General features: G+C 32.2%; 32 protein-coding genes, 3 long non-coding RNA genes and 2 pseudogenes across 43 annotated transcripts; 16 read left to right on the forward strand and 21 right to left on the reverse strand.

Annotated features, from left to right (window-relative positions):
- Nucleotides 1-2221: 2221 nt before the first annotated feature.
- On the forward strand, nucleotides 2222-12436 carry LOC108808495 (WAT1-related protein At1g01070-like). The gene is made up of 5 exons (XM_056988923.1): nucleotides 2222-2490; nucleotides 2576-2638; nucleotides 5383-5499; nucleotides 8531-8936; nucleotides 12281-12436. The coding sequence occupies exons 1-5, from the start codon at nucleotides 2285-2287 to the stop codon at nucleotides 12434-12436; spliced, it is 948 nt and encodes a 315-aa protein (XP_056844903.1). The 5' UTR covers nucleotides 2222-2284.
- Nucleotides 12437-15319: 2883 nt separating this feature from the next.
- LOC108810559 (uncharacterized) lies at nucleotides 15320-16656 on the reverse strand. Of its 2 annotated transcripts, none has more exons than XR_008935820.1 (2): nucleotides 16386-16656; nucleotides 15320-15852 (listed from the first exon to the last, which is right to left on the reverse strand). It is a non-coding gene; the product is annotated as an uncharacterized LOC108810559 (long non-coding RNA). The 2 variants fall into 2 exon arrangements; XR_008935821.1 differs by lacking the exon at nucleotides 16386-16656 and adding an exon at nucleotides 16059-16357.
- Nucleotides 16657-21391: 4735 nt separating this feature from the next.
- Nucleotides 21392-23949, reverse strand: LOC108808496 (uncharacterized). The gene is made up of 5 exons (XM_018580629.2): nucleotides 23516-23949; nucleotides 23358-23433; nucleotides 22855-23242; nucleotides 21626-22702; nucleotides 21392-21396 (listed from the first exon to the last, which is right to left on the reverse strand). Exons 1-5 carry the CDS (start codon nucleotides 23947-23949, stop codon nucleotides 21392-21394), a joined length of 1980 nt encoding a protein of 659 aa, XP_018436131.2.
- Nucleotides 23950-24567: 618 nt separating this feature from the next.
- On the reverse strand, nucleotides 24568-25763 carry LOC108808497 (uncharacterized). Its single transcript, XM_018580630.2, has 6 exons — nucleotides 25620-25763; nucleotides 25273-25528; nucleotides 25093-25189; nucleotides 24894-25012; nucleotides 24725-24809; nucleotides 24568-24650 (listed from the first exon to the last, which is right to left on the reverse strand). Exons 1-6 carry the CDS (start codon nucleotides 25761-25763, stop codon nucleotides 24602-24604), a joined length of 750 nt encoding a protein of 249 aa, XP_018436132.2. The 3' UTR covers nucleotides 24568-24601.
- An 831-nt stretch (nucleotides 25764-26594) lies between these two features.
- On the reverse strand, nucleotides 26595-28259 carry LOC108810160 (uncharacterized). Of its 2 annotated transcripts, none has more exons than XR_008935018.1 (3): nucleotides 28080-28259; nucleotides 27728-27901; nucleotides 26595-27593 (listed from the first exon to the last, which is right to left on the reverse strand). It is a non-coding gene; the product is annotated as an uncharacterized LOC108810160 (long non-coding RNA). The 2 variants fall into 2 exon arrangements; XR_008935017.1 differs by having other exon boundaries at nucleotides 26595-27629.
- A 1380-nt stretch (nucleotides 28260-29639) lies between these two features.
- Nucleotides 29640-31597, forward strand: LOC130495959 (uncharacterized). The gene is made up of 2 exons (XR_008935004.1): nucleotides 29640-30414; nucleotides 30507-31597. It is a non-coding gene; the product is annotated as an uncharacterized LOC130495959 (long non-coding RNA).
- A 3990-nt stretch (nucleotides 31598-35587) lies between these two features.
- On the forward strand, nucleotides 35588-42451 carry LOC108808498 (uncharacterized). The gene is made up of 5 exons (XM_056989489.1): nucleotides 35588-35944; nucleotides 36175-36572; nucleotides 36774-36962; nucleotides 37231-37441; nucleotides 37557-42451. The coding sequence occupies exons 2-5, from the start codon at nucleotides 36186-36188 to the stop codon at nucleotides 42299-42301; spliced, it is 5532 nt and encodes a 1843-aa protein (XP_056845469.1). The 5' UTR covers nucleotides 35588-35944; nucleotides 36175-36185; the 3' UTR covers nucleotides 42302-42451.
- On the reverse strand, nucleotides 42325-44397 carry LOC108805818 (probable protein S-acyltransferase 5). Its single transcript, XM_018577773.1, has 5 exons — nucleotides 44200-44397; nucleotides 43789-43971; nucleotides 43412-43711; nucleotides 43094-43327; nucleotides 42325-43021 (listed from the first exon to the last, which is right to left on the reverse strand). The coding sequence occupies exons 1-5, from the start codon at nucleotides 44296-44298 to the stop codon at nucleotides 42473-42475; spliced, it is 1365 nt and encodes a 454-aa protein (XP_018433275.1). The 5' UTR covers nucleotides 44299-44397; the 3' UTR covers nucleotides 42325-42472.
- A 6044-nt stretch (nucleotides 44398-50441) lies between these two features.
- On the forward strand, nucleotides 50442-53392 carry LOC108806178 (cyclin-dependent kinase A-1). Its single transcript, XM_018578222.2, has 9 exons — nucleotides 50442-50582; nucleotides 50856-50905; nucleotides 50977-51161; nucleotides 51254-51374; nucleotides 51559-51732; nucleotides 52027-52190; nucleotides 52395-52482; nucleotides 52591-52644; nucleotides 53034-53392. Exons 2-9 carry the CDS (start codon nucleotides 50897-50899, stop codon nucleotides 53121-53123), a joined length of 885 nt encoding a protein of 294 aa, XP_018433724.1. The 5' UTR covers nucleotides 50442-50582; nucleotides 50856-50896; the 3' UTR covers nucleotides 53124-53392.
- A 267-nt stretch (nucleotides 53393-53659) lies between these two features.
- Nucleotides 53660-57518, reverse strand: LOC108806177 (protein SUPPRESSOR OF npr1-1, CONSTITUTIVE 1-like). Of its 2 annotated transcripts, none has more exons than XM_056989902.1 (2): nucleotides 56891-57518; nucleotides 53660-56116 (listed from the first exon to the last, which is right to left on the reverse strand). In XM_056989902.1, the coding sequence occupies exons 1-2, from the start codon at nucleotides 57376-57378 to the stop codon at nucleotides 53890-53892; spliced, it is 2715 nt and encodes a 904-aa protein (XP_056845882.1). In that variant the 5' UTR covers nucleotides 57379-57518; the 3' UTR covers nucleotides 53660-53889. The 2 variants fall into 2 exon arrangements, with proteins under 2 accessions (XP_056845882.1, XP_018433723.1); XM_018578221.2 differs by having other exon boundaries at nucleotides 53660-56119; nucleotides 56891-57517.
- Nucleotides 57519-92154: 34636 nt separating this feature from the next.
- On the forward strand, nucleotides 92155-94605 carry LOC108806491 (bidirectional sugar transporter SWEET11). Its single transcript, XM_018578632.2, has 6 exons — nucleotides 92155-92325; nucleotides 92451-92487; nucleotides 92637-92847; nucleotides 92928-93089; nucleotides 93180-93299; nucleotides 94045-94605. Exons 1-6 carry the CDS (start codon nucleotides 92274-92276, stop codon nucleotides 94309-94311), a joined length of 849 nt encoding a protein of 282 aa, XP_018434134.1. The 5' UTR covers nucleotides 92155-92273; the 3' UTR covers nucleotides 94312-94605.
- A 4810-nt stretch (nucleotides 94606-99415) lies between these two features.
- On the reverse strand, nucleotides 99416-101739 carry LOC108807221 (fatty alcohol:caffeoyl-CoA acyltransferase). Its single transcript, XM_018579478.2, has 2 exons — nucleotides 101149-101739; nucleotides 99416-100493 (listed from the first exon to the last, which is right to left on the reverse strand). Exons 1-2 carry the CDS (start codon nucleotides 101578-101580, stop codon nucleotides 99627-99629), a joined length of 1299 nt encoding a protein of 432 aa, XP_018434980.1. The 5' UTR covers nucleotides 101581-101739; the 3' UTR covers nucleotides 99416-99626.
- Nucleotides 101740-116228: 14489 nt separating this feature from the next.
- Nucleotides 116229-117947, reverse strand: LOC108805993 (gamma carbonic anhydrase-like 2, mitochondrial). The gene is made up of 2 exons (XM_018578003.2): nucleotides 117472-117947; nucleotides 116229-116804 (listed from the first exon to the last, which is right to left on the reverse strand). Exons 1-2 carry the CDS (start codon nucleotides 117866-117868, stop codon nucleotides 116428-116430), a joined length of 774 nt encoding a protein of 257 aa, XP_018433505.1. The 5' UTR covers nucleotides 117869-117947; the 3' UTR covers nucleotides 116229-116427.
- Nucleotides 117948-119610: 1663 nt separating this feature from the next.
- On the reverse strand, nucleotides 119611-123043 carry LOC108812581 (protein INVOLVED IN DE NOVO 2). 2 transcript variants are annotated; one of them, XM_018584872.2, is made up of 7 exons: nucleotides 122888-123043; nucleotides 122111-122517; nucleotides 120914-121728; nucleotides 120539-120826; nucleotides 120258-120467; nucleotides 119952-120191; nucleotides 119611-119857 (listed from the first exon to the last, which is right to left on the reverse strand). In XM_018584872.2, the coding sequence occupies exons 2-6, from the start codon at nucleotides 122502-122504 to the stop codon at nucleotides 119955-119957; spliced, it is 1944 nt and encodes a 647-aa protein (XP_018440374.1). In that variant the 5' UTR covers nucleotides 122505-122517; nucleotides 122888-123043; the 3' UTR covers nucleotides 119611-119857; nucleotides 119952-119954. The 2 variants fall into 2 exon arrangements, with proteins under 2 accessions (XP_018440374.1, XP_018440375.1); XM_018584873.2 differs by having other exon boundaries at nucleotides 122875-123015.
- A 4426-nt stretch (nucleotides 123044-127469) lies between these two features.
- Nucleotides 127470-127801, reverse strand: LOC108811015 (uncharacterized). Its single transcript, XM_018583077.2, has one exon. It carries the CDS (start codon nucleotides 127754-127756, stop codon nucleotides 127547-127549), a length of 210 nt encoding a protein of 69 aa, XP_018438579.1. The 5' UTR covers nucleotides 127757-127801; the 3' UTR covers nucleotides 127470-127546.
- A 4293-nt stretch (nucleotides 127802-132094) lies between these two features.
- Nucleotides 132095-133778, forward strand: LOC108805872 (non-specific phospholipase C6). Its single transcript, XM_018577851.2, has 2 exons — nucleotides 132095-132878; nucleotides 133171-133778. Exons 1-2 carry the CDS (start codon nucleotides 132298-132300, stop codon nucleotides 133661-133663), a joined length of 1074 nt encoding a protein of 357 aa, XP_018433353.1. The 5' UTR covers nucleotides 132095-132297; the 3' UTR covers nucleotides 133664-133778.
- A 3158-nt stretch (nucleotides 133779-136936) lies between these two features.
- LOC130497057 (non-specific phospholipase C6-like) lies at nucleotides 136937-139718 on the forward strand. Its single transcript, XM_056989920.1, has 2 exons — nucleotides 136937-138856; nucleotides 139084-139718. Exons 1-2 carry the CDS (start codon nucleotides 138826-138828, stop codon nucleotides 139554-139556), a joined length of 504 nt encoding a protein of 167 aa, XP_056845900.1. The 5' UTR covers nucleotides 136937-138825; the 3' UTR covers nucleotides 139557-139718.
- Nucleotides 139719-142315: 2597 nt separating this feature from the next.
- Nucleotides 142316-143519, forward strand: LOC108811484 (nuclear transcription factor Y subunit C-1). The gene is made up of 2 exons (XM_018583531.2): nucleotides 142316-143071; nucleotides 143183-143519. Exons 1-2 carry the CDS (start codon nucleotides 142404-142406, stop codon nucleotides 143184-143186), a joined length of 672 nt encoding a protein of 223 aa, XP_018439033.1. The 5' UTR covers nucleotides 142316-142403; the 3' UTR covers nucleotides 143187-143519.
- Nucleotides 143520-146146: 2627 nt separating this feature from the next.
- LOC108806917 (protein transport protein Sec61 subunit gamma-3) lies at nucleotides 146147-147349 on the forward strand. Of its 2 annotated transcripts, XM_018579131.2 has the most exons (3): nucleotides 146187-146434; nucleotides 146557-146690; nucleotides 147108-147349. In XM_018579131.2, exons 1-2 carry the CDS (start codon nucleotides 146341-146343, stop codon nucleotides 146670-146672), a joined length of 210 nt encoding a protein of 69 aa, XP_018434633.1. In that variant the 5' UTR covers nucleotides 146187-146340; the 3' UTR covers nucleotides 146673-146690; nucleotides 147108-147349. The 2 variants fall into 2 exon arrangements, with proteins under 2 accessions (XP_056843887.1, XP_018434633.1); XM_056987907.1 differs by having other exon boundaries at nucleotides 146147-146434; nucleotides 146557-147349.
- A 147-nt stretch (nucleotides 147350-147496) lies between these two features.
- LOC130496114 (acetolactate synthase 1, chloroplastic-like) lies at nucleotides 147497-148916 on the forward strand (annotated as a pseudogene).
- A 23575-nt stretch (nucleotides 148917-172491) lies between these two features.
- Nucleotides 172492-173254, reverse strand: LOC108809763 (zinc finger protein SHOOT GRAVITROPISM 5-like). Its single transcript, XM_018581910.2, has 2 exons — nucleotides 172798-173254; nucleotides 172492-172718 (listed from the first exon to the last, which is right to left on the reverse strand). Exons 1-2 carry the CDS (start codon nucleotides 173154-173156, stop codon nucleotides 172589-172591), a joined length of 489 nt encoding a protein of 162 aa, XP_018437412.1. The 5' UTR covers nucleotides 173157-173254; the 3' UTR covers nucleotides 172492-172588.
- Nucleotides 173255-178578: 5324 nt separating this feature from the next.
- Nucleotides 178579-179870, reverse strand: LOC108808537 (SNF1-related protein kinase regulatory subunit gamma-1-like; annotated as a pseudogene).
- A 10232-nt stretch (nucleotides 179871-190102) lies between these two features.
- LOC108809281 (cytochrome P450 94B3) lies at nucleotides 190103-192142 on the forward strand. Its single transcript, XM_018581424.2, has one exon. It carries the CDS (start codon nucleotides 190172-190174, stop codon nucleotides 191732-191734), a length of 1563 nt encoding a protein of 520 aa, XP_018436926.1. The 5' UTR covers nucleotides 190103-190171; the 3' UTR covers nucleotides 191735-192142.
- Nucleotides 191948-193815, forward strand: LOC108808535 (uncharacterized). Its single transcript, XM_056987360.1, is given in 4 exon segments — nucleotides 191948-192037; nucleotides 192738-192794; nucleotides 193178-193439; nucleotides 193442-193815. Coding segments are annotated over 4 exon segments (783 nt in total).
- Nucleotides 193816-194025: 210 nt separating this feature from the next.
- On the reverse strand, nucleotides 194026-194871 carry LOC108809666 (uncharacterized). The gene is made up of 2 exons (XM_018581826.2): nucleotides 194603-194871; nucleotides 194026-194484 (listed from the first exon to the last, which is right to left on the reverse strand). The coding sequence occupies exons 1-2, from the start codon at nucleotides 194694-194696 to the stop codon at nucleotides 194195-194197; spliced, it is 384 nt and encodes a 127-aa protein (XP_018437328.1). The 5' UTR covers nucleotides 194697-194871; the 3' UTR covers nucleotides 194026-194194.
- A 2858-nt stretch (nucleotides 194872-197729) lies between these two features.
- Nucleotides 197730-198762, forward strand: LOC108813498 (protein NOI4). The gene is made up of 3 exons (XM_018586071.2): nucleotides 197730-197883; nucleotides 197997-198221; nucleotides 198567-198762. The coding sequence occupies exons 1-3, from the start codon at nucleotides 197875-197877 to the stop codon at nucleotides 198588-198590; spliced, it is 258 nt and encodes an 85-aa protein (XP_018441573.1). The 5' UTR covers nucleotides 197730-197874; the 3' UTR covers nucleotides 198591-198762.
- Nucleotides 198763-199011: 249 nt separating this feature from the next.
- On the reverse strand, nucleotides 199012-201367 carry LOC108813497 (zinc finger CCCH domain-containing protein 43). The gene is made up of 6 exons (XM_018586070.2): nucleotides 200890-201367; nucleotides 200443-200514; nucleotides 200238-200357; nucleotides 199876-200166; nucleotides 199509-199796; nucleotides 199012-199419 (listed from the first exon to the last, which is right to left on the reverse strand). The coding sequence occupies exons 1-6, from the start codon at nucleotides 201253-201255 to the stop codon at nucleotides 199252-199254; spliced, it is 1305 nt and encodes a 434-aa protein (XP_018441572.1). The 5' UTR covers nucleotides 201256-201367; the 3' UTR covers nucleotides 199012-199251.
- Nucleotides 201368-207037: 5670 nt separating this feature from the next.
- On the reverse strand, nucleotides 207038-212508 carry LOC108812275 (lysine-specific demethylase REF6). Its single transcript, XM_018584496.2, has 7 exons — nucleotides 211314-212508; nucleotides 210970-211048; nucleotides 210775-210842; nucleotides 210531-210681; nucleotides 209867-210450; nucleotides 209302-209787; nucleotides 207038-209230 (listed from the first exon to the last, which is right to left on the reverse strand). The coding sequence occupies exons 1-7, from the start codon at nucleotides 212197-212199 to the stop codon at nucleotides 207273-207275; spliced, it is 4212 nt and encodes a 1403-aa protein (XP_018439998.1). The 5' UTR covers nucleotides 212200-212508; the 3' UTR covers nucleotides 207038-207272.
- Nucleotides 212509-213149: 641 nt separating this feature from the next.
- Nucleotides 213150-215378, reverse strand: LOC108807265 (DNA-(apurinic or apyrimidinic site) endonuclease). Of its 2 annotated transcripts, none has more exons than XM_018579531.2 (9): nucleotides 215070-215378; nucleotides 214794-214886; nucleotides 214548-214692; nucleotides 214256-214457; nucleotides 214091-214169; nucleotides 213903-213964; nucleotides 213727-213813; nucleotides 213543-213640; nucleotides 213150-213460 (listed from the first exon to the last, which is right to left on the reverse strand). In XM_018579531.2, the coding sequence occupies exons 1-9, from the start codon at nucleotides 215301-215303 to the stop codon at nucleotides 213375-213377; spliced, it is 1086 nt and encodes a 361-aa protein (XP_018435033.1). In that variant the 5' UTR covers nucleotides 215304-215378; the 3' UTR covers nucleotides 213150-213374. The 2 variants fall into 2 exon arrangements, with proteins under 2 accessions (XP_018435033.1, XP_018435032.1); XM_018579530.2 differs by having other exon boundaries at nucleotides 213543-213646; nucleotides 215070-215375.
- A 1502-nt stretch (nucleotides 215379-216880) lies between these two features.
- On the forward strand, nucleotides 216881-218932 carry LOC108806669 (protein LAZ1 homolog 2). The gene is made up of 6 exons (XM_018578837.2): nucleotides 216881-217098; nucleotides 217290-217346; nucleotides 217428-217536; nucleotides 217625-217827; nucleotides 217904-217992; nucleotides 218094-218932. The coding sequence occupies exons 1-6, from the start codon at nucleotides 216961-216963 to the stop codon at nucleotides 218713-218715; spliced, it is 1218 nt and encodes a 405-aa protein (XP_018434339.1). The 5' UTR covers nucleotides 216881-216960; the 3' UTR covers nucleotides 218716-218932.
- LOC108806670 (CBBY-like protein) lies at nucleotides 218823-221627 on the reverse strand. The gene is made up of 8 exons (XM_018578838.2): nucleotides 221265-221627; nucleotides 221107-221177; nucleotides 220829-220987; nucleotides 220479-220545; nucleotides 220205-220300; nucleotides 219362-219408; nucleotides 219182-219262; nucleotides 218823-219065 (listed from the first exon to the last, which is right to left on the reverse strand). The coding sequence occupies exons 1-8, from the start codon at nucleotides 221580-221582 to the stop codon at nucleotides 218942-218944; spliced, it is 963 nt and encodes a 320-aa protein (XP_018434340.1). The 5' UTR covers nucleotides 221583-221627; the 3' UTR covers nucleotides 218823-218941.
- A 7403-nt stretch (nucleotides 221628-229030) lies between these two features.
- Nucleotides 229031-233003, forward strand: LOC108812878 (uncharacterized). The gene is made up of 5 exons (XM_018585263.2): nucleotides 229031-229250; nucleotides 231388-231650; nucleotides 231828-232039; nucleotides 232139-232403; nucleotides 232497-233003. Exons 1-5 carry the CDS (start codon nucleotides 229148-229150, stop codon nucleotides 232788-232790), a joined length of 1137 nt encoding a protein of 378 aa, XP_018440765.1. The 5' UTR covers nucleotides 229031-229147; the 3' UTR covers nucleotides 232791-233003.
- A 27-nt stretch (nucleotides 233004-233030) lies between these two features.
- Nucleotides 233031-236480, reverse strand: LOC108812877 (probable Ufm1-specific protease). The gene is made up of 13 exons (XM_018585262.2): nucleotides 236231-236480; nucleotides 235692-236051; nucleotides 235341-235612; nucleotides 235178-235265; nucleotides 234932-235107; nucleotides 234699-234789; nucleotides 234511-234633; nucleotides 234368-234415; nucleotides 234218-234294; nucleotides 234040-234128; nucleotides 233828-233939; nucleotides 233601-233703; nucleotides 233031-233389 (listed from the first exon to the last, which is right to left on the reverse strand). Exons 1-13 carry the CDS (start codon nucleotides 236412-236414, stop codon nucleotides 233160-233162), a joined length of 1953 nt encoding a protein of 650 aa, XP_018440764.1. The 5' UTR covers nucleotides 236415-236480; the 3' UTR covers nucleotides 233031-233159.
- A 14309-nt stretch (nucleotides 236481-250789) lies between these two features.
- LOC108809023 (BTB/POZ and TAZ domain-containing protein 2) lies at nucleotides 250790-253069 on the forward strand. Its single transcript, XM_018581142.2, has 5 exons — nucleotides 250790-250998; nucleotides 251084-251226; nucleotides 251426-251729; nucleotides 251950-252296; nucleotides 252636-253069. The coding sequence occupies exons 1-5, from the start codon at nucleotides 250843-250845 to the stop codon at nucleotides 252820-252822; spliced, it is 1137 nt and encodes a 378-aa protein (XP_018436644.1). The 5' UTR covers nucleotides 250790-250842; the 3' UTR covers nucleotides 252823-253069.
- Nucleotides 253070-255032: 1963 nt separating this feature from the next.
- Nucleotides 255033-257107, reverse strand: LOC108806422 (KDEL-tailed cysteine endopeptidase CEP3). Its single transcript, XM_018578531.2, has 3 exons — nucleotides 256620-257107; nucleotides 256002-256381; nucleotides 255033-255423 (listed from the first exon to the last, which is right to left on the reverse strand). Exons 1-3 carry the CDS (start codon nucleotides 257056-257058, stop codon nucleotides 255136-255138), a joined length of 1107 nt encoding a protein of 368 aa, XP_018434033.1. The 5' UTR covers nucleotides 257059-257107; the 3' UTR covers nucleotides 255033-255135.
- Nucleotides 257108-259653: 2546 nt separating this feature from the next.
- On the reverse strand, nucleotides 259654-261044 carry LOC108810026 (uncharacterized). 3 transcript variants are annotated; one of them, XR_008935962.1, is made up of 3 exons: nucleotides 260630-261032; nucleotides 260328-260380; nucleotides 259654-259883 (listed from the first exon to the last, which is right to left on the reverse strand). XR_008935962.1 is itself a non-coding variant. In XM_056989297.1 (2 exons), exons 1-2 carry the CDS (start codon nucleotides 261021-261023, stop codon nucleotides 259795-259797), a joined length of 483 nt encoding a protein of 160 aa, XP_056845277.1. In that variant the 5' UTR covers nucleotides 261024-261044; the 3' UTR covers nucleotides 259700-259794. The 3 variants fall into 3 exon arrangements, 2 of the variants coding, with proteins under 2 accessions (XP_056845277.1, XP_056845278.1); XM_056989297.1 differs by lacking the exon at nucleotides 260328-260380 and having other exon boundaries at nucleotides 259700-259883; nucleotides 260630-261044; XM_056989298.1 differs by lacking the exon at nucleotides 259654-259883 and having other exon boundaries at nucleotides 259889-260380; nucleotides 260630-261044.
- Nucleotides 261045-262714: 1670 nt separating this feature from the next.
- On the reverse strand, nucleotides 262715-264575 carry LOC108811155 (KDEL-tailed cysteine endopeptidase CEP2). Its single transcript, XM_018583199.2, has 3 exons — nucleotides 264093-264575; nucleotides 263271-263647; nucleotides 262715-263113 (listed from the first exon to the last, which is right to left on the reverse strand). Exons 1-3 carry the CDS (start codon nucleotides 264532-264534, stop codon nucleotides 262853-262855), a joined length of 1080 nt encoding a protein of 359 aa, XP_018438701.1. The 5' UTR covers nucleotides 264535-264575; the 3' UTR covers nucleotides 262715-262852.
- Nucleotides 264576-272466: the final 7891 nt, after the last annotated feature.

Raw genomic sequence — 272466 nt, forward strand, 5'->3', positions numbered from 1 at the left:
TTGATTTTATTATGAATTTGTTTATAATTTGTAATATGAAACAATTGGTTTACGTTAAAATTGTTAGCATGAAACCAAACAAATACAAATAGTCTTTAGTTTATCATCAAAAAACCAAAAAATCTCAACTATTTTAACCGAACAAATAAAAATAAATATGAATATAAAATATATTTATATCATAGGATCTTAAAATCCTAAAAACAATTCAAAACCAAACTGATATCAAAAATAAAATTTACCTAACGTCTTAATATCTTTAAAATAACCTCATTCCGCGCGGTATCCGAGCTCTTATTACTACAAAACAATTGTATATTCTCAAAACTCTTAAAAGGAAGTTACTCGTAACTAGCATAAGATAAGTTACAAAATAGATATAGTATGATTTTAGTGTACTTATTATTATGTTACTCGCAACTAGCATAAGATAAGTTACAAAATAGATATATAGCTATTGTGATAACAAGTGTGGATTCTCGGGGAGTGATACCTACGAAAACCTAACCGACAAAACAAAAATAAATTATTCTTGTAAGTGGGGTAATAATATTCTTTTTGAAATATAATTATTGCTTAACTATGGGTAGCATCTTAGACATTCGCTTCAAAGAATCTAGGACGGGACAAAAAAATTGAACCGAAAAACTTAACTGATCCAAAAAGTAATAGTAAATTTAAATTAAATTTGGTTAGATATTCGAATGGATTTAAATGTTTGGTATCTAAAAAATCGGAGCCGAATCCGATCTTAACCGGAAATATTTTGAGTATCTATATATATATACAAATCAGATTATATATTTAAATATGTTAGCTACTTTTTAATTAACATCTAAAAAATCAAAATGTATAAGATATTTTGAAGTTATCTAAAATATTTGAAAATGTATACAAATAGTTAAAAGTAAAATTTAATATAGCTAAATATTACTCAAAACACCGAAAATACTTAAAATACCAATTGATTTTCCATCCAAATATTCAAACTAAACCAAATTCATGTTAAATCTCACTGACACCTTTTAATACCTGAAAAATCTATAGTATAAATTCCCTTACAATCTTGCAGGCCACTACGAGTTGATGATACGTTAAAATACTAGTCAAACTAAGGTTCTGAATGGAAAAAAGTGGATCAAGCTTGTTTATTTGGCGGATTGAGCGAAAAAGAATGGATCAAATGATTTTAGTATGGACCAAACATATCTAACATTTCAAAATCTATGTTTGAATATTAAAAATAGATAAAAATGGTCTAAAATACTGTACAAATTTAAAATAATTTTGATTAGAAAATATATTATCATTTATATTTCATAACTAATGTAGTTCTTTTTAAAAAAACTTATAACTGAAACAACTATGATTTTACTCAAAATATAATAATAAAATAAGATATCATATAATTATAATTTTGGTAAAATAGTATACAAGTTTTGAACTTGAATATTAATTAATACATCAATTCTAAAACATTTATAAAAAAACTTAAAGAAAATAGCACATTATTAAAAAAATAAAGTATGATACCAAATAATAATACATTGTAGCTATTATCAAAACATTTAAATATCATAAAATATATATTTAGTATTGTACCTTAAATAAATTTAAGGGGAAATATGAAATATTGTTAAAATTAAAATAAACTACTATACTAAATTAAACTAAATATGTACATGATAAATATGGTGTAAATACAAAACTAAATGTTGTTTTAAATCAGATAAGATTACAAGATAAAGAATTATAATATTATGTTTATATATGTTACAAAAGGTTATATCATAAAAATATGAAAAGAAATAAATTACTTCAAAACTAAAAGGGTTTTAAAGATTAAAGTGAAATTGGAACATAAACTATTTGAATTAGTTAGTGAAGCTTTACAAAATGACCATACATACATGAACATTTCAATTATCTATTATATATGTTGAAATAGCTTTTAAGAATATCAACAAAAATATATAATGCACTAATACATAAATAGAAAAATGAAACACATAACGTATAATAGCCGATGCTCTATACGAGTGGGGGAACCATCTTATTCCCACTCCCACTATATGAATAACGTATACAAAAGTGAACGATTTAAAGTTGGTCGTCCAAAGTGAAAGCTTTAATATTTTTATTTGTATAGTATAGGGGAATACAAAAAACTTTGCTTATAAATATGGGAAACCTTGTGGTGAACTCAAAGCACATCGGGTCTTATCACTCTCTGACATACATACTTACATATATATAGAGAGAGAAAAAACGATTAGAAACAGAAATGAATGTTGTTGAAGGAGAGAGATCATCAATAGTAGACAAATGGACACCGGCTATGGCAGTTGTGGTAGCAAACATAGCGACGGGTTCAGTGAATGCAGTTGTGAAGAAGGCTCTTGATGGTGGTGTTAACCATATGGTCATTGGTGCTTATCGTCTGGCTATTTCTGCCTTCATTTTGGCTCCTCTCGCTTATTTCTTGGAAAGGTTCTATATTTGATGAGCCAACAACTTACTTATATGTGATTTGATTAAATATTTTTCTTCTAAATCTTATGTTTTATTTTAAAAGGAAAATAAGACCGAAGATAACGTTCAGGCTATTGATCGATCATTTCATCAGCGGTTTGATTGGGTTTGTCCTCTGAAATCTTATTTTGTTTTTTTATTTGTTTATGCATTAGTGATTAATAAAACGTTAGAATATCAATAAATGTAGTTTCTCGATAGGTCTCTCAGAACACCCGTAATGGTGTTATCCATCGGAGTCCTTAGAATTTTTTTTTTAATTATATTTTTCCAGATTAAAAAAAAAATAAAAAAAATTTCAACCAATCGCGGACCGCCACATTTCGTAGGAACCCGCAAATAGTACAAGAATTCTTTAAGAACGAATCCTTATTTAGGAATTTTAAAAATTGAATCTTTAACTTTTGGTAGGATCCACTGATTATTTAATTTTTTTTTAAGAACTTTAAAGTTCCTTTAAAGACTCCTATTGCAGATGTTCTCAGAACTAAAATAACGAAAAGACAAATAAGAAAAAAAAGTTTATCATTTCGTATAAATGATTATCACTTAAAGGGTATAAACATGTCATTTTGTAAATAATTCATATTTTTTATATCTAATCTATTAAAACTGAAATGCATATTGAATTTAACCCTCATTTCACTTTTAATATTACAAGTCTATGCCACTTTATAAACCATGATTAATAACTATAGCAAACCACTTCGAATCTATTTAATTATTTAACCAAACATTAAGGGGCTGGCTGGTTTTTCTGCTACCACCCACAAATGCAGCTTTTGCGGTTCGTAACGGTTGTTGGCGTTTCGAAACAATCACAGAAAACGCTACAAATCACTTCAAACCGCTCCAAACCTCTTAAAATCAAAGCTGGTTCTAACTAGCATTTGTGGTTGCGGGCGGTTACGGGAGGATAATTTTTTTTTCTTTAAAAACAGAATAAATAAAAAAATACTAAAAATATCCAATAAAAAATTTAAATTGAAATAATAGAAATTGTAAAATGTATACATATTATATTTCAATTTATATTATAAAATTTAAAACCAAAATATTTTCTATGAATTATTAAAATTTAATAATATGATTTTATAAATATAATTTTATATTTATTATATTGTTATAATTTTTAATATTTTTATAATTATATAAAATTTAAATATTGTTAAATTATTATTTAACAGATGTTTCGTTTGGTAGTTTACCAGTCATAAAAGTTCCGCAAACGCAACAATTTATAACTGTTATACCAATCGTATATATCTCTAGAAAACGCTTAAAACCGCAACCACCCGTACCCGCAAACTCCCGCAACCGCAATCGCAACCGCTGCGGTTATACCAGTGAGGGCGTAAGTCTAAACCGTCCTTAGCAACTTCAACAAACCACCTCAATTTACGTGTTTGGTCAATAGAATTATTTTACCAAACAAATTAATAACGCATGTACCCAAGCCTGTAAAAAAATATCATTAGTCAAGACAACTCAAATTCATCACTAAATCATGGTTATAACAAAAAAATAACATGGAACTCTTGATCATGTATGTATATGTATACCACTAAATCAAATGTCATGTAAGTTTGTATAGATTACAAATGTAGAATATGAATCATGTTTTCTGTAGAACATATAAAAATCATGTTTTTATATTTCAGATAATATACACAAAACCATAACTATTATCAATATTATTAAAACAGAATTACGACATATGAGCTCAACTTGATCCTAGATAAAATATTTTGAAAAAACTATACCTTTTATTTAATTTTGCCTAGCATATAATATTACAAAATATATACTGTTGAATATAGATTAAATAAGGTAAAATTTAAAGAGGTATATGTAAACAAATATCTCGGTCAATTATGTATTAATTAAGCTCTTCTATATCTGATTCCATTTAATGCAATCTATAATAAATTATACTCCCTCCGTTTTATATTATAAGTAGTTTTAGCAAAAAACAATTGTTTCACAATGTAAGTAGTTTTAACATTTCAAGGCAACTTTATATTTATTGAATAGTGTGTGACCAATCAAATAATGTTAGCTATTTTATTATTGGTTGAAATAATACATTAAATGATACTTTTTAACAAATGATTACTTTTCTTAATATTAATGCTTTTAGCTAAAACTACTTACAATTTGGAACAGAGGGAGTATTTTGAAATATTTCCGACATCTTTAAAATTATTTCTAAAAAAATATAAATAAAAAAGTAAACTAATATTGTCATATAAATAAATTTTGCTTTTCTAATATCTTTTTCGAATAGTAAAAAAATTCATCAAACTACAAAAAGTTACAAATCTAATAGTTTTTTTTCAATTTTATGTATAATTTAAAAGTATATAAAATTTAAATTTAATTTTAAATAAATATTATCAGTTTTCTCTGGATTTTAATGGGTCAATCATGGTTATGTCACATATTAATAATAATATTTTAGATTTTATAGTGTTCTATAGATTTTTAATTAACAATTTCTTCATTAAATTTGAACTGTATTATATATCGGTCACCAGGTTTACCAGTTCAACCACGGATCCAAGTAGATATGAAAACACTGAATATCTATTTTTAACATAAATATATTGATCAAACTTTTAAAATAGTACTCAATACCAATTAATAATTTTACCCAAAATAAAAAAAGGAACTGATCAAAATCTAGTTAAAATTTATTTTTTGAGACTAGTTTGAGTTGGTGTTGTGGATGCTCTTAGATTTTTTAGTTTTTTTTTTTTGCTATAACAACAAATTATATTGTCAGTTTAAAATTTATATAGTTAAGCTCTAATTTTTGTTTTGTTTTTATATATTTTTGATGATCCACAGAGGGAGTTTGGCACAATTTTTCTTTATGCTTGGTTTGGCGTACACGTCAGCAAATGTTGCGGGTGCTTTTACGAGCATGATGCCTGCGATTACCTTTGCTTTGTCCCTTATTTTAAGGTACTGATGAACCGTCATTCATTCTAAGTCAGGTTAAATAATCATAAAGTATCTATACTATTAAAGCAGAATACTTAATAGGATTATACCCTTGATTTTTGTAGATAATTACATAGGAATGCCATTATTTTTTATTGCTTTTTAAAAATGAATTTCTACCATTAATTGCACCAATCATAATCAAATATTTTAAACGCAATCCCAATTTAATGTAATTTAGATCCAAACTGATTTAAGCATATTTCGGCAGTTAAAAATGAGTGATTTTCAAGCCCATTTCGATTTTAAACAGCCACTAAGATTTGCCACAAACGATTAGAGAGAAACAACTGAAAGTCTAATACGTGGGCAACTCTATATTATTTCATTAATTGGAGAAAGTATACATTTTTATACTAGAATTAAATAAATATCCACTGGTTTAAAAATTCATAAAACTTACATTTAACGGTACTAATTATAAAATTAATTATAAAAACAGTTATTAATTATAAAAAAATGGGAGAATATCATTGGTAGATTGTTGTATAAAATAAGTTTTATTATAAAACCAAAAAATAAGAAAACATTAATTTTGATAGCATTGTATTAGTTTCAACACCAACACATATAAAACACACTATAATTTTCTTCTTAAGTATATACATATATATATGTAATAAAATAAATATGTTGTAAAATATAATATTTCAAAAGAGACAATTCCGCGCTTTGAAAGCACGGGTCAAAATCTAGTTATTAATTAAATCCATGAATCGTTTAAACTAGATTAATGATCATTTCGTCATATAGAACTATTAAAATCTATTTATGCAGCATTTTAAAGATCGACATGATTTGACACAAACCATTTATATTCGATTTCTATATCAAGAAAAAATATTCTTACTATTATTTTATTTCATAAAAATTACATTACTGAGAATACTAGATCTAATAAAACGAGAAATAGACTTTAGACTCAACATATACATAAAGTTGATCTTTTTAATCATCTTACAAAATTAAGAATCTAATCTATTAATTTAGAGTGCTATTTTTATCTACTTAAAAATTGTCATTTAAGTTTTGGACCCATTCCATCTCATTAGAACTAAATATTTATACAATTGAAACATGAATATTTTTTACATCCCTTCAATTTCTTTAGGATTTACGTGACTACCATTCCTATATTAAAGGAACCACATTTAAAAAAAATCATTTAAGTCTATTTAGGAATCATAATATGCCCAGATACTAAATCCATCTTGCTTACATATCGGGCTATACTATATAGTAATATAAACTTAAACTATAATACCAAGTGTATATTTGCAGCAGTTCGTAATGTTAATTGGATAATTACAAGCCATATGCAGTTGAATATAATAAGGTACATAGAATCGATATGTAATGTAATTTCATGTTTACAAGTCTTTATAAATCAAATACGTAAATGGCATCTGAAAAAAAAATTAGCGTCATTGTTACAATCATTTCAACTATGATGTTTCAGAAATTAGTTTTTTTTCTTCTTCTGGAAGTTAATACCTTTACAAAAATGTAAAACCAACAATTATATACCTTTACAAAAATGTAATATTACTTCAGAATTTTTAATATAACTGAAAAAACCTCGATTTTTCTAAACACGTAATCAACAATTATATAAAATGTATATAGTCATAGCATATTATAAAAATCAACCAAATTAAAAAAATGTATCTAATCTATTATTTTAGGGATTGTTTTTTATTTACTACTTGAAGTTGTCATATAAATTTGGACTCTTTCATAGTTGTTACTAGAATATATCATGACTCATATACAATGCAACCTACTAACTTAAATTTAACCAAATCTTAACCAAAGTAGATCAATTGAACTTAATCAATAACATCTTTAAAATATTTTTGGTTATCTCTTAATATAACAGATCATACAAAAATGAACCACTCTTAACTCAACGAGTTTTATATCATTCGAAACATAAGAGAAAAATGTGTTGGACATTTTTACAAAAACAAAAATTAATCTTCCAAAAACCAAACAATAGTGGCATAGAACAACATATGCTTATGTTCATATCGCTAACTTACCTTCATATATTTAATCTTCATCTGCATCATATCACATCATACACAGTTATGCAAGAACATGAATTTTTTTGTTCAAACCACTAAATATTGGTGGCATATAGTGAATATATTTTTAAATTCGTTTTTTAAAAACTATGAGTATTGCAAACAAGAAATCCACTAAGAACAACATATTTTTTAACTTTACTTAAATCTATCTTTTTTAAAAAAAAAAATAGATGAATATTCTCCAACAACTTTCCTTAATATTTTTAACAAAATAATTCTGATTAGATTGTAAGGACATCGTATAAATTTGTTTAAAATAAATAAAAAATTATATTAACAAAATAAAATATTTTAAATTTAAAATATGAGTTAAAAAGTGTAACAAAGTAAACTATTATATTAAAATGAAACAAGATTAAATAAAAACTAACAACATGTACAACACAAATTGTAACACCATTCAGTTATATATATTTAATAAAATATTATCTATATGTTTCATATATAACATATATTAAAACTAAATTTTGACAAATTAATTTCCGCCCTTTAGGGCGGGTCCGAATCTAGTTGATTTTTATTAAATAGTTTTCCATTCTCTGTTGACATATTTTTTCATCGACCATATAATTAGACGATACACATGATTTTCAGAAACAGAGAGTATATACAATTAAATTTTAATAATAAAATTTATTATACATAATTTTTTTTAATGCGAATTATGTGTAAGCTGTTATATAGTTACTTTTCTCAACAAACCAAGAGAATGTTGTAATATCTTATATTCTAATATATTATTATATAAGAACGCATAAAAGAGAAAACAGTGCATGGATTTTAAAGATATTAAACACCTAACGTATCAGTGTTTCAAAACAAAGAAAAACACCTAACGTATCAAAATGCAGGGGACACATCAAGTACAGTAAAATAGTGTTCTAAATTTATGTAAATTTCAGGATGGAAAGCGTAAGAGTTCTAAAGAGCAAATCAGGAATGCTAAAAGTGATAGGAACATTGATATGCGTCAGTGGAGCGATGTTGTTAACATTTTACAAAGGTCCTCAAATAACACACTTTCACTCTCACCCAGAGGCTCTTCACAACAACAATAACAACCATCAAAGCAAGACGAATAATTGGCTTCTTGGATGTCTCTTTTCTGCTATAGGAGTCACATTTTTTTGTATATGGATGCTTTTCCAAGAGACTTTAAACATGAAGTACCCTTGCAAATACACGAGCATTTGTCTCATGTCCGTTTTCGGCTCAGTCCAATGTGCTCTCTTAAGTCTCTACAAAAGGAGAACTGTCAATGATTGGGTCATTGATGATAGATTCGTACTTTTCGTCATTGCATACGCTGTAAGTCAGTTCATACGTACCACAACTTGAATAGGGATTTAAAACTATTTTAATAAACCATGGTGTTAGAGTTGACAAAAAAAAAAACCATGGTGTTAGTTCTGCAAAAGCTTTAAAATTATGGAATCTCTTAAACAAAATTTCCCTTTGTCTTACACTATCATCTTCTGCTATATAATCCTCGAATTTTTGTAATGACATGTATATTATTTTAATCCCAACTAAGCTGGTGCATGTAATCCATTCCCTGGAAATTATGTATGTTTGATTTGCTCAGCTGCTCATAAGACTAATTTTTTTCTTAATTGAAAGAGACTCCATTAATTTGGCGAAATCTTATGTTTTACAACTAAGTGTCATTGTCTTGGATAAGATTCTCAGGTAATAACCAAATAAATATATTGGACCTTGTTATGTATATTATTTTATATTCTAGAGGATGAAAAAGTTCTGTTAAAATATAAGCGCTCTGTGTTTTTTTTTTTTGAATTTTTGGTATATATGCCAAAAGCTAAGCCAAGTCACTTAGCATTCAAATTTTACAATTATGTTTTCAACCACTATATTTTTAATAAAAGCTTATGTTCTTTGGTATCACTTTGATTGGTTGATTATTTACTTCTTATATTTTTAATTGACTTTTTCTTAGGTTCACCCCCTAGGGTGAACTTTTAGGTTCACCAACCAATAGCATTGTCTTATTTTAGATTTAGTATCTTTTATAAAAGGAAATAAAATAATTACTAAGTTATATTATGTTTTTAAAATAAAAAGATAAAAATAAATAAAAATAAATAGTAGTTGTAAAAAAATTAAAATATTTTTTAACACTGTCAACAAAATACAAAACTCTAACCCCTAAATTTTAAACATTAAACTCTAAACCTTCAGATGAACTACAAGTTATAAGTCCAAGAATTTATGATTTATCCAAGGATTTAGAATTTACACAAGGGTTTAGGGATTTAAGGTTTAGGGTTTAGGGTTTAGTATTAATGGTTTAGTGTTTTAACATTTAGTGTCTAGTGTTTATAATTTAGAAATTAAAATTTATTCAAGGGTTTAGGGTTTATCCAAGGGTTCAGGTTTAGGGTTTAGGATTTAGGGTTTATGGTTTAGAGTTTAGTGTTTTAAGATTTAGTGTCTAGTGTTTATAATTTAGAGATTAAGATTTATCCAAGGGTTTAGGATTTACCCAAGGGTTTAGGGTTTAGGATTTAGGATTTAGGGTTTAGGGTTTAGTATTTTTTTTTACGGTTTAAAAGTTATTAAATTTATTTTTAAAAATTCGTTTTTTATCAATTACAATTTTTTCTATATTTAAAAAACATAATATAACTTGCATTTACTTTATTTCCTTTTAAAAAAGATATTAAATCTAAAATAACACAATGCTATTGGTTGGTGAACCTAAAGGTTCACCCTAGGGGGTGAACCCAAGAATAACTCTTTTTAATTATGATGAGAATGAAGTGTTAACATACATAATAGAAGTGGTGCCGCTTTATTTGAAACTAGGGCGAGCCCGCGCTACGCGCGGGATTTGGTGTTCCGATAATATAAACATAAAATCATTGTAAACTTATCTCTATTTCAGTTGGCTGTGAGTGCAAGTATGTGAAATGATTAGTTTTGTCAATACCACATCCCAAATAAATAAGCTTAAATAATATGAGGACATTCTCGGTATTGTGTATGATTGTATATTGTTATAACACTCATAAATCGATCTAATTTATATGAGATTTTGTTTTCGCTCTTTTGATTGGGGGTATTTAATATAGGGAGAGTGAGGTGCTTAAAATTTCAGTATTATTTGTTTTTAACAATTGTTATTGTTTTTGATATTTATGTCATTCTTGAAAATGATCGGTTAAAACCAGAAGTTAGAAACACTATTTATATCATATTTGAAGATGACCGGCTAAAATCAGAAGATAGAAACACTTAGGGAATCTCTAACAATGATATCAAATTTGGTGTAGTGTTTTGGTATCAAATTTGTTTTTGTCATTTCCAACAATAACACTAAATTCTACACCAGAAATAATATTATATTATTTGATATTTTCAATTTTAGTATTAATGTATATATTTTTATTATATGTGATTAACAAATAATTATTTTGTGAAATTTAGATATTAAATTTTTGTACTTTGATGTTTTATAAAATTTATTTACATTTATATTTTTGTTTTAACAATATTATATTTTATGTATATATTAATAAAATATTAGTTATATTCAAAATTACAGACTATTAAATATCAAAAGCACATAACAAAATAATATATTTATTTAATAAAATTTTGTATTAGTTTGTGATATAATTTTAACTATATTATAAAATAAAATATAAAAAAAAAAATATTTTATGTTTGATACATTTAGTAGTATTACATTTTTAATATGCATTTTTGTTAATTATTATTCACTATTGAAAATAAAATTTAATATGCTTTTATAATCTTATCCAGATTATAGTATTAATTTATCCTTTTTATAAAATACTAATTAAAAATTTATACTATTGAAGATAAAATATAAAAAGTTTATGATATTTTATTTTTTACAATATGACTTAAATGATACTCCCTTCGTTTTCTTTTATAATTCGTTTTAGAGGAAATTTTTTGTTCCAAATTATGTGACGTTTTCGGTTTTTTATGTAAAATTTATTAACAGTTAACCTTGTATGACCAATGATAATATGTCTTCTATTTTCCCATTGGTTGATTTGTGGTTATTGAAATAATTAATGATGTTTTTGTTTAGAAAATATAAGAAATTTATGGTTTTCTTAATCTATATGTAAGATTTTAAAACGACTTATAAAAGAAAACGGAGGGAGTAATGTTTAGTAAGTGAATTATAGCTATTGTAGCTGTTGTATGCATTCATTATATTATAACATAGTTTTTGGGGTCGTTTTGTTTTTATATATTATGTAGTCGTTTTGTTTTTATATATAATGTAATGTCACATGACCTGGTGGGATGAAGGCATCGTACTGTGAGAATCTATATAACACGCGAATATGAGACTGAGCCCAATTATAACACGCGAAGCCCACTAACGAACGGAATAAATGAAACGATGCGCTTCATGTAAATGGACAGGTGTCGCGATGTCAGAGCTCGAATTTCTTAGGTGGAATCCTAGGTGTCAGCAGGTGGGATACATCTTTCTTTTATAGATATAGATTTGTCTAGCATTTAGAAGAAAGAAAAACAGATATGCATATTTATGAAAAAGAAGGAATACTGATCTTTTTGAAAATTGACTAGGACTTGGATTAAAATATATTAGATACGGTCCTGATTATTTAAATGTATAAATATAGGGAATAGTGGGGCAAGCGATGACGACAGTAGCAACAGCATGGTCGATAAAGAAACTGGGAGCCGTTTTCGCATCAACATTTAGTCCCATTATGCTCATCTCAGCTACTCTATTCGATTTCATCATCTCACACACTCCTTTGTACCTCGGCAGGTAATTTCTCTTTTTTTTTTTGAACTTAGCTTTCAATATGTGAATGTAGGTCCATGCTCATATAACTTCGGTTGCAGTATACTAATTTTACTGGATCACATAATTCCATAATTCCATAATTCTTTTGTAGGTCACCTCTTTTATTAATAAGATAGCAATTGCAGCAGTCCTTGTAATAAAGCATTGACAATATTAAAATTGCATTAGAAAGCAGCTTCTTTTTTTATAACCGTGGGGATCCGGCGATCGAGGTCAAACGACTAATTTCACAAGACCCACAACAGCTATATATTATTACCATTTAAGACAGTTCATGTGGCAAGCGGGAATCGAACTGCAGGTTCACCATATTGGTGTTTTCCCCCAAGCGCAACTCCTTTCTTATTTTTCTGTTTTGTATTTTGTTATTTGTGTGTTAAAGATTACGAATGTAATTGATATGCATGATGTGTGTTTTAAAATATGCTTGAGGTGGATGGTTTGATTGGATGTGTTGATGGTTAAGTATATGGTATAGTGTTGGTTGGGAATGTTTTTTGTTGTTGTTTTTTGTATAATTCCATTTCATCATTCATCATTGTCACCTCTCATTTTAATTACTTTTTCAATTTAAAAGTTACTTATTCAAATATTTTATTTACCTCTAAGAAATATACATTTCTTGTTATATTACATGTTTTGAATTCTCAAAAACAAAACATATATTTATAAAATTTAATATGTAAGGTTACAATAAAATATAATTATATTATATTCTATTTAGAAATATATAATAGAATTGATACAATTTGTATCTCTTTCTTTGACATGTAATATTACAATAGTATAGTGTTGTGTTCTATTATGTTTACTAAATATAAAATAGAAATTTGTAATTACACAACCTCTCTTTATATTTTATTGTAGAAAAACAATATTGTTCAAGTTATTGACAAATTATCACACTATTTCTCTACCAATATATTAAATTGTTACTTTTAAAATTTTCTAATTCGTATGTATATTCGAGAAATTCTCCAATATATTGTTATTGGTGTTGAAGTTATATTTTAATTTTTTTTTCCTCTATCTATACTATATCTATACTATTAAAACAGAAAAAGTTCTAAAAAATCTATCTATGAAAAGTCATTGGACCTATTAGTTAGACTAACACCACATAAATCAACCTATATTTAAGCTAAAGTAATATTCCACACATTAACTCAGAATTTATTTAATGTTGTTAAAGAGATATCTTAACAAAATTAACAATATTCTACATACATATTTTATTATTATTCACTTAATACAGAAAAATACTTAAGAAAATAATCATAACGAACAGATTAATATCAATCATATTTTTTGGACGCTACATAGATAATCGAACATAATACAAACCATTTTGATGTATACCTTTTTAATACAAAGTTAACAATATTCATTGTACTTATTAAGTGATATGTTATTCATGTATTTCTTGAATCTAGTTATGAAATATTATCACAACTTTAATATCTGAAATTGAAAACTATATCAATAATAAAAATAATTGGTTATATAATAATGTAAATAGATATTTATAACTATGATATAAATATATGTAAGGAAAAATTATTTTTTAATTTAAAATTGACAGCTCGTGTGTTAATATCAATATCTTGGAAACCGGACGGTATATTAACTCAGCATTGTAGCTGGGTCAATGGTCGGACCAGATCAATAGTTGAACCGGTTTAATCTGTTTAACCGTTTAATTTTGATTTAATTTTAAATTAAGTAACTATATATAAGTATAAATATAAAAATAGTTTTGATATAAGTTTATATCAATGTTATATTCTAAAACTGATATGAAAATAAAATGAAAAATTCAAAAAATATTATAAAAGTTTATTTATTTAGATATGTATTAGAAAATAATATGAACTTTTGATAAAATCTTAAAAATTTGTAGTTTATTTTATTTTTTAAACTTGAATTTGAGAAAACCGGGTTTTAACATCGAACTAGGTCACATGTGTTAATGAGTTTGACTGGTTTTCGACCGGATTTGCCGGTTTCACTCAAATCCAGTTTTAGCACAACCCAGAACTGGTTAAAAGAGCGAGTCACAGTCCGATCGGTTCGATTGTATGGTCTGATCCGGTTTTTAAAACATTGGTTAATACATTTCAAAAGTTAAAATATATATAATATTGAATGTCTCTACTATTTGAAACATACATATCATCTTTAAATTTATTCTGAATAAATCTCACATTTTGAAAATAATGAATAATAAAGACATTAAAATGAATAACTATAATGTGAAACAAAAAAATAGTAGTGGTTTAAAATCAATTAAAGATTTTTTGAAAAAAAAAATTGAACCCACGCTATTAAGATCGGATCAAAATCTAGTTGTTTTTTTATAAACTAATATTGGTTTCAGTCATCTTAGTATTAAAATTTTCATTTTTTCCTTTTCTATATATTGTGTTTATAATTTCAGACAGTAGTTGTTTGATTGTTTTTTTTTAAGTCACAATACTTGTTGTGGAAAACATTTTAGATTTTTACTATGATGTTTATAACATGTTTAGGGTTCATTAGTTGAAACAGTTTTTGGTCCATCATAATCAATGGCCCAACATACTCGTTAAATCATATTATAAATCTATACAGCTGGTGTAGCTTCCACTCCATCGTCGGGTCTCTAGACCATTACCTCTACTACTCTCTACTAATGGTTTTACTGACTCAACACCATGTATGGTGGATGAATCTCTTCCTAGCTTTTGCATGGTAGTTGGTGTTTTTCCCCCCTGAGTTGGTGGTTCTCTCAACAGTTTCCTTTGTAACATTATTTAATTCATTCAATAAAATCCTTTGTTAAACAAAACATATAGAAATCATTTTATCATTGTTCAAAGTTCCAAACCGATAGTTAATTTCAAATATATTACAACACACTCAAAAAGTTTCAAATTGTGATCAAAGATGATCACATCACAAGTTTACAACCATAATAGAGAGGAGAAAACAACTTGCATCTAAAAGCTTTGAACAAACACAATATTGTAACTTAAGCTGAATCAAATAGAAAAAGGAACCAAAGTACACTAAGTTCAACTTAAACTGAATCAAATAGAAAAAGGAACCAAAGTACACTAAGTTCTTTCACGTGGAGAAAAACTTAACAGTACATGTTTTAAGTGCTACTTTCATCAGCTTCTGAAAATTCACAGAAACAACAATTTCTTTGTGTAGGTTCATCTTCTTTTTGGGTAAAGAATTCTCAAACATTAACTGTATGACCAACTAATTTCCTTGGTTCTGATGGAAGTGCAGAGCTTAATCTTTCAGTTTATTTTCTTCTCTTTCCAGCAAGGCAAGATTCTGAAGCTTCTTCTCCTTGAATTTATCTTTCCGATCATAAGAAGAATATGAGTCCTTCTGCACAAACAAAAATAGTCACCACTCATGGTCAGTTATCTATAAATTTAAACACTGCAATTGAGTCTTTTATCTATAAATTATTTGTGCATACATGACAAACCTAAGAGAACAATATAAACATAAGATTTTTTCAACGCCACATTTTACATGAAACAAATGTAAGTATGATCCAGATCATGAAATATCACTAATTTAGCGATTACCAGCTAATGTCGAATACTCAATTTAGCGAAACATTCCAAGATTGGATCCATAATTAATGAGCTCATCTGATAAGAAGAAACAACACATACACATAAAATGTTTATCATCACCAAAATTTTCAATTTCAAGCATAGCTTCGTACTTTCTAAAAGGAAACCAAATTTCTGTAACATGTGAACAAAGCTAAAGCTAAGACATGAGTAGACCTAAGAATCAGAAGGATCATGTCTTCATTTCAGCGAGGTAGATAGCAGAGTATTCATTTTTGTATCTGGAAGTTTAGAAATGCAACAATTAAAGTGATGATTTAAGGGTATGAGACTTACATATTTATAGAGAAAGATGAATTGAATATCAGATCATGGTTGATGGAGTTAAGAAAAAGATAAAGGCAATGAATCTGTAGCTCGGAACATCTTGGTTAATTAGAACAGAAGATTAAACGACGCGACTTAATACTGGGAAACAGATTTTCACGCCGATATTAAACACACGATCTGTCAAAACTTTTTTGTTGGTTTCAAGAGAACGCTTAAGAACATCATCGTCGTCTGAGATAGAAGAGGGGTATAAACCCTAAAATTTGGGAAATTTAGTGTCTAAGGGCATCTCCAACCCAACTCCATTTTTAACTTCAAAATGGAGTAAAAGTGATTATGGAGTAACATATGCTCCAACCCAACTCCATATCTCACTCCATTTTGAAGTTTACTCCATAAATGGAGTAATCTATTTTTTGTTTGTTCATAACTCCATTATGGAGTGAAAAATGGAGTGTGGTTGGAGCAATTTTACTCCATATTCACTTTTACTCAATTTTGGAGGAAAAAATAGAGTTTTACATTGGAGATGCTCTAACTGATGTAGACGACAATAGTTTCCCGGTTTGGGTTGGAATGCCTAAGTTACACAGAAATCACACATAAATGGTTTATTATCACGAGTTCATTTTTTTTTAGTTTACTCGGAGGATTTACATCAACTCTGACTATTTGATGAATCCTTTCTTTCGAATATTTAATTATTCAAAGATTTCATGATCTTTTTATACAAATGTTTGATTTTTTATATGATCTAATTATACAAATGGATTTGATGTTTGATTTATTTGTATGATGTCCAATAAATATCGGTCATATAATTACTGCAGAACGCAAAAAAATTATTCGATGTAATTAAACATGTTATTGTTTTAAATATGTACTAGATCTTAATCCGCGCGCCCGCGCGGGTGTTCGTTTTCGGTTTGAAATGTTATGAATTATTCTTTTAGGTTATGTAATTGTGATATCTAAACTATTAAGACTCAAGTACACCTACCTATATCCCCTTAAAGTTGCTCAAATATTACAAATGAATGCCACTGGTCTTAAAACACTGTAGTTTTGTCTAGATTTTTTGATTAAAACTGTTATAAATTCGTGGCCTTTAATGGGAATAGTTCAGCTTTTGTGGGCTTTCACTCTATAACACGGCCCATAATACTATATGCAATACAAACCAATCAATTCGTGCATTTACTATATGCAATACAAACCAATCAATTCGAAAAATCAAAACTACTAAACCATTCAATTCACATATCTATCTTATTAAAACAGGAACATTACAACTTCTTCTAGGTGGATTTTTAAAGGTGGACCTCATATATTTAAATTAAATGTCTCATTCTCTATATATATTATGTACCATAGTCTAACTTTGCATTGATGTATTTCCTTAAATACAATTCTTCTTTTTGTCCATATTCCATATATGATTTTTACATTTATTACATGTCAATTTAAATAAGATATATACTAAGAATACTAAAAAATATTAATCGTTCTATAATTACCCTATACAATTCATTTTAAATTGATCAGTATATTTTCATTGGCCATATTAATTTTATTAGTATGAATAACATTAGGTAGATAAGTCATATACACATACATAAAGATATGACTATTCTTATAACTACGTTGGGCCTAATCTACTTTCTAAAACAAATAACACATAGCTTCATATATTGTATAGAATATACTAATATTGTATAATATTATATTTATACAATAATACTAAAAACAAACCAAATGAAATATAATATATATCGAAAATGCTTTGAACCATTACACACAAAATATATTAGACCTCAGAGATAAAATTCGCTTTGAAATTACGTAATAATTATTTTAAAAAATTAAATTTCGTAATGTACAAAAAAACATAAGTTTTATATAAAATTTTGTGTTACAATAAAAAGACACAACTCGTGCTTGCAAAATGTTATTTTTACATACGAAAGACAGTTTTGATATTGTTCTCTAAACACAAAATTGAATTATACAAACTCGATACCACATAAAACTAAACAATATAGAATACATTTTAAAAATAAAACCCGTGCGGGTGTGCATATGTTTATATAATATATAAATATATTATGTTACACATATTTTCATATAAATAATACCCCAATGTAAGTTTTGTATGATAAATGTTGAAAATACAAAATATATAGCACTATATATTTTAAATAATACAGAAAAAATCTACTTTACGTTATTATAAAATTTAAAAATCAAATTTAGTAATTAAACACATTGCTTACTTAAACACATTAGTACACATTGTTATTTATCAAAAAAATTATATTAATACACATTGGCGATCATGTATAACATTTAGTAAAAATAAATATAAAAAAAAATGACTCCCGCTCGGTCGAGCGGGTCATGATCTAGTCTAAATTAAACAGCCAACATTAATGATAACGAAAATTATTAATCATATTAAATGATACCTATAGAACTATATGAACATATTGTATTGCTTTGGTGGAAATTATTTTAACTTTTGTTTATAATGAACTTTGGTTTTGTTTGTAATGGTTTATATTCCGATTTGTTGGTGAAAAAAACATAAATTGGTTTGCAATATAAACCAAAAACGAAAAAAATTGGTTTGCAATATAAACCGATTTAAATGTCATTAATGTACATATCGAAAACCATTCCTAAATTTACGAAAAATTTAAAAACAAATCGAGATTCTACCTGTTTTCCTAATATTACGCAACCTTAATCTAGGAATTAATTTTCAATAATATAAATTAATGACATTTAAAGCGATTTTTAATTTTAATTGCAAAGCACTCAAAGATTTTCCTAATTCTACACTATCAGAATTGATATCTACTCAAAGATATTCCTAATTCTATACTATCAGAATCGGAAAATCTATCATATTAATTTAACAAAATCTCTTATCTTTTCCGTATTCTTGGCCACCAAGTTGTTAATATTTCTCCTAATATCGGATATTCCTTTTCCCTTTTAGATACTAAATAATAAATGTACATTTAATTTATTTGAATATATTTTGCCTTTGATTCTGATTTTAAATTGTAACTACCTAAAATAAGCGATGGAACTTAATGATTTTTAACCTAACCTACTCCATTTTCTCGACCAGTATATATAACTCCTCATCTATTCTCCAAAATCATATAAAAAAAAAAGAAAAACCAAAATCATGTCAAAGATAACGACTTTTGTTCCTCTCACAAAACTGAGACCATTCAAAGACAACTGGCATGTGCAAGTTAAATGTCTACATTCATGGAAGCAAAATACCCCTTTTGCAGGTGATACCTTTGAAATGGTCTTGGCGGATGAATGGGTAAGTTCTATAAAACACGTTTCTTCCTCTTATTTTGTTACTAATGTTTCTAAAGTATCTGATATGACTGTGTTTTTTTTTAGGGTAACAAGATCCATGCTACTTGCAAACGCTCTCTCATGCACCGAATTCAGCGTTTCTTACCGTTAGATTCATGGGGTGTCATTGAACATGTTAATGTCAATGCAGTTGGTGGTCAATATCGAACCACAAACTATTGGTACAAGATGGTTATAGCAGAAGATGCTGTAATATCGCGTTCGGATTTAGTTGATGATAGAAGTTTCCTATCTCTTGCTACTTATAGCGAAATTGAATCATGTGAAGCCAAAAACCAAATTTTCCTCATAGGTAATCTCCATTACACTTTAATTCCTATTGTTTTAGTTTTTTTTTTTAAGTGGAGAAAAGTTCTAACCTATGTTTCATATTTTTTTGAATCTCAGATGTGATAGGAAAGGTTCATGACCTTCAAGACGTACAGACTGTACGAGTTTTTGGAGAGGACAGAAAGAGAGTTCAATTCCGTTTAGTTGATACAGAGTAAGTTTTCATATACATGTATTTTTTTAACCTTATAATCATTATTTTATACAAGCTTGGATCAGTTTATAACATGCTTTTTATCATTAGAGGAAACTCTCTTCCATGCTGTCTGTGGGGAACCTATGCAGAGCTACTTGAACCATTTTGTGAGACTGCCAAAGATCAAACCATTATTTGTTTGATCCGGTTTGCAAAAATAAAAGAATTTAGAGGTATTTATTTTCACCCTTTTAACATAAAGTGACAGATTGTATTTTATGTCTTATTCAAATCCTATGTTAAATGTTTATTAGGAGAGATGCAAATCACTAATGCTTTTGATGCTTCTCGGGTGTTCCTAAATCCAGTGATCCCTGAAGTTATGGATTTAACTGAAAGGTTGTTCTTCTTCTGTTACGATTTGTATATAAGTATCTTCTTATCTTATTTAACTATTTTTAATATATCTCGATATGTCTCTGTAACTTTATGTATTCTAGGCTGTCAATTTGTGATCTCTCTCTGGCTATGGTCGAGAAATCATCTGGAAAAAAGGATGGCAAAAGAATTTTATATGACTGGAATAATGCTGAGATCAAATCCATTTCAGAAATCATGGACTCCACTCAGGTAGATTTTGCCTTATTTTTTCTTTTTTACTAATCGTAAGAACATAAAACTAAAATCGATTTTAATTTGTATAATAATTAGGTGGACTATTGCAAAATCGTGTGTACTATTGAAGCAATAGATACTAATTGGGCTTGGTTCTATTTTGGTTGTAACCGTCACCAAAAACGTGTCAATAAGCTTCCCAATGTTGATTATGCAAGCATGACAAAAAAGGATAAGCCTTTGTTCCGCTGTGAAATTTGTCGTTCTAACATCACTAATGTTGGACCCAAGTAAGCTACTGAAATTTACTTAAACTATTGGTTTGTCTCATAATTTTTAAATTTATATTCTTATATAAATGCTGTGTTTTTTTTTAGATATAAGCTACACTTGGTTGTAAAAGATGACTCTGGAACATGCACTGCAATGTTGCTAGGCTCTGTTGGTAAGTCCATTGTTGGAGTGGATGCTGAAGATTTATGGAATGGTTCTTATGAAGAGATATATATTTCAATATAATTAACTCTTTTCACTCTTTTTCAAACCAAGAACAGTGTAGATAAAACCACACGTAATCCTATCTTTCTAGATTGAAGATGACAACAGAGCATCTTATAAACTGGCGAATATTTAAAACTACCATCAAGCCTATCCACACGTAATCCTACTTTCTTTCTACATTTACTTTTTTAGATTGAAGATGACCACACGTAATCCTACTTCGAAATAAGAAAAAAAGTAAATGTAGAATATTTAAAACTACCATCAAGCCTATCCAGCATGTAGTCATTAATCATATTGACATCTTCATTAGTCGGACATAGGATAGCTTTCTCTTGAAAAAACTTGGCCTCTTTCTTTTCATGTAGAGAAGAAGTATCCCCATAAATGGCTGTACTGATTGCTTCTATAGGATTTTCGGAGTCTGTTATAAGAAATTCTGATGGAATATCGATCACCGCTTCACCATCATTAGGCTCTGCAAGTTTACCATCCCCAACTTTTAATATCCAAGCAGAAAAATCCCTAAGATCCACAGCCTCTTCTGGTGACAAACCATCCGATAATAAACGCATGTTCTTGGTGAGCTTCAGAACTTTGCAGTGGTCCCAAAGATAGGACTTATTGAGAGAAGCCAAAACGATCTCAGTCCTACCAGCTCCATTTATAACCGGAAGAACATGCCTGAAGTCACCCCCAAAGACAATAACCTTTCCACCAAAGGGCTGGTTCGCATGCTTCCCAATTATAGTAGATAAACTCCTATCCAAAGCTTCAAAACAATGTCTGCCCATCATTGGAGCTTCGTCCCATATAATGAGTGATGATTCTTTGACTAAATTACCTTGATCAGTTCCAGGCTGCATAGTACATGATGAAAACTCGTCTGGATTTAATGGGATACCAAATCTTGAATGAGCAGTCCGACCTCCTGGTAGTAACAACGAAGCAATGCCACTTGATGCGACGTTTAGAACAATATCCCCTCGAAATCTAATCGCTGCAGAAAGTAACTTCCAGATAAAAGTTTTTCCAGTACCACCAAATCCATAAACAAAAAACATTCCACAATTTCCTTGATCAACAGCAGCAAGGATCTGATCATAAATTTCCTTTTGCTCATCTGTCATTTTCGGAATATCTCTATCAAGAGTCTCTTTTAGTGTACCTTGATCATAGCTGCGCTCATCTACTACCAAGACATTAAAATCTTGAGTGCTTGTCTTTGGCAGCTTTGGCTTTGAAGTTAATCTTGGTAGAGATGTGCCGTTACGTCTCAACAGCTTCTCAATCTCTAGTAATGCATACTTCTTTTTGTCATCGTCGCTCAACACCAATCCTGCATAAAAAAATATATTTATATTCCACTTCCAGTAAAAACGCTACACACTTAAATTAACAGTAAAAATTCAAACCTGATCTATTCAAATATTTCCTTCTGTTATGCTCAATATCTTCCGACAAATACTGCCAAGTGTTTTCCCATACAACCTCTGGCAGAGAAAGTGTTACTCATAAGCATGATAACAAAAATCTGTCGTAGATCACTTGCAGAGCAGTCGTAGCTTCTCCTTACAATATCATCAATGTACTCCTGATCATCATCTAATAACCCACGAGCAAAGCATGCATCTTTGTATTCAGGATAGAGAACTCCCTCAAAGGTCTTAATGTCATTATAACTTGTAGGCCCTCTGACAATGTTCAACAGTATGCGCAAGAAATATGCTGCTTCCTGTTTCCGAGGAGCATAATTTATTCTTCCTAAACAGAAACCTCTTTTCCGCCTCTTCCACTTCTTTGTCTTCTTGTCAAAGATATAGTAGATAGGAATCTCGGCATAGGTTAGTGTTCTTGCAAACTCATCGATTTTGTTCAACTCAAACCATGCCAAGAACATTGTGTTTTCAATGAGCTTACGACTGATCACTTTTTTCAGCTTTATCCTTTCCACGAAATGTAACCAGTTGTTTTCCTGGTAGATGAAAACTAACCTTCTCCACAGCAGTTGATCGATAGTGAATAGGAAATTTGAAGATTCGCCAAGGTGATTCACAAGAAGACACATATCTGCATAACATGAACAAACAATTAGAAACTAAAAATATTGACAACATCTAAAAAATAAGTTACTTTTTTATCCATTACATACCTGCAATCAAAAAAGTCCTTCAGCTCGTTTCTTTTCTTTTCAATGTTCTCCACCGTTATGTCTTCATTGCCCAACTCATTAGCAACAATGTGATCTGGTGGTTCCACAGCTATAGTGACACGATCTTGTCCCTTATTTATGTACTTGAATAAGTACTTGATAGATCCAGCTTGGTTGCACCACTCCACGTTAATATGAGCTCGGAAACGTAGAGACAGTCTCTTGTTATATGGAATAACCCACCGATTGTCACATTTGTAACCATTCTTTAGGACAAAGTTCTCCGACTGTTCGCGCCTTCTATAAACCGGAAATCCTTCTTTATTAATCGTGGTCTTCTCAGAAAACGGTTTAGGATACGACTTAGAGCACAAACAATTCTCCATACATGGAAAATTCATATTAGCCTTACCACAAGGACCATGAAACATCATATCCTTAATAACTTCATAAAGTTCAGGTTCTTGGAGTTTATCAAGAATCTCTGCGACAATCGGTGTTCTATTTAGTTTACATGTTAAGTGCACGGAGTTTATTAGAACACCCGTGCGGACTCCAATGGTTGTAGCAACAGTGTTAAGCAATATCAACTTACATGTTTCTGTGTCATCCCTCACAATCAAATGAAGCTTGAATCTATTAGAGTAAAAAGATTTTATTTATAGTGAAATAATTAAAAAAAATAAAAAAACAGAAATTGAAATAAGAAGATATGGTTCTTACACAGGCACCACTTCAGTGATGTTAACTTGGCATTTTCCACAACGCCAAAGTTGTTTTTCACCATTACCAATTTTAATAGCCTTATGTTTGCAACCTTTATGCCCAAAGTAAAACCATGACCAATCAGTGTCAACAGCTTCAATTGAACAAATAATTTTGCAGTTCTGAATCTGCAATTATATCAAAAAAAAAATAGTTATAATTAAAACACATTAATTTTGGGCACGAAAATAAGAAGTACAAAATTCCTTAAATAAAAAAGTAAAACTAATACTCTTTTTACCTGATGTGCAACAAAGAGTTCAGAAATCATCTTGATCTCAAGGTCGTTCCAATCATCTTCTTGTAAAACGACCTCTCTTTTTACATTTTTTTCTCAATAACAGCAAGAGGGAGGTTGTCTTCCATCAGCCTAAATGTAACGATGTACTAATAATCAATTTAAGTAAAACAAAAACGCTTATTTATATGCCACATGAAACTTACTTTTCTTTGAACTGCACTGCCTCTTCCATAGTTGGATCAAGATAAACAATGGATGCATCAAATGCATTTGTTACTTGCACCTCACCTATAAACATTGAGAAAGAATTGAGAACCTTAAAAATATCAATATAAGGTCCGATATATTGTAAATAATCGTTTATAATAATACCTTGGTAGAAACAAATCTTAGCGAACCTGATCAAACAGATCAGTGGTTGTTCACGTTCATCATAAACCTCCAATTGCTCAGCATATTTCCCCCACAAACAGCATGCAAGTTCATTACCACTAAAGTAGACAAAGATATTAGTGCAAGTACATCAAAATATTATGTATTCAAGCGTAAAACAATTAAAACCAAAACGTACCTTGAGTCAGCCAAACGAAAATGTACAACCTTCCGATCCTGTCCTTTCACTTGCACGGTTTTAACTGGTTTAAGGCTCACGATTTTCTCCATCACATCTATAAGAAAAAATAGAGTTAGTTTACACACTTGTTTCAAAACTGGAACATAGCATTCAGAAACATGGGCATAAATGTTTTACCAATAAGGAAGTGGGGCTTTAAGGTCCCATCCAAGATATCTTCGAATCTGGCAAGATCCAAGAAGATGCTATCTTCCATTAGGCCAGAAGGTGTTATAACAGTTTCATCACCGATTGTCATCTTGTAAGGATGACTCGTTGGCCTATATTTGCATGTTGCTTGGGAGACAGAAAACGTAGTTAGAAAACACCATTTTCCTAGAGGAAGTTTACGTTGAAAACTTTTGATGTGCTCCCTTTTGCATGTAGCATGAATCTTTACACCCCACACAAAAGAACAATATAATGCAATTTAGATATAGACAGAAACATAGAAGAAATGATGAGGTATATGACTGAAAACTTACATGTTCATCTGTTAGAACCATCTGAAGAGTCTCTCCAGCGAAAGAAGTTCTTTGTTGCCAAGAATGTAGCAATTTCACTTGAGATCTCCATTTCGACTTGTATGGCTTCAAGTCTTTCACAGGGTTGAGAATCAAACTGGTCATCATTTTTTGCTCTGGTTTTTATCGCTGGAGAGAATGTTATTGTTTACTAGTGGTATTTCGGCGCTACGCGCCGGGTTCGTATGTTTTATTTTTACTTGAATTCAAATTCATTTTCTGATCTTAATAAATAGGATTTGTTCAAAATATGAAAATGAAAATATGTTGAAAGAGAATGATTTTCTTTTCCAATCCATCTGATTGTGGTTAACGACTATATGGTATTAATTTGTTTTGAAGTTGTTTAGTTTAAGATGAAATAGCATAAGTTATTGTGAGCAATCGATTCAATAAGGTAGAATAAAAATTTCATAATCGTAACAAATTAATTTAGTTGAAGTTAAAATATAAAGTAAAGTTGATCTTTTATCTAGAGAAGATACTTATACTATTAAGTACCATGTCAACAGTATATATAAGGAACATATGTGATTTTTTTATTTAAGTACCAAATAGTGCCTAAGGGCGGTGAACAAATAATATAAATATTATTCAAAGTTTAACAAAATTTGAAATTTTATTTTTATTTTAATTTAAAATATCGTAAATTTTACCATTTGCTATTTTTTTCAAAACTTTACTATCTATTTTATTTTTCCAGATTATATACTTGACCATTAATGTTTCATGAAAATGAATTTGTTTTAATTTTTAAATGGTTTTCAAATTTGACTATGATAATAAGAATGATATTCTTTTCAAAACAATTGTTAGCTTATTTTATTATTTTTATATGTTTGTTTTACCTTTTATTTTATACACTATATGTTTGTTTTACCTTTTATTTTATACATTTTTATTTGAACTGTTGATTTATATGATGTAGCCGATTCATTATAATAAAAATATTTCTTGACATTGATAACCGAGTAGTAATAGAGTAGCTGGACAAAATTAACTTATAAAAGCAGTGACATGGTTTTAAGGAAAATGTCTTAGTTCATAGAAAGTGGTTTTCTTAAATAAAGCCTTCAATGCAATGTTCATGTAAGCTTCATGTTAACCCTAAACATTTAACAATCTTCTTCTGCGGTAGCTTCTCATGCTAGTCACCACACTTGATCAAAGTATTGCAGGATGGGATAGGGAGGTTAGCAAAGAACTCAAGCCTATCTTCTTGAAACTCCACAGGGCTGTAAATGTTTTCCTACCATTAAAAAAAGGGACAGCACCAGAGAAGCTACCCTGCATAGTCTCCACGAGTTTTTGTTTGATCATCCGAGCAATTTCCTTTGAAGGGTTTGGAGAGATCTGGTTTGGAGAGATCTCAACGTTGTAATGTTATATCTTCAGTGAAGGATCAAACTTGGCAAAAAATGGTTGGCGAGAAGATGTATAACAGAGCCTTGTTAACCACCAGAGTCAGGTCTTTTAGCAACCAATGCTGCTTCCGATTCTGTTGCTGTGGACCCGCGAGAAGATGTATAACAGAGCCTTGTTAACCACCAGAGTCAGGTCTTTTAGCAACCAATGCTGCTTCCGATTCTGTTGCTGTGGACCCATTTCCCTTTGTTGTTCTTATTGTTGGCTTTATGTTCTGAAAGTTATGTCTGCGTCTATTGTTGCTGATACTTTCTCTCCCCAACTGTTTTTTATTGAAACACAAGAGATGCAACTGAATCAGAGAGTAGTTAAGGAGACAGAGAGTTTCATTCTAGGAAAAAAGTTTGAGACATTAACACATTGAAGAAGATTAAAAAAAAGGTGAAACTGTTGTAGTACAAAGGAGGAGGACCATATAGACATTTATGCAGCAAGTGGGAAATCACACCAAGAACAACAAAGGGGGCAAGTGATAGACTTGAAAACCTCATCCTCATCCACACAATGAAGCTACAATCACATACGTAAGGTATATGGTCATGCACCCTAATGAGTAAAGGTATATAAGTAAATAGTCTTAATCTTTATAGTTTTGATTTTGAGACAGCAAATGCGTGTGATTAATGTAATCTCTGGTACTATACCTTGCTATGCGAGTGAAGGAGAGTTTGTCGGTGCTGGCACGTATCTTGAATAACTGATACACCAAGATATTTTGTCTCCACCGTTTTGTTTTTCTACTCTCTCTGATTCTGTCGTTAGACTGATCAAGCCTCTCCACGGATATTGCCAATCACTCTCTTTTCATCAGCAGAAACCTGAAAAAAAAAGACTAACTTAAGTTTAACCTGAAAAGATTAATCTTTCTGTGGGAGAGATTAAACTCAGTCAAGAAGTTAAAGGGACTTTACTAATATACAAAATGGTGTAACATCTACAGAAATAAGATAATTTACATTACAACAAAACCCACAAGAGAAGAGATACAAACCAGACCTCAAGTTGATGAATTGGGCTCATATTTATAGTAGAAGAGTGCGGCGGTTTCAATGGAAATGAAGAGGCTGAGAGTAATTTTAAAGAGAGGGGTTGATTACACAAGGGAAAAGGTCAGAATTAATGCCGGGTTGAAGGAGATGTGAGCCGTTTCGTTTGTGAAGAGGGTACGGAGATGGCGTCGGCGTCGACAGCGAAGAAGAAAGAATGTAATGGGCCACAAATGAGTAATTACGTGTGGGCCTGAAATCTCACATATTTACGCGCGTGTAGTTAACGCAAGGTCACAGACGCCGAGAGTAGATTTAACGCGTGAGACACACAATCCAATGTGGTTTCGATAGGTGTTACTGTTTGCTCCTTTCACAAAGATGTCGTGGATAGCTTGAGAAGACAGATTTCCCAACTTTATTGTATTAGATAACGTAGAATGAAGTGTATATATAGATAAGTAAGTTAGATATTTTTGAAAAGTAAATATTAATTAGTAATTAGAAAACTTGGTTAGCAAGCTGTTTGTAAATAAGGAATATACTTAATGTATGGAATATTTTCAACTCGATTATGAGAAAATCTTAGGTAAGTGAGAGATTTACTCGGTAAGATATTTATAATTATCGATTTTGACTTGGAGTGGAAGACTAAAAATCCGTGATTACCAAGGATTTAGGTAAAACAATATTTGGAAGATTTGAATTGGAGAATACTATGATTTTGTTAGTTAATGAATTCCTTTTATGGAGGAATAATTTAATATATTAGGAGGCAGTTAAATAGGTTTTGGGAATAAGAATTTATTAGGATGAATGAACCAATTATATTGCTTGATTGATATGGTAATATTTTTAATTCTAGCGATGAAGTAGGAAACGTTTTTCTAGTATTATATATCGATCAATATATTTTTTTCTGAGCAGATAAAATCAAATTCTTGTGAATATAATATATCTTGTTATTATATCAAAGGGTATTACGTTTTTAATAGGATTGATAGGATTTTAAAATAGACCATATTACAAAACATACATTTGATCATACAAAATTACATAGCAAAAATAATAATACGTACATGAAGTAAATATAATATATGAGCTAAAAATACATGAATAAATATTAAGCATATTGACACCAATTTAAATTAATCATAATATATTTTTAATTGATTTTCGTGGTTATTTGTATTTATATACGCAATTTTCAATTTCCAGGGATGGTGGTATGTTGAAAGCACGGGTGGAGAAGATATTTAATTATGGTTCATTGAATGTTGTGGAGAAAGGATTTAATTATGGTTCACTCGGCTAAGGCAGAATAATTTCGGTTTGGGTACAATGAAAACTCGATAGATAGAAGAGAAATGAATAAATGAAACGACATGGTATAGAGGCAGTGGCAATCAATCGTAAATAAACAGAAAAGGTCAAAGTAAGTACTTATTTGTACTTCACTTTTAATAGGATAGATATTAGTACACACATTGCAACACATATATAATATCAATATACAATACTAAAAGGCAAATATGAGCATCAACTAGGCTATCCACCTCAGCAAATTTAATCAACCAATCAGAGCATGTTTCTCTTCCACGTCACACGATTTGGGCTCTATTATGTCGTTTAGCTTTTACTTATTTGAATTGGTCTTGGCCCATAAACCCAAATGAAGTTAAAGTGGACATATCTGTGTGTCGCATCCAGACTCTTCTCCTCCTTCATCGTCTCTTCCTTCTTCGATACTCTCACAGCTTCGACGTTTCATCTTTCTGAAATGATCGTCGATTAACCCTTTAACTTCATCTTCTACAATCAATCGTCCATCAAATCCCCATTTATGGCTTCATTTCAGCTTTCTCCATTAACGTGTATATATACCTCTTCTGACTACTCCTTCTTCTAAATCGATTTTTTCTTCCAAACAAAAAACTCTCAAAGGATGAGTTCCAACAGCAATCCCGGCGATCTGATGTCCAAGCAAGCATATGGCATTGACGGTGCTATCTCCACCGTACCAAACAAACAGACCGGCGTTAAGGGTGACTCTTCCGCTAAAGCTAGGGCCGGCTTTCTCGGAAACGACGGTGTTTCCTCCGCCGTACCAGTCAAGCAGACCGGCGGAGGCGGTGACTCCTCCGCCAAAGCTGTCTCCGGCTTTCCTTCGTTGACCAAAGCCAACGGCAAGGCCATATGTCCTTCGACGTGCCCATCAGGCGTTTAGATCTTTTCTCTCAGGTTCTTCATACCGGTTAATATCCTTCTCACATTCGTCATTGTTTCCTTATCAAACCTCCTTCGCCTACATCTCCGTGGTCTCATTGTTGGTTGATGTGCGGCTGGTAATTAAGCCTTAAAAATCATGTCTGAACATTTGGTATTTTGTTCACTTTTCTTTTACTTAATGATATGATACTAACGAAACCCAAAACAGGGAATCTGGGAATATACTATCCATCATAATTCCAACTGTTTATAAAGACAAAGGAGGTCTATTTGAAGATCCAGAGAATTGCCACAAATATGGAATGGGTTATGCTGCACTCTCCATGGCTGTAAGTAGTCATCTCACTTCTTCAAGGTTTTATCGGTGTATATTTTATTTTTGGCATCAGACATAAGATATACATATATCATACAGCTATATATACAATCAAGATATAATAATTTTCAATTGATATATTTTGTTTTCAAAAAGAATTATAACAATCTTAGTTGTAAAACAGATGTAGCTGAGATTTTGTAACATACACACAATTCCCCAAAATCACCAAGAACCCTTATTGTTGCGCACCGGAAAGTAGTTGATCACGAGTATATTTCAATGAAAATCATAAACCTTTCTTTCTATACAAGCAAATAAAAACCCTTTGAAGACTCTGTTTGCGAAGTTGTAGTCCAGTGCTTTGGCTTGGAGATTTGGATTACAGAGTTTCTTTAGCCTATTAAGAGATGAGTATTACTAGAAGACAATGATTGTGACACACTTCTTGAGAAAGACCAGGTTTTATAGTATAAATTATCTTTATTGAAGACCAGGATGAGTGTTTCTCTTGAAACTCGGATTCTCACGCCGGAGAAGCCACAGTCTAAGAAAAAACTATGTACTCATGCTTGGGGCTATCCAAAACTATAGAATTATGTTTTTGTGGTGTGTTTGGAATGTTTTCAGGCGTGATCAGATTCTATGGAGAGGAGAAGGAATAGAACTTTCTTAAACTCTAGGAGAATCACGGTTTTCAGATCACAGGCCGGTTGTGCAATATTTGCAGCATAAGTTGATGTGAAGAGTCTGAGAAACATAGATTAGGAAAGGTTATTCATGTGCGGCTGCAAGATTGGTTGAAGATTGCACTCCAAACGCATAGTTTTAACTAAGTATATTACACTTTTTTTGAGAATAAAATATATGATTTTCTAATAGTAATTTCCTCATTTGATAAAAAAAAGTAACTTTCCTCGTTGTGTATTATTATTTTTTGGCATCACCATCGTGATGCATATATATACATCAATGTTATCAGATGAGATCTGTTTACATACGAAGTTATTGACACTCAACTTTCCAGAATTCACTATTACACCTGCAAAGTCCCATTGATTTTTCGTGAGAAGAAGAAGGATATGACGATGAGGTTTCCTCACTTGATCATTAACGATTCACCCTTGCAATAATGAGTAATGACTGTATTATGAGCGTGCAACATGTTAGGAGGTGGACAAAGTCAATAGAAGAGTGGTTTTACTATCAGAAAAAGTCAACTTAAGGGCAATGGCTCTCTTGACGCAAAAAAAAAGACAATGGCTCTAACTGATATAAGATTGTAGTAAAGGAGTGGAAAAGAGATAATAGAAAAGAGAAAATAAAAAATGAAACTGGAAGTAAAGATTTCTTTTTAATAGAGAAAATATTAATCTACAACTATTCTTTTGGAAGTAAATAAGCTGAAAATCATTTTCAGTTGATTGGTTGAAAATGGAGTAATTTAGCAAAAATGTTTATACTAATTTATTTACTTTAGGCATGCTAGAAAAACATTCTATATTTTATTTCTCAATGCAAATTCTTTAATTATAACTAAATAAATAAATAAATTCATAATATTTAATATGCGGGTAAACAAAGTTACTGATTGTAGATTGGAATGAGCATAAACAAAGTTCAAAATTTTGACTTTTTGGTAGTATAGATTTACGTATTCACAGTTTAAGCCGATGAAAAAAAATGTAGACGCATACGCAAACCTAGAAAATGGTTGTCGAACTGTATACTAATCAGTGTTTATGTTTGACCCCAAACATTGACATGAAAGGAAGGTCTTCGAACACCACAGAACAAAAATTGAAAGTGGCGACTACAATGTACGGGTTGTGTCCCTGACGATTGAGTTTGGTTTGTTTTTTTATTACCAAAATTGTATAATCATGGTGCACTTACTAAAATCCAAATATGAAGACAATGATATAAGTTCAAATAGTTACTCAAAGCTGAATTCCCAGTTACCTTATGTATATAACAATATATTTTCCTTGGGATCTTGAAAGATAATTGTTTACAATACAATTTAAAATAAATATATTATGGAAGATGATTTTTTAAAAACTCCATAAATCTAATAAACCATAAATAACCGTTTTAATTGTATGGATTTCCTTGAGTCTCATATAATATTTGAGTTGAAATTCTTCATAGATGAAGTTTTTAATTTTCAATATAAATTTATATCTTTTCATGCTATGTGAATTATTATTCCATAGTTTATTTTCTATTGGTTGAGTTGTGATTTGGTAAATAGTTACTGCTTCATTTTCTAAATCTTCAAACATAATTCTTTTTAAATTTGTGTGCATATAAAACATCAAATAATAAAACAAAAGGATTATAATACAGTTATGCATATATAATTGACTTTTATATTCATACTTTACTCTTATCATTTGTTGATGTCATTGTCAAGAACTAAATAATAATTTACTTCTGCATTTTGGTTTAAAAATATTATCCATCACAACATATATCTATGTAAAATAAAAGTTTGAATATTCTTCAAATATAAAGTATGTTAAAAAATATTCCCTCTGTTTCTTAATGTTTTTTAGAAAGTATCACCTATAATTGTTTACACAGATTTAGAAAATAATTGAATTCATTTATGATTTTATTAATTACACTTATTTGATCAATAAAATATGAGATAAATAAAATTATTTTTAAAATTAATGCATTTTGAAATTAATATTAAATTGAAAGTAAGTATAACTTTTGCATTGGAATTCTAAAGTAGCATTCATTGTTTAACAAGAAAAATGTTAAAATGACATTTTTTCAAGAAATTGACAAAGTATCAACTCATATAGATTCTAAAAATCATAAATATTTTATAATCCTGTATATTTGAACTAAATTTTAAGTAAAAACTGCAAGCTTAGTGATTTAAAGTAAAAAATATATAAATCAACTGAGATTAACAATATATATTTTCATAATAACCTAAATATGTAAGAAAAAAATATTTTGGATAATAACTAAGGTGTAACAGTCTTTATTAGTTTCAGATTTGACCATCGTCCCATACATATTTTAGATACTAAAAATAATAGATTGTGAGCTTTATTCATATCTAATTCAATTTACTATTTATATTCTTATAACATAAATGTAATATATATATATATATCAAATACAATGATATTGTATAATCCCGGGCGTAGCCCGGGTAAAATCTCTAGTTTAGAATAAACAAAGAAAAAAATGAAAATTGACATCCGCTCGGTTAAACGGGTCAAAATCTAGTGTTTATGTTAATGTTCGGTCAACCAAGATCTTAATCGCTATTATTTCTCTATAAACAAACTAAACATACCTTATTTGAATATATATTATATGGAAGATACATAAAAATTAATAGTATCACTAGATTTTGACCCGCGCTTCGAAAGCGCGGATATTATTTTACACTTTTATAAAATATATTATTTGTTTGTAATTATTGAATTTATTTATTTTAATATTTTTTTTAATAAATTCGACACATAGAGTGTCTCTGATAAACTATGTATTTCTCTAGTTTTGTTTTATTCGCTCTTCAATCAACATATTTATTTGGCTTATTGTTAAAATAAATGATTATAGACTTTGATCTATGCACCTCCGCGGATGTATATTTTTAAAAATATGATGATATTTGTTTTTCATGTAATTATTAGGATTTGGAAAATAAATCTGAGGAACAGAACTGATACCAATCCGTAAATATAGTACCAAACATGAACATAAATTGATTAAATATTCGAATTATTCAAAATTTTGTTAGTTAGAGAACCGAATCGGATCTGAACCGAAATATTCGTGTACCTGAATTTATCTAAAAATAGATTTATATACTTATATATTAATTATTTTTATATTTAACGTATATAAAACATCAAGAATGGTAATTTTAAATTGGTTTAAAATACTTGAAAATATATATAGATAGTCAAAAACAAATATCTGAAATAGTTAAAGTATACTCAAATCACCAAAAATACTTAAAATAATTATTGATTCCGTATCCAAAATTTTAAATCAACCCAATTGATATGTTAAGCTTAGGTATTCTGACATATGTTATTTAAATTTATATGTAATATATTACTTTATTTATAGATTTTGAGAAATTTAAAATATATAGTGATTTAAAACTTTAAAAATAATTTAAATAGGTTATCCAAACCCAAACTAAACCCGCAAAGATCCAAATCAAACTCAAACAAAAAATTTAGAAACATCCTAATAGGACTGAAATCTTTGACCTCGAAAACCCGAAACGCAAACCAATCAGAACCAAACCCGTATGGATGTCTGAAAACCCATCCTTAGTCATTATTATATATCATATAATTTCATCATATAATTAATCGGATTTTGTATGTACCATCATATAAGTAATCATATAATTAATAGTATTTAATACGTATCATCATATAAATAATTACATATATTATATTTTAAAAACTTAATATGAAATATAAAAACCATAATTTGAGTTGGTATTTCAAATTGAGCTTTGTATTGTATTTTTCTTATATATATTGACAACATTCTTTTATAATGGACTTAATGACTTAAGTCCATTAAGTTTTCTGTTTAATACTACTATCTTTGTTTCCAAACAAAATTATTATTTTTAAAGACTACAATCCATGTTTCTAAATACACCAATTTTTTAAAAAACTCTTATCCAAGTATCCAAACACACCGAAATTGTACTTCAGCTTTAATAAGATAGATTACTTTACCTAATTATTGTGGACAAAAGATAATATGAAACATTCCACACAACAAAATATATGGATTCTATAAATATGTATGGGAGGATTTTTTTTTTCTTTTTGAACAAATGTATGGGAGGATAGATTGTTACAATCCACGAAAATCTTTTGAAAAATTAAAACCATATTATTTTTTAAATTACCTTCCCACTAACCCCCTTCTTAGGGTTTCTAGATTTTTTAACTTTTGTTTCTACAGAATACGATAGTCTGTTGGACGACTAGACTTCTCACGAAGTCAAAAACCAAGACAGAGTCAAGCTTTTACCCAAAGCCTTTCTAAAAACTGTTCGATTTTCAAACAAACCCTAGAATACACTCTTCCAATTGATATCTTCTCGTCTTTTCACTCCAGTCCGACAGATAACATATTTTTTCTTCTTGAAGAAAGTTAACATGTCTAAATCAGAAGACATGTGGTGAGAATCGGGAGAGTTGAGTGAGAGGGAAAAGAGCACCACTACCACCACCACAGACCCAACACTAATATTTTGCAGAACTTGTTTAGTCTATTCATTGCCCCACTCGACAGGAGGAGCTAGCCAAATCATTTTAAAGGTCTAAACATGTTCATATCATTCCTCTTGGAATCATATGTTGACTGTGTAAAGTGTAAACCATTGATAATGCTATGCTAGCTTGGTTCTTTTTTTTTTATCTAGGCATCCGAACAATAAGAGAGTAAATACAATTTTTTACTGGTTAAATATTCAGATGTTTTTTTTTGAAAGTATATAAATAAATATTCAGATGTTTAATCGTGCAAACATGTTTACCTCTTTTTGTAGTTTACCTACCGATGGAGACGAATGTTGCAAGCAGTAAAAAGCAAGAGAAATCTTCGCAAGGCTCCGTTCCCCGTAGCAGTCGGAAACAAGATTTGACGTGGAACTATGTTAGTGAAGCTGTTGATTCAAAAGGGAAGAAAGTAACAGCATGTAACTTCTGTGGTAAGCAATACGTTGGCATCGGTAGCATGAAACAACATTTGGCTGGACTGAATCAAAGCAAAACTGCATGCAAGGAAGTTTCTTCAGAGGTTAGAGATTCTATCATAAAATCCATGAAAGAGAACAAAGAGAAAACGATGGATAAAATCGTGGTGGATCTTGAGATGAACGACTATGAAGTAAAGGATGGTCAGAGTTCTCAACAAACTTGTACTTCCCAAAGTAGAAAAAGAAAGGTTAGTATCCACTTAATAAGATATGTACCTTCAAAAAGAATTAATACGATACAAAGTTGCACTACTTTTGTCTAGTTAACAACACAGTACTACAAAGTGTTACTCCTATATAGTAAAAAAAAAAGTGTTATATAGTAAGTTTCGGTACAAGAGTGTCCCTAGCATCGTTTACTTGATCTCTCTTTGGTTTCTCACACGCAGAGAGAAACAAGACCAGGAAAAGAAAAGATGGCTGAATCAGCAAGTCAACACATTGATCGCATTAGGAGGACTAAGTTTTCTATAGGCGGAGAGGAGAATCCGTTGATTGAAGATCTTCATCAAGCTGTGAAGAATCTCTCAGCTGAGCTCTATGCCAAGGATGTTCACTTCCTCATGGAGCTTATCCAAGTAAGTCTCTACTCTCTCAGCTCAAATGCATTATTTTCACTTGATGTGGTCTTGTCTTCATGTATACAAACACTAGTGTTTCCTCTAAAGAAACATGAACATAAAATGGTATTTTATTTTTTGAAGTGTACATATCAGAGTGCAACTAAGTTTATGTGGAATTTGAAGTACCATGATCGATTTATATTTTATTCTGCTGGATGTAGAAAACTGTTTCTTATATTATTATTTTGTTAAAAGGGCATTAAACTTTCCATTTGCTTTCCAGAACGCTGAGGATAATGAGTACCCGGAAGGTGTGGATCCATCTCTTGAGTTTGTGATTACATCTGATGACATCACAGCCACTGGAGCTCCAGCGACTCTCCTCATCTTCAACAATGAGAAGGGCTTTTCTGACAAGAACATAGAGTCCCTTTGCAGTGTTGGAAGGTCCACCAAGAAAGGCAAGCGAAAACGCGGTTACATTGGAGAGAAAGGTATCTACTCTCTATCTATCTAACCATATCACCTCAAATACAAAAACTCAATTTAAAACAAAAAAACCATTGTTTCTTCTTACATTTGTGTTCTGTTTCAATCTTTTGTTGGCAGGAATAGGATTCAAGAGTGTGTTTCTGATCACTTCTCAGCCTTACATTTTCAGCAACGGGTATCAGATTAGATTCAACGAGTCCCCTTGCAGCCACTGCAGCCTTGGCTACATTGTTCCCGAGTGGGTTGACCAACATCCTTCTCTTGTCGACATACAAAGGATCTACGGTTCAGGCTCTCCTCTTCCGACCACAACCATTATATTACCACTAAAAACTGACAAAGTACACCCGGTGAAAGAACAGCTCTCTAACGTCCACCCCGAGGTCCTCTTGTTCCTCTCCAAGATCAAGAGCCTATCCATCAGAGAACACTGCCAAGATCCCAACCTCACCACAGTGAACTCCATCGGTATCATAACCGAGACGGATTTCAAGACGAGGAAGAGCATCGACGCTGAGTCCTACACCATCCATCTCTCCGCTAATGAAACCGACTCAGAGAAACAATGCAGCTACTACATGTGGAGACAAAAGTTCCCGGTGAAACACGAGAACCGTGTCGAAAGAAGAACCGAAGTCCAAGACTGGGTGATCACTCTAGCGTTTCCGCTAGGAGAGCGTCTTGGCCGTGGCCGCAGCAGCTCACCCGGCATCTACGCATTTCTTCCCACCGAGATGGTAACAACCTTCCCTTTCATCATCCAAGCAGATTTCATCCTAGCCTCCTCTAGAGAAACCATACTACTTGATGATATATGGAACCAAGGGATCCTCAGCTGCGTTCCCTTAGCTTTCGTGAACGCGTTCACCACCTTGGTGAAAAAGACTGACGCTCCCATCTCCACCTTGCTGTCTACGTTTAGGTTCTTGCCTGTGACTCAATCCAGCTACGCGAAGCTGAACGCTGTTAGAGACTCCATCAGGGAGAGAATCTGCGGAGAGGAGATCGTGCCGAGCGTGTCGCATTTAGGACAGAAGTTCTTCCACAAGCCGTGCCAAGTCGGTCGGCTCATCCCTGCTTTCTGGGACATCTTGGAGAAAGCGAGGAGAGAAGGCGTGGGGCTACACAACATATCGTCCCACGGAGTCTACGTTTTGGATCCGTGTTTCAACGGAATGGAGAATGATAACGTTCTAGACTTCTTGTCTTTGCGACAAGTCAGCAACGAGTGGTACTCGAAGTGTATCCAAGGGTGTGATCTCGTGACAAGCGTATCGGAAAGCACCTACGTGGAGATCCTTGCGTTCGTAGCCAAGAACTGGGAGACAAGATTCAAGAACACGAACATGGTTAAGGTTCCTCTTATCAAGTACCACGTTCAAAAGAAGGGAGCGAGTCATCATCTCAGCAGCTTGGAAGATTTGAAACCTCGGACGTTATGCCTCGTCGCGGAGAAGAACCATGCATGGTTACTCGACTGGAACGGTGAGTTTAGATGCATGTCTGATTACGTCTTTCTCCCGCAAGCAACCAGGAAAGCGTTGAACGCATCATGCTCTACCGACGTGGAAGCGATACGTAAATGGCTAGGAGAGAAGGTTACTTTGATGGATATAAGTGTCTCTCTCTACGCAAGATGTCTCTTGCGTAATCTTAAGACAGACAAGAGGCTTGTGGTTGCGTACGCACACTTTCTGCACCACTCGATCTCCACGGAGTTTCTATCGGTTGACGAGGCTAAGAAATGTTGCGAAGACATGCCGCTTGTGGACAACTACGGGGATGTTAAGACTAGTAGTAGTTCTGGTGTTCTTGTTCCCGCCAGCGCGGGAAAATGGGTTAGCTTAACCGGGTCGAATCCTTGGAGGCAGGAGGGTTGTGTAGAGCTTTGGGAAGAGTATATGACGTCAGGGGTGTTCGCTGGTGGAAGTGTTCGGTCTAAACAGAGAGAGCTTCTTGGTTTCTTGAAAGATTATGCTAAAGCCGGAGATGTACCTGAACTAGCACCACCAGACGCTGCTGTGCCTTCGTTGTCCGGAGCTCTTCAGAAACAGAATGCTTTTCTTCTTTTGGAGTGGATGAAAAGTCATAGAAACTCTCTTCCTACAAAGTTTCTTGATTCTGTCAGAGGAGGAAGCTGGCTGAGAACTAAGATGAATGGAAGCTATGATTATAGGCCGCCTTCTCAGTCTTTTTACAATACTTCATCATGGGGAAGCGTTCTGAAGAACGCATCGATTCTTGTGGATGTACCTCTTGTTGATAAGAGCTTCTATGGTAAGAAGATTGAGAAGTACACAGAAGAGCTGAAAGCTGCTGGTGTTATGTTTGAGTTTAGTGAAGCATGTAGGTTTGTTGGTACACATCTCATGAGGTTAGCTGGGACCTCTTCGCTGTCAAGAGAGAATGTGTTTTCTATTCTTAAGTTCATCAGGCACTTGAGAGAGAAGCTGCTTTCACCTGATGATTTCATCACGTCCATCAAAGGTCGTCCTTGGCTGAAGACAACTTGTGGTGACAGATCTCCGGAGGGAGCTGTTCTGTTTAGCCAAGAGTGGAAAGCTGCTTCTTTGGTAAGCGAGATTCCGTTTGTTGATGGAGATGTCTACGGTGAATCTGAGATCAGTGGGTTCAAGGAAGAGCTGAAGCTGCTAGGCGTTGTGGTTGAGTTTCCTAATAGTCACAGCCTCATAGTCTCTCATTTGAAGACTGAAAAGCTGAGCCATCTTACAGCTGATGCGATGATCTTAGTACTTGAGTGCATGCGTAACCTGAGTTCTCAGCATCTGGTTGATTCCTTGAGAAGCTCTCAGTGCCTGAAGACAAAAGGCGGCTACAAAACACCTGGTGAATGTTTCATATCTGATCCAGACCAGACTTTCTTTCTGACGGTCTTTGATGATGTCTTCCCTTTGATCGACGAGGGTTTCTACGGAAGCAGAATCAGTTCCTACAAAAAGGAGCTAGAGCAGATTGGTGTTGTGGTTCAAGATGAAGAAGCTGTGAAAGCCTTTGTGAGAATATTCAAGCAGAAAGCTACCTCCTCTTCTCTAACACGAGACAACGCTTTGTCTCTTCTGTCTAGCTACAGGAAACTGATGGGAAGCAACCACAAGTTTCCAGAGGAACTCATGGAAAGCTACAAAGAGTTACAATGGCTACACACAAAACTAGGTGACTTCCGTGCACCAAAGGAGTGCATTCTCTTTTACTCAGAGTGGGAGCCTCTCCGTCTTATAGCCAATCTACCATTCATCGATGACAGCGCAAAGTGGTACGGCAAGAGCATACACAGCTACAAGAAAGAGCTAAAGAGCTTAGGTGTCACTGTTGAGTTGAAACAAGGCATGGACCATTTGGTTAGCTCCTTAACTCTCACTGATGGGTCTAGTAGCATGATCACTCCTTCAAGTGCTCTGTCTCTTCTTAAGTGCGTCACGTTCTTGATTGAGGATGGTAAGAAACTCACTCAAGAGTTTCTGGACAAGGTTTCTGTAAGATGGTTGAAGACACACGATGGTTACTGCAGTCCCAAAGAGTGTCTTTGGTTTGATAAAAGCTGGGAGCTAGAGCTCTGTGATGGTCCGTTCATCGATGAAAAGTATTATGGATCTAAGCTTAAGTCTTTCAAGAAGGAGCTTATTGAGATTGGAGTTGTTGATGATCAAGGCAAAGCTAGTCAGTTGCTTGCTACACACGTTTATACTCATTCCGATACCGATGCAATTTCCAGGATATATAGGTTTCTCATTCAATCTGAATGGAAACAAGAGAAAGACTCGTTGTCTTCAGGCAGGATTTGGATCCCTAGCGATGAGAAATGGGTAGATGTTTCTAGCTGTGTGGTCCGTGATAAAGACAAGCTCTTTGGATCACACCTGAACGTTCTTGAAAACCATTACATGAGTGATGACCTTCTTGACTTCTTCTCATCTGAATACAACGTTAGAAGAACACCATCGGTTAAAGATTACTGTGCTTTGTGGAAAGACTGGGAAACAACAAAAGACAGATTATCATCCCATGAGTGTTGTGCGTTCTGGAGCTTCCTTGTGGGACACGGTATATCCGGGGACCTACTCTCTGAGTCCTTCTCTCGTTTGCCCGTAAAGACACCAGATAGCAGCAGTGATCACTTAGGGATCTTGTTGTCTAGCAAAAGTGACGTGTTCGTAGCTGATGACTTGCTCTTGAAGGATCTTTTCATCGACTGCCCTGTCTTCGTATGGTACCCTACACCAAGCATCTGCGCATTGTCACAAACGAAGCTCATGGAGCTTTACAGGAAATTAGGAGTCAAAGACATCTCCAAATGTGTCGAGACAGCAGAAGCTAAGTTAACAGACCGAGTCAAAGTCAAGAAGCGAGACACTAGTTTGATCGGACCGGGGCTAGTTAGGCTGGTTTTAGGGTTTATCTCTGACCCATCTCTTAAGATTGAAGCTGAGGAACGTTCTGCGATCATAGGGAGTCTTGTTAGCCTCAACGTTCTCCACACTACTCCAGAGACCATCTCAACGGATTACACTCTGACACTACCGTCAAAGGGAGAGAAGCTGAGCGCTAAAGCTAAGAATGCGATGAGGTGGGAGAGAGAGGAAGGAGTTGTTTATGCGGAGAAGATGAAGAAAACTTGCGGGAAAAGAAAGGTTTTGGAGTACGCCACGTGTTTCGCTGAGGTGATTGCTAAAGGAGTGATGAGCGGTAGAGAAGATCTGATTGAAAGGTTAGCAGAGCTAGTGAAGATGGCTTACTTAGTTGAGTTTGATGAAGACGCTTTAGAGTTTCTTATGAAGTCCAAGAACCTTCAGGTCTATGAAGAAGACGAGAAGCTCATCTCAGATGCCTTCTCCCGGAAGTAAAACTAGTCTCAGATGCTTTCTTGTTTGGTCTTTTTAAGAGCTTTTTTTTTTATCAAATTAAAACATTTACTTTACACAAACTTGTTACAATGAGGTAAACAAACAAACCTGAATGAATCACAATCTTGTTTGATCTTCTTCAACCTTTTTTTAAATAGTGTAAACCGGAGACTATAACCGTCCTACACCAGTTCCGGTTCTGCTTCTAACTGTTGCTGCATCAGATATCTCAACCAGTAAATCTCTGGAAGCATCATTCCCTGAAGAAGACTCATCATCTCTGGTTCTCAAATCTTCGTTGTTAACACGGCCTGACAACTCCCAGCTACCTCCTCTCCTTCCCCTGCTAGACTCTCTCGAATGCATAATCCCTCGTCCTTCGGTCTCTTCAGGTGGAAGCATCCTGCTCAAATCCCTCGATGTAACCGATGCTCCCATCTCCTTGTCCATGATGTCACCGAGCTCTTCATCTACCGTCTCGTGCCACACCGGTTTCCTCCCCATCTCTATGTCCTGTGAAACTTTCTGCATGCTCGGGCTTGACATGGCTCCGTTTACTATCCTCGGTGGGATCACCGGCTCCTTTGGCACCTTTGCTCTGAAACTGTTCTTAGATGAAGCAACGCTCGTGCAGAACACTTGCATGAAGTTACCAATTATCCCTTTGTTGAAAGGGTTCTCGTGTCTATCATACCGATACCTAAAGTTCTCGTAAGTTGACTGCAATATAATAAAAACAACAGTTAACAACGGTCTCAGTGTGTGTGTGTATAGTGAAAGCAAGAGCTTTACTTGATTGGTGCTGATGAGGTACAAGTGGAAACCGGTAAGACCACCGACGAACCAGACACAGATGAAAGTGTAGATTATCAGCGCGATGGAGGCAGGTGTCTTGATAAGCGACTTCCAGATGCTTATCTTCTCACCATCCATTATGCGTTTGACGTGTATCCAGCAAAACACATGGACATAAATGCAGAGAAGAGCCGAGCATAATATAAACATGAAGTAGAACCTGTAGTTTCTCTGCATTTTTTTATTTATTTTTTGTAACAAACTGTTAGTTTATCTCTTTAAATAATGATTAACAGAAGATGTGGAATTAATTACCAATCCAATGCATTGACCAAGCCAAGGACAGTGGTGATCAAATTTATCAACGCAGTTGTTGCATATGGAGCAATGGGAAGCGCGTGGAGGTCTGTAAAGCATGCACGTGTCGCAGTATTTGATCTTCACAGTGATGCCATTCACAGTCATGTCTTTTGTCCGAGGCAACCGGGACTGCGTAGGAGTATGAGTAAGACGCGGTTCTCCACTACTTTCGAAGCCCTCTGGCTCGGGTGGATAGAGATTACGCGGTATGATTCCAGGGTCTCTCCCCGAGGTTACAAGAAGAAATATTAGAGCCTGTGAAAAATAAACTTTTATCATCGAGAAGATGCCATGTGGTAAGCAGAAGAGTGGAAGAAAAGATTTCAACTCACTAATAAGTTGAGACCAACGGCGACGGCTAATACTGAGACTCCTCTGTGGTGAGGGAAGTCGTCGATGAATTTACGGCCGACGAAAACACAGAAGATAGTGACGGGAGCTGTGATCAAGAAGATGGTGATGAGTATAGATCGAGCATCTGGTCCAAACACGAGCCTTCCTCCAAAGAAGAACACCTGGAGATAAACAAAATAAATTAATTAATTCAGAAATCTTGGTGAACCATAGGATTTGAAAGCTTTCAAAGTCAAATTCTAAATTTAAAAAAAAAACGGCTGGAAAAAGTCAAAACACAAGTACGATATTCTTCCATAGATTCTGGATAAAACTATAGAGGAATTTGGTTCAGATCTTTACTTAAATCTGACCCCAGAGGAAGTAAAGAGAGAGAGAGAGAAGCTCACGTTATTGCCTTTCCAACCCTTATACGTTCTGATCAGCTCATCTCCACCGCTAGAACTCGGCGCTCCGGGACGACGATCGGACGGCTGCAAGTCTAACATCGGAAACCAGAAAACGTCTCCTTTTTTTTTGTTACAGAAATGGCGTTTGTTTGTTTGTTTGAAAAAAAGAATAATTATTGAGAGAGAATTATTTCTTTAGTAATAATATGTCTGGACTCTGGAGGGAGGGAGGGGGCTAGTTGGTCGTCCCTTTGGTCACCCTTTCCCCTTTTACCAGTCAACTAATTTCAATCAATACCATTTTAATTCATTATTATGACTTTATGCTAATATTACTTTTATTGCGATATTTTTTTATTTATTTGTCGGCTAACGGATTTGTTTTCTTGTCTCTGTTACAAATTAACGGCTGTGTAATAAAATGAATATAACTCTTATATGTTAACTTTTATTAAATCGTCGATTAAATACTTATGGATTATTATATTCGGGGCAGCTAACATAAAAAATATTCATTTTCATCTCTAAATTTTAAATGATTAATATATTAGATATTTACTCCTAAATCATAACAATTAGTGGACTTTATAGTTTATAATAAATTTCTTGAAATACCATAAATTAAATATTATTTTTCAAAAATATATTCAATCAGAAATATTTTAATATTTTAATTTAAGATTTAGTGATTGTTATTTAAAGTATTTATGTAAATAATTATGAAGGTAAACTTTAAAAATTGTATCAAGTTTGTAGTAAAATTAGAATTCTCCCATGATTTATATTGCGTGTTTTTTGTTTCCTTTGTTGGCTAGTGTATTTGTTTTTGTTTATGTCACAAATTAACGGCTGCATGGTAAATTTTCTAACTATATGTGAATTATTATTACTAGATCATTGATAAAATACTTGTGAAGTTCAAGTCAGCTGACATAAAGAACAATATTCACTTTGATCTCTAAATTTAAATTATTAATAATATTAATTATTTATTCCTATATCATATATATTTTTTGATCAAAATTTCTATATCATATATATAGCTTTAAACTATAATTGTTTCAAACTTTGTAAATTTTAGATCGTTTTAATTACAGTGAAAATAAATTGGATAGTTGAATAAATCGTTCTTAAATTTTTATAAGCTACAATGTATAGGTGGATTAGATTTTTTTTCTGAGAAATTAGGTGATTAGATATTGAATGGTAAAACATATTCATAGAACAACTTGCACATGTCTCAAAGGTATCTATATCGTAGTTGCTGATTGATTAATCATCACCACTTATTATGTCAACATTTGGATGCTTATCATACTTTGTATGATCTGTCTTCTTTCATTTTAATTTCTCTTGAATTCACATTTGAATACAGGCCAGCCATTCAATGTGTAATCCAATACAAGTTGAAGAGTTCTCGTCAATTTTGGTCTCTTTTTGTTAGACCCTTTTCTTGTTGAGTTTAAAAACAGAACAAAAAAAAAGCTCTTCTTTTGTCCCACTTCAAAAGAACAAAAATACAATTGTAAAAAAGTAATATTGTATTTGTTTGAAATATCTCTTTCGCATAATGTGGGGTCAAAATCTATTTAAAACTAAAAAGAAGCAGACAACCCATTTCCTCTTGTATTTTCTCTGGTCTTCACGTTGGCCATAAGACATGAGCTTTCATTAGAGGCCGGCCTACCCAAAAAGCAAAAGTCTTAAAATATTTTTGAATTTCTATAAGTTTATTTTGCTTGAATATATTAACAGTGGAGTTTTGCAATTAGAATGAGAGTTTGTGATATAAAAGTGAACTAGATTTTGACCCACCTTTTAAAGGGCGGGCATATTTATTTTTTATATTTATTCTAAAATTTTAATTTTTATATTTAACTTTTAATTATATTTATGTTTTTATTTTTATAATATTTTTTAATGATTAATAAAAGGCTTTAATAATTATATTAAAATAATTAGACCACACCTATATCAATAGGTTATGTTCCTGTTTTAATACTATTGATATATATATATATATATATATATATATATATATATATATATATATATAAACTTATACACCCACATTTTTAGATAAGAAGTTAATGAGAAATCAGTTTTGAAAATATATTAAAATATATAGAATTTAATGAATAATTTGAAAATAATTAAAATAACTAACCTTAAAAATAGGAATGATATTCTTGTTAATTCTTTGAAACATCAAGGGGATGTCAAAATAAAGGCTGCTGTTTTAATTGTATTGATAAACTACACGGATACTTTCTATTTGTCAAGTATTTTCATTGAGTAAACTGACCAAAAACTTTCATCCTCCTTCCCATTAGGGGAGAGATCACTTTTGTCTTTATTCCTTCTCAGGAAAAGACAGTTTTCACATTCCTCACTTCAAAGGGAGAGATCTGTATCATTTCATTCCCTTTCCTGGAAAGGAGTTCTCTCGGAATTATTTCTGATGAAAAATTCCAACTTTCTCACCAGTTTGTTTCTCTTGCGTACCGGTTTGTACGGAACCTAAAGAGACAATCGAATTTGCTTTGTTGAATTTCGTAGGTGGGAGTTGCTGTCTAACGTCACTTTTCAAAATGACTAAGTTTCAACCTTCCGGCTATGCCGTGAACCTTCAATCGATGCATTCGAGACTCGTTTCAGATTTGCAGGCATTTGAAGATCTATCTATTTTAATTTCTGTTGTCTTTATGTTTTATTGTAATGATCAAAGAGGATGGTTTAATTCCCTCTTGTAACCCAAAAGTTTAGTTAATGAAGTTAATGTTTGACAAAAAAAAAAAAATTGACCAAAAACATCTTCTAACTTAAACCATCCTCAACTGGAGAGGGATTGAATTTCTTTTTAACCTAAAATTAACCATCAAATTAACCATCATCTTATGTTGTTTCTTTCTTAAATTGTCATTTCATTTGTTTCTTTTTTTCTAAGACTGTTGTAACAACTTGATCTCTTTTGATTAAGTAATCCAAGCGTTAAAAACCCATCAAATTGCACATTCACAATTTTTTAATCCAAAATTGAAGGTCCTTGTTCCATCACATATGGTTACGACTTACGGGCGACAGAGATGGAAGCGGTGGTGAATCGACTTATGATTACAATGGTGGAAGTCATGCTACTGATTACGAGAGCTAATGAAAATGAGAAAATTTCAATTTATCGTATTATTGGTACTATTACTCATGTTTAATTTCATTAAAGATATACTTTAACAAATATATATATTTTATTTAACAGAAAAAAAAGTTTTACACACTTACTTTATAGATATAAAAATATAAATAATCACTTAAATAAATAATAAAAATAAATAAAATATTTTTTTAAAGCTTAGAATTATAAGTATTTAAATTCGAACTTTCTATAATTTTCTCAATTTTTTACGATTTTTTTTTCTTTTTTCAATTTATCTTTTTAAATTTTGAAAATTCTTTTTGAAATTCTTTTTATTTTATTTTTAAATTTAAAATATTTATTTATACATTTATTTTTTCAACTCTAAACAAAAATTCTAGATTAATGACCATAAGATTATAGGTGTTTATTTACCTCTTTAAAAATGAAGGTAAATGTAATTAAATTAAATATGAAAATAATATTAAAAATGTGGTAGTTTAGTCAAATTTCCAATGAAAATGGTAGTACAAATGGAAGCGAGTATTGAGATGCTGCTGGTTGTGGCGTCGGTAATGGAAGTGGTGGAGGATGAGAAGATGGAGGATGGTGGTTGTGTTTACGGAGGAACCAGAGGTGGATCAGCAACTGGAGGGTATGGAGGAGGTGAAGGGGTATGGAGGAGGTGATGACGGAGGAGGTGGTGGCAAAATAACTTATGTCGGAATTAGTTATGTAAAAAGGTGAAGTTACAACTAGGCGCTTGTCGCCTGATGGTATAGGGCTCACATCTATGAATTCTTCCATCTAAGTTCGAGTTTCGGCTACCATCGATTAAATTAAGATGAAAAGTGTTATACAATCTTTCAATAAGTATATAAATCTGATTCTAATATACTTGGATACCTGAAATATTTTGGTCCGGATAGGATTCGGTTCCGGTTTTTTAGATACCAAAAATTTAAACATGTTCAGATATCTAGTTATGTACTATTTTCTGGATTGGATTTGGTTCGTTTATTTGGATTCAGATTTTTTTTCCCGACCGTATATTTTTTATTGTAACCAAATTTCAAACGAAAGTGACGATGGTTCATACTGATTTTGGGTATGCAACAATTTTTAAACCAAAACATTTTCTATTATGTACGTGATTTATTTAGTTAATCATTAAAAAATGTTCAAGACCCATTAAAAACGATGGGCTGAACTGAAAAAAAGTTACAATTAATCACAAAATTTTCAATGTGAGGCTTGTATCATTTTTAGTAATTTATAGTCGTTTTAAAAAATTCGAAATGAAACATATAAGAAAAAATTTAAATTTTTTATTATATGCTTAATGTGATTGTTTAATTTCTTTTAACAAATAAAATTAAACGAAAAGTATAGAGGATAAAAAATTATTATGAAATCTTTATTATTAATAATCATTAATGGTGATATATATGTCAATTATTAGGAAGTTCCGTAGCTTTTATTTAAGGAAAGAATATATAATATTTTTTTGTATATTAATAATTAATTTAATAGTTATTTAATAAAAACTATAATATATGTGTAGATGGACTAACCTATTTTTCTAATAATTCTAAGAATAATTCTTATGATGACACGTGGCTACCAAACAATGTTGTAATGCTCCAGGATTAATATATAGGGGATGTCAAGATTATGCTCACAATCTTATTCCGCTTCACTAGTTCAACTCTTTCATCATCAATTGATAGTCTACGAACTTAACTAAATTTTTTCTTTCATTTTTTAACACAAAATAACTTTTGTTTTTTTTTAAAAAAGCGACAATCAATAGTCTCCAACATAACTTCTTATATCGTTTCTTAAAATGTAGCATTGCAGACTAATATTTAAAATGTAGCATTGCAGACTAATATTTCCGCAAATGACTTATTCACTCTCTATTATTATGTGTTTTATGAATTTTAAGAAAATATATCAGAATTTAATTATAAATATTAGTTATATTATTTTTAATAAATTAAATCAGTAAATTAAAAAAAATCGTTTGTAATCTATTACTATTAAATAATAAAAATATTTTTAACTTAAAAAGTATTTATCTTTTGAAACAAAATAAAGTAGTTCTGAGCATATAAATTCATTTTTTCGTAATTATAAGAGCTTAATATTTAATTCTTTAGAGAAGTAATTTTAAGTGGCTAGTGATGGAAAACATGTCAAATCTGTTTCGTTTGATTTATTTTACCACTTGAATCATTTTTAGATTCAAAAATTTGATTCACATAATCCTTAGAGAAAAAAAGTGACCCACAAGTCCGCTGAAATCCAAAACCCAAAGTTAAATTTCATTTTTTAAAATAATTATTTTAATTATTTATTTTTGAAAATGATAAGAATTATAAATTAATCTATTTCAAATAAATAAATAGTGTATTTTATATTTTTTTACTGTAAATATTTTTTTTAAATAATTTTTTTATTTTTTAGAAGAAAAAAAATACTTAAACACATTCGCAGTCTTTAAATCACTGGATACAGAAATCAGAAATCTAAAATGTTTTGTGTGTGCAGAAACAACAACTTGTTTTGGAAAATTTCGATTCTAGCATAAGTATGATACCATTTTTCATTTTTATCATTGATGAATGATTCATAATTATTCTAAATTTATGATAAAATAATACTTAAATTATGGTATTTTAAACAATTTCTCAACTTGTTTTTGACAGGTATAAATAGGAGAATCCTAATTTAAAATATAAATTTTCAAATTTACCTTTAAAATTTTATCATTTTCATAAATACTTTAAATTTTTGATGAAAACACTAAATTAAACTCTTCAAATAATTCATAAATATTTTAAAATTATTCATAAATGCAATCTTACCCATTAAATACTATATTTAAAAAACTATCACTAAACTATAATCTCAAATATCAAAATATTTTGATTAAAATATTTTTCCAAAAATATTATCCAATTTAATGATATTAAAAGTAATTTCTTTTCCAAATAACAATTCATACGGGTACGGAGTCAATGCGGTTAGGTAATTCAATTGAGAAAAGAAAAAAAAACCACATTGTAATTTTCCACACACACTTAAAAAAAAAAAAAAGGAGCGAGAGTCAATCGCCTTCCCTAGTCCTCTCTTGAAGCTGCACACAGTAACCACCCTCTCTCTCTCTATATATATTCTGCCTTTTATCCAGAGAGCCAGGATCCGTCGGTGTCTCACTCGCTAGCACTACATCCGATCATCGCCGGTAAGTTGATTTCTCTATTCTCTGATGAATTTCTCAAGCGGAGTAACTTCTATTCCGTTCGAATTCTCGCTACAACTCGTTTACAATTTATCTTCTCTCTTCCCTCGCATCATCTCTATGCTTCGATGCTGATCTCTAGTTTGTTTTCAGTGGCTGTTTCTTAGTGCTTCACACAGTTTTTTTTTTTTGCTTGTTGATTGTTTTGAGATTTGTGTTTCTTAGATTATCTGTGGAAATAGCTTTGGATCTAATATAGGCTCTGCGATTCTGCAGGTGATTCGTGTTGCTTTCAGCCTAGTTCAATCTCGGAAGCGATGGATCAGGTTGGTGTGATCATTAATTGTTTAAGTTGTTAGTAGTCATTGGTTGACGAATCTATGCTTATAATGTGCAGTACGAGAAAGTTGAGAAGATCGGTGAAGGAACTTACGGTGTTGTGTACAAGGCACGAGACAAAGTCACCAACGAGACTATCGCTTTGAAGAAGATCCGCCTCGAGCAGGAGGATGAAGGTGTCCCCAGCACCGCCATTAGAGAAATCTCTCTTTTGAAAGAAATGCAGCACAGCAACATTGTCAAGTATAATCCAAGTTATTAACTATATATACCGTTTTCGATTATTGTTAGGTGAACACTTTTTTGTTGATGATGATGATTCTTTTGGTACACAGGTTGCAGGATGTAGTGCACAGCGAGAAGCGTTTGTATCTGGTTTTCGAGTATCTTGACTTGGATCTCAAAAAGCACATGGACTCTTCTCCTGATTTCTCCAAGGATCTTCATATGATCAAAGTGAGTCTTAGGCATTGTTGAGGTTTTTTGGCTGGTCATGATGCTCTATCTTGACATGTCTATCTGTTGAGTTTCGCTGAATAATTGTTGAGTTCAATGTTATGTAATGGCGGCCTCTTTGTTGTGTCTTTTAGTAATCAATACATGCTGAATCAGAGCTCTTCCATCTACTGTTTGCTTGCAGAGGTATGTTTACCAGATTCTCCGTGGAATAGCGTATTGCCACTCTCACAGGGTTCTCCACCGTGACCTGAAGCCACAGAATCTGTTGATTGATCGCCGCACCAACTCACTTAAGCTTGCAGATTTTGGACTGGCCAGAGCATTCGGTATCCCTGTCAGGACATTTACTCATGAGGTGCCAAAAAGAGCTTTATTCTTATATGCTTCGTTATGTAATGGCATGGCTTCACATTCTCTTCATTCCTTATTCGTATTAGAGGAAAAGAGTATATCACCACCAAGTATTATCCCACTTTCTGCATCTGTTAAATGTGAATAAAAGACTTAAACATTTCAGTTATATTTTTTTGCTTAAAGGACATTTCTCTTGACTGTTGAACTATGTTAGATTTAATTTAGTGCTACATTCATATTTCATATCTCGCCATTGTATTCACACTTTCTTTTTTTTTGAAATTGTTTCTCTTAGGTGGTTACTCTCTGGTACCGAGCACCAGAGATACTCCTAGGGTCTCATCACTACTCTACACCGGTTGATATTTGGTCTGTGGGATGCATATTTGCGGAGATGATAACCCAAAAGCCCTTGTTTCCTGGAGACTCCGAGATTGATCAACTCTTCAAGATATTCAGGTTACTAACTTCTTAATCCAGTTTACGTCTTTTATGTATTTAAAGTGGAAACAAACTTGTCTGCAATGATATTGCAAATGATTCTGAACACATTCTCAACTTGCAATCTAATTCGCAGAGAGAGACAGTAAAGAACATCGTGTCTTGAAGTTATAAATGATTATAAGTCTCTCACTTCCATGTTTTTTCTGCATCTTCTTCCAGAATCATGGGAACTCCAACTGAGGATACATGGCCAGGGGTAACTTCGCTTCCTGATTATAAATCTGCTTTCCCAAAATGGAAACCAACGGTACTTTCAAATTTGTCCAATTAACTTTCACATCTCGTTCTCTGATAGAGAAGAGGTCACACAGCACAAGATGATTCTTACCCATGATTTTCTCTTCTTATACCTCAGGACTTGGAATCTTTTGTCCCAAACCTTGATCCTAATGGCATAGATCTCCTTTCTGTAAGTTCATTGACTACACACATATATATATACAAACACATCTATACATTCTACTTCTGCTATATTAAATACCTGAACTTATAGCCATCCCTTCTAAGCATCTTAGGACTAGAAACCCTTGATAAAGTTAAACCCGTGAGCCGTTTGACTAAACTAAAAATCAGAGACATTGATGTTGGTGCCTTCTGTAGTGGTCAACTTTACCTCCTGGAGCCAGAAAACCAAACTGGTCTGAAACCTAAACAAACTTTCATAACCCGGAATTCGTTAAAGTTCTAAACCTAAAACGGGAAAGAGCATACGAAACTTTTGGATGAACATATCTAGGGTTTATGAGTTTATCATGCGCAAGTGAAGATGATAATACGTCTCTGTATTATTTGTATCAGAAAATGCTGTTGATGGATCCAAGCAAAAGAATCAACGCAAGAGCTGCCCTGGAGCATGATTACTTCAAGGATCTTGGCGTCATCCCGTAGAGAATGCGTCAAAACCAGTAATCTCCTACATTCTCTCTATATATAAGTATCTCGATATCTTTCATCCTTAAGAAAACGAGGTAAAATACATCAATGGCTTTTGTTTATTCTTTTTTTTTCTTTTCTTCTGAGTTTGTTATTCTCTGATACGAAAACAGGAATGATTTTAGAGTGTGGTTTGTTTATTTCTTCTAAGCTTTTGAGATCATTTTTCTTGTGTATCTTTCTACCAAGTTCAGTATTATATGGTTTTATTTTGCAGAATATCATATTTATGCCACACTTGTTCCTGTAAATAATCCTATGGCCTTCTATAATCGATCTTATTTATTGTCACTAATACAAATGCACCATATAAGGAGAGATTTCTTCTTTTAATCCAAGTCCCTCATTTAAGAATTACAACTACTGTATTTCGAACTTAGTATCTTCAAATTTTCTGCTCGTCAGCAAACGAGCTGAATGATGGGTACATGGGTGGTGGAGACGCTTAAGGTTTCTGACACGACCGTGTGGTCATCGTAAGAAGCATAAAAGGACATAAAGGGTTCCTTTGCCAATCCTACAGGCTACAAGCAAACTATGAAACAAGGAGAAACGGGAATGTGGGAATCCCATCTCATACAACTTAGGAAATGATGAAACGTGATTCTTCTTTTCTCTTGAACACCATTTGGTTCGCATCAAGGATCAAACGGGATTCTATCTCATGTCTGTCACAACAACCAACTCAGTCTTGTTGAAACCTGAAGAGAAGTGAAATCAACTATCTAGAGTCGCGTTTTCTCTTGTAACTCCGGACATAGCGAGTGAGCAACCGTTTCAAGAAGTCCATATCACGATTGTCCAACACAAGTGCTTCCTCTTCAGAGAGAACTCCATATTTCTCTATCGACGTCCCATATAAATCCAATCTTCTCATTTCCCCTGCAACCTGTGGGATCTCAGTGATATTAACGCATCCACGGAGATAAAGCAGCTTCAGGTTCTTCAGGTTTCTCAGCGAGTGAGGCAGATTATGGAGCTTCTTGCACTCTGACATGTCAAGACACGTTAGATTCACCTTACACCCTATCCACGAGGGAACTTCCTCGATCAGTGTTCCGTTCAAGGACACAGTTTCCACTCCATCGCCAAGCATTGGAAACACTGTGATGTTGGGACAGCAAGTCAGCGTGAGATGCTTGAGCGAATTCAAATCCCCAAAGGTCTCAGGGAGGTTCTTCAGTCTCTTGCAATGTGATAACCGAAGCTCCGTGAGCTTTTCGAGACGGCTGATCGAATCTGGAACTAGTTCAATCGATGTGCAGCGCAGTCCCAGCTCTTCGATAACGTCGGACACAAATGGAAACTCTTCTATGTTGATGCATCCGTCTAGAGAAAGAGTCTTGAGAGACTTCAATTTGATGTTACTGGGAAGACTCTTGAGTTTCTTGCAGTTTAGCATGGACAGCTTAACTAACTTATCAAGAAGACCAAGACTAGAAGGGAGCTCAACCAAGCTTTCGCAGTCACAAAGGCATAAGCACTCGAGGCTCCTTGCCTTTGAAAGGTCTGGAACTTCAATCAGGTTCCTGCATCTGTTAAGGTTCATGTGTCTTAGACTTCCGAGGTCCTGACTTCCGGTCCATAGTGTTTCAACTGAGCTATCAGGGAGGTTGAGCTCAACTAGAAAGTTAGTCTCAAACTTTGCAGGCAATGACTTTAAAGTGTAAGCCTCCCAGTGCAGATATCTTAGTGGAGGGAGGTAGTCAAACTCATCAACGATACAAACTTTGCTCCCCGCAGCAGTTAAATTACTATGAATTTTAAGAAACTTGAGTTTGCGCATCCTCTTAAACGTTTCGGGGTTAACGCAAAGCCCTGTTTCTTCAGCCATGTTGAGAAATATACTCTCAACCTCAATCTCTTTATTCCCCACATTTTCAGTGAACAAGCCTTTGATATCCAAAAAGTTCCACATCATCTTATTCATTTTCCCTTCACAAGTGATATCATTTGCCATGTCTCGGAGTAAATCATGAACCCATAGCCTCGTATTGTTGGACATACTAATCATAGACTTTTCCATAAGAGTCACCAGCCTTGGTTTGGATCTGATCACAAAGGGATCAAGTACCATACTCGCTCGATCCATATATTCCCCGTTGAAGCAACCAGCAACATAAAGAAACACAGTCTTCTCATGCTCATCCAGTGCATCGTAACTTACTTTTAACACCGTCGATATAGATTTATCAAGACTGTTTCTCAGTATACACAGCTTATCTTCCCAAAACGCTATACTCCGATTGTACAGAGACGCACCGATTGCCCGAAGCGCCAAAGGAAGACCGCAGAGCTGCTCCACGATATCTAAACAGAGTTGTCTGAACTCGTCTTGTGGAGGACGATTCGTTTTGAAGGCGTGCCTGCTGAAAAGCTGAAGCGCTTGTGTGGTCCTAAGAGGCTTCACTTCGTAAATGTGTTTGACAGAGTGCTCGTCCAACACACGCTTGTCACGTGTCGTTATAATGACCCTGCTTCCTGGTCCGAACCACTTGCAGTCTCCAGCCAATTCTTGCAGCTGCTGAACGTCGTCGACATCGTCGAGGATGAGGAGAACCTTCTTGCCGCGTAGTCTTCGCTTCATCGCCTCGGGGCTGACGCACCGTGCATTCAGGGGGCTTTTGGGGAAGATTTCGGACATGATTTGCTTCCGCAGATGTGATGATGATTCGCCTTTCACGTTTCCGAGAAAGCAACGACTAGGGAAATGAGTGGAGAGGGATTCGTAGACACATTTGGCGATGGTTGTTTTCCCTCTGCCCCCCATACCCCACACTCCTACCATTTTGACATCATCAGAAGAAGAGTCCTCCGTTGATAAAAGAGATTCTATTCGTTTCTTGTGGAGAGTCATCCCTACGAATTCACTTGTGTCGTCTGATGGCTCCGCGTATAACCTCTCGCAAAGATCTCGAACAACTTCCTGTATAAGCTTTGCGTCATCGCTTCTACATCAAAGACCATCATGTATGTTATGAACGAACGCGAATCGAATCGGAAGAAAGCAAAGAAACTTAATAACAAATATGTATTGAAGTATCCGTTTAAAGTTTGTATAGCGATTATGTGAATGAATGAATTTACAAATTCTTAGCCCATATTTAATAGAGAAATTCTTAGGTTCACTGACCCAAGTATTTTTCTTTAATAATTTATAGTAGCCTGAACGCCCGATTTTTTTTTTTCAAACATACTTATTACCAAAAACAATAATTTTTCTAAAAACATTTCCAATTTAAAACTCTACTTATTTCACTAAAATAGAGTAAAATGAAATATAAAGTAAACATTTTCAAATTCTACTCTATTTTTCTCCCATAAATAAATAAAAAATAGATTACTCCATTTATGGATAAAACTCCGTTATAAAATGAGATACGGAGTTTCATTCAAGCATTTTTTACTCTACACTTCATTTTATTCTATATTTTAAAGTAAAAAGTGGAGTAGAATAGGTGATACACTAGTGCAGATATATTTATGATACTTTCAAAATTAACCAATCACAACATATAAGTGGTACTAGACCAATCAAGTGACTTAGGGTGGTACTAGACCAACTCAATGTATAAGTGGTAAAAGTCTCTTGTGATCAAGTTTCTTGTATCATGACTTGGTAAATGAAAGTATGAAGTTGAGTTAAAAAAAAAAAACAATCACAACATATAAGAGAGCAGACTAACAAGGGAAAAAATATGGATTCAAAAGGAAAAACAAACCTGGTTTTGGAAACCCAGCTAGATACGTTCGCAACTATACCCACAGCCCTTCTCCACTCACTCACCGTCTCACCATCAAATCTCTGCTCATGATCCTCAAAAGCTTTGTTAAAACAACCGGTTCGGCTCTTCAAGGCCGAAGGATCGATATCATAGAATATAGGGATCAGCTTGAAGCGTTTCGTCTTCCCAGCTAATTCCACCATAAAAGAAAGCTCTCTCAAGCACCACTGAGATGTAGCGTAGTCCTCCGAGACCACGACGATCGCGTATCTCGACTGATTCATCGCTTCCTCTAGTCCTCTCAAGATTGAGTCGCCTCTCTCGAGGTCTCTGTTGTCGTGGAAGGTTACGATTCCTTCATCAGTGAGAGCCTCGTTGAGATGGCTGATGAATTTTCTGCGAACATCTGTGCCTCTGAAGCTCAGGAAGACATCGTACTTCCACACAGATCGAGACTTCGAATCCTCCGGTAAAGAATTTGCCATGGGAAGAAGGCAAAGTTATGGCGATTTGATATCTAACACTTTGAAGCTTGAACGCATATGGTCAACGCTGTTCCATCGCAATCGTACGTTTTTTTGGTCAACTCTTTTTATTAAAGCTCAAAGGGCAAATGCATGCAGAGATACAAAAATACATTACGGGCCCATACTTATATAGGCCGGATATCTTTTTAAATCAATTTTAAGTATTCGTTCCCTAACAAAAAAAGGAAACTGAAGCCCGCTGGATTCAAAGCAAAGTGATATATACCAAAAGCACATTAAAGGATTTTTTTTTTGCAACGAACGGTTATATATTGGAAAAATGTTAAACAAATCCTCAACTTTTTTCATTTGGACCATTATAAACCCAAGGTTCCCAAAAAACAATACAAACCTCAAACTTTTTGTCACATGGATCATTTTGAACCAGACGTTAATCAGACTAACTGAGCATTTAAACGCAGTTAAATCTCGTCGTTAACCAAAACGACGTCGTCTCTTTCTCAATTAAAAAAACTCGTCTTCTTCTTTATCTCCCAAATCGATTTGGGGATTTTTTCAATTACAAACCCTAAATCACGAATCGATTTGGGGATTTTCTCAGTTTCTCAGTTACGAAGCTTACTCGAATCAAACACGAATCGTAGAGAGAAGAGATGGGTGATGAAAAGAAGAAGAAGTCTCGACAAGGGAAACTCGGTGGTGCCAGCTCTGTAACGAAAAGAAAACTCAAACTTTTTTTTTGACTAATATTATCACTATTACTTAAACTTGAGATAGTTTAAGTAATCAGATCAGAGTAGAACAATCAACGCAACAAAATTTTCTATGAAAAGATCTCGTAATGTTAGATGAAGAATCCAAAAATTCACTGTTATTCAAAAACTAATTTTAAAAAATCATTTAAATCTAGTATTATTAAACTTGACATTTTGCAAAATACTCTGAAATCTATTGTTATTAAAATATTTTAAATCATGGAGTCTCAAAGTTTTCAAGTGAGTTTAGAGTCTTTGCATGGAGTTAGCTTAACCAAAAAATTAAAACTCGAATCTCATGGTTTTGTGATATTCTAGAATAATTTAACAAAAATCATTTTAATTTCTGCAATTCATTGAAATCATCTAAAACCTCATTAAAAATCAAATCACCTCAAATTTTAGATTGAATACACCCGCTAAGTATTAAGTATATGATAGAAACTATATAAATTAATATTCAATAAATTAATAAACATTTTAAATTAATAAATTTCTTCGATTCTGAGTTGCACTGATTCAAAATATGATACAAATCAATAAAATAAGAAGATAATAATTTTTAGAAAATCATAGTAATATATGGTTCCATTAAAAATAATAAATTAATAATATATATATATATATATATATATAGTTTATATAAGTACAAACAAAAATTGTGTTGTTTATTTTATATTTGCAATAAAATTAATCTCTGTTTTTAACATTTTAATAAAATTTAGTAAAATTATATCTAAAATAACATTTAAATTTTATTAAACATACTTCCTATACACCAAATAAAATAATAATAAAGATTAAATTTTCTGAAATTCAGTTAATGTATATTTGGTAAATGTAAAAAAAATTTTTTTTGTCAATTAATAACTATATAAATTAATAAAATGCCAAATTCCAATATTATTAGTTTATAAAAATTTTACTATATGGAAATATGCATAACACACATGGCTTATTTTTTTCCATGTTCCAACATTATTTTTACTAAATTTAACGGTTGTGCGATATATCATATAAACAATTTTAGCAAAAGAATATATAGAGAGTGTATTGAATCTGAAATTTGAAGTATAATTTTTATTCAATCACTCTAAAATCTCATCTAGAACTATGAGATTTGAATTTTATTTTATAACTAATAAACTTCTCTTAAACATTCTACAAACAGTTGTAAAAAAAATCTATATACACTTAAATCACTTTAAAATCTCCAACTTAAATTGTATTCAATAACATAAATTTTAAAATGTTTTACGAAATGATAATTTCAATAAAACTGAATTTTAAAATATTTATTAACATCCACATTTGAATAATAGTGGATTTATCATTTTAATATAAATGACCTCAATTGAATTGACTATTTATCTTATATATGACTTAGAATACATTCCTACTTCCAACTACCAATATGGAGAGTGTATTGAATATGAAATTTGAAGTGTATTTTTTATTAAATCACTCTAGAATCTCATCTAGAACTATGAAATTTAAATTTTATTTGTATAACTAATAAACTTCTCTTAAACATTCTACAAACAATTGTAAAAATACAAACTATAAACACTTAAACTACTTTAAAATCTCCAACTTAAATTTTATTCAATAACATAAATTTTAATTTTACAAAATTACAATTTCAATAACACTGAATTTTAAAATATTTATTAAGGCTATTTGCAAATTTGACTCAGAACTCAAAGTCAATCCTAAAACTAACCCATGATTTTTTGAACTTTTTTTTGTGCTATTCACCCCACAAGCTCACATTATTTACGAAAATTCCATTAGCTTCTTTATTTTTTTCGAAAATGACATTTTTACTCTCTCAACCTCATCATCTTCAAGTATTTACAAGATTATCATTGCCATCAATACACCAACCACCGTGAACAACCAATTTGAAGCTCTTAATGCACCTCAAATCGATTTACACTTCTTTTTCTCAATTCTTATAAACTAAAAATAACATCTCTTTCACTTTCTCTCCATATTCATCCAAAAAATCCAAAAATTTCGATTCTAAAAATTTTATGGTTCATATAGCTATTGAAGCTTACGATTATTGGTGGGTCACTTTTGTTTGAGATTCTAGGTGCTTGGAGAAGACTTCTGTGTGTTAAACAAGTTATCTCACTGGTTGAAACTATGAAATCGAGATTTTTTCCAGATATTTTTGTCCAGACGACTTCCATGTAAGTCGTCTGGCTGTAGATGACTTACCTGGAAGTCGTCTGGTCAATACCGAGGTTAGTTTTGCAATTGACTTTTAATTTTTTTTTCTAGACACTTACATGTAAGTCGTCCAACTTTGTTTGATAAAAAAAAACTCGAGACGACTTACATGTAAGTCGTCTAGGGAAAACAGGTTAGTTTTGCATTTGACTGGAATGTGTCAGAAATTTGACTTTTCCTGGACGACTAACTTGTAAGTCGTCAAGTAGAAAATTAAAAAGATAATATCTTGTTTTTACTAGACTCCTAAAAGAAATTAACTAACTAAACACTTTATAAAATCAAATTAAATTTAAAAAGTGTTTACTATACACAGAAACAAACATATATAGGTAAAAGTTTAATTTTTCAAAAACACATTTTAGATTTTCAATTTTAGTTTAGTAAACAATTATTATTATGTAAATTTTTATTTTTCTTTTTTTGAACAAAATAATATTTAAGCGGGAAAATCAATTTTTAAAAAATATAGGCAAAAATATTTAGTTTAAATTATTCACTAGACGACTTACTTGTAAGTCGTCTAGACCCTAAATATAACCCCTAAACTTAATTAACTAACTAAATACTTCATAAAATCAAATTAAATTTAAAAGTGTTTACTATACACATAAATAAACACATATTAAGTCGTCTAGACCCTAAATATAACTCCTAAGCTTAATTAACTAACTAAACACTTCATAAAATCAAATTAAATTTAAAAGTGTTTACTATACACAGAAATAAACACATATAGGTAAAATTTTAATTTTTCAAAAAGACCTTCAAACTTTCCAAAATCTAACCCTAAAAATACATAAAATACTACAACATATGTTGTCAAACCTTAATACCAAAGAATATCATGATTAACTACTTCCACTCATCTATACTGAAAACTATTCAATTTTGTTATATCTTAATTTACATCACTTAAAACTGTTTATAATTACATGATTTTAATTTTTCACTTGTTAAAACTTTTTTAAAAAAATTTATAAATTATTTTTAAGATCAATTACACCAGACGACTTACTTGGATCAGACGACTTACTGGGCTATATTCGTAAAAATGGCCTCTATTTTTTTGTCAAAAGGAGTTGACTGTAATTTCACAAGGCTTTTAAATTAGTTTTTCATTTGATTTAAGTTTGGGTATATGTTTGCACTTGAAATCAGAGTCATATTTGGCAAATTCTCCTATTTATTAACATTCACATTTTAATAATAGTGGATTTATCATTTTCAAAAAGATATTTGAAACTATTTCAACCATTTTTCACTTTATAGTTTTTTTTTAACGTCTGGATCAATTATTATCGATTAATTATGCTATTACAACTATGAGAATATTACAAAGACGATTATATAGCCGACAATTCTACCACCATGTGAGAATACACGCCTGGCTGCACCACTCTGAGCCGTCCTATGAGATCCATGTTCGATGGTACGTCCTGCACCAAGCTGAAGATCTCATGTAACTTGTTTCTCCATAATCTGCATAATTTGGTATTTTCTGGGATTTGAACCCGAAACCTCCAGGTGTAGAAGCAATTGAACTCTTAATCAAACCGCTGGACCAAGGGGGCTTCCACACACTTTATAGTTTATACTATAAATTTTAATTTTAACCATAATCCCTAAATACCAAACCCACTCTCTCCTCCTTCCAAATCAATACTCGAAATATAGATTAATTACTCCAAGAAATACAAATGTTTTTAACTTTTAAATGAAAGTTATTTTAATCATTTTAACTCCTATCAATTATTTTTGTGCTAATATAACCTTTTCTATGTTATATTATAATATTTCTCTGAAAGAAAAACAATCTTAAGATTTTAGCTAAAAACCAGCAGATATACAGTCTCCAGAACTACAATCCCCCACAACAAACATAGCCGATTAAACACCTCCGGAGCCAACTATCAATACCATATACAAAGAACTGATCCTAAAATATAAAAGAGAAACGCACATCCATCGCCAACAATTTCATAATTTCTTTTATAAATAGTTTTTGTGAAAATATCTTTACTTAAATGGAAAAGTGAACTAAAAGAAAAAGAAAAAGAAAAGATATCGATATTTCATCTCTAGTTGCCAAGTAAGCCCCCTAGGAATTGGTATATAATGTTATTTTGACACCGAAAGGAGACCCTCCTTTAGAAAAAGTGAATTTAATCTTTCAGAAAAAATACAATGCAAAGTCGTTTTTAGTATGAAAAATGAGAAACAACCAACAACCAGCAAAAAGAAAATCATATAGAGTCTGACTTGTTAAAATGCAGCGTTGTAGATGCGTAAGTTTGTAAATGTAGCCATGTAGGTGGTTACAGTTTCTACCGTTATTAAATTTGTACGACGGATACAACAGTTAAAAATTAGTGTATTTATGAAATATTTGTGACTGACTAATTATAATATATTGAAAGGGTCTAATAATATATTACCATTGTTAACATATTTTCACATTAATAAATATCTTAATATATTATTTGATAAAATATAATAAAATATAATAATTATTAATAATATTTTTTTAATTTAGAGGAAAATTATAATTTCAATATACTTGTTTTGAAGACTTATATTAAAAATTTGTTAAAAGTATTTTGTTTCGTTTATATATGTATATATATTTAAGTATGTGTGTGTGTATATATATATATATTTAATGTTTTAAAATTATATTGAATATTCTTATATTAATTTTTTATAAAATAATTTGAGTTTAAAAGTTTAAACTTTTTAGAAAATATTTTATATATTACTTATCTAGTTGTAAGCGTTCGTAACTATAAACGCTAACGGAAATTAGTTTTTGATTTTAAGAAGTCTGAAACAGTTTGAAATGATTTATAATTTTTTATAATTGTTGAAAAAATCTTTGTTTGTGGGTGGCACTGAAAAAACTAGTCAGATGTATAGTAATTGCATCTTACTGATACTTCTTCATCAGATTGTGAAGTATTAATCCATGTAAACACATATATATAAAATACTGCAATTAGTAATTGTTGACTACGTATGCTACCTATATGAGGTTTTCTCTAAGTTTTAATTAGGGCTGGGCAAATAAACCGAACCCGAAAATCCGAACCGAATCCAATCCGATAAAAACGAATCCGAACCGATCCGAAACCGACATAAATACCGAATGGATCTTGTTTTTTGGTATTTCGGGTTATGGATATTATCCGAACCGAACCCGAATCTAAATGGATATCCGATAGAACCCGAAACATTCAAAACCCTAGAAATTTTTTATACTTAACATGATCTCAAATCCTAATATGTACTCAAAATATATTAAGATATATTGAACATCTAAAATACTTATGTATTACATGAATATTGATGGTTCTATTACATGAAGGTTCATGGTTAAAGGTGGCTGTTGAATTTTGAAATATTTAGATTTAGATTTTTTTTTCATTAAACAATGTTTCTCATTTCATAAAGTCGTGGTTTTCATTTTATGATTTCGTTCATTTGGTTTTCTTTTTATCAATAAATATGTTTCCTTTTGTTTGATTTTGAATGATCATGGTTGATGTTTGTTTCTTATTTATAAATTGATTTTATTTATATTTTAGTTATAAAAATGTACAAATTAGGTATTTGAAACCAAAACAAACTAATTTTACATTTGTTCTGGTTATAAAGTAGGTACAAATCAGATATTTTTAAACCGAAGAACCGATTGGGATCCGAACCCGAAAGTACATTGGGTTGTACCGGTTCTTTGAAGATTTACTAACCCCGACCCGAACCCGATAGAACCCGAACCGATCCCGAACCGAACTTTCAAATAATCCGAATGGGGCTGATTTTGATAAACCAAAAAGACCGAAATCCGATTGGATAAAACCGAAATCCGATTGGGACCCCGAATGCCCATGCCTAGTTTTAATAGATTAATTTATATTCTCTGTTTTATATTAAATAACATTTTAACCTTTTTTGTTACATAAAAAGTGTTATTCTATTTTCAATTCAAAATTAGTTGCAAAATAAATTGATATTATAAATAAATTTATTTATCTAAAATACTATTGGATAAATAGATGACACTAATGAAAAAAGTAAATGCATTTTAATTACTTTTTTAACAATGTGTGAAAAATATCTAAATGATATTCCTTGTGAAATGGAAGAAGTATCATACATTCTAATTTAGTGTCCAAACAAAGAGAAAATGAACTAAAAGCATAAATAAGTTAATTATGTAACCAACTTAAATTTCTACCCCAAAAAATGGTAACCAACTTAAGTATTCGAAAACCAACTTCTGCAACTTTTTTTGTCCTCGGATATTTAATACTCTCTCTGTTTCATAATATGTGTCACTTTGAGCTCATTTTCTTGTTATACAAAGAGTGTCACTTTACAATTCAAATGTAAATTATACTAACTTTCAGCTGAAAATTAATTGCAAACTGCATTGATTTTATAAATAATTTTATTTATCTAAAATACTATTGGTCAAAAAAGTATAATTAATTACAATTTACATATATTTCAACAACTTTCTTAATCTATGTGAAAAATATCACAACGACACTCTTTAAAAAATGGAGGGAGTAAAAGATTAATTAGTATACGAGTATATAACTTTATTTATTGGTATACACGCGTAGAAAGGTATCGTAGATTCATAATGCTACCAAAACGTACACTCTTGATTTTATAATATTTTAGGAGATAAACATAATAAACAGTATAATTTTGTAACAGGTTAGGAAATAAACATTACAAACAGTATGATTTTATAAAATTTAGGAGATAAACATGATAAAATTTTACACCAAAAAACATAATAATAACAAGGGAAAATTCCATAAAAATACCCCAATTAAATTTCGTTAAGCTTTTTAATACCCAAACTTTCTCACTGCCCAGTTTAATACCCCAACTAATTATTTTTCTCATTTTAATACCCAAACTTTTAAACATTTACCCACTTTAATACCCAAACTTTATTTATTTTAATAAAAGTTCTAATAAGTTTCAAACAAATTTTTTAAAAAATATTTAAAATTTACAAAAAAAACTCGAAAAATTCTAATTTTTTTTTTATGATTTAGGAAAGAAGGTAGATAAACCATGGAAAATTAGTTTTTTAAAAATAAGTTAATTTTAATGATAAAAGTAAATTTCGTTTTTTTTTATTTCAGAAAACAAACTAAATACAGTAATTAAAAATTAGAAATTTTATTACAAAATTTAATATTTTACACTATTTAGTTACTTTTATTTCTCAAACACCAAAAAAAATTAGAATTTTTTGATTTTTTGTAAATTTTATAAAATATTTAAAATTTTTGTTTGAAACTTATTAGAACTTTTATTAAAATAAATAAAGTTTGGGTATTAAAGTGGGTACATGTTTAACATTCTGGGTATTAAAATGAACAAAATAATTAGTTGGAATATTAAATTAGGTAGTAAAAAAGTTTGGGTATTAAAAAGCTTAACAAAATTTAGTTGGGGTATTTTTATGGAATTTTCCCTAATAACAATTATATTGGGGAAAAGGGACAAAAAGGGGTGCACCAAAGCTGCCGGCCAACCTGTACACAAGACAATAAATCTTTTAAACGTTTTCCCTTGATGGACGACGAGTGTGTATTTTTATTTAATTTGATTCATATGATTAATAAAATTTCCTAACCATTAAAGGCAATATGATTATTTTTTTCTAGAAAGTTTTTTCAAATTAAAGGCAATATGATATCTAAATAATGCATAAAAATAAACTGTGTGAAATATATGATGTCTATAATTTTTGTTATGAGGATTACAAAAGAAACGTAATATATTCTCCTACTTAAAATTATCATCACCCAATTTTTGTAGTAAAAAGTCTGAGAATAGGAAAGATGAGAAATATATATATATATATATATATATATATATATGCCACGACCTAAGTTGGGAAAGACAAAAACAAAAACATATGCATTCTTCCTAAGAAAAAGGAGGAAATAAACCAAAAAGAGACTAAAATATAAAAATGAATGGAAAGAAGAAAATAAAAGTTTTTTTCAGAAAAAAAGAAAAAGAAAACAAAGTTGTGATATTATCTTGTTCTCTTTCAAGAAGAGTGGAATGTTCACTCATATAAAGGCTAATAAAGCATTCAATAATTAGTGTATCATGCAAATAATATAAGAAAAATATCAAGTTGGTACGTTATATGCGAAGTCCTATCCGTTATCCCTAATGATAATTCATGGAAATCCCCAAAGAAATTTATTTTAGTGTTTGCTAATATACTTTTTCTAAAATTATACTTCAGACAAATAATACTTCCTGTACTAAACCGTAGCGAGTAGCAAATAGGTCATGAGTTTTATTTTTGTCCGTCGATTTTATATCACACTAGATCTGGACCCGTGCGATCACACGGATATTAATTTTCAGTTTTAATTTTTATTTATTTATACTAAATAGTATATTTATAATATTTGATCGTTTTATATTGACTAAGCTAAGGATAAGTATTTGGGTATCCACTCGAATACAGTTAAAATTTATTCGGGTTTGAGATTTTCGAGTTTAAAAATTCTAACTCTATTCGGGTATTTATAAACTTTGGTTCCGGTTTGATTTAGATATTTGCGGGTTTGATAACCCGTTTAAATTATTTTTAAATTTTTAAAATTTATATATCTTTAAATATCCTTAAATCTAAAAAAATAACATGTAAATTTGAGTAATGTAAGCTAAAGTACCTAAATTAAAAATTAAAATAAATTTAACTTGAATATTTGGATGAAGAATAAATAAATATATATATATATATATATATATATATTAAGTATTTTTGGTGTTTTGATTATTGTTTATCTACTTTAGATGTTTACTTTTGACTATTTTTTATATTTTAAATCAACTTAAAATAGTTGGATATTAACTCGAAAATTAGCTAACATATTGAAGTATATAAATATGATTTAAATACATTCGGATATCCATAATATTTCGTTCGAATAAGATTTAGTTATGGTTCTCTAGATACCAAAATGGTAAACCTGTTTGGATATTATCTAGTTTCGGTTCAAATTTGGTAATACTTTTTCGTTCAGATTTGTTCAATGAAGTGTTGATATTATAATTTCCATGAATTGTTTGTCCAATAAAAATGTATTTTTTTTGAATTTGACATTGTTTTAATTGAGAAGTTAATGAAATGTATTTAATTCAAATTTAATTTTAGAAAACACATTAATGTAAGTGGAAAAGACAAAGCATTAAAATAGGAAATATAATTTAATTGTGTATTTAATTCAAATTTAATTTTGGAAAACACATTAATTAAAGTAGAAAAGACAACATTAAAATATGAAACATTATTTAATGTCAGTGGCATGAAATTGCAAATAACACTGAAAACTAAGGGGTATTTTATATGTGTACTTCTCTTTTAATAATATAGATATGATTGTAATCGATTTGGATTCTGCAAACTGTTGCAACCAATTTTTTTGTGAGGTAGAGAGAAATTTTTTTTAAACGCATAAGAAAATCATGTGTTTCCAGAAATAAATAATTTTACATTTTTACTTAAAGTTGATAGAAAGTTCCTAAACTTACATAAGAAAACCATAATCACAAAAAAAAATATTAAAAACTTATTGGTATGTTATTGAGCATGACTCGGGGGAATTTCCGCCCTAATAAGGAAACCACTTGGGTTCGATTCGCGTTGGCTATCCGGATTACCGTTAAATCGCAAGAATATGTGGAGTGCCATGGGGTTTGTTGGATTAGTCGGTTAATCTCGATCGCCGAATCCCTACGGTTATCAGAAAAAGAAAACTTATTGGTACGTTATCGAGCATGACTAATGTATCTAAACGTGTATATATGTAGGTATGGATGTTCGAAGGTCCATCAATTTCGATTTGATTAATTTAGATTTTTGGTATTATGTTCATAAGTTCTATTCGAGTTTACAAATTATCGGAGTGACTTTAATTTGGTTCTTTCCAAATTCGTTTTGGATCAGATTGGAACTAATGTATGTCACCTGGAAATATTTTTTTAATATCTGAAAGTTTGACAAATTGTTTTTTGAAAATATATAAATTATTCACAAATCTAATTAAAAACTAGTTACACTATCTAAAATAACTAAAAAGTATTCAAAATAACAAATAAAACAAACTACAAAAATATTTCAAATACTATAAAATATCTAAATTACCTTTACATATATAAAATATTAATATATTTAACTAATTTTGGATATCTTCAGATTTTATTTAATATTTTGATTCGTTTTAAACTATAACTAAATCCTAAAGTAATAAACTCATAAGTTTCGCTCGGATATTTTTGTACAAAGGTTTGGATCTGATTTCGAGTTTTCCGGTTCAGATTTAGATAGGTATTTCTGCTCAGGAGTAAAAACGCCCATATGTAGTGCGAAACTGCAAATTCGGAAAATAACAAGTGAACTAGTTACTATAGTGGTTCTAGTTCTGTGGTTTCTTCACGAAGCTCGGATCTTTAAGTTATTGTGAATTCTTAGTTATGTGGTTTCTTCACGAAGCTTGGATCTTCGAATTGGTGCGAATTCTTTCAACGCCATGTTCAGTTCTATCGAAGTTTAATAATAGTTTACTTATGTACGGGCGACAGTCATGACTCTGGTCACATCTACACCATTGTATAAAAGTACAATTTAGTGAAAATTAATGGTTAAGTACCCTGTTCTAAAACGCGGGTAACTAACCGATGAATCGTCCGGTTAGGTGCTCGGCAACTAAAACTAAAGCGGCTCAACTAATCGGACGTCAGACTAATTGTTTAATTAACAGATTAATCGACTTTAAAACCAATTTTTAGAGTTAAAAAAAAAAACCAATTTTTAGCCGCTTAAAACCCGAACACATTTGGACTATTAGACTAATAGTGGGCTTATAATTGAAGCCCAGTTGCAAGGTAAGAGGACAACTCTGTATGATTACTTTAGACGTCTTTCATCCGTTGCCCTCCTTTATACTTTAAAGATTTTGTTCCATGTGTGTTTTTAAATTTCTTTTGTCTAAAATTTAACATGACCTACCAGAAGATTGAACTCTAAACCTTACACAGCATCAACATCATCAAGAACCAATAAACCACGACATGTTTTGATCATGTTTATGCATATAGTTTTATACAGCATCAACATATATTTAATAAAATATAAAGATATGACATTCATATATGCTAACAATTAACATTTGCTAAACCAATAAATATAAATTTCAATAATAACGTACAAAAACTAATATATTTATATTATATATTGAATTTAAATATTACAATAAAATAAAATAAAATATTAATTAAACTAATTTTAATATATAACCGGCTTAATTTATGATTTTGGTAATTCGTTAAGTCGGAATTACTATTCGACTAGCACCTAACATAGTTCCGAACAGAGGTTAATTATACTAAAATTTCATTAATAATATTTTGTAAAGTATCAATTAATTTGAATTTATCATATAGTTCAGTTTAAAACCAATCGACAATGACTAATTTAATTCTGACTTTCTATATAACTATTTGTTTATTTTCAATTACCGATGTAAATCTTTCATTTCATTTATTAATATCACTTCACGCTGAGCGTGAATAATTATCAAAATGACATTTACAAGATGATCTAACACCAAATAACTGTTGTATTAAGTTAAATTTGAGTTTATGATGAGGTTTTAACTCAAAACCGAATAGCAATAGTTTTTTATTTTATTTTATTTCAATATATAATATGAGAGTTTTAACTCATTAACATCTTCCTCGCGAGCAAAGATCACTTTATATGTGATATTTTTTCTACAAAAAAAAAAGATCATTGTGGGCAATTGTATAAATAATATTCACGAGGTAACCTACATATCATGTTTTTTTTGAGAAAACAGTAATATCATGTTCAGTTTTAGTTTACCGTAAGATTTTAACTCAAATCAATTAACAATAGATAGTCTGATTTCGAGCGATTAGTTCATTAGATAATTATACGTAGAAATTTAATTCATTTAGTTTTCAATTTGAATTAAAATAATTTGATATTAAAAATATGTCTTTTGATTGGGTAGTCATATAAAACCAGATTTTCTTTGAGATAACCGTAAAAATCTCAAAAACTTTATAGGTTCGAATATTAATTTACAAGACTTGGCATGCGGATATGCGTGGACGATAAAATTCAGATAGAAAAATTAATTTAATATTTTTATAAAGTTAGGGACGGCAAAAAAAAGTCGACATAAATAATTAAAAATAAATAAATATGTGTTTTACTGAGAGACAAAATAAAATTTAGCAAAAACAAAAAGAAGTGGCATAATAAATCCGGCCAATCATATCATATCCTCCCAACCTATCTTATAATCTTTCTCTTTTTATAAGATCTCAATATAAAGCCGACGTGATTGATATCTTCATGGGTGTTTATTGACCTTTTTTCGTTATCTTGGACACAATTTTGCATGAAACGAACGTACACGTACCTCATGGGTCACGATATACATGGTTAGACATGATTTGCCTAAAAGTTTGGAGTATGGAATCATGGCATCGTCATAACAAGTTAATGGAATTTCACTGTTTCTTGCGAGTCACTATTATGTGATAAGAATTCCATGATTTACGTTGGGTTGATGTCTACTTTTCTCTTCCATCTACACGAGGCCAAATGTTCGTGTTCGACTCCTTGTGTGTATAGTAACTCGAAAGTAATCTATCAAAACAATATACTGCAGGATTTGTTAAAAGAAACCGATATCCCATCCAGAAAAACTAAACTAAAATCAAGAATCGGAGTTTAGAAAATAAAGAAATATCGATTCAGATTTGAAATTCCAAATACTTTTAATTTAACTATTATAACGCAGACAACATCGGCGCCGCTTATGTGTATTGTATATGTATCTTTATGCGATGCAAGTTTAGGATAGGATCTGAAATTTTGAAGATTTAAAATATTTTTTTAAGAATTTTAATAATTTTCTCTTCATAATTTTCGAACCCATACATATATAAAAAACCTTTAAATTTTTTGAGGACTAAGGCCAACATGCAAGTTGGTTGGTAACAAAAAAAATGTATTTTTGACTAAAGGCATGCATATTATATTTTAAAAGAAAGCAAAAGATTTACAAGCATAAAGCTATAGACCCACCCACAGTTAATAGCCCAATACATAGTTATAACCCATAGTAGAGATCAGGATAACAAAAGGTAGAATTAAGATAATTGGGCTAGGCCCAGTTTCTGGAGAAGTTGAGAAGTCACGTCTGAGTGTTGTACCTAGGAAGTATCGTTTCTGTCGAGACCCACCTTTGCATGAGAGCGGAGGAGAGCAGCGGAGCCGATGATCTGTAGCCCAGTATCCGATCCTTGATGAGACGATTCAGGGTAGCAATGATAGCGTCCGACGTTTGGAACCGCTGACTATGTAGACGTTGATTTCTCTCCCGCCATAAGAGATAGATCACCGCTTGCCAGCAGAGAAGAGTGAGGCGCGTTGCTTGTCTATTCCCGGTTAGAGCTAGCAGTTGATCGAGTGTGGCTTGCCATGTTTGAGTCGCCATGAAGGAGCATCGTCGTGCAATCTCCGACCAGACCCCCATTGAGTAAGGGCAAGAGAAGAATAAATGGTCTCTAGTCTCCGGCTCCAAGTTACATAATAAGCAGGTAGAGTCGACCGGCAATCCCCAAGCAAGAAGGCGATCACGCGTCGGACATCTATTCAGTACAACTAACCATGCAAGGAAGCTATGCCTCGGAATTCCTCCTTTGATCCAAACAACTTTTGCCCAAGGTACTTTCTCTTCTGCTCCCTTTAGTTCCCAATAAACCTGTGAAGTTTTGTATTTTCCAGTTGGAACCCCCGCCACAATCCATTCATAACAGTCCTCCATTCCTTCTTGCAGGACCACAGTTGTTAAGATAGCCTGAACCTGTATCATTTGTTCCGAGCGTGCCGATGGGAGGACCCAATTGCCAGACATGTTAAGATCCGACAAAGTAGCCGCTAGTGGTATCCCTTGCCTTGTAGCAGATGCAGATGCAAAGTATTCCTTCAATGATCCCAGCGGCGACCAGTTATCTGTCCAGAAGCGACAAGTCACTCCATCACCCACACTCAGTTTGATCCAGGTATACACCTCTCCTCTCATCTTGATTAGCTTATTAGCTAGCCATGAATTAGACACACTAGGCTTTACAGTCCAGTAGTTAGATAGTGAGCCTTGAAGTATCTCTGACTTGAACCAAGCCACCCATACTGATCCTCCCTGAAAAAACAGCATCCAGATTAATTTTATACAGCAAGCTCGGTTCCATGTCCCCAAATCTTTGATGTCCAGTCCTCCTGCGTCTTTACTTTTAGTAACCACTTCCCATGAAACCTTTGCACTGTGGTGACCCTCAATAGAACCCTTCCATAAGAACATTCCACAAAGCGAGTTTATGCGCGCAATACATGCCTTAGGAAGTAGGAAATTTGAACACCAGAAGTTTGTGATCCCAGCAATTACTGTCTTGATTAGTAGAAGTCTACCTGCAAAGGATAGGGTCTTTACTGTCCATGAGTTGAACTTTGCTTTTACTTGTTGAATCAGGATTTCACAGTTAGAGAGAGTGAGCTTCTTCGTGCATAGTGGGACACCCAAGTAGCGCACAGGAAGCAACCCGTTAGACATGCCCGTAGAAGCTTTGATGGTGTCTATTTCCTGTTGAGTGAGACCGGAAGCAAAGAATGAGCTCTTCTGTACACTGACTGCAAGACCAGATCTCAGCTCAAATTCTTTCAGCACCTGAAGCACATTTTGTACTGATTCAATAGAGCCATCTATGAAGATCAAGAGGTCGTCCGCGAAGCACAAGTGAGTGAGCCGCGAGGACGCACACCTATGGTGGTACTTGATCTTCATTTCCGCAGCTGCTCTATTCAGCATCAAGGAAAGTACATTCATAGCTATCACAAAGAGATAGGGTGATAGTGGATCCCCTTGGTGGAGGCCACGACTACCCTTGAAGTAACCATGTACCATCCCATTGTAGCCCACGGTGAAGTTAGTAGAGCATACACAAGCTTTGATCCATCCAATGAGCGTAGGCGGTAACTGCAAGCCCTGTAGGCAGTTGAGCAAGAATTCCCAGGAGAGAGTATCAAATGCCTTGGCAATATCCACCTTAATGGTGATTCTTTTAGGACCTTGCCTCCTGTGATACCCGTTCACCAGCTCTCCAGCCAAGGTAGTGTTCTCAACAATCAATCTGTTCTTTACAAAAGCAGTCTGATTAGGAACAATTAGTGAAGGGAGAATCGGTTTAATACGCCTGACTAGCAATCTTGCAACTACTTTGTACAGGGTATTAAGACAGCTTATAGGCCTGAATTCGGATATCAAGGAAGCTCCTGGAAATTTGGGAACCAGCGCTAGGATAGTTGAGTTCGTTGAGGACGGCATGAATGAGTAGTGGAAGAAGTGAGTAACTGCTTCTACCACCTCCTGACCTAGGAAGCTCCATGAAGATTTGTAAAACGCCGAGGTGAGTCCATCAGTCCCCGGAGCCTTGTTAGGGTTTAGTTTGAAGAGCAGTGAAGTGATCTCATCATACGTCGGGATTGCAGTTAACGATGGCATGAGAGCTACTGGCATAGAAAAGGAAGTCAGTAAGCTGAACCAAGCTGGAGAGGAGAACAGAGCAGGCGAGACATCCGATACTGGACCGAGGATGTTGCGAAAATGAGTGATGGCGTGCAGACTCATTAGGTGTGGATCAGAGATGATGACTCCAGAAGCCAAGATGAAAGATCGAATAGAGTTGTAGCAGCATCTTGTCTGAAAAATCCTAAAGAAATAGGTAGTATTTTGATCACCCTCTATGAGCCAGTTGATCCTCGATTTTTGTCGAAAATAACTCTCCTCTATGTCTCTCAGGAAGATCCAGTTTTCATGCACTCTTCTCTCTTCTTCAAAAGTAGCAGTAGATGGATCAGCTAGAGCTTGTACCTGCACACATTGCAACAACCTGTTAGCTTCTGAAACTCTCTCTTGGATTTTAGAGAAATTATCCCTATTCAGTTGTTTTAACATTCCCTTAACACTTTTTTGCTTCCAGCTCAGTTGTGTAAGATTTAGTGCCAGGCTTCCAGCTTGACTCCACGTCTCAAGTACCAACTGGTGATAAGAGGGGTGACGGGTAAGGTAGTTAAAGAAGCGAAAAGGTTTGGTTCCAGCTAGGGGGAGTTGATGAGCTAGATCAAGTAAGCAAGGGCTATGATCAGAAAACAATGGCGGGTGGAAGGAAGCAATACAGTTTGGGAAGAGAGAGATAACGTTGGAGTTAACAAGTAGCCTGTCAAGTTTTTTGGCAATAGGGCTCTCAGGACAGTGGTTACTCCAAGAGAAGAGGGGTCCTTGAAACCTCAAATCAAACACTTCCAACTGCGTGAGACAGTCTTTGAATTCCTGCATTTGCGGCGTGGTGACATTAACCTCAGGCAGGGAGTGCTCAGAAGGTTGGAGAATTTCATTGAAGTCACCACCCAAGATCCATGGCTGCAGTTGTAGCTGGAATGAGTAGCAGATATCCAGTAGGTCCATCCAGAGGGAGATCCTTTTCGCACGGAAATTTGAGGCATAGACTGCAGTGTAGACAAAGGGAGCAGTAGCTGGTAGTGTGACTTCACAGGTCAGTGTTTGTCTCGTCTGATGCATTATCCTAACTCTGACATCATCCTTCCAAATCACAATAATTCTACCATCTTCGTCAGAGGCATGGTTCGTTGCAAACTGCCAGCCCCGACAAAGTTTAGACAAAAGGTTTGTTACATTCTGATCTTTTATATGGGTTTCAATAAGTACACCGAAATGTGGTTTATGGGTTGATAACCAATCACAAAAAGGGGTATGCTTGGCCGGGATATTAAGTCCTCGGACATTCCAAAAAAATAGTTTACTACACATTAGGATGGGGGGCAGACTCACCCATAGGAAGGGTAGAGTCCAAAGCAGCTAAAATAGAAAAATGGTTAGAGGAAAAAGGATGGATAGGAGGCTTAGAGGGATAGGTTAAGAGGCTAAGAGAGTTGGGAGGGGATAGAGATGGATCTGAACGGGAACGTTTAAGGGGAGGCTGAAAAGTTGGGCTTTGGACATTAAAGGAAGGACGGTTAATGGAGTTAAAAGAGACAGGTACAGCGGGAAGGGGGTAGGAAAGGTTTTTTGGTTTAAAGGTCTTAGTAGCTGTAACAAAGGGTGATAGAGGTGAAGAAGTGGATAAAGAGGGGACAGGATCAGGTATGGGAGTTGAAGAGGGGGCAGAGGAGGAAGAGGGCATGGGAGTTGTAGAGGGGATGGGAGGTGAAGAGTGGATAGGAGTTGAAGGGGGAGCAGAGGAGGTAGTAGCAAGAGGAGCAGGGGGGGGTTAAAGTAGGATCCGATGAAGCCGGGGAAGCAGCAGCAGTATTTACAGTGGGCTGTTTAGGGCGATAAGTAGGAGTAGGCTGATTTTTGGCAGGAGTTTTGGTAGGAGTTTTGGCAGGGGTTTTATATTTAGGAGGTCCACCAGGGGGATTAGGAGGGGTTTTTTGAGGTAGAGGGATTAGTAGACAATTCTTTGCTATGTGCCCTAACTCTTTGCAATAGGAACAGGTGGGAGGGAGCCATGGATACGTGACTATAACTTCAACAACCTCACCAGACTGTCTAGTGAACTCCACCACATCAGGTAACGGTTTTGTAAGGTCTACCTCAACTTTTGCATGTGATAGAGTAAGGCTGACAAGGTTTTTGGTGAAGTCATCGGTTTCCTTAGGTTCTCCAACGAGCCCTGCAACCAAGCTAAGGCCATCCTGGTGGCGTAGGTCTAGAGGGATGCCCGTTAGATGAGCCCATATCTGGATGGACTGAAAAGACGGTACTTTTGACGAGTGATTTGAAGTCCATTGCTCTGTATGGAAGAGAGAATCACCAACATACCAGTAACCCTTCTCTAGGATTTTTTGCTTCAGGTAATCGCTAGTGATGCGGACTAAAATGCTTCTAGAGGAGGGGTTGTTATGCATTTCCAGCTTTATCCCCTTCCCCCACATATGATTTAGGACACTTTGGATTTGGCTAAAAGGTGGAGACCTCCCATTGAAGATACACACAATAAAATCCTTGTGCAAGTCAGCGCCTTTTTGGAACACAGAGTCAGGAATCAAAACAGTAGGTCTACCATTAGGGGAGATGGTAGCTGGAGCAAGGCGCTTCAAAGATTTGTCTTCAAACCTTCGAATTTTTTCAACAAGGGTCGGTTTAGGAGGTAATGGGGTCTGAGTGACGGGGGGAGGTATCTGGTTCTGAGTGACAGGCGGTGAGGGTAACAAGGGGGGAAGGGTTGGTAGTAACTGATGGAGTAGATTGGGAAGAGGGAGTTGGGTTTAGCAGAGCAGCATTAGCGGGGAAGATAGTGGGGAGATCAGGGGTAAGGGATAGAGAGGGGGGGATGGGTTCAGTTGAAGGAGGGGGGGGGGGGGGTAGTAGACTTGAGAGGCAAGACAGTAATTGGATCTGTAAGGTTTGAGGCAACTTCAGTTTCAGATCTAGGAACAGTAGTTTCAGATCCAGAAGTAGGAGCAGTAACAGAGACGATATCCATCTCCATTTCAGCTACTTCAGTAGAAGTGGAACCTTCAGCAGGGGCCTGAAGGACAGTTGGAGCATTGCTCCTGGATGACGAAGATTCAGTCGAGGCAACTGAACTTCTAAGACGGTTTTGACGTTTGGTGGTGGAGGTAGTGGTTGGGGAGAGGGTGGGGAACTGGGCTAACGAGAGAGGCGATTTAGGGTCAGGAGGGTCAGGCGGGATCAGGTTTCTCTTATCATCGGTGGCAGAGGACGACGGAGTCGCGGCGGAAGCGAGGCGGCCAAGATCCCACACGTTAGACATCGGGAACTGAGCCAGAGAGCTTTTGGCTTTTTTTTTTTAGGGTAACAAAAAAAATGTATTATTAGAAGATATCTACCAAAGAGGAAAAACAATATGGAGACAGTGATATTGGATGGAGAGGCTGAGAGCTACGTATAGAAGAGCCACACTTTATTTTTACAGAAAAAAAACACACTTTAATATTGTGCCTCCGATATCTTCTTCTTTTGCTTTTATCTTAATTTATATTATTTTTTTGTTTGATATATTTTTCCAATTGAGTTCTTCTATCTTTGTTAGTGGGAAAGTGATAAAACGACATGATATCGTAGAAAACCTTCAAGAAATCAACTATTATTTTACCAAAAAAAAAAAAGAAATCAACTATTATAACGAACTGGAAATGTCTTGTTTAGCAAATTCCTTTTGTTATCTTTTATATCAAGTTTCTTTTGTTAGAATTTACGAAAATTTTAGTTTCAGTTAAAAATTGAATGTAATAATTGAAAATATTATAGTTTAAAAAATAGTATAGTTTTCTATAAATATTATAACGTAATATAATAAATCTATATAAACAAATATTATATAGCATTTAGTTTTTATGGTACTTCTAAAATGCTCCAATATTTTAGAATCATCCATAATCTTTTTATGTAGTTGTATTATATTTCAAGAAAATTGTTGAAGATATATTTGTAAACTAGTATTTACAAATATATCTTCAGTAAATTTCTTAAAATAAAATTTCGAACTAGCTAGTCCTTAGTTTTTTTGCCAAAAAAAAAACTAGTCACTAGTTAGTTAGTGCAAAGAGTAAGCAAAAAACAATTATATTGCTACGTATGATATTTTTCAAATGTTAAGCTAAGTGCAACTTCATCACATCATAAAATATTATTCATATCAGATTTTCCCCAAAATATAACAATTTAAGAAATGTTATAAAACCATATATAAGTGTTTTTTTTTTAATTCGGGAGATGTACTAAATAATTTTAGGAAGGGCTTAAAACTTCTCCAGAATCTATCCTAATTACACTTTTCTGGGAAAATGTTTATGTGGTTTTTATTTATAAAAACATTGGTAAAATTGGGTTCTAAAACATAAATGGTCTTTCGTGAACCTTCAAAATAACAAATAACACAATTTTCTATTTCTTGTAGTTATGTTTTTATTGTCATTATGTTTTTGGTGAAATGTATGTATTAATATGTTCTCATCTGTCTCAAAAATATAAAAATATTTTTTTTTTGAAAAGGTATATGTTTAATATTTTCTATGCAATTTTATTAGTTAATAAAAATAAACTGTAAATTAAAAAACTGTAAATATTCAAACTTTTTTGGTCCGAAATTTTTAAAATAGGTAAACATAGAATTGATGCATTTATAATTAATTTTAATATGTGTGAAACACACAAAAATGCATCATTTTGAAACAGAAGAAATACTTAATTGGAAAATTTTATAATATTTTTGAAATATAACTTAGATTTCCTTTTATGAACTTGCTCAAATTTTTTTCACTATTTTGTTTTGTTGCAATTTAATTTCTTTTATCATCGTTATTTTGTAATTTTTGTTTTAAAATACAAGTGTCTGGGAAAATCTGAAAGATATTATTTCCACTGTTTTATTTTTATTATAGTATTGTGCACACATATTAAAAATATATTTAATTAGTTATATTTTAAAAATAAAATATTATTATATATACACCTAATTACATTTCAACCAATAAAAATAGAATAACACACAAAATTAATATATTTTATTGAAATTCTAAAACGACACTTATTTTGAAAGAATTTTTTTATTCTACAGCGACAATTACAATGTACGGGGAGTATTAGATAAGGACTAGTCCACTTCTACATCTAACCAATGTAGCATCTATCATCACAAATATTAAAATTCTAATTATCGACACGAATTATCTTAGATTATAAAGGAGTTCAAAGAAAATGTGGTGTATGACATTTGTTTAAAGCAAAGGCTCAAGTTGTATCGCGACAAAAAAAAAGAGGCTCAAGTTGTATGAACTTTCCAAGTGGTGCTTAATTAGATGGTGGAGGAGGTTGGAAATTGGAAACGTAACCAATTATGGGACTACGTATACTTTTTAAATTTAAATATTACATATAAATCCATATATATATGTATGTATGTATATTCATGAACCATAAGTACGTAACTCAGAGGTCAATAGTTAGTTGTTAAAATGTTATAAAATCACAGTCCACAAAAATTATAGTGAAGCGACAAGAAATTAAAGGTCAAACCATAAGGTATACATTATAACATATGTTTAGGTACTTTTCGTTAACAGAGGACAAAATCTCCAACATAACAAAAAAATAGATGAATAAGTAAGTGTTTGCAGATAACTTTGAGCTCAAATCAGCAATTATGTAAAAAAAAGTTCGATAAAGGTCTCGTAAATTGAAAAAAGCCAGGGTAAAAGAAAATCAGAACAGCACAAGATTCAATGGTTTGGAAGAAAGATGGATACACCAAATCTTGGCTATTTTGAGTGACACTAGGTGAAAATAATGAGAGTGTAAGAGTTACAGGGTGAAAACGAAGATGGCTGGAAAGAGAGCCAGAGTCTCGGAAATGAAGAGAGAACTTTGGAATAAGGTATAAATGAATTGCACTAGTGGAAGTAAAAATCATATCTTCCTAGTGATTTTTACAAAATCATATCTTCCTAGTGATTTTTACAAAATCTTCTTGAATTAAACAGAAAACCTTTTTTATTTGTTTCAATAATCAATTAATTCAGTTTATAAAATTTTGTATAATCTAATCAAAATATTTGGTTTTGCTTCCAATTTAGTTTAATTTAGTTAAGGAATAGGATAAATTTAATTAATTTTGGTTGTTTTAAATAACGGTTATTTGGGTCTAAAATTTTGGTTAATTAGTTAATTCGACTAAAAATTTGATTAATAATCTTTTTGAGCACCGAACTATTCGACTACCAACTGAATAACAGTTTTTTTATTTTAAATATTGCCGAAGTATATCTCGTAAAGTTAATATATGTTTAAGAAACAATTTGAAGTTAAGTCATCGAAAACTAAATTATAAAATATCGAGGCTACACTAGAATTTGAGGTTTAATACACTTATTATTTATCTTTTAAAATTAATTTCATAAAGAGGTTATGACCTCAATAATCAGAAAATGTCATCACTTAAACGTAATCTTAAAAGCAATTAAGCAAAATACATTCACATTTTATTGATAAACTTTTATTGTTGTAAGAGATCTACCTCCCTTTTCTAATACATTCTATCATTTGTCGCTCAAATTCATATAAATCTTGATTTCTAATTTGTATTTTAATATATTTTCCTATTGATTTTTTATGTTTTTGTTATATAATCCAACTAATTTAAATATTTATATTATATCACAAACAAACACTTACAAATTGGAGGGAATACAATCAAAAATATCATGGGCAGCCCTGGGCTAAAACTGGTAAACTGAAAGCTTTAGGGGCTAAGTATGACTCGGGAGATACACATGGTAACTATGGGTAGGAAGCATGAACCCTTTGTAAATAACTAAAAATACTAAACTTTAAGTGGGCATCAAATGCATAATGTTTCATGTGATGTACTAGGTAAACGCACTGCCTAATGCGTAAGAGCTTACGAGGTCAATTCTCATTTTGGGCAGCAAAAATCATTTTGATTTAGGCATTAGAGAGAAAGGAAAAACTAACACATGCTCTTCCTTACTATGGAAACATGAATCTTTCTATCTATCAACTCCAACCTCTGTGGTGGGTTTGGAGTCTTGTCAGAGCGGGGTTTAATGGTCAGTCATCCTCTGGTCAGTCATTGTCTCACGCACGCTAATGTGATTTGAAGATGGAATAGATCGGTTCCGGTTCTCTGAATCAAAATATGGCAACAATGGGTGGCTACCGAAAGTCTAAGGAGTCTACTATTGTCTGATGAGACATGCTTAATAATTGATTATTCCATAGATAATGTATGACCACTTGGACCATTAGTAGATCAATTTCTTTCTATTTTCAGGTGGCTGATTTTAGAGTGTCAAATTATGCCTCATCTTAGCCCGCATTTGTACTTAGGGTCGTGACAGTGGCAGTCTCACTACGGTCTCCTAGTTCCGTCTCTTTGGGTAGAGTTCGAAGGTTTTGGCTATGGTGAAAACAGACAGACTAGAGATCAAGCACCTAGGTGTGGAATCAGGTCAGTCCCAGTCTGGCACAAAGTGGCGCCTAAGACCAACATTATCGTGGTCCTTTGGACGTCCTTAGGAGGAGAGAGAGACCAAAAAGTACACAATTAACAAGGATAAGGGAGAAAAGTCCTTAGATAAGGACGTCCTTGCTGTGTCCTTCACACTGTGTGCGGGCCCCACGACACATGGTGGCGCAGCACTGGTTCTATTTTTTTTTTTTTTTTTAAGAAAAACAAAAAACTAAAAAGAAAAAAAGATTTTAAAGACTACTTTTTGGTCCCAACCGATATTGATGCTCTAAAGCCCAAAAATTTTAAACCCATCAATAAAATATATTGTCTATAAAAGTGTAATAGTTTACTATTGAACCCACAACCTCAAATACACAAGATAGTGTAAAACCACTACACCACTGTTGTTTTTAATAAAATTTCTGCCCCTAAAATATATAACATAATTCTGGCGCTTAAAGCAAGGGCTTTGCCCACTTTAGCCCAAGGCCGGCCCTGAATCAGGTTATCCTGGAGTTTCATTTACATCATAAGGAGATTAGCATTGCCTTAATTTTGTTTTTGTCTTTCATCGGATTAAGCGAAATACGTCGTAACTTTGTGGTGCAAGAGAAGATTCATTTTCATAGTTTTATGGATAATAAATTTGTTCTCGTAGTGGCGTAAGCCGATGGTTGATCACATAACACAGAGTCGGTCCCGAAATTTTGAGGTTTTTTTCAAAACAAAACAAAAAATTAATAATTTTCACGACAAAATTTATATGCATAATATAAAATATCATTTCAAATTATTGTAGAATAAAAAAATATCTAAATATAATGCATAAACATCAAAGATATAAAAATATGCTAAAATATAATATCATTTTCTCTTTATTTTAGTTTTATTATTAAGTTTATGTATATGTAAATAAAAATATAAGCCCTTATATGGGTAAAAAGTATAAAATATGCTAGAAATTTATTTATATATTATTTTTCTATCAATTCTTATTTTTATTTAATTTATAACATGTTTTATATATAATTATATTAATATATAGTATATACAAAAATAAAAATGGTAAACCCATAAAGTGGGACCTATTCAAATGTTTCAAGTTACTTGGGTCAAGCCCGGCTCTGGGTAGCGTAGATTAGGGCTGGGCATTTTATCCGTTAAATTTGATTCGATTCGTTATCCGTTGCTATTCGATTCGAAAATTCCGAATATCCGTAAGCTTTCGAAGCAAAGCAAATACTAAAATTCAATATCCGTCAAAATCGAAGCAAATCACAAATATTAAAATTTTGGGAAGCGAATATCCGATCCGATCCGTCAATATATAAATACATGTATATTTTGATTATATTTAAAGTTTTAAATATATAAAATTATATAATTATTATTCTAATATATTATTTGATAGATTCTATTCATATTATTACTTATATAAAAGTATTACATAAAAGGAAGAGAAAATATTTACGATAATTATAATTTTTTTTTAAGTTTTGTGTTATTATAATTTTAACTAAGTTTAAAAATTTACAAAATATGAAGATTCATTGCTTTTTTTAATTTTTATCTTTTATATTATGCAAAAAATATATTTTACAAAACAAATTTGTATCAAATTTTTAAGATTATTTGTATTAATCAAAACAAATGAGAGATCCGTAAGTATCCGCGAATATCCGCAAATATCTATTTATTTTCCGGATATCCGTTTTTCCGAATATCCGTATTTTTCCGAAGCAAAGCAAATCGAAAAATCAGATATCCGTAACATTCGAAGCAAATCACAAATACCTTCAAAAACCCGAATATCCGATCCGTGTCCAGGCCTAGCGTAGATATAGGTTATGCATCATTGTCGCCTTGGTTAAAAATTATTTTGAAGTCTAGTATTTGTAATCATGATTGGTTAACTAGAAGTTGATGCTGAGCCAAAAAAAAACTAACTAACTAATCACCATATTTGGTATAATGTTAAAGACTAACTAATCACCTCTTTTGTCTTTTTGAACCTTTATTGCATTTAATAAATTTTTGATTTTTAACGTAAATTTTGGACATCTTTACCAATTTCGCAATGATCATATGATGAATTAGTCAAATGTACATAGTGAATGATTTGTTTTTAAAAAAGACCATGCCATGGATTTGTGGCAAGGCCGGATGTGACAATTTATTACCAAACCATACAGGATTATCTTATTAGGTGCGTGAAAGTGTGGACAGAACAATCGATCAATAGCAATAGTTTTAATTTTTAAGATATTTCTCTGTACATATATAACAAAAAGTATATCTCAATTAATGTAACATTTTCATCTTTCTCAAGGGTATATTCTATGACAAAAAGAGTTTTTTTTTTCATATCTCTTCCTCATAAATATATAGTGTATCCTAACACTATAATCTCTTATCATTACGTAGTGAATTATTTATTTTTGATGGTCATCCACTCTAATTTCCCATGATCGTATATCTTTTTTTTTCTTTTTCTTTTTGCTAAAAATCATCATATGTCTTTCGAGCGTCAAAACAATCCGATTAAAAAGGTCTTTTTATATGGCCGATGTACATGTGATGCTAGTATTAGAAGACAAATGTGGATACGTCTAATTACCACTGTGAGTCTGCAACTAAAGCTCGCCACTTTTAACGCTAATAGAGCTTCCAATGTGCGTGTGACGCCCATACGCCTCCAGAGACTTGAAAATGTTTTCACTCTCTTTTTTCGTTTCCGACAAAATATTCGATTAACCGTATGAGAATAGAAAAATAAATAATTAAAAGATGATTCCGATTTTTAAATGCTATAATTACTTCTTTTAAAAATATTAATTTTTATATTCAACCCGAATGCTATAATTACTTCTATGAAATCGTATTTTTGTTTGTTTTGTACAAAAAGATTGTTATTCAAGTTCCAAATACTCAAAAGCTTCTTAAAGCTTTTCATGTAACTATGGTAAATTTGTATGCACGGTACAAGACTTTAAATGGTGTCGAGTGCTAAACTGCTACTTGTGAAGTATATATCTTCTTCATGTCGAGTTAGAAACTCTTAAAAAGAGAGAGTTAGAGCACCTCCATCGCATGAGATCTAAAAAAATAGGTTCTTAATAAAAATATATTGTTATTTTAATTAATTTTGCTTAATTAATTAAATTTAAATGTGAAATAAATACAAGAACTACTTATATGTTGACAAGTGATATAAAGGATTAAGAGACAGCTCTCAAATGTCTCTAAATTAGAAATCTTCTTATTCTCTTTCTTATTTTCTTTTATTTTTTGATTTTCTTTTAGTTATTAGAACCCCTTAAAAACTATTGAATCAAACACTTCGATCTCAAAACTCAACTCTTTATTGCTTTAGAAAATAACACAAAACTAAAGCTCTCAAATCTCATGGGGATGCAACACTCTTGCAACTCCTATATATATATATCTCTCTTTCCTAAACTCATTAGGAATAATATGTAAACTCATAAACTCTTAGAATGTTAACTTTCCTAATTCATAACTCTATAGAAAAGTAATAGCTTGATCCCCAAGCTAATTCAAGTTTAGTTCAACATTCTCCCCCTTAAACTTGAAGTCTCCAACTGACACATCTTGAACTCCAATTAGATCTCTCATCTCCTTGAACTTGATTCTCCCAAGTGCTTTCGTTAATATATCTGCCTTCTGTTTGGTTCCTGCGACGTGCTCGACATCTACCAAACCGTTTTCTATACACTCGCGTATGAAATGGTATCTCTTGTGAATATGCTTACTTCTACCATGAAACACCGGATTTTTGGTTAAGGCTATAGCTGATTTATTATCGATGCGTACCATCACTTTGTTGCTCTCCTTGCCATAGACTTCGCTGAGTAGATCACTTAGCCATATTGCTTGTTTTGCTGTCTCTGTAGCTGCCATAAACTCTGCTTCACACGAAGATAACGCAACAGTTTCTTGTTTACATGAACACCATGTTATTGGACATCCAGCAAGATAAAATATGTGTCCAGTCGTGCTCCTGCCATCATCCGGATCTACATTATAGCTAGAGTCACTGTATCCTATCAAACCTTCTTTGTTTGTCCGATCAAAAGCTAACCCATACGTCAAAGTTCCCTGCAAGTATCTCATAACCTGCTTCAATGCTACTCCATGTGATTCCTTTGGCTCATGCATATATCTGCTCAAGACACCAACACTGTAAGCGAGGTCTGGTCGCGTATGAATTAGATACCGAAGACAACCAATGTTTCTACGATAACTCTTTGCATCAATACATGCTTCGTTTGTTGCCTTAGATAGTTTTAAACCATCATCCATCGGTATGTGTGTTGCGTTGCATCCTTTTAGACCAGCTTCCTCAAGTATCTTCATTGCATATCTCTGTTGACTTAACAATATACCTCCTTCTCGTTGAGATACTTCTATACCAAGATAAAAACTTAACTTGCCGAGATCGCTCATCTCAAACTTAGTCGCCATTCTTCTTTTAAACTTGATGATCATCTCTATGTTTGATCCAGTGACCAGTAGATCATCAACATAAACTGCCACTATCAAAATATGTCCTTGATGTTCCTTCCGGTATAAAGATGGCTCCTTGGAGCACTTCTCAAAGCTTAAATCACGAAGAATGGAGTTAAGTTTCTCGTTCCAAGCTCTTGGTGCTTGCTTCAACCCGTAGAGTGCCTTGTGTAATCTATAAACTTTATTCTCACTTCCTTTAACCACAAATCCTTCAGGCTGGGTTACATAAACTTCTTCTCTGAGCTCTCCATGAAGGAAGGCTGTCTTAACATCAAGATGATGGAGCTCCCATCCGTGTCTAGCAGCCAACGCAATTATCAATCTCACCGTTTCCAAACGAGCAACGGGCGCAAAGACCTCGTCATAATCAACACCGTGTTTCTGTTTATAACCTTTCACCACTAGCCTTGCTTTGTATCTGTTTATGGTACCGTCGGCATTGAACTTAATCTTAAATACCCACTTTAAGCCAATCGCTTTACTATTTGGAGGAAGATCAACTAGTATCCATGTGTTATTCTTCACGATAGAGTCTATCTCATCTCTACATGCATCTCGCCATACTTCGAGTTCTCTTGCCTCTTCGTAACTCCATGGTTCTTCATTTATCATCAAGAGAAGACGCTCACATTCTTCTTCGCATAACAACTCATAGTCTTCAAGATAGCTCGGCTTCCTGCTAACTCGAGAAGATCGTCTTAGAGATTCTGATTCAGCTTCGACTTCTACGGGTGTATCTACCTCTTGTATCTCATCGTCATCGTTCTCTGTTTTTCCTTCTTCATCAACTCTGTTTTGTTCACCTAAAACTCTGTACTCAAAACTGATCAACCCTGGTTCCTCATCGGCTTCTGTTCTGGAACGAGCCCACTTCCATCTCTTTTCTTCGTCAAAGATCACATCTCGACTTACAACAATCTTGCGGTTTGTTGGATCATAAAGTCGATAAGCTTTAGAGCCCGGCTCTGTTCCGAGATGAACAAGAGCACGTGATCTATCATCCAATTTCTTCAAGTGAACAGAATCAATCTTTACATATCCAACACACCCAAACACCTTTAAATGTTCGAGATTCGGCTTCTTGCCTTTCAAGCTTTCATACGGAGTAGAGAGAAACAGAGTTCTTGTTGCTGTCCGGTTTATGATATATGTTGCATGTCTCACCGCCTCTCCCCAGAGATAATTTGGAACTCCCATGTGCTTCAAAATACTTCGAGTCATCTCAAGTAAAGTACGGTTTCTTCTCTCGACTACTCCATTTTGTTGTGGAGAATATGGTGCCGTCAGATGCCTATTAATACCACTTTCACTACAAAACTGAACAAACTCTTGAGAGGTGAACTCGCCTCCTCTATCAGTTCGGAATGTCTTGATCTTGGCGCTTGTTTCCTGTTCAACCAGAGCCTTGAAGCGTTTGAACCGAGTAAATGCTTCACTTTTCTCTTTCATAAGGATCGTCCACATGTATCGAGTGTGATCATCGATAAGAACAAACACATATCTATTCTTTCCAGCCGTAGGTGGTGTAATGGGACCACACAAATCTCCGTGAATAAGCTCTAATCTGGTTGAGGCTCGATATTGGCTAACCTTTGGAAACGTCTTTCGAACTTGCTTTCCACGCAAACAAGACTCGCAAGTCTCCTTCTCCACTTTTAACTGCGGTATCCCAGTTACCAGACTCTTGTTAATCATCAACTTCATGTTCTCGATGCCAATATGCCCTAACCGAGCATGCCACTTAGAGGTTTCTCTGAGATGTAACAACTGTAGACACTTTGTATCATCAACCTCCATGATTACTTTATACAGACGATTTTTTGATCTCTTTGCTTTGACTAGTAGTTTATTATCTTTGTCATACAGCATCAAGTAATCTTCTTTCATTCTCACTTCACAGCCGGATTCAGTAGCTTGTCCTAGACTTATTATGTTGCTTCTTAAGTCAGGGATGAAATACACATCAGACAACACCTTATGCTCGCCATTCTTTGTTGTGAAGAGTATGGAACCTTTTCCTTTTATATCTATTCGTGAATCATCCCCAAAGCGCACCTTTCCAGTTACTCTTTCATTAAGCTTCGCAAAGTAGCTAAGATTCCCTGTCATGTGATTGCTAGCCCCATTATCTAGATACCACGTATTATCAGAGACGTCAACCAATTTGCTCGGTGACACATTCTTTTCGTTAAGGAAGACCACTTCATGCATCATCAGTTCATCGGCTTCTTGGGTTGTATCTTCTCCATCCTCTTGAATCTCCTGAAGCTTAAGCAGTCTGTCCGGACAATGCATCGCAAAGTGTCCTACCTTATCACATCTAAAACACACTACTTTTGATGCGTCTCGCTCTTGCCTGTAGTAATTTCCATTATAACCATTATAACCGTTCCGTCCTCGACTCCTTCCTCGGTACGTAAAACGTCCTCCTCTGCCTCTTCCTCTACTAGGATCATATCTCTCTTGGCTTTGCTGTTGTTGCGTGTTTGCATTAGCATACATAAGCTTGCTCTGTCCTTGATCTTCTTGTAATTCTTCTTCTTCCTCGTGAATTCTCTCTTCATATGCTTTCATTCTTCCTACTACATCTTCAAACCTTGCTGTTTTTAGATCAAGCATCTGCTCAAGTGCAGCCACCATATTTATGTATTTCTTCCTTGGTAGGCTTTGAAGAAACTTCTTCACAAGCTTCGTTTCTTCAATGATCTCGCCTAGGGCTGTAGATTTTGATGATAACTCTCCAAGTTTGCTAACAAAATCATCGATTGAGTCGGTCTCCTTCATCTTTAGTCTGTTAAAATCTGCCGTCAGAGTACAAAGCCGTGCTTCTTTGACTCGATCAGCTCCCACATGCCTCGTCTTCACAGCTTCCCATATTTCTTTCGCGGTCTTTAGGTTTCCTACCTGCAGTATAAGTGACTCTGGTATGGACTGGAACAAGAGAGCTTTCGCCATAACATTCTTCTCTCCTTTCTCTTCACCTGGATCAATGGCTTCCCACACCTTGTGGACCTCTAAAGCCACCTGCATCCGTATTGTCCACACCGTATAATTGGTGTCATTAAGAACCGGACACTTTATGCTCGAAGGACCTCCCTTCGTGTCGCTAGCTGCAACAATCTCTCCCATGATTCAATTTATGCTCTGATACCAAATATTGAATCAAACACTTCGATCTCAAAACTCAACTCTTTATTGCTTTAGAAAATAACACAAAACTAAAGCTCTCAAATCTCATGGGGATGCAACACTCTTGCAACTCCTATATATATATATCTCTCTTTCCTAAACTCATTAGGAATAATATGTAAACTCATAAACTCTTAGAATGTTAACTTTCCTAATTCATAACTCTATAGAAAAGTAATAGCTTGATCCCCAAGCTAATTCAAGTTTAGTTCAACAAAAACTTTGTAATGGAGGTGGTCTTAGATACTCTAGTTTAGGCAATACCGAATCCACAAATACTGAATCATTTACCAAATTTTCAGTTAACTCATTTTGACTCAAATGGCTCGGAGTTGATTTTATTATACAGTCTTCTACACAATGCTGTAAAAACCTAACTGAACTAGTCTCCAGTTTGATCAAAAAAAAAAACTAGTCTCCAGTGATCAAACCATGTTAAAACATAAACTATGAATATATCTGAGTTGAGTTGGAAAGATATTGGGGTCGAATAAAATCGGGTTTGTTTATGGGTCCATAAATTAACTTTATTAATTATTTTTTCTTCTTAAATTATTTTAAACTATTAGAATAATAAAGTTTCTAAAAATAATACTGCTATAACTAATTTTAATTTTTTATATTGAATTTACTTTTTAATATTATATTTGACAACTATAGACATTTCATGTTAAGACGTTGATTTTATATTTGGTATTTATTTGGTATTATTTTTTAATAATCATTTATATGGAAAGTTTTAATAACTAAACTCAACTAGGTTTGATAAAATAAATAGATATAAATTACATTTAATCTAGGTTTAAATTCAAAACGAATTTGGTAGAACCCGGTCATCTATATTATTAAAAGAGAAGTACCCATATAAAATACCCCTTAGTTTTCACTTTTATTTACAATGGTATGCCACTGACATTAAATAATATTTCCTATTTTAATGCTGTCTTTTCCACTTCAATTAATGTGTTTTCCAAATTAAATTTAAATTAAATACACTTCATTAACTTCTCCATTAAATCAATGTCAAATTCAAAAAAAATACATTTTTATTAGACAAACGATTCTGGAAATTATAATATCAACTCTTCATTTAAAAGATTTGAACGAAAAAGTATTAGCATATTTGAACCGAAACTAGATAATATCCAAACGGATTTACCATTTTGGTATCTAGAGAACCATAACCAAACTTCATCCGAAAGAAATATTTCGGATATTCAAATGTATTTAAATCATATTTATATACTTCAATATGTTAGCTATTTTTCGAATTAATATCCAAGATATAAAAAGATATAAGCTATTTTAAGTTGGTTAAAATATTTGAAATATAAAAAATAATCAAAAGTAAACATTTTAAAGTAGATAAACAATAATAAAAACTCCAAAAATATTTAAAATATATATTTATTCTTCATCCAAATATTCAAGTTAAACCTATTTTAATTTTTAATTTAGATACTTTGGCTTACATTACTCAAATTTACATGTTATATTATTTTTATTTTTAGATTTAGGGAAATTTAAAGATATATAAATCTTGAAAATTCAAAAATAGTTTAAATGGGTTATCAAACCCGCAAAAATCTGAATCAAACCGGAACCAAAGTTTATAAATACCTGAATAGAGGTAGAATCTTTAAACTCAAAAAACTCAAATCCGAATAGATTTTAACCGAATTCGAGTGGATACCCAAATACCCACCCCTAACTTAGTCAATATAAAACGATTAAATATTATAAATATATTATTTAGTATAAAAAATTTAAAACTGAAAATTAATACCCGTGCGGTCGCACGGGTCAAGATCTAGTACAATGTTAAACTATAAGTGAAAAAATAGAATTCGTTTTTCGTTCCGAGTTTAAAAGCATTATTTCTACAAAATGAATGGATTTTCAAAGGTTTTCTTGTTTATTCGAGATAGGTTTGTTCTTTATTTCTTCTAATAATTGAGAAACGGCTAATTATTATTTGTTACACAAAGAAACATGAATATCAGGATTAAAAAGCGCTAAAAGTGAAAACGGCATGATATTTTGACATACAGTGTCACGGAACTTTTGTTTGTAACGTAGGTTTAATGAACTTTATAAATTTCAGTGTACCTTTAAGAAGATAGCTAAAGCAATTTCCATATTTTTGTAATAAATCAATGATAGAGAGAACTAGTGGAGAGACTATATAACATTGTAGATATACATACTGTAATGTTATTGTTTTTAATGTTATTGTTCTTGTGAAGTATCTAATCGTTAATTTTGATTATTTGTAGTTACTATATGGTGGTTTTAATTAGTAACACTATGAAATCACGTATGCGTAAAGAAAAGAAGAAAAAAAAAATCACGTATGCGTAAGAGCAAGCAAAACGTGTATTGAATAAGATTAAATGAATTATTAACCAAAAACTAAAACCGCATAATCACCATATGGCATAAAAAAATATAATATCCCTTGAAGAAATAAGAGAATTGGTCAAAACCACACAATTCGTAATTAATATCATACTCGTGTTTTCCAATCAGAATTATGTTGTGTATATGCATAGGAAGAATCCAGATATAATCCTTACAAAGAAAGTGCCTAAACTGAGATTGACAAGCATTAATGTATTTATTTCTCACTAATTAAGTATTTATTTCTTAAGCCAAAACCCAAAGAGATAGTTTGGTAAGTGATTTCTTTTTGTACGTCAACATGTATACAATTTGGTAATGGATTAGCGTGTGAATTATTGTGATATGTCTACAATGACACTAATGCTTCTAAAATACTTTTTCAAAATTATTCAAAATATTATTGTTCACACAAACATTTCACTTTTTCTATCTCTCCCACACAAATCCCATTCCTCTCTTTCGCCCTAACCCTCTATAAATACGTGAAGTCCTGGAAATGCTATGTTCGTGCCATCAGCTTTTACATTACGAGAAAACACTTACAAATCTAAGTGAGATATCTCTCCTTCTTCCTCCAAAAAACCCTAAGCAGTTTATTTAAACCAAAAGAAAACCATGCCTCTCTTTGACACTCACAACACATGGGCCTTTGTCTTTGGTTTGATGGGTATGCTACTAACACTTCTGTTCATTTCGTATATATATTGTTTATCAACAAGTTCTAAAGTCGTAATCTCTAATTATAAAGATTGTCGATTTTTAATACCATTTATGTTCTTTTATATGTTCCAGGGAATGTAATCTCCTTCGCCGTGTTCCTCTCTCCTGTGTAAGATCTATTCACATCTTACCTCAACATATATTTGATAAGCAAGACATAATACTAATTTTCACATGTTACTACTTACTACTACTTATGTCTACGTACATCGATATTCTCCGCTTTAATAATATTGAGATTGCATGAAATGGATGCAGGCCAACGTTCTATAGGGTGTGGAAGAAGAAGACAACGGAAGGGTTTCAGTCTCTTCCTTACGTCGTGGCGCTCTTCAGTGCAACACTTTGGCTTTACTACGCAACACAGAAGAAAGATGTATTCCTCCTTGTCACCATCAACTCCTTTGGATGCTTCATAGAAACCATCTACATCTCTATCTTCCTTGCCTTCGCACCTAAGAAAGCCAGGGTACTTAAACACCTTCAATTCATATATGAATATGTTTCCCAAAGTCAAATCAAGTAGCTAACCAAAACACATGGATGCAGATGCTGACAGTGAAGTTGCTACTTCTTATGAACTTTGGAGGATTCTGCTTGATTCTCCTTCTATGTCAATTCTTGGCAAAAGGAACCACACGTGCTAAGATCATCGGAGGAATATGTGTCGGATTCTCTGTTTGTGTTTTTGCTGCTCCTCTAAGCATAATCGTAAGCAATTCGAAAGAGCTAATTAATTATGGAAGTGACTAATTAATATTTAGTTTCAATAGTTAACATGATTTATGATGTAAAACACAGAGGACGGTAATAAAGACCAGAAGTGTGGAGTACATGCCCTTTAGCTTATCCTTAACCCTTACAATCAGTGCTGTCGTATGGCTCCTTTATGGTCTTGCTCTCAAGGACATCTATGTTGCTGTAAGCCATTTCTTCTCTATTTATGTATTTATTAACTTGTACATATTACATTACATGTATACATGTTTGCATACATCTATGTATGTACCATATCTAGACACACGTAGAAACACACATACACAGTTCAGATATTTACTGACCACCGTATTCCCCATAGCAGATCACATATGCTGAAACGGAAAGTCAATAAAAAAATAAAATTTCTATGAGAAAATGAATATATATGCTTTAACAATATTATCATAACTTGACGTATCATAATCATAGTGCATATTACATAAAGTGGATGCTTTTGTTTCTAATGAACCTGAGACTTTGTGGTTCTAATCATAGATTCATAGATAAAAAGAGATACGGATTGGCAAAAGATAAACAATTATAGAAAGCAAAACCTTTCGTTTGATATCGTCCTTTACGATTAAAAACGATAAAACATATTCTAAAAAGACTCGCTTTATATTCCAAAAAAACATTAAAGAATTTAGCTTTTGCAAAAGAAATTATCATAAATTAGAATTCTTTTATCTTCGTTGCTACATAGAAATTATATTTTGTACGTAAGTTCTATCGGTGCCGCACAAGTTAGCCATAAACTTTACTTTTGTCGTAACCTTGTTTTTACGTACTTTATTCATAAGTTACAAAGTTGTTCAAAAAAAAATTCATAAGTTATAAAGTGGAAAAGTGAGTGTATTAAATAATTATCATGTTATTGCCACTAAACAATTTTTTTTCTTTTTTGCAGTTCCCTAATGTGATTGGTTTTGCCCTCGGTGCACTTCAAATGATACTCTACGTGGTTTACAAATACTGTAAAACGCCGCCACATTTGGGAGAGAAAGAAGTGGAAGCTGCTAAGTTACCGGAGGTGACCCTCGATATGCTGAAGCTAGGCACCGTGTCGTCCCCTGATCCAATCGCAGCCGTTCGTCAAACGAACAAGTGTACCTGCGGAAATGATCGGGGGGCGGAGGTTGAAGGCAAGCAGTCCTCTTCCGCAACAGCCACATGAACAATCTCGTTGACGACTATGCAATGTTGACTTTACCCCCAACTTGATATACCAACCACCACGTATTCCCGTTATGCTGTCGTGTTTTTCTGAGTTAATCAAGTGTGCGAAGTAGAGAAATAATTTCCCAGGATAAATATATGCATTTTCGGATGTTATATATATGTTTCTGGAATTAAATTCTCCACTTCTTTTTTAAACTTTTATGTAATTACCTATTGGGGATATGTATATTTCCTATTTTCAGGTGTAACGAAAACTATCAAAGTTATCTATTGGCTGATTGTTTCAACTTTCAAGTAATATTATGATATACCATTATCTTATGGCAATATATTTTTTCTAGCCTCATTAATGATATAAATGCTAGATGATTGCTCCCACAAGTACATATGATAAGAACAATACTCAATACTTACTCGTTTCATCGTTTTAACTTTTAAATTTTGTTTTATTATAAGTATCACTAGATCTTGATCCGTGCGACTGCACGGGTATATGTTTTATAATATACACAAACTTTATAAAACGAAAAATTTAATGGTTCTATCTTAACTACTTTTATTTAATGAATTCGCAAAGATCCTAACCGAACACGAAATCATTCAAAGAGATCCGAAAACAAACCTGAACGCCCACTTCTAGTCACTATTATATATCCAAAATGTGTCATCATAGGTTACAAAAATATGTGTCATCATATAATTAATCGTATTTTATACATACCATCAAATAAATAATCTTTGCGATCGTATAAATATTTTATATAATTAGGTAATAATATCTTATATGTAAATAAGCACATATTATATTTTTAAATTTTGATGTGATATATAAAAACCCATACTTTAAGTTAGTGTTTGAAATCGGGCTTTGTATTGTATTTTTATTTTTATATTGAAAACATTTTGACAATGGTTATTGAAAAATATTTTAGTGAAAATCATTTTTTGAATATATGTATATTATTGAATAAACTTTTGATATTAATCAGTATTAAATTATTATTTTGATTTGAAATATGTATATCAAGTAACGTAAACCCATTACATTTTAGTATAATGTAATGGACTTCTAACTTTTTTAATAGTATAGCCCATTACTTTTTTTTCCTAATATACTATTATCCATGTTTTCAAACAGTACTATATTTATTTTTTTACTACTATCCATGTTTCCAAACAAATCCTAAAGGTACTTCTACTTTAATAAGATAGATTTTACTTTCTCAAGATATGTTTTAAACCAATTTTCTAATTTTTGCCTTTATTTTGTTTCATTAATCAATAAAATCAAATAAAAATTATATTAAATAAGGACATACAAAAAATTTAACATTTTCTTAATTCTGGTGCAAAAACCTTAAGTGACACTTATTATGAAAAAATGAATATTGTTCAAAATCAAAGTAAAAAATGAGATCCAAATGTCTCAGAGCACTCCAAATAGAGATTCCAACTCCAGAGTTCTAAAAGTACTCCCTCTTTTCATAATATGTATTGGAGGTGCTCTTAGCTTTCAAATCCCAATGTTGTTACTTACAAAGAGTAACTTAGCCTAAACTAACAAACTTCGAAATAATTTATTTTCAACTAATGGTCTTTGTTATATATACCAATGCCCATTTATACTTCTACACTTAGTAGAGCTTATTCAGTAAAGTCCTCATTTCTTATTAGGGGTAAACACGAATAAAATATCCAAATTTTAAAAGTATTTATGATCTGATTTGTTTCATCTGAATAATCAATTATCCGATATGATTCGATTTATAGCTACGTGGATATTCGATACCTCAGATATCCAAAAATTTCAGACTTTTAATTAGATATCTGATTTGATCCGTTACATAGAAAATAAGAATTAAACAATAAATAAAAATTGATAATCATATAAAATAATATTTTATTACAAAAATAAAATAAAAGGTTATTTACTTCTTAAATTCTAATACATAATATAATTGTAAAACTTATATAAATTACAATATTTAGTATAATTATTTAAATATATGTATATAGCAGATCAAATCGAATAGGAAAACACCAAAGTAAAAGTGAATTTTGGTGATGGTTTGTGTGTTGATATTGTAGGAAAATGTATGATTATTTTTGTGTGCAGGACTGGAGAGAAGAAAGCACTCAAATATATATATACTACATACCCGATCTAAAAGCATACCATATTGAGTTTGGACAAGTAACATAAAACAGATGTGATATTAACATGAAAGACGTCTATTTACCACTCACAAATTCATGTGGGAGGTTGCTAATATGAGTTACAAGATATTCAAAATGTCTCTACAAGAATCTGATGTAGATTAGTTACCTCAAGTACTTTCATGTCAGAGATGAAGATGCTACATGGAGGTGGGATACTCGACTAGTACATATAAGATATGGTACCCTGAATAACATGGTGAAGAAAGAGATGGTCGTAGAAATCCCGATTAGGCCTGGGCATTTTACCCGGACCCAAGGATCCGACCCGGAACCGACCCGAAAATACCCGATCCGGAACCGATCCGAAAAATTATAAGTATTCATATGTGTCTTTTTATTTTGGACCCGCGGGTCTTGGGTAAGACCCGGACCCGACCCGAGACCCGATCGGGTACCCGAAATACCCGAGATTTATTTTATATATTAGGTATATTTGGGTGATTGGGTATATTTTTGGTATTTCTAATCTTTTTTTAAGTTTTAGGTTTGTATTTTCGGGTATAATTTCAAATTTTGAGTGTAATTTTAGATTTTCAGAAAATATAATTTGGGTATTCAGATATTTTTTGAGTTTTCAGGTCTGATTTTAGGTAAATACTCGGGTACTTTTACGGTTTTTTTGGGTACTTTTCGAGTTTTCGGGTCCAGTTTGGGTATTTCGAGTTTTTTGGGGTTTTATATACCTGAACCGACCCGGATCCGAACAATACCCGAATATTATATGTGTTTTACGGGTACTAAAATTCTAGACCCGAACCTACCCGGACCCGACAAGACCAGATCCGGAACCGACCCGAAAATTATGAATACCCATATGGGTCTAATTTCCGAGGATCCGAAAGACCCGGACCCGACAAGACCCGACCCGAACTCGACCCGAAAACCTGGATGCCCAGGCCTAATCCCGATTATGGAGCTTAAACTGACAGGTGTTAAACCTATAGGGTTAAAGTGGATCTACATGATAAAAAAGAAAGGGGAAGGAACGGTGAACAACTATATGGTGATACTTACAAATAAATTAATAGATTTCAGTGAAATGTTTGCACCAGTGGCACAACTCAAAACTATTCCACTTTTAATAGTCCTTGCAGCAGCAAATGGCTGGGAGATACATCACCTGGACGTGAAGAATTCTTTCTTAAATGGTGATCTAAATGAGTTAATGTATATGACACAACCCGTAGGTTTTGAAAAGAAAGGAGACGAAGATTGAATTTATGTGTTATACAAGGCTCTATATTGGTTACGTCAAGCACTTAGAGCATGGAATGTAAAACTCGATTAAGTTCTGAAGGAGGTGAGATTTAAGAACTGTACGAAGGAACCATCAGTGTACCACAAATGAAGAAGGAGACTTCTTGCTAATAACTATTTAAGTTGATGATCTATTTGTGACATGAACTTCTCTTAAAATTTTCAAGCAAATCAAAGAAAAGATGTAAAAGAAGTTCGAGAGGTGTGATCACAATAAGTTAACGTAGTACCTTGGCATAAGGTGATTAAAGGAGCAGATGGGATCAAAATAAAAAATAAATATATGGTCAATGAATCATGTGTGACACAAAGATGGAATCATATAACATGACTCACGTACCAATGGAGTCAAGTTTAAAGATCTCAAAAGTTGAAGAAGAATCAGATATAAATGCAACGGAATACATGATGTTTTAGGTATTTATTTTGCACAAGTTCTGACCTATGTTACGCAGTTGGTGTTCTAAGTATATACATCCACAATCCGAGAGACTCTCATGGACAAGCTATCAAACACATACTACGGTATGTAAGAGGAATAAGAAACTTTGGTATGTTATCCAACAGAGACGGGTTAATGAGCGTCATTGGTTATAGTGATGTTGATGACATGTGGAGCACGTCAGGATATGCATGGTTCATCATTTATTACTTGGACGTCGCAAAAGCAGCTGGCAGTCGCATTGTCATCACGCGAATGCGGAGTTCATGGTGGCAACAAAAGCAGCAAAGCAAGCTATATGGTTTAAAGAATTGTTGTGTGGGTACTAAGTGAAGAAGGCGAGAAGATCACTTAAGATCGACAAAAAAAAGATCGACCATTGCTCTAATTTATGAATCCGATTTTGGAAGAACTAAGCGTACTATCGAGATATCATTTCATTCGTGAGTGTGTGGAGAATGGACAAACCGAAGTGGAGCCTGTGACGGTTGTTGAGCACAAGGCGGATACCTTACTAAGCCATTAGCAAGGATTAAGTTCAAGAAAATGAAGAGTTTAATTGGAGTTCAAGAAATCGTACTTCTACAAATTCAAATTAGAATTAAGGGGTGAATGTTGGATAATTCCATGACTTGTGAAGTAAGTTAACTTATTAATAAGTGTTTAGTTAGTTAGGAGATAAACATAAAAAAAAAAATAGAATAGCATATAAGATGGTTCGGATTATAAAAACCATATAACTAATTTTGATTTAGTCTCTGTAAACCAGAAACCTCTGCCTATACTAGAGGCTCCTCTGTAAACATTTTGGATAGCAAAATTCTTTTGGGTTGGATCCAATCTGGAAACTGAAACCTCAACTCGAATTTTTGTGTCTTTGACTTTGTATTTAATATAAATCTATGAGAAAAATCGGGATTAATCAAACTGATCTGATCCAAACTAAACAAAAATAATCAATTTGAAAGACAAACCATTGACTAATATGGTCTAAACATATTTATGATCTTGAACGAAACCTAACTGAACCAAAATATAAAAATACTTAAATAATAAAAGCATATTTTATTTTATGAAAATCAAAGTTAAACCAAACAATCCATAATATTTTTTATTTTACGTTACATATGAATATTTATAAATCTTAAATTTTAAAAACTTACCAAACTGATCTGAAAGCTGGATTGAAAACACACCATCTATATTAGTCATTATTAGTTCATTACAAATGATTTCTTATATTGACCTATCATTTTCTGAAATTACATAAATTTTAAATTGATATAGAAACATGTATAAATAATACTTAGGCATCATATTTTCTTCTTATGATTGTATATAATTAATTCATATAAATAAATCACAATTTCATTGTGATTATATCATTCTTTTCAGATCTTCATAAGCTCTTCAAAAACCTTCATAGCCGAGGCAGGAAGTCCAAGGAACACATTGATACTCTTCGTATCGTCGAGACCAGGTAGAAACAGGATCACTTCCCTCCCTGGTAACCCAACTGGTCCAGAGAAAATCGGTTCTCCCCAGCCAAAATCCAGTTTATGTAGTGACAATCTTGACCAAGACGTGATCAGAAGTGTTGCCGTCATACTCGGTCTTGTCTGGTTCACCTCCAAGTAATCAATAGCTGATCTAATGAAACTGTCGGTAACCAACTCGACCACATTCTTAACCAGACTAACCGAACGAGAAAGAGGATTTCCAACCAATTCTCCCGATGAAGACACCAAACCGGTCAGTACAATCCCATTTCCGCAATATCCTTTGGGGAGAGGAGGGATGAATCTCGGTCGTCCATCAGCCGCGAAAAGAAGTTTAACTCGTTGGTCGGGTTTAAACTGTAGCGCCTCACACCGTGATTTCCAAAGAAACCCAGTTAAAGCTTGAAATGTTGTAACCTTATTGTTACTATTAAAATATTCCTCATTTGCCATGGTCTTGAGCTTCTCTAGTTTTTGCGGTTGGAAGAGGAACGATTTGTAGACGAGTTTCTCTTCGTCGTAGAGTCTTCCAGTGCCAGAAATGTCTTCGATCTCGTCGAACTCGTTGTGTGGGAACTCAATTTTTGGTGGCTTTCTTGGTTGGAGAATCGTACGATCCAAGAAAGGTTGCAGAGATAAAGGGAGACCCTTTGCCATCTCACACCACGAATTCAAGAATTCTGCGGCGGCCACTCCATCGAACATGTTGTGGCTCATGCATAGTCCTAGGATAAAACCGCCACATTTGATATTTGTAATCTGAGTAACGAAACAGAACAAATAAAAATGTTAACATGCTTTTATTTTCATTTAACATTTTAGAATCATTAATAAACAAAAAAATAGGATCGAAATGAAACAAAACAACCTACTTAATTAATCACACCTTTGCTTACTTAACTATTACCCCTGATTCAAACTTAGCACATAATGAGAGTGAGTGAGCACTATCTGGTCCAAACAGCTGATTACTTGTTACTATTTTAAGATCTTTTAACAAAAGAAACATAGCTAGATGCATGTATGTTGTCACTTGTCAAAAAGGGTGGAATTTAACCATTTTGATAGCTGATTTTCATATTGTTACACATTATTATCTAATAAACTGAATTCTCAAAAGTGACATATATAGTCAAATCGCATTATTATACACTTTGAACAAAACCATTAAATACCATATGGCAAACTTATCCCGACATTAAATATGAACATTGATTGATACTATAAAATGGCTAAAATAAGAAAATGATCGTCAATATTAAATACGATAATAGCTAGCTACTCTGATGGATGCTTATAGTTAAACATGTCCATAGTTAAATACGATGATGGATGCCTCGAACCAACAACATCCTCTAACAAAACTCACAATGTATGGAGCAATAATTAATCAAGAGATCGATCGAAACCTTACCTGAACTACCACCGGTGGAATCTCAAGAATATTCCGGGCACCAGGAACGTCATAAACAAGTTTCTCGAGCATCTCCATTCTATTTTCAGAAATCGCCTCTTTGATCATCTCAATCCCACAACTAGTCTCAGCTTCCACCAACACTGCGCCTTCTCCGGTGCAATTCACGGCGATCTTCCCTTCAGGGCTGATGGTCAGCCGTCCGGCCACAGGGTAATAATGAACAAGAACCTCAGAGAGAGATTTCTTTATCACATTGTAAGAATCTTGGTTAGTTTTTGACTTTGATTCGAAATAGTAAAACGTTTTGACCGTGACGGCGATATTTTGATCGAGATTCGAGAGATAGTAAAGACCTTTTGGAGTTTCTGACATTGGAGCAACGAGTACAGGGTTTTTTCTGGTCACAACGAACTCGAATGAGCCGGCCATTTCAAGGGTTTCGATTAAAAGACGTTTGGTTAGAAGTTTTTGAATCCAGTGTAGTGAGGAATGGAGAAAGATTAGGATATATGTATATATAGGGTTTAGCAAGTGAAGATTGTAGATAACGAGTAAAACAGAAAGGCTTGACAAGGACCATGAAAGCTCTGGCGACGTAAATCCATTTTGTAGACTTTATACGATTGATTGGATTTATTGAGGCTAATCGGTTAGTTGATCGATAGGAGTGATTTATAACAATGGGGTCATACTTGACGTAACGGGTCTATTATTTTATAAAACGTCAATGTTGATATTTTCCTTAATTATAACTAAATTTTAATATTTTTTCTAAAATATGTTGCCATTGTTTTTATTATATATTATATATGTGTCATCATAAAATTAATCGTATATTATATATATTATATATATATATATATATATATATATATATATATATATATATATATATCATCATACAAGTAATCATATAATTAATAGTAATGAAATATGAAGTAAAAACAATCACATATGTTATATTTTAAAAATTTAATGTGAATATATAAAAATTATAGTTTAAGTTGATGTTTGAAATTGGCCTTTGCATTGTATTTTTCTATATTTATTGAAACTTATTTTTATAATGGTTACTGAAAATATTTTACTAATTTTTTGAATATATGTATATTTTTGAATCAATTTTTTATATAAATCAATTTTAAATTATTATTTTGATTTGAAATATGTATATAAAATATAAATTTTGTTTTATGATTATTTTAGACAGAAGATGTTTTTAGGTAATTAGATTGTACCAGTTTCATATTTTGCATTTACGCTGTTTTGCAAAAATCTTTTTTTGTATAATTAATGTCTAATTAAATATTTAAAATATTAATTTTAGAATTAGATGATTACTATCCTAATCTTTTCACTGTAATTTTAATCATAATTCGGTCTATATGCAACTTAAGTATAAATTTAATGCTTTTAAAATATTCTAACATTTAGTTTTCCTTTCTTGATTCAATTGAAAAACATTTAGTTATTTTGCTGATCCAAATCAAATCGGCAACAAAAATAATTTCTTGAGTAATATTAGTAGCCACCGGTAACTAAAGTCTAAATTTTATTTTATTTTATAAAAAGTATAAATTTTATATATATCTGTGACATATATTTCAAAATATATTTGGATAGATATGCATATTATTATCTTATACTGTACTAATGAGCTGTCATGATATGAACATCCAACAGCCACAACTAAATGCGTAACACCAAAACATAAACAGCCCTTTCTCAAAAAAAAACACCACAACATGAACATACACATTCATGCTTTGCTGTATAAGTTATAAGTAAAGTAAGACGTTAAGACTCCAATTGCAATCGTATCTACATCTTAAACTTTGGAACATACTGACCTAATTTTTCTAAAAAATCGACCTCGGAGTTTGACCAGACAACCATCAAGTTACCATCCCACTGATATAAACCTTCCGGGCTTGCCGGCGAAGCCACCATATACTGTGGTGGCCTGTGCACCCATAGTTTTTTGTTAAAATTTAAACTTTGTTAAAGAAAACATAAAAAATTGGTTAGATTAAGTGGAGAAGTTATGTAGTGCACCCACTCAACAAATCCAGGTTCGATTCTTTCATTCTGGTTTTTCTGTTTATTATATTAATAGTGCACCCCCTTATAAAAGGACAAGACTTGGGTTCACCCCCTATGGTGAACTTTGAAATTCACCACCTCCCTAATAACCAATCAAAATGTCAACTAGACTAATAATAAAATAATTAAAAAAATAAATAATATCACATTTAATAATGGTAATGTCACTATTTAATCCCTAAACTTAAACTATATACCCTAAATCCAAATTATAAACCCTAAATTTTAAATTATAAACCCAAACTCTATACCCTAAACCAAAATCTTAAACCCTAAACCCAAACCATAAATCATAAACCAAGAAATCTAAACTTTAAACCCAAAATTATACCCTAAACTCAAACCATAGACCCTAAACCCAAATCATATACTCTAAAACCAAACCATAAACCCTAAACCCAGACCGTAGACCCTAAACCCAAACCCTAAACCGTAACCCAAACCATGAACTCTAAATCCAAAATTTAATTCTTAACCTTAAATTTCAAAAAACAACATCAATATTAATCCAAATATTTAGGGTATAGGGTTTGGATTTTGTATTTACGTTTCAGGTTTAGAGTCTAGGATTTGGGTTTAGGGTATAGGTTTAAGTTTAGAGTTCAGGTTTTTGGGTTTATGATTTATAGTTTGGGTTTAGGGTATAGAATTTGGGTTTAGGGTATAGAGTTTGAGTTTATAATTTAGAATTTAGGGTTTAAAATTTGGATTTAGGGTATAAAGTTTGAGTTTACGGATTAGATAGTGATATTATTAAAATTGACACTATTTGTTTTTTTAATTATTTTGATTTTTGAAAAAATTATTTAATATTTTTAATCATTAATCTAGTTGGCACTTTGATTGGTTATTAGAGAGGTGGTGAATTTGAAGGTTCACCATAGGGGGTGAACCTAAGTTTTGTCTTTTTATAAGGGACAAGACTTAGGTTCACCCCCAATGGTGAACCTTTAAATTCACCACTCCCCTTAAATCCAATCAAAATGCCATATAGATAATTAAATAAAAAATATTAAATTATTAAAAAAAATAGTTAAAAAGAAAAATAAAGTCAATTTTAATGATGCAAACTAAACCCTAAACCCTAAATCATAAATTCTAAACCCAAATATATACCCTAAACCCAAAATTTATACCCTAAACCCAAACCATATACCCTAAACTCAAATTCTAAACTTTAAACCCAAACCATAAACCTTAAATACAAACCCTATACTCTAAATCGATCATATATCCTATACCCTAAACCCAAATCCTATACCCTAAACTCAAAACGTATATCTTAAAACTAAATTCTACACTTTAAACCCAAACCCTAAACTTAAGAATTTGACTTTAGGATTTACGATTTGGGTTTAGGGAATAAGATTTGGGTTTAGGGTATATGGTTTGGGTTTAGGGTATATAGTTTGGGTTTAGGGTATAGGATTTGGGTTTAGAGTATAGGACATAGAATGGGTTTAGGGTATAGCGTTTGGATTTAGGGTTTAGAATTTGAGTTTTGGATATATGGTTTGGGTTTAGGGTATAAGATTTGGGTTTATGGTATAGGTTTTGCTTTAGAATTTAAAATTTAGGGTTTAGTATTTAGTTAACGTTATTAAAATTAAAGTTAATTCCTTTTTAAACTATTTTTTATAATTTAATATTTTTTATTTAATTATCTACATGGTATTTTGATTGGATTTAAGGAGAGTGGTGAATTTAAAGGTTTCCCTTATAAAAATGTCTGCCTTCGCCCCTTTGGGTTATATTAAAAATGTTTTGAAGTTGATATTTTAATGGTTGAACAAAAAGAGAGAAAATCAGGATCCACTACATTTCAACAAAATTATGGAGGAAAACGAAACATGAGCCTGAATATCACTTCTACGTGTCCATTACGTCTCTTGAAATAAATGGCCTTGTTTGGTAGGGTGTCTGTCTCTGATCAAATTCGGCTATTAAAGTTATAAAACATCAAGCTAGGTAAAAGAAATGGTGGAGAATATATAAGGTGTCGCTGCTGTGATTCCTTGTCACAGGAGCTGCTGGCGTTGACTATGTCCCTATGAAAAATAGTAACAATTAAAATGATGACTTCTGATCGTGAAAGTACCCCTGCGAGTCTTACTTTTTACGAGTACTTGGGCAAGAAGATAGTTATATATTTTTTTCTGCTAAATAAGACAGTTATATTTTTGTTTACTAATTGCTGAAGATGCGGATTACGTCGGCATAAAAGATAGGTTGGAGAAAATCGGATATATATGATTGGCCTATTATAGCCGATCTCATGAAACTGTCCATCGCCAACTCGACCACTCTCTTAACCAGGCCAACCAAACGAGAAAAAGGATTTCCACCCGGTAGAGGTGGGATGAATCTCGACTGTCCACCAGCCATAAACAGAAGCTTAACTGGTTGGTCTGGCTCAAACCATAGTACATCGAGTACCGGTCCTGAGTTTTTCGAAACCCCATATAAAAATTAAAAGTTATAATTTTAATACCAATAAAATATATTAAATAGTTAATGCAAAATTTATATATTATAATAGTTATACATTTTATATAAACAAACAACTAACTGAAATAATTTTTACAGTATATTTGCATATTACATAGTTTAATTAGCTTATTTAAATTGTGGGCCTCGCAAAAATGTGGACTTCATTCAAATGCATTACATGAATGTGTTCAGTGCTGACACTGAGTACCTCGCTCGCACTGTGATTCGAGATGGTTCTAGACACAGCTGAATAAAATATTCAAATTGGTTCCTAAATTCAAAGAATTACTATATATAAGTCACAACTATAAGAATTTTTTAATTTATTTAAAATTATTTGTAGTCCCTAAATCTCAGATTTGACCTGCTGCAATTTAAAGAAACCTTCGTGGCATTGCAAATGGAAACCAGATGCCTTTATTCCACTCCTTTCTAGGCTGAACCGAACGCGTAATACCCTTTGTGCTGAACTACGTCAAATATTTCTCCTCTGTACTTTCTATCCCTCCCCTCTCTGGATTTAAGCGTTAGTGAGTGATTTCTTTTTATTAGTGAGTGGTTTGTCATTTATACATACTATTCTTACGCAGATTTGTGCTTTTTCCTTTGATAATATCTTGATTTTTTTTTGGTAGGATGCAAGAGACATGAATGTCCTACTTTTTATTCAATCAAAAAGCACCAACTACAGGCAAACTTGCCGAGTTCTGGACATCGCCTTAAAATCTTCCAACAAAACAAAAACAACAGGCTTTGGAACAGACTCAAAATAATGTAAACCAAGCGATAAAGAAACACATAGTTAACTAATCCATCTGCTAAATAATTAGCTTTTCTATACACGTGAGAATCATGAATTTCTGTCCGAAAGAAACTAACCACACTCTCCGAATCAACTTCCACCTCCAGTCGCCAAAAACCACGATTCCATGCTATGCACATACCATAGTAGACACCCCATAATTCCACCAACGGGGCCGAGCAGATACCAATCTTGATATTTTTGTCACAACTTACAATATCATTTGACACATATTTGCATATTCTGGTAATCTTTAAAAATAGCAAAACCTATTTACAAACTGAAAACCACAAGAAGTGACTGTTAATTTGGCGATACTCGAGTAGAGTACCTAGGTTATATAATTTGGCTAATGGAATAGCAACTGATCCAAAAGAAGTGTTGTCATCACTAAAAGAGATGCATGTGTTTTGTAAGATTGACGGTCTATTAAAAACGTTTTTCACTGTTGGATAAGGCCAGTTGGAGTTATAAATAACATTCAAAAAGCTTATAATAAGCTTAAACTTGCAATGATGACAACACATGTGGTACCGTTACCCAAAATTTTAAATGTACTGTCACTAAATTAGACCTTCATGCTTTGGTTTGGGGAATATATTGATGCAAAAACAAATTTATAAAAGCCTTTTAAGCCTTGGTTTCGACAAAAGGAAGCAATTGAAACAAATCTACGAGAGGGAAGCTAGCTAGTGACTACCGTAATGGCTATTCAAAGATGGAAGAGTTATCATGATGGTTAACTTGACTTTTGGATTATGACTATGGCATCGTCTAGAAGGCTTACATCGACAATAGAGCGTTGATCATCTGTCCAGAACAGTGAGGAGTGTTGACGTTAGTATGAGTGTGTCAACGTTTCTAGTTTTGACCATTCCTTTTGCTATACAAATCTTTGTGATTTACAAATTAATTAGGCATAGTGATGTATATAAGGCATCAAGTGAAATTTCTGGTTACAAAGTGGTACAAGGCATTTGGGTTAGTTATAGTCAAGAGTTATCTTCATATTGCATTCATTTATATGAATGTCATGATGGTCGTATCATTATGGGGAGTCAGTCCAAGTCTCCAAGAGTGTTAAGACATTAAAGATAATAATATAATGCACCAGACTGGCTACTTGAAAAGCATGAGACAGTATATCCATAGATATACGTACGTATAGTTGAATTGAATGCACTGTGAAGCACACAAATATACTCGACTTCTCATACAGTTTATTACAATCTTTACGAATACTGCAAAGCTTTAAAGGATATATCCACAGACTTTATTATTAGAATTGCCCCAACTGCTAAAAAAGTGAATGGAAGTTTGTTATGGATATAATGAGCAGATATTGGTATTTGGTTTGACTTCATTTGTTTATATCGTTCAATGTATCATGTACCTTTCAACTTTGTAAAGGAAATTATGAATTTTTTGTTCATGCGCTCCATTACGTCTGATAGGCATCATATTTTGAGTCACTATTAAGCTAAATGTTCTAAATATGTAGGGACTAAAATAATTAAAAAGTATACTGCTTTTTTTAAACTTAGTATCTCTATAATATTATTTGAGAAGTCAGTTTCCTATGTGTCGCGCTCACGTTAACTCTCACGATGGTTGATTACACGGATACCCTTAATGAATTAAAATTATTATTGTTAAATATTTTTGTTGATTTTTATTTAGTTTCCTTTTTTATATTTTCCAAATAACATATATAATAAAAAGGAAACATTTATAAAGTTTAAAAGAAATTTTAAAAACGAAAATATATGTCTATATAATATCAGTTAAATATTTTTATTGATTTTTTATTTAGTTTCCTTTTTAAAATTTTCTAAATAAGATATATAATAAAAAGGAAACATTTATAAAGTTTAAAAGAAAATTTAAAACGAAAATATATGCACATATAATATGATTTCATTAAAAAGGAAAGTTCACAAAATAGTAATATATATTCCATTTACTTTTGTAGTAATAATATACTTTATTTATACCTATATTTTTATAGATGAAAAATATATATTTGTATATAATTTGATTTCATAAAAGAAAGCTTCACATAGATAATCTTGACATTAGTATAATAAATATTATTTATTTTAAAACATAATTTTAAAAGAATACAATTTCAAAATAATAAAAATAGTTTTATATATCTATCTATTTTCTTAGATAATTACATAAAATAATTAAGTAACATAAACAAATATATGTTTAACTGACTACAAATAGTTTATAATTAGTATTACTGAAATTTTCTATTTATTTTCATATATTTATTTGACTATAATATATTTCAATTACAGAAAAATATCTATAAATTATATTCTTTCTAAAATACAATCACAATTGTTTTACTGTTTATTTTTAAGAGATATTAGATAATGGAAAATAGATTTTAACAGAAAACATCTTTTGATCAAATAATTACAAAATATTTTAAATTAAAATAACATGATATACTTTAACAAAGTATATATATTATATTTTATGATTATTAAAATTATAGTTTTCTTAATATTAAATAATTATTAAATTTGCTTTTTAAATTTTATGTTTTTATGTTTGTGGAACTTAACATAACCATAATCAAAATACTAAAGCAAATTTGAATACAGATTTTTAAGATTATTTAAAATAAGTTTCAGTTTACCATTCAATAAATCAAAGGCATAAAAATATTTAGAATTTATAAAATATTTTAATTACTGTAGATATTGATATGTGTTCATGGGTTTTCAAAAATATATCAGTTAGTTATGTATGTAACTTCATATTGATCATTGATAAATACATGAAAGTACATGCACACTAAACGATAAATAAAAATAATTTGGTATGACTTAACTATAGTAAAAATAATTATATTTCAGTTTGAATTTGAAATAATACATGCAACTTAATATATTCACAACATGAGTAACTCGACTAATCCAACTTATATATATATTTTAGATTAAACTACAATAAGAATATATAGTTTTATGGTAATAATTAATTTTATAAATATAATTATAGAATGATTCAAAATATATTAACAAATAAAATAAAATATTAACCAACTGTTACAATTTAGTTCTTTTTGTAAAATTTATATATGTAGGCATGAGACTTCATAATATCATCGTTATATTAATTTATCGAATTTGGAATCCGACACTTTAGTTTATCTTTTATTTCATTCTAAGCACAATATATCTTAATTTTTAAATAATCATCCTAAAATATATTTGCATATAAAACATAATCAACAAACCAAGCAACCTAAATGCAAATAATAAAATTAATCAAAATTTAATATATTTATAATAAAAATATTATAACTGAATTCAAAGAAATAAATGCAAACTCATATATCCAAATGATAACTAAATTGATGGTAAAAACAACAAAATTGACAACCTATAAGTAACATATATAAAATCGAATGTCTAATTAAAGTAATATAATATTATTAATATAAACAATGCATACAATTATAAATTAATATAAAATTAAAATAAAAAGCAATTAATTATTATAGTATATTTACTTTATAAATATTTATATCCGTGCATGAGCACGGGAAAATCACCTAGTAGTTTTCTAAAATAAAATACAGAAATATAATTTTCAAACTCTAAAATCATTTTAAAACTCGCATAATCTCATGAAAACTTAAACTAAAACAAAGTATTTTAAACGAAAGAAAAATATTTTTCATTAATTTAACTGTTTTTTGACAAAATTAATTTAATTGTTGAAACTCATGCAAGCTTGAGAAGCTGAAAGAAGACATATAGGCTTTGCATTTCTAAAATGTTTGTTTGTGAAATTAATTTATTGGTAATTTTACTTTCGTTTTATACTAAATAAGTTTAGTTAAACAGTTTTGGACAAAGTTTAGATAAACATTATAGGGTTTATTTGTGCAAACGGGCTTAAATAGTATCAAACCATTATAGGTATTACTAAGAAAAAATGATTTGCTAACTATGCCAACAATACAACAGCACAAGATCACATATTTAGACAAAAATAATATATTAAAAACTACATGAATTATATGAATCACATGATAATTTGCATGAACTATGTGACATGTTAGTAACACCTTCGAGATAATTCCGTTAACCATAAAAATGTATTAAACTTGTAATTTGACAATTGTCATATTAAATTATGTTAAACATATTAAATTTTGCTCTTTAATATATAAATAGATGATAATATGCGCCCTACGCGGAGTAATTGACTAAAAAGTATTATTTTAATCAATAGTTATTAAAAAAGTTAAAAGTTAACAATCGTAAATATTAGATATAATGAAAAATGGTGAGACATTGTGCATGTTTATATAAGGTAATATTTTCTTTCATTTTCTTATAATTGGTTAGATGTAATTGAAATATATTTAATAAAAATAAATCTATAAGAATAAACAAAGACTTATACAAATTTATTATGAACTTAAGCTAAAATAAAACATAGACAAATAAATTATTGGAGTTCATCACTGGTAGAATATGTGTTTCCCTCTAATCTTTCAACAGGAAAATCCTAAAAGATAAACATATATATATATATATATCAATGAACTCGAAATCAATCGAGTATTCTATCAATGATATTTTTTGGTTAGGAAGATATCACTGAAAATTCATAGAGAAAAATAATATTCTATCATAGAAATCAAATTGAATTAATTCCTAACTTTTAACTGCCAATTTCAAAATTATGGATAGTAATATAATTGAGAAATAAACATATAGGAAACAATACACAATGGAGTGAGGGCTATTTCTATGATATACAATTATGATAAGGCAGTTGCGTTACGCCCCCATCAAATATATAATCTTTAGAACGCCTCTGACGTTTTAAATTTATTCTTAATTAGTTATAACTTATAGTATTTTTTTTTTGCTGAATCTCCACCAAATTTCATACCTGGTTTTTGCTTGAAATAGTGGTTTTGTTTTGATCAATTTGATAATGTTTTAACTAAACGCTAAAATTCTTTTGAAAATCTAAGGGCTATCACCAATTTTCACTTTCATCTTTTGCCACGAATACAAAATTTTCTTTGTTGTAAATTTGTAATCTATTTTCTTCTATATAATTATATATAGATAGATTATGATAATTGGTGAAGAGATTTTAGAAAGAAAAATTGAATTATATTTATTCTATTTAAAACATTATCTATAACTATTTTGTATTCAAGATATACATATTATTTGATTTTTAGATATAATCATGGTATCTAAAGACACCATTTGAAACCTGAACTTTTATACTATGAATTTTTTTTCCTATCATGAGTTACTCTCGTTTTTAGATTACGATAATTTAATTTTTTAAAAATGCATTCATGTAATATGTATTTTATCATTATTTCATACTTTCGATCTCTCACATATGCTACAGAAAAAAACAAGTTGTTTGTATTATTTTAAATTTAGAATATAATTATCATAAAAATTATGTAAAAAAAGATATATATATATTGTCTTTAAGCCACAAATAAATCTTTGGACGGCACGGTGGATGGACTAAAGAACACGATATAATTTCTTGCTGCCAATATTGCTTGTTAATACGCCAAAGTGGTTTTATATGCTTGATTAATTGTATACAATATTTTTGGAATATTGTTTTTATATGCTTGATTTATTTTTGGAATATAAGGGATATCGAGACTAATCCCTAAGGGGATGTGCAATTCACAGATAAATCCTTTTTCGGGTATGCAAATGGACCCTAAAACATGGATTCATATCCGTGTTAGTGTCCAGAAATCATGATTTAGTTCCCTCCGGCAGGGTTCGAATTCGCAACCTGAATGCAGGAAAAAACCCGTCTTTATCATTGGGCCATGATGTTCTCGACTATTTTTGGAATATTAAATGCTTTATATTTGTTTTCATATGTATTTCTTGATTTCATTTTTGCAATATAGAATCTCTTTAGATTTTTGTTTTCATATGTACAATTGAAATCAAGATTTTAAAATGCTTTATAAACTCCTCTTTGTCAGCTTTCGTATCAACAAGTCGTTACTTTACCATATGCGGTTATGTCAGAGTTTTGAGATATCGTTGACTATCATATGCGATTATGTCACAGTTCCCTACCCTTTAATTTGTTCCATTGGAAATATAGAAAGCTCAATAACTTTGGCCAAAGTAATGTAATAATCTAAATGCAGTTAAAACTAATGTAGTCATCTAAATGCAGTAAAAACTATAGGACGAGTCCAATTATCAAATCTAATTGCACGATTCCGAACCTTCCAAAGCTAAGCCCGATTTAAACTATTTCAAGATTTGGAAACGTAAGCTCCAATTGCAAATTCCAAGTTTTGTAACGCCATTAAAATTCCTAAGTCTCTATATTCTCTTCATGAGAATTGAGAACTCCGTGATTACATAGGGGACACGTGACACACTCAAACACATATGTTTCGTTTTCCTCCATCAGAGGCTCCACACAAGACACAACACAACACAACACAGCAAGTTCTCCAATAAGTTTGAATCTTTGATTTAAAAACTTGTTCCATATTCAAAGGAAAGAAAAAATACATACCTGTCTATCCTCGGAAAGTAGACAACTATCTCGTGCTTTTTTTTCAGAAACAAGTTAACATTAGGTCAGGCTCGGCAAAAGCATGATGTGCATAAAATAGAGATATTGGCACGGCTCAATCAAATCAAGTGACCCAAGAGAAAGATAGAGTGATCTGATTCGATTCAACCGTACCAATATCGCTACTTAGAAGTTTTACCTGTTGAGTAGATTCACAACAAGTCATATTAATATGCAGAAGAAGGCGACTAAAATAATGGAAACGCATATGTTGATATTGAGTTGAGGTGTATGTTGTATATATACAACTTAAGGGGTTAGAAAATAAATTGGAATGGTTGATACGTCAAAATCCATGATGTATGAATTTTAGTCTTATAAAAAGCTTTTATCACGTGGACTTTTGTTCTTAGTGATAGAACACAGCATGTTGTCTATGGTAATACTGGGGATGCTGATAATGATGATAATTACCCAACGATGAGATCATCAAAGCAATATATTTGATGTCATGACTTTGCATGATAATGAAAAAGCAAGTAGAAGGGAGGTGATAGTAGTTGAACAAGGGTCCCAAGGAAGAACTTTTTGAAACTCGAAAGCAACAGATTAACTAATATGTCACCAAAAAGTCATATAAGTATGTATGACTTTTTACTCCGGTTAGCATTGAGAACGTACTTGCTTTAAAAAAAAAACATTGAGAACGTATTTATTTTTATTTTATAAAATTTGGGATGTAAAAATTGGCAACAAAGATTTAGTTTACAACCTGGTCAAGACTAGATATATATAATTCAGAGCGTGTCACAAGTCATAGACTTAGTATATGGAGCTAAATCGAGCAGATCCAGTTTTTTGTGATTATGACCAAATCCGTTTATATCTGATCTGTATAGCTCATGTCAATTTCTAGTGAGTTTACTAGTGATGACTCCTTACTAGTCAGTAGTCACTATACATGTAAATAAAACTGAGTCTCAATGTTCAAAGCTAGAGAGCTAAATTTACAATTAAATATATACTTTTTCTTGATAGAAAGGTTTTGAAAACTCTATCATACATTGGAGCAAAATCTTCAAAACTTTTCTATCAAGGTAAACATATATTTGAGCCTTTAAACTAAAAATAATGGTTGAAAATTTAGGATAGAAAACTTTTTCATACGAATGAATGGCAAGTGGCCAAAATTTGGAAAATGATTGATCTTACCACCATCCAATACAATGATGCTGGGTTTCTAAAGAATAAATAAGATAGGATAAAGAAACCACTCCATGAACAAAAAAGTAAAGTAAAAATACTTAAGAATGCATTCAGTTTAGGCATGGCCACATCATCCGGAACCGAAGTTTTCCGAGATTTAGTTTTAGTTTAGATCCTATCAATTATCCAAGTTAATCCTATATCTCTAGTAGGGCTGGGCGTTCGGGTACCCATTCGGGTTTCGGTTCAGTCCATTCGGGTTTCGGGTTTTCGGGGTCAAAGATTTCAGCCCCATTCGGATATTTCTAAATTTCGGTTCGGGTTCGGTTCGGATCTTTGCGGGTTCAGTTCGGGTTCGGATAACCCATTTAAAATGTTTTTAAATTTTCAAAATTCATTATATACTTTAAATTTTCAAAATCTATAAAAAAGATAATATATTACATACAAATTTTCATAACATATATGTCAAAATACCTTAATTTAATATATAAATTGGTTTTCTTTGAATATTTGGATAAAGAATCAATAGATATTTAACTATTTTGATGTTTTCAGTATACTTTAGCTATTTTAAACATTTACTTTTAACTATTTGCATATATTTTCCGAGTATTTTGGAAAACTTAAAGGTATCTTATATATTTTAAATATTTTAATATACATTATATATAAAAATAATGTATATATTTAAGTATATAAATTTATTTCGGATACATTCGGGTACCCAAAATATTTCGGTTCGGATCGGGTTCGGTTTCGGTTCTTTAAATACCGAAATTTTGAACCCGTTCGGATATTTAATCAATTTCGGTTCGGATTCGGTGCTACTTTTTCGGATCGGGTTCGGTTCGGTTTTTCGGGTTTGGATCTTTTGCCCAGCCCTAATCTCTAGAATCAAAAAAAATTAAATCAAATCAGAACCTAATCAGAAACTGAATGAATATCATTATTTTTATAATATAGTTTATATATTTATAAATATTAACTATATTTAGTTTTAAAATAATCAAATAATTTTAAAATATTGTTTATAAACTGAAATATCAAAAACATTTACTACCGAAATACTTTTCATCCGAAATATTTTAAATTATCTGAGATATTTAAATTTTTATCCAAAAGAGTATGATAATCTAGAAAAAACTAATTTTCTGACATTTTAATTTGAATTAACCAAAAAACAGAAGCAAACCAAAATCAAATGAGAACCAAAATTATTTTCGGTATTAGCCGGTTTCTGATTTTGTTATCTGAACGTATAATATACCCTACTAAATACCTATTATACCCTACTAAATACCCAAACGGATCCTTAACCTCTAAAACCAAATACCCAAAAAAGCGAACTGAAACTGAATGGCCAGGCGTAATTCGAACTGTCGAGGTGGATAATGTGTATTTGAAAAGCCAAAAGGACACCACACTCTAAAAAGAGTGGTTTCTGATATTTATATGGTGGTGTCCGTGCTCTAGGGATCAACTCAAACGTTATTGAATTGCCTTGTCAACAATTATCAAAACTTTGGCAACAATTTTTACTAAGGCCAACCAGCCTAAGGAGAAGCTCTAAAATCCACCAACTTCAAGTGAGAATAGCTAATGTGGTTTCAAGTGTGTGTGAGTTCTATGTGAATCCATTTTCTAACAAAACGTTGGCACACAATAACTGGATAGATCATTAACATTACTGCAGATCAACATAACAAGAGCGACAAGTGAGGTACCGTTATATTGTCTTGAACATAGTTTACGTTTTTTCGTGCGTTATATGGCATAATTTGTGCTATGTTACAAACTTACAATCATTTTTCTTTTGTTCAATCAAATGTATAAGATTATGAAAACTGCTTCTTTTATGAACTCAGCAAATCTGAAGCTACCCCTGACATAATTAGACGAGAAAAGGAAAACGTTTTCACCATTATCATCTTATTATCGAAAGTTCGAACACAAGGATATGAATTTAACAAAATAAACAGAAAAGACAACATTTGGAAACTGAGTTTTGCTCCGCAGCTACTTATTAAGATCCGACTCGAAAACAGAAAAGGAATCTTCAAAATGAGGGAAGTAGCCAGAAAACCTGAGAAAAGGAAAGCTTTCTAGACAGCAATCCCAAGGGATTTCTTGAACTTCTCAACCTCACGATAGACAGTTGAGTAAGGCAAGAACTCAGAGAAGTAGTCTCCACTAAGGTGGTTAATGGCAACAGCCAGTTTCGGGATCTCCAAGGTTTCCTCATTGGTGAGCGTTCGAATAAACCTTGCTGGGTTGCCTCCCCAGAGTTCACCAGATGGGATTCTCCTCCCAGGTGGAACAACGGAACCAGCTTCCAGGATCGACCGAGTCTCCACCAGGGAACCTTCCATCAAAATCGAGTGTTGCCCGATGATGCATTCGGGTTCGATAGTGCATGATCTTAAAAGACTGTATGCACCAACCGTCACATACCTATCGATCAATGTCTCTGCTGGTAATCCTGAAAATTTTCCCAAAGTAAAAAAAAGTAAAACTTCTAAAGATCAGATCTTTTATCTCATCACATCACATCAAAATTCAAAGCCAGCAGCAGCAAAGAGTTAGACTTTTAAAAATATACAGAGCTATTGACCAGATAAGATCACTGAGACTACTTTTTTTTTAATAATACCAAAGTCAGTAATCTCCTAGACCCAAAATAACAGCATGTAATATTAGTTTCATCCCCGCGGTCACTGCTTCTTCAACTAGAGTCTAAGATCATCATTAACCCCAGTCTCTTAACTGGAGTTCTTAGCTTAGGTTAAGAGCCGGTTCTTAGTTTTTCTTAGATTTTAACTAAAAAAACTAATAACCGTATAAAAGTCATTTCTTAACCAAAAAGTGTAAAAAAATAATAATAAGAGTCAAATTATGAGTTAAAACCCCGGCTAAGAGACCTGGTTAATCATGCCCTGATCAAACCAGTAATCAAACCAGGAGGTTTGTGAACTTAAAACGATGATACGAAACCAAGTTTTGGCAAAACTACAAGAAGCTAAACTCATAACTACAAAATCTTGTTCCAAAGCGTGTCCTAAGCATCTAAGCAACAGGCTTCCTATTACTAACACAAGATGGTGTGTTGTGGTATTGTCACTAATCAGAATGAAAGGGAACAAGAGAACCTGTTGGGGACGACCAGGCGGCATGAACAACACACCGTTCCTGGACGTTAGAGCAGAAGCCAAGGGTGATCTTATCGAGATCTCCTCTCAAAACGGCGCCGTTCCAGACGGACGAGCCGTCCCAGACTGTGACCTGACCGGCCAACACAACGTTGGGTGCCACGTAGGCGTCGACTGCGACCTTGGGTAGCCACTGTCCCAGAGGAATGATCTGTCTCTGCCCTCTGTAGTCCCACTTCGCCCGATCCGCCGACGGCGTCACCTCCGATTTGGGCTTAGGAGCTTCCGTCGTCGTCGCCACCGCTACAGCTTCCGCTGCGAAGTGACGCCGAATCAGATTCGAAGACAGGGACGGGGTGAGGCATCTTCTGGAGATTCGAGCTAGCGAGGTCGCCATTGGTATGGAATCAGGATTCTTCAACGATTTCTAGAGAGAGAGAGACAGAGAGCTTCTCGGAGGAGGGGAGAGAGAGAGATTTCGTCAAATGAATAGAAGGGGAAGCAGTATTGGGCCTTTAAGGTTTAAGCCTAAATGTTATGGGCCTAAATCAGGCTAAGGTTGATATATTAACGCAGTGTACCAACTTACAACTAAGGGGATGACTGGTTTCTCCGCTACCATCCGCAAACGCAGCTTTTGCGGTTTGCAACGGTTGTTGGCGTTTCAAAATAATCACAGAAAACGCTACAAATCACTTCAAACCGCTCCGAACCTTTTAAAATCAAAAGCTGGTTACAGCTAGCGTTTGCGGTTACGGGCGGTTGCAGGAGAATAAATTATTTTTCTTTAGAAACAAAATAAATAAAAGTAATACTAAAAATATCCAATAAATTTTTTAAATTGAAATAATAGAAATTATAAAATGTATACATATTATATTTTAATTTATATCATAAAAATTTAAAACCAAAATATTCTATAAATTTTAAAATTTTAATAATATGATTTTATAAATATGAGTTTTATATTTATTATATTATTATAATTTTTAATACTTTTATAATTATATAAAATGTAAATATTGTTAATTTATTATTTAACAGATGGTGCGATTGGTAGTTTACCAGTCATAAGAGTTCCGCAAACGCAACAATTTCTAACCGTTGTACCAGTCGTACAAATCTCTCGAAAACGCTTAAAACCGCAACCACCCGCACCCGTAAACTCCTGCAACCGCTGCGGTTAAGCCAGTCAGGCTCTAAGTAAACTACTGAATGGCGGCTTCTCTATTTGAAGAGTTTTGATGTCAAACCAAAGGCTAAGCAGCTAAGCTTAAGACATTTTGTTGTTTTGTCATAGAGAAAGTATGTCATCTTGTTATATTGTTTCTAACATACTTACGTTTAATATTTCGCAAATTTCGGAAGCAAAATGAGAGCTTGTCTCTCTCCTTTTTTTAACAATGTTTATTTTTACAAAATTTTAATGAAATTCTGTAAAAAAAAAAGAATGCTAACTTTTTAAGCTCTATAAAGTAAACACAATCTTCAGATATAAATGAAGAAAAACTGTTGAAGTTTAGTGATTTCTATATTTAATAAGTAAATTTCAATTTATATTTACATACCATCCTTAGTTATTTCTGATTTATGTTTTTGTATTTTTCATCGAAATTTTCTAAATCCATTAAAAAATCTCAGGTGTGAAGTGGTGGGCTTACCCATCCCAACCCGGAGTATGCTGGGACTCGCGAAAAGCAGCACCTTACGTCGAGGAATCATTCTCGGACTCCATAACGGACTCCAAAACGCGTAAAGGCCTGCACCTCGGTGTGGTGCTAGAAAAGAAACTTGTTTAAAGTTATGTAAATTTCAATTAATACCTAAAATCATCACTAACAACACATGATTTTCTTTGAATTTAAACAATTTGAATCCAACAACAAACAACCTCTACTAAAATTTTAGACACATGTTGAACTTGAGGCATTTGGATTCATCAAGCGGGGAATATATCCTTGGTGGACAAAAGGAATGAGTTGCTGATGGAGGTTAAAATTGATAAAGCCATGCATAATTTGGATCGTAATAATAGTTGGCAAAACCTTTTAATTTTTATGAAGCAAATGGCGTGGCGTATACAACAACTGAACTTCACGGGGTATTCTTGTGTGTTGCATGGTTCTCAAATGAGGATGATTGAAAACGGAAACATAGTGGTTCATGTGAACTATATTACAGTGATGAGACATTATTAATACTAGTTGCCGAAATATGTTCAAAGTTAAGACATCAAAGATGTGTGTTCCCATTAATCCACTAATGAGTTCTGATAAAGAGAGAAAAAAAATAAACAGACGGCAAAGGTTCATCAATTCCTCTGCAACTACATACCGAATAGACGGCATTTTATTCAGTAGGCTAGTTTCCCTTCTTGTCCTTGCACCTGCGAAACATCATCACCAAGTCCTATATGAGCGACACATATAGCCTGAGAATAAAAAAACACATAGATTTGCTCGCGTAGCATCGGAAATAACCTTTTAAGCCATTCCACGCTTGCGTTTAGACTTCTCCCATTCATCAAGTAAACAAGTGACACCTTCTTCAAGTGTAGCCTTCCTGTCTTCTTTTATGTTCCATAGCTCCGTTGTAATGTACCTTCCACTTGGGTTATACTCGTTTATCTCCAACAAAGCTCTCGTTACCGCATTATAAGGACCATCTCCTAGATCTTCCTTGAGCTCCCTCAGCTTCTCGTCCCTCTCATCTATCACTTCCTATAAAAACCCACAAAAAAAAAATTAACATTAACCAAAACAGTAAAACCAATTTGATCTTCTTACCACTTCTCTTTCTTGATTTTCAAGCTTGATCCGCTTGAATGGGTGCCAATCTGGATCTTTGAGATAGTCTTCCCAGAGCTGGAGAACGTCAATAGCTCTGTCCTCCACATCTTGCTGACAATACTTCTGCTGAAGTGCATCCATGAACGGTTTCGTCACCAGCTCTCCCATTCTCTTCACACCGATATTTTGTTTCCACTCTTTCATAATCTACAAGAAAAACAAAAAAATGCAGTTGAATAGTCAAACCTAAGGAGCCTAATATTATTTATGATACTTACGTTAACCAACTCTTTACGAGCTTCTTGAAGCTCATCGTTGGTTCTGCGCTCTCTGAGTATAAGAGTTTGGTTAAACTTGTCTAGGTCTGCAAGCTCTTCTTCTTTCTCAGTTAAACCTTTGTAGATATTCTCCACTTCTTTCACAATCTCATCGTCTCCGTCTGACCCCATGTGCTTCTTCACGTTCAATTCTCCTTTCAACCTCTCAATCTCTAGCTCGATCATTTGCTTCTGATCTCTTTGTCTTTCTAGTCTTATGATCTTCTCATGAAGCTCCTCCTTTTGCCTCTGAGATAGGTTTACAACATCACAAACAATGATTATGAAAAGCAAAAAAAGCTTTTGTTTAACAAGAATAGGTAAAAGACACTAAACCCTCTGATTCTCAGCCAGTTTTTTAACTTCTTCATCCGCCTTTTGTTGCTCCAAGGAAGCTAGCTCAAGAGAACTATTCTTGGAAGCATTCTCCTGCAGATCTTCAGCCAAGTTCTTCCTCTCGGTCTCATTGTGTGCTTCCCTCTTCGCCAGCTCATTACCTTTGATCTCCAGCTTCTTCTTCTCCGACTCCAGCTGCATCTTCACCCTCTCATGATCAGCAAAGATCTTGTTAACATGACCCATTGTCCTCTCCTGTATAGCATTCAGCTCGCTGTTATGCTTCTGCAGAATCTTCTCCTTCTCTTCCAACCTCTCCTTAAGCTCCTTCGACTTCACCGAATGAAGCTCCTCATACTCCTTCACACCTTTCTTCTTCTCCTCCACAAGCTGCGTCAGATTCTGCACCAGCTTCTGCTGCTTCCTCGCCTCCTCTTCAGTCACCTCAGCTATAGTTTTGAGATCGCCCTTCTTCCTCAAGTCTTCTCCGATGATGTTGTTCCCGTTGTAATCATCAGCACGAGCGATCCACGCGTAAAGACCAGACTTAGGAGGACCATCTTTCCTGAACCAGTCTTTCTTCCCATGACCATCCACAAGATAAGCCTTGTCGAAGGAAAGAGCATTGTGCAGTCCGTTCCAGTCTCTGTTGAACTCCACAATAGCTGTCCCTGAAAACCCCCAGTGGTTCCATAAAGTACGAACCCTGGTGGGATTAAACCCTCTTTGAATGTACTCATCTCTTAGCTTGGACCCACTCTCACCCGTGGTTCGACCGTTTGGTGTCTTTGTAGTTGGAATGTTAACCACTACACCTGTTTCATCAGTAAACATACACACAACAACAATCACTAAAAGCTCCATCAAGATAATCTAACAAGGTGAGTTTCTTTAGAGCTGCATAGAGTCAGCGCCGGTCCTGGGCAAAGCCGAATGAAACATTATTCCTAATCTCCAAATTAAATTTTTTCTTAAATCGTCTAGAGCCCTCAAAATCTCAAGACCATTTATAATCTCCAAATTAAGAAGAGAAAAAATTATTAAAAGCTTTATTAACTCGTCTACGGCCCCCAAAATCTCAAGGTAATTTCTATCTCCAAATTAGGAAGAAAATAAATTATTAAAATATTTATTAAATCGTCTACAGCCTCCAAAATCTCAAGGCCGGCCCTGCATTAGGGTGAAGAAAGTGTGTACCTTTCCAAGGGCAGACGAGCTTCTCATCCTGGTCACAATCTTGAATAGGATCACCAGTTTTTCTTCGCTTGGAAGAAGGCTCAGCTTGTGAATCAGAAGCAAGATCTTCTTGGAGGTATTTGGCAAGAGCAAGGTGGCTAGCTTTCTCCTTTGCGGTTCTTTTGTCGGAATTGCTATTACCGACTCCAGAGGCATGTTGGAGGAGATCTTTGTACTGGAAGCTAGGTTTCTTCTTGTTCGGACAGTAAGGACACGTGAAAGCATGAGGAGAGAGTTTGACCTTGACCTTTCCGCTTTTGAGAGTTAAGTAGATCTTGTCTCCGTACTCTTCCATTTCGGAATCACTTATGTCTGAGTCTTCTTCGTCTGAGCTCAAGACCACCGTGCTCCCCATCTTGTTCTTTGGTCTTATTAAGATTGCAGTTTTTGCAAGAAAGAAATATGAGACCAATTATCAATAAGCTGTGATCTGGTTTCGAATTTTTAACAATGTGGCTCCCTTACGTTACTTTTTTCCCCTAAAGATGATTCCTAATTTTTTTTTTATTTAAAAGTTTATTCCTTTACATTTTTGAGCGAAGTGATAAGGGAATTGCATGTTTGATATTTTGAAAGAGATTTATGAAAGATTTGTTCGTAATTAAAGAGTTCAAGAGGGAGGGAATTGTGAAGGAGGGAATTCAAACGAGATCGATTTGAAAAAGCGAATCTCTGTTTTTGTCCTCTTCTGAGAAATGCAGATTGAAAGAAATAAAATAATTTACCGGAGAAACTTACAGGAGGGGAGGAGGAAGATGATGATGATGGTGAAGCCGGCGATACTCAGTGTCCGGAAAAAGACGAATCTCTCTCTCTCTCTCTTCTCAGTAGCTTTAGGGTTGAAGCCAAATTAAAAATAATGTCCTTATTAAAAATAAGGACATTATTTTAGTGTCCTTTATTTTGATTATTATTCTTATCAGAGATTTTTAGAAATAAAAAAGTAAAAAGTAAAAAAGAAAAGAGTCAATAAGAGATGAGAGAGAGAGTAGTCAAAAGACTCTAAAACTGACACATCCACATTTACTGTCTTTCAATCTTCACCATAGGCTTGGGCATCCGGGTCTTCGGGTCGGGTTCGGGTCGGGTCTTGTCAGGTCCGGATCTTTCGGGTCCTCGGAAATTAGATCCATATGAGTATTTATAATTTTCGAGTCGGCTCCGGGTCGGATCTTGTCGGGTCCGACTCGGTTCGGGTCTAGAATTTTAGTACCCGTAAAATACATATAATATTCGGGTATTGTTCGGATCCGGGTCGGTTCGGGTATATAAAACTCCAAAAAACTCGAAATACCCAAACTGGACCCGAAAACTCGAAAAATACACAAAAAACCGTAAAAATATCCGAATATTTACCTAAAATCAGACCTGAAAACTCAAAAAATATCTGAATACCCAAATTATATTTTCTGAAAATCTAAAATTACACTCAAAATTTGAAATTATACCCGAAAATACGAACCTAAAACTTAAAAAAAGATTAGAAATACCAAAAATATACCCAATCACCCAAATATACCTAATATATAAAATAAATCTCGGGTATTTCGGGTACCCGATCGGGTCTTGGGTCGGGTCCGGGTCTTATCCAAGACCCGCGGGTCCAAAATAAAAAGACACATATGAGTACTTATAATTTTTCGGGTCGGTTCCGGGTCGGGTATTTTCGGGTCGGGTCCTCGGGTCCGGGTAAAATGTCCAGGCCTACTTCACCATCATATACGTATTTCCAACCACTCATTATCTTCTTATTTTTTAAAAGGATTTTTTTTTATGACCATGCTATCCGAAACTTCGAGAGGATCCGATTAATACTAATGAATTTAGTCGGGAAATCCGCCGAGGCATCTAGAAAGTCTAGTGATCTCCTCATATGTAAATCCTACTAGTGGCCACATATTAGTAGGTTTCTCCGTATTACACTTGGAAATCCCTCAAAATAATCACCTTCCACCAACGTTCGAACCCAGAACTTTCCAGATTAAGTTTAACCACTAAACCACTAACGCATGGTTTTTAAAAGGGTTTTGTATTCTAACCATCATTTATTCTCTTAATTTTTTAAAAAATACATAGTAAATCTTCAAATATAAAGAGACACCATTTAACCCTTTAAAATACTATTCATTTTTCACTTTATTCTTTTCCATTTATATAAATTTAATAATTTATACTTCACATTTTTTATGTTATCATATACATCATTCATCATATTTATACATACAAAAAGATAGAAATTCAAAATTAATTTCATAAATTTTATCTAATGCATATGGTTAGAGGTTAGATATGGTTGGAGGCTGAATATAAAAAAATAACAAACATTCAATTTAACAGTTATTGAAACATAAAATATATTGAATGATATAGACCAACGATGAATAAATCTTTTTATTTTGTAGAAATTAGGTTTAATAGCCAACTATAATTCATTAAGTAACCAAAATTCACTGGGGTAACTCTTTTTACCTCTATCTCGGGTTGTGTAGAACTAAAACTTCTTTTTTACTGGCATCAGAGTCGTAATTTTCTTTAATCAACTTTTATTACTTCTTGGAATCTGCAAAACATAGTTTTTGCCACAGTACAGGTAACAAGGACAATTTTTGTGTGTTCCAAGGCTTGATTTGATTGATCGCTGTTGTACAACATTGATGCGCAAGTGAAGCGCGTTTGTCAAACGCGTAATCACTTTTACAGTTAGTAGTTGTGTTGCGTCGTCGTACTGTTCGAATCTAATCTGAGAAAATAGGGTCGATCTAAAGTTAAAAGCCCATTGGTTCTTGTAAACCTTTAGACGTTTTCACAATTTATAGAGCCCAAAGGAGAAGGATTAGTTTTAGCTTCGAGTTAGTTTTGGGTCTCGTGTAAATACTACATTCAGTTTTCTTTTCTATCAACATCCTACGTAGATTTCACAACCATTATGAAACATAACATTTCAAACTGTATCGAGAATTCGAGATATTTTGTACATCTAATTCGTGTTCATTGTTAGCAGGAACTCGTGTGTTGAATTAGAAAACTGACACAAATTGTGTTAAAAACAAGAAATTGTGTACCCTCTTTGTGATAGAGCTTGTTCAGTGCCATCTTAAATTATTTATGAATCTTGTTTAAAAAATATTAACAATATATTTAACAAATATAATAAATTTTTTAAAAGTTTATAGTTTTATTTGTATATTTAATGTTTCTTTTAAATTTATAAACTCCAAATTTAATATATCATCTAAAAATATAAAATTTTAAACCATATTTGTATATTTATTTTCATTTTTCTTAAGTTATATTTTTAGGTTTAGGTCATGTTCAACTGTTTTTTTCTTGAGAATTGGCTTAGGTCATAAGCGTATTAAGAAAAAAGAGCCTTTTGCTCACCTCGGTTTTCTACCTTCAGGGAAATACATGCTAACTATGGGTAGGAAGCAGGAATCCTTATGTAAATAATTTCGGGGGGAGGGGGGGGGGGGGGGGGGGGTTACAGATCTCTTATACTACCATCGATCGACAGAGCAGAACGACCAGAAAAATAAGTGATGTTAGAAAGCCGTATGATAGGTGGTAACTATCTTGTACGGTTCGGAGGGTAATCGGCGTACTCCGGGAGAAATCTTTCGCTCTATCGAACATACAGGGAATTGGAGGTAGTATTCTACCGATGTTAAGTCATGGACTGGTTCCTTCAGCCCTTTTTCTATGTGTTGGTGTTCTATATGACCGACATAAGACTCGACTTGTTAGATATTACGGAGGTTTAGTGAGCACCATGCCGAATCTCTCTTAGACGAAGGAAGTAGCATCTAATCTAAGGAAGATGAAGACCAGATATTCAAAGGAATATTTGACAAAGCAGAAACATTACAAGCATACATAAAATAGGAAGCCTACACACACCGTAGACCAGCCACACACCATTAAAAAGGAAACTAAGAACATAGTACATAAACCAAAGACATAGAGCAAGCATATCAATATAGGGAAAAACTGCCTTGGAGGCTGGAATCAAAATAGGCCTCCATGAGTTCCTGAAATTGATTCCTGAGTTCAACCAATCCCCTTAACTAATAGATGCTAGTTGGGGGGCCATCCGCTTAACCCAGCCCCAATCTAAATAGTTGGAGGTTTGGCTCCAGGCTCCAACTCGATCTTGTGGTAGACTGCCTTACTAGGGCGCACTTGGCAACTAATTCGTGGGGCATGATATCCCAAAATTCCTCAAGTACCCGCTTTATTTAACCCGATCTGCAATCCGGCTCTCCTGGTAGGGCGCTTGCTCTCTTCTTGGCAGCCTTCTTCAAGAATTCGGGAAGGAAGACCTATTGAATAAGTCTCCAATCAATGCTCAGCAGGCTTAGCTTGGAGTGGGACAGGGGTTCCTCACTCCGTGCCTCTCACATTGGGAACTTCGCTCCTTCCTAAAACACTGGAGACTGAGGCGCATTCGCAACAATACATCTATGACTAGAGAATTAGGTATAGGAAGAATAGATCTAGCAACTGTTCAACTGTTGTTCACATTATTAGACGGCCCAGCTTGTTGTAACAGAAACCTTGCGAGCAGATTTTTCAGTCTTGCTAGACTGGCCTAGGATATCACAAAATATTGTTTAGCCCCCAAATTTAAACAATCAATACACATCAATTTTGAAAGAATCAGTAAGTGCCATATTGGTTAGATGTAGAATCATATGATAGTTGATAACAATCTAATTATTGCATCAAGTTTTAAAACTCGATGTATATAATTATAAATGTATTAGTCTAACAAGGTGAAAGTTAGTTGTGAAGAGAAAACGGGAAAAAGGAAAGTGATAGTTAACTATTGACAGAAAATGTCTAACCAAATCATCAAAATGTCATGTAGCACGCAAATAAGCGACGCGTAAGATAGCGACACACAAACCAAGTCTGTTCTCTTCGGACTCTAGCCCTTTGAAACAAAACTAACCAATATTTCACCACATGAACCGAACCAAACGGAAGAAACCCAATACGAAGTAATGCTTAAACCAAGTTTCAAAAAAAAAAAGTAATGCTAAACCAGGAATCTATCAAAATCGTTAAGCTTAAACCAGTTCTTACCGACCTGATGCAAGTTTTTTTTTCCCACTTTCACCAACACATTCGTAATTCGTGCATCAAACAAACCACAAACCTAGAACCAAATTAACCTGAAAACTAGTCAGGGCCACAAAACCATATTTCAAACCCGATAATTAAACACATCAGATTATGAAAATTTAGCTTAGACGCATATTCAGATTAAGAATCACATATCCCAATATGTTTACACCAGACAGAGAGCGAGTTTAAAGTCAAAGGCCAATTGTAAATTTTAAACAAACCGGTAAGAAGAAGACAACGACAAACCAGATAACCGAAATATATCATAAATTAACCGGTGTAGATGTGGAGACGAATGGCGATGGTGAAGATGGTGATGAGACCGAAGAAAATGATGGAGTGAACGAGAATTGAGGCTCCGCTAGTTTGCATATTCCCGAATTCTACGATTCGACCTCTCGCTGGAATCTGAAAGAGCAGTCCTGGTGTCAACAGCACGAACAGTATCACTGCGATCACTACAGGTCCCCAGTCCGCCATTGCTTTGATGCGAGAGAGAGAGAAGAAGAAGAAGAAGTCAGAGAGAGAGAGAGAGAGAGTGGTTGAGAGAGGTTTTTAAAAAGTTTTGAAGAGTCCGAAACGTCTCGCGGCGTGATGTGAAAGGAAACGGCCGGTGGCAATGTCACGTGCGTATACGCTGTTTTCTAAAGACGACACGTGAGTCTGTGGCTAATGTTTCAAGTTAATGAGTTCCTTTCGGTTTACGACGGAGTAAGAATCAAATGGGCTCATCTAGGATACAGTTTTCTATCTGGGCTGTCTAAATCTGGCCCAGTATAAATATGCACTAATATTTTCTGTTGATTTTCTTAAATCTCTACAATATCCTCCTAAGCCTCGACATTCGGGGTCCCAATCGGGTTTCGATTTTATCTAATCGGGTTTATGTTATTCGGGTTTATCAAAATCAGCCACATTCGAATTATTTAAAAAATCGGTTCGGGATCGGTTCGGGTTCTATCGGGTTCGGGTCGGGGTTAGTAAATCTTCAAAGAACCGGTACAACCCAATGTACTTTCGGATTTGGATCTCAATCGGTTCTTCGGTTTAAAAATATCTAATTTATACCTCTTTTGTAACCAAAACATAAGAAAAATCGGTTCTTCAGGTTTGAAATACCTAATTTGTAACTTTTTGTAACCAAAACATAAGTAAAATCGATTTTAAAATAAGAAATAAACATCAACCGTGATCATTCAAAATCAAACAAAAAAGAAACATATTTATTGATAAAAAGAAAACCAAATGAACGAAAGTATAAAACGAAAACCACGTTCTCATGAAATGAGAAATATTGTTTAGTGAAAACAAAATCTAAATCTAAATATTTCAAGATTCAATAGCCACATTTAACCATCAATCTTCATGTAATAGTACCACCAACATTCATGTAATAGATAAGTATTTTAAATGTTCAATATATATTAATGTATTTTGAATATGTATTAGGAATTGAGATCATATTTGGTATAAGATCTTTTCGGGGTTTTGAATATTTCGGGTTCTATCGGATATCTATTTAGATTCGGGTTCGGTTCGGATAATATCCATAACCCGTAATACCATAAAACAAGATCCATTCGGTTTTTATGTCGGGTTCGGATCGGTTCGGATTCATTTTAATTGGATCGGATTCAGTTTGGATTTTCGGGTTCAGTTTATTTGTCCAGCCCTATATCCTCCGATCCACTTTTTTTTTTTCTTATCCTCCTTTCCATCCACTTGCAGCGCGTATATGCTTTAGTTCTCTCCGCTTTCCATAAAAAGGCGAGTGAATGACGTAAACTATTTTGTACTATCTTTCAAAATTGGTTACGGATGACAACTAAAAAAGTTCTATGGGTGTAACATTTGAACGTTCAGTGTTCACAGGACCAAATCTAGTTAGTTGGTATGACGTGATCAGCTCAGTACTCGGAGGAGTCAGTGGGTAACTTGTGGGCGAGTTTTCCTTTTCTCCTTTTTATTGTTTTTTTTTCTTTTTGGCTTCACTCTTTTCTTCTTTTTTACCTGGATTTAGACATTTATAAATTTGAATGTAAACACAAATTTTAATCTTTAACTCAAATCAAATTTGTACAAATACCTGAATAGATCATGGATATTATTCACTCATAGTGATGCTTCATCACACTTTCGAATAAGTTAGAAAGAAGAGAAGATGTATTGACCATCATGTTTGCAGCTAGTTATATAACAGGTGAAAATTGAAAAATCCTGAAATCATTTATTTCTTCTTTCGTTCTATAACTTATATTGGTTACCAATTAATCAAACACTATAAAAGAATTCTAACATCAATTCCTTTAAAACATGCACTGACCTAAATGTACTTGCTGAAACACCTTAGCCTATTAGTTAAGATCTAAAAACTTCTAAATTTTAGAATTTGAATTCTAGATTATGCAATTTTTTGAAGATTATTAGATACAAATCTTATTAAAAGTTCTAGAGTAGTATAGATAGAGCCGTTTTGTGGCCATTTACTGCAAAGAGATTTTGTCCATCACAGATGTCGTACATACGAAATTGTTTGTTGATCTAAATGTTTCAGGAGAGTTTTATCGAAATCTTTATCCATAGAGCTAGAGGTGCCAAAATGAGTTATAACTCATGAGCTGGCTCAGCTCAACTCGAATTTTCATGGCATAATCTCTATTTTTATGTTCACTTAATAAATGAGTTTAATGATCGAGTTTAAATTAGATCACGAGTTATATAAACGATCTTTAATGAACATGAGCTAACTCATGAATTTGGTCGTTTTTATATTGTATATATATGGGTGACTTCTATTTTTCTTAGGTAAGAAAAAATAGCTTCTATAGTAATCATATTTATCTTTTAAAATTAAAATGTAAAAACAAAGAATAATAAATATATACATATATATATTTAAAAGAATATTGATATCAATCCTCAAATCATATATCTTTAGAATTAAAATATAATTCGAAGACTCTCATGCGGAATATATATCTTTACAATTTGAATAGATGAAGAGTTTGAAAATGAATTAACTCATGATCGAGATGATTGAAGTTCGAGTTTGCATATTGAAATTCATATAATAAATGAATTGAATTGAACTAACTCATGAAAAATCCAAACTCACCATGAGCTGACTGAGTTGATCGAGTTAGCTCATTTTGACACCTCTACGTAGAGTTGGTAATGAATATCATATATGTTGTAGGTAATTGTTCATTATACTACATAAATTAGAAATTATACGATGATTTAATGTGATATCTAATAGTTTTATAAAAAAAACTAAACGCACTACTCATTAACTTATATGTTAAGCACTAACTAAATAGTTTATTCTTTGGTACGAAAGGCACTAAGCATTAGCCAAAAGTTTTGGTGTTTATAAATGGAAGATCAGTGCGGCGGCACATTAGCAAAAAGTAATTATCATGATGGTGATACTATTATGTTTTGGTAAAACGTACTCTCCCTCGTTTTAAATTATCATTCTAAATTTATGCATATATAAAAATTTATGCACACATATTAGAAAACATGTTATTTTGTATATTTTCAAAATAAAAAAACAAAATTATCTGTACATTTAATTTTATTTCAACCAATATAAAAATAAACTAAAGAATCTCATCAATAACTTTTGTATTAAAATTCTAAAACTACATTTATTTATTTAGAAATGAAAAATTGTCTGTAATGTAATAAGACAATTAAACTAAAAGAGGAATAGTATTTATTACTAATACTATTGGTAATTCGGTACATATAATTCCTGAAATAGCTTTTAAAATCAGATTTTGTTTTTGATCGAACTTTTAAAATCAGATCAGATTTAAAGTTTAAACTCCAGTATAAACCTCTGTTCAAAAACGCGGCCGCGTACCCGTATAATCGGCCGCTTAATCGTGAAACTTATGACCACCGAGGCGAGTAAGGTCAATTCGGATGCTTAATACAGCAGTCCGAGTTATGGCCATGTAGAGCGTAGATTAAGGTTACTCGGCCGCGTAATGGAGAAATCGAAAGGTTAAAAAATTGTTATTCAACGCGGGTAAACAAGATTACAAGGTCAAAATCATGTATTATAACGAAAATCTGTTATGATTGGGCAAGAATCGTGAAAAAAAAAGTTTAAATTGACTAGAATCGTGAAAAACAACAGTGGGAGTCGGAAATTAGGATTTATAATCGATCTGGGTAAATGAAAAAAACGATGGCATAATTGTAATTTCTCATTCATTAATGCAAATGTGAAAAAAAAAGTTAAAAACGCTACTGCCTGCCACTCGAACCTGAGACGTTGACTTAACAATCCCACACGCACACCGCTAGACCACGCAAGTTTTATATGTCTAAGCTACATTTTCACCTATATAGCCTTAAAACTAGGCGCCAATTAGTTTTTCTCCGAGTTTTTTATAAATCGCTAGGCGTAACCCGAACGAACGTACAACGCCTAGCGAGTTTCCGAACAAGGGTATAAACTAATGGCAGTATGGGCATTTTTAATATTGTGTATCCATATGTGAAAGTTAGAAATATAAAGACTAAACCAGTCGGCAAGATCTCACAAAACTAGAACCCCAGGAACCCACATGTAACATCTAAAAGAAAACAAATGGCCATCTACGTGGTTTTCACAAAGCCATGTCTTCTACATGTATTTCTCAATTTCATAATTACATCGACCAGTAAAAAGAGAGAGTAAATCTCTGAGTTTTCGTTATTTTCTCAGTGAGAACAGAATCTTCTTTTACGTAAATCAAAGTAAAAGCAGTAAATAGAAGCCATAACTTTGTTCGGTTGACAAAAAGGACTTTCTCTTGCTTTCCACACTTCAAATCTTCTTACTCTACTCTTTTTACGTCTTTGATTCTCTTCTATCCTCTATCTTCTTTTTTTTACTGTGTTTCAAAGAGACTATTATCTCTTCACTGTCTTCTTTATGTTCTGTCTGAAACCAAACCAAGGCAAAACAAAACCACAGAATCAAGTCCTCTTTCTCAGATATTCCGGAGAAAACTAATCCACTCATGAAGCTATCAGCTTCAAGATTTTCCTCCACTTTCTCACACTTTCTCGCACTCTGCTGTCTTCTCACACTATCCCATGTAGCTCAAGGATCCCATCAATGGCAATCACCAATCAAAACCGTCGTCGTTCTGGTCATGGAGAATCGATCCTTCGATCACCTCCTAGGCTGGATGAAGAAATCGGTTAACCCTTCCATAAACGGTGTAACGGGTCAAGAATGTAACCCGGTTCCGAATTCTACACAAACCATATGTTTCACTAGCGACGCTGAGTTTGTGGATCCGGATCCGGGTCATTCGTTCGAAGCTGTGGAGCAACAGGTATTCGGGTCGGGTCAGATCCCGTCCATGATGGGTTTCGTCGAGCAAGCGCTTTCGATGCCGGGAAATTTGTCGGAAACCGTCATGAAAGGCTTCCGGCCTGAAGCTGTACCGGTTTATTCCGAGCTGGTTAAAGAATTCGCTGTGTTCGACCGGTGGTTTTCTTCTATTCCTGGTCCGACTCAACCGAACCGGCTGTTTGTCTATTCGGCTACCTCACATGGTTCAACAAGCCATGTCAAGCAACAGCTTGCTCAAGGGTACATTTTCAAATTCTTTCGTTTAGTTTTTTTCTTGATTATTTAATTTTTAATTTAATAGTATGAATTTTCATTCAAATCGTGAATACCGGAATGAGTAATAAGTAATTTCCTAATTTAAAAAAAAACATAAGCAATTAATAACATTTCATTTTGAAAAGAGTATAAATGTGTTTCTCGGTATTTCAAATGCTTGATTAATTTTATTTGGAAGAATTAGTCAATTTTATAGTACTTTTTTAAATTATCATTACCTCTAGCTATATCTAGCATTTTCATCATGTGATTTCAGGTTTCCACAAGAAACAATATTCGATTCACTCCACAACGACGACATTGATTTCGGAATATACTTCCAGAATATTCCGACCACATTATTCTACCGTAATCTCCGACAGCTAAAATACATATTTAAACTGCATCAGTACGATCTGAAATTCAAGAAGGACGCAGCAAAAGGAAACTTACCGAGCTTAACCGTCATAGAACCGAGGTATTTCGATCTCAAGGGCTTACCGGCTAACGACGATCACCCATCTCACGACGTAGCTAACGGCCAAAAGCTGGTTAAAGAAGTATACGAGACACTTAGGTCGAGTCCACAGTGGAATGAGACGCTCCTAGTAATAACCTATGATGAGCATGGTGGGTTTTATGATCATGTGAAGACTCCTTATGTCGGTATACCGAACCCGGATGGGAATACCGGACTATTAGAGCTAGTGAAGCTCAAGCTTAAGCTCGATGAAGATGGTGACGAGAGGAAGAAGAAGAGAGTCAGTTAGAGATTTAAAATTGTATATTTGACTTAATGAAAAATGTAACAGTATACAATCTGTTTTATATGTACATTGAGAACCGGTTTAATCATATATACAGAATCCGGTTTAATAACTCTAATACCCCCCCCCCCCCCCCTCAAGATGGAATGAACAACTTGTGAATACCCATCTTGGATGTTAAGGTCTTGAAAACATGCGGTTGAACAGCCTTAGTGAATAGATCAGCAAGCTGATGTTCACTCTTCACGTGCATCGTCTTCAAGAACCCGCTTTGCAACCGTTCCCGAACCACATGACAGTCGTTCTCGATGTGCTTCGTGCGTTCGTGGAATACAGGGTTGGAGGCAATGTGCAGAGCAGACATGTTATCACAGAACAATGTTGCAGGGCCAGAAGGAGATTGATGAAGAGACTTGAGCAGAGATGTTAACCAGATAAGCTCACAAGTAGCATCCGCCATGGCACGATACTCTGCTTCCGAGCTGCTCCGGGAAACCGTTGGTTGCTTCTTTGAGCGCCAAGACACCAAAGAGTCACCAAGAAAGACGCAGTAACCAGTGATGGAGCGTCTAGAGTCAGGACATGTTGCCCAATCAGCATCACTAAACGCAGTCAAGGCCAGATCAGTCGAAGACGAGTAGAATAAGCCTTGAGCAGGATCATTCTTCAAGTAGCGAAGGACTCGATATGCTGCAGTTAGGTGATCAGAACGTGGAGCTGCCATGAACTGACTGAGCTTATGCACAGCATAAGTAATATCTGGTCTTGTATGAGTCAAATATAAGAGACGACCCACAATCTTCCTGAAAACTGAAGCATCAGGCAGTAAAGTTCCAGTAGACTCAGATAGCTTTTGATTTGGTTCCATAGGAACTGTAACCGGTTTGCAACCAAGATAGCCTGCATCTTGGAGAAGCTCCAACGTGTACTTCCTTTGGTTGAGAGATATGCCTTGAGCATTCCTGGCAATCTCAAAACCCAAGAAATATTTAGCTGGACCAAGAACCCGGAGTTTGAAAGCAGCTTCCAGCACATCTTTGAAGTGTGCAATAGCAGCTTCATCATTTCCTACGAGCAAGATATCATCAACATATATCAAGGCAGCAAGGAACAGAGTTGATGTAGTCTTCACAAACAGAGAATGATCAGCATGCGCTTGAATGAATCCTTCATTGAAGAAAACAGCAGAGAGTTTGTGATTCCATTGTCTTGATGCTTGCTTAAGACCATATAATGATCTGTGGAGACGACAAACAGAACCAGGAGGAACCTTCTTGCCCGTTAATTCTTCATAGCCTTGAGGAATCGTCATGTATATTTCCTCATCCAAATCACCATTGAGAAAAGCATTGCTTATATCCAACTGCAGAGTAAACCAGTTACGAGCAGCAACAAGACGAAGAAGAAGCCTAAAAGTTCCCAACTTAGCCACTGGTGAGAACGTATCGATGTAGTCAAGGCCTTCCAACTGAGTGTAACCTTTAGCTACCAAGCGAGACTTGGGACGTTCAACTGTTCCATCAGGATTATACTTGTATGTATTCACCCATTTACAACCAACCGGATGCTTTCCCTTAGGCAGTGGACAGATAGACCAAGTACCAGTGTTCTCCAAAGAGGTCATCTCAGTTTTCATCGCACCTCTGAACTCATCGGAAAGAATAGCCTCGTGAAAAGTCTTAGGGGCAAAGGTGGTGGTGAGATTTAACAAGAAATGACGATGATCACTAGAGACATTATCATAAGACAAGAAAGCAGAGATAGGATATGAAGTTGTATGAGAAAAATGAGCAGGAAAAGGAGATTTCTGCAAGAGATAACAGTGATACTGATCTAAATAAGCAGGAACCTTAGTTTGACGTCTAGCACGAGTCACATTCTCAACATGAGGTATCAAAGAAGAATCAGCAGTAGACAAAGCAGATGGTGAAGAATTATCAGATGCAGAGTCATTATACTGAAACAGAGATGAATCAGATGAAGTAGATGAGCCAAGATCAAAGAAAGCCGGAAAAGGCGAATCAGGAACAGGTAAAGGCAACACATGTTGACCAAAAAGATCAGAATCAGAAGAAGCAGGATAGTTTTCAGAATAAGGAAAAGTTGTTTCATGAAAAACAACATTTCTGGAAATCGAAATCACATTTGTTTGAAGATCAAGAACTTTATAGCCTTTAAAACCATTTGAATATCCAAGGAAAACACAAGGTGAAGCGCGAGGAGAAAATTTATTTCTATCTTTAAGCAAGGTAGAAGTAAAACACAAGCATCCAAAGACACGCAAATGATCATAGCGAGGAGGTTTATGCATGAGAAGCTCATAAGGAGTCTTGTTATCAAGAACAGGGGATGGGATCCTATTGATGAGATATACTGCAGTTTGAACACAATCACCCCAGTGAATGAGAGGAATATTAGCTTGAAACATAAGCGATCTAGCAACATTTAAAATGTGCTGATGCTTCCTCTCAACCACATATGCACAAGCAAAGTAATGTATGATACCTTTAGTCTTAAGCAAAGAATTAAATGAAAGCTCAGGAGCATTATCAGAACGGATGGATTTGACTTTGGCATTAAACTGAGTCTCAACATATGTAAGAAATTCAGGAAAGACAGTTTGAACAGAACTTTTGTTTTTCAAAAGATAAAGCCAAGTGACTCTAGTATAGTCATCAACAATGGTGAAAAAATATTTGTATCCATCAAACGTTTCTACATGAAATGGACCCCATACATCAATATGAAGAAGATCAAAAGGAGAAGAAGAAACACTGTCTGAAGATTGAAAAGACAAACGTTTTTGCTTTGCCAAAGGACAAACTTTACAAACATGACTATGAGGAATTTTGACAGAAGAAATATCTAAAGCTTTTGCAAGTTGTTGAATCTTGTTGAAAGACGGATGACCCAAGCGTTGATGCCATGTATCAGAAGAAACAAGAGCAAGTGTATGAGTGTGTGCAATCGTGTTTGAAGCAGGAGCAGAGGACTCCAAAAGATACAGATTTTGATGCAGATTACCCTTCCCAATCATGGAGCCCTGAGTACGCTACTGAATGAAAGGTAAGGGATTAAAAGGAAATATGTAACAAGAATGAGATGAAAACAAAACCGAGATTGAAGTGTTTGCAGTCAAAGCACTAATACTGAGTAAATTGAATTTGAAATGTGGCACGAACAACACATTAAACAGAGTCAAGTGAGCAGAGAGAATGACAGTTCCAGAGAGAGTAACATCAATACGGGTACCATCAGGCAAGGTCACAACAGTATTGGAAATTAAACGAGTATCAGTGAACCTAGTTAAGTCAAAACAGACATGACAACTAGCACCTGTATCAATCACCCAAGCAGGAGCAGTCACAGGCAAACTATTATCAATTCCCGCAGAAGAAACAAAATGATTAGAAACAGACAGAGTACCTATTTCAAAAGGGTTTGTGGTATGGGGAATAAGATGTGGTTGAGGCTTTATCACTGAGACTGAACCATCCGAGAGTTGTAAAGTGCTGCCTGAAACCTGAGAGATCTGCTCAGTCACCGGCTTGGTGTTAAGAACACTGAGTAATTTCTGAATCTGATCTGTCGTGACTGTCCCAAGATGAACACCGTTGTGGTCATGCATAGAGATACAACTAGTATCCTGAGAAACGTTGTTCGCCACATTATCTTTCTTTGGTGGCCAAGATTGCAGAGACTTTGATGGAGCTGTCATCTGCTGACTCTGAGCGTGTTGTTGTTGCTGCTGATGCCTAGGAGTTGAACTTGGTATCTTATAACCCGGAGGATAACCGTGAAGCTTGTAACATCGGTTAACAGTATGACCAAGAAGACCACAGTGGGAGCAGATAGGTCGATTCTTAGACTTATTATAACCTCCAGAGTAAGCAGCAACAAGAGATTCAGTTGGAGTTGTATCCTGAGAAGCTTGGAAAACCACATTACTAGTAGACTTCATCGATCTCTGACGTTCCTCTTGAGAGCAAAGATTGAAAACCTTTGTGAGATTAGGTTTAGGCTCCATCATCAAGATCTGTCCACGAGTGGCCGTAAAGGAATCATTAAGACCCATGAGAAACTTCAGAACTTTATCTTGTTCATCACGCGTATCAATGTGCTTGCTACTAGCACAATCTGGACTGCCACAGCAACATGTATACGGACTATCATGATTCTTCAGTTCCTTCCAAAGCTGCTTGAGTTTCGTATAATAGTCACTGATACTCTGAGTGTCCTGTATCTCAGCAAAGATCTGTTGCTTGATGTCAGCAGTACGAGGACCATCGCTTTGCTTGAACTGATCATGAATGTCAAGCCACATTTGACGCGCCGTATCAAGATACATGATGCTTCGAGAAATCTGTTTATCCACAGCATTAACCAGCCAAGTACAAACGATATTGTTGCAACGTGACCAAGATCCATAGTCAGGATGATTCCTATCTACCTCAGGATACGTTCCATCAACAAACACTGCCTTATTTCTAGCACCTAAGGCCATTAACATCGATCGTCGCCAGCTATTGAAGTTACCGAGACCACTAAGTTTCTCAGAGACGAGAGAAATACCAGCGTGATCAGCATGATGAACATATAGCGGATTCGCATGAGGATCGGAGAGCGACGGCGGGATCGTAGAAGTCGGCGGAATCGGATTCATGTGTTGAGACTCCATGAATCAACGATACAAGAAAGGGAATATTGCGGCAAAGAGAACGCAAATTCGAGGTCAATGAAGGTAAAAGAACAAAGAAAGAAAGATGATCCGAGCAACAATCCGAAAGAAGACGATGATCTGAGCACAGAGACGATCGATCAAAATGAAAATCCTCGGATTGTAAGCAAAACTCATCACCAAAATCGAACAGAGAGAGATGTGCGGAAGAAACGAGATCAGAGTGGCTCTGATACCATATTAGAGCTAGTGAAGCTCAAGCTTAAGCTCGATGAAGATGGTGACGAGAGGAAGAAGAAGAGAGTCAGTTAGAGATTTAAAATTGTATATTTGACTTAATGAAAAATGTAACAGTATACAATCTGTTTTATATGTACATTGAAAACCGGTTTAATCATATATACAGAATCCGGTTTAATAACTCTAATACGGACCGTCCCCTGGTTTCTTTAAATTTGACCGGTTAGGTGTTCGGGTTCCTACAATTATGGTGTCACCTTGGATTCAGAAAGGAACTGGTAAGTTCTCTAATTTAGTTTTTTTTTGACAATCTATTTTACCAAATTGATATAAAATTTATTTTAAGATTTTATCATTAATTGTGGTGGAGAAATAATTGAAATCTAGAATTTATAGACGTGGTAGCGTGACTCATGTTTTCAACTTTTCTGACACCATTTGGATTAATTTATTTTATCATATATAGCTTAATTAAAATCTCATTTTATTATTTGTTTGAGTGAAGTGGTGAGTGAGGCAAAAGGGGCAACAGAGAGCTCAGAGTTCGAGCATTCATCAATACCAGCGACCATCAAGAAGCTCTTCAATCTCTCTTCCAATTACTTAACACATAGAGATGCTTGGGCTGCTACTTTTGAAGACGTGGTTGCTCACTTAACCTCTCCTCGAACCGATTGTCCCATGACTCTACCTGCCATTGCACCCATGAGAGCCACTGAGCCTAAAGAAGACGCAGCCCTATCTGAGTTTCAGAGTGAAGTGGTTCAGCTTGCAGCGGTTCTCAATGGCGATCACTTCCTCAGTAGCTTCCCGGATGAAGTTGGGAAGAAGATGACTGTGAAACAAGCTCACGAGTATGTCAAAGGAGCTACTTCTCGGTTCATTAGAGCTAGCAAAGAAGCAATGAAGCTTGGTGCCGATAAATCTGCCATTGTCGATATGCGATCTTCGCTCACTACACGGCCATGCAACCTGTGACCGACGAACAAAATGATAACAAACCTTGTGAAAATTTATAGTTTTTTTTTTCTTGCATTCTTCTTCCTCTCGTTTGATCTGAAGATGTGTGATTTGATGTTTGAAAACTGAAATTAAGAAACAACGAAGCAGTTTAAAGTTCATTGTTGGTATCACTACGTACGTGCTTTCAATTGATAGTTTGATGTGTTGGAACTCAATTTTAAGATATGTTGCGCATGTACTTTTTTGGGTAACTTTGTGATAAATTCCTTTCACGGAATAACAGGGTTATGAGAGTGATCAATGCATAGCTGCAAATCTTATAGTAGAAAAATGTATACATATGTTAATATTAGGTTTGTTTGAATGAGAAATGCTTGTATTAGTTTTGTTACTGAAGTGCCAAAATGGATATGGCAGATTTGTGGAGTAATCCGAAAAAGATCAGAGACCTTGGGACAACTGTCGAAATGAGTGCCTAAACTAAACTATGCGGACACCAAGCCGAGCTAATATAAATTCGGATATCGGTCAATAACATGTCTTTTATTTTTGGTTATTTTCTAATATACGATCAATATTAAATTCAAAAGTGTTAAAGTTTCTTATTCAGTTTAAAAATTGATGAGAAATTTTGTAAGTCTTTTCTCTTTTTAATGCTAAAACTAAATTAAAAACTCCATAATATTTTTGATTATAAATTAGTTTAATTTTTCTCATTTAAATACAAGCAAAAAATAACAATCCATACTTTTTCTTTTCTCTTTTTTTTTTTCTTTGTGATCTTGGGAACACAAGAAATATGTCGCTGTGTCTTCTATCATGTGATTCTTGATTGCATCAAATCATCATTCTTCGTTCATAGACAATTGGTATCAAGTGTTGTTTCTTAATTCTGTTTAATATCAATATATCTTTCTTTTTTCTGGACAATATCAATATATCTTTCATTTTATCATTTTTTGTCATATTGTAAAAAACATGGTCCCTACGATAAGTTGGTATGTTCTCGTCGGTCTACAAGTTGATGTATAAGTGTTGTAGGGATTTGAACTAGGGATGGGCACTTCGGTTATTTTATCGGTTCGGTTCGGGTTCGGTTCGGTTTGGTTAATTCGGTTCAATGATTTATCCAACCAAAGTAAACCATAGTTAGTTCGGTTTGGATCGGTTTCGGTTCGGTTTGAACTCAGTTCGGTTTGAATTCGGTTCGGTTTTAAAACACAAACGCATGGTCATAAAATCATCGTGTTGACGATTATAAAAAACTAAATTATGTTGACTAAATTCAATATAAAACCGAAAAAAACTTTTAAAAACACAAAACATTTATAAGAGCACAATCAAATCAAAATTAACTATAATAAATAGAAAATTAAAAAAACATCGTTAATAATATATGTACAAAATAAACTATGTAAACTAAATATAATGTAAAACTGAAACAAAAATTTTAACAAATTATAAACATCAAACCTAAAGTAAATAGAAAACTAAAAAAAAAATCCTTAATAAAATTAACAATAACTTTAGTCTTAGCATTTTAGTATATTGTATATTGCTAATATGCACACTGGTTATGGGTTCGGTTTAGTTTGGTTCGGTTCAACGTGCTTCGGTTCGGATCGGGTTCGGTTGGTTCGGGTTGGGGAAATCTTAAACCTAACTGTTTGATAATAGACTTTGGTTCGGTTCGAATGGTTTCGGTTCGATCGGTTCGGTTCGATCGGTTCGGTTCGGATTTTTTGCCCACCCCTAATTTGAACAGAAAAAAAAACAAGTGTTGTAGGGGTTATAGTTTGATTTTAACATGCAATTCACAGAAATGCATGCATTGGTTTCCTGATATTTTGATCGATACATTGCATATGGGTATGCAACATTCTTCAATAGCCGAGAGTTGTATCCAGCTTCGCAAATGATTACATATTGAACTATCACAATGGTCTTCATGATTTTTTTATTCCCCAATCTAGGAATTCCGATCGACCGGATAGAACATGCAAGTGTATGTACGATGTGGAAATTTTCACTGATATGTTTTTTCTATCCTTCTATTTTTCCTATTTGAAACATAACTAGACAAGGTTAGGTGTTCTTTTTCCTAACATAACTAGATAAGGCTTTTGACCAAAAAAAAAATAAAAAAATTAGATAAGGCTAAAGATGAAAGACAAACAAACAGATAAGGTTAGTTGTATTTTACATTTTTACTAAAGTAGGAATTAGAAAATTATCATAATATTTTTAGTTTCCTATTTTAAATGATAACTACCCAAGGTTAACTAATATTTTTTTTTGTTTCTAACATGTATTACATAAGGGTAGAAATGAAATTAAAAATAACTAGATAAGGTTAGTTATATTTTATTAAACAAGAAATTAGGAAATGATCATAATCTACATGATAATCATTCTTAATGTCTCTCTCTATCATCTAGACACTATAATTTAGACTACTTTAATCCATTTTGATTATCAATTTGAACATATTTGTTTTGTTCAAATATGTTCAAATTAGCTTTACAAAAACTAACTGTTGCATATAAAATTATCAGAAAAGAAATATATCTTAGTTACAAAAATTATTGTACTAATATTCTTGGTTTCTGTTTAGTTATTTTTTTGTTAGGAACTTAGGAACCATTTCTGTGTATTTAATCAATCAAATTTTATATTATTGTACTATATGGTAATAAGAAAAAATGTTCTTCTATAAAAAAAAATAAAAATCAGCCACATCGCTCTCCACCTTATCCACTTCTGCCACCCCAAACCATTTGGCAAAAAAAAAAAAAACTTCTGTCATACACTCTTTGATCCCATCACACACACCAAATCCACGCCGACCATTTTCAAGACCCAATGGACAACAACAACAACCAGCAATCATCTCCCTCCCCCACCGGAATCACCCCTCCCTTATCCGCAGTCGGAGGAGCTTCTTACCACCACCTTCTCCAGCAACAGCAACAACAGCTCCAAATGTTCTGGTCCTACCAACGCCAAGAGATCGAGCAAGTAAACGATTTCAAGAACCATCAGCTCCCTCTCGCTCGCATCAAAAAGATCATGAAAGCCGACGAGGACGTTCGTATGATCTCCGCCGAAGCACCCATCCTCTTCGCCAAAGCCTGCGAGCTCTTCATCCTCGAGCTCACAATCCGATCCTGGCTTCACGCCGAGGAAAACAAACGCCGTACGCTTCAGAAGAACGACATCGCCGCCGCCATTACGAGGACGGATATCTTCGACTTCCTCGTCGACATCGTTCCTAGAGACGAGATCAAGGAAGAGCCGGGGATCGGTGGGATGATGCCTCCCGCCGTGAGCGGCTTGCCGTACTATTATCCGCCGATGGGTGGTCCTGGAGGGATGACGATTGGGAGACCGGCTATGGATCCGAGTGGCGTCTATGTCCAGCCTCCGTCTCAAGCGTGGCAGAGCGTTTGGCAGACGTCGACGACGACCGGCGATGATGTTTCTTACGGCAGTGGAGGAAGCAGCGGTCAAGGGAATCTCGATGGCCAAGTGTAAGTTTCTATTCATGTCATCCCATTTTTGATTACTTGTTCATCACTTCTTAGGGTTTTAAACCATTTCATTAACCCTACGTTTCAATGTCTTTGTATCATGTGTTTCAGTTGAGCACAGAGTTACTACTCCAGATGAATGCATGTTTACTAGACAGCAGATATTAGTCGACTCTGCCTTGGACGTTGGATATGTCTGATCGATTACGGCTGAGTTCAGTTTAAAAGGAGATATTGTCTCTCTGTTAACTTATAATGTTATAATTGCGACTATGCCTTTACTATATATATATACATCTAGTGTGCAGTTTCTAATTTTTGCTTCTCTCGATTTTGCTATATTTTACTTGTCCTTGTTTCACATTTTCAGAGATTTGAATGCTTGTAAACCTCAAGCAAAACCAAACTGTGTAAATGTGGATCTGTATATAATAATCTCGTGCACAGATGTAGCTAGTTGAGCTGACAATGGAGTTATTATTCTAGTTGATGATTATTATTTTTGATATGAACATCAGCTTATTACAAAGCATGTCAAAGCTTTTAGTTTTTGTAGGCTAATAACAATCCTTTTGACAAATATTCATCTTTTCTCTAACCGTAACTTCTGCACTCTTGACTCTTGAGGCACTTTTGGATAAAGCTTTACGTCATTGCAATAACCAGGTACACCTTCCTTGTTTTCAGAGGCACCTTTAGCTGCCCGTTCTCTTTGTCATTCCACCATAATTTGTTATCTAATTTAACGACTGGTCGTATGAGACTACGACTCATTTGATAATACGTCTAAAATTGAAATAGTCCGATTCTTGTATTTTTCCGGTACTGAGATGAGACTTCTTATCTGAAATTCGGATTCGAGCGAAAGTTCGATTTGGATTCAGATGTCTATATCCGGATACTAAATTGTCGGATCCATCAATTTGAATCTGGATATTATAATTTTAAGTTCAAATATTTGGATCCAGATCCGAGGATTTTAAATATATTAAATTTCAAATTATATTAAAAACTATGTTGATATATTGTTATTTATAATAAAATCAGCTTTACAATATTATATTTTAGTTTTTCTAATCTGATAAAATATATATTATAAATTCTGTATAAATATTTAGTTCATATATTATTTTAGAATTTTTAGTATTTTAAAAAAGATTTTAAATGTTTTTTAAAAAGTTTCCAATTTCTTTTACAGATCCGATGCTCATAGATAATATAACATAACTAGTGGTTTTCCGGCGCTATGCGCCGGGTGTGTATGTTTTATTCTTACATGAATTTATAATTTATTATATGATCTTAGTAAAGAAAATATGTTAAAAATATAAAAATGAAAAATATGTTAAAAGAAAATGATATTTTTTCTAATATTTTTGATAGTGGTTAACGAACGTAGTATATTACTTTGTTTGAAATTGTTTAGTTCAAAGAGAAATAACATAAGTGGTTGTTACTAATTGATTTAATAAAAATAGAATAAAAAGCTGATAGTCGTAACAAAGTTAATTTAGTTAGAAATAAAGCAAAGTTGACATTTTATTTAGAGAACATATTTATATTATTAATTATTAGAATACTTATGACCTAGTAAACTTGTACTAATATATGTAGTTCAAAGAATAGAAAGATAGAATAAGTTTCATATTTTATAAATTTTATAAAAAAAATAAGGGTGAAGTATCAATTTTTGGTAAACTAATTGATGAGTATTAATATATACTTTTCAGATTACCACGTTTATTTTTTAAATATGGAGATGCAAGTTGTATGTGTTAGTTTAGTTTGAAGGCCTCTAAAAATATGTATTTTAAAATAAGAAACATAAATTTATTTTCTATATTAATTTTGTTATAATGGAAGATTATGTCCGTCTGTTAACGAAATTCTTGTTTGTCTACCCTTATTTGCAAATATCAACGAATCTTGATAAATTTAAATATATTTTTTTAGCTAAAAAATATAAATGTTTGGTAAACTCCTCTATTTAATGGACAAATTCTGTTTTAACCGGAGTGGAACATTTCACCAAATCTTCTTACCTTTCCATCAAGCAACAACATATCAATCCCAACAGCTTGCCTCTTTCTTAACATTTCAGGCTTGCCAAAACTGTTGTATCCTAGTCTTAACAACATCTCTATACCGGCTTGTCTTTAACTCTGAACAATAAACTGGGACTTCGACATGATCTGAAATGGAAAAAGTAAAGGGATTTCCACCCGAGCTCTCATACCGTCTATACATAGGCAATGAAGCTAAGGAAGCATGAATTAAATAAATATTCAATATGAGAGAGTGGGATGAGTGGGATGAGTGGGATTTCTGGATTCATGAACGGTTACGTCGATTGTGTTAAAGAAGAAGAACCGTAGAGGTCCTATTCTCCATCGTCAACATCAAATTCTAAGAAATCCTGTGAAGCAATGTTTTGAAATTTGATTCGGATACTAAACCAGACGATTTACCGGGTCGTTGGGTCAAATGATCAACTGCTGATTAATATGAATTAAATTTATTATATAATAATATATTAGCAATGAAAATAAATATATAAAAACTAAAGTTAATATTTTAAAATGTTTTTTAAACATCAAAATAATAGTTTTATAAGATACTACAATTCCATCAAATATTTTTTCTTTGGTTCTTAAATTTTGGATTTTTTACAAAACCTAAATCCGATTAATATGAATTAAATTTTGCTGACAAAAAAAAATCTGATTTAAAACGCGGATCCGGATCGGATTCAAAACACTGTTATAAACTCGTAGACATTTATGAAAGAAAGTTTAAAAATTCAATGCCTTTCACAATTAACACCAACTAAAACTCGTTAAATATAAATTGAAAAAATGTTTTAATGGTTAAAGAAAATGCCACATGGCATTTTTTTCCCCAAGGAGATAAAAAAGCCTACTTTATATATAAAGATGTTGGGACGTATATTCAAAATTCAGGATCTAAAAGACACAAATCCGATCCGGATACTAATATCATAGGATCTGAATCGAGATCTGGACATACTGAAATTTCTGTATATCAGGAACCGTCCTACAAGCCAAGACAAAATACAAAGACAATAATACGAAACCAAACCGGAGTCTTTGTGTTCAGACCGAAATCAAAGTCTGAATTGGAAGAGGAAGCAAAGTCAACGAAGCCAAGAAACTAGTACACTATAAATTCAGAATGTCAAATAAAAACCTCATTTACCTCTAAAACGAAATCTCCTGAAACCCTAATTTTCCAATTCGATCAGAGAAGATATGGACGCCATTGATTCCGCCATCGATCCACTCAGAGATTTCGCTAAAAGCAGCGTCCGTCTCGTCCAGCGCTGTCACAAACCCGATCGCAAGGGTACGCCCGTCATTTTCAATTTTCTTTTTTTTTAATCTTTCAGAAATTAGAGGAATATGCTACGGTTCGTTAGATCCATTTTCGATCTGTAATTTCGATTTTGGGATTTTATTTATCACCAGAATTCACGAAGGTGGCTGTGCGTACGGCGATAGGATTTGTGGTGATGGGATTCGTAGGGTTCTTCGTGAAGCTCGTTTTCATCCCAATCAACAACATCATCGTTGGATCTTCTTAGCCTAAATATTTTTACGAGGTTTTACACTTATCTTTTCCTCCTCTGATGATTTTGCGGCATACAGTAGTTAATAATAATAATAATAAGTCAATGTTGTCAATGGATCTCGCATCATTGTATGTGCATAGATACATGTCATGTTTCTTGCATTGAACCAATGGTTCTGTCTCATTGTATATTTGCCCTTTATGATGAGTTTTTATTTGTTCTGAATCCATTCTCTGCGGTTAGTCATGGATGGAGTCTTTCTTTGTATTTGAGTTCATTGTTCATATGAGGGTTGCCTTGTAGTCTTTCTAAATTTACCCTTTGCGGATCTTTGATCGTATTTTGTTGTACCACCATTTGATTGTTTCTTTCAAGCAAGATATCATGATAGTACAAAGTTCATATGTGAAAGTCTCTCCAATCTAAACTGAACTGTTATTTTTGCAGGCTATGCGCCAAGGAGGAGTAGGAAGGAAAGAGACTCCATAACCTGTTGTGAAACCTCTCTGTATTCTCTGTTTTTCTAGGTTACATTTTTATCCACCCTTGAAACTTGAAAGTCTGATTTTCCTTTATTTGGATTTTCTCGTTTCTTTAAGACCCATAAGATTTTATTTCTTTTTGTATACAAAAAAGTATTGTCCTCGAGAAACTACGCTTTAAACACGAAACTCTACATTTTTTAGTGACTTCCCTCGATTGTTATTGAAGGCTCAAATCACAAAGTATATTATTCTTCCCTCATATCTATAAATAAAGGTCAAGCCAAAATTCAAAGAGCATTCTCGTCATAACTGAATAAAACCACCACTAGTCTCATTTTTAAACCGTTCAGGTTTCTTTTATGTGATTTCCTTCTCTGTTCTCCTCAAAGCTCACCTACCATGTCGGCGGCAACAAGATCAGCTACCAATCACGTCAGCGGATTAGCCGAAGCCATGCTTGACAGTGTCCCTCTCGTAGAGATCATATGACATGTTGGTACGACGCGTTTCAAGAGACGCCCATTTTTGAGGTAACAGGGTATATTACAAAACATAATTATACGGTCATGAACGTTTCAGTCAAGAAGCTTTCTTTCTAGCTACTTTGGGTCGACCCGGATCCGTTTTGGTTGATGTTCTTAAGGAGATTCATTCAGTCTACGCGGTTACCTGCTTACATGTCTAGGATGCCTAAACCGCCGAAAGTATTCTTAGGTTGGTGTCTGAGTCTAAGAGGCATGTCTTGTCTATTGGTGGTGGATGTTTGAATTCGAGTGAGGAGCTGGGTAGGTTTGTTGAACTTACTTGCATCCCAGTTGCGAGTGCTTTGATGGGGCTTGGATCTTATCCTTTTAACGATGAGTTGCGCTGCAAATGCTTCGAATGCACGGTACCGTGTACGCTATGCTGTTGAGCATAGTGATTTGTTGTTGTGTTTGATGACCAGCTTGAAGCTTTGGCCAGTAGGGCTAAGATTGTGCATATAGACATTGACTCTGCGGAGACTGGGAAGAACAAGTCACCTTATGTGTCTGTGTGGAGATGTTCGGCTAGCTCTACAAGCAGGGAATGAACAAGGTTCTTGAGAACAGAGGAGAGGAGCTTAAGCTTTATTTTGGAGTTTGGAGGAGTGAGTTGAGAATAGAAGCAAAAGTTTCCTATGAGTTTCAAGATGTTTGGGGATGCGATTCCTCCACAGTACTCTATTCAAGTCTTTGACGAGCTAACCGATGGGAAAGCCATTATCATTACTGGTGTTGGCCAGCATCAAAATGTGTGGGCGCAGTTTTACAAGTAAAGGAAACCAAAGCAGTGGTTATCATCAGTGGTGATCGATTCTACAAAGCTAACAGAGCTCACACATATCTTGGGGACCCTGCAAAGGATATATTCCCCAACATGCTTCAGTTTGCAGCAGCTTGCGGGATCCCAGCTTCGAAAGTGACGAAGAAAGCAAACCTTAGAGAAGCTATTCAGACAATGCTGGATACACCCGGACCATACTTGTTGGATGTGATTTGTCTGCACCAGGAACATGTGTTGCTAATGATCCCAAGTGGCGGCACTTTCAATGATGTCATAACAGAAGGAGATGGTCGGACTAAGTATCGAAACATGAGAACGGTGATTATCAGAACTGACAGAACATGTTATGGTCTTGTTGCATATTTTCTACTTTTTTTACGGTAGTTGGAGTTTTTAGTTGTTGAACTGCTTGTTGTTTCTTAACCCAAACTAAAACTTGCTAATGTTTTGTTTTTCTTTTACTCTCCGTTTTATCTTCATTTGTCTGTTCTAGTTTTTTTTCAAAAATTAAGAAACACATTACATTGGTTGATATCTCTCGAATCTTTCCAGGAATTTGTCCTTTCCATTGGGTTTGATTGATATGTTACATAGGTTTGGGGGTTAGAATTGAATTTTAATGAAGAAGATTTGCCAGTCTTCACAAATTATCTCATTACTTGATCCAACGTATAAAAAGCTAAAATTATAGGTAACTCTTGTAAACTGAAGTATGAAAAGATACTGAATTCCCTCACATTATGGACTAATCAGACATGTTCACATGATCCAAAAACGAAACCCAGATGCACTAATCAGACATTGGATGAAGTAAACATATCCAAAAAGTTGGTTTATCGATGTGCGTGAAAAAGCTTTTTTTTTTGTTTTAACTAAAATAATAAACAGAAAATACCTTATCTTACTAAAATACAAGTATAAATATAATCTTTGTTTGTTGACCAAAAAAAAAAATAATCTTTGTTTTTTTCTTCGAACTGAAATCTATATATTAGATATAGATCCGTGGATTTTATTTGATGTTTTAATTTCACGAATAAATAAAAATAATGAAAATCTATTTTCATATTAGTTTTTGGATTTTTCAGTATATACTGGTCTTACTTTAGTAATAATAATTTGTTTCTTACATGAATTTTTATTTATATTATATTTCAGTAATCATAGTACTTTAAATAATATATTAACATTTTTATTTTTAATTATATTCAAAATAATATTAGTTGTAGTTAATTGAATTATATAGAACTATGAAACTCTCTATATTATTTATATTGTTTAAGACAAATTAAAACAATACAATTCAAAATATTAAGGGGCGGGGGTTGTTGGAGCCAGAATTTAAATGGAGTTTAAGAATTTTAAAACCATAAACCCAAATAGAATGAAATAAAATAAATAATATAGTACATATTGAAAGCCAGTTTCAAAAAAATATAGTACATATTGGTGAAATGTTCTATTCCATATCATAAATACTATGTTATTTGCTACTATTTGCATAATACAACCATACTTGATTTATATAAAGTAGAAATCTAATGGAGAACTGGTAAAAGAACACTTTAAACTAAACACTAAATCCAATTTTAGGAAAATATAATCTCTCATCCATTACAACTTAAATCTTTCAGAAATTAAACATACCTTCCACAATACAGAAGTTACGTAATTATATTACTCATCAGACAAATGGAATAGCAATGATAAATGTAGGAAAGAGAATATAAACACCAAATCCATAATTAATATTTTGTTTGTAGGTTGCAAGGGTTGAAGAAAGATACTATAGTATTAATATGTATATATAACTGAGTGTATAGAACGGAGTGTATAAAACGGTTAGGAGAAATAGCTATTACGTGAATTAGTCTTTTTTTCATGATCATAGAACCCAATTTTCCGTATTAGTTGATATTATTACTGTTAAAAACTCCAAAATTATAACTTTAAAATTTATTTTAAATAAAAAGTTATAGTATATTTTATAAAAAACGCATAATCTAAACTTAGTACTCAAATATTTTCATAGTTTAATGTTTATGTTACCAAGTAAAATAAAAAGTTTTACAAAAACAAAAGAATACATCCTTATTATTAAAGAATAGACACTGAACAAACTGATTAAGATAAACCAATTTCAAAATAAAATAATTATAAACAATAACAAAGATGTTCAACATAATTATTTAGAAAATACATTCGGGCGGACGCAATCCAAAATCTAGTACATTATTATATAAGGTTGCACTGTTGCAGGTAACTAAAGAAATGAATAACACCATCTCTTTAATTTGCTAGACGAAACTTGCCAGACAACTTCATCTCCATAAAATCAACAATTTTGTTCATCACAAAACCAGAAATTTTTATTTTGTTTCTTAAACAAAATCATTTTTTTTAAATCGGGCTCAGAAAATTTCAGGTTCAGTTCTGACATTTACCCTATTTTGTTTTAAACAAAATTTATCATTTAGTTAAAATTTCCAATGCAAAACAATATGATAAATGTTGAAGATATAAAATATATAACATCAATTTTAAATTATATATACAACAATTTAATCATATATTAAAATTTTAATCAATTGAAATAAATATGCATGCAGACATATGCTTATAAAGTATGGATGATACAATTGATGGTTCCCAAAATAAATAAAATTATTGTGTTTAAAAATATCATATTGAACATTATTTAATATTGAAAATTTTGAAAATATATATTACCATTTAGAAAAAAATCTTTATTTATAAAAGAATATATAAATATTTGTGTACAAGAATCGAGCTCTAGCGAAATACATAAGCAAATATCTCATATCTATTAATAGAGAATCATCTTAAAAGTTGTAATCTATATTGTACTAGTCCCCTAGACTATATTTGCGAAATGATTTTGCCACATGTCATCTCTACAATCAGTTTCACAAAACAAATATAACATGGCTACTAAAATTGATGACATGACTTCCGAAAAATATGACATGGATAATTTCATTTAATGTTGATTTATATTTTTGAAAAAACTTATTAGAATATGGTAATAATTCATATATTACATTTAATATTGATGTTTTTTTTGGTAAACTTTCTAAAAATATGGCAATAGCTCATAAATCATCTATAAAATAAATATATTCATATACTAACATTTCAATTTTCGAAATATTATTATTTTCTATAATTATACAATTTGTATTACTAAAACTTCCAAAAAGTTCTACAATTTTTAAAACATTTAAATATATAATCGTAAGATTATTAGTTTCTTATATATCAACAAATTTTATAAATATTGTTCAGGCTAAATTTTTAATAACTATACAGTTTTAAATCATTTTATTAGTTTTATACAGATTGATGTAATATATATTAAATATTAGTAAGAAAATAGTAAAATCTATAATATTTAATAAATTTTATTTTTAAATGTAAGTTAGATTTTAAAACAGATATAACATTTCAAATTCAAAATATTATTATTTTGTATAATTATACAATTTGTATTACTAAAACTTTCAAAAAATTCTACAATTAAAAAAAAAATATCTAATCGTAAGATTATTAGTCCCCTAGACTATATTTGAAAAGTAATTTTGCTACATGTCTTCTCTACAATCTTTCTCACAAAAATAATATGACATAGCTACTAAAATTGATGACATGTCTTATAGATTAATATGACATGAATAATTATATTTAATGTTAGTTTATATTTTTGGTAAACTTTTTAAAATATGGTAATAACTCATATATTACATTTATTTTTGATTTATATTTTTGGACTTTTTAAGATATGGTAATAACTCATAAATTATCATTAAAATAAATATATTCCATTATGGCATTTCAAATTTCGAAATATCGTTTAAATTAAAAATATTTCAAAAATATATACATATTTTTAGAAAATTATAAAAATTAAATCATAAAATCAAATTAAATCGTAAAATCATTAGTTTCTTATATTATCTACAGATTTTATAAATATTTTTTAATTTTAATTTTTGACAATTATGAAATTTTACATCTCCTATACTATATTTGAGAAATGATTTTGCCACATGTCTTCTCTACAATCACTTCACAAAAATAATATGGCATGACTACTAAAACTAATGACATGTCTTATAGACTAATATGATATAGACAATTATATTTAATATTAATTTATATTTTTGGTAAACTTTTTAAAATATGGTAATAACTCATATATTACATTTATTGTCGATTTATATTTTTGAACTTTTTAAAAATATGGTAATAACTCATAAATCATCATTAAAATAAATATATTCAATTATGGCATTTCAAATTTCAAAATATCATTTAAATTAAAAAAATTTCAAAAACATATACATATTTTTTTAGAAAATTATAAAAATTAAATCATAAAATCAAATTAAATCGTAAAATCATTAGTTTCTTATATATATCTACAGATTTTATAAATATTGTTTAATTTTATTTTTTTGACAATTATGAAATTTTACATATTTATTCATATATTTAATTAAAATAAATAGATATAAAAATCTACCTAAAATTATAATTTTAAATATATACATGCACATTCTTAAATATAATTCAAAATAAACAATTTTTTTTATCTTAATTTTAATGTTCGGTTAAATCAAATTTATATTAAAATATTATTAAGAAAAAGAAAAATTTATAATATTAATAAAAAGTTAAATATAATTTATATTTATCTGTTAAAAAATCTTTTAAAATTTTTTACTGCACATGGTGCAGAAAAACACCTAGTTACAAAATAGATTTGATGAGATGTCATTTAGTTAAGATATCAATTTGTCTTATATGACAGTATAAGAATTAGTTGAAAATTTTGTAAGTCCAAAATCCAATTGTTAGAGAAATTATATGATATACGACTTATTCATAGTTCCAAGTGGTTTTATAAATATGTATACCCCTTATATTTACTTTTGAGTAGTATCCAATCAATTTGGAATGAGATTCCGATTGAATCGTAATTTCCATGTACAGGAGTTTTAAGCTGATTCACATTAAATACAGACCATATATTCGTAGTCTACATATTAATCACTAAAATTTAGGTATGTAACAATCACGGCTAAATGTTGTTAAAAAAAAAACAATCACAGCTAAATATATTATAAATATGTGTGTGACCATTTGATTTCAGTAGTTTTATATGTATTAGAAGCCCAAATAATATAACTTCTAATAACTGTATTATATCTTACGTTATTATAATTGTGTAAAACACAAATAATTTTTAAAAGTCTCATCCTGTACCTAGTTATTCAAACTATTTTCGTGTCTTTTCTTGAGGTTATGATGGCAGGACGTGGATTCTTTTCGCGCCTTTAATAGCCTTTATTTAAACCCATTCTTAATTTATTTTAATTAGTATTAACAAATTCTAATAAAACATGAATTGCGCGGCTGCACCAGGCATATCTCAAGCTTGATGCTTTGATTTGAGGTTCTATTTTAAGATTTTTATCCATTGGCTAAACGAATAATTAGTGCAGTTCCTATTAAATTTGATACAATAACTATTTTCTATGTTTATAAAAATATTATTTAAAAAGAAGATGAAAAGAATATTTACTATAAAATAAATGTAGGTCGGTTTTCTATGAAAATTATACTCCCTCCGTTTCTCAATAAGTGTTGTTGTAGAGAAAAAATTTTGTTGCAAAATAAGTGTCGTTTTAGTATTTCAATACAGAATTTATTAACTTTATTCTGTATTTTATTTTTCTATTGGTTAAGATGTATGGGTAATGATGTCTTTGTATGGAAAATATGCAAAATTTAATGATTTTTTAATCCGTGTGCACAACTCTAAAACGACACTTATTCAGAAACAAAAGGAGTATTTAGTTTTTAAAAGATTTGGTATATGTAAAATAAGTTAACATATCCTGCATTGTGTATAATTCCTATTTTATAATTTATAATATGCATGTTTTGATAAGAATGATGGCGTAATAGATTTTTTCATTTTTGAATAAATTATATCATAAAAATTTCCTGCATATGAAATAAAAATAAAATTATTTTTTCTTTCTCTTGCATTGGTAGTTTAATAAAATTATCAGAAAAGCAACAAAAGGTCATTTTATACCATAATAGCAGACATATTTCTAATAATTTTGACAGCATCACAACAACAAATCTCATGATTTAAATAGTATTTTTGAATATTTTTATCAATTTTACAAGCTGCTTTAAACACATAGTAAATTTGAATTGTAAAATGCAAATAAGATATATATGGACAAAACTGACTAAAACACAAGTCTCTGTTTGGTTAATTATCGCTGTATGATATATTTGGTGTGAAAATAGATTGTTTACCCTAAAATAAATCACTGATTATATGAGAAAAATCTATATCAAAAATGTCATCCGAGAAAAAGAAACTAAATCAAACCGAAAATTAGATATATAGGATCATACAACATATTTCCGTTACTTTTAAAAGAAATTTCTTAAAATACATTTTAAAATATATATTCAATCAAAAATACCATAACATTTGAGTTTATAGTTTAATGATTATTGTTTATGATTCAATATTTATAGATTGCGGTTGTATTTATAGCTTCTATAAATATTTTATAAAATATTTAGGTATTCTAAATAATTTATGAGAATTATTTTAATCATAAAATAATGATATTTTGAAATTAAATTTGAAAAATAATATCATACTTATGATAAAATTTAAATTCTCTTAACCTTATAATCCATTGTTTTTGGCAACAACCTTATAATCCTCTGACACTACGAATGGAAAATATGTTTTGCACAAAGAAAAACAAACAAACTAATTCGAGAAAAACAAAAGAAAAAGGGATCATATTTCACATAAAAATCCTAATATCTTATACAATTGGTTTTAAGATATTACAAGAATAGCCAGACATCAAAAAGACAAGCGGTCAAAATATGCAATCACTTTTCCTCTTACAGATATGGTTTAAATTATGACAACCATTTTTAAATCTGTATATTTTGAAGTAGATTTAACCGAATAAACAGTACATAAGCTAAATTAACATGGACTTGGTTTTTATATTTGGTAAATTAATCTGTATCACATAAGAGACAATCTGAATCGAATTTCTATAAATGGTTTATATATTTATCAAATGAACAAACTACAAATTGCATAGTTTTTTTCTTCAGAAAGTGCATTTTATTCATGAACTTGGGTTACAACTCTTCTGACGAGAGGGCTTTTTTTTTTTTGTAAACTGACGAGAGGGCATTTCTTTCTGAAATTTCTTCGTAAACTGCATAAAATTATTTTTGATCAAGCTACATACTCAGAATCTATAAGAACTAATACAGTTAATCAAGAAAAGTAGATTAAAATAATAATAAAAAATCTAATACTTATGGCACTGAATGTTACATGTAAGATCAGGATCAACTAATAAGCCAGTTTACTAAAAAAAAGAAAAAGATCAGGATCAACTTTTGTTTTCTAGGGCACGTAAAAAAGATCTATAGCAACCACTCATATTAATTTATATATGGTCAATCTTCAATTTTGATTGGTAGTGAGTTGTTTAAAGAGAGAGACTCTTTAGCCTTTCTCAGACATTAAAGGTAAGACTCTCCTTTTCTCTATCGTTTACTTTTGGCCAATTATTATACAATAAAATATCTACACTTAGCGATTTTCTTTATCTTCGTTTCACTTTCTCTTTCTCTTTCTTTTTCTTTTTAGTCAATGAACAACTAATATTTAAAATAAATATTAAGTACTTCATATCTCTGTATACTTCTGTATACTTGGGTCACCTATATAGTACTGTGTATACCATCATTGTCTTCATCAGAGCGGTGCATAAATTATTTATTATTATAAGTAAGAGTGAACATTGATGGAATACTACCATATTTAAAAAATTGTGATTTTTTTTTCGTACCTAAGAGTCTCTAATTTTCTAAATATCAAGAGAAATATATATATGTTGACAAAAAAAAAATATATATATATTCGCAAATATTTACAGACATCTTATCCACTTTGTTTAATACAAGCATAATTCATAAAAATATACGAAATTGTTTTAAATAATATTTTTACATAATATAAAACAAAAATATTAGTGAAATATATGTTACATAAATTTTAAAAGTTATTTTTTATAAAACATAAAATTTTAGCAAAAACTATAGTTTTATAAATATTTGTATTTCCTTTCTCAATTCAATACATTTACAGTAACTTAAAAATTAAAATAGTATTTATAAAATTATACATTTAAAATTGTATAAATTCAGAGAGGAGCGGGTATAAGAGTCTAATTTTTTTTGGTGTTTGTAATTTTCTTCGTTTTAAAAGATATTGATTTTTAATATATGTTTTGTTTCAAATAGTTACAGATATCTAATTTTTTAGATCGAATTGAAACAAATAACCAATCGAATCAATATTAATGGATAAATGCCCATTCCTAGCCATAAATATATTAAAACTACCGTCAGTTAATATTTTATGGTAAAAATATATACATTAATTTTTTAAGTAGGTAAAATGGAATAAATTTGACTACCAAATAAAAAGATAAAGAAAATATAATTAAATGTAGTGAAAATAAAATATAAATACAAATAAAAATAAAGTTTTTGAGAAGAAACATATGTTAATTTAGATTATTTTGTGGACAACTCTAAGAAAAAGAACTTAAAACCATATGAAAAAGTACATTTGTTTGAAATCAAACTGGCGTCCTAAGCCTTCTTTTTTAACTGAGTAGGCATGGCTGTGGTCTTCAATACCCTTGCACATCAGTGAAATTATCTTCAACACTACTATTGATATTGCATAAGACTTTCTTCTGTGCAAATATTGAAACCTCTGCTTTGTAATTCTACAGAACCGAGATTCTTTTTGTCTTTGTTATCGAGTTCGCGAGCTGATATTTAGAATTTTCCATGTGAATTTAGGAATGGTTATGCACGGTCATGGTCTTCAATACACTTGCCTATCATTGAAATTGTCTTCAATACTATTATTGATATTGCATAAGATTTTCGTCTGTGCAGATATCGAAATCTCGGCTTTGTAATTCTGTAGAACCAAAGCTTTTTGTCTTTGTTATCAAGTTCGCGAGCTGATATTTAGAATTTTCCATGCGAATTTGAGAACGGTCGAATATCTGACGATCGGTAAAATGATTGATCGTGCATTTATAGTCTTTAGAGCAAAACTAGGCATGTTGGTTTTGTTTTTTCGGTTAGTTCGAAATTCAGTTAGTTCGGATCAGTTAGTTTGGAAGTTGGTTAGTGCAAGTCGGTCGAAATCTCACCGAATTAAACCAAATTTGTTTTGGTTTGGTTCGATTTGGTTTTCAGTTAGTTTGATTTCAAATTTTTTTACCAAAGTTTCTAGTTTTATAGTTAGATCGGTTAAATGTTTGGTTTAAATTGAATAAATTTGAATTTTTTTGGTTAGTTCAGTTCAGATATTGGTTAGTCAAGTAGTTTGGTTCGGTTATTTTGGTTATTTTAATTTGGATTTTGGTTAGTTCGGTTTGGAATTTTGGTTAAGATTGGTATTGTTTGAATTTATTTATTTTTTCTAGAAAATTGAACTAACCGTTTATCCACCGAGCCGAACCAAAAACCGAATATCTTCTTACCAAATTTTCGAATCGAACTAACCAAAAAATCAAACTTTTCGGTTTGGTAAGGCAATGGCAAGTTCAGTTAGGTTAAAAATCCCAGCCCTAAGCAAAACTATTATACCTCAGAACGGTTTCCAGGGCAGTAATTTTTTTCCACGAAGTATTGTCTTTAGTTTTAATTACCTTTAATCATTGTAGCAATTGAAAGCATTATATGCAATTAAATAATTGATTTTAACTCTATTTTGGACGTCTAATATCTCTGCATAGTAAGCAATTAGTCATTTTAAACTACTACTTTTTTAATTTTTATTTTAAAGAAATAACACTACTAATATATGTATTAAAAAAATATTTTAAAGTTTTTCTAATAATAGCTTCTTCTTCAGTTAATAGTGGTAGAATGTAACATGGCCATGGGACGAAAATGATACATCACGGCTAAAAAAGATAACAAAACTTCCTGGTAAAAAGAGAAAAAAGAAAAACGACTTCCTGGTGATTTGTCATATCTAAAAAGGATTTTATACTTTTCACAAAACATACTAAATCAGTTGTATGATTTAAAGTTATAACTTCTTATAAGTTTCCTTACATTTCCTTTTAGTTTATCTACCGTCGTATTGCACATATAGTTTTCAATAATTGGTTTCTTTTCAATTTATTATGATACATTCAAAACATACATAATTTTAGATTCAACAGTTATCAAAATTATATTTTCACTGAAACTTGAGCTGTTTAGAAATAAATTTGAACAATAAAGATTTCTAATTTTATTTCATGATTTTTAAATGTTACTTTTCCGTTTCTCAAAGATAATGGTCAGAATATTTACACATAAACAGTATTGATGCTCAATATAAAATTTTCACGTTTAAACTTAATTATTTAAATGAATTTCAACCAATAAAAATTCAAAAATAAAATTATTTTCAATCAATATTTCTTGATATCTAAATTTGTTATAATCAACTAATATATGTCGAAATTATAGAAAATTTATCATTTCTCAAATTGAAAGAAGAAAGCAAAAAAAAAAAGAAGCTAAAAACTCTTCTTTGAAAAACCTATAAAGTATTATTTTTAATTGATCATTTCTCAAATTGTGTCGCTTAATTGTTTTGTGGAAAAAAATATTTCAAGTTTATCTCCTTTTTGGTTGTGTTTACATTATAGAGATCAACCCAAAATCTTGGTTACAAGTAAATAAAGTATAATAATGCATGCATGAAGAAGAAATCCAAATCAAATTCGATTTAACTACTACTGTAACACAAGGTACGCACATATGCACAAATAAATTTGTAATTGGTAAATCTTCGGCCATTTGCCGGAACATATATAGCTTTTGTTTAATGAAATATATGTAAATAAGATATAAGGTAGTGATGGATCACATGATCGAGAGTAACTTCCATCATCCATTGTCCCCTTTTCCTTCCCTAACACTGTCTTTTCATTCCCTTCCATTCTAAGGGCATTGTCACTATCTCTTTTAAATCCAACCAACCTTGGCTTCTTCTTCTTGTTTATTTTCTCCAATCATTAGAACTAATAACTTCCATTTATAGGCTATAGTTAATAGCTAATTTTATTTTTACAAAACTTCATCTATATTTTTTGATTCCATGTTACAAATTTGAGCATATATACGGGTTGCAGATTAATCTTTGACTCTAATACACATAGATTCAAATATGCATATCAATTGTTCTTGATAAAGAAATGTGTAATACGGGTACTGATAAATAATTTCTCAATGTAAATAGATTTCTAGAAGGTGGAAGACAAGGAGATATACATGACAATAATGAAGCTAACTTGGGTAAGGACCACACATATATATATATATATATATATATATATATGTACATCAAAAGTAAAGCAAATCTGTCATAAGGATATAAACTATAAGAGACAATGCCACTTATTATCAAATAGTTATATGGTAGAAAGAATTAGATCGGGTTTTAATCTATATATTTGGGAAAAAAAATCTAACAAGAGGGGACAATCAAAGATCCCTCCCACATGGGATTCAGAAAATATGTAAATTGGTGAAAAGCTGAACAAAGGAAAACAACATTTGGAAAATGATGGCTCTCTTTGATCTCTTTCTCTCACACAAATACCAAATATGATTGATTCTATATACACTTATATTACACATGTATATGTGTGTAAGCCTATACTTATGTATGCATAAATACACTGATGATACGTATATATATATATTATACATGAGTATAAAAAGACAAATGTGAAAAGACAAATGTTAAGGTTGTGTCACTATGGGCAAGATTGCTATGCATTGATGTATCTAATCAGTTTCCATTATCTTCCAATTTTCAGAGACATCTCTTTCCTTCTGGTGAATTCAACGTTGTGATGATACATTTCCTTTCTTTCTTTTGTATTTACGCAGAGACACACTCATTATGTTCATACACGTACGTCAGTAACTATGTACGACAGATATTTATCTTTGTATATACACTACATTTTACTAAATCAATTGATTGTTTTAAGTTGGAGTATTCATTTTTATTTTCATAAAAGATGATTTTTAAGATGTTAAATTTATAGGTCAACAAAGCGAAAAAAAACATTTACAAAATGTTCTAAGAACTAAGAGTAGATACTTAAAGGACAAAAACAGAGCAAAAGCGAGTTTAGCAGTGACGGTAGCTTTCGCTTCGCTGAGCCGAGCAACAAAAAGAACCAAAACTACATTCATGAGGTCGTCTGGCATCTGGTCTGAGTTGAGGCGCAGACATATGATGCAGTGTGTATAGATTTCTTGATGGTTCAGAAGAGTTAAGTGGTGCATGATAATTGGTTATGTTTTGCGTCTAGTTCTTCTTTGGAATTTTATCAATTTTGAGCATGTATTTTAACTACCAAGCAGGGTTGTCCTAGTGGTTTCGTGGAACTTCGGCTCCCTAAGTTTAAATCCCGTTGAGAATGGATTAAAGAACCGGTTCTTGTTCTTTACTTCAGAAATTAGTCGGGTCTTTACGACCCAGTTGACCCGAATTATATAAAAATAAGTATTATTAACTACAAGGACGTTGTTTGGAATCACAAATGATTTAGAGAATATTTTTTCTTAATTTGAATAAACTAAAATATATATAACTAGTTATATTCTTCTGTCTTTTCTGTTTCGAAATACTAGCAATCTAGAAACATGTCTTTTGACTAACATATCTTAATTATAATTATTTAGAAGCATATCAAAAGATTAGAAAACTGCATTGGATGATACTGGATCATCATGGAAAGGAAGTGATATTTGTAAGCACTAAGCAACAATATTTCAATTTGATCAAAAAAAAAAAAAAAAAAAAAAAAAGCAACAATATTTCAATTTCATTTTGATTTAACAAATATATATATTTGGAGTTTGAGTGTAGAGAAAGGTCTAAGAAGAAGAAGTTGAAAATAAGTGGATACTCCGACTCCCTCCCACCCGTTATTGTCTTTGTAATTCTGTCATCAATTATTTCATTTGTTATATATAACCCGATCGATAGTGGTTTTTGTTTGATCCATTTGCTTCTATCTTTCATTATCAAAGGTTCTTATCATCAAAAACATGAGTCATGGCACCTGCAGTTTCACTACATCTTGTTACTATTTATATAAGGTCTATAGTACATTGATTAATAATGTCCAACTAATATGATTTCTGAGTTTTTATTGACTTAGGTTATGAATGTTTGAAGCGGGTACAAGTAAACACATGCATTCTTTCATTTGTGTAGCCATTTATCTTAAATACACACATAACAGATAGTGTAGTTTGTAATTAAAAAATTAAAAAAAAAGAAAAAGAAATTAAAATTAAAATTGGAAGTGTGGTTTACATCCTGCGGTTGAAAAGCAGAAGAAATTGGTGTGGTTTGGTAAGCTGGTGAGTTATAATTATTTATTTTTAACAATTTTACACTTATATAAAAAGATAACAATAATTTGAAAGCACATGAAGGTTTGCAACTTTGAAAGTACGTGAAGAAACATTGCTTTTTCAATTTTTTCACTTAAGTTTCTTTAATTTAATTTACTTTTAGGAAAAAGAAAAAGTTTCTTTAATTTATTAAATATAAATAATTAAGTTTAAAATATATATTAATCTAGTTTCATTTATAAAAAATAAAAATATCATTGAAGAAATATAATATATATGTAATATACAAATTATAAAATAATATACATATATACCATATTATCCAAATTTTATTATTTTGATGAAAAATATATTTAATTAAAAACTTCAATTTTTTTTTTTAACTAACCAAAATAAGAACCAAATAAGAATTGAATGGGATCCAATATTATCTTGTATATTAGTCGGTTCCTAATTTTATTACACGAACGAACCCAACTGAAAACTAAAAAACTGAATTAAAATGAAACCAAATTTTCTAAATACCCGAACAAATACTAAGCCTCATAAACCGAAGAATCGAACTGGAACTGGAACCAAAAACCGAATACTCATAGCTAATGTGTGGTTTTCTGTCGTAACAAGATGTTGTTTGTTTTGATTGTTTACTTAATTTTTTCAAAATTGATATATTTTTTTTGTATTATGTAATTTCACCCTTTTATTTTTATACTAAATGAATAACTATAATTACATTACATATTTATATTTCTACTTGTGTATTTAGTTCCTGACTTTTTTACAAGTCATATATTTTTTCACTAAAAATCTCTAAAAATTATCCAAAAATATTTATTTATTTTGGTATTTAATAAAATTTATGTATTGCTATATATTTATAAAATTAAATAATAAATATTAAGTAGAAAATTTTGATATTGACTTTACATTTTATATTTTAAAAAACAAACTTAAATTAATTTTATTTATAAATATTTGCGCAATTATAATAATTTTAAATAAAATATGATATTAGCTATATAATCTCAATCATACGATATTAAATTTCATATTTCAGATATATAAATGATTTTTTTAAAAATTATATATAGTATCATTAAACTACAAGTCTGGCTTTTAATAACATACAAAACATTTTGGCCATTATTTCACAAAAAAACTCTTAGTAAATATATGTTGTATCAATCAAGAGTTCTTATTTTGCATTTTTTGTAAAAAAATGTGTTTTATTTTAGTTTATGCATTAGTGGTTATGAATACACTATATTTTCTTGAATCTGAATCCAAACGATAAAACCTAAAAGTCACTATAAACGCGATTTCGCAAGTTTTGCAATCAATAAAACTACGGAATGAAAAAACTAGATGATATTATTATATTGCTGTAAAAGTGACTTTTGTTGACTACCAAATGTAAAAGTGCAAGTAAACATTCTACCAAATTATCATATACTTGGAAATAAAACTATAATGTAAAATGTTCTATAATATTATTAGATACCAATATATTATTTAAAATGTGTTGAAAATAAGCTAAATATTTATGATAAGAAGTAAAGTGTTTTAAATAAATTTTAGTTATTTTCACATTTCTGTTCATAAAAAAGAAATTATTTTCACATTTTTAAATAATTAATAGTTGTTTTTATATTAAAATAATTATCAATCACTGAGAGATATCACCTCACTGTTTTCTCTATAGTTCCAACGATCTTTACCAATCAAAACCCTTATCTTTCCGAGAAAAGAAAATCACTATTAGAGATATGTCGGGCCGGAAGATGTGTATCTTACGGACCAAGATTGTGAAGCCCGTGAAACCCATAAAGACCCTTAAAACTAAAAGGAAAGACTTGAAGAACAAGTTAACCTCAAAATATTCTTAGCATATTTCCATTAAATGTTTAGGAAAGTTAACATTATCTAGTGTCAACAATTATGTTAATGTTAGCACTATATATATGGATCTTGTATTCTCATATCAAAGACAACACAATAATATTATCATATTCTATTCTACTTTACATGGTATCAGAGCAGTCGATTCTTAGGGATCAAAATTAAAGCTTCCGTAAGTTTTAAGATTTGATAAGTATGATCATCGGTGGTGTTGACGATGATCAAGAAAATGCCGAAGATGATCCAGACGAAGACAATGTATACGTGAAGTTCTCTTGCATTATTTAGTTGCTTCTTAATATTATTAGGGTTTTGTACGTTATCTAAGTCAAAGAGACTTTTTATTGGTTTGAGTTTGGTGAGTGCACAAGAATTATCGTTTTCTTTTAGTTGGGTTAAGATTTGTGGGTTTCACTTGTGTTATTCTTTATCTAAGATTTTCTATGGTTTAGAATTTCTTAAGATGTTTGTTGTTCCATAGTTTGGAATATTATTGGTTATAGTTTAACCATTACGGGGGAGTTCTAGTAAAACGCTCAAGATTTTAGGTTAATTTGTTTAGTCCAAGTTACGGACTGTCCGAGATAGGACGATTGTTTTTTGGAGCTGCAGTTGCGCCCACGGGATGTATTCCCATTGTCAAGACCAAAGAAGAGCTGAAGTTTTCATCCTCCTTGTCTAAGTTGAAGTTCATTCCCGAAGGAATCTACTGATTTGTTTTCCTCGATATAGTATCCACGACATACGTGGTCTGCTATGTGGTTGCAGATTTGCGTGTTGCATCTCACGTTTGTCGTGCGGGGGAGTATTAGAGATATGTCGGGCCGGAAGATGTGTATCTTACGGACCAAGATTGTGAAGCCCGTGAAACCCATAAAGACCCTTAAAACTAAAAGGAAAGACTTGAAGAACAAGTTAACCTCAAAATATTCTTAGCATATTTCCATTAAATGTTTAGGAAAGTTAACATTATCTAGTGTCAACAATTATGTTAATGTTAGCACTATATATATGGATCTTGTATTCTCATATCAAAGACAACACAATAATATTATCATATTCTATTCTACTTTACAATCACTGAGAGATAGCAACTCCACACGAATGTAAGAACAGTACTGCATGAAGTGCTATATATGTATGTATTACGTATATCATTTGTATATAAAAATCTCGACAAGTACTTGCAGATGTGTATTCATACACGCGTGTAAAAGGAATGTTGTTTGTGTGTTAAAAGAGATTATGTAAATGACCTAAAGTAATGTATTTAGTTAGAAACTTATTTATTGGAAGAGAAGGGATCATTTTAGTTAAAAAAAAAGAAATAAAAGTGTTTACCAAAAAATAAATAAATAAATGAGATCATTATGTTGACAAAAAATATCTTAACATTTAGACCCCAAAAAAATGTTGACAAAAGAGATCTTTTTTACATCCAAAGAGCAATAAAAGCACTCTAGGGTTTCATGGAATTCCTTTTTCAAATTTATAGTTAGTCTACGCACCTTTTGGCCTTTGCCATCGCTTTTAGTTATTTTCTAGTATTTTGTATGTTCTCTCTTGTATAAGAGTTTGCAGTAAGGGCTTAATCAGAACAGTGCGTAGTAACACTTTTTGTTAGTTTTTCAATAAAAACTTAAACCTAGATTACTATTAATATTTATAAGATTTCTTTTTCTGCCATCACAAGTTACATTTAAAATAATTAGCTACAATTATATCTATATTTTTGAATTTTATTATTTATTTCTTCTGAGTATGTTGTTGTTTATATCTTATGAAGTTTTATAATAAAAACATATTTTGTTGAATCTAGATCAATACTAATATATTTTTATATTACGTTTGTATATAAATATTTATTCTAGATTTGTTAAAAAAATCTTTGTGATTGAAAATAGCAAATATTATTTCTGTAAAGATAATTGTTTGTGTGTTGCAGATTGTTACAAGTTAAACATAAAAATAAGAAGAGTTTTTTTTTTGCAAAGAAAATAAGAAGAGTTTTTAGATGAATTTTTCTATCAAACTTTTATTTCATAAAAAAAGAGCATAAAAACCTCTAGGCACAGCTCTGGGCTTAATTTTATTGAAAACAACATTATAGCTCTGCAGCGTAAAATAGAAAGCTTCTCTTCAAAGTAATAACGAGAAGATGAAACAAAGGAAAAATCTACTGAATTCCACAGGTAAAAAATTGTCATATAAATGACAAAACGGCAGACATCGACAATTTATGTGCTCTTAAAAATTTATATAAATTAGTAGATTTTAAATATCGTTTGTCTTTATTTATTGGTAAGTCATAATAATCGAATTACATATAATATGACCAATCGACTAGATTTTACGTACTAGCGTATAGTAGCTAATTAGTTATATGTATTATAGAATCTTATGGTTTTTGAAATCCACTATATAATCTCTGTAGGTAATACAATTTTTTCAATATTTTGTACATAAATACTGGAATCCTGGATCGGACAGTACAGATCAAGTTATCTCATTACATTATGTACGGAATTTTTATCTGCAGAAAATGAATGTCAAGGCTATATAAATTTACGGTATTATTTGAACTTTCTTACTATATAATATGCCAAAACATCTGGACATTTTATTTCCATGAAATTTTATGGTATCAAATAACAGGACACTACGACAATAATATTTAAATCGACCTAAGAAATCAAAAGTAGATAAATGAGCATGGTGATGCAATAATTATACCCATCATCTCCATGCATATATATCTTTATATATGTATATGTATATATGTACGTGTGTTTATGATTATTTGCCTAAAAGAAAAATAACCATCAGTTTGCCCTTCATTTAAAGGAATATAACTTCAAAAGTGATTACAATAAATAAAATGAACCAGATGTAAGTCATCCAATTATATTCAAATCATGCAAATTGTTCATTCTTCTATTTTCCACGTTACTTTATTTTGTACTAGATATAAGCCCGTTGCGTTGCAACGGAATTTTTGATGTTTTAATTTAGTAAAAACATAAAATAATAATAATTTTATTATAATTTAATGATTGATTTACATATGTTGTGTGAGATTTATTTTATAATTAAAAATTTTACATAAGTTCAAGTTAAAATTTTTATTTTATAATCATGATACATAAATGAATTTTATTTATTTATTTAATAGATAGTTTTTATTCATAATTTTTATTAAATAATTTATTATATTGTTGAATTTTATAATTTAATTTTATTTTATATTTTTTTAAGTTACTTGGTTCTTCAAAGTTTATAATTAATATAATGGCAATTATATTTTTAAAATGTGACTTGTTCTAATATATCTCATATTTAAAAGAATATATACTAAGATAATAACCAAAACAAAATTTTTAGAAAGTAATTATTAATATTATTTAATAGTAATTTTCCATTTTTGAAACCCTAACCAAAATATAATTACAAAAGATTATTTGATAACAATTTGTTTTCTAATATTGTGACATTTGTTTTAAATATGTAATGATTAAAAATATATGTACCATGAAAATAAAATAAACGAAGTTTGAAACAACTAATTTTAAAAATTATTTAATGTTAAAAAACAATTTTAAAATTATTTAATAGTAACTTGAAGAAATTTTCCTTTTTCAATTAACAGAAAAAAACAGATTTGAAAAATAGTTTATCTAATAGTAATTTTCCTTTTCTAAAATTTTAATAAAATCTTATCATAAAATACTATATTGAGCCTAGTTTTTCAAAATTAATAGGTAACTAGGTGATTTTCCCGTGCTCATGCACGAGGTTAAATATTTAAAACTAAAATACATTATAATAATTTATTTTTATTTTCAGTTATTCTGTTATTTATATTGTAATCAATATGCATGATTTATTTTAAACAATATTTTGTTATTTTAGTTAGACATATAATTTTTGATATATAATATCTTGACTGTTTGGTTATTATTTGGATATATTAGATAACATTTAATTTCCCAATTCAACAAATTTTCTTACTCGACTATAATATTTTTGTTATACTGATTAAATTTTGATTTATTTTGTTATTTTCATGTATTTTAACTCTTATCTTAGATTTGTAAAATATATATTGGTGAGATTATATATAATTTAATATTTTTTATTTTGAGAATCAAATAGTAAGAGTAAACTAAAGTGTTGATCGATTAAAGTTACATAAATAAATAAATAAATAAATATATATATATATATATATATATATATATAACAATGATAGTCTTTTCAAACCCTATATTTATAAGTTATATAAAATACTAAATTATAATACTTGGTTAATATATTTATAATATTATTTGAAAATTTCATATTTATTTAGTGATATGTTGAGTCACTCTATAATTTATATGTATAAAATATTTTTATAAATAAAAATATATTACTTTATTTAATGTCTAACTTTGTATAAAAAAATTGGATTGGTCTAGTTACTCATTTTTTGGGTATATAGTGTTACATATAGTATGTAAAATTAAAGTATAACTATTTTTAATCTAATCCAACCAAATCTTATGAACTGTATTCGTTGTATTAGTTTAGTTCTTTATCTTAGATGTGTAAATATATTTTTGATTTTTTAGTAATTTGGTATATATTAATTTGAAAAAATAAAATTAGAAAAATAAAGAGATGATAGGTACAAAGTTGCATAAAAACATAATACATAAAAATTAAAAGAGAAAAATTATTTCCTTACTTTAATATCAAGATTATTCTACTGAGTTTTAATTTTTGTGAAATCACATTTTATATGACAATATTTTTTTTATCATTGAAGTTATTTGAAAAATATAAAGGGAACTTAAATAAATAAGAAAGATTAGATTAAATTTTATTCATTAAAAATATCTTATTTTATGTTATTTAAATTATTTTGTAACAATTACTTAATATTTTTTAAATATATATTATTTTGTTTAAGATTATCTTGTAAAAGAGAATATTGTTTTGTTAATTTTCCTTATTGAATTATATATATATAAAAGATAATTTTCGTTTTAAAATTTACAAATTTTTAATTATATAGTTTATTTGAAAAAATAAAGAAAAAGGAAACATAAATAAAAAAGGAAAATAATAAATATTTAATAATAGTAATTAGATATATTTGATTCATTAAGGGCATCACTGTAATCAACCATCCTCAGAGTTAACCTGAGTGCGACACATAGGAAAGTGACTTCTCAAATAATATTATAGAGACATGATTGTGACACATGACAATTATATATTTAAAAATGTGATATGAGTTAAACTATCTCATAAATAAATAAATATATAATAAGATAACAAAAATGATTTCTGTTAATAGTTTATCATAAATATTATTTAATAGTAATTTCTATTTTTAAAAGTTTAAACAAAATATAATAGCAAAATAATATTTGATGATATTTTTATTTTAATATTGTGAAATTTGATAAAATATTTTATGATTAAAAATATATAGTACGAAAATATAAATTAATTTCTTATTTTTTTCAAAATATTTAATATTATATTTAAATTTTAAAATATTTAGTAGTAATTTTAAGATAAATTATATTTTAGAAATCCTTTAGAAAAATATTTGTAAAATATTTTATTTAATAATAAATTAATTTTTAATTAAAATAATATTTTTATATTTACTATAGATTTTAATGTACATTTTTATCCTAAATTTTGTTAAAGAAATGTCATTTACTAAATTATCTTTTTCTCTATCTTCTTTTATTTCGTAATTTTCATCTCTTTTGAACATGTTTTTCGAATACATGTTATTAACATAGAACTAAAAACTATCAAATATCCATGTTGTTGATATAAGATATTTTATGGAGCACTGAATACATCATAATGTAAGGTTTCCAGTTTCTAAAATAAATAAATAAATTGTCAAAAATACTACATTCATATTATTACTTTTCATGTTTACACTAACCACTATTATATTTTCACTTTTAAAAAGGAAAAACAATTATAATTCTAGAATTAACATCGACCAAAAAAACTAAGGTTAACTAATTTAAACTTAAGATTTTGAGTTGAGAGATAAGGTAATGTTAAGGGTTTAGGTTTAATATTTTTACACATATAAAATTATATATGAAGTTTTTAAGAAACAACATTTGAATTAATAAACAAATATTTTTATAGAGTGATAACTATTACAAAAAAAGAAAAAACTATTATTGTACAAATGCCTAATCATTATTGTGGCAATAATTTACGTAAGCAGCATGACAATGACAAAAGAAATCAACATGAGTTTGTAAGAAAAAAAAAATATGCGAAGATAAGGATACAGAACCGTACTTTGTATTTTTGTTGAATCAATAATTATACTTGGTGATCAAATATGAGGGAGTTTAATTCTATATATATATATATATATATATATATATATATATATATATATATATATATCTGAATAATTGTAATTCTTTTTGGTTTATGATCTTTTTAATTAGAATTTGAATAAAAGAAAATTAAAATTATATAGTCTTTTATATTTTTTGGTCTAAGATTTTTTTAAAAGGATAAATACTATTAAATATTTATTGACAGTTTTTTTATTTCTTTAAAGTTATATTTTCTTCATGAGTTGAATAAAGGAAAATTAACATTAAGCAATTTTTTTGGTTTAAGATTTTTTAAAAGGATAACTACGATTAAATATTTTACATTTATTTTTTTCTTTATGATTTTAATTAGAAAAGAAAAATTAATGTTAAATATTGTACAAACTGATTTTAGTTTAAAACACATGTCACAATCTTAAATATTTAATTGTCATACGTCGCGATCGTAAATTAGTAACTTAAGAAAACAAAGTTTCATTGGTCTAAGATTTTTTAAAAAAATATAATTACTATCAAATATTTCTTGACAGTTTTTTAATTTCTTTACAGTTATCTTTTCTTCATGATTTCAATAAAGAAAATTAATATTAATCAATTTTTTTTAAAATTTTTTTTGTTTAAGATTTTTTAAAAGGATAATTACGATTAAATATTTTTTACATTGATTTTTTTCTTTATGATTTTAGAAAAGGAAAATTAGTGTTAAATATTTTACAAATTGATTTTAGTTTAAAACACATGTCACAATAAGAACCAAGCTTTAATTGACATGTGTCGTGATCATGTTAATTACTAATTTTGAAGAACCAAGCTTTAGTATTATAAGGAAAAAAAAATTGTTTAGAATTCTGAAAAAGGAAAATTTTGGAAACAATTAATATTAAATGAATTTTAACTATTAAATAATTTTTACAATTAGATTATTCAAAATTCGTATTTATTATATAAGTACATATATATTTTAATCATTATATATTTAAACACATGTAAAATATTAGAAAAAAATAGTATGAAATAATCTTTTACAATTATCTTTTGTTTCGAATTTTAAAAATTATTGTGTATATATATATATTTAATTATGAGATATTTTAACAAATATCAAAATTTTAAATATATAACTGTCATGTGTCACAATCATGTTAATTAATAATTTTGACATGTGTTTTAAACTAAAATCAGTTTGTACAATATTATCTTTTGTTTAGAATTGTAAAAATGGAAAATTACTATTAGTAATATTTATAATAAGGTTTTTAATTATTAGATAGATTAACACATGTCACAATTTTAAAGAAGGAAAAATTCTGAAAAATAATATTAAATAATTTTTACCTATTAAAAATATTTACAATTAGATTATATAAAATTCGTTTTTATTATATAAGTACATATATTTTTAATCATTATATATTTAAGCACATGTAAAAATATTAGAAGAAAAATTACTATCAAATAATCATTTACAATTATCTTTTGTTTAGAATATTAAAAATGGAAAATTACTATTAATAATATTTATAATAAAGTTTTTAATTATGAGATAGATCAACACATGTCACAATCTTAAATCTTTTGTTTACAGTATTAAAAATGGAAAATTACTATTAATAATATTTATAATAAGGTTTTAATTATGAAATAGATTAATACATGTCACAATCTTAAAATTTTAATTGTCATGTGTCGCGATCATGTTAATTAGTAACTTTGAAAAACCAAGCTTTATATAATAAGATGGTGCAATAATTGAATTATTATCCACTTTCTTGTTACTCTAGCTAATATCAAACACTTAACTAACTGTCCATCAGGCTAATTAGGTTTTGTTCCATTTATTAGTTAATTAGGGACATAATTCGAGTTTAATACTCCAAACTATTAATGTATAGAGCTGATGTTACGGAATTGATATGACTAATGTATACACGGTAACTAATTGAATTTCAGTTCATCAAATCCCCTGTAACTGACTTATTTCTGAGATACTATGTAAGATGACACAACGGAGTTTGGAACACACATAACCAGTTCTCGAGGCTAATTGAGAAGCTGGTCAAGAACAAAATTCTTCATAGACTTGTGATTTTAATCATCTTCGAGAAGTTTTAGATTCATATTTTACCGACTTATTATTTTTTGATACATCTGTAGAGGTCTTTTGTTGATCAATGACTTTTAAATTCCAACAAAAATTTTAATGTATTTAAGTAAAATTGCCGGGGAAATAATTAATTTCTTATTTGAACACATCATTGGTTTTCCTTAGATTTCAAGAAAACAGAAAGAAATTAAAAACATAATAAAATTAAGGCCTAAAGCGCTGACTGCAAGAGTGGCAAGTGATCTCCAAGCAAGTCGTATCGATCTTGGTCATTGATCTCTCCTTCAACCTCTCCGCTCTCTCAACCTCCTCCCTCGCCTTCTGCCACATCACCCTGATCCCAAACCCAAAATCCGTTAACCAAACCGAACAAAACCAAACCAAACCGGGACTACTTAGTATAAGTTTGTTACCTTGCCCGAGCAAACTCAGATTGAGCCATCTCCATCTCACGGCGAGTCAGCTCTCTGACTCTCTCGGCGTAAGCCTTCTCTATTGCCGCCAGTCTTATCTGCTCCGCAGCCTGCCCCTTCAGAACCTCCACACCTCCTCCGCCGCCATCCCTTACATGCTCCACCGTCGCCGTTGGAACTGTACTGAGGCTGATGGAGAGTTTGAGGTCGAGGTCGTGGTGGATCATGGATGAGGAATGGTGGTGATCGGTTGTTGTAACTGTTGGGCGGAGTGTCCTTACCGGAGATTCCGTCGATAGTGGAGAAGGTAAAAGCTGAAGCTCTTTGTGATGATCATGTTGCTGCTGTTGTTCAGCCATTTTTTGGTTTTGTTTTTTGTTGGGAGCTAAAAAAGGCTGCAGTTTTCAATAAGTAGGGGGTGCATTACTTTATATGTAAGCTGCTTCGTGTCTGTGCACATATACAGTATATCTACTTGATATGACTCTTATATCCTCGTTGCTTTATTTTTGTGTCAAATAGTTATAAGAAGTTTAGTTTATTTGTGTACTTTGCCCCAAAAGAAGAGTTAATTTGTGTAGAAAATTAGTGGTGGATTGATTGGATTCAGAATAATAAAAAGTAAAATATTGGGTTCAAGGAACTATTAAAAGGTTTCAGACAATTTCATAATTAGTAAACGGATAAGCAATGCGGTAGATTATTGACAAAACTTAATAAAAGCATCTGAGCATTCTTGACATAAACAATCAAATAAATTTAATCCAAGTATTTTTGACATAACAATCAAACTAATGACACAAACTATAACTTTTTATCAAGCAATTAAATTTAATAAAAGTATTTTTGACGTAAACAAATCAAATTATTGACATAAAGTATCAAAGACTTAATCAAAATTTATATTTATATTTAAGTTTATTTTAAATGATGAATAGTTTAAAGACGAATGTAATTGAGATATTTTTTCCGTAAACTCTCTTAAATTATTTTTTTAAATGTAAAAAATTGAACCATAAATTTTAACTCTTCTATGAGCATGTTTAATCGGCGCCAAAATAAAGATTTTGTTTTTATTGTAAATGTCAACTAGCTAAATGACTTAAAATAATTTACAAAAGCTTAACTAATTTTATAATTTTCACTAATCCATATAACCAATATAAAATTTATTTTATTCACCCAACATTTCATCAAATTTATAGTTTTCTTTAATATGGGGTGTTCCATGCGTATAGTATTGTCAGCCTAAGTATAGTCCGGATTAATTTCTAAAGAGAGTTTTTATCTATGAGAAAATTCTTTCTCCAGATATTCAAATATGCCTAAAACAAATGCCAATATCTATATATATGTCCAAGAATAATGTTGTTTAAATTTCTTTTGAAAGAATTTAAGAAGTAAATTCTCGTTATGGATACAAAGAGGATGTGTCTCTATGAAAAAAAGTTTTTCTACAAAATAAAAAAACGAGAAATTTTTGTTTGGTGTTTATGTAATTAAGTTTTTGGTGTTATTAATCTTCGTTAGATGTTAACGTAGTTGTTGACATATTTCGGAGTGTTGGAAGACTGAAATATATATTCAGTGGGAGTTTACCTTGGAGGTAAGTAATCATGCATCAAAATCTTAGACTATATGGTGATTTTAACATATGATTGGAGTATTCTAAGAAAAATTTTTAATAGAAAAAATTAGTATAAACGCTTTCTTCTTCTGGTGGATTTGAAAAGAAAAATTTGCATCTTTTTTATTTTTTACAATTTATTATTCTGACCCTATTTCACTTAGAGATGTATCCTTTCCAATTCTTTTTTTCATATATTTGTGGTGTGTTTCCAAAATAAATTTAGACTTAAAGACTAATTACCACAAAGCGTAATATAATCCATTTTTTTAACGATTTAAAACGTTCCAAATGGCCGTACTCAAACCAAGGTGGCGATATTCCCTTTACCATCAGAGTTAAAAGCCCCAGTTAAATTTGTACTTACCATTTACATCCATTGTATATAATTGGGAGTTTTTGGTAAATGAGATTTATAGCCTGAATATCTCGATAATCTTCTAACAAACGACCACAGTACCACAATTATGTAAATTTGTTGCTCAGTGTGGTTCCATTGATTATCTCGATTGATAAGACAAAAAGGATTTTGATTTGTACAACAATTAGGTATGTATGTTTCCATTATATATATATATGTAAGTGTAAAGATGACACAAACAATAGGTAATGCAGAAGGTAAACCAAGAGATAAAATAGATACAAGCAAACACTAATTGCTTTATTAGAAATCGCCTTATACACTCAATTACAAGTTCTACTTAATCAGCATCGCTAGCCTGTTAACACCCTAACAGCTGCTACTGAACAATTCCTAATCTACCCAAACTTGTTTCTCCATCGTCAGTACTTCAGCAACTGTTTCAGCACGACCCAAGAACACCCTAAGGGATTTTTACCCTTCCTCTATAACAATAGCCTCCAGTGTCTTATTGGAATACCCACGACTCCATAGCTCTTTTATAGTGATCTCCACGTTCCTGAAACCTAGTCTCCAAGACAACATGGATATGGACAACTTCCATATTAATAAGTACAGTTTCCTTTTCTTGGAATGTACTTATTTCTCAAGGCATAAACTTACTCCCCAAGTTTATCTCTTGTCTTTTCTCCATGGTATAAACTTGCTCCTCAAGTTTATTCCACGCCAGCTCAGCATCTCGCATCCACATGGTCTCTACCACTCTGCATGCCTCCTGATTCACTCTCTGACACACACTGCATCAGCAACTATTTCAACGACTACGTTAAGATATAAACCCTCAGTTTATTTTTCTCCATCTCAGTATATCCTTACATCCACATGGTAACCCACCACTCCGCATGCCTTATGTAGTAACGACTAATGCCTCCAGCATCAGTGACTTCGTCGCCTAATTAGTCACGGAAGACTATTGATATCTGCAAGCTCTTCTTGCATCTTCAATATATATATATATCAATAGAAGAAGATATGAATTGATCGTATAAAATTATATAGTGACAAAGATGGTTAATTTATTTCTCACAAAAAGATGGTTAATTTCCAATATAACCACTACTATTTTCATCTATCATCACTCGTAAGTGTACCTACACCAAAAACCAAAATTTTAAATGTATTTTTATCATGAGTTTCATGCAGGCTATATTATGTTCAGACGAGAAGTTAGTTAAATAGTACTGGTAACGCAGTTATCGATATCATCAAATAGATGCTTTCTGAAACTATACGAGTACTATTGTTTATTTACGTTTACGGTTATGTTATGTTTAAGATAATAGAACATGTAGATGCAACCGTCACCGTTGTTTTCATGGTTAGTTTAAAACATCAGCGACATAATTCATCAAGACCAGGTTTGAGATTTTATAAATTATAAACATTTACTAATAGTTTTAATAATTTTACATACAAATTTATATTTACATATACAACTTCCAAATATTTCGGAGGTTATGATAAAAGTTTAATTGGACTATTTGCTCAGATCCGACCCTGCTAGCTCAGAAGTTCCAATTGCAGAATTTATTTATTAAAATTAAACTGGGGCACTTTGACATTAGTGAGAAAATAGTAGAGGTTAGTAATTTGGCAATCTCCGTTGTATCAAAATAGTACAGTTATTAGCTGTAGAGAAAATCTCCGTTGAAGAAAAGACAGAGAAGATGGGATATAAATATAACGGATCACGTTATTGAGGCATGAGAGGCTTTTATGAGAAACCCTTTTCACCTTTTTCATATTTTTCTCATAAACATATATCCGTTTTATATAAAGATATGAAAATGAGGATGTGGGTTGTGTAATAATTGGAGATTCACGTGGGTTTTTGGGTTCTAAAAGCTAACGTACTACACTACTACTCGTAGCTCTATACTAACTACTAAGTAGGAATATTTTAGTCATTTAAATTAAATTCTTCTCATAAAATGGTACTCCATATTTTATTTGGAAGATAAAGAGTGTATTCTCTATATTTTGGTTACTAGCCTGTTTTTCTATGTCTCATGTATAATATAACTTTTGCTTCTAATACTATTACAAACAATAAGTATAGCCATTATTTTTTCATTTAGACATTTTCTTGAATTCATGATATTTTGATTAAACCTAACTTAGATGCAATTTCTTTTCGAATGGAAACATATAAAAGTGATAGAATGTGAAAATTAAAGATCACGAAATCCAAAACCTATTTAACTTATTGTGTATTATATTGGCCCATAGTTTCCAAACCTGTTTTAATGAATTTAAACTTTTTGTCTAATTGTATATACTTTTTCATTATTTTAGACTTGTGCACATATATTAAAAATCATTTTTTATATATTTTCTATATAAAAACACCATTATATCTACACCTATTTATATTTTAACCAATAGAAAATACATTAAAATAAAATTAATAAATTATATATAAAAATGCTAAAATGACATTTATTTTGCAACGGATTTTTTCTTTACAACGATATTTAATATGAGATGGAGAGAATTTTTTTTCATTTATCCATGTTTCTAGGTTCACTAACAAAAAGAAGATTATTGACCATTGCTTTTAAATGCAGCACATTGCATAACTCTTGCGCTCAAAACTTGTTAAAATTCAATGTTTTTTTTTATAAATACGTAAAGTAACATATGAAGTATATGTATAGATTCATTTATTTATTATTAGTTGAATCTGCTTTAGAAATGCATAAACTATAACCTATAACCTTTACAGCAATGATTTTGCCAAACCCCTAAAGAAAAGAATGCTTATACAAACAAAACATAGAAAAAGAAATCACTTTAGAAATCAGGGGCATTTAGGCCCATGTGTATTTGGATCATAATTCAGAACAGATTATAACAAGAAAAACAAACCGAAAATTTATATTATATGGACAAATAGACCTGATTGCCAATCTGAACTGGATGCGCGTAAATTTTACACTATGCTACATTTGCTCCGTTGATTAGAAGAACATTCCCGCCGCCAACCCGTACTTAAAAGACAAAACTAAAACCTCAAATTATGCAAATAGATGTTATAAATCCTTATCCGTTTTGCTTCACTGCTTGGTTATGATGTTTCTGACTTTCTGTTTCTGTTTTATTTTTTTTCTAATGCTATACTACACACAAACCATGCATCTGCGGCCCGGCAGGTTAGTAGTCTCTTTGAACATTGTTTCCATGCTTGAGCTAATAGATAAGAACTTTTTGAACATTCTGTGCAACAACTATATAGTTGAATACTTATCTATTTGCTATGCAAAACCAAATACTCTCTCACCTGCAAAGAGATTAATAAAATATTTTGTGTGTATCCGGATGGTTTATTCAAGTTTGTTTGTGTTCCTCAAATCTTTGGCAGAAGATTTTATGTGACAATAGTCACTTGCAATCAGTGTACCAAGATTACTACACAGGTTTGTGTACTTCAAACAACTCAGCTTGATTTCTCAAATTTGGATCTTATCATCTTAATAAGGTACTCTACTAATGTTATACCGTTAGTGTCTTCAGCTAAACGGTTGTTTTGACATCAAACATCTAAACAGACAAGCCAACTCGATGCAGTCACATGGACTTGCTTCATACTTGTTTACGTGTTGCTGAGGTAAATCTATTTCGTGGAAGAGAGACTACATGTCTGAGATGTTACCTACGTAGCTGTTAGCCATGGCCAACATCAAAGTGAATTTACTCTTACTCTGACCAGGTACCAAAGTATATTTCAGACATATTCACTCAAAGATTAGCTCTTTTTCCTCTTTTATTGTTTCTGTTTGAACGTTTACAACACAAATTCAAGAACTTTGGCACAAACAGACAGAGAAGCAAAGACAAATTTGTTAGACTCTGTAGTTTTGAGGTAGAGGGATAACACCGTCAAAGAAATCCCCAAAATAGCCAGGTGGCTCATACACAAGTCTTGCGATGATGTCCCTGAGAGTGATGAGTCCTTCCAGGTTACCTGCATCATCCACCACATATAGTCTATGGATCTTCTCAGCGTCCAGCATCAAAATCAGTTCCTCCAGCGTATGGTTCTTAGTGCAAGCCATAACACCACTCAGTATAGGTGCTGATGTATCCCCACCCTTCTCCAGATGTTCTCTAACCGCTTCTAAGAAGTTCTTCGTTGTGATTGACCTAATGAAAAAAAAAAGATACAAAGAGAAAGCATTGACCAATGCCTACCGAAAGATGTAGGATTTATTATTAAGTATCAAAACCTGTAGTCATGGTAGATCTCTGGAGCAGTCAGGAGAAAATGAACATCTCTAAGGCTGATATTGCCTACTGGCTTCTCACTTTTTCTTTCTATAACGGGTATGCCTCCGATCCTCTTTCTCCTCATCAGCTTAAACGCCTGAAGAACTGGTTCATCCTCATATATCTGAAAACAGAAACGCTATTAGAAAGAGAAAAAAAGAACACATCACAAAGAGAACAATAAACCGGACCGACACAAGTATCGGAAGTAAACCGGAATCTTGTTACTTTGAGAGGGAGAGGAGAGAGGGAAAGCAGAGACAGGGATGGTCTCGAAGCAGGCGTTGAGCTTCTCGTCAGGGCTGAGCTGTGGCTTCTGCTCATCCCAGAGATCTTCCACACGCATCCCTAGCTTAGCTTCCGGGCTCCACACCTCACTTCCATGCCCTAAGCTCTCGCTCCTCTCGCTATCTTTATCTCCGGCACACTCGCCATCTTCTCGGGTAATATCACAGTGAAAAAAGGTAACGATTTTGTAATCATGACAAGTACCTTGAGCACCCTTTAGAAAGCTTGTAAACTTTGCGCCTTAAATGCTCCTCTTGAAACTCATTTGACTGTTGATACTCTCTCTTTGAAGCAAGCTCCTGTTTTAAGGTCTCTTGCATATGGTCTCTTGTGTACTAAGTCATGGATATACACACTTGAGTTGTCCCATCTGTTTTACCAATCTTTTTGACAAACTCAAGTGGTACTCCACTCCCAAAACCCATACCTCATTTTTAAACCATCATTATTTGTTGAGTGAGACCTCTTTAGAAAGCTTTACATGTGCATAATGTTGAGAGTATTGGGAACGACAATGCTTAGTCTCCATTCTTGCTAGATTAGTCACTCTATTGTCTAGCTATAGGAAGGGGGTGAGTGTTGTGATTGTGATTTGGGAATATGAAAGGTTTGGCTCTTTGTGCTTAAGTGATTAGTCTTTTTGGGATAAGTGGAGAAGTATCTAACTCTTATTGTGAAAAGTCTTGGCCCCCAAATATAATTTTTTTTTTTTCTATGCAAATAAGAATCTAATATGCAATGCATGAGACTCAAAATCATGAAAACAAACATGATCAAATACTTGGTACCTTCAATTTGATGTTAGAAGTTTTGAGGCTCCTAAGTCAAATGATAGTATAGTGGTAGTAAGTTGTCGAACCAGTTCTGAGGGACTCAAAGCAGTGAGAATGCAAGTATTTGCCTAATCTAAGTGCAGCCAGTGATTTGATGATTTCTAAACTAATGATTAAAGCTAATGCAAAGCAATAAAAATGATACTTTTAAGCTATTGGAAAGGAGAACTCATGGGTATAGGGATTTAGATCTTGGGTGATCAGGTTTCGAACTAAGGAATGTAAATGATAAATCAAACTATCAACCTTAAGCCTAGACACAATTCTAATCAAGCTCTATGTCTAGATGAATGCTCATTTGCTAACATGTCTCAAACATCAAATGTCTTTGGTTGAATAACATGCAAGCAATCATTACTAACAAGTCTATTAGCTATCTTAGCATCTTTAACAACAAATCTCTTTGGCAAAGTACACTAAAAGCCTAGGAGAGTTGACTCAGGTATTTCATCAAACACCTGTCGGGTGAGAAATGCCTAGAGATCACCCTTTGAGTGGCCTACTCAAATGATGCATTAAGATCACTCTACTATGCAAGGAACAAGTATGATTTATACCTAAAACATCCTAGAACTAGCCTAATCATCCTTAATCGCCCTAACCCATGAATCCAAAAGGTGATTACTCACTAATCTCCATGATTCCTCTTAAACCCATGATGGATTTCAGATGAATCATATAGAGATGTAGAAAGAAAATCACAAGAACACAAGAACAATCAAAGCCAAAAGAGAATTTTTCTTGAGAGAGTTTTGTGTATTCAATAGATAAAATATAGATTTCCAAATGGTGGCTACATAGTACTTAAACATTAGGTTTTCCAAGTGCAAAAACGTGCACAACAATTGCAAAAAGGTCCTTGAAAAATAATAAAATCGTGCAGCAGATAACGCGGAGCGACTTCAGAGGGTCACTCCAGGAGGTCGCTCTGGGGTTGGGAGCGACCTTGGGGGGTCGTTCTGAGAGGTCGCTCCAGCCTCCATTTTTGTGTCTCCGGGCGATGAAAACGCGAGCGACTTAGGTGGGTCACTCTGGTTGGTCGCTCTGGTTGGGAGCTACCTCAGGGGATCGCTCCGGAAGGTCACTCTGCGGTTCTCGACTAGGATGGATATGCCTCTAGTAAATTGATCGTAACTTCTCCATTACATCTCCAAATGACTTGAAACCACTTCCATTAGAAAGCTAACTCAATTTCCTGTCTCCACAAAATATTAGCAACAGAAGATTTCTCTAAGGCCTCCATCCATGCTCGTCTTTCACCCCCTTTTTGATCACATTGCTTCTTAATGTCTCCAAGAACTCCATGTGGTGTTCCAATACCTGATAGAGACATATGTATGCCAAATGCACCCTAAACATGTCTAAATCCTAATCTATATGATGCAAAAGCTTATGAATGAATGGTTAAAACAATGCAAATATGCAAGATATCAAACAGTTAGGATCGAGACAGCATAGTAAGTATAGTAGAGATCGAGACAGCAGAGAAGAAAAGAATGGACCTGAATGTCTTGCATATTTTCGAATACGACCCCTAATGTTTTTAATTTGATCAGAACAGTCCATTTGCTTTTTAAATAGATATTCCCTCCGTTTCAGATTATACGTCGTAAAAAAAAAATTCGTTTTAAAATAAGTGTGATATTGTAGTTTTAATGTAAAAATTATTAATAAAATTATTCCGTTTATTTTTATATTAGTTAAAATATGGCTAGGTGTATAGATAATGATATTCTTATTTCGATAATATACAAAATCAAATATTTTTCTAATGTCTGTGTATGTACTTAAAACGATAAGTAAAATGAAACGAAATAAGTAATAAAGATTAGAGTATCCTAGATATTATTTGCAGAGTGATTTTGATAAATGTTATTTCTACAATTAAATTCACTAAATAAATGAGACATGGAACACTAGAAAGATAATATGCCATATAAATAAATGTGACATTGATAAATATGTTTAATGTAGATTTATATTTTTGATAGTTATTTTAGAATATGGTAGTAAATTATACATCATCACTAAAGTAAATTTATTTAAATATGACATTAAATAAAATAATAATAGAAATATAATAAATTTTTAAATTTTCGAAATATTGTATATTTATATTTTTATAATTATACAATTTGAGTACCAAATTTTTTTTCTAATTTTTCTACAATTTTTTTTAAATATAATATAAAATCATAATTATCATTAGTTTATTTTATATATTTACAAATTTTAGAAATATTGTTTAGTTTTATATTTTGATAATTATATAACTTTATATCAAATTTTTAGTTAATTTTATAAAATTTGATTCATTATATTTTATCCAAAATAAATAGATAAAAACTATCTAAGATTATATTTTTAATGTGTATACATATTTATTTTTAAATATAATTTTAAAAAACAAAATTTTACATTTATCTTAATTTTATGTTAAACTAAAACAAAATTTATTTTAAAATATGGTAAGAAAATAATAAAATTTAAATAAGCATAATTTTTTTAGTTCTTATAGAATTTATTGCTGCAAAGGAAAACACCTAGTCTGTTTTGGAAGATAAAGGATTTTGTTAGCTGAACATTGTAATTTGTTCTTATTTGTTTTCAAGTCTCGTTTTGGTTGTTTGTTTCGTTAGTGTTGAGTCTGTAGACTGTGGAGGCTATTATTAGACTGTAGTAGTTGTATTATAATACAACATTACTTTTTGACTCAAATCTTGAATCAGCTAAAAGGTTTACATATCTCATATTCTTTAAGCTGACTCAAGATCTGAGATCCTGTTTATTTTTCCATCCGGATGAATTATTTGGATGAAGATAAAAAATTTATTTGTTTAGATACTTAAAGTGTAATTCATCCAAATGGAAATGACTTTGGAAATTTATGCTTAATTTTAAAGTCTATTCAGCTGAACCAATTCAGATTATTTGAATGGAAATAGTTTATTCAAAAATTTATAATGTTTATTATGCCCCTAATGTAATACACAAATTAGAAACCTAAATCTAATATCATTTTGTCATACATAAAAACAGACAAAATCCAAAAAACGTATTTTCCCGCGAAAACCTAAAAACTAATTTTTCAAGCCAAAATTCCCAAAAATGCATTGTCCCGTAAAAATTGCAAAAACGGGTTTTTCCACGAAAATTGTAAAAACGTTTTTTCTCGCCACAGTTGCAGAAACGTGTTTTCATACCAAAATCAAAACATGTTTTCACGCAAAAACTCCAATACGCATTTTCCACCAAAACACAAAAACGAGTTTTCTCGCTAAAATCACAAAAACGTGTTTTCCTGTCAAAATTGCAAAAATATGTTTTCACGTCAAAAACATATTTTCATGCAAAAATCACAAAACATGTTATCACGCTAAACCCCCAAAACGTATTTTTCACCAAAACACGAAAACTCCTTTTTCCCATCAAATTTGAAAAACGTGTTTTCCTTCCAAATTTGTAAAAACGCATTTCCACGCCATTTTGTATTTGTAGGTTGATATATCTGAATAGCTTAATAAAAATGTACTTGGATAATTTACCAGCATGAGATATCATACAATAAATGGTGTAAGAAAGATCTAAACATATGTTTTTTTTTGAGAAAAAGATCTAAACATATGTTTCAGCTTTGTTTTGTGGACGGTGAACTTGATGAAAGTTATTGAAGAATTAAAAACGGCTAGGTAGTACTCCTTTTCTCCTGTCTCTGTTTTTGTTTCGCTATCAAATAAACTTATCCTGGTATCACCTAATTCGTAGAACGGCGCCGTTGATTTTTGGTCGCTCATTATTATCTGCACGAGTGTTTTTTGGCCGTTTATCATATTGTGCACGAGAAGATATCCTGATTAGTATAAAAGCCCTTTTTCAAAAAAAAAAAGATATCCTAATTAGCGTGAGTGGCATGAATCTACTTCATCAAGATAACTTTTTTTCCTCAAGATCTATATAAGAAATTATGTGATAAAAATGACATTTATTTTTCAAACGAAATGACTGTATCTCTATATTATTAAAATTAAAAATAACTTTTGGTACTTCTTTTGTTTATAGAGTTAGGCTTATTTTTATTTATAGATTTAACCACTGCATTTAAAATAAATTAAATATTTCATTTTTACATTTTTATAGATTATGCCACAACATTTAAATCAATTAAAATAATTAATTACAATTTCAAAATTTATCTAATCAGATCAATATTCATAACTTAATAGTTAATTATCTATACTATTAAAATAGAAGTACACTTTGAAAATACCCCTAAATTTTTGAAGTTATTTACATTAGAATGCCACTGAAGTAATAAATTATTTTTCCTTAATTATAGTTGTTTTTTTTGATTTGTAAATGCATTTTCCTTAATTATAGTTGTCTTTATTGAACCTATATTTAAGTATGCTTGTCTTTTCCTATATTTAAGTATACTTGTCTTTATTGAACCTATATTTAAGTATGCTTATCTTTTCCTAATTTAAATAATAGATTTAAGTATTTAATGTATTTTCTTAATTTAAATAATAAATCTTATTAATCAAATATTTACGAAAATAGATTTCCCAATATACTTCGTTTTAACATGTTAAATATTTTTAATATTTATTGGTATAAATAATAAAATAAAAATCACACATCATAATCAATTTATATAATATATAAATAAAATATAAAATAATTTATTCATATATTATTAGTATAATGGTTTCATAATATAAATATAATAAGTTATAAATGTTGGATTTGTTTATATGATACACTGTGATATAATATACGATCAAAATCACAAAATATAATAATAAATAAAATTGTTCTGTTTTAAAATGTTTTATTAATAATTATGTAATACATTTTAATTTAAATATATATATATTATACCATTAGTACAAATAAAAATTTAAAATGAAAGTAAATATTTATACGGTCACGGGTCAAACTCTAGAAATAAACAACAACATCGCTAAATTATTTTTCTTTAACAAATTTATTTTGATAGAAATATTGTTCCAAATATGGTTTATATATTTTATGTATTTATAAATTTATTTTGGAATGCTAAGATTTTGAAATTGGAAAAAATATGACCCACCTCTATATTATTTTTATTAAGAAATTTAAATTATGTATCAAAATATTTTATTAAGCTTTTAATTTTAAGTTTTATTATAACTGCAAAAATTAATTTTCAATCGGAATTTATGTGCAAATATTACAAATTCATCATTTAATATAAACACAAAATTTAAAAACAGAAAATAAATACCCGCCCGGTCGGGCGGGTCAAGGTCTAGTTTTAATTAAATCGGTATTATACTATTAGCGGTTATAACAAACATATGGCTATTGTTTCTTTGTGGTCAAAATAAAAACACAAACTGAAATATATAGCATATTTTATATAAAATAATATTTATATAAAATAATATTTATATATAGTGTTACATTATTTAGTTTAGGCAAATATAAATATTTTCTAAAGTACAATTTTCAAAAAAATAAAATATCATAAAACTAATAATAATTCATAGAAACTAAATTGCATCAAGTTATAAAAAATTTAGTATGTTGTTTCATTTTTAAATAAATAAAAAAACAAGAAGTTAATATACAAAAGTACAATTACATCAAATTGCATTAAGTTATAAAATTTTAAATATAATATTATGTACAAATAAATTATTATCAAACATTTATATTATAAAACAATATTTTCTACTCTAAATGTAATTTACAAAACATAACAAAAATATACATGGACATTTTATGAAATCAGTAATTTATGATTTACTTTAAATACAAATTAAATCAAATATCTGTGAAGAGGCGAATCAAATTCTAGTTTAATTTTTAAAATAAAAATATCAAGTTTGGCAATATGTTGCACCAGATTTGTAACTCGCAAGTGGCAGAAATCCTTCGGATATCTCCCGCAATCGGTGGCAGTAGTCGCTACAAGAGTCTCCAGTTAGAGCAAGATTATCGCTGGTTTCTTAGGGGGTTGTTAAGGGGAGGGGGACCACATAGCGATAGGACCAAGGCAAAAAAAGAGAAGAAAGTCTGTTAACTAAGCGACCTCCTTGTTGAGTTTATTAACTGTTCGCGGGCCCCACTGAAACGTGGTGGCCCGCGATTGGTTCGTTTTTATTTTATTTTTATTTTTTTAAATTCGAATAAAAACCAAAAAGAAAAAAAATATAAGGACTTTAAATTTTGTTACCGATAATGATGCCCTTAGTTACTTGGTGTTTGAAGATTAAGTTATTCAGTCTTCCAAATTTTCCACAAATTCCAGAAAAAAAAAGAGTAAATCTTTTTATGCGAGGGGAGTTGTGCATTGTTCTTCAAATCCAGTAATTTGCGTATTATTTCATCTTTTTGATGACCCGGTATGATAATTAACATATTTGTTACTCCCTCTGTACCAATATAAGTGGGGTTTTATGATCTTTATTTTGTTTCAGAATAAGTGAAGTTCACACTAATCTAGATACAATTAATTGTCATTTGAAATCTCTACCCAATTACAAAATAGTGTATCTTTTTTTAATTGGTTGAGATAGTATTGTTTAATGCTATTTTTATACAAACAAGACAAATCACATAAAATTTTGTGTTTTCTTAATCCTTGTGAAAAATCTTAAAATTCACTTATGATGATACAGAGGGAGTATAAAAATAAATCAAAATTAAATTATTATAAAATAACGAGTTTTTTTTGTCAGCATAAAATAACGAGTTAAAAGAAGAAATATATCAGATCTTCTTCACGGACTTCTATTGTTTTGTATAATATTGTGCTTTATTGTAATTAGTATATTTGTATTTTGCATAAGATAAAAATTATAAAGACTAAATTGATCACTATAAAAGTTAGTACGATAATTTGAAAAACAGATAATTGTATAAGAACATAAAAGTAAAAAAAAAGCCTCAAATATGAAATTGTGTACATTAGAACTTCAAATGTGAAATTTTATTATACAAACCTTCAAAATTTAAAGTGCTAAAGTTGTTTTTTGGAACATAAAACTTTATATTTTAAGTTGATTGTTTTAAGTTGTACTACTACATATAGAGCTGGATTTACGGGTCAACCTGTCTCGCCAACATACGGATCAACTAGTTTTTGATTCAAATTTTGATTCGCATGATCTGTAAAGAAAGATTCTAATACACTCATTCTCGCGGGATCCGTGGGTTATATAAATTTTAGTTAAATAATTATGTTAATTATTTCGAAAAAGAAAATTTTCTTTTTTTTTTGTGGATTAGCGGGTGTCCGCAATTTAGATTTGGCCCATCCGCACTCGCCCGTCTAAAATCGATTCGACCCGCACCTACATATTTAATTTTTGAATTGGTCGATCCACATCCGCTCCATGACAGATCAAAGGGAAATAATCCGCGGATGAAAACTCAAATTCCCAGCTCTGACTATAGAACATAAAAGAACATTTGTATTTGCATTGGTATATATTTCTTCTGTTCTAAAATACTTGAAGTTTTAAAGTATTCACAATTATTAAGAAATTTGTTTTTTTTAATTTTAAAAGTATGACTAAAATATAAATTTAAAATTATTTAACTAATTACAGAAGACACTATAGAATGAAATTGATTACGAAGTTTTTGATAAAATAAAAAAAAATTACAAAAATAAAAATATTATCTATTTTGAAACATAAAAACTTCCTCAAACTTCGTGTATTCTGAAACGGAATGAGTATTTAAAAGTCAAAGTATCATATCAATAACGAAAACTATGGGTGATTTCCGGACTCAGGCGCGTGATCGACTCAATCCTAAAAGGGAACATACAAAAATGAAAAGGATGACAAAAGAAAAATGAAAAGACATTTTTCAACTCTATAATCACATTTCGGCTAGAGATTCATTTGACACTACACCCGACCATTTTAGCTAAAGTATAGTCGGTAAGTTGTTTTGAAGACTTTTAATTCATTTTGGAAAACAATTATACTAAAAAACAATTGTACTTTCAAGTAGCTAAACTCATACATCTATGTTTTGCATTATTATATTTTTAGCTAATATCAAATATCAACTACTTAGTTCAAAAAAAATCAAATATCAAAACTACTGTTACATCGTCTTAGAAACAATTACTATATTCTAGTTCAGTTTTAATATAGTGAAGTTTTTCTGTCAATAGTATTTTAACCATTGTTGGAGATGTCGTATATCATTTGAATCGTGGTTACCCAACCTTTTAAAATATATGCATACAACCCTTTTTCAAAAAAAAGAAATATATATATATATATATATATATATGCATCAATACTATTAATTCTGCAGCATGACCTATTGATGTAAGTTTATGTCCAACTAATCATTTTAACAATACGTATATTTTTAATATAACTGCATCAAAATTTACTTTCTTACTGTAACCACCACATGCACACACACGCCTAATAACCAGGGGCCACAATTACTTTTTTAGTGTAACCACCACTTTCTTTCTGAATGTAAACATCGATACATCGCCTAATACAAACACCTGCTTTAAGTTTAGAAATAAAATAACTAAAACTATTATCATATAGGAAACTACAAAAATATAGCATATTGCAACTTTATAAATACAAATTATAAATAAAAATTTAAAATAATTTTTGAAACACATATGACACAAGTACATACTTAGAAACTTGAATTATTTAATATACTTACATAAAACTATCTATTCTATCAAATTCACATTATGATTATACAAACACACAAACATATAAATTATATTAGACAAAATTATTAAAAACAAAAAATATATCTATCTTTTCAAAGGACGGATCAAAATTTAGTTGTCTAATAACCAGGATACCTTTTTAATATAACTGCAACCATTAGTATAATTACCTAATATTACTGCAACGATTTTTCTATCCACTTTTTGTAACTGCATTGGAAATTTATGAAACTTGCCTAATATAACTGCAACTATTACATTACTTATGAAATTTGATTTATTTGATATAGTTACATAAGGTTATCTATTTTATTAAATACATATCATAGAGAAATATAATTATACAAATACACAAACATAAAAATTATATTTTTCAAAAAAATTAAATAAAAAATATACCCGGCCATCAATATCTAGTATTTATATTATTGTTGTAGTAACATACGAAATGAATGAAAAAAAAAACGTACAGAATGATATAGTTACGTTACAAAGTTGACTGTTTTCGACGTTACAGTTTCTTTCTATAAGTGGTTTTGTGACGCTTGTCGGCTAATATGACACGTGATAAGCTTTTGACTTACACCTCTCCAAAAAGTCTAAAGCGTTTACAACACGTCAAAGTTTTGAAGACAAGTGTGCCTCGGATGGACTCGACTGAGTAAAATATAAATCATATTGTTGTTTTTTTGTATGATAGAAAAACAATGTATTTGCCTTAATTTACTTTTATATTATAAATAATATCTTTAAAGAAAAAGAGTGTACTGTACTTTACAACTTTATCCACCTGCTAAATTCATATATAAAATTACTCTACAACAGTTCAAATTTCCTCGTGGAGCTTATTACTTAAATCAATCATAAGTCAAACGTAGCTTACCTTGTTAGGAACTCGATACAATCTTATTCTTAAATATTCTCATCTTTTTCAATTAAGAAATTAAATAAAAGAAGGAGTAATCCCATACACCTACATTACGACAAAAAGAGAAATTAAAAATAACATCTACCTCCATCCACATAATATAGTGTCATGTGGATTAAAAAAACTTATTTAAAACGATGCCCTTTTAAACGTCGGACCCGCCACCACCTTTTCTCTCCTATAAGACACACGCAATACCCACGAGTCCACGACGAAGTAAAATAACCTGAAGACACATACAAATAGAAATTTCATTCACAAACTTTCTCATACACACACCAAAGCGAAAAGAAAAAAAATGGCATTTCCTCTAAACATTTTTCTTCTAGCGTTTCTTGTAATGCTCATCATCTTAATTTTCTATTCATACTCAACTAAAAAGATCCAAGAAACCACCGCACGTGGACCAAGAGCGTATCCACTCATTGGCTCCACACTCTCTTTCAACAAAAACCGTCACCGTCTCCTCCAGTGGTACACCGAACTCCTCCGTCTCTCTCCGTCGCAGACCATCTCGATTCCTCTCCTTGGAAGCCGTCGCACCATCGTCACCGCTAACCCGGAAAACGTTGAATACATTCTCAAGACAAACTTCTTCAACTTCCCGAAAGGGAAACCTTTCACCGATCTTCTCGGTGATCTCCTCGGAAAAGGCATTTTTAACGTCGACGGTCATGCATGGAGCTCGCAGCGTAAACTCGCTAGCCACGAGTTCTCTGCTCGTTCGCTCAGGAGTTTCTCTTTCGAGGTTCTTAAAGATGAAGTCGAGAACCGTCTCTTACCGGTGCTGTCGGCGGCGGCTGATGCTGGCAGGACAGTGGACTTGCAAGATGTTTTGAAACGCTTTGCTTTCGATGTTGTTTGTAAAGTCTCTTTGGGTTGGGATCCGGATTGTTTGGATTTGACCCGACCCGTTAACCCACTTGCGGAGGCGTTTGATACAGCTGCTGGGATTAGTGCTCGCCGTGCCACGGAGCCGGTTTACGCTGTTTGGAAAGTGAAGAGAGCGCTGAACGTGGGAAGCGAGAGGAGGTTGAGAGAAGCGATTAGGACCGTACACGTGTTGGTGCACGAGATCGTCAGAGCTAAGAAGAAGAGTCTCGAGATAGGAGGTACCGGAGAAGAAGCCAAACAAGATCTTCTGTCGAGGTTTCTAGCCGCCGGGCACGACGGAGAATCGGTGAGAGACATGGTTATTAGTTTCATCATGGCGGGAAGGGATACGACATCAGCGGCGATGACTTGGTTGTTTTGGTTGTTGTCTGAAAACGGTAACGTGGAGAGGAAGCTTCTGGAGGAAGTGGACCCGTTGATAGGTTTAGGGCTGGGGTTTGAGGAACTGAAAGAGATGAGTTACACGAAGGCTTGCTTATGTGAAGCCATGAGGCTTTACCCACCAGTGTCGTGGGACTCTAAGCATGCCGCAAGCGACGACGTTTTGCCTGACGGCACACGTGTCAAGAAAGGTGATAAGGTGACTTATTTCCCGTACGGTATGGGGAGGATGGAGAATCTGTGGGGGAAGGATTGGGATGAGTTTAAGCCGAGCCGTTGGTTTGATTCTGAACCGGGGAGTACACTGCCGGTTTTGAAACCGGTTAGTCCTTTCAAGTTTCCGGTTTTCCAGGCTGGACCCAGGGTTTGTGTAGGGAAGGAGATGGCGTTCATGCAGATGAAGTACGTGGTTGGTTATGTTCTGAGTCGATTTGAGATTGTAACGGTTAATAAGGACAAACCGGCTTTTGTTCCTCTTTTGACAGCTCATATGGCTGGTGGACTCAAGGTGAAGATCAAGAGGAGGGAAGTCATGTCACAAGACTCACACCTCACATCGATCCGTGACCATGCGCGCACGTTTTAATAGCACAGTTTAGAAAATGTAACGCATGAAAATACTCCTGAAATAAAACAAAAAGAAATCCGTAGATTCCTAAACGCATGAAAACAACAGGTATTTGTTTGCACCAACCTACTATTGTTGAAAGAAACCAGTCAAAACCAGAAATTAAGCAGCACAATCGGTAGTTTGTTGTGCGTGCAATCTGAAGAGCTGTATACTGTGAATCATGTGACTATGCAGTGGACTCGTCTTCCTGATCCCTGCGGTGCGACTTGGGGGTTACGCATTGGATTAATTGGCAATGGGACGAAAGGGCTTTACCAAGTTGTCAATTTGGTGGTGTCTGCGCATTCCTGCTTTAGATTAGGGAAAATGTCAATTTAAGTTCTACATTGAAAATTTAAATAAGAAGTATCTAATATATAAACAGATACTTATTTCTAATTAGAATTGCACATTTTGAGAAGAATCCCAAAAGTAAATCTATGCGGGCTAGTTTTTTAGATCTAAAGTGGACAATACGTAATAATCAGAAAATAATGAATTGGACATGGGTTCACACAAATCCTAAAAATTGGTATCAGAACGGTTTGATGAATATCTGAAAAAAGACCAAAATATCTTTCGAATAGGAATAAGACCCTTCAAACCGGAAAAGAAGGTATGTGACAGAAATGGTCAGAAGATCATGGAACATGTGACATTGTGGAAAAGAAAGCATCCTTAATTCGCTGGAGGAAATGACACACGATGAATATGGTCCTTAATGTGAGAGGAGAATGAGAAATATCAATCTAAGTCTTACATTAAAAGTTTAGATAAGAAGTGTCTAATATATAAAGAAATGTCAAACTCTAATTAGAACAAGAACTTTTGGAAAAAAACCAATATTAAATCTATGCGGATTTACCTTTTAGACCTATAGTATAAAATATCGTACTAATCGGATAATGTAGAGTTGGACATGAACTCACTAAATTACAACAAATTATTATCATGTGACTCTATGCTTTGTACATGGAAGGGCGTTGGGGTTAAGCATCGGCCTTGGTCACAATTCAGATGGTGTCCAACTCAATATATGTTGGAATTTATTGAGTCCATATCCAATGTCACAATCCGGATGTGTCCAACTCAATATATGTTGGAATTCATTGAATCCATATCTAATTCTTTATTGTCCGATTATTACGATTTTGGATTTAAGAAGCAAGTTCACATAGATTTACTTTTAGATTCCGGCCTTCGTCACATTTCAGATGGTGTCCAACTCAATATCTCTTGGGATTTATTGAGCCCAAATCCAACTTTATTATTCAATTAGTATGAGATTTTGTCCACTTTTGATTTAAGAGACAAACATGCATAGATTTATTCGTATTAATTTGATATTTTTATATATTAAACACTCATTTGTCTAAACTTCTAATATAGAACTCTGTTTTGTTTGATATCTCACAATACCAAGCCTTGTCCTTTGAAGGAGCCTTGCATTGGTTAGCAGAGGATGGGCCTGTCGTGGCTTACAACCCAAATTGCGTAGGCACCATAAAAACCATGAGACATGTCGTGGGAACGATGGATGAGTAGGCATGTGTTTTGATCAATGTCTCAGAGACCTTAACTGTCTCCACAGGCCATCTACGCATCCCTCAGCTCGTTGCATCTGTTGATCATCGACATCTCTATATGTGGACACTCGCGGACTACAAAGGATCAATATGGAGACAGAGCATGAGCCTACCTCTTTCACTGACCTTCCTTGGCCGCAAGACTGGACGTTCTATGACCAAAACTATATGCTTATGTCACGCTTTGCGACTCAACCAGAAACCAGAAAGCGGATTCTTTATCCAAAACCTTTGTGTTGTCATCCATACAATCTTCTCCTCGTCTACTTTTGTTTGCCCCAAAGCATTGTTGTCTCTCTTGACGTTGCAACTAGGCCAATGAAGTTAATTACCACACTGAGCAAAAGTAGCACACAAGGCGTGAACTGGAATGAGTATGATAAGGTGATACCAATGCACTTAGACCCTTCTCTAATCTCGAATCATGGCCACGTGCTGCAGCAGAGACGTCGTAAACACAGATTCTTTTAGAGTTTAGAATGTCAAGTTTACTTACGCACTTGTGTTTCTCTTTCTAATTGGATTTTGTATAATTCTTACCAGGCCTCATTATCAAAAACCTACTTTATTCAAATGAATCTGTTTTGGTTGATTTAGGCATTGGACTAGATCATGGTTTATATTACACCACCATCCACTAAAGTGACTTCTATTGTTTTTTTTTTTTTTTTTCAAGAATAAGAACAAAACAAGTGTTTTCTAGATTTGACTGGGACAATGATTCTTTCTGTCTTTTACAATTTTTAGGTGGTTAAAATCAAAGTGTAGAAAATTAACCAACAATTATATAATTGCATAGTATCTCTAGACACCTTACAAACAGAACATTTATACATGAATAAACTTGAGTCTACAAAGCACTCTCAGTCTCTGTCGTAGTGGTATCCACAGCGAGAGACAAGTTTCGTGTCTGAGCTTGACTCTTGTACCTGCAAAACATAGAAAGCACTGACGGACTCTTCTTCTTTACACAAGAACCCGAGTCTATAGCCATTCCATCATCAGAGCCATTGCACAGAGTCACCTCATGAGCTTCTCTCTGTGTATCTGAAGATAAAGACGGATTCTCAATCTCCGATTCTGAAGACGGAGCAACAGCGTCAAGTCTTGAGCCTTGCTTAAGCTTAAGCAGTGTTGACTCTACAACGACATCAAAAAAAAAATGAAACCAAGATCTTGAAATCGAGCTGGTCAATTAAAGAACAAGTGGTCGGAATCTGAGAATTGGAAAAGAGATCGTGAGAGAGAGAGAGAGTACCGTAGACGGAGAGAGGATCGTCTTTGATGATCTTCGCCGGATATCTCTCTAGACTGTCCGGCGACGACGGCGGCGGTCTCAACCTCCCGAACATTGTGTCTCTTTCAATTCGATTTTGTTGCCTCGGGTGAAATTGAATCGTCCTCTTGAAAATGGAATCTAAAAAGACGGATCGATTTTTGGGTTTTGGCGCCTCGATCGACAAGAAAGAGCGGGAATCTCCCTGTGGGAATCTCTCTCTCGGCGGAGATTATTTCCAGGTCAAGTCGGATGAATATATGGGCCTAAACATCGGCCCATATTTATACTCATAAGCCCATTGGCCTGCATGCATTATAGTTTTTTTTTTTTAACTCGAAGAAAGTTGAGATACCGTCGATAAAAAATTAAAGACAAAGAACATAAACCAAACAAAATAAAACAAAGACATAAACAGAGCCTAAAACCCATATATGTCCACAAGTCTATTCTTTCCACCTTTCCAAAAGAATTCGATATCAATGGAGCTGGCCTAAAAAACAAATGTCTTGAGCCGTCCCAACCCTAAAGGGAATATCACCAAGCCATAATAGAACCAGCAACATCAGAAACAATCGAGAGGTCAAACTACACCAATTCATTATTTGATTATCCATGTGAAACTTGAACATGCATCTACTCTATTAATTTAGAGTCCTATTTAAACATTACCGTGGCATATTTTTTTCGGACTTATTGAAGATGTTATCACTTAAATATATATACACGCTACTCCTACCAAAAAAATATATATATATATGCACGCTACTTATACATTTTATGTTGTGACCTATTCATTAAAATAAATATGTTGGGCTAAGAAGAGTTCATGCTCTTAAATACCAATATATACATTTTGTTTTTCGATTTATTTTTGGAACTAAACTTTCCGACTTCAATCGGAGTTTGATTGTCTTTTGTTTATTTTAGGGTTTCGTCTCCTTCTCCTCTGACAATCAATTGGTCCTCTCCTTTCATAAATTGACTTGATTTCTTCTTTCCTCCCAGATTAATATCTTTGTTATTTTCATGGTGAAATATTTTCATGGTTGGGCTTTTGAAGAAAAGCTTCTTGTGAGGAGAGGATTAAGTTCGCTTGATCTTAGAAAAAATGAGGAACCAGCATTTTTAAAATCAAATCAATTGGAGTTGAAGAAAAAGGTCATTCTGTGGTGTTTCATAGCTAGACTCACCGATGATTTGCTTGGTGAAGCGACAGTCCGGCGGTTATGTCGGTGATGCTTCTACTAACAAAGATTATCAAAGATCATGTGTGGGGATACATGTCACTATAATATCAATCCTTATATTTTGCTACTTCGATAATGAGATTTTTATTTAGAATTCCAGTTTCAAGTCCAATTGTAATTTTATAGTTCAAGTTTAGCTTTTAATGAAAAATAAAACGACAGAGAAAAAGTTTCCCACATTTCAGATACTGTTTTCGTATGCCAACAAAAAACAGTTTAAAATCCAACCATTTGTTCTAATCTATCTACAAATTATTGTGCGTGGTAGGCTGGTAGCAACTTACTTTTAGTTTTAAAATTTGCAGATTTTCAATGGTGACCAGCAAAAAGAAATTTGAAGTAATTAAGACAAAAACAAATAACTTTTGAGAAATAAAAAGAACACCATATAATAGATATGATAAACCAACCCAATCCTATTATAAAATATATATTTTATCCAAATAATATATAGCACATAATATAACCCCCACAAAAGAGAAAACTCTTTAGTATAATGAATTAGATGATAAAAGCAAAAATATATTTCTACATCGTAAATTTCAGTGACAAAATACAACGTATATGTAAAATAAAATCCATTACATAACAACATAACCAAAGACATAAATTTTGAAGGAATGACAACAGTAAACTACAAAATAAAATGTTAAATAAATAATACCATTAGAATGAAACATGACTCAGAAAAATAAAAACCAGAAAATTGTAATTTAAATATAGATACCTAAATCAGAATCAGGATCGAAAATTTATCAGGTTACTAATATTGTTATTGAACTAAATCAAAACAAAATTCATAAATAATAGAATTGTTCCGGTATTTCTTGAGCTTAAAAACTACAATCAAACCACAACCAAATTGAAAATAAAAAATATATAATTTGGAAAAAAACTGAAAATTGAATGTCTATTATCAAAACATATTAGTGACCAAACAGACATTTTAAAAAAATTATCAATAAAAAATATAGAAATTACACCATGTACAAAAAGATTTCTTCCTAATTAGATGAATAACCGAAATTCTATGGTGCCTTGATTGCTAGACACAAAAGTTTACTGTTATAAGTAAATTGTTAATATTCATGTTCTTTTTGTATTATGAGCCAATTGACTCTAAAAGATAATTTCGCGCTTTTTAAAGCGCGGGTACTATCCTAGTTATAGTTTAAATGATTAATTTTGTTTTACAACCGTCTGGACAGAGTTAATGAGCCTAATCAAAGACACCAGTCAGGACTTACTCACCTCTTTCCTCTTCAGATATATTCTCCAATTCTCGATTCAATCCATTTGGCGTGAACGAAATGATAGAAGGCATGGAACTACTCCAGAAACAGTTTCTGTATTGGTTAGTATGCTGGGCAGACAAATTCGAAACAGATGTCTATCATTTTAGACAAATTGGAGACTTCAAATATGCAGCAGCTCTCTGTGTGTGGCTCTCTACCAGATAACTCAATGTCTTAGAAGTAGTTTTAGTTTTAAATATGTAGCCCAAGATGCAAAAAACAGTGTATTTTTCTTTTTGAGTAAATTTAGTATATATTCAAAAAAAGGTATTGCAGAATTGACCAAATTTTTTAAATTTATTTATTCCAACGCCACCATTTGTGATCCTAGAAGGCATATAGTAGCAGCCTACAGATTCTGAAATTCTTCTAAAGGCTGCTGAAGTTGGTCTAATACCTTTGATGCATAGTGAAATTGGTGGAGGAGACAAGAACATTTGCCTATACTCCACTTTTTTAGTCTTTGTTCTGCAATATTTTTATTTTTAATTTACTAATTTATTTTAGGTATTTCTTCTTTCTGGTGGGAAAAACGCGGGAAGGAGAAAGGTGTATGAAACAAAGAATTGATTATGTCTTTCAACTTTCAACGACGACGTGGTCCTCCTTTCTCATACTTTATATTAAAACTTCATCTCCTCTTCCCATACCATCATCATCATCATTCTCTACTCGTATCAGACACGAGATCCTCTGTTCTAATTTGGAAATGGCAACGGTAAGAACAACAACATTCATCTCCTTGTCTTCACATCTTACATCATGTATCGATCGAATTATGAATCATCTTGTCTTGCTGCATTTCGATGATGAACAAATGTGTTCCTGTAGGGAAACAAAGGAAGACAATTGCCAAAGTTTGGGGAATGGGACGCCACTAATCCAGCCTCAGCCCAAGGTTTTACCGTCATCTTCAACCAGGCTCGTGACGACAAGAAGACCAAGAAAACAGCTGTCGCGGGTCCTGAGAGTCTGGTTACACCTCCAGTAAACGTTGAGCCTCAGCGGAAAAACAACCACCATAATAAACGTAATCCCCAAATTCAACGAGAAAAGGTACCTTCTTCTTTCCACCCCAACCCATTCAAATTTATTTTAGTACCAAAAAAATATTAAATCTGTATCTAAAATATACAAGCAAAACAAATTTATCTAAAGAAAACAAAAACAAAGAGGAGAAAATAAATTATCTACCTTTAAGTGGTATATATAATTCCAGAAATTTATATATTTTTCATATATATTATGTTGAAACCACCTTTTATAAATTAACATGTAAAAACAGTTTTATTTTACTATTAGGGGCCTTATATAGAAGGGTCCCATTCAAATGTTTCACTCCAATGGTTTCTTGACAAAAGCTAGGCTACTCACAGATATTAGCTTTCTTCTGTGTTGCAGAAGAGATGGCTTTGTTTCCGCTAATTCGATAGTAAGAAAGCAGAACCGGTGAGCAGAGTAAACAACGACCAAACCTTTGTTCGTATAAGATGCCGTTGCAAACTTCTCTCCTTGTTCTTTTAGTTTCTCGTTTCAACTTTGTTTTGGCCACATACATTTGGGTTTATAAATAAATTTATACATTGTTCTTGCTGTATATTGCCTGTCATACTACACAAACGTCATGTTATATGATTTTACTCTAAGAGCCTGCGTTTCAAAACCCATTGCGACAAAAAAACAAACATCAACGGTCCTCAGGCTCCAAAACATAAAAAACTGATCACAGTTTTTCAGCAGCTACATCTGGAATCTAGCGACTCTGTTCAAGAGTTTAGCTTCCGTCAAACCCAACATGAACCATTCCAAAGCAAAATCCAGTAATAAAGTTGAACGAGTAAACAAATAGAAAGAAACATGCAGGCTCCATTTAACCTCAAGACTGAGAGTGTGGTGGGTAAGGTAGATTACAAAAGTTCTTTGGTAAAAATCTGTCAAAAGCACTGAGGATAGGGCTTGCCACATAGACATTGTTCAGAATGTGTAATTGACCTAAACGTTTTGTGACGAAAATTGAAAAAAAAAATGAAAAACCCCACGATAAAAGACAAGACGTATCAGTTATGCAAGCTCATGAAGCTTGGTGTCAATTCCAACCGTCACTTTCATTCCCATTAGCACCGACCTGGGGAGGTTCTACCACAGCATGTGAGCTTCCTGTCGAATCCGGGAGCTGGATGGAATGGTCAAATCTACAAGCTGGGCCAAATTTGCAGATGCCGTAGCGACTGTAATGTGTGCAGATGACTTGATCCTAGATTTCAGTTCAAGTCAAAAAGAGTCCATCAAACATCAAAGAAGAGAGAAGCAGACAAGGAAAAAAAAAAAGACAAACGAGCTTACAGGCCTAAGGGGCAAGCCCTTGTCATTGAGAGCATAAGGAGGCTGTTTCGGCAAACGGTTCTTAGGGTGATGGTATTTGCAAGTGAACTTGAACTTACAATCCCCAGTTTTGAGATAGTAACTGCACTCAGGCTGGTCCGGACGTTCTGGAAACTCCTCAGCAGGTTTTTGATATTTGTATGGTGTGAAAATACTTGTTTCAGCTGCTGAGTTGTTGTTGTTGTTCATAAGGTATGTGGTGGAAGTAGAAAACACACTCCTTTCTGATGGATACATAGTAGTAGTAGCCTAGACCAAATACAAAAAAGATGTAAGAAAAAATAAAATCAAACATTATTATTATTAAGATTTCACAAGTTTTACTGACCTGATAGCCATTCCACTCGGGAGTTTGAGATGAAGCTCCACGACTCTGAGACAACATGGATGGAATAAAAGGAGCAGTGCCGTTGGAATGCCTCGGTGAAGACCAGGATGCTGAACTTGGTTGGAATGTATTTTTGGGGGAAAATGATCCGATGGATCCACCATTGGTATTACCATGAAAAGAGGGAGAGTCGGTTCCTCCAAGAGTTGTAGGATCAGGATGATTGAATTTGCAGTCAGCTCCGAACTTACAGGAGCCATTGCGCATGTAGAAAAGACATTCAATTTCTCCCTGCCAATTGGGTTGTTTGTTAGCATATCATTATATAGCATTTGACAAAAAAAAAGGGGAGGGGGAATTACAGGTCTGATGGGAAGGCCGAGGAAGTTAAGCTCAGGTGGTGAGGGAAGATCAGAGTTTGGTTTAGTGTGGTTGAATCTACAAGTTAATCCATATTTGCAACCTCCTGTCCTGAAGTAATACTGAAAACAAACATAAAAGAACTGAACGATCAGTTATTTGCCACACATGAAGATAAAATTACAAAGGAGAGATGGGGGTAACAACCTTGCAATCCATGAGTCTCATTTTATCAGTAGCATCCTCTTCCTTTTCTCTTACTTTACTCTCCTTAGCAATCTTCAAAAAAAAAAACATTATAAAAGACAAAAAATTTAAAGAAGAATCCTTGAAAGTGTGGTTCCATCAGAAGCGTATACAGTTCAGACAGAACATAAACTCACTAAACAAAGCTTTTCTTTTTTCCTTTGGTCCAGCAAAGGAAGCACAAATAAAAATATACTATATATTAACTCAAATACACATGCGACACTGATTAAAAAAATAAATGATGCATCTTTATATAAGCAAACCTTCCCTAAGACTTAACTAAACAAACAACACACAATAAAGAAGAACTAATGTCCTTGTCAGAAGAACCTTCTTTCACGTAAAGACAGAGCATACGAACTAAATAAAGAAGAACTAATGTAGGTAAAGTGAAGTTTTTTTCACTTGGATTTTGCTGGGATTTGGAAGAGGATGGTTGAATTTGCAAGTGGATCCGAACTTGCAGCTCCCTGTTTTCATGTAAAAGGCGCAATCCTCTGCTCCTGGCCTCACCGGATACAACAACACTTGACTCTCATCCTCCTCCTCGCTCACACAATCTTCTTCTTCCACCTCTTCCTCTAGGGCTTTCCCATCACCCTCAGAGACACTCATCATCTTCTTCCCATCCTTGGAAACTTCATCCAGAACCACATTCTGAAACTCGTTACTCAGGACGACGACATCCGCCGCCTGATTGAGATCAGAAGGAGATCCAGACACAGGTTCTGTCTCGACCCCGTCTGAAATTGACCCGGAGATTCCTATCATGTTGTTTTTTCTTCTTACAGACACATTACAAGAAAACCCTAATAAGAAGAAGGAGAAGAAGATCAAAGGGTGTTGTAAATGAGAGAGACGAAGACGAGAGAGAAGTAATAAAGTTGTTCGCTTTTATTTTTATTATTATATTATTCCTTTTATTGGATTTCTTTTCTCTTTTTTTGGTTTGACTTTTCAAGATCGTCGGGAATTAGATTCCCAAAGAAACCGTTGCTTTGCTATTATTATTACACAAAGTTCTAATAGTTTCTTGTTTATCTACATTTACATACTATAAGGAAACATATTCTGATTTCCTAACCATTTTTATGCGTTTCAGATTTCTTTCTCTGGAAACGCTTCTCGTAAAGATATGATTCTCTCTTCAAATCTTTCACAGAGAGAATGTTTCTTGGTTCTAGTCCATAGTCCATGTCTATTTCAGCGTTTCTGTAGCCATTGATCGAGTTTCGGTTAAAATTATATTTTTCCGTTAAATTTTGTCTTCCCGCCAAATCTAAAATCATATGATTTTTTATTTTTTCAAGATTTTTAGAGAGAAAATGTTTCTTAGTTCTGGTCGGTGACTATTTAGGATCAAGTTTCGGTTAAAATCATATTTGTCCGTTAAATTTATAAAATTGTGTGTTTCTGTTAAAACTATAAAATTTTGTCTTCTCGTCAATACGAACTTTTATTTTCAGATCAAAACCATATGATTCTCTCTTCTTTCTCTCTTCAATTTTTTTAGAAAGAGAATATTTCTTGGTTCGATCGATGATTATTTTGGCGCCTTTATAATTATTGATCAGGTCATACTTTTCCGTTAAATTTTTTCTTCCCGCCGAATCTAAAACCATATGATTTTCTCTCTTTTCAAGATTTTGTAGAGAGAAAATGATTCTTGGTTCTGGTTGGTGACTAATTAGGTGTCTTTAATTTCCGTTAAAATCATATTTTATGTTAAATTTATAAAATTGTGTGTTTCTGTTAAAACTATTAAATTTTGTATTCTCGCCAAATCCACGAACTTTTATTTTCAGACCAAAACCATATATTCTCTCCCCTTTCTCTCTTCAAATTTTTTTAGAAAGAGAATGTTTCTTGGTTCCGATTGATGACTATTTTGGCGTCTTTGTAACTACTGATCAAATCATACTTTTCCGTTAAATTTTTTTTTCCCGCCAAATTTAAAACCATATGATTTTCTCTCTTTTCAAGATTTTTAGAGAGAAAATGATTCTTGGTTCTGGTCGGTGACTATTTAAGTGTCTTTATATTGATCAAGTTTCAGTTAAAATCATATTTTCCGTTAAATTTATAAAATTGTGTGTTTCTATTAAAACTATAAAATTTTGTCTTCTCGTCAAATCCACGAACTTTTATTTTCAGATCAAAACCATATATTATCTCCCCTTTCTCTCTTCAAAATTTTTAGAAAGAGAAACTTCTTGGTTCCGATTGAAGACTATTTTGGCGCCTTTGTAACTACTGATCAGGTAATACTTTTCCGTTAAATTTTGTCTTCTCGTCAAATCTAAAGCCATATGATTTTCTCTTTTTCAAGATTTTTTAGAGAGAAAATGATTCTTGATTCTGGCCGGTGACTATTTAGGCGTTTTTATAGTTCTTGATAAAGTTTCAGTTAAAATCATATTTTTCCGTTAAATTTATAAAATTGTGTGTTTCCGTTAAAACTATAAAATTTTGTTTTCTCGCCAAATCCATGAACTTTTATTTTCAGATCAAAACCATATATTCTCTCCCCTTTTTCTCTTCAAAATTTTTAGAAAGAAAATGTTTCTTGGTTCCAATTGATGACTATTTTGGCGCATTTGTAACTACTGATCAGGCCATACTTTTCTGTTAAATTTTGTCTTTCCGCTAAATCTAAAACCATATGATTTTCTTTCTTTTCAAAAACTTTTAGAGAGAAAAATGATTCTTGGTTCTGGTCGGTGACTATTTAGGCGTCTTTATAGCTATTGATCAAGTTTCAGTTAAAATCATATTTTCCGTTAAATCTATAAAATTGTGTGTTTCTGTTAAAACTATAAAATTTTGTCTTCTCGCCAAATTCACAAACTTTTATTTTCAGATCAAAACCATATATTTTCTCTCCTTTCTCTCTTCAAATTTTTTTAAAAAGAAAATGTTTCTTAGTTTCAATCGATGACTATTTTGACGCCTTTGTAACTACTGATCAGGTTTCGGTTAAAATTATATTTTCTGTTAAATTTACAGAATTATGTTTCTGTTAAAACTATAAAATTTTGTCATCTCTCAAATCTATGAAGTTTCATTTTCAGATCAAAACCATAAAGTTATTTTTTCGCCGAAAATATAAAATTACATTTAGACTATTTTTAGTTGAGAATTTACATGACCCGTTCACAATTAATTAAAACCGAGCTTATAAACAAACCGGCCAATTGACATATTCACTGCATATGATGAACAATCCCTTGGAACGAAAGTTGGCGTATAACATCATCATCACGCCTCCCCCCAAACCAGAACAAAATACTACTCCCTCCGTTTTATTTTACTTCTCGTTCTAGATTTTAACACATAAATTAATAAAACATTTAATTTTGTATAATTACTAGATAAAAACATCATTATCAATAGATCTAACCAGATTTCAACCAATAGAAAAATAATTTAGAATAAAAAATCAATAAATTTTGTATTGAAATTATAAAACAACATTTATTTTAAAATAAATTAGATCTTGACCCGTGCGACCGTACGGATATTAATTTTCACTTTTAGTTTTTATTTATTTATACTAAATAGAATAATTATAATAGTTGATCGTTTTATATTGACTAAGTTAGGGGTGAATATTTGGGTACCTATTCGAATTCGGTTAAAATCTATTTGGGTTTGAGATTTTTCGAGTTTAAAGATTATAGCTTTATTCGTGTATTTATAAATTTTGGTTCCAGTTTGATTCGGATTTTTGCGGGTTTGATAACCCGTTTAAACTATTTTAAATTTTCAAAATTTATATATCTTTAAATATCCGTAAATCTAAAAATAAAAATAATATAACATGTAAATTTGAGTAATGTAAGCCAAAGTACCTAAATTAAAAATTTAAGTTTAACTTGAATATTTGGATGGAGAATAAATATATATTTTAAGTATTTTTGGTGTTTTGATTATTGTTTATCTACTTTAGATGTTTACTTTTGACTATTTTTTATATTTCAAATATTTTAAACAACTTTAAAATAGCTTATATCTTGGATATTAACTCTAAAAATAGCTAACATATTGAAGTATATAAATATGATCTAAATACATTTGAATATCCGAAATATTTCGTTTGGATCAGGTTTGGTTATGGTTCTTTAGATACCAAAATTGTAAATTCGTTTGATATTATCTAGTTTATGTTCAAATTTGGTAATATTTTTTTCGTTCAGATTCGTTAAATGAAAAGTTTATATTATAATTTATATGAATTGTTTGTCCAATAAAAATGTAATTTTTTTTTTGAATTTGACATTGATTTAATGGAGAAATTAATGAAGTGTATTTAATTCAAATTTAATTTTGGAAAACACATTAATCTAAGTGGAAAAGACAAAGTATTAAAATAGAAAGTATTATTTAATTGTGTATTTAATTTTGGAAAACTCATTAACTGAAGTGAAAAAGACAAGCATAAAAATATGAAGCTTAATTAATACTACAGTGGCATGAAGTGTAAATAAAAGTGAAAACTAAAGGTATTTTTAAATGTGTATTTCTCTTTTAATAAGATAGACTAGACCATGACCCGCCCGACCGGGCGGATGTTTATTTTATTTTTTTTAATTTTTGATTTACACTAAATGATGTATTTGTTAATAGTTACTTGTGATACATTGAGTTCTTTTTGAGTTTTTAGAAAACAATCAAATGTGTGAAAAATATTTTTTATTATATAAAGAAAGCTTAAAATGAAACAATGATAGATTATATATGAAATATATAAATCAATTTAGTTAATTTAAAATACGTTGAAATAAATGACTTTGAGTCATATATAAATCAATTTAATCGGCTCATTGTTATTACATTTTTTGTTAGGGCCATAGTGTTTTAGATCAAATTAAGTTGGTCTAGTGGCTCATGACCTCTCTCTTATTTTAACCGACAATTTTGTTTTGTAACCGTTCGGTGTTTAGAAAAAAATTGTGAAGAATGAAAAAAAGAAATATCTCGACTTTGGTGTTCTCCCATGGCGATGACGATTTCAAAACTCATTAATCGAAGGTCTAATGTTTTATCTTTGTGAATCTGATGTTTTTTCTTTACGAATCAAGGTATGGAGTAATTAAATCTCTTTTGAAATAATTGGTTTATTTTTCATTCTGTTTCAAAGTTGTATATTGTTTGCATGTCTAGTTACACCTAGTTAATTAATAAATGTCCATAACATTTATAAAGCAAATCAATTGTTTCCTAAAAATAATGTAGTTAGCAAGAATATAGGCAATTGCCTCATTCTTAACCATTTACTTAATCTTATATTTAATATTGAGTACTCTGCAAGTTCAGTTAAACAGATTTTATTAGAAAAAAAACATGTATAATTTATTATTTATTAGCTAAATATAGATAGTTAGCGAAAATCATGTCACTATATTAAAGTTAATTAATATTTGATATTGATTATAGATTTGATAGAGTAATAAAGATATTTTGTTTGTGTTCTAAAATGATTGATTTGGTTTGTTGTGAAAGCATAAGAAAAATCGATTTGATTTTTTTTTTTTTTTGAGAAAGGTTAACAACAGTCGATTTGTGTAGTTGGTTGGAAGCGTAAACATAGATAAATATATATGTAGATCGGTAATATTTTACATAGATTAATGATTTACACTGATTTTTATACAGGTACATCTTAATGTTATATATGAGAAAAAGTTGAAATTATACATATAACATTAAGGTAGAAAATTTATTCATACGATAACTTTTTAGACTTATTGAGACCTAGCTCTATGTGAGGTGAATAAACATTGGTTTAGATGAAAAGGGAAATCCAATTTTATCCTGAAATTATTTTAATAGAGACTGGAAGTTAAATTTTATTTTACGACAATAAATAATTTTGAAATTAATATCTTAGATTTTTTTTTATGATAACAAATATATAATTTTGAAATTTATTTAATATAAGAGAAGTTAAATTTTGTTTTAGGACAACACATTAACTAAACTGAAAAAGACAAGCATTAAAATAGAAACTATCTATAAAAAAATAAAATGATACCGACACATTTAATAAACTGGTTAAGACAAACATTTTTATAGAAAGTTTAATTAATATTCTCAGTGGTATGCCATTGTAAATAACTTGAAAAACTAAGGTGCATTTTTAAAGTGTACTTCTCTTTTAATAATATAGATTTTTGTTTTAAAACGACATTTAATTCGAAACGGAGGGAGGCAATAGCTACTCTTTAACATTAATGAACAGATCAGAACATCAACAATCGAACTTTATTAAGGAAGCCCAAGCCCATCTCCTCACTCTTTATTATGCTCTGAACCATTCAAACACACTTGCTTCAAACTTAGCCGGAATATCATCCAAACAAACATATAATGACGATTTTCTGTAGAAACCGACCCGTTACAACACCACCAACTCAGACCTTACAAGCAAGAGACCAAGATAAGAAACTAAAAGAAGAAGACCAACCGACGTCAAGTCTGTCAGAGAAAACAGGATCGATGAACAGAAGAAAGAGAGAGTTCAAAGCACAAATTCTACTAAAAACCAGGATTGTTTTTAAATTTATTCAACATTAAAGAAGACAACAGAGAATACAACAAGAAGAGCTGATGTTCTTAAACAAGACAATGGCTCTCCTGAATGTTAAAAGACTTTGAATGAGAACAATAACCAGACCGAGATGAACAATTTTAAACCCACTAATTCTCCTTCTAATCCAATGGATTAATAATAGAGAGATTCCATGTTAAAAAAGAAAAGACCTAAAAGGGGGCTTTAAAAGTCAAAGTCACTTTTTCTTGATTTTCTTTGCTGAATGACCCGTCTTCCTTTTGTGCCTGCTAAAATCTGAGACAAACCTGAATGTCTGACTACAACCCGGTTCAGCGCAAACATAAGGCCTCTCACCAGTGTGTACCCTTATGTGCTCTGTTCTTGACCAAGCCCACTTGAACGTCATCTTGCACCCTTTCCATGGACATTTCAGTGGACGATCATCCGAGTGAACACGCTGGTGTTGAACCAGATACTTGTGTGAGAAGAAGTTTTTGCCACAGCCTTTTACAGGGCAGATGTTTCTTTTATGCAGAGACAACTGTTTTTCTGAACTAAAACTCATTGTGCATCCCTCCATGTCGCATTGGTACCCCAAGCATTCCTCTTCCTCTTCCTCATCTTCTTCCTCCACATTCTCTTCACTTGCGAGGGTTACATTACTTCCTTTCTTACCACTTTTCTTCGGTTTTGTCTCCAAAGACCTTCTTGCGGGCTTCACGTGTCTCACCCTTATCCGTGTGCTAGCTTCCTCACTTTCTTCTTCTTCTTCTTCATTATCCTCCACCTCTTCTTCACTTGCGACTCCTGAGAAGGAAACATTTCTTCCTTTCTTACCAGTTTTCTTCGGTTTTGTCGCTGAAGATCCTCTTGAGGGCTTCGTGGTTCTCACCCTAAGCCGTGTGCTAGGTCCCTCCATGTACAAATCCAAATCTTGATTCTTCTTTCTGGGAACAGATTGTAGCAAAGTGTCTCCCAGACTCTGAACTATCTTGGTTTTTACTTTACGTTTAGCTATGGACCTTGTTTGCTTTCTTTTCCCTCCTCTACTGCAAAAGTCTTGTTCCTCCAATGAATTCTCTTCTGAATCGTACTCCACACCCATTCGACTAGTCTGTGCATCACTTGTGAATACTCTTTCCCTTTGCTGATAAACGCCATTTTCTTCTGAATCATATGAAACCAGATCCCTAAAAACTTTAGTCCGTTTGCTCCTTGGAACCCCTCCAGGGTGCCTATAGTTATCATCATCATCATCATCATCGTCATCATCATCATCATCACCATACATTGGCTGCTTCTCTCTGTAAACCTGAAAGCCATTCTCCATGGAGCTTTCTGAAGATGCATATTCCCTTACAGCATACTCTCGTCCAAGCGAACGCTCTGAAACCTCATCATCATCATCATCTGACTCAAATTCTTTAACACCTTTGTCTCCTCCACGAATCCTCTTGAGCCGTTGCTGCTGATCAGACGTTTGATTTGATGAATCACCAGAAACCGAGTTTCCCGTCTGAAAATAAGACTCTTCTTCCTCATCCCCGTAAGCCCTCCATTGCTGCTTATAGGAATGATCCTCTGATGTATCATCAGAAACTCCTGCTTCCCTCTTAAAAGAGGTAAGCTTCTTGCGTGGCGCGGCCTTCCCTCTCGCCTTTCTCTTCCTAGAATACTTTCTTCCGAACATTGTGGTTGCATCTCTAGAATCATTACCATGAACAGTCACATCCTCATCCATAGCAACTCGCAGATGACTTCTTTCAGTTTCTTCCCCCTCTAAGTCCTCCTCCAGCAGAAAAGGATGCACCTGATGCGACATCCAAACCTTACCACACCATTTTCCAGCAACATATTTCCTCTGTCTGGAAGATCTTATACCAGAAACTTGGGGTCTTGTGGGTGAGCTAGTTGCTGGAGAGGTGCGACCGAACACATTGTAAATGACGGAGTTGTAAGGCATCTGCTTGCTGTACAGAGGAGAGCGACTGAGGATAGCACTGTGAGAAAGGTTAATACCCAACTTCACAGCCCAGTCACTGTTCCCAGCCTTGGCTTCTACGTTTGCCAACGCCGCCTCAATCGTTTCCTCATCTTCTCGGGTCACATTCTTGAACTCAGTATCATTCCACTCGTGATTGACACCAAGCTCTTTCGCAACTATCTTTCCTTCAGCCTCTATCCTTGGGTAATCTGCAAAATAGCGTTGTCTTAAGCAATGTCATCACACTTTCAAAAAACAACTTGTAGTTTTTGTCTGTTACCTGGATGGCATAATAACATGATGTTAATTCCCCCAATAGGATGAAGTCGTTGTTCCACTTCCGCAGCATGCTCAAGACAAAACACGTGTAACCGAGAGAAATCGTCATCAGATCTCGGAATGAACGGTAAAGTTATTTCTACAGGTGATGTTGTATTCCCGCCTTTGATACAAGAAAGCGTCGAACAGCTTGAAGTAGCAGCATGTGATACGTCCACCTCTTTGTCTTTCTCACATGTAGAAGAAGATAGACCATCTCTAGCCTCCTCGTTGCCATCTGTATCCGTATTTAAGCGTCTGTTATCTTCTTCTTCCTCTGAATCAGAAGAGTCTCCATATGCTGCTAATAACCCTAGGGCACCATTATCTTTATTCTCTTTTGTTGGGGAACTTGATGAAGTTCTTTGATCACTGGTCTTCATTGAATACGTATTTTGAACAGGAACATCATTGTACAAGTTATCTACATCATGCTTATCCATGCTTTCTGCAGAGAATGAAACAAAAGTTCATTAAAATGCTAAAACCAGCCATTAACAGGAAGAGTGAGTGAGTGTGTAACTTACGAGGATGAAGTGATCCGGAAGCTACTGTCCAGTCATTCAAGAAGCTACAATCTGCAGACATGAGATATCTAGCTGCTGCTTCTTTAGGTTGAATAATAGCAACACAATCAAAGCTCAAGATGCCACATGTAACACAAGAGAAAAGCCTCTGATCCGAAAGCCCCACAGCTCCATTGTTTTTCCTCCTTTCACCATCTGTCGAAGTTCCTTGGGTCTCGTCCTCTTTGCTTGCCAGATGATCTCTGTTCCTTTCACACAAAGACGTAAACTTCTCTTTCACACCGTTACTGAGACTGACCATAACACTATCGGAACTTAGGTCTTCAGATTTTATATGGAGGAGAGTTGTCTGTTCCTGGTTAGCACCCAAATGAGATCCAATCCGCACGTCAGAGCAAACCGATATATCTGAGGAGCTCTGCGGAAGAAGAGCTATTGGAAACCCTTTTCCAAGAGAGCGGAGCAACTCATTGTTGTGGATGATGTTTTGCACAAACAGTTCGTTAGTCAGTTTTTCTCCTTCGCTTCTTTTCTTATCTTTCAATCTAGAACTCCTTGGTTTGGTTTGGATGCTAGCTGGCACTCTGCAATGAGTGACGCACACCTTATGTAAAACCATTTTTAAGAGTGTGTAGAAATCTATAGAAAAAAGAAGAAAGAGTACCTTGAACCTAGAGCCAGTGCATAGTCATAAAGCAACTGGAGATGAGAAACCATTGGAGGGTAATTTATGGAAGCTCGCCGGATTGCAGCATCTTTTGCCATTCTCAACCACTGTGGAGTTGCAATATTAGATGCTTCCCCAAAATTGAATCCTGCAACCACCCCCAAGATTGTGTGTTTTGGATAATAAAGGTTATATTAACGCTTTAAGCCTTGAAGATACTAAATAAAGGTTGCTTGCTCACCATGACTAAACCCCGAGTGATATGCTCCTGGAAAGGTGATGACAAAATCTCCAGGATTTTGCACTAACCTGGTACAAGCAAACCACTTGCGTGAAAAGACATGAAAGAAAAAAACTGTGCATGTGAAAAGTGAAAACAGGGTTGGAGCAATTGGAAGTTTACTTTCTAAACAGAGCACAAACAGAGAACCAGTACCTGCAACATGGTATCCCGGCTCTGACAAATACTTCAGGAGACATAACAGTTGTCTTCTCACCAAGAGTAGAAAATGTCACTGGTAAAAGACAAAATATAAATAGGTATTACCACTTAGTTTGCTTACATGCAGCTGCATAAGCTACTTTGAAAAATAATAAAAAAAGTAGTTCAAAGCAACAGAACAGAGCATACAACAAAGCCAACAATCAAAACAAGAGACTGAGTATACACTAATTGACATCCAAGCACAAGCCTTTACTGACATTTTTTGACACAAGTGACAATGGAAACAGAGCCATCCCATAGCAATAAGCATATTAGTAGAAAAGAAAAAAACTCACCAAGAGGATTAAGCTCTTCTCCATAACCATGAACCCTAACCACTTCCTCAAAGGCCATAGCAGCATCCTTGGGCACACCATACCAAGTCTTACCAGCACCCATATGCAAGTAATTAAGACTATGCAGGTCATGGTCCTCCACATGCCAAGCGAACCAACTAAACATCATGGCTATATAAACCATGGGAGACGTGACCCCAGGGATCTCCTCTTTCATGAACCTAAGCAACGACCCTTCAGCTCTAGCCATCGCCCTCATGTTCCAAGCCGTCTCACCAACAGTCCCACCATCACCACCACCAGACTCTCTCCTCCTCGCCGCCGCCAAACTCAGAGGCACGAAAGCCGACCCGGGCATGTCGTTGGCATACTCAACGGAGAAGGGCTTGTCCACGGAGGCTCTCCAGTAGAGCGTCTCGACTTCGAGGGGGGAGACAGAGCTCTTCTTGCCGCATTTCTTGAGATAGCTCTTCTCAAAGCCCTTAGCTTTGAACTCGAACTCGTCGAAAGTGTAACGCTCGCCGCTCTGCCACACGGGTCTCTGCACTGGACGCTGCCTCCTAGGGCAAAACCCGATCTGCTGCTGACGCGTGGTGAATGTGGGACCACCACCACCACCGTCGTAATTGCCGTTGCCACCGTCGCGAGCCCTGGCTCTGGCTCGAGCGGCGAGAGAGCGGTTGAGGTTGTTAATGGCGGTTTTCTTGGAGGAAGGAGGGAGGGGAGGGACGATTTTGCAGATTCCGTATCTGGAAGCTTCCTCCTCGATCTTCGAAATGTAAGCCATCGGATCTTGGAACTCTGATAGAGTGGGTCTGAACTCTGGGGCTACTGGCAGCGATTTCAGCCATGGGAACACGTCTTGGCTCTGCTCTGAAACCGCCATCTCTCACCAAAGTCAAAACCTTTCTAACGAATTCTTCACTGGGTACTCCTCAAATCGACATTACAGAGCAGAAACAGAGCAAAAGGAAAAAAAAAAATCGAAAACAGATTATACAGAGATTCGAGTCACCCACAGCACCACCATATCTTCAGCCAATAGGTTTGGGTTTGTTAAAGGGGTCTTTTCCTCGAGAAAAGCGACGGGCTTGATCTCGTTTAGGTCTCTGTTTTATTATTGGATTAAAGAAAACAGAGGAAAAAAAAATTGTATTTTTTTTATTTTGGGTCTGGGGCAGAGTAAAGGAGATGTGATTTTTCTCTTCTCTGTATTTAACAAGTAATGAAACCACTGTGAAGGGTTTTTGAAATCCTCTTACAAGGGCAATCATCTTTGTCTTATTTACGATTCTGCCATTTTCGTCACAGTCGCACACATTTCTTGTTGGACTCTCTGTCCGTTTGCACATTCAAAAACTCTCATTTTATCCCGACCAGTCTTCCTTATATATATAAAATGAATTACGTTTCATAAGAAAAACATTTTAAAAGTAAAATTTATCAGGGATGATTAAACATTTTACGATACATCTAGCTTTTTTATAATCTTTTGATATCTAAGATTTATTAAGTTACCAAGGTATTTAGTTAGTAATTAGCAAAAATTGACTTCGATTAGAATTCATGTCAATGAGTCAACAATGAAATTCAACACCAAAAAGTAATGCATAATTTAAATGCACATACTATATACTGTATAGTGCTTTTTATATATATACATGAATGAATATGATCCCTTGGTTTGTTTAACGAATGTTGCCTCGACCCACTGACTACGCAATAAAGCAAAGGGTATCTATTCCTAAAATACATCAGAAAATTACCGACTCTTTGGAATTCAGCACTCATCAAAGATAAAAACTAATACTAACTTTTTTTTTGGGAAGATTCAAATGTTAATATTTGGTTAAATTATAACAATGATTACTAATAAGTAGTACCTTTAAGAGCTCATCAGAGCAACAAGGCGAAGAAATACGTGTCTCAATAACATCAACCTACATCTTTTTAAGTCTTTCAAAAGTAAACTAAAGATTCATCTAAGCTCAACTCTGATAACACAAGCTTTGGTTTGAGTCTAAAGAAAGCTTTGTTTTCTGTTGCAGACGATGATGGTTTTCAGTTAGAAACCTGTTTCTCTTCCGACTCTGAAGATGGCTTCGAAAGCTCAAGTGAAACCGGACAGTGATCACTCCCATAGAAACCTGACAGAACAAAATAAATAAAAATTCAAGAACCAAGTTGCTGCAAAAGAGCTAGACTGCACAACTAAATCTTAAACGGTACCTTCTAATTCTATCCCACGACCGTGCATCTTACAAGAAACTATACGGTCTTTGAGCTGTTCAGAAACCAGAAAATAGTCGATCCTCATCCTCTTTCCCCTGTACCTATTCCAACAATAAAAAAATTATCGATATGAAGCTTTAGAAAACATGATAATAACGATGAGCTTGAGGCATCCACTCACTTTCCAATGGGATTCCCAGACCATGAGAACCCACTTTCCGTGTCTGGTTCCTTGTGTAGATACCGGTATGCATCAACAAGCCTTCCTCTGTAACAACATTTTGTCAGTAACTATAATCTCTATTCTACAAAATATTACTACTAAAGACATTCCCAATGCAAAGATATTATACATACTCTTTCATGATTGTACCGAAGCGTGCTCTCTCTGATGGCGTGAATCCAGGCTGTCCGCAGTCCTGTATGATCAAATAATTTAAAAAAAGAAAAACCATTTATAGTCACCGTGTGATGTTGAAATACATTTCATGGATAAGCTTTGGTTCAGGCCTAGTGTGTGAATGCTGAGACAAGGAAAGCATTACCTCTTTGTTTGGAGGAACATAACCATTAAGCTTTGCTGTTGCGAAAAAATCAGGATGGCTAACATCTACCTCCTCATGACTGCATATAACTCCAAAACAAAATAAAGGAAAGAACATCATCAAAGGGGGTTTGAAGAAAAGAGAGGAGGAGGTAGAGAAACTGACCTGACATTTAAGTCGCCGCACCATATGAGAGGTTTATCAGAGGTTTGGGAGAGGAACTGGAGAATCCTCTTGTCCCATTTTCTTCTCCTCTGAAACGAATTCTCCTCCTCTTTCCAGCCATTGTTAGGCGAATACGTGTTCAAAAGACGAAACGTCTCGAACTCAGCTAAGATTACACGACCATCAGGTTCATGTTTAGATGCTGAACAAGTATATATAAGTCAGTTAGCAATCTGAAATTTCTATGTTATATATAATATAAGCAACAAAGTTTTTTTTTTTAAAAAAAAACCTAGTTTGTCAAGGTTGAAGTAAACTTTGAGGGGGTTGAAACACTTTTTAACAAGCAAGGCTGTCCCTGCATACTTGGACTCAGCAAGAGACCACCAAACTCGATAGTTTTCAAATGGTGGACTTGAGAGAGCCCGCATCAGTATCTGCACAACCACACCACTGCATTGTTGAGTCTAAACTCAAACACACCAAAGTCTGCTTGTAACATAGAAAATGTTGAGAGAGGGTAATAAAATAGGGTAACCTGTTTCTCGTCACGCAAAGGTTTGGTGTCATCACTCAACTCAGCATAATTTTTAGGTTTACCCTTGCCACCAGCTGCAGGCATTCTTACCTCCTAACACACTCAACACCCAACATTCAACATTAAAGAATGAATCCAAGACACAACAGCTAACTTTGAGCAACACTAGAGAAGAACTAAACAAAGAAACGAAAACCCTGGAGAATTTTTGAGGGATTCAGACACAAACACCCTAACAAGATTAACTCACTCACATTGGTCGGAATTGAATTTTACCTGTATGGCAATGACATCGGGATCGAAACCGGAAACGAACTTAGAGAGGTCGGACCAGTCGTTTTTGACACGAAGGAGGAAGCTATTAGCGTTCCAAGTTACGAACTTGGTTGGCTCTTTCTGTTTCTTTCCTTCTTCAACTGCTTCTCCGTTGCGCTTTTCCGGGGAGAGGAGGCAGGGCTTCTTAGGCGCTGATGAGCCCTCTTTCTCGATCGGCTTGAAGAATCGCTTCATTGCTTTTTTTACCAATTTCTTCGGGAAGATTCAGGTTTTGTAGTGTATTTGTATTTTGTATCTTGAACAAAGAAATTTTCTGAAATTGTATTGAATACAGTGAAACCCACCAAAGCAAAACCTTTTTACACAATATAAATGAGTAAAAACCCAAACAATACTTATTGGCCCATACTCATTATTATATGAGAACGTACTAAAATGGATTTATATCATGATTATTTTCTTCAGAAATTGCATTCAATATACAAACAAAAACTCCAAATTCATCAATTCTTACTGGCCCAAACATTAATTCTACGAGACTTTAGACTTCAATAGTTAAATCTATTTAAAGAAAAATCAAGTGGCTAATTTTATTCAAATACACCATGGAATTTTCCATTTGCCACTATACAAATTGGTTTTTAGTAATGTTATTCATTTAGATATTAATGTATTTATAGTTTTAAATTTTTGGAGGTGTTGGTGATGAATTCTCTAAACAACTTCAGTTTTCTCTGTACTAATAAAACCAAAGTAATTAAGCTTTAGTAAAAAAAATCATACCTACAGTTCAAATCTTTTAAACGAAATATATTTGCTTTAAAAATATTTTTTTATATAGATTTATATTCGGTGCTTTTAAAACTTTGAAATAATATCTAAAACTAAAAGCAATAAAATATATATCTTAAATTATAAAGAAAAAAATCAAAACTAAAATTTGGCATAACTCCCTTTTATTTGATTGGATTAGTACAATATGAACACATGGCATATGTTTCAGAAAAGAAAAAAGAAATATGGTATGGATAGTTCACATACTTGAAAGCACATAATCTATGATTGGAAGGATTAGTTAGGATGTAACTGTAAAAATTTTATGATATAATTTAGTTTGAAATTTTTTTTATATAGGTGTAGAAACAAATATATATATATATATATATATATATATTTTCTTATAACAATATTTTTAATTTTAGAAAAAAAGTTTCTACAACTTTTTTGCTTTAGTTTTTAAAACTACATAAACCATAATTGATAATTTATATAGTTGTAAATATAAATCAAAAATAAAACACCTAAAATTAGGAACAATCTTTTAATATTTTTATCCAGCTATCCAATGTTTAAAGAGTTATTAAAAAGTAAATAATCTTTAATAAAGTATTATCGAGTATTTGAATCTAAATAAAATTTAGATGTTAGTGAATTATTGATATATCATATATATCTTTCATATTTATATAAAATTTAGTTTTGAAGTTTAATTATAAAGTTATTATGATAAATTATCAAAATTAAATATGTAAATAGACAAATTTATGAATTATATACTTATAGTATTGTTTAATTTAACATGTTAAAAAATTAAATCAATTTAAGTTGTATATATCAGATTTTTAGACAAAAGAATTTGGATAATGTCTATTTACATACCAATTTTTATGACCATAATTTTATCTACCCTTTTTTCTCACTATGAGACGTGTCGCAGAACGCATATGTTATGTGGCGTCCGCAAACGGGTTGCACGTGAGCATAATATACCCAAAACCACACCGATCGTTAAAGAGAAGATAAAAAAAGGCAAAAACGTATTTTGAAAAAGGCAGAGTTTGATTGATAAAAAAGATAATGTTGCCTCATCTATTATTATGATGTCGTCAACATGGGACAAAGCGAGACAAGTACGTACAGAGATCTACATTTTCCGGCTCTTCTCGTCGGAGGATCTTTTGCCGCCGTCGCAATATGTCTCTCCCTTTTCCTTATCATCCAGCACCTCCGTTTCTACACCAATCCCTCTGTCCGTACCTGAGATTTCTTCATTCTCTTTATATTTATATTTTCTCTGACGTATAGTTTCATGTTATTACATTGTATATATCTGCGTGACAGGTTCTTGCGTATTTTTTGAAGGGAATTGTAGTTTTTGTTATAGCTTTCATAATAATTGTCTTTTAAGAAGAGAAACCGATTCTTGATGAGTTTTTGTAGGAGCAAAAATGGATTGTTCCTGTTTTGTTTATGGTCCCTGTTTACGCCACTGAATCTGTAAGTGTGATCTCTCTTTCTTTCTTTCTCCCCTTTCAGGAGTTTGTAGTTTCAATATGGTTTATTATGCTGTGGTTTTAGATAATATCCTTGTCCAATGCAAAACTCTCACTGCCTTGTGACATTTTGAGAAACTGTTATGAGGCTTTCGCTTTGTACTCCTTTGGAAGCTACCTGGTCGCTTGTCTAGGTGAACTACTTTTTCTGCTCTCTCTCTCTCTCTCTTGTTCGAATTCAGAATCATGTTAAAGTTTAAAACTAACTATGCGAATACTCAGGTGGTGAGAGAAGAGTTGTTGAATTGCTCGACGATGAATCAAGAGAACCATTACTAGAAGGAGAAGAAAACGAGAGGAAGAAAAAGAAGAAGAAGAATAATAATAGGCAGAGGCAGAGGAACCCATTATGGAAGTTCTTGTGTGAACCATATGTCTTGGGACCAGAGCTCTTTGTGATAGAGAAGTTCGGTCTTGTCCAGTATGTAAGTCGCCTTCTCCTTCTTCAACCAGGTTGCTTCTTCTTCTTCTTTTTTATATTAATTTTTCTTTTATTTTCAGATGATCCTCAAAACCTTTTGCGCATTCTTGGCATTCTTGTTGGAGCTTCTCGGTGTTTATGGTGATGGTGAATTCAAATGGTATTACGGGTAATGCCAGGAAAAAACAACACATAATGTGTTTGTTTTTCATCAGATGGAGAAAAATAAAATAAAACAAGTGACGAATCTTTTGATTTTTTTTTCTGTAGATATCCATACATAGCGGTGGTGCTAAACTTCAGCCAGATGTGGGCTCTGTTCTGCCTAGTTCAGTTCTACAACGTGACTCACGAACGTCTTAAAGAAATCAAACCCTTGGCCAAGTTCATCAGCTTCAAGGCCATCGTCTTTGCCACCTGGTGGCAAGGCTTCGGCATCGCGCTGCTCTGCTACTACGGCGTGCTTCCAAAAGAAGGAAGGTTCCAGAACGCATTGCAGGACTTTCTCATCTGCATCGAGATGGCCATAGCCGCCGTGGCGCATATCTTTGTTTTCCCGGTTGAGCCTTACCACTACATCCCGGTATCAGAGTGCGGTAAAATCACGGGGAAGAAGACTGAAGTGAAGCTAGACGAAGGTGGTGATGTTGTCGAGAAGAAGGAGACTCATGTCGAAGCATCGGGAACAAGCATCAAGGAGAGCGTGCAGGATATAGTTATGGACGGTGGTCAACATGTGGTGAAGGATGTGGTTCTTACGATAAACCAAGCGATGGGACCGGTTGAGAAAGGTGTGACGAAGATACAGGAGAAGCTTTTGGATTCGGATGGTAAAGAAAAAGAAGAAGCAGAAGTGACCGTTGAGACTTCTGTGGAGAAAAAAGATCAATGAGGTGGTATCATCATTACACCATTAAACACATGCATGTGACATCTCCTTTATGCTGATTATAGTGGTTTAGTTTTTTTTTTTTCCATGTGTGCATATAGTCTCTTGAGAAGTTGAAACTGTGACATTGCATGAGACAAAATCTCAACCAATGTTTGAGAGAGTTTGTAGTTTACAGTGAATTAAGTCTTTTCAATATACACAACCAATGTTTGAGAGAGTTTGTAGTTTAGCTAACGAACTGTTTTTGGAGAAGGCTTCCACAGAATGATAGATTAAATCTCTCTTCTGGAGGGTCTCCAATGCAGTCGAAAACCGCGTCTGCGTTCACAAAATCTTCATCTGCTGTGTATCTGCAAATCCACATATATGAAGAATATTTAATTTCATTTTTCTGACTGATTATGAATTTATTGAATCATCAGGTTATGATTATTTCAGAAGAGAGCTGTTTAGTGAAACTACTCACCCACTCTTTGTTACTATACAAGTCATACCCGCAGCTTTTGCAGCTGCTAGTCCAATAGCGCTATCTTCAACCACAACACATCTGCATACACAAACAGAGCCAACTCTTTAGAAGACTTTTGTTTAATTAAAAAAAAAAAACTAGCTCATTCTCCTGTAAAAAAATCATACTAATATTTACTTTGAGGGATCCACTCCAAGGGTTTCAGCAGCTAAGTTGTAGATGGCCTGTTCAAACAAAAGTTCGATAACTCGTCTTTTAAACTGAGATGAAGCAAAACAAACATTTTTTTGTGATAAAATACAAGGTTAGAGCATCTCCAACCCAAAACCTTATTTTAAGGGGAGTAAAACTTCAAAATGAGGATTTGAGGGTTGGTTGCTCCAAACATGAAACCTCAAAAAAATTCTTATAAGTTTATTCATTTACATTATAATCCTTGATATTAATAAAAATTACTAATAATAATAAAAATTCACAAGTACATATAAAACATACTTTTAATATGTTATATAACACACAATATTACAGTATTAATATATAATAAAATAATATAAATTACATATATAATAAAACAACATAAATATACACAAATTTTAGAAAATACATATAAAATACCAAATTACTCAAGCACTATTTCCGTAATGCTTTCATATGTGTTCATTTCCTTTAATTTATCATAAAGTTTTTTATATATTTTTATTTTTTGTGAGCTTTATTAATATATTTTCTATTTGTGTGAATTTTAATTTAATGTTATGTAATATATATTATATTTTATTTTATATTAGTATATTTAAATTATTCTAAATAAAGTTAGCAAATGTATTTGTGAAAAAAAATAATTGTAAGGACTAGAAAGAAAATGAATAGTAGTTTTGAGGTTTTGAATACTGAAACCTCAAATTTGAGGTGTCACTATTCAAAACCTCAAAATTTGAAGATTTGAGGTTGGGTTGGAATGACAAAAACCTCAAAATTTGAGGATTTGAGGTTGGGTTGGAGATGCTCTTAGTAAATTACCGGGTCAGGTTTCTTTTTAGGAACTACATCTCCAGCGAATATCTTGATATTCTCTGCTCGTTCTGGTCCAAGCAAGCATGAAACTATAGCAGAAACCTGAGAACACGTTTCCATAATAATATTATACATTATATTACGTTTCTTTGAAGCTAGAGGCAAATCTGAGAGCATTCTTTGTGAAATAACAAACACAGCTCTGCGTATCCATTTTATATGTTTGTAAAGACTAATATGGCCTCGGAAACTGAAGTAGTAGAACCTGAGTGGATCATACCGCCTTCTCATTTGAAGTGCTGCACACAGCAACCTTTACTCCATTCGTTAAAGCTTGATCAACCAATCTGCAAAGTGCCAACATGAATAGGCTTAGTTGAACCAAGGTAGCCGAAGCTACTGGATCATACAAGAGGTGATGTTTCAATAATAAAACCACAACATTGTACATGATTCCTAGAGATGACTAACTAGCCTTAACAAACAATTCAATAGAATCATGAGAATCCATCAAATATGTTCTAAATGTCCTAAGTTCTGTTTTAAAATCAAATCCCATGAGGGCTATATAACAAAGACGTTTGCATCAAAAGCAAGTGATAGCATCAAGAAAATAGAATTGGTCCTAACTTGGCAACACCGGGACGAAGAGGAAGCAGCTTTTTCTCGATGAGAACCATGAAAAGCTCAGTCTTCTGCTTGTGAAGCCCAGCTATGAACGCTTTCCTCTCTGCCTCATCCTTGGGAGCTTTCTCAGGCCAACCCACCATATTAAAATACGCTGTCATTCTACAAAACAAAAAAACAAACCCATCTCAATGCAAAAAAAAAAAAAAGAAAAAAAAGAATATTTTATTCAGACAAGTTAAACTGAAACTTGATCAGGATCGAGTTCTGGTAATTAATACCTTTCTTTCCCGCCACCTATTTTCAGTAGTTCTCCGTACAAATCGACATCCCAGGTAACACCCAAACCTCTCTGATAAAAAAAATAAGCAAAGCTCAAGTTGCAGTTTCTAAATCATCTGATAAAAGATTCATTGGGGGGAGAAAAGAGGTTGACCACCTCTTTGAAAGTGTCGTTGAAGGAGATCCTGTGACCGTCCTTCTCCGTATCAACAAGCACGCCATCGCAATCGAAGAGAAGAGCTGAGGGAAGAGTAGCAGCAGGAGAAGATGAAGCAGAACAAGTGATTTCTACGGAGCGAGATCCTCTGTGTATTGTCATCGGGCTTGATCTCAAGCATTTACCAATGAACCGCGACTTTGCCGACGGTGTCGCATTAAACGCACGCGCTGCATTGGGGATGAAAGACGCCGCAGATAACTTTGACTGAATCGAAGAGGGAGAAGGTGAAGACAGAGAGAGTTTCACAGTCGCCATTGTTTGTTTGGTGTTTTTTTCTCTCTCTCTATCCCTTCTGCGAAGTAAAATAACGGTCGGGAATTTCTTCAACTTATCCGGTCTTTGCGCTAACGACCACAAGAAATAACCACCCGGTCCGGGTTGGATTAGGATACACCCCGTACTAAAAACCGGGTCGGATTGCTTTTTGGTGACTTGTACAAATTTAATTTTGGGAAAAAACATCTCAATGACAAGGTGATGCAGCTTCACCGCCAAGCAACAACTATTCCATATTTCCATTAATGGCTTTTTAGAACGAAAGTGAAATACGATAACATTTTACTAATTTTCACTAAATGTGTTTCTCATTGTAGTTCTTTAGATGTTGATTTAAATGATTTATGTAATAAATTGAGAATCTTGCAAACTACTTTGCATGATATACCATTGGAACCTATCAAAGTTCTTGATTATTATCAACGTGATTCAATTGCTTATAATATTCTTTTTGAGCCCTTTATCCAAAAAAATACAAGTGACTGTAGTTTGAGCTGAAAGAATTTTGTCAAAATTAAATTTATTGAAATATTATTTTAAATCTTCAGTTTCTTAAGAAAATTTAAGTGGTTTGCTATTTTATGCAATGAAAAAACATGTTAGATGATATTGATTGAGAAACTGTTATTCATAATCTTGCATCGAGTCCACTCAAAAACATCCATTTCTTATGATTGTATCTTTTTTTTTTGGTTTTAGATGATTACTGTTTTTCTTTGTTTTTCATATTCAAGAAACATGTCAAATAATAAAATTATTGGTGGAAACAAGTGATTGCTAGAAAAGCCAGGAAAAGAACGAAAAGTACACTAAAATTTCTGATTCTTATGGTTTTGGTGATAACATTTATAAGATATAAGATGCATAATCTTTATTTTACTAGTGATTTTCCGGCGCTACGCGCCGGGTTTGTATGTTATACTTTTACATAAATTTATAAATTATTATATGGTTTTAACAAATAAAATATGTTAAATATAAAAAAATATATTAAAAATGATTTTTCTGATTTTTTTTATAGTGGTTAGTGACCGTAGTGCATTACTTTGTTTGAAATTGTTTAGTTCAAAGTGTAATAGCATAAGTGGTTGTTACTAATCAATTTAATAAAAATAGAATAAAAAGCCGATAGTCATAACAAAATTAATTTAGTTGGAATTTAAACATAAAATAAAGTTGATGTTTTATATAGAGAACATACTTATATTATTAATTATTAAATAACTATATATGAACTATAAAACTTTTACTAATATATTTAGTTCAAATAATAGAAAGATGAAATACGTTTCAAATTTTAAAATTTTTATAAAAAATAAGGGTGAAGTGTCAATTTTTGGTAAAATAATTGGTGAGTATCTAATATATATTTTTAAAATTACCATGTTGACTTTTAAAATATAGAGGTGCGAGTTGTATGTGTTACTTTTGTTTCAAGGTCTCTCAAAAATGTATCTTAAAATAAGAAACATGAAATTATTTTCTATATTAGTTTTGTTATAATGAAAGATTTTGTGTGTGTTCATAACGAAATTCTTGTTTGTCCACCTTTATTTAGAATATCAACGAATCTTAATATGAATCTAAATATGTTTTTTATCTAAAAACTATAAATAGTTCCTAAACTCCTCTATTTAATGGACAACTTCTATTTTAACCGGAATGGAACAATTTCACCAAATCTTCCTGGTAAAAAGTCAACTTGTTAATTAGTAAATGAGATGTTAGTATCTATAACGATCATGAGAAAAACAATTTCTAACTATCTGTGACATTCGGGCTTGCTGACTTTTGCATTTAGTAATGGTTTTGACAGTAAATGGTTAGTGTGGTGTAAATGATTAATGGTGAGGGTGGTGTGTGGTTTACATCAATTTTAAATAACTTTAACAATCAGGCAACTTTTTAATTTTATTTTAGATTGGAAGTAATGATTCTTTTTATTAGTTACGTTTTAAGAGTATATTAATCATGTTCACGGTTTTTAAAATGTAAACACGGATATCATGCATCAGGGAAGTTATTGGTTTCCTTGCACAGTGTAACATGGGAAGATACCATAAAGTTTATGTGTCAATACCAATAGACCAAATGTTAGTCTTTTGGACTTGAATCACCATCAATTACTAAACATTATTAGAGTGAGATGAGTGGAATTTCTAGATTGATTATATGACGGTTACGTCGATTGCGTTAAAGAAGGAGAATCGTAGAGGCTCCATTCTCCATCGTCAACATCAAAGACAAAAAACCTATAAACCAGTGTTTTGACACCCGACCCAGACATTGAACTGTACGATTTACCGGATCTCTGGATCATTGGTTCAACCGTCGGTGAACCGCGGTTTAGTAAATGAATTAATTTTATTATATAATAATATATTAGTTATGAAAATAAATATATAAAAACTAAAGTTAATATTTTAAATGTTTTCAAACATAAAGTAATAGTTTGGATATGTATCTATTTTATGTTTAATTTTTTTTTGAAAATACTTAACTTTAGTTTCCATTTTGTATTTTTAGTTTCCATTAGTTGACATACAAAATATTAAAAAGTAGTTTAAAGTATTTTTAAAAAAATGTAACATAAGAGTTATGAAATCTAAAAAAGATCAAGACATAAAATTCATAATAAATTAAATTTCTAATCCAAAATTAAAACATCATTGTAATAAATTGTCAATAACAAAAATAAACTAACACATAATCACAATTAATACCAAAACACATTAAATAAAGTTGAAAAAGATTTTAATTATTAAATGGAGAATGCCACATGACATTTTCCCCCCCAAGGAGATAAAAAAACTCAACTTTATTAGTATAGATTTTTGTTTGCTTTTATTAGTCAATGTTGTTTGATATTTAAGTTGGAGTACCAGTTTGTATTATGTTTTTATATGTTGGAGAGCCTATTTTAGAAATTTGCCCCATGATCTTTCAATTTGTCTAAGCTGAAATATAACAATATTGATGACCTAAGGAATAAAATACTGAAACTGGAAAAAGAAATTAAGTTCTATATACATAGAAAAAATCCATAATTAGAAAACTACTCTAACCAATATTCAATTTTCAAAATTTCAAAATTTCAATATTATCCATACTTTCTAAAAGTATATGTATCGGTGGGACCAAAACTAGTCCTTAAAATTTTTTTTTTTATTGTTTTCTGTTAAAAAAAAAAGAAGAACCAATGGCGGGCTACCATGTGTTGTGGGACCCGCAAACAGTGCAGATGACACAGCAAGGACGTTCCTTATCTAAGGAACTTCTCTCCCTTGTACTTCTTGGTTTCATACTTTTTGGTCCCCCCCTCCTAAGGACGCCCCTAAGGACACTGATATTGATGCTCTAATTCTCTCTCTTCTTTTATCATATCCATTTCTTATCTCGGTCTCATATTCCTCTTTCCTCTCTTCTCTCTTTCGAATCATATTCATGTTCTTGATAATGATTTAGTTAAACTTATTAATTACAATTGTAGGTTTGAATTACAATTCGTTTTGATTTCTACAAGCAAGATTCGCATATATTCTTATTTATATCAACATCGTAATATTAGTCTCATCATCTCCTACCATTTCCACCACTTAAAATTTATAATCACAATCCACTTTCAGTTTCCAATCTCAATAGCTATTTTGGGTTGTGGTCGGTTTTGTTGTGGTTGGGTTACTTGCCGACATTGACGAGTTCGTCAACCATGGTTTAGGTAGTGGTTGCTTGATTAAGAGTTTGTGAAGTTGATTTTGATTTAGATAATATATAAGCTAGTCAGTTTTTTTGTTAGTTATCTGATATTATTTATGTTTAAGATATATGTTTTTAGCTGTTAAAAACAAATATAAATAATTTATAAAAGACTGATGCGATATAACATAATATTTATCATTAGCCGATACATGAATTATTAACCGTTACATGGGTTGTTAGTTGTTATGAAAAATAACTTGAATTGATAAATGATTGATAAGATATAACAACATATATCGGCTAATGATAAATAATATTCAAATTGATAAACGAATTGATAAATGATTGATGAGATATAAGATATAATTCAAATTGATAAATGATTTATAAAAGACTGATGACAAAAAAAAAATTACAGCATAGTTTTATTAACTGATACATGGTTTACTAATCGATACATGATTTGTTAGTTGATATGTTTGTTGGATACATATCTTATTAGTTGATATGTGAATTAGTTAACAGTGACGAACCTACGTTGTTCAGCAAGGAGACAGCTGCCCCCACAAAAGTCTACAAATGAATCTATTTGTATAAGAAACGATAAGCTTTTCGTAGCATTGTTGGTTTCAACCGTTGGCTTGTCCCCCCATGTCACAGTTCGAACCTTTTCTGGAGCTCTTATTTCTTTTTTATTTATTTTTATGTTCCCATAAATTTTTTTTCCTAGATTCGCCACTGTTAGTTAACGAACCATATATCTGCTAACAAATAAAATATCTGAAACAAATCATGTTATTTGTTAAATATAGTTTTCCTAATAAACAAGTTATGCACTAACATTTTACATAACATCTAAGTGAAAATATTAGAACAAGTTGTACATTCCCAAGTTGCTGAAACCGTGCAATCAATTGCAATTCTTAATTTCATAGGTCTTATGGGGATATTCATAAATTAGGGATGGTGGCAAGGATGAGATGAGGAAGAGTAGAAGGTCAACACATGTTAGTTCCAAAACGAGCGGACACTGGCTGTTGAGGAATTCATCATGTAGATTTCTTTCTCTCGCATCCCTGCCACCTACAAAACTTCTCTGTAATTGTTGAAGTACTTATTAAGAAAATTTTGGTTGGTATCAGATGGAATCCCACCAATGAACAATATTCTCTTATATAATTTTATTACTATGTTGTCTCTTTTTTACCATTTCATTGTATCCAAAAACTTTAGATTTGAGAACGGTAAAAATCTATGGTGAAACAGAAAAATAAAACTGTGAAAATTAAGGTTTGAATATTTAAAATCAAGTTCAAAAGATGAAAAGAAGAAGAAAACAATTTTGTAAAGTGATAAATAATGGAATAAAAAAGTAATAAAACTTCTACAACAATATTTTTGAATGAAGATTAGATGAAAGAAAATAAAGAAGATGGGATACGAAAGAAATAGACTAAATAGATAAGAAAAAGGAGGATGACGATGAAGATGATTGTACAGATAGTACTGAAAGATCAAGTAATAGAAGCTACAAAGATCTAGAGTTTTAAACGAGTGAGGGTATTTACCTAATATTTGTTGTTACTGCGTATATTCAGCCAATTCTTTTAACTAGAAACTAGATTTTGACCCGCACGCTCGTGCGGTATATTTTTATAAAATATTTTTGTTTTTCATGTCAATATTATAGTGGGACAAAGAACCCCAATCCAAAAAATCGAAACATTTCCGATCCAAAAAGAAGTACCAGACTCAAACCAAAATTAATTCAATATCAAAATTTTGGTATTTAGAGAACTGAAACCGAATCCGATCTGAACAGAAATATTTCGGATACTTGAATGTATTCGAAATAGATTTATATACTTATATATATATATATATATATATTATATATATAAAATTTTGATTTAATGTATATAAAAACATCCAGAATATATATAGTACTTTTAAGTTGCTTTAAATAATTGAATATATATATAAATAGTGAAATTAAAATATTTAAAGTATACTCAAAACACCAAATATACTTAAAATAATTATTGATTATCTATCCAAATATTTAAATCAAACCAATTTATATGTTAAGTTCAGGTATTCTAACATATGTTATTCAAATTTATCTGTAATATATTATTTTGTTTATATTCTTGAGAAATTTAAAGTATATAATAAATTTTAAAATAATTTAAATGGATTAGCCGAACCCAAACAAACCCGCAGAGATCCGAATCGAATCCGAACCAAAATTTAGAAATATCCGAATTTGACTAAAATCTTTGACCTCAGAAACCTGAAACTAAAACAAACCCAAACATAATCGGTTGGATATCCAAACGCCCACCTCTAACTCACAATCTATTTTTTTCTTTAAAAATAGAGCAAACATATAATTAATAGTATTTTATATGTACTATCATATAAATAATCACATATATTATATTTAAAAATTTAATGTGAAATATAAAAATCATAATTTAAATTGGTATATGAAATTTGACTTTGTATTATATTTTTTATATGGTTATTTTTTTTAGCGGAAAAGTAGGAAACTTCTTTATAACTATATTATTATAACTATATTATCTTATATATTGATTTTGTGAGCAGATAATAACAAATTACTCGAACTATAATATCTCTTGTTTTTTTTTTGACATCAATATCTCTTGTTATTGTACCTAAACACGTTATAAATATATAATAATACGATTTTATCTATATTAGAGAATTGTTAAAATAGCTATGTGACAAAACATACAATTGATCATACAAAATTAGAGAGTAAAAATAATAATACATACATGAAATTACTGGTTTAGAAAGATAAGTTACATGAATCAGTTATAATAATACTGACAGCTATAAGTTACGTGGTTAAATATTTATATATTTAGTTTTCATTTTGTAGGGAAGGTCAAACGACAATTGATGGGGAGAAGGAAATTAATTTTGGTCACTTGGTTTAGAAATAATAGATTTACAATAGGATAGATATGGTTTGGGTATAAAAAAAATCGAGTATATTGACTTTTGATAAATAAATGAAACGGCAGTTTATAAAGTAGTGGCAATTCATTGTAAATAATAAAAAATCAGAATAAATATTTATTTGTACTTCATTTTTAGTAGGATAGATGTCTTGATACAATAAACGATGGTAGATCTTAGAGGGCGTCCGCAATAGTCAATCGGATCTAGCGAGTCGAGAACATATATAATCAAGTATCAATCTGTTTTAAGAAAAATAGTTTATATGTCTGATTTTTTTAATTCAAACTTTTACCATTTTATTTTGATGGCTTGTACATACTTTGTATTTCACCTTCACAATTTAATTAATAATTTTTTTCTGAAAAATGGGTAGTTGGATTAAATATAACTAAAACGTTTTACAATACAAAAGAAAATTGTCAGATAAGAAAAACAAATTGGTTTTAAACGAATTGCAGTAAAATATTTAAAAAATGTACGTACTAGTTTTTCGAAACTATGGACCAAAAATCGGAGAAGGAAGCACCAAATTTTTGAACTTTTCAAATCACACGTGTTGATGTCTACTGTTTGAGTATTTCAAGTCCTATCGTAATTGCTTATTCTAGTACATCTCGTCATGGAAATTAGAAAGTTACGTAAATGTCCACGTTTCTGCAAATTACCATTTTTGCCAAAAAGAAAAAAAACTAAACCAGTTTAGCTACAATTAATTCATTTACCTAAAAGGACAGAAATCATAAAGAGCCAAGAAGCTCTTCTTTAAGTCGTCGCCTCACCCAAACACTCTTTCTCTTACTTATTTTCCTGTAAAAGTTTTTTTCCGAAACTCTTTCCTGGAAAAGTTTTCCATGAGAAAAGAGAGAATGTCTGGAGAAGAAACAGATAGGAAGAATATATCTGCAGTTACTGCAAGATCTCACACAAGACACACTCAAGGAGGATCTTCTTTTGGTAAGTCAAATCCTTTTTTCATCTTTACTAGGTTCTTTTCATTTTTTTTTGAGATAATCTTAACTAGGTTCTTGTTTATGTACTTCCGTCTCTTTTAGTAAAAAGAGAAAGAAAAAGGTACTTCGGTCTCACTTGTGCAATAAAATCTGATTCTCATCTTCTTTTAAACCTCATAATATATCTGTGGAAACAAGGAGATAATCATCTTCTCCCCCACATTTTTCCTGCCCATTCTTTTTTATTTTCAGGAAAAACATTGTTTGCAATAATTGCAAACGACAAAAAATAGATTTATTACCAAAGTAACTGTTCACGTGGATGATTGGGTGGACATCAGAGCATTTCCAGCCAAATCGTTCTCTTAAAGAGGATATTTTAAACAAAAAATACTATTTTAATAATTTATAATATATTTTTAAATTAAATCCATTTTTAAATTAGCTCATAAATGCTTAAGTGGGATATTTTTCTTTTCTTTTTATTTTATATTTATTATTTATTAATTGACAAACTCTATGAGAAATTTCATTGTAAATGCTTCTATAATGCAATGCAAGTTTGTTTAGAATATTTTATTAAATTTGAACCGGATCAACCAATCAGGTTTACCCTGTGTTCTAATTAGTTACTATTTTTAAGATTTTGTTGAAAAAAAGATTGGTCTATAAATAAATAATATTTTAGATTTTGTAGAAAAATAAATTGGTCTATACAATATATACGATAGCTTTTACTAAACTAATCATAAAATTAATTATTAATGTACAATAAATATTCTTTATTATTTTCTTAAAAAAATAAAATTATCTAAGATGATTACAATATATTCCCTCGGTTTTATTTTATAAGTCGTTTTAGAGGAATTCTTTTTGTTCTAAATTATATGACGTTTTCGTTTTTCTATGTAAAATTTTTTAACAGTTAATGTTGTATGACCAATGATAATATGTCTTCTATTTTTTCATTGGTTGATTTGTGGTTATGTAATGATGTTTTTGTCTAGAAAATATAAAAATTTTATGTTTTTTTAATCTATGTGCAAGATTCTAAAATGACTTATAAAAGAAAACGGAGGGAGTATATGATAATTAATGATTTCAATAATAAATATTTTATAACAATTTGTGTACCTTATATCATTTTTTTAATTTTTATTATTAAAATAAATTTAAAAACCATTAACCATATAACTAAGTTTTAGATTTTTTTTATAGTATAATAACTAAAATTTTTAAAAATCTCAAATAGAAAATTCTGTGTATTAATGGTTTAAAATATATGGCATAATAAAATACAAATGATTATAAAATCGTATGGACAAAAAATCTTATTTATTAGATATTCAAATTAAAATATATATTATCATATCTTTTAAACTAAACTATATACCATATAAAATATAAAATTTTTAATTCTGAAATTTTAAATTTGCATTAAACAAATATTGAGAACTTAATATTTCAATTTAAAAATTTGCATTGAAGTTTTTAAAATGTATAAATTACAAAAATTATTAAATGTCTCACACTGAAAATTTTATTATCATTAGTTTATTTTTTTTTTATAAAAATATACATATAATCATAAAACAATATGAATATGAAATATCATATAATAGGCAACCATATAAAATATACTATATATCCACGTTAATATTGTTTAAATTTAATTATATATCATATAAAATAGATAAAAGTTACTGAAATTTATCTACCATAAAATAGTTGTAAATAAATAGAAGTAGTTGTTTTTATTTATATATTAATATCAATTTAATTATATACGTAATAATTAGTGACTCTTTAATTATTAATATATATTTACTTTTTATTACTTCAAGGCACAATAATACGTAAAAGTAATTAGATATAAATGTTTATTTATGTTAGGAGCCTTTGTGTTCTGTTGAAAATAATAATAGTTATATATATATATATATATATATATATAGAAACTATATTCTTCAGTTAAAATATTAATCGGACCTAACTGGTCGGTATTGTTTTGATTGTATCAACAATTGCCCATCCATACTAACTTGTGAACCAAGTAACAAGTTTTTAGGTACACTGAAAATTCCCAAATTGTGTAATCTGGAAACGTTATTAAAAGTACTTTAGCTTCCTCGATTATGCAGACTACTTGAAGACGATTCTCTTGGTGTTGTTCGTCGGAGCCTTGGCATGGGTTTATCAGTCAATCCAACCACCCCAGCCAAAAACCGTCGGCTCTCCCGGCGGAGCCGCCGTGACAGCACCGAGGATCAAACTGAGAGACGGAAGACATTTGGCGTACAAGGAGCACGGAGTTCATAGAGACGAAGCCAAGTTCAAAATCATATACATCCACGGCTTCGATTCTAGTATGCTCGACTCGCCTTTCCCCTATTTCTTATCGCCGGTAAGTTCTCCGGCAAAAGCCCTCATGACCCACTTGTCGAATCATCGTTAGCATGTGGAAATGTTAAACCTTTCTGTAAAATCTCATAAGCTGTCCTGTCGGAAAAAGGACAAAACTAGTTGTCTCTTTGGTGAAGTTAAAGAGTTAAAAAGGTATTTTGTGTGCATCATATTTTAGGCTCTTGTAGAGCAGTTGAGGATATACACTGTGTCTTTCGACCGTCCTGGTTATGGAGAGAGTGATCCTGACCCGTACCGATCACCGAGAAGCATAGCATTGGATATAGAAGAGCTGGCTGATGGGTTAGGACTAGGACCTAACTTCTATGTCTTTGGTCTCTCCATGGGTGGTGAAATCACTTGGGCATGTCTTAAGTACATTCCTCACAGGTAACATTTAAACTAAAACTGTCTTGGTTCTTCTGAGTACGGTTTTATGACATGTGTTTGAATTGTTTCTGAGTTTATGGAGTTTATAAACACAAACAGGTTAGCAGGAGCAGCGCTTGTAGCACCAGCGATTAACTACTGGTGGAGGAACTTACCAGGAGACATAACAAGAGAAGTTTTCTCTCTTATGTATCCTGCAGATCAATGGTCACTTCGCGTAGCTCACTATGCTCCTTGGCTTACGTATTGGTGGAACACTCAGAAATGGTTCCCGATCTCCAATGTGATCGCTGGAAACCCCATCATTTTCTCCCGTCAGGACATGGAGGTCTTGTCTAAGCTCGGATTCATCAGTTCAAATCGGGTATAAAGCACAAACCATAGATGTTTAGTTTCACAAAAAAGTTGTGCCGTTTGGTTGGTTAAAGATTCTTTGTTTATTTATTTTTTTGTTCAGGCATACACAAGACAACAAGGTGAATACGAAAGCCTACACCGAGATTTGAATGTTGGATTTTCAAGCTGGGAGTTCGATCCTTTAGACCTTCGAGATCCGTTCCCGAACAAGAATGGCTCGGTTCACTTATGGCATGGTGATGAGGACAGGTTTGTGCCAGTGAAGCTTCAGAGTTATATAGCATCAAAGCTTCCATGGATTCATTACCATGAAATCTCAGGATCCGGACATTTGTTACCTCTTGTGGAAGGTGTGACTGATAAGATCATCAAGTCTCTTTTGGTTGGGGAGTAAGAGGTAAAACGTGAGAGTAGTGAAACTTCTGCTTGAGACGGATGTTTTCTGCTTGCAATTACAAGTAGAAACTAATTATGATCAACTATTAAATAAGTCGAGAGTAGAGAAGAAACTTGTTATAAATCATTGTGGTTTACTGCTTGTACTATAGTATTATCATCATGATCGACCTTCTTTAATTGCTTAATAATCTCAATTTGGTTTTAGACTTTTAATTGAATAAGTTTTTATTATACATTGAGAAAACAACTGAAAGTTTTATTTTTGGCACTATGAGGGTGAGGGACAAGAGTACACTAAGAAAATAACAAAACTGTGATGAGACAAAAATAAATAATTGGTGTGTAAGCAAAATACGAAGAAAGATCAAACCATGTTAGGACGCTGAGGAAGAAGAAGATTGTAAAACTTATTATGCAAGAAAAAGCTCTTCCCTTTGCTATCAACTGCTTTTTTCCACCCACACCATCCACCATTTACTATCTTCTTGTGATCCTCACCACCTGTATAATGTGGATCCAAGATCAAGAACGCACAATCTCCGCTTCCTTCATCGTAATCCACTCCCAAAAGTGTGTACGCAAGAACACCACCTCCTGAAAGAAAAAAATCATTCCCATTATAATACACAATAACACAGTTAGTGATGTCAGAGCCAAGGTTGAGTTCACTGGTTTAAGTTTCACTTATGCTCTTCAAATACACACACTATCTAGAAGGCTATTCAAGCCAGTGCTTTTGTTTTCAATAATTAAGTATGAGCTTGTGTGAGGTCAAAAAGCAGCAGAGAGATTTGGCTTTACTTACCGATCATTATTGGAGTTCCTTGGGTCTCAAAGTGGAGAGCTAACTCACGGCATTTCTCAGGGAGCTCGGATCCAGATCTGAAGTTCATGATTTTGCAACTTACCTGTATTGAAAAAAAAGACAAAAGAGTTTATGTTGAAAGTCTACCATTAGAATCTTGCCTTAATATTGCTTCAGATGTCGGAATATATTCGAATAAGGAAAGTTAAGAGTAGAAGAAGACTTACACCAAGAAGCTTGTCCAACACGAAACTCAGCTCTATGGCACCAATCCACTCGCGGGATCCTACAAACGAAGGATCCTTATCACCTATCTCCACCAGTGTCTGCTGTATTTCCCTGAACATCCAAAATGTAATACATAGGAGATCAAGAGATGATGAGGAGTTATGAGTTTTTAATTCAGGAAAAGAAAACAAAAAAAACTGTTTATTATTACCTATGTGAAGGTACAGAAATGGATGTATAGTGTTGAAGTCTGAACCATGAGATGATAGTTTGCAATGATCGGTAAGCACAACCCCATCCCTAAACAAACGATAGATAATTAGTATTAGTAGACGCACAACGAGATATTGTGTTCCACTAAACATGGAAGAATGGGAAATGATATATACCGAGTCATCAAAGCTATCCTGAAGGTAATGATAATACTCATAAGAACCTTGGATAAGAGATGCCACACCCTCCGACACTGCATTAAGCGTTTGAAATTGAATAAGTAGAGTAAAACAACAAAGAAAACAAAGGGCATAGATAGTACTAACCACCGCTGCTAGGGATTCCGATATGCACATCTTTGAGCTGGATGGAACCTGACAATGCCCACGTTGATTATTAACCACTAGAGCCATGAAAAAAAAATTTGAGACACAGAGAGATAAGAAGGTACTAGGTCATATCTATCTACCTCTTTTCTTTATGTTACTCCTTGAGTCATCATTCACAGACAAATCCAAGGCATTAGCAGATCTTAGAAGCGGACGGTCAAGTGGCAGACCAAGCCTCGTGTGTAGAGATTTCCTAACATCGACTGCAAAGAAAGTCAAGGGCAAGAGCCACATACAGTATATCAAACAACATAATTGAAATGGTTACCTTGCTTCATTTCAGTCTCTCCATAGTTAAGCTCGTATATAGTGGTTACTGGATGTAACACTCCAGGTGGATTGAAGTGATATATACGCAACTGTAAGAACAAAGCAATATATATATATATAATTCAGGGAAAATAGAGATACATTAACGAGAATGAAACTGAAAAAAAAAAAGATAACTAACATCTCATATCAACATTGGAAACATTGATATAAAAAGAAACGATATCCTACCTGAGGATGTTCCATCAAGAGGTGTGGTAAGATAATCTTCTTCAGTGAGTAAAGCTGATCAACCAGAGCAGGGATAACTAAATTTGAGACTGCGTGCATGAGTGGTAGTTCCTTGGGTGCATAAGTAAGTACATCAAGATTTAAATCAACAACAATGAGCCTTGCTTCTTCCATAGCTGTAAGAAAAAAAAAACAACTTAAGAAATGAGAACAAGGAACAAGCATATTTGAGATTAAAATCATTACCAGGAAAATATTCTGCAACAGGGGCACCAATGGATAGGGATTTTTCAGATCTATTAAGCATAACAGAGATTTGGATCTTATCTGCATTCTATTAAGAGAAACAAAAGTCAGGGCAGGTGGAAGCGACAAGAACAGCAACAAAAAAAATCTCTGTTTATTTTACCTCTGCTGAATTTACTACTGCAGCATTTTTGCTATTCAGACACAAATGTGAACATGATAACATCTTAATGTCGGATACTTTGTCCTCAGAACCAGGAAGACGGTTAATGTTAGACGCATCAGCACCAAAACCAAAATCTTTACCGCGGAGAACAACTGGCTTCGGAACATCTCCAGAAGCTTTCTTTAAGGTCTCGGCTACGTACACAACACATGGTTCTTTAAACTGAGTGATAACTCCATCAACAGCTTCCGAAAACATCTTCTTCGCTTCTGGAAACAGAACATCACTAAACTTGAGAAAGAAAAAAAAAAAGATTAACTATAAGAAGAAGAGGCAGAGACTATATACCAGAGGGAGAGCTTGCGGGGAAATAAAAAGGCAACTTGATGGGAAGCTCACAGTGAAGCAAGCAACCATTCTCCCACAGATACTTTCCAGACTTATCCTCCTCATAGTCAACGGAACCAACAGGCTCTAGCTTTGCTAACTTCTCGGTTCTAGAGATGAAGAAGTGAATGCTGCCGGTTCCTGCGTCGACGCTAGCTCCAACTATCTTCTCGTCATCTAACTCCCCACCTTCAGATATACTCTTACGCAACCTACGAGCTGCTCTGACCGCCTCAAGCGCGCTTTTCACGGCGTCAGAGTCCCCAACTATCACACCTCCAATCACCTCAAAACCTTTCGGCAACAGCTTCCTGAGATCATCTGCTCGTTTTTGTAGCATTCAAACAAAGATTACTAAATACACACAAAAAAACAGTGCACACAAGTTCTGATCTCAGAAAGTATTGATCTTTCGATATCAAAAACAGGAATCATGCAATTGAGTTCGGTTCCGAATGAGCTAATTGCAAAACCCTTGTAGGGAAACGGTATGTTCTTACCAGATTCTTGAAGGAGATCAGGAGAGTGGTGGATGCATCGGAAGGTGGAGACGACGGTGAAAGGCGGGAAAAATGGGGAGCCAATGAGCCATTGGAGAGATCCTGGTTGGTTCCCAGAGAGAAGCAGCTGCTTTGGGCAAAGGACTCGTACGGTCGCTGTCTCGCACGAAGGAGGAGGAGCCATCGGATCCGACAAGGCAGGGATCAGTTTTTTTTTATCACTTTTGTGTTTCCGACGACTGCTTGTGCCTGTCGTGGGAGACTTACTTGACGATGTGGCGACTATTTGTAATCTACATGGGCTGGGTCCAGTATAGGCCCATTATTGTAGGCTTATTTGTAGTTTGCTTTATTAATTTATATATGTTATTTATTTTCAAACCAAACAAACTGATCTTTAAAACTAAGATTTAATTCGTCTATGTAATATTTTTAATTATTGTAATAGAATAATTAATTAGATGTTAGAAAAAAATACGATTTTATGTTTGCAGTAATAGTCATACATATTGTATCATCAAATTTATAGTTTTTGCTTCACAAAATTTATAGTTTATTTTATTTTTATTCTTTATCATAAGTAATATAATTAAAATTATGTGAAGTATAACGTTGTTCTTACAATATTTGAAAGTATGAAAACATTCTTCATATGAATGATTTATTATACACCACATAATCCAACCATACAAATATGATATCAGTTTATTCATGTGTTTATAGTATGATCTACGTAAATATATTGAAAAACATCCTGTAAACTAATACCTATTAAAAGTTTAAAACTAACACTCACTAACAATTGGTATTGTACTACGGAAAAAGAAGAAAAAACACAAACAGCCAATCTTCATGAACGCCACAAGGACATCGTGACAAATTCTAATTAAAATGATTATATATAGTTATATAAAAATCTTATTAACTTGTGTCGTCGTGAGTATTTTTTTTGTTTTATTAACTTTGTAAACATCAGTTTCTTAGTTGTGAGTTTTGTTTTACAAATTAAATTTAGGTATAGCAAAAATATAGTTATAAAACATTGACCTAATATATAATGCTAAAAAGTTCCTATGTAAAATAATGAATAGAATTGCTGCTTGTAACATAATTGTGTAAGTTGTTTATATAAGTTATTTCATAAATTTATCTATTTGGTACTTTAAAATTCCTTAGATCACTGACATGTATTTATCTCAAATATAAAATTATTTCAAACATAAATAATTTCGGTTGAACTTGTTTAACTTTTATTTTTATATAAAATTAGGATAAAAATGTCTTTTTATATGTAAAAAAGTGTAATTTTCAAAAATAAAAAATAAGGGTGCAATTTTCAAAATTCAAATCACAAATAAGGTATTTTTTCAAATTATCTCTTTTTAATATCGTTCTAATATACTGGTATATAATATCGTTATGACATTGATTTCTTCTTGTTTTAGCTTTTATATCAAAATATCTTAGCTGTAAGGACAAGACTTGTTTTAGACTTTGGAATTTTATATTACGATAAGTAATCGAATTGCCTATGTTGTGTTTCAGCGTCCCTGCCTCCGAAGACGAAGGAACGGAAAGTCAACGGCCAAACAGTTAACATTTGGTCAGACTGTAAGACTTGAACAAGAGTGCAAGACTCAATTTCGAATTTTCAACAATGCAACTTTTGTTTAAATATAATAGTAATGTTCGTTTTTTTTTGAAACCTAAGTATTTGGTCATTTTGGAGAAAACCTATATCCAATTAATTGATCATAATTTTTTTTTAAATATCCCTGAAAATTTGAATCTTCAAAATGACTTTAAAAAAAAAAAATTTAATTTGACAATATTGTTATCAATGAATATCTATAAAAAATTTCCATGACACAAATCGTAAACAAAATGTTAGATAAATATTAATTCTATATAATGATTTTATTTTAATAGAATAAAAATGAAAAATGTTTAAAATGAATTGGCTGCATGCAAAGATAAATCCCATTACAAAAAATCGGTATTAACATTGGTCTTAAAAAATTTGCATAGAGTTTTCCATTGCTAATTTTTAAGACCAATGTTAATACCATTTTTAGCAATGAGATTTTTATTCTATTAAAATAAAATCGATATATAGAATAAATATTTATCTAACATTTTATTTACGATTTATGTCACAGACATTTTTTTTAGATGTTCATTGAACATTGTCAAATTAAATTTTAACTAGTTAATAAGAACTTAACTACTTTATAAAAATAATATAATTATAGATAAATGTATATAAAGCATATATTTGTATTTTGTTTCATTTTCAATTGTAGAGATTTTGTAAAAGTTTTACTCTTTATGTTTAATAGAACAATAATATCTATAAATATTACCGACATACTTTTTTTGTTTTAGCTTTTTATATACCGGAACATAGGTTTTATCAAAAGTCTTTTGTCAAAAAAACATAGGTTTTATCAACAGTTGACCAAATTTAGTCTAGAACCTTAGACAAAATTAAGTTAACTTGAGTATAAGATAATATCATGACGTTTGTAGGAGTAAACCCTAAAGCAATCGAAATGGTATATCTACAATTAACATAATTAGTTAAAAGTCCTCAAGACACAACTTTTGATTTTTGTTTTAATACATCCCCAACTTGTTAAAATTTAACTAAACATCAAACCACACATGAGTTATATAGTGGTAGACGTGTTCTAAGAAACTAAGTGATTCATGTTTGAAGTAATCCCACAACATTAAATATTAAAAAGATGATTATCCGTAGACTGCATTTTTATGAATTATTTTAGACTGTTCTATAGATCTTGAACGAATACCTTTTGAAGTGTAGGATTAATCATTATAAAATATTTATCCAAAACAGTTAGGTTATAACTAAAAGAATCTTTCTTTTCATGCGAAAATTATATGGTTTATGGGCTTTGATTTCTCTTCGAAGACAGTGTAGATTGGACAGGGTAATGATCCTCGCCTATATCTCTCTTCTTTCGGTCATCTTCGCGGTGGTTTAGCGTTTTCTACTAGTAGTTTGGATCTATCGGATGCGGTTTGGTGTCAGTATAGTTTTTGGTCTCCTCAATAGTCTGAAGGTGTTTTCTCCGAAGGTTGATGTGCCCAGCTCTCTTGCTTTGTATTGGCATCAGATTAAACAGATTTATATAGTCTCGAGTTGTGTTGTCATGTCGAAGACAGAAATCTCCAATGAACCTCTTCAAACAACGACATCGCCAGTTGTGGTGCTGCCGATGAAGAGATGTCAGATGACCTCGTGAGTCAGAGTTGTGATTTTTTGCTTTGGTATCGATGATTGGGTGTCTTCAAAACTGTTGTTAAACTTTTATATATACGGACCAATGACTAAACTTATACATAATTTTGTTTATATCTAAAAATATTAAATATATGTGTTTGTATTTTAATACCACTAATACTCTCATTAATACAATTATAAAATCATATAAATCAGTGTATTATATCAGAAACTAAAATTATGCATATAATTAAGATTTACTTAAAATAATTTCTTTGTTGTGAAAAAATTGTAAGTTTTAAAAATAAAATGCATTATTACAATTTAATAATAAGTATTAATAGAAAAATATTTTTGGAATATTTTATTTTTAAAGGTACGAGGAAAGGTAGTAAAACTCAAACTTACTTTGAGTTTACATCATTTTTAAGAGAAAATGATAAGCTCTTGAAAATGTCCTAATGAAGATAAATCAGTTAATCAAATATGTTAGTTATGTTAGTTATGGCCTTATGGGAGACCGATCACTATTCACGTGTGAAAACTAATCTACAAGTTTTGAAACCATTTCTTGATAGTTGATACTTATGTGAACATAATCGTGATTCATGAATACTGACTAACATTATCATAATCAATACTTATGTGCAGGGGCGGACCCATGTTGATGGGTACGGAGTCACGTGCCCGACTGATTATATAAAATTTGCGTTTAGTAGTGTAACATTTGCTCATGTATCTCAATGGTCTTAGTGTGTCCTTGTCTTTTGCTTGTGCGAAGGATTCAATGTACCATTACTGAAGCTTTTAACATAACATTTTGTTTGGTCTTATACTATTGTCCGCGGATCTCATTAAAAAGCATCATTTTGTCGCCAAAAAAAAGGAAACATCTGTTTTTTTGTGCATTTATTTGTTATGCATAATGTTCTTTTTGTTTTCTTTGAAACTAGTTCATATTTTGTTTTTGAAAAACAAACTAGTTTATACCTTCATTCATTTCTTTTATACTAGAGTCCGTTAAAAAGAATTATAGAACAACTAAGTTTTTTTGTGAACAAAAGGATTAACAAAAAATATAATATAGTATTTTAAAATAAAAATGTAGTTATTAATATTATTTAGCTAATACACGGCATTATATAGTATTTGAATTTATGAATATATTTATAGTAGTATTGTGCCCTCTGCTAAAAGAGTTCTTAGGGCATGATTAACCTCAGTCTCTTGACCGAGATTATTAACTCATGATTTGATATTTTTTTGTTTTTTTACATTTTTGAATAAAAGACGGTTTTTATATCTATTAAAAAATAATTTTTAGCTTTTCTTAGTTAAAATTTAAAAAAAACTAAGAACCGTTGATAAAAATCTCAGATAAGAGATTGGGTTAGTGATGGTCTTAGATCCACCACTGCTTATCTGCACATGATCAAGACTTACATTATAAAACTATCAATGCACGTTATTACAGTTTATAATATTACATATCTTTTAATGTGATCTGTAAAACACGAGCCTTGATCATTTTTCGACCCAATAATGAATTATCTTAAATCAAAAGAAATGCAAAAGAGCAAATGGAAAATGAAACGGCTCAGGCGGTCCCTCAAGTTGGCAATGCGTGAGGCTGGCTTGGCAAAGCAGTGATCACTATCTGGTCTTAGCAGTCGACGGCTCAACGCCACTCAAATCCACCATGTCTGCCAAGTGCCAACTCGTACACAGCTGAACCACCAATTAGATAAACGAAAATTGACCAAACGTTTCTTCTGATCTTTTCGTTTCTGTTCAACTTCTTAGGCCTCCACGCGCCACCGATGCATCTCGGACCGAGAGGAGAGCGAAAACAGCTTCAATGTTCAATCTTTCCACGTGGCCTCTTTTGAGAGGCTGACATCCACTATTGCGTTTGTAGACGTACACCACAATCTGAAGATAATCATTGTTCAACGCCTCCAAAACTCTAACACGTGGCTTCAGCATACATGCGGCGAACTTTATCTCCAAGTTCAACGTAACAATCGGCGGCCTACAACCTGAAATGTTTTTCTCATGGAAAAATAATTAAAAAATGTTTGCTTTAACATTTTTTATTAGACGTTCGATTTATAATTTTAGTGCATATAAAATCAATAATTATTATTAGAAAACCCCTAAAAGGAAAAATAATATCACAAAGGTTTCTTTTTATTTCAAAAGAACACATAAAGGTAAAAATATAAGATAATACTCATTGAATGATATAAAACAGTTATATCTCTAAAATTTGAGGTTCCAAATTTCGAGTTTGAACTTTAGTATTTATGATTTAGGTTTACGATCTAGAGTTTAAAGTAGTAAAAACATATTTAATTTTAAAATAAAATTTGATCAGATTTTACACACAAAAATTTAATCTGATTTTTAATAAAAGTATTAATTTTTTTATTTATTAGAATAATATTTGTTATGTTGTTAAACAAATGCTATCTTATGACTTTTCGCTTTAAAGGTTATTTTCTGATAAAAGTTTCTAATGCTATTAATGACATCAATTCCGAAAATGAATAGTTTTGTTGGATAAAAATGAAAAAGATATAGAAAATTAAGACCATTAACCATAACGAACACATAAAATTTTAAACAATACATATTTTTATAAACATTTATATATAAAATTTTAATGAGATATTGTTGTGTTTGATTCTATTACAAACACACATAACAGAATTATAATTATATAATCTCTCTTATTAATATATAATGTTATATTAATAATATATTATTGTGTTCTATTATAGTATTTACGAAGTAAAACTGTAATCATACGAGATTTTTTTATTATCTATTTTCTCTCTTTCCCTCCCAAGCTCTAACTTTCTCTTACAATATTAGTCTATTTATGAACCATATAATAGAGTTGTAACTTTCTCTCGACAATATTGTTCAAGTTGGTGACAGATTATCACATCACTTTTCTACATATAGATTTTTGTTAAAGGGTTTCATTATTTCTTAATTTTCCAATCCTTATATACATTTGAACCTATCATAGGTTTTTCTCCCAACAAATTTAATACTTCTTCCGTTTCATTTTGCTTGTCGTTCTAGACTTCGACACACAGATTAATAAAATATATAGGTTTGTATATTTACTAGATAAAAACATTATTACCAATACACATAATCAGATTTCAACATATAGAAAAATAGTTTAGAATAAAAAGTTAATAAATTTTGCATTGAAATCATAATACGGCACTTATTTTGAAACAAAAAATTTGCTCTAAAACGACATCTAAAGATTCTGAAGATTAGTTTATTAGTTTGATTCTGAAAATTCATAAAATGCCATTTTTGACACAGTTTTACGAACTATGAAAAGCAAAATTACTTATTAATTATAAATAAATCTATGGCTGTAACTGGAATGTATTTTTTTGGAATAAAAACTTTCTGAATGCTTAATTCATGTGCATTCCAAAAATTGTTTACCAGTTGCAATGAAAAAATGGAAAGAGTATTCCATTTCATTCCATATCATTCCAAATTATTCCAGAGAAAAAAATAACTTTCACTTGAAAATCATTCCAAACCAAAAACGTTTTGAAATAAGTGAAACGTTCATTCCATTCCATAAAATTCCAGAAATTATAATTTCTACCATTCCATATATTCCTTTGATTTGCTACCAGTTACAACCTATATTATGACGTTTCAAAAACTAAAATGGTATATTTTAATATTTCATGAAAAACACCTATAATGTGAACAATACGCAAGTATTCCATAGCGTATTAGTAGTATCTTCTATATATACTTTCAGAATATAAAATACCTCTACCACTAAACATTATGCAATTTTAATCGGTTAGATACGACAATTCAACAGATTAGCTGTCAGAAAATTTTGATTATAACCATATATATAATTATATAATTTTTTAGTAGGTCTTGTTTCATACTGTTAGACGAAATCAAAAGTCAAGTATTGTTGGGTTGCATTACGAATATATGCCATTCATAGAAAAGAATGGTTCAAAAGAGAATGGAGAAATTTCATAACTACATTATGTTGGATACCACAATTCAACAGTACCATCAATAGAAGGACATTTTTACAAATACATTTTTCATTAATGTATAAAAGACAAAATTAATCCTACATTATCTCTAAGATATCACACTTTTCTCTCTGTCGTGACCTTCTTCTCTCTGTCGAGATCCATCGTTTCTCTCTTCCGGATCCATCGGCGTCGTCGTCGTCGAGAGTCGTCGTCATCGAAAGTCATCGTCGTCGTTCCGTTGAGAGATCTCCGACGAGCTAACACACGGATTCTCTCTCTCACACGATCGCCTAAGCCGACGAGCTATTCATCGGAAATGTTGACTCCAAATTCACAATTTGTAAGTTTCTAATCTCTGTAATTTGTTGACTATAGGTTTAGACTTCTAATTGGAATGGTTAGATCTAAGAAAACTAGTTTCTGTGATGAACATCCTTGATTTTTACAAATTTGCTTTTATCCAAAAGGCAAACAAGGTTGATTTGGAGTTCAAGTTGAGATTGAGATTTTGGAATAGCGAACACTGCATTTTTTACAGAATTATAATCCCTTATAAATATGGATTTCTAGATATTGTTAAAAGTACAACTCGACGATTTATAAGCCTTTGTAAAAAAGAACGATTTAGCAATAGAGGAGTAGTGTCTATTACTTATAGTGTTGAGATGTAGTGTCTATTATTTGCAGTGTTGAGATGTTTATATTTAGACCATTACTAAAAGTTAACTTCATATCTTTATCTCGTTTTACAGTTAGATAGCAATGACTTTTGCACAAATTTGAGTTTGCCTCCTAGGATTTATGGAGCTGGAACAGAACCACTAGACATTCCCAAAATGGTCATCCAACATTCGAGCATTGATTACGTCTCTGAGGTTGCACAAATCTTGGAAAAGGAAGAGTTTGATCAAATAGAGAACTCACACATAGGAAGCATCGTGAAGCTGGCAAGAAGGAGTAGCGTTGTGTTTTCTGAGAATCTATAACCATGTTATATGTCACACTGTCCGCTAATTTTGGTTGTGTTTTCTGAGAATCTTATAAAGGATTATAAAACAATGTATAAGAATGTATAAATTTTTTGAAGCGGTGTATCTTGCTTGCTGTCCGCATGTGCCTCAAAATCTGTCACATATCATCATCTCTTTACAAAGCCTTATAAAGGTATGTAAAATTATTTGTAAGAAAATATAAACCACTAATAAAGGCATATAAAATAAGTTATAAAATCTATAAACCATTTATAAATGTTTATAAAAAAGTTATGAAAGTTTATAAATAATTTATAAGGGGTATGTATACTATTAATAGGAGTTTATAAAAACTTTATGAAAGTTTATATTCAATTTATAAAAGGTATTTTAAGAGTTGTACATGTTTATAAATCAACTAAAAGAATCTATAACCATTTAGAAAGCATTATAAAAAAATTATAATGGTTTGTATAATAATTTATTAATAATTTATAAAAATAATTTATAAAGTTTATACAAAATTATAAAAGATTATTAAAAATTTATAAGAGTATATAAAATTTCTGAAGCGGTGGAGCCTTGCTTGATGTCCGCAAGTGCCTCAGAATCTGCCACGTATCATCATCTCTTTACAAATTTTTATAAGAGTATATAAAATTATTTGTAAGAACCAATAATAAAGGCATATAAAACAAGTTATAAAATCTATAAACCATTTATAAATGTTTTTAAAAAGTTATGAAAGTTAATAAATAATTTATAAGGAGTATGTATACTATTAATAGAGGTTTATAAAAACTTTAAGAAGCTTATATTCAATTTATAAGGAGTATTTTAAGAGTTTTATAGGTTTATAAATCAACTAAAAGAGTCTATAACCATTTAGAAAGGCTTATAAAATAATTTATAAAGTTTATACACCCTTATAAAGGATTATTAAACAATTTATAAGGATATGTAAAATTTCTGAAGTGGTGGAGCCTTGCTTGCTGTTCGCATGTGCCTCAGAATGCCATGTATCATCATCTTTTTACAAAGCATGCACGTATTCTTTAGATTTATAAGAATATTTAAAATTATTTATAAGGATTTATAATTAGATTTATAAGAATATTTAAAATTATTTATAAAGATTTATAAAATCATTTATAAAGATTTGGAGAATATCAAAAGTTATTATTTTATGAAGTCATAGAGGCTTATAAAATATAACGTTGATCCATATTCAAAACCCCCAGATGCAACTTTCAAGAGGTTGTAGGTATGAGTTATTGAGTTTATAAATGTTTATGAATTATTTATGAAGATTTATAAATCATTCATAAATAATTTAATTTTTTTATAAAGGTATATAAATAATTTATAATATACACACACACATATATATATGTGTGTGTATATAAATAAAATAAACCCTTATAAATGATATATATACCTCGTAGAAAGGATATATAAACCATTTTACAAGGATTATAAGAACTTATAAATGATGCCAAAAAAATTATAAATATATTTCCTCGTTCGTGGAGCTGAAAGCGGTGGGGTCTGAAGCGGTGGAGCCTTACTTGCTGTCTGCATGTGCTTCAGAATCTGCCACGTATCATCATCTCTTTACAAAGCCTGTACGTGTTCTTTAGTTATATGATTTCAATATTCTGTATCAAAATGTTGGTGTTTATGAATATATAGAAACTTTTTATAATGGTCTATAAATCATTTATAAGAATATATGGTGTTTCTTTGTCACCACCAGAAACACAATGTATGAGCTCTCTTCGGTATTCAATTCATTTCTCACTGCTTAGTCAGAAACTCTTAGACCCTCTTTGAACATTCCAATAAAACCAAAACAATCACACATGTTGGGTAAACAAATATTAAAACGTTAAGCATAAACACAACATTCTTCATGGATAAATATTTATAAGATCTTATAAATTTAAGAATACAAAATTTCATCAAAAAACTTCATCTCCCTTTCCAGAATCAAATTGATTATGAGAAATCAAGTTAAAATTAAAGACTTCTCGATCCATTCACCTCGATGTCATAGCCTTCTGTTCTAGACTGAACTGAGCAAAGTGACCACTTTGAGAATCCAGACTGCTCGATCCGTTGCCCACGACACCGGCCCTCCAGTTCACGACCCGACGAGCTCAGATCGATCGAGAAACAAAGCTTGAGCCTCTCAATCTGATGCTCTCGGCCACCAATCATCAACCTTTCAACCCGAGCCTTCTGAACCGTTCACTTGACGAATCTGTACTGCTTGATGTGAGCTCTCGGAACGACGACGCGGCTTGGACTAAGGAGATGGCGCGGTGGTTATGGCGGATGAACGGAGGACACGAGCTCAGATATGTATAACGGCCATGGTCGCAGATGAAGCTCGGTGATTGCATCAGTGGAGGAGTTTGCAAGGAAGAAGATGAAGTCGTATCGTAGTCTTCGTCAAATTTTGTTAGGTTTAATTATTTAAGGGTATAATGGTATTTTGATTTTTAAAAATTCGGTGGTATAGTTGGTTAGTGTATAATTGAAACATGGTATCATGAAAGTGGTATTTTTGACAATTTCTCAAAGAGAATATATTATTTGTTCACTTGTCTGAGTTTCGATGAAGAAAATGTTCGATAAGATGATAAGAGATAAAACTATCATATCTCTATAATATTATTTGAGAAGTCAGTTTCTTAGGTGTCACGCTCACGTTAATTCTCACGGTGGTTGATTACATTGATACCCTTAATGAATCAAAAATATAATATTTAAATACTATAATTGATTTTTATTTAAATTCCTTTTGTAAAATTTTCCAAATAACATATATAATAAAAAAGGAAATATTTATAAGGCTATAAAGTGAATTTAAAAACGAAAATATATGTATAAATAACATGATTTCATTAAAAAGGAAAGTTCAAAAAATAGTAATATTGCATTAAAAATATTTTTTAAATAACATAAAATATACTAATAAAATACTTTCTTTATATTTTTTAAAGTAACAGAAATAATTTTTATATATCTATCTATTTTTTAGATGATTACATAAAATAATTAAGTAACATAAACTGATATATTGACTAAAGTCATTTATAATTAGTATTATTGAAATGCTATTTGTATTTCCTATATTTTGGTTACTATAATGTCTTTCAATTACAATAAAAATACCTATAAATGATATTTTACTTATATAATATGATTTCTCAGATGCAATCGCAATTTTTTCCTGCTTATTTTTAAGAGATATAACGAGAAATAAAGGTTAACAATAAACATATTTTAATCAAATATTTATAAAATATTTTAAAATCACACTATATATTTTAACGAGGTAAATATATTATATTTTATTATTATTAAAATTATATGTTTTCTTAATATTAAATTTGCTTTTAAATTCAATGTTTTTATGTTTGTGTAACTTTTTAATATAACCATAATCAGAAGACATGAAATTAGTTAGAATTTATAAAAAATTTGTTATTATAAATATTAATATGAGTTCACGAGCTTCCAAAAAAGTATGAGAAGTAACTTTCTATATATCATCTTTTTCTAATATATTTTTAAAAATTAATATTTAATTTGATATATATTATAAAAACACATTCACATTTAAACGATAAATAAATTAATTTGACTTGACTTAATTATAATAAAATAAAATTATACTTCAGCTTGAATTTGAAATAATATATTTAAGTTAATATACTCACAACATGAGTTACTCGACTAATCCAACTTATATCTAAAATCATAGATTTAAGTATAATAAGAAAATATAATTTTATAATAATAATAATAATTTGTTTTATAAATATAAATTATAGGATGACTCAAAACACATTAACAAATTAAAATAAAATATTAACCAACTGTAACAATTTAGTTTTTTGTAAAATTTATATATATGCATGAGACTTCAGAATATAATCGTTGTATTTATTTACATAATTTTGATTCAAACACTTTAGTTTATTTTTTTATTTCATTCTAAGCACAATATATTTTAAGTTATACATAATCTTCATAAAGTATAATTACATATTTAAGACCAATCTAAATGTTAATAAGAAAATTAATCAAAATTTTAATATATTTAAGATAAAAAATATTATAGTTGAATTCAGAGAAATAAGTGCAATCCAATATACCCAAATCATAACTAAATCGACTGTAAAAATAATAAACCCGACTAAATATAATATATCTACAATTATATGTCTGATTAAAATAATACAATATTATTAATATAAGTTAATTTAAAATTAGAAGTAAATAGCAATCAATTATTATATTATATTTACTTTATAAATATTTATATCCGTGCATGAGCACGGGAAAATCACATAGTGCTCATATAATCAAAAGGATAAGAACGTTCTATCGTCGTATGGAAATATTCTAGTGGAACGTAAAATCATAACTCAAATTGTGTCACGCAATGGATAATAAACAAGAGGATCACGAGTACTGATACAGCCATACAGGAGACTTGTAAGAACGGATGAGAACAAAATGGCACGTTGGATGAGAAGGTGGCTCTTGGGAATAGGCAAAGGCCGGTTTATTGCAATAACCGGCCTTTCTAGATTTAAATAAACAATATCCCTTTGACGACAAACCCATGTTTTGGTCTGGTTATTTCACTTTCCACATAGGATTCACAAGAAAGCATAAAATCTGCCTACATGGACAAAAAGTAGTATTGTTTTCTGGATCACAAACAAAAGCATCTTATAATAATTAATAAGTCACTTTTTCAGGGAAAACAATAAAAATATTAATAAGTCACTTTTTCAGGCTATATATATATATATATATATGCAGTCGATCGATCGAACTTGTGATTTACATCACGTCGGCTATAGTAAGATGTTAAAACAGATACATGCCAATCAGATTCTTTTCTGGAAAATGTTAAATGCTAACGCAATTGTACATACCTTTTAGTTTTCAGTTACATTTTTAAATTGCAATATTTCTTATACTTTTATAAATTTAAATTCTTAATCTTCCGATTCAAGATGTATCAAAACATAATCTTAATCAAATAAGTAATTTTTAGGAATAAGTTTTCTTAACATATAAATTTTAATTACTTTAGATTTTTATTTTTAAATGGTTATTTTTCTAGATATTGAGTAATTGCTTAAGTAACCACATTTTAATACTATTTTCATGTTTATCTTAACCACATTTAAATTTAATTTAAACAGGTAAATTAACAATTATAACTATATGATTAATAATCTAGATTTAGGGTTTAAATTTGAGGGATGAGGTTTTGGAGGATGGAATTTAGTATTCTAATATATAAATAAATAATACTTCAATTTTTAAATAAAAATTATAAATAGTGTCAAAAGTATTTTTAAATTTCAAACAGAAAATATGAAAAAAATTGAAACTTTTTTAATAAAAATATAAATTTAAAACATATAATTTTCGAAAATTATAAATATTTTATTACCATTTATTTAAATAATATTTATATTTATATATCTATGAAACAAAAATAGAATTTTTTTCTCTTTAATGAAATTTTATACTTTAGGTATTTGTGAAAATATACTTCTAGGAAAATTAAACATGAATAATAATACCAAAAATAAAGTAAAAATAGAATTTTCCCACAGATATTTGTCGCTAGTCATCAAATGGTATTATATGAGGATGGTTCTTTCTACAATATTTTTCTTTGTTCGAAACTGTAAATTTTAAAAAGATTATTTGTTCGTCGTAAAGTATTCTTAAGATGGTTTAAACCATTTATAGGTGGGCTAGTGGTAGGACGGATTTCAGGCTGAGGGTAAGATTCCCAATATTCCCGGATTCGAATCCCCGCAGCTGCAAACATCTTTAAGTGGCCACACGGATATGAATCCATTGCTTAGGACTCATTTGAATACCCGGGAGAGGATTTATCTGTGGGTTGCACCTCCCACCCGGAGGTTAGGCTTGGTTCCATTAGTGATCCGGGTTTAACTCTTTTTTTTCAATGGTTTAAAAAAAAGTATTCTTAAGATGAATCCACTTTCGGATTTTTATCCAAAAATGCTATTTTCCGTCACAAAACAAATAAGCAAAAAAATATTAGGTAGCCTGACTAAGAAAAGATATTTATTTTGGTAAAATAGATCACGCGCCAGCTCAAGAGCGTGGAAGATAAGACTAGACAGACGCAAAAGATATTTGTAAGAACGCCACGTAGGCACTAAAATGTAGGAGTATGGGATGCAGCTCGTAAAGCTCTATATATTACGAAATATACTAAAGTTTTTTTCTCACAACCGCATATCTCTATTTCTCTCAAAACTCTCTCTCCAATAAATGGAACCTGTTCTTGTCGCGATGGCCGTAACCGCCACGTCAGAAGACGACGGATTTTCATTAATCACCGATAAAGTTTCATATAATCTAATGGGGTCAGACGTTACCATCGTTACCTCCGGCAACCGTTGGATTCCGGCTCATTCCGGTATTCTGGTATAAGTTTGTTTCTTTTTCTTAAAATGGTTCGGTTTTAAATATTTCCGGTTTGGTTTTGTTTCAACGTATGAGGATAATGCAGGCTTCGGCTTCACCAGTACTAATGAACATCATGAAGAAAACGGTGAGACGTTACCAACGCTATGGAGCTAAGAGAGCCATCAAGATTCTTGGCGTTCCATGCGACGCCGTTTCAGTCTTCATCAGATTCCTATACTCTTCTAGGTTGGTTGACTGCGAAATCAAACATATATTTTTTTTATTTGGTGGCATAATATAAACGTTTTATACACAAGTGGAAGTAATCAACGGCTGATTAGATTTAAAAAGAAATAAATCTCAAACCGTGTTTCTTTCTTTAAACACCTGGTCAATGACTAAGTCCTCTCCTGTATCTTTGTTTTTTTTTTCCTTTCAAGCGTAGTTTGACGGAGGATGATTTGGAGAAATATGGGATCCATCTTTTAGCGTTGTCTCACGTGTACATGGTGACGAATCTGAAGCAACGCTGCTCAAGAGGCGTGGTTGAAGGTTTAACTGCAGATAACGTTGTCGACGTTCTCCAGCTAGCTCGGCTCTGCGATGCGCCAGATGTTTGTCTTAAATCTATGCGTCTTATCCAGTCACAGTTTAAGACCGTCGAGCAGACCGAAGGATGGAAGTTTCTTCAGGAACACGATCCTGTTCTTGAGCTAGATATCCTCCAGTTCATAGACGACGCGGAATCGGTAATTCTTTTATTTTTCTTAGTATTTTTGTATATATAATCTTTGTTTTTCTTACTACCAAATGGAGTAGCTAAAAAGATAATGAAACTTATGAAAAATGTTTTAATATCAATTTTAAAATTACTATAGTTGTTTTAAATAAAGTCATGAGAAAATCGGTTTATTTGGTTTGGTATGTTGCAAGTTTGTGATTTGCTTTTTGGATGATGATTTAATGCAGAGGAAGAAAAGAAGACGGAGGCATAAAAAGGAGCAGAATCTGTACATGCAACTAAGCGAGGCAATGGAGTGTATAGAGCATATATGCACCCAAGGTTGTACGTTGGTCGGTCCAACAAACATAGTAGACGATAACAAGTCATCGACTGTTCCGTTTGGGGCGAAGTCAAATCCTTGTAAGGCATTTTCCACGTGTTACGGCCTCCAGCTTTCGATACGTCATTTTGCCGTATGCAAGAAGAGGAGTAACGAGAAAGGTTGTCTTCGTTGCAAGCGGATGCTTCAACTTCTAAGACTCCATTCTTCTATATGTGATCAGCCAGAATCTTGTCGCGTCCCTCTTTGCAGGTATGTCCTAACGTTTTCTTTTATTAATTGAAAAAGTTTTAAACTAATTTGAAATTAATTATTTTTTTTTTGAGAAAGAATATTATTCTTTTTAAATTAATTATTCTTCATATATATAAAAACAAACACTTATTTGAAAGAATACAAAAAGTTTCACTTTTTGAAAGAGACATATCTGATCTGGCTTTACGTTGACACTAGCTAGTTTGTTGTCACCCACCTTTAGAGACTTTGCAAATTGCTGTGAAAACTGATGGTGGACCTTTGTCTAGATGTTTGCAGATATTTAGAATTTCATGTGTCTTAGTCAACTTTTTAATTCTTTTTTTTTTGGAGCAGGCACTTTAAGAAAAGGGTAGAACAAGATAAAAGGATGGGTGAAGACACCAAGTGGAAGCTTTTGGTGAGAAGGGTGGTGTCTGCAAAAGCCATGTCTTCATTGTGTCAGTCGTCAAAGAAGAACAAATGCGATGGAGAAGCAGAAGGATTAGTCAGGAACAGAACAGGAAGGAGTTGGGGTTTGTAGATAATAATGAAGATTAGTTAAGGATCGTCCTTAAAGTCGTATTTGTTCATTTGTTTCTTTTTGTAGTATATATGGATGGAAGTCTCAAGGGTATACAATCATGTATCATTTGATCGGTGTAGAGGGTTTATTTTGTAGATGAGTAAACCCTTTTAAATTGGCAGTGTGTAGGCCACATTTGTTTGTTTATTTTACCTCAAATATCAGCATGTAATCATTCAAGGTCAAATAAATGTTCTCGACTTAATGAGGTGTTTTCATAGGCTCATAGCTTATGTGGGTTACAAAAGATAAAGTTAAGGTAATGACCATGGTATTGACAAGTTTACATAGAGTCTTGGATCGAAAATTAGAGTGAAAGTATGTAAACCCACTGACCAAGTGCGGCTGGTTAGAACAAGTTCTTTTGTCTTCAAGCAAAAAAAAAAAAAAAAAAACAAGTTCTTTTGTCACACAAGACCAAAATTTGAGTTCAGTGAAAATTTTATGTTTCATGGAGCCGCCATAAAGATAAATAAAGGTGGGTTCAGATTTAAAGAAAAATATCTGAATATGAGAATAAGAACATTGAATGTATCATAAACAAAATAATAAAAAATTAAAAAGAAGATAGAGATAGAAAATGATAGAAAGATGATTCTTAAACGGAAAAACTCTCAAAAAAATTCGAATGTGACATTTATCATTATGTGAGTGGTTTTATTTAAACTTTACAAATTATTAAACAAAACTGAAAAAAATGAATGAGATACTGTAGTTTTGTTATAATATCTATTTTTGTTTGGTATGCATGCAGGGACAGACCCACATGTTAGGTGGTGGTACCCCAAAAAATAATATAATTCGAATTTTGTAAGCTATTTACATTAATTTATTGCGGCAATTTGGTTGACATGTGCTTGCATGAATCCACACATCCGGGTTTGACCCTCCTCAGAGATATTTAATATATATTTTGACCCCACAAAAAATAATTTCTAGGATCGCCCCTGTATGCATGTTAAGAATTGTATAATATAATCAGTACCATCATAACTAATTTCTGGTCTTCGGCCTTTTGCTTACTTCAAGTTCAAGGATATGTCTTAATGATATCGAAAATATGTGATCTTTGTGTAGAGCGGCTCTCCTCATGGCAATTGCAAAGTGAACGTGGAAAGGGAGGATGTTTGTGGCCCGAAAGAAAGGGCGGGGTGCATGACCAGTTAAATATTGGTCTTAGTTCCCATAATGTTTTGACATTTTTATATAGGTTTAGCCGTTTAGGTCTCTAAATCATAAACAATAACTTTTACAAAAAAATTGAAAAAAATGCTTATGGCTCCCAAATATTAGAGCCCGGCTAGCCACTCAGTCGTACCTGCCAGCCGATTAATGTGGTGATTCTTTAACAAGCCTGACATTTTTGTGGGTGAACTGGGTTCAGAAGTATTTAGTTAATGATATGAAGAGTTTTCCTCAGAATGAAAAGTAGTGTTGACGGTCCATGGAATTGGCAAAGAAAAAAAAAAGTATCTGCCTATTGCTCAAACTTTTATCCAGTCTGTGATTCGAGTTGGTGAGGTAGTGAGATTCTGGCTGGATAATTGACATCCATTGGGCAGGCTCATTGACATAACAATTGAAAGGGGTACGTTGAAGCTTGGCATTCACCAAATCATATCACCTTTCCAATCTCTATAGATCAAAGGGATAAATATGAGATGTTGTGGAGGCATGGTAAAAGGGATTATCAGCCCAAATTTTGCTCTAGAAACACTTGAAATTAGGATATCGAATGAGCCAAAAGACTAGAGTAAGAGTTTTTAATTCTCCCAAGGCATGCCTAAATTTGCTCTCGTAATTTGGTTACTAATTAGAGAGCGTATCAGAAAGCGTATAACAACAAGAGAGCGTATCAGAAACTGGATTATGAATCATTCGTGTTTATTTTGAAGAGAGTCGCTTGAATCGTGAAACCATCTTTGGTTTGCTTGTCCACACAGTGTGGCTTGAATTTTCTGAAAATCTGTAATACCCGATCCGGCTGTCTAAGCCGCCTTCGAAACACTATGTCGTTCAAGCCACTTACTGGTGAACCTCTTAATTTTTCGATCTTCTTGTTTAATCCTGGTACGATAAATACAGCATTGTAATGAAGTAAGAAAGAAGGTGTCAACATGGTATTTTAAAGGAAAAAACCCATGAAATAAGATATAAAACACATGCAATAACAAACTCAAAAGTGGGATCAACATATTATTTATATTAATATATCTTCCACAATATATGAATCCTTGACGTCCCACCTTAATGAATCATGACTCACAATCTCTAGAGTTCGTCTTTAACATCATCAGGAGCTATTGGCTCATGAATAGTATTAGTTTCTCCAGAAGAACTAGAAGAGAGCTTGGTGGGATAAGAAGCCTCCATTGCTATACCGCAGCGTCCTTCGTTCTCAGATATTCCTCTTTCAATCCGAACATAGCCTCCTTCTCCCCATTCAGGACCCCATGAGTTCCTCACTATCCAGTATTTTATTCCGTTTTCCGTCTCTCCGTACCCGACAATCGCCACTCCATGGTTTAACTGAGTCCCGCATTCTCCAGTGAACACACCCTTTGATAGGATACATGCAGGAAAAACATGTTTTAAAGAATGTTATTATTTGTTTCTCGTTAAACATTGCATTGATAAAAAAAAATCTAAATATTGACATCGATTATTATAAACTTTTATTTGAGTGCAAAATCTTATTCAAACAAAAACCCTTTTCACAAAAAACAAACATCATACTGTTTTGTTGTATTTTGAGTATATACTGAAAATAAGAAAACAATCTACAGGCTACAGCTAACCCTGACTCTTATAGTCTATACATTGAACTTGAACCAAAAAGAAAAAAAAACTTGAACCATAAATCCAAAACTACTTCAACTCTAACCATTAAAACTTGATTTCCTAACCTAAAATATAACCAAATGGATCTATTTCTTATTTTGAATAATTCAAACTACTTTTTCTAATTTAACTTTTATGAGTCGTTTCCTAACTATCCTTTCTTACATCGTGTGCCACTACTAACAAATATAAAACAAAATAATAAGCATTTATCTGCATAATTTATAAACAAATGTTTTTCTTTTTCTTTTTCAACAAACAAAGGTCTTTTTATTTAATTCTCAATTAAATATTACCTCTGAGTAGAGCTGGAAATCAGAGCTCCCAGCATCAATGGCTACAGAGACAGGCTGGTGAGCAACAGCTTTGAGAAGTGCCTCCTCGTCATTCTCAGGGACGTGCTCGTGTCCGTCAATCGTTACAGTTTCTCCTTCAATATATTTAGCTCTGCAGAGGTCAACGTCTTCAGAAATGTAAGGATAAGTCTCTTCAGTTTTGATACCACCATTTTTCTTGATGAAATCAAACGCAGGTTCCATAAGACCTCCTGAACAGCCTTCATTCTCTTCATTATCACAATCAACAAGCTCTTGTTCGGACAATGAAACTAGTTTGTTTGTTCTGATCTTGTTTATTCCTTCTACTGCTGCAACTGTAGAAAATGCCCAGCAACTTCCTGGAATTATTTTTATACATTAGCGATTTGATAATAAAAAAGGAAGAAGTCAAGAACAAGACCAAATCAACCAGAAACAGAGCTCAAACAAAACAACATAAAATAGTCCCAACAAATCATTGAACTTCAAAGATTGGTTCATGTCAGATGTTTAAAAAAAATTCAAGATGACATACACCCATTCAAGCACTAGAAACGGCCTTCAAGAAGTCATTTTTAATTATTAAAAACATCTTACCACATTCTTTTTGATTCTTGACATCAGTGACAGCTCCTTTACCTCTCCAATCAACAGAACTTGGAACAGTGGTTACATTCTCATACATGAATCTACCAGATCCGCGCTTAGGTCCACGGAGCATCCGGTGATGCTTAACATTAGAGCCAGCGTAGGAGTTTCTGAACTCGTGGTGTGTTATATCGGCGAATCTATTGATCTTGAGTTTGTAAGATTTGTTTTTCTTGTTTGTCTTGTGGACATGAAGCACATTGTGTCTAAAAACGTTGAACCGTTTTATTGACTCGTGGGAGGCTCTTGATACAGAGTGGTGGTTTCTCCACCTTTCATAGAGCTCAGATAAGCTCTCTTCGGTCTCTAATTCATTTTCGTGGAAATCAAATCCTTGGGATGCTTGGAGGAGGAAGAGAACAGAGAGAAAGATCAAGACAATTTTCATCTTTTAATTCTTGTTTGTTTTTTTTTTTTTTGGTCAACTAATTCTTGTTTGTTTTTGTTATGTTTATGTCTCTTGTGGTAGATTTATGCTTTGATGAAATGATTAAAACATAAATATCTATTTTTTATTTGGAATATTTAATCGTTGAGTCATTACAATTATTATTTTTAAATATACATGTAATTGCTGGTGCCTTTATATTTATATATAGTAGTTTTATTTCAACGGTACAATTAATTAGAAATTTGGTCTGAGTCTAACAAAACCGGTTCGAAATAGAAAATATTCCTTCTTATCTCGATTGCAGTGTAAGCTCACTCGGCATATGTCTTTTAGGCTATAATCTAACAACTCATAAAATCATATTTTCAAAACATGTGTATGATCGATAAAACACATTCTCATTTCAAAACCGTATGGATCAATCTTATTTCCCTTCAGGTCCAAGATTAAATGAGTGACAACCACCTTAAAAGGACGTGTTAGAGTTAATATATTAATAAAATATATATCTTCTTGATATAGAACATTACTTATGAATATCTCATAAGTAATCTATTGAAGGGCATATAACTCAAACCCAACTTATAAACATCTATGATTGTAAAGTAATAATTATAAATAGTCTTATAATAACATTCAATTTACTGGTATTAATTTTTGTGTGGTTGAGTTAGCTTGTATATATAAATAAAGTTAATTTATGTTTTATGAAGATAAAAAAATAGGATTCACATTTTATTCAAACAAGATAATAATAGTAATAATCAAAGTTATATATGATGGTTTCGTGGTAGAACACGAAGGTTAGTTCTTTGTATTCCAGATTCAAATCTCATTTGATGCAAAAGGTTATTCTTAAACTGAATTTCCAAAGACTGATTCCATATACTAAAAAAATATGAAACAAATCCAGAATTCCATAGTCTATATAAAAGCCCATAATAAGTAAATAACACTTGAGGCTGCATCACCAGAGGAATTGGTAAAGGTTTTCTCTCGTCTCAAATTCCCAACAATTATTATTGATACATGTACATGTGTTTATGTAAGTGAGAATAAATGACTAATTGGGAAAGCTGGCGGGTGATCAAACATCGTGCGTGGGACGACAATATCATTATCATGAATGGGTAAGTATAACTTTCACAAAACACGTGAAAAGCAACGAACATTAATATGATATATAAAAACATTAAAGTCTAACTAATTTGACAATTTTAGATTAGGTAGAATAGAATCTGTTAGGCAAAAAGAGGGATTTGCTAGAAAATAGACACGTACGTCCCTTCCCATTTCCCGCGAAATTAAATGGTGAAGAATACTAGAGCATATCCGTCCCATACTCTATAATTTACTAAAAAATAGAGTAGAAAATAAAATAGAACAAGTTGATCTAAAATATTAAAAAAATGATGAAATTAAAAAAATGTTTATCATATAACAAATTTGTGTTTATGAAAGAAGATATCATGATGTAGAATTTAGAGTATTGGTTTAACTAGGACAAAAAATTAGTGTATGAGATGCAATTTTTTAATAAAATATGAATAAAAAATAAAAAATATTTCACTTACGGAGTAAATTATGAAGTGATGTGAAATAATCTTTGAGTACTATATGGGTTGGAATTTCATCGTTGGTAACTTTTTATAACAAAGTAATGTAAAGTCAATAAAAGTTCTAACCGACATAAGAGTAATCTGGGAAATTTTAGTTTTGAGGTTCTAAATATATTTATAGTTTTAAACCTTATGGGAAACGTAACCATAATATCTAAAATCAGATATTTTGGTTTACTGTCTCCCGTAAAGTTAAAAACTCCATAATTACATATATATATATAATATATATATATAAACATATATGTACTTTTAAAACCCCAAAATTAAAACTCTTTAATGGAAATGTTCTAATTCTTTTCCTGTGTAAAATTATTCATGTAGAGTGACATATTTTTTCTGCAGATTCAAAATCAGGAAATTATTGTGAAACAATTCTTCACAGAGAACCCTTTTTCATTTTATACCAAATTTCTACTATTGATAAAGTGCATCGAATCTATAGAACGCATATAAGAGCATCTTTAGAGCATTAATATCCCTAATTCTTAGAGCAGTTTTCAAGGCGGTGGAATTTAGATGGGACCCATTTTTTTGAAAAACTCAACCTCTCTCTTTGTAGAAGATAAGTTGTCTCTTGACTATTTAGAGATTCCATCAACATATGGCGGTCCACGATTTGTTATTTTTTTATTTTTTTAAATAGGATAAAAAACTAAGAATTTTTTTTAAAAACTGTCGATAATGATGTTCTTAGTGATGAATCTCTTACACTTAATCTCTTATCAATATTATATTAATATTTAAAAGAAATTTTATTTTGAATTAAAATTTAAATGTTTAAAAATGAAAATACACCACTAAAATATGAACATGTGTGATCTTAGAGCAACATTATTGCTAGAGAGGTCTTAGATTTGTTTATTAGTATTTTTGAGCTAAGGAACAATGTTAAGAAACATTAAGAAAATGGGAGATTATTGCTGGGACTTTTAGGTTGGTTCTTAGTAACATTTGCTGTGATCAAAACATAGAAGCAAAGTAGCGATCTGCTGTGATCATTTGCTGTGATCAAAACATAAACGTTTCAAAACATATAACAATCAAAAGGTTTCATCATTCATCAATATCAAGCTTCAGTATTGAAAAAAGGTTTCATCAACAATAATATCTTTCAGCCATTTAGTCTGATCATTACGTAAAGAGAGGAAAATATGAAACCAACATCTGCATTCAGTCTGTCACCATCGCAGAAACCAACATCTGCATTCATAAACCATTCATTAGATATTGATACAATGACAACAACTTCAAGACACAAATAAAAGAAAGATTATAATCCTACCACAATCATTTACTTAAAGCAATTTAAAAACAACAGTGATTGCATGAGACCACAAACGCCTTCGCATGTGTAATTGATGTGCTCTAAACTAGAGGGAGAGGCCGAGCTAATAGAAATACAGGCACCACCACTACATTGGCCCTAGAAAAGATTTTACAGGAATACAGGATACAGCTAAACTATCATATGGGGAGAAGAACCCATCAACAAAATGAATAAACCACCCTGTCACATAGAAAGTGATGGCCATTGGAAGCAGGATAACACTGGAAAAACGAATCTAGAAGTCAGAACTTGTGGGAATTACATTAAGCAAGCAAGAAAGAAATGAAAAAAACAGTTGCCCTTACGGTTGGCCTTACCATCCAGTCATGAACTTCTTAGATGCCCAGCTTTTTATCAGTTTGTAAAACGTCTAAAGATCAAACATTTCTCAGTCGGTAAAAATCCATCAAAAAAAATTGAAATAGCTGAAGCTAAAACAGAGCAAATCTCAAAACAGATCTTTTTTTCCAAAATCTACAATCTCGACAACGCAATTGAAGATTGCTTCAGTATTGGAGCTCACGTAATCCCAACAGATAGAAATTGCAATGGAAATTCAAGACCGATTCAGGCACTAATAATCCCAACAGATAGAAATCGCAATGGAAAAAGGAAAGACCTTCGCAGTGAAGAGACTCTGAGAGAGATGAGAGTGGGTCGTCGAGAGGGTCTGAGAGAGTGGGTCGTCGAGAGAAACTCTGAGAGAGATGAGAGTGTTTGAAACCCAAATCGGAGGAGATGAGAGAGTCTGAGAGATCGATCGATGGAGAGACTCTTTGAGAGGCTGAGATGATGAAGACGAGAAAGTGGAGATGGATTGAAACGCTTTCGATGAAACCCAAATCGGAGGAGACGAGAGAGCTCGTGGTCGGCGTCGGAGAAGAGAGAGCTCGAGCCGGAGAAGATGGACTGAAACGCGATGAGACGGAGAGCTCGTGCCACCTGGCAGGTAAGGAACATCTCAAAAATTCCTTAGCTAAACCACATTCACAAAGTTTATTAGTCTTTTTCATTTATTTTTAGGCCCAAATATACCTAAGGATCCAACTTAAGGAACAGCAGATGAAGAAGCATTAGCAGTATGCAGTAGAAGCAGTATGCTGCAGAAGCTGTATGCTCTCATTAAAATTTTTAATAAGATGATTGGTAGAGCAGTAGCAGTATACAATTTTAATTTTTTTTATAAAAGTTAGTATATAATATATTTATTTTAAAATAATATATATTAAATTATAATATAGATTTATTTATTTAATTATAATATATATATATATAATATTTGTTATTAAAAATAATGAATCTTAATTAATAACATAAATTAAATTTTAAATGTGAAATATTATTATTTTAAAAATAAATGTAATTTTTAAAAAATATAAATTTATTTTTGGTTATAAAATAATCTTGAATTTTATTAAATAAAATAAATAAAATATAAATTTATTTTGGATATATATTAATATATAAAAGATATATAATTATTTTATTTTATTTACTAATTTCAAAAATTATGTTTATATCAAAAAATTTGTTTAAAAATAAATTTTACAATTAAAATATCTATTTAAAAAAATATTTCGCATTTAAAATATAATCTAATTTATATAATTATATTATATTTTAAATGTGAAATACTATTTTAAAAAAAAATATTTATATTGTAAATTTATTTCAGAAATGAAACTTCATTTTCTGGATATAAAAACTATTTTATAATATTATTAAATCAAATAAATGAACTAATTATATTTATTTTATAAATATATAAATTATAAATGCAAATGTTTTTCCAAAAACTTCATATGAAAGCATTTGGAGAGTATTAGTATTTAGTAAATGCTTTTCTAAATGATTTTGAAACAAATATTGATTGAATAATGTAGAGCATAATGCTAATACTAATGCTCTACCAATCAAGGCCTTAGTCTCTTGTCTGAGGTACCTGTCTCTCATCTTTAACCATCTCTCTCTCTTGCTTTTATTTTTCTTTATAATAATTTTGGCTGGAGGGACTATGGAAGAGCTGGCTGATGCCTTAAGAGCACCGACAGCAGTACATTTTTTTGGTGAGTTTCTGGCTTTCAAAATAATAAAAAATTGAATAATTAGAAAGAGAGCAAGGAAATACTGGAAAATAGATTATTGCCATGAGTTTAAAGACTCTGAATCAACGTGTCTCTCTTACATCTATTTATTGTTATTAGTTTTAATTATATATACCTAAATAATTTGAAGAAATCATTATAATAATCTTAAGGTACTCTGACTTAGAGATTATGCTCTAACAACTTTTTTGAAATAAATATTAAATTAAGTTTTAAAAAAACTGTTTTGTACAGAAAAGTTTCTTAAAGTTGAAACCTTACTCAATGCCGGTGCTCAAAGCTAAATTTTAAATTTATGTCTTTATACATATTTTATCAAGATCATAAAATAATATCAAACAACCAAAAATCAGATTGCATAAACAATTTTAAAAATATACCTCCACAATTCAGATGTTATAATTGATGGCTTGATGGCTTGCTCTCTGAACCGGTCATGACCTTACTACATATTTATCGTTCTAGTAACTCTACTTTTGGGAGACTTTAGCCGATCTGATTCATAAGTAACAAGTTTTCCTATATCTTTATGCTGTTAGGAAAACCTATTATTTACAATTGACTTTTATAACTTTTGAGTAACCAATTAATAAAGCAGATTGAGAAACCACGAGACCATTTTATTCAAATTTAAAACCAAACATCAATATCAAACCATGCAGACAAAGCTTAGAAAACATGAACTGGTAAGGAGTTGGATGACCATTTGTATGGTTTTACACGATGTGTACACATATCTAGAGCTCATCTTTGACATCAGCATCTTCATCTGGATTAGAAGACGAGAGCTTGACCGGGTACGAGGCCTCCATCGCAATACCACATTTTCCTTCGGGATCATCAATCCCTCTCTCGAGTTTTATATAGCCTCCCTCTCCCCATTCAGGTCCCCATGAGTTTCTCACTATCCAATACTTTCTCCCTTTTGAGTTTGATCCGTACCCAACCGCTGCCACACCGTGGTTCAGCTCTGTTCCACAATATCCCGTAAACACTCCCTACAAAACATTACCAAAGATATGAACAGTTATATGTAATATATGTGACATATCTTTTGAGTTTACTATTTTACGTACTGTCTATTCATATGTAAAAGCATAGTAGACATATTACGTCTGAGTGAAATTTCTAGTATCAAAACTATGTTTTCATTACCTTTGAATAAAACTGAAAATTTGAACTTCCAGCATCAATTGCAACAGATACAGGTTGGTTTGCAACAGCTTTCAGAAGAGAATCTTCATCGTTTTCGGGTACATCCTCGTACCCGTCAATCGTCACAATCTCACCATTATCCTTTGAAGCATCGCATTTTCCATCAATACCTTCGTAGGGATAGTTATCCTCGGTGGTGATTCCACCGTTCTTCTTGATGAATTCAAATGCAATATCCATAAGGCCTCCGTTACAACCTTGGTTCTGTTTAGTATCACAATCCACTAGTTCCTGTTCAGACAGTGAGACTAGCTTGTTCGTCTTGATCTGGTTGATTCCTTCAACGGCTGCAACTGTAGAAAATGCCCAGCAACTTCCTGATAATTTTTGAAACAATATCAAATCATTAGATCAACAGAGATATATATTACATTAAAATTAAAGTAAAGATTTTGTTCATTCAAACATCTTTTTTTGTATCCTTAAAGCTTATATTAACACATTATCAGTTATACAGGGAGTATTATCTACTATGGATTTTTCTTATACTTATTTTTAGCAATGATCTTGTGGTATGTCTGTGTTATTCGTGAGTATATGGTTACCCTTATGATAATATATTCACATCTCAAGTATGAACACAACGTCAGTTTTACATGTTTACAAATAGATTCATCTATCAAACTTATAATATCTATGTTTTCTGGAAAATTGGACTGAAGATAGAAAATTATAAGAAAATAAGTTAGTCCCTATATTTTTAATCATGTGCCTTATATATTGCTTGCATTTCTCACTAATGGGCATTGCTTTTAGACTTACCACACTTTCCTTGATTCTTGACTTCAGTGACAGCACCTTTCTCTCTCCAGTCAACCGAGGTCGGAAGTTCGGTTGAATTCTCATACATGAACCCTTTCGAGCCATCTTTCGGTCCTTGAAACATTCTGTGATGTTTGATGTTTGATCCGGTGTAGGCACTCTTGAATTCTTCAATCGTTAAGTCTGCAAACTTGTTGAGCTTAAGCGTGAAGGGGTTGTTCTTCTTGTTGGTGTTGTGAACATGCATCACATTGTGTCTGAATACGTTGAATCTCTTTTCCCTTTCATGTAGGCTCCTAGGAACAGAGTGGTGGCTCCTCCATCTGTCGTAGAGATTTGATAAGCTCTCTTCGCTCTCTAGTTCACTGTCGTGGTAATCGAACCCGTTAACGGATTGGATAACGAGAAAGGAAGAGAGAAAGATCAAGAGAAGTTTATTCATTTTTTCTGATGATTTTTGTTTGTTTGTTTGTTTGAAGTTCAGAGTTTGCTGCTTGAGATATTTATAGAGGCTAATTTATTGAGAGATTTATGAAATGACGATAGTACCATCGAAGTTTGTAAGCTTTGTTTAAGGAATCGTCTTGGCCAGACTTGTGGAACACTTTTATGATACTTTGTCCCGTACACGCATCTTAGACGAGCAAGGAATCCATCTTAGTCATGTACTTTAATTCTCGTCCTATATATCTTTCAATGTATTTTGTAATAATTGTTTCTTTTTTTTTTTCCAATTTTTGATTTGGCTGTTTTAGCTGACAGATAAGGAAATAACTGAATGAGTCCTTAAAATCATTTTACAAAATGATATTGATTTTTGATATTTGTCGTGGTTGATATCTGTTTAGCTTTAAGCTTTAACTGGAGCACTTAATGCAGATTTGTTGATTGGGAAAAGGTATATTCTAATTAATAGGTAGGCTGGAGAATTAAGCTTACGCAACAAGTACTCGCTTAAGCAAATAATGAAAGCAATAAACAAGAGCTGTTCACTCCATGGCGTTGTTGACGTATACCATAAAAAATCTCTTTTTCTGCAAAAGATATATAGTGGAAAAAATATAAATATATATTTCGATCGTGTTTACTGAAAACATCATGCACAGTCTTCTATATTACAGAAATAATGGGGTCATGAGTATATTATGTGAATATACAAGAAGCTTTCCATGTATTACATGAAATTTATCAGAAAATTCCTGACCTAAATATGAATATAAACAGTGGCGGTAGGGGTCAGAGAGGAAGGTCAACTGACCCCTATGCATTTTTGAAATTTTTTTCACAATCATTTAATTAGTGAAAACATTTCCATCTGAATTTTCTTTTATTTTTTTACTAGTTCAACACTTCTAATATTAACTATATAGTTTTCTTCTTATTAACCTTGTAAATATTTAAAATATATTTTATTTTAATTTATTTAATAATTACCAAATTTAATTTATTATTATTTAGTTATAAATAATATTGAACCCTATAGATATTGTGGTTGGTTCCGTCACAGATTACAAACATACAAATTCTTTTTTCTTTTTTTTTCTAAACCAGGGATATCCGGCCCGTAATCCGTACATGCTTTTTCGACTGTCAACCGACTAATCCCCCGAAAGCCTGCAACCCGGATATTTGCGGACGGTAACTCCACGAGGCAGATGACCAACACGAATCGAACCCAAGTGGCTTCCCGTATTGGGCCGAAGCTCCCTCAAATAAAAACATACAAATTCTATCTATCCATAACCACTTATTAATTAATGTACTATATAGTCTAATGAAATATATATTTTTCTTCCATGGATCGTGGGAACGTCATGTGTTCTTCCAGGGAGGACCTCGTGGCGATTTGTCTATTATTTACGTACCATTGTTTTTGGAATAAGTTCGGGATCTGGATTGTCGGTTTAGGATTAGAACTAAGACAACTTTTATCTATCGCTTCCATAACTTTTTTTTGTTTTTTTTTCAGCTCATAACTTTTTGTTTAAATAACTTTGGCTGATAGGATTGAAGATTCAAAATTATAATATGTCACTATCTCAGCTGATTTAAGTCGCCTAAAAGATTGGAGTTTTAGCTTAAGATCAAATTCGAGACAGGCGTGCCAACATGTGAACTGCAGTAAGCAATTAAAATAAAATGCCTCTGCTTAGTTATAAAATGTTACAGTACTAAAAGGAATATAGCTTCGCTTGATGATGAATGAAAAAATAAATAAAACTTCATTTGAGCAATTGAATAAAAAAAAAATTTGTTCATTTTTTTCATATCAGAATTGAAGAGAAATGTTGTTAAAAAAACGAATTGAAGAGAAATATTTCTTTTTCTATAAATTCATTCTTCCATGAAAAAATTTTAGAGAAAAATTTGGAACCTTCCTATCATAATTTGACCAAAAATTTAACTTAACTGATATGAATCTGAGGTTAATTTTTTCTTCAACATGATCATCCAATCAGAGCAAAGTTTTAACCTTTTCAAGGAAATATTGAGTAAAATTTTAACCAATTCTACTAAAATAAATGAAACCAATAAAACATTTGATATTTTATGTGATATACTTAAAGAACTATAAAATAGCAAAATTAAATCAAATCTTATACTTTAACACAATCATTTCTATTTATTTTTGTATTTAACAATTAAAAATGATTATATACTATATTGGTTGCTTAAGTATGAAAGACATAGTTTTATAATATACTGTATTTTCTTTATTCTTACTATCATAAAGTTTTAAATCTATAAGCATTTTTAAAATATTTCTACCGGCTGAGCTTAGATAGATGAAACTAAAATAGTATGTCCTTAATATTTTCTAGAAAATTGGATGCCATAATGTTTCAAATTTTAACATTGAGGCACGGCGAGACTAATCAAAATGAACAATTTTAAACTGATCGTGGGATAAGAAGACTTTTAAAATTAATTAGTTTGATTTAGTGGATATGAACGAATAATTCTTATCTATCACGAGTTCGATGGCTTAACCCCATTATTATCGGTCATACATGCATAATGTAAGGAAACATATTTAATCTTTGTTTATTATTTAATCATTTAATTTGATATCGTCATCCCACGCCAATCAATGAACAATATTCATATATGTAAAAAGAAAAAGACTCAATTTGACCAAAACAAAGTTGAAGAAGAAATATACAATTATTTTCTAAAAATCATTATACCTTTTGCATTTGTACTAAATGGATTACTAAAAAACTAAATGGATTACCGACTGTTTTCCTCTTAATTTTTTATGACATTACCAAGGAATACAAATGAATAATGCATTTTTTGTTATTCCTTATTATTTTTACAATTTATAAGGACTGGTTTTTCCTTTCCTTGTCATTCATTTTATTATAAAAAAATATAGAATAAATTTATTTCTCACCAAAATTGATAAAGAATAATTTTTCTCTTCCTTTCTCTAATTTTATTCCTTTGCAATTTTTCTTACTTATTCCTAATGTTCCTATAGTGATCACCAGTTAGATCATTTGTTTTCCTCTAATTAACTCGTGCTAGTATTATGGGTACTTAAATGGAACGCGTATCCTTCCTTTAAAAACAAAATGTTTTCTCATAAAAAGAAATACTCTTTGATCTTAAATACGTTTTATAACCAACAAGAAAATATCTAAAAACGTAAAAAAATTGTTAGCAATAGGATATGAGGATTGTTTAGTTTTCATTGTCTACAAATACCGATTGAATTTTGGTTTTTGGAATCTGTTTAAGTAATATAGTCAACTTTCTTTTGGTGTAAATATTAGGGACATGTTTATTTTTAGTTTCAAAAAGTTGTTTATTTCATAAAATCCCGAAATGCAACGACGTGGATAGATGTTTCCTAGTATCGTACAAATGACTATTAGTGTATTGGTTATAAATATTAGGGACATGTTCAAAGTCTAAAGCCAATAAAGTTTATATGTAACGTGTTCCTACGTGCTTCCTATCTAGGGATCGCGAAACGATCCGCACATCTAGCCTTAACTGTCCTTGATATCCAATTTAATACTCTCCAAAACGTTAAGATTCCTAAATGGTTTGAAAGCTTCAAATAATTGAAGAGGAGGAATCTCAAAATAAAGCTCTGTAAAAACGTTTTTGACCTTTGAGATACTCATTTCTAAGTTTCACATCAAGAGTTTAAACTATATAGTATAATTGATGTTTACTGATTGGAAGAAAATCAAATATATATGCAATCGATTTTGTCACCTGACTCAAAGGATAATACTCCCTTCGTTCTTTTAATACTTGACGTTTTAAAGGAAACTTTTGTTTCACATTAGATAATATTTTTAATTTCTAAATAAAATTTATTTACAGTTAATGTTATATGACCACTAAAAATAAAGTAATACTCTCAAAACTTTTACTCAGTTTTGAGGACTCCGGTTCATTACTGCTCGTAACCGACCAACTCTTACGAAACAACAGATAAAAACATGTAAAGATGTTTATATGCATATCTGGTCTCGACTTTTATTCACACCTGAGGACTGCAGCTTTCAACTGCCTTTCAGTATTGTAATTAGTTCTTTACTGGTAAGGTTATAGAAACAAAAACAGTCTCCTTAATTGCTTAGCTCAAGCTCTGTTCGTCCCAGATCACCGAGGCATCAATTCAAATGCATTGATCTTTGCTTTGCAGGTTTCTCCACTTGTCTCGCTCTCTCTTATGAAACAACATACACATACATGTAAAGATGTTCGTATGCATCTAACAAAACTAAGCGTCTATTGGTTCTGATAGACTCGACGCAAAAATTCTGGGTGTTGTTACCTAAACATTCACAGTCAATTTTTATTACAAATTGGTGTTGATTGATAATAAGAAGACGAAACCACGAGATCGGAGAAGCAATTAACTCGAGACTATGGATAAAGCGGTGCAGACAAAGAATACATTAATGGTTTATCACTGGGCTTCGTAGCCAATTAACCATTTTCTTATTAAGAAAACCGGTTAATAAAGATTTATGATATCAGCAGATTATTGTCCTACACAACGTGAATAATATTGTATCCATTTCATGTTATCACTTGATTAAGAAAAAAATATAATAGGTATCAATGGGATTAGTTTGTAAATATCATAGTCATTAAATGTCTATTAACTTAGTTATGTGAGAAGACCTGTGAATTTGCCACATAATGACAAAGTTGTTATTAATTTACTAAAATAAGGTTTATTTTTTAAAAAAATTCTTGATTAGTAAGCCAGAGATTCATATAGATAAATATATTGCTTATCTAATACTTCCTCCGTTTCAATTTAGTTGTCGTTCTAGATTTCGGCACACAGATTAATAAAACATTTAATTTTGTATATTTACTAGATAAAAACATCATTACCAATACACCTAATTAGATTTCAACCAATAGAAAAATAGATTAGATTAAAAAGTCAATATATTTTGCATTGAAATCATAAAACGACACTTATTTTGAAACGAAAATTTTGCTCCAAAACGACATATAATTTGAAACGGAGGGAGTAATTTATATTATATATTTGATAGATGCCAAAATCCAGTCTGAAATATGGTTTAGAATTTCGGTTCAATGTATAAAAAGTAATTTTCAGAATGGTACAAGCCAAGGAAGCACGATTCACGAAAGTTGTAAATATTTTATTTGATTTTGAACAAAATGAAGTTGTTTTTGCCAATTTAACACCATTCGGCTCACTCGAAGGATTGCGATCAAGGGAATATCAAGTTGCATGCGCATATACAAAGCACAGTCGAATACCAAAGGTGCAAGAGTTAGTGAAAGAGAGACTTTAGGAGACGATGATAAACTTCACTTTTAATATTTAAGAACAATCTAAAAGACATTTTCGACGGAAATGACGTATTTCAAACCCAACTTTTAAGGTCGTGTCTATTCCATTTTAAACTTTAGTACAATATTTATTTTATCATGAGTTCAACAAAATTTTAAAATGTGAAATTTCACATTAGTTACTCAACCATTTATTTGGGATGATTAGATAGCTGACATGGTATTTTGTTAAAACAACATCGTTTTTCTAATATCACAAAATTAAAATTATGGATCTTTTTTTTTTTTGCTAAAATTCTGAATCTTACAAATTTTGAATCCATGTTTTGGTGGATAAAAGATAAAAGACTTTCGTGAAAACGATGTTTGCTTCGAAGATGAACCAAGAAGATATTTGCTATTTAGAGAATAGTATCATTGGCAAAACCAAGAAGCTTTCTAAAAGCATAACTCGGGAGAAGCTCTGAAGTACGTCCATGCTGATCTTTGGGGTTCACAGAATGTTGAGAAGAGTTTATCGGGAAAGCAGTATTTTCTCTCGATGATAGATGACTTCACTCGGAAGGTCTGGGTGTTTTTTTTTTTTTTTTTTTTTTTTTTTTTTTTTTTGGCAGCTAAGAGTGAAGCGTTTGAGAAGTTTTGCGAATGGAAGAAGCTTGTTGAGAATCAAGTGGATGCAAAAGTGAAGTGTTTGAGGACAGACAACGGGTTAGAATTCTGCAATAAAGAGTTTGACAGCTTCTGCAGTAAGTATGGCATTGAGAGGCATCGGACTTGCGCCTACACACCACAACAAAACGGTGTTGCAGAGCGCATGAACCGAACGATCATGGAGAAGGTCAGGTGTCTCTTGGACGAATCCGGACTTGAAGAGGAGTTTTGGGCAGAAGCAGTGTCTACGGCTGTCTATCAGATTAATAGAAGTCCCTCATCAGCCATAGACAGTAATGTTCCGGAGGAGTTGTGGCTTAAGAAGAAGCCTGGTTATAAACACATGAAGAGGTTCGGGTCTGTTGCATATGTACACAAAGACCAAGGGAAGCTGAGGCCTAGAGCGGTCAAAGGAGTGTTCATAAGCTATCCAGTTGGTATAAAAGGCTACAAAATCTGGCTGCTTGAAGAAAAGAAATGTGTGATCAGCAGGAACGTGATCTTTGTAGAAGACAAGGTGTACAAGGATGAAATGAAATCTCAGAAGGAAAAGGCTGTGTCAGAAGTCGAAGGCAGTGGGAGCTCTGTGGTTGAAACCAAAGTAGCTCAAGCTGAAGTATCGAAGAGTAAAGCTACTGGTGGTTTGGGTCAGTCAGACTCGCATGATGTTGAAGAGTCTGACAGTGATGAAGAAGAGAACAGTGGTTCTCATGCTGATGAGCCAGGGAGCTACATTATAGCAAGAGACAGACCTAGAAGAGAAGTTGTTCCTCCAGTGAGGTTGGGAGACTATGATCTAGCAGCTTTTGCTCTCGTTGCTGCTGTGGAGGTTAGTCTTGATGAACCACGAGATTATCAAGAAGCGATAAGAAGCAAAGATAAGAAGCTCTGGTTTGGAGGGATGGATGAAGAGATGGAGTCGCATGAAGAAAACAGAACCTGGAGGTTGGTTAAAAGACCTGAAAATCAGAAAGTGATTGGCTGCAAATGGGTTTACAGGAAGAAGCTTGGTATACCTGGAGTGGAGAAGCCTCGCCACAAGTGCAGGCTAGTAGCCAAAGGATACTCACAAAGAGAGGGTATCGATTATCAGGAGGTGTTCTCTCCAGTTGTGAAACACGTTTCTATAAGGTTTCTTCTTTCGGCTGTAGTGAATGAAGACCTTGAACTGGAGCAGTTAGATGTGAAGACAGTTTTTCTTCATGGAGTTATAGAAGAAGAGATCTACATGGATCAGCCTGAAGGGTATGTCGTTAAAGGGAAAGAAGATTATGTTTGTAGACTTGAGAAGGCGTTGTACGGTCTCAAACAGGCGCCTAGGCAGTGGAACAGGTGTTTTGATCAGTTCGTAGTGGATCAAGGTTTTAAAAGGAGTGAGTATGATCATTGTGTGTATATCAAGAAGTCTAAGGCTGGGGTCAGAGTATATCTACTCTTGTATGTCGATGACATGCTACTGGCATCGAAGGATGCAGAAGAGATCAAGCGAGTTAAGGAATTGTTGGGAAGTAGATTCGAAATGAAGGATCTGGGGCCAGCTAGGAAGATTTTGGGTATGGACATAGAAAGAGATCGTGAAGGTGGGGTACTTACACTTTCTCAGTCGAGTTACCTTGAGAAAGTTCTTCAAGCGTTCAACATGAGTGAAGCTAAGCCGGTTTCAACTCCTATTGGGTCTCAGTTCAGATTGTCAGCAATAAAAGATGGTGACGGTCAGGTACCAGTGGGAGATGACGTTCCTTATGCGAATGCTATTGGAAGTGTGATGTACGCAATGACGGGAACTAGGTGTGACTTGGCTTATGCAGTGGGACTGATAAGCAGGTTCATGAGCAATCCTAGTTCAGATCACTGGTCTGCAGTGAAGTGGGTGCTGCGGTATATACTTGGAACTCAGGATGTGAAGCTTGTGTTTCGCAAG

The sequence above is a fragment of the Raphanus sativus genome, chromosome 6, assembly GCF_000801105.2.
Source record: "Raphanus sativus cultivar WK10039 chromosome 6, ASM80110v3, whole genome shotgun sequence".
NCBI lineage: Eukaryota > Viridiplantae > Streptophyta > Magnoliopsida > Brassicales > Brassicaceae > Raphanus > Raphanus sativus.

What these genes read in the sequence shown, in the direction of transcription:
- LOC108808495 (XM_056988923.1), top strand. Translation starts at nt 2,285, where the DNA reads ATGAATGTTGTTGAAGGAGAGAGATCATCAATAGTAGACAAATGGACA. An exon ending in TTCATCAGCGGTTTGATTGG is followed by an intron (nt 2,639 to 5,382) that starts GTTTGTCCTCTG and finishes GATGATCCACAG; the next exon opens with AGGGAGTTTGGCACAATTTT. An exon ending in GCTTTGTCCCTTATTTTAAG is followed by an intron (nt 5,500 to 8,530) that starts GTACTGATGAAC and finishes TGTAAATTTCAG; the next exon opens with GATGGAAAGCGTAAGAGTTC.
- LOC108808496 (XM_018580629.2), bottom strand. Translation starts at nt 23,949, where the DNA reads ATGATGTTTCATGGTCCTTGTGGTAAGGCTAATATGAATTTTCCATGT. An exon ending in AAGGACTTTTTTGATTGCAG is followed by an intron (nt 23,434 to 23,515) that starts GTATGTAATGGA and finishes CATGTTATGCAG; the next exon opens with ATATGTGTCTTCTTGTGAAT. An exon ending in TAACACTTTCTCTGCCAGAG is followed by an intron (nt 22,703 to 22,854) that starts GTTGTATGGGAA and finishes TTTTTTATGCAG; the next exon opens with GATTGGTGTTGAGCGACGAT.
- LOC108808497 (XM_018580630.2), bottom strand. Translation starts at nt 25,763, where the DNA reads ATGACCAGTTTGATTCTCAACCCTGTGAAAGACTTGAAGCCATACAAG. An exon ending in TTTCGTTTGGCTGACTCAAG is followed by an intron (nt 25,013 to 25,092) that starts GTACGTTTTGGT and finishes TGTCTACTTTAG; the next exon opens with TGGTAATGAACTTGCATGCT. An exon ending in GCAGTGCAGTTCAAAGAAAA is followed by an intron (nt 24,651 to 24,724) that starts GTAAGTTTCATG and finishes CGTTACATTTAG; the next exon opens with GCTGATGGAAGACAACCTCC.
- LOC108808498 (XM_056989489.1), top strand. Translation starts at nt 36,186, where the DNA reads ATGGAGACGAATGTTGCAAGCAGTAAAAAGCAAGAGAAATCTTCGCAA. An exon ending in CCCAAAGTAGAAAAAGAAAG is followed by an intron (nt 36,573 to 36,773) that starts GTTAGTATCCAC and finishes TCTCACACGCAG; the next exon opens with AGAGAAACAAGACCAGGAAA. An exon ending in CGGTTACATTGGAGAGAAAG is followed by an intron (nt 37,442 to 37,556) that starts GTATCTACTCTC and finishes TTTTGTTGGCAG; the next exon opens with GAATAGGATTCAAGAGTGTG.
- LOC108805818 (XM_018577773.1), bottom strand. Translation starts at nt 44,298, where the DNA reads ATGTTAGACTTGCAGCCGTCCGATCGTCGTCCCGGAGCGCCGAGTTCT. An exon ending in CCGTTGGTCTCAACTTATTA is followed by an intron (nt 43,712 to 43,788) that starts GTGAGTTGAAAT and finishes TATTTTTCACAG; the next exon opens with GCTCTAATATTTCTTCTTGT. An exon ending in ACCTCATCAGCACCAATCAA is followed by an intron (nt 43,022 to 43,093) that starts GTAAAGCTCTTG and finishes ATTATATTGCAG; the next exon opens with TCAACTTACGAGAACTTTAG.
- LOC108806178 (XM_018578222.2), top strand. An exon ending in AGGATCTTCATATGATCAAA is followed by an intron (nt 51,375 to 51,558) that starts GTGAGTCTTAGG and finishes GTTTGCTTGCAG; the next exon opens with AGGTATGTTTACCAGATTCT. An exon ending in ATGGCATAGATCTCCTTTCT is followed by an intron (nt 52,645 to 53,033) that starts GTAAGTTCATTG and finishes TATTTGTATCAG; the next exon opens with AAAATGCTGTTGATGGATCC.
- LOC108806177 (XM_018578221.2), bottom strand. Translation starts at nt 57,378, where the DNA reads ATGGCAAATTCTTTACCGGAGGATTCGAAGTCTCGATCTGTGTGGAAG. An exon ending in AGCTGGGTTTCCAAAACCAG is followed by an intron (nt 56,120 to 56,890) that starts GTTTGTTTTTCC and finishes TCTTTGATGTAG; the next exon opens with AAGCGATGACGCAAAGCTTA.
- LOC108806491 (XM_018578632.2), top strand. Translation starts at nt 92,274, where the DNA reads ATGCCTCTCTTTGACACTCACAACACATGGGCCTTTGTCTTTGGTTTG. An exon ending in CTTTGTCTTTGGTTTGATGG is followed by an intron (nt 92,326 to 92,450) that starts GTATGCTACTAA and finishes TATATGTTCCAG; the next exon opens with GGAATGTAATCTCCTTCGCC. An exon ending in TCGCACCTAAGAAAGCCAGG is followed by an intron (nt 92,848 to 92,927) that starts GTACTTAAACAC and finishes ACATGGATGCAG; the next exon opens with ATGCTGACAGTGAAGTTGCT.
- LOC108807221 (XM_018579478.2), bottom strand. Translation starts at nt 101,580, where the DNA reads ATGGCCGGCTCATTCGAGTTCGTTGTGACCAGAAAAAACCCTGTACTC. An exon ending in TTCCACCGGTGGTAGTTCAG is followed by an intron (nt 100,494 to 101,148) that starts GTAAGGTTTCGA and finishes TTCGTTACTCAG; the next exon opens with ATTACAAATATCAAATGTGG.
- LOC108805993 (XM_018578003.2), bottom strand. Translation starts at nt 117,868, where the DNA reads ATGGCGACCTCGCTAGCTCGAATCTCCAGAAGATGCCTCACCCCGTCC. An exon ending in CGCCTGGTCGTCCCCAACAG is followed by an intron (nt 116,805 to 117,471) that starts GTTCTCTTGTTC and finishes GAAAATTTTCAG; the next exon opens with GATTACCAGCAGAGACATTG.
- LOC108812581 (XM_018584872.2), bottom strand. Translation starts at nt 122,504, where the DNA reads ATGGGGAGCACGGTGGTCTTGAGCTCAGACGAAGAAGACTCAGACATA. An exon ending in GCTCGTCTGCCCTTGGAAAG is followed by an intron (nt 121,729 to 122,110) that starts GTACACACTTTC and finishes CTGATGAAACAG; the next exon opens with GTGTAGTGGTTAACATTCCA. An exon ending in AAAATCAAGAAAGAGAAGTG is followed by an intron (nt 120,192 to 120,257) that starts GTAAGAAGATCA and finishes GGGTTTTTATAG; the next exon opens with GAAGTGATAGATGAGAGGGA.
- LOC108811015 (XM_018583077.2), bottom strand. Translation starts at nt 127,756, where the DNA reads ATGGCGGACTGGGGACCTGTAGTGATCGCAGTGATACTGTTCGTGCTG.
- LOC108805872 (XM_018577851.2), top strand. Translation starts at nt 132,298, where the DNA reads ATGAAGCTATCAGCTTCAAGATTTTCCTCCACTTTCTCACACTTTCTC. An exon ending in AAGCAACAGCTTGCTCAAGG is followed by an intron (nt 132,879 to 133,170) that starts GTACATTTTCAA and finishes ATGTGATTTCAG; the next exon opens with GTTTCCACAAGAAACAATAT.
- LOC130497057 (XM_056989920.1), top strand. Translation starts at nt 138,826, where the DNA reads ATGGTGTCACCTTGGATTCAGAAAGGAACTG. An exon ending in TTGGATTCAGAAAGGAACTG is followed by an intron (nt 138,857 to 139,083) that starts GTAAGTTCTCTA and finishes GTTTGAGTGAAG; the next exon opens with TGGTGAGTGAGGCAAAAGGG.
- LOC108811484 (XM_018583531.2), top strand. Translation starts at nt 142,404, where the DNA reads ATGGACAACAACAACAACCAGCAATCATCTCCCTCCCCCACCGGAATC.
- LOC108806917 (XM_056987907.1), top strand. Translation starts at nt 146,341, where the DNA reads ATGGACGCCATTGATTCCGCCATCGATCCACTCAGAGATTTCGCTAAA. An exon ending in TCACAAACCCGATCGCAAGG is followed by an intron (nt 146,435 to 146,556) that starts GTACGCCCGTCA and finishes ATTTATCACCAG; the next exon opens with AATTCACGAAGGTGGCTGTG.
- LOC108809763 (XM_018581910.2), bottom strand. Translation starts at nt 173,156, where the DNA reads ATGGCTGAACAACAGCAGCAACATGATCATCACAAAGAGCTTCAGCTT. An exon ending in TCTGAGTTTGCTCGGGCAAG is followed by an intron (nt 172,719 to 172,797) that starts GTAACAAACTTA and finishes GTTTGGGATCAG; the next exon opens with GGTGATGTGGCAGAAGGCGA.
- LOC108809281 (XM_018581424.2), top strand. Translation starts at nt 190,172, where the DNA reads ATGGCATTTCCTCTAAACATTTTTCTTCTAGCGTTTCTTGTAATGCTC.
- LOC108809666 (XM_018581826.2), bottom strand. Translation starts at nt 194,696, where the DNA reads ATGTTCGGGAGGTTGAGACCGCCGCCGTCGTCGCCGGACAGTCTAGAG. An exon ending in CGATCCTCTCTCCGTCTACG is followed by an intron (nt 194,485 to 194,602) that starts GTACTCTCTCTC and finishes ATGTCGTTGTAG; the next exon opens with AGTCAACACTGCTTAAGCTT.
- LOC108813498 (XM_018586071.2), top strand. An exon ending in CCCAAATTCAACGAGAAAAG is followed by an intron (nt 198,222 to 198,566) that starts GTACCTTCTTCT and finishes TCTGTGTTGCAG; the next exon opens with AAGAGATGGCTTTGTTTCCG.
- LOC108813497 (XM_018586070.2), bottom strand. Translation starts at nt 201,255, where the DNA reads ATGATAGGAATCTCCGGGTCAATTTCAGACGGGGTCGAGACAGAACCT. An exon ending in CAAATCCCAGCAAAATCCAA is followed by an intron (nt 200,515 to 200,889) that starts GTGAAAAAAACT and finishes TTTTTTTTGAAG; the next exon opens with ATTGCTAAGGAGAGTAAAGT. An exon ending in TCGGCCTTCCCATCAGACCT is followed by an intron (nt 200,167 to 200,237) that starts GTAATTCCCCCT and finishes CCCAATTGGCAG; the next exon opens with GGAGAAATTGAATGTCTTTT.
- LOC108812275 (XM_018584496.2), bottom strand. Translation starts at nt 212,199, where the DNA reads ATGGCGGTTTCAGAGCAGAGCCAAGACGTGTTCCCATGGCTGAAATCG. An exon ending in GCACTGGCTCTAGGTTCAAG is followed by an intron (nt 210,451 to 210,530) that starts GTACTCTTTCTT and finishes CACTCATTGCAG; the next exon opens with AGTGCCAGCTAGCATCCAAA. An exon ending in CATGTTATTATGCCATCCAG is followed by an intron (nt 209,231 to 209,301) that starts GTAACAGACAAA and finishes GCTATTTTGCAG; the next exon opens with ATTACCCAAGGATAGAGGCT.
- LOC108807265 (XM_018579530.2), bottom strand. Translation starts at nt 215,303, where the DNA reads ATGAAGCGATTCTTCAAGCCGATCGAGAAAGAGGGCTCATCAGCGCCT. An exon ending in CTTCAACCTTGACAAACTAG is followed by an intron (nt 214,458 to 214,547) that starts GTTTTTTTTTAA and finishes ATACTTGTTCAG; the next exon opens with CATCTAAACATGAACCTGAT. An exon ending in TTCGGTACAATCATGAAAGA is followed by an intron (nt 213,814 to 213,902) that starts GTATGTATAATA and finishes ATGTTGTTACAG; the next exon opens with AGGAAGGCTTGTTGATGCAT.
- LOC108806669 (XM_018578837.2), top strand. Translation starts at nt 216,961, where the DNA reads ATGGGACAAAGCGAGACAAGTACGTACAGAGATCTACATTTTCCGGCT. An exon ending in GTTTCTACACCAATCCCTCT is followed by an intron (nt 217,099 to 217,289) that starts GTCCGTACCTGA and finishes GAGTTTTTGTAG; the next exon opens with GAGCAAAAATGGATTGTTCC. An exon ending in GAATTCAAATGGTATTACGG is followed by an intron (nt 217,993 to 218,093) that starts GTAATGCCAGGA and finishes TTTTTTCTGTAG; the next exon opens with ATATCCATACATAGCGGTGG.
- LOC108806670 (XM_018578838.2), bottom strand. Translation starts at nt 221,582, where the DNA reads ATGGCGACTGTGAAACTCTCTCTGTCTTCACCTTCTCCCTCTTCGATT. An exon ending in TCAACGACACTTTCAAAGAG is followed by an intron (nt 221,178 to 221,264) that starts GTGGTCAACCTC and finishes TTTTTTTATCAG; the next exon opens with AGAGGTTTGGGTGTTACCTG. An exon ending in CTAAAAAGAAACCTGACCCG is followed by an intron (nt 219,409 to 220,204) that starts GTAATTTACTAA and finishes TTGTTTGAACAG; the next exon opens with GCCATCTACAACTTAGCTGC.
- LOC108812878 (XM_018585263.2), top strand. Translation starts at nt 229,148, where the DNA reads ATGAGAAAAGAGAGAATGTCTGGAGAAGAAACAGATAGGAAGAATATA. An exon ending in TCCCCTATTTCTTATCGCCG is followed by an intron (nt 231,651 to 231,827) that starts GTAAGTTCTCCG and finishes ATCATATTTTAG; the next exon opens with GCTCTTGTAGAGCAGTTGAG. An exon ending in GATTCATCAGTTCAAATCGG is followed by an intron (nt 232,404 to 232,496) that starts GTATAAAGCACA and finishes TTTTTTGTTCAG; the next exon opens with GCATACACAAGACAACAAGG.
- LOC108812877 (XM_018585262.2), bottom strand. Translation starts at nt 236,414, where the DNA reads ATGGCTCCTCCTCCTTCGTGCGAGACAGCGACCGTACGAGTCCTTTGC. An exon ending in TCTTGATGGAACATCCTCAG is followed by an intron (nt 234,790 to 234,931) that starts GTAGGATATCGT and finishes TTGTTCTTACAG; the next exon opens with TTGCGTATATATCACTTCAA. An exon ending in AGGATAGCTTTGATGACTCG is followed by an intron (nt 234,129 to 234,217) that starts GTATATATCATT and finishes TCGTTTGTTTAG; the next exon opens with GGATGGGGTTGTGCTTACCG.
- LOC108809023 (XM_018581142.2), top strand. Translation starts at nt 250,843, where the DNA reads ATGGAACCTGTTCTTGTCGCGATGGCCGTAACCGCCACGTCAGAAGAC. An exon ending in CGGCTCATTCCGGTATTCTG is followed by an intron (nt 250,999 to 251,083) that starts GTATAAGTTTGT and finishes AGGATAATGCAG; the next exon opens with GCTTCGGCTTCACCAGTACT. An exon ending in TCATAGACGACGCGGAATCG is followed by an intron (nt 251,730 to 251,949) that starts GTAATTCTTTTA and finishes GATTTAATGCAG; the next exon opens with AGGAAGAAAAGAAGACGGAG.
- LOC108806422 (XM_018578531.2), bottom strand. Translation starts at nt 257,058, where the DNA reads ATGAAAATTGTCTTGATCTTTCTCTCTGTTCTCTTCCTCCTCCAAGCA. An exon ending in CAAGAATCAAAAAGAATGTG is followed by an intron (nt 256,382 to 256,619) that starts GTAAGATGTTTT and finishes AAATAATTCCAG; the next exon opens with GAAGTTGCTGGGCATTTTCT. An exon ending in ATTTCCAGCTCTACTCAGAG is followed by an intron (nt 255,424 to 256,001) that starts GTAATATTTAAT and finishes ATCCTATCAAAG; the next exon opens with GGTGTGTTCACTGGAGAATG.
- LOC108810026 (XM_056989297.1), bottom strand. Translation starts at nt 261,023, where the DNA reads ATGAAAAAGACTAATAAACTTTGTGAATGTGGTTTAGCTAAGGAATTT. An exon ending in AGAGTCTCTTCACTGCGAAG is followed by an intron (nt 259,884 to 260,629) that starts GTCTTTCCTTTT and finishes TTATGAATGCAG; the next exon opens with ATGTTGGTTTCTGCGATGGT.
- LOC108811155 (XM_018583199.2), bottom strand. Translation starts at nt 264,534, where the DNA reads ATGAATAAACTTCTCTTGATCTTTCTCTCTTCCTTTCTCGTTATCCAA. An exon ending in CAAGAATCAAGGAAAGTGTG is followed by an intron (nt 263,648 to 264,092) that starts GTAAGTCTAAAA and finishes AAAAATTATCAG; the next exon opens with GAAGTTGCTGGGCATTTTCT. An exon ending in ATTTTCAGTTTTATTCAAAG is followed by an intron (nt 263,114 to 263,270) that starts GTAATGAAAACA and finishes AATGTTTTGTAG; the next exon opens with GGAGTGTTTACGGGATATTG.